General features: G+C 35.8%; 5 protein-coding genes across 10 annotated transcripts; 3 read left to right on the top strand and 2 right to left on the bottom strand.

Annotated features, from left to right (window-relative positions):
• Window positions 1-11,161: 11,161 nt before the first annotated feature.
• Window positions 11,162-27,380, bottom strand: LOC131154047 (pre-rRNA-processing protein TSR2-like). 2 transcript variants are annotated; one of them, XM_058106529.1, is made up of 4 exons: window positions 27,059-27,380; window positions 25,857-25,948; window positions 14,209-14,322; window positions 11,162-11,723 (listed from the first exon to the last, which is right to left on the bottom strand). In XM_058106529.1, the coding sequence occupies exons 1-4, from the start codon at window positions 27,240-27,242 to the stop codon at window positions 11,514-11,516; spliced, it is 600 nt and encodes a 199-aa protein (XP_057962512.1). In that variant the 5' UTR covers window positions 27,243-27,380; the 3' UTR covers window positions 11,162-11,513. The 2 variants fall into 2 exon arrangements, with proteins under 2 accessions (XP_057962512.1, XP_057962513.1); XM_058106530.1 differs by having other exon boundaries at window positions 25,857-25,882; window positions 27,059-27,312.
• Window positions 27,381-55,396: 28,016 nt separating this feature from the next.
• LOC131154318 (uncharacterized) lies at window positions 55,397-181,918 on the top strand. 4 transcript variants are annotated; one of them, XM_058107011.1, is made up of 44 exons: window positions 55,397-55,680; window positions 57,731-57,916; window positions 72,524-72,613; window positions 73,752-73,825; window positions 73,997-74,152; window positions 74,459-74,579; window positions 74,751-74,806; window positions 77,763-77,817; window positions 77,936-77,992; window positions 78,131-78,232; window positions 78,900-78,980; window positions 79,103-79,155; window positions 83,406-83,475; window positions 88,829-88,892; window positions 102,060-102,208; window positions 102,330-102,457; window positions 102,537-102,594; window positions 102,913-103,010; window positions 104,690-104,777; window positions 104,992-105,057; window positions 105,136-105,195; window positions 114,108-114,194; window positions 114,307-114,493; window positions 117,645-117,688; window positions 117,777-117,908; window positions 118,013-118,141; window positions 118,226-118,278; window positions 118,374-118,422; window positions 120,580-120,638; window positions 136,518-136,657; window positions 136,750-136,934; window positions 146,726-146,854; window positions 146,933-147,018; window positions 147,101-147,216; window positions 147,335-147,447; window positions 147,737-147,860; window positions 148,137-148,255; window positions 166,750-166,933; window positions 167,015-167,231; window positions 173,566-173,887; window positions 174,632-174,771; window positions 175,329-175,453; window positions 175,556-175,760; window positions 181,574-181,918. In XM_058107011.1, the coding sequence occupies exons 1-44, from the start codon at window positions 55,576-55,578 to the stop codon at window positions 181,659-181,661; spliced, it is 4,950 nt and encodes a 1,649-aa protein (XP_057962994.1). In that variant the 5' UTR covers window positions 55,397-55,575; the 3' UTR covers window positions 181,662-181,918. The 4 variants fall into 4 exon arrangements, with proteins under 4 accessions (XP_057962994.1, XP_057962997.1, XP_057962995.1 ...); XM_058107014.1 differs by having other exon boundaries at window positions 55,403-55,680; window positions 136,753-136,934; window positions 167,072-167,231; XM_058107012.1 differs by having other exon boundaries at window positions 55,403-55,680; window positions 136,753-136,934.
• A 56,245-nt stretch (window positions 181,919-238,163) lies between these two features.
• LOC131153596 (probable U3 small nucleolar RNA-associated protein 11) lies at window positions 238,164-246,464 on the top strand. The gene is made up of 8 exons (XM_058106009.1): window positions 238,164-238,768; window positions 238,855-238,945; window positions 239,086-239,177; window positions 239,263-239,356; window positions 239,462-239,541; window positions 243,236-243,319; window positions 245,827-245,926; window positions 246,018-246,464. Exons 1-8 carry the CDS (start codon window positions 238,713-238,715, stop codon window positions 246,108-246,110), a joined length of 690 nt encoding a protein of 229 aa, XP_057961992.1. The 5' UTR covers window positions 238,164-238,712; the 3' UTR covers window positions 246,111-246,464.
• On the bottom strand, window positions 245,985-247,525 carry LOC131153595 (late embryogenesis abundant protein 47). The gene is made up of 3 exons (XM_058106008.1): window positions 247,236-247,525; window positions 246,746-247,027; window positions 245,985-246,641 (listed from the first exon to the last, which is right to left on the bottom strand). Exons 1-3 carry the CDS (start codon window positions 247,518-247,520, stop codon window positions 246,477-246,479), a joined length of 732 nt encoding a protein of 243 aa, XP_057961991.1. The 5' UTR covers window positions 247,521-247,525; the 3' UTR covers window positions 245,985-246,476.
• Window positions 247,526-268,289: 20,764 nt separating this feature from the next.
• On the top strand, window positions 268,290-287,139 carry LOC131153069 (pre-rRNA-processing protein TSR2-like). Of its 2 annotated transcripts, none has more exons than XM_058105103.1 (5): window positions 268,290-268,599; window positions 269,837-269,928; window positions 278,746-278,856; window positions 280,690-280,875; window positions 286,969-287,139. In XM_058105103.1, exons 1-4 carry the CDS (start codon window positions 268,374-268,376, stop codon window positions 280,873-280,875), a joined length of 615 nt encoding a protein of 204 aa, XP_057961086.1. In that variant the 5' UTR covers window positions 268,290-268,373; the 3' UTR covers window positions 286,969-287,139. The 2 variants fall into 2 exon arrangements, with proteins under 2 accessions (XP_057961086.1, XP_057961087.1); XM_058105104.1 differs by lacking the exon at window positions 286,969-287,139 and adding an exon at window positions 284,564-284,792.
• Window positions 287,140-288,358: the final 1,219 nt, after the last annotated feature.

Below are 288,358 nucleotides of genomic sequence, written 5' to 3'. Positions count from 1 at the left end.
TATGAAATTCATATCATTGCATCAGTCGTGCAGGTGGCGTTACATACAAGCATGCAAAGTATTCAGTTCAGTATAGTCCAAGGCAGATCATGCTATGATTGATATCCATCCATTATCCATAAAATAGTTTGAACATGCATTTCAATATAGATGGCAACTTTATTCCACAAGACATTAAGTACATGAATATAAGTATGAGAGAGTTTAAATTTTCATAGCCGTAGTGATTTTAAGTTAAGATGCACCCCCTTAGTTTATGCACTTCTTCATTTTTCTAGATAACTTCTCTACTGTGCGTTAGGCCTAATTCCCATCTAATTTCAATAAATCTGTCCTCCTGAAGAGGTTTTGTGAGAATGTCGGCCCATTATTCATTAGTGCACACGAATTCAAGTGACACGTCCCCTTTTTGCACATGGTCACAAATTAAATGATATATAATTTCTATGTGCTTAATTCGTGAGTGTGATATGGGGTTCTTTGAGATATTTATTGCACTATTATTATCACATTTTATCAGTATGGTTTCATAGTGCAATCCATAGTCCATAAGTTGTTGTTTCATATAAAGCTTTTGGGCACAACAGCTTCCAATAGCTATGTATTCAACCTCGGCTGTGGATGGTATAATTGAGTTATATTTCTTGGAGAACCAAGAAACCATAAATTGTCTTAAGTAATGACAAGTGCCGCTTGTAATTTTTCTATCCACTTTACTACCAGCAAAATCAGCATCAGAGTAACTAACAATCTCAAAGGAGGCATGCTTAGAATACCACAATCCTAATTCAACAGTCCCAATAAGGTATCTAAGTATCCTCTTGACTGCTAATAGATGAGATTCTTTAGGTGTAGCCTGAAATCTAGCGCACATACAAACACTAAACATAATATCAGGCCTACTCGTAGTCAAGTACAACAGGCTACCAATCATTCCACGGTAAAGCTTAACATCTGCCAGTATTCCTTACTCATCTTTATCTAATTTTGTGGAAGAGCTCATAGGTGTTCCTAAAATTTTCCCATCTTCCATGTCAAATTTCTTGAGTAGGTCTCTAGTGTATTTTGATTGACATATGAATGTTCCATGTTTGGCCTGTTTAATTTGAAGACCTAGAAAGAAGTTAAGTTCACCCATCATGCTCATTTCGAACTCATTTTGCATGCAACTGGCAAACTCATTAACTCAAAGAAATCCAGAGGTCGGAATAAAATGTGGCTGAACAGTTTAGCAAAGTCCCTACCCAAATTTCGATTTTAGGTCTTCTTTTAACTTCAATTCTAAAAAATTAGAATAAATGATGGAAAAATTTTGGAATGCACATGTCACCCCAGACATTTCACCCAAGAGATTAGCCAGGTTAGTGAGACAGATTTTGGCTCAGCTTCAACCTCATGAGAGGTGATTGCACTAGTAGCAAAAGAGAACTCAAGATAAAGAGCTACCATATCATATGTGTAACGAGAATGAACATAACACAAAAATGATGTCAGCATATGGTCATTTTTAACTTTTATAAAGAGTATTGTGTTTATCTTCCCTCTAGTAAATCCATTAGCAAGTAGAAAACCACTTAGTCTTTCATACCAAACTCTAGGAGCTTGCTTTAATCCATATAAGGCTTTAGTCAGTCTATAAACATGATTTGGGTATTTATGGTTTTCGAACCCTGGAGGTTGTTCTACATATACCTCTTCACTTATGTAGTCATTTAAAAATGCGCTTTTAACATCCATTTGATACAATTTGAAGTCTTTAAAAGCAACATATGCTAACAACATTCTAATGGCTTCCATCCTAACTACAGGAGCATAGTTTTTATCGAAGTCTATCCCCTTTTCTTGGTTGTAACCCTGGGCAATTAATCTGGCTTTGTTTCTAATGACAACCTCATTTTCATCTTTCTTGTTGCTGTAGAGCCATTTGGTTCCTATAATGGTATGATTATCAAGTCTAGGCACTAGGGTCCAAACTTTGCTTCTCTCAAATTGATTTAATTCTTCCTGCATGGACATTACCCATGATTCATCCTCTATGGCTTCATTTACATTTTTAGTTTCCTCCTAAGATAAGAATGCAATGTAGCTAACCAAATTTCTTAGGGATTAACTAGTGGCAACTCCACATGAGGGTTCACCTAAGATTTGATCCATGGGATAATTTCTTACAAATCTCCATTCTTTGGGTAGTTCGTGAACCTCACTTACCACTTGATTGTTCTCAGTAGATGTTTCTTTATTTTTTGGACTCTTTTCATTATTTTCAATGGATAGATTTTCTAATCTCTTTCTTATCTCCATATCATCCTCATCACACCTTTTAGTAAAGGGATTGGACTTATCAAATACTACATGGATGGATTCAATAACAATCAATGTCCTTTTATTAAACACCTTGTAGGCCTTGCTATCAAGTGAATGACCTAGAAAGGTTCCCTCATCGGATTTTGCGTCAAACTTACCTAAATGTTCATTATCCCTAAGCACAAAGCATTTACAGCCAAAGACATGAAAATAGGAAATGTTTGGTCTATGGTCATTCCATAATTCGTAGGGGGTTTTGTTGAAAGTGGGCCTGATCAAGACTCTGTTCATTACGTAACAAGCAGTGCTCACTGCTTCGACCCAGAAATATTTAAGTAATTTATGTTCATTTAGCATTGTTCTATCCATTTCCTATAAGGATCTATTATTTCTCTCAACTACATCATTCTGTTGTGGAGTCCTAGGTGCTAAGAAATTGTGAGATATACCATGTGTGTCACAGTAGTCTTCTATATCTTTATTTTTAAATTTTGTACCCCTATCACTTCAGATGTGTGTTATTTTATAGCCTTTTTCATTCTGAATCTTTCAACAAAGTCTAGTAAATTGTTCATATGTTTCATCTTTATGTGCAAGGAAAATTACTCATGTGAATCTAGAATAATCATTCATAATTACAAATGTAAATGATTTCCCTCCTAAACTCTGAACTTGATTAGGACCAAATAAGTCTTAGTGCAGCATTTGAAGTGACCTAGTAGTAGAGATGATTTTCTTTTTCTTAAAACTAGATTTTGTTTGCTTACCCAATTGACATGTGTCACTATTTTTATCTTTCACAAACTTTATTTTTGGTAAGCCTTTAACTAATTCCTTTTTGACTAGCTTTAACAATAAATTCATGCTAGCATGTCCTAGTCCCCTATGCCAAACCCAACTAGCCTTATTTATGGCAGAAAAACATGTCACATGTTGAGAGGCTAAGTTATCAAAGTTAGTGATATAAACATTTTCATGATGATTAGAAGTAAACAAAAATTTTTTTTCAGATTTGTTATCTACAATACATTTGTCATGTTCAAAGGACACCCTATAGCCTTTATCGCACAGCTGACTTATGCTCAACAAATTATGCTTCAATCCATCAAGAAGTAAAACATTATCTATAACAAGAGAGGATTCCTTACCAACTTTACCTACCCCAATGATCTTGCCTTTTGCGTTGTCCCCAAAGGTCACGAATCCACCTTCTCTAGATGTCATGGAAGCGAACTTGGCCTTATCGCCAATCATGTGTCGTGAGCAGCCGCTATCCGTGTACTATTTGTCCATGGAGGAAGATGATCTCAAGCATACCTTCAAAAGACACTCAAGTAACTGATTTTGATACCCAAATTCTATTGGGTTCATAGGGGTTAGTGCCAGACTCACTCTTAATTCTCCAGACCCTTTTGATTTTAACATCCTTGTTCTTCAATGGGCAGTCAAATTTTATGTGACCTTTCCTTTTACATTTGAAACAAGTGACGTTCCTATAGGAGACTTTAAATGGGATAAATGATTTTGATTCTTTTACAAATTATCTCATATAAAGGTTTTTCTGCCTTGTATTTTCCTTTCCGTTAAAACCAAGGCCTTCTTTATCAAGAGAATTTCTTTGGCCCCAAAGAAGTCTTTCAAAATTATTTTGGCCCTCCGTGAATTTATTAATGATTTTGGAGCAATCCTTCAATTTTCTTTCAAGACAATCAATTTTCGAATCTTTTTTCCTTTAGTGAATCAGAATGAGAGTGTTTTCCAATTTCAAAGAGTTTTGACCAATTTTTACATTTATTTTCCAAATCATTATTTTTCTTAGTCATTTTTTCAAGCGATTTACAAACACAAATATACTCAAGGTGTAGTTCTTTATATGTAGGCATACTATTATCATTAGAATCATCACTAGAATAATAAGATGATAAAGAGCAAGATGATGATACCTCGTGGTCACTGTGCACCATTAAACACAAGTTTGCAACCTCAGTGTCACTGGATTCAATCTTTGAGCTGCTGGTACATTGTTTATCCCAAGATGCACCATCTTTCATTGCCCTTTTCTTAATTTTTGAATCTTTTTTCAGCAGTGGGCATTCAAGTTTGATATGACCGACTTTGTTATAGTTGTAGCATATAAGAGGATCTGATTTTTCCTTTTTCCTGCTCGACTCACCCTTTTCATATTTTGAGTTCTGAAATTTTCTAGACGTTCTCCTGTTCTTTCTAAAGAATATGTTGAACTTCTTGGTCAGTAGTGTCATGTCCTCATCTGACTCCTCATCACTGTCCTCACTTGAGCACCTAGTAGAAGCTTTAAGAGTTGTCACTTTCTTTCCTCTATTGTGCTCACTCATTCTCTCATTTATAGTCATTTCATACGTGATGAGTGATCCTATAAGTTCATCCAGTGTCATAGCTTTTAAATTTCTTCCTTCAACTATGGCAGTAGCCTTTGCTTCCCAGACTGGCGGAAGACCCTTAAGAATTTTCCTGATCATTTCATACACGGGGTAAGTCTTTCCAAGTGCATGTAATGAGTTAGTAATGTGTGTGAGTCGAGTGTACATGTTTTGTATGGATTCACTAGAGTTCATCCTAAATACCTCATATTCACTAGTTAACATGTCAATCCTACTATCCTTTACATCTCTAATTCCCTCATATGTAACCTCTAATTTATCCCATATCTTTTTTGCAGAGGTGCACGTCATAACCCTATTGAATTCATTAACATCAATGGCAGTATACAAAACATTTATGGCAGTTGCATTAACATTAACTACTTTCATGTCATCATCGGTGTATTCATCCTCAGTCTTTGGTTCATATTTACCATCTACAGTTTTCACTGGGACATAATCTCCTTTGGAGACCACCCTCCACACCTTCCAATCAACATTTTGAAGATAGATATGCATCCTCTGTTTCTATAAAGTGTAGTTAATACCACAGAAAATAGGAGGACGTGCGAATGAGTGTCCCTCTACAAATGGGGTTACACCTACATGAGCCATTGCGATTTTTTTTACAAAATAACATTTAATTCTATGCAACGATGCTCTGATACCAATTGATGCAATTGGTGTAATCCCAAGAAGGGGGTGAATTGGGTATTTAAAAAAATTTAGATCAAGTCTATTCTATTTCTATCCACAACCAATATAACTCAAATTAGGTTCTTTTCTAAAAAATTCCAATTTAACAAATACAAAGACGTTCAGATAAGCTAGGCAGATAAAACAGTTCCAGTATTTCTCAAGCAAGCACAAATATGTACCTAAATACCAGTGCAATGAATCCAATAGATAAAAATAAGCAAGCAATCACAAGAATGTAAAGAAAATAAGGAACAATGATGCACAATATGTTATCGAGGTTTGACAGTAGTGCCTACATCCCCGCCTCTAACTAACCAGCATGAGGATTCCACTAATGCTCACTTAACCAGTGGAACGACACCGATTACACCCTCTCCTTACGAAGTGAGGAATACCCCAGCTCAAATTACAGGGCTAAACCAAACCAGTACAACTAATCCTTACATGCTAGATCAACCCCTCCTCAAGCCATGCCTGAAATACAGCAGTAAATAGAATGTGTGTACAATAGAGATGCTTCTTACACAAGCAGATTTGTACAACAATTCAACCAATGCACTCTAGCATGATAGGAGTTTAAGCTCAATAGAGTATTAGAATGTTATCTCTCAAAAATTATGTAGCAATGTGAGAGATGCTAATGAGTATGATCCTTGATTCAAAAATGTAATGCACTCTAAGTCAATATCAAGGATTTCAAAGCAAACAAAGTAGTATCTCCAATAGATATTTTTCAAACAATGGAATATAGGAGACAATGAAAATAAGCTTCAAAAGATATTTTCCAATGAACACAAAGTTGGCCTTTGAGTCTTGCAATGAATATGCAAAGACTCACAAGCTATGGAAAATTTTCCCCAAAAGAAAATATTTCAATCAAATGATATGGGGAAAAACTCCAAAGATTACTCTCAAAAGATATTTAAAAGATAAATGAATATGTGAGAGTAAGAACTTTTTGAGTAAAAGATATGAAACCTAAAAATAATATTCAATCAAGCCTCCAAGTGCAATAACTTGCAAATGGAATTTGAGAATCAAAGCTCTCTTTCTAAAAATGTTTTTACAAGAGAATGGGAAAGAGAGTATTATGTGCTTGCATGTATGAGAATAGGAGAAAAGTAGTTCAAGAATTTTTTAGAGAATTTTTTCTAATCAAGAAGTTGCTAATTATGTTTAAAGATGGAGTATATATAGACTTTTCCCAAAAAATAGTCGTTAGGGGCACATTGGGAATTTCTTAATTAGTTAAATTAAGAAATAATCGCGTTTTAGCACTAAAATTTTAACAGTCCCAAGAAGTTCAGTCGACTGAGAACTTTGTCCGTCTGTTAAGCAAAGGCGATTTACAATCGTTCAATACTCGGTCGGCTATGGTTTTTGGACGGCCGGCTGAGCACCAACGATCGGTCGGCTATGCACATTTTGCTCTTCGTCCGCCGATCGGCTGAGCTTTAACAAATGGCTAGATAATGAACTTGGGTTGACCAAGCAAAGTGTCGGTTGATTGGACAAAAAGCATATTCCAGATTTCTATGTGGTCAATTGACTGAGTAATGTTAAGTTGAAAAACGTCCGTTCGACTGAGTTATAAAAAAAATAAATTTGGTCTAAAGTGTGATTGGTCGACTAAGCTGAATATGAACTTGAAATGTTCGGTCGACTGTGCTCAGTGAAAACCTAAGTTGTGTCCTTAAAAAAAATTTACCCCTATATGAGTTGGGGAATTTCATGAACGATTTTGGGACCTAAGGTCAGTCTATTGTCTTTCTTTGAGTTGTCAATCCCATCATGTATGAATGCATTATTATAGACCATATAATTACTACAGACCAAGCAAGAATGCAATAAAGAATAAAAATTGTTGGAATTGGTGTATTCTCAAAAGGGGGTGAATTGGGTATTTAAAACTTTTGCCTAGGTCCAATCCAAATTACAGCAGTATTTCATAACCTAGGGTGTGTCTAAGCAAATTCCAGTTACCCAGCAATATATAACTAAGCAGATATTTAAACTGTTAAAGCAATCTAAGTAAATATATCAAGCATTCACAATATTTAAAATATATGCATGTATGTAAAATGATCAACGCAATAAGTAATCACGTGCATGAGCTGAATATAAAGTTTGAAAAATAAAATCAAACACAAGATATGATATCAGGGTTTGGCTAATACTATCTGTATCCCCACCTCAAGCTAACAAGTAAGAGGATTCCACTAATGCTCGCTTACTAAGGGGAGCGATACTGTTTACAACACTTCTCTCCTTACGAGGTAAGGAAAACCTCAGATCACATTTACAGGGTTGACCACAACCTTTACAATCAATCCTTACGGGCTAAATCAACACCCCTTCAGGCTATGCCTAGAATACAACAGATAAGCAATGCAGATTTTGTGTACAATAATGTGTACAATTACAGTGCTTCTATAACAAGCAGATATGTACTAATACGCACAAACAATAACCAATGCACTCACGAATAATAGTATTTATGCTCATGTGAGATTGGTCAAGTGGTATATCAACTTACAGCAATTTGCGTATATCAATGTATGTGTGAGTAAGACCTTTGATTCAAGATATTATAATTAACAAATAATCGAAGGAACTTGAAAATCCTAATCAGTTATTCTCAACAAATATTTTTCAATATAATGCTCAATAAAGATTAGGATTAAAGCTTGCAAAGATATGATATATATTAATAATAATATGCAAGCTTTAGATACTTGCAATGAGGATGCAAGATCTCAAGCAAATATAGAGTTTTCCTAATCAATATTTATCAATAATATGGGAAAAACTCTCTTTGTTAACCCTCAAAAATATTTTTTAAAAGATTATGTAAGATGAGAGTTGTATGCTTGGAGATGAATGGAAATATGCATAATAATCAAAAATTCTAACTCCCTTTCACGTTGAAAACAGTGAGTATAAATAAATGATTCTCCTTAAGAAACGTTTTTCAAATCAAAGTGTAAGGAGAATGAGCAAATATATTTTGAAAGATTGAAAGAATTTGATCAAAATGAGTAGCATAAATAAAAAGAATTTTAGAGAATTTTTTTGACTAATGATTTTCCTAATCCCTTGCTAATTAAGATAAATAAGGAGGTATTTGTAGATTTTCATGAAAATATAATCGTTGGGAACACAAGGGAAATTTTAGAAAAAGTTTAATTGGGTTTAATTAATTTTAACCTTGATTTACTTGTAAAAATTTTCAACCTGAGAGATTCGGTCGCCCGAAGCTCAAGTTCGGTCACCTAAACACTCACAATAGTCCTTAAGGATTTTTCCAGTTCGGTCGCCCATGGCCACTGGTCGGTCGGCTGAGCTAGGCTATTTTTCAAAGCTTCATGCTTTCAGTCGCGTGGTGAGAGGTTCGGTTGGCTGAGATTTGAATTTCAATCACCCGAGCCCAATTTGAACTAAGAGTTCAGTCGGCTAAGGGTGATTGAAAAAATTACTTTCAAGGTTCGATTGACCGTGGACGATTAGTTCAAAAATAGTTTGGTCACCCAAAACATCACAAATATGTCCTTTATGTCATGTTTGGTCTCTTGTGCAATTTCAACCCTGATAAAAAAAGCATCTAGCATTCAAGTGTAAGGGTCATGGTTCATATTGTCATTCTATGGTGTAAGCTTTTTAATTAAGCCTAAAAAATCCAACGTCGGTCGACCGGTATATTGATTTCTTTATGGTCAAATTATAGCCTTTGAGTGTAAACATATCATGCATGAGATGCAGTTATTACAAACCATAATTACTACAGACCCAACAAATTATGAAACAAAAATGCATTTACAATTAAAACAAATGTCTTCTTCTTTTACTCTCGACACTTCATGGAATCAGTTAGGAGTATGTGTTTTAAGTCCTTTTGGGCTTCCACTTCACTTACATGTGTGTGTTCTGAATGATTAACTTATTCAAGTACTTAGACATACACATTAGTAACATTCAGTTTGTCATTATCAAAATCAATGATCAGATTCAAAAAGTCAACAAAAATGTCTTCAATCCTTACTTCTTCATATAGTTATCGAAAAGCGTGATTTCTAATGTCTTTCATCGTACCCCAACTTTTCGTGCCTCTTTAAGAATATATTTGTACAAGCACTAGGTACACAAATGAAATACTCTAGATTTGTCATAATCAAAACGGGATAGGACTCATAGAGTCAATATATATATATAATTTTTCCTTCAATTTTCAAAAATTGCAATGGCCTCCCATGAAACTTTAAAATTTTCACAAACCGCCCTTAATTAAAAATTTGTCAAAAAGAAAAATATATCCCTATATATTCTATAAGAATACTATAAAAATACAAATCACTTGAAGAATGCAACTGTTCCAAAAATAAAATATCAAAAAATATCTATAAAATTTTTAAAATTTCAAAAATAATCCTTAAAATTTTTAAAACTTCAAAAGAAGTGAAATACCTTTTTGTGAGCTCAAAAGGTCATCGTCTTTTAACCTTACTATGTCTTCTATGTATATTTATTTGACAAAGTTGTTACACTAAATATGGTAATATAAACCGAGTCACATGTGCAGGGAAAATTATAGCTGGCGCCGGTCCCTCCAACGTGGCCCCATGCCGATCTACTAGATGTGTAGCGCATGGCTCATGCCAGAAAAAACAATCACGCGAAGCTAACGCCGTTAATCCAAAACATCGGCGCCGACAAGTGCACAGCGAGGTCACCGAAATATTCCTGCGATACCCAACCTCCACCGCCCAGTGCAAGAACATGCAAGCCACTATAACATCGCCGACAGCTCTATCTTCATCACAATGGCCTCAACGAAGCCGACAATCTCGGCACCGCAATCCAACTCTGACGCCACTACATTGGGTATGGAGCTAAACTGCATGTTTGGAAGCGATGGCAACGCAGCTCGCTCTTTGGGCTGACGAGACAGTTGACCCACTTGTACTCCCTCATCTATGTCTCTGTTTCCAAGTTTATGTGTAGACAAGGAAACATTGAACTCTTCAAATTCATTTTCAAAATTTTTCTTGCAAGTCAAGCTGGGCAATTCGTTTAATTTTATTTTTTTTCCATGAGAAGCTTGGTCAGGTCTGTCTTTGTCTTTCCCCCTTTTGTTTAAGTTTCTTCTCTATCATAAGAGAAATAAGCCATTGAGAGTCATAACATATGTTGTCTACCACTTATTTGTTGAAATGTTTAGCTCAATGTATGCTAGTTATGTTACCCACCATCAATTGAATTTGGTGGTTGCCAAAGGTTTTTTTCTGCGTTGGAGATTATGTGATTGCCGAAGATTTTTCTAAAAATGAAACTCAAAACAGAGCACATGGAATATAAGCAAAGGAAAACAAATTTGGCAGCTGCGGTGGATTTTCTTCTGCGTCACAGATGGAGATTTTGATGGCGGGTGGAAATTTGAAATCTTTCAAAATTTTGTCCCGATCAGAGCTGGACCACGGGGCTGGCATCGCTAGCTTCGTCGAGGCAGTCACGACGAAGGCGGAGCCACCGTCGACTAGGCTGTGGAGATTGGGAATCAGAAATATTCCGACGGCATTACTGTGCACTTGTCGGCCCTGGTGTTTTGGATTAACGACGTTAGCTTCACGTGATTATTTTTCAGCATTAGGCACGCGTCATGCATCTATTAGAACGGCATAGGGCCATACCGGCGCCAGCTATAATTTCCCGATGTGCAGGCAGCACTGGCCACTGGAACATGGAGGCAGCAAGTTCCAACCCAATTTCAATCCTGAAATTGAAAGCCATGACATTGGCATTTTATATACTTATCGGGGCCAAAGAAAAAACATCTGTAAAGAGCCACTCAAAAAAAAAAAGAAAAAGAAAAAGAAAAATGCTTTGCCTCCGGTGCAAAATCTGAAGTGCCCATTTCCCAATGAACATGCAACAAACCGCACCCAGCATGGAGAAGTAAAAACCCAAGAACCCTCCCAAGCCACATAGTCCGCTAGCACATCAAACAAGGCTCAAGAAAATTTGATACCCCAGAAAAATTGGAGGGGAACAAGAAAAAGAGACTTAAAAACATATACAACGAAACTCAGAAACAGGGCCTGAGAAGCCCAATTTAACCTAATGCCTTTTGCCCCTGCTCCGCCTGGAGGAAACCACCACCCATCCCTCTTCTGCTTCAGCCACCTGTTCCGGCATTCGTTCATCAACCTGCATGTCGTCTGTACTTGAACTTGACCGCTGTTGTGGTGCATCAACTATCATATTTGACGAATCATCTTTCCCCACACTTCGGTCATCATCATCGTCCTCATTATCCTCGTCCACAACCTGGCAGCAAGGAAGAAAATGATGAAGCACGAACTAATAATGTCAGTTCAAATTATAAATTCTGTAGTTTAAAACCCAATCTAACCCCACCCAAAAAAACCTAATACTATATTCTCTCATGGTGAAACGTCCACTGCATGTGGCTTTGGAATGCACATGCACCAAGCAAGAGCTCCCTCAAATGTTTATCCATAATCACAATCGTGAGCTAATATCTTTAGAAAATACTAAGATTGTGCTTGAGGGCACGGATTTCATGCATTGGATTGGGATTTGGATGTGTATACATTTTTGTGTGCATTTTATCCTAATCCAGGGTCTTGCAAATTCCAAGCTCCCTTTCTTACAGGCTATGACACCTTTTGATGCTATGGACATAGCAAAGAAAAAAAGATGCTAGAAAACTCCCATCTCTTTCTTTTCTCTTCTTTTCCTTTCTCCTTTTTTTTTTTTTTTTTCCTGGTGGCAAAACAGTGAAAACACACTTTTTGCATCCTGTGGAGCAAGAATGACTGCAATTTTTTAGAGAAGCCACATGATGGAAACAGATTGCTTACAAAAAACACTGCATATATAGGAGCGCAGAGTGCATGTATTTCTGCCAGTGACATGAAAAATGGAAGAATAGGTATCGAAAGGAAAGTGAGAGGGAAGAATATCGGGTAAAAAAAGACAATATATGATTCTGATTCTTGAGTTTTGGATCCTTGAAAATCTGTCTTTCCACCCTCATTTATCATTTGGAAGGCCAACATCCCCTCTAATATTAAAGCTTTACTTGTGGAGTTAACAGTAACAACCTTTTGCAGAGTAGGAGGCCTTTTAAGGCTCTACGTCTGGATATTTCTTCACCATGCTCTGCAAACTCAGAAATCTGAATCTCACTTGTTCATTGTTAATTTTCTTGGAGAGTTTGGAACAATCTATTTGGATTGTTTGGAAAGCAGGGCTTGCCAAGGACTGGGGTAGGATTTTAACCATCTCAATTAGAGGTTCCAGTAGTAGTAGATATGTATCAGCTTTGTGGAGGTTTGGAATGTTTGCTGCCTAGTGGGGTATTTTGTTGGACAGGAATGCTGTTATTCTCATGTGGAAAAATATATATATTGCTCTATGTGCTGGAATAGGATACAGCATATAGCATTTTTGTGGGCTTCTGCAGCTGATTGTTTTAAAGTGCTTTTCTGTTTCCCCAATCCTCAACATGATTGGAAGGCTGTTTTGTGTTGATGCTTTTCTGTTTTTTACTTTTTGGCTCTTTTATCTTATAAGGAGGATTTCTTATGCTCCTTCCAAATATTCTCTCTTTCAGGAAAAAAAAATATTCTTCTTTTTCTATCAAAAGAAATGCATATGATTCTGATTCGGTTGTGTTCATCTGAAGTAGAAGTTCTGCAATACCAAAGGATGATTTAAATGTTTAATTGCCACTGGCTTCAAGAAAAAGTACGTCATCAATGAAATTTTCTGATGGAAGTTCTTGTTGTATTTATTTTATTCTATTTTGAAGATTACCAGACAAAGGGCACTATGCCTGAAAAAGCACATGCTAGTCCCGTATATGCAATTTTCTTTATCACATGTTTCAACCAATTCATTCATGCATTTTTGATTGACCAGCTAGCATACTTGTTATAGGCAAAATGCGCAGAGAGCACTTGGAGCCTAGACATGAGCCTTGCCATCATTGAAATTGTGTGTACCTTATATAATATATCCTGAATCATTGAAGGATGCTAAAACACAATGCCAAAATAAGAGAGTAGAAATAGGAAGAGGAAAAGAGACATCTCACCAGATCCTGAAAGAAGAAGAAGAAGATGATGATGATGATGATGATGATGATGAAGAAGAAAGAAGAGATGAGGGAAAAGAAGTGACACAGGGGGAGAGAGAGAGAGAGAGAGAGAGATTATGAAAGAAATAGAAAAGAATAAGAGGAATGAGGCATCAAGTACCAGAGAAAAAGTTTAACCTGATCATGGAAGAAAGGAAAGAGGTAAAGATGTGTCAGAAAGAACTATCATGGCTAATGAGGCAGTAGAAAAAATTATTTCCTTCTTCAGTTTCAAATAGGTAGTAGCCCATAAATTGTTTCGTGCAACGAACTCCATTCAGTTTTAAGAAAAATTAGAATTTATTTTAGGAATTATTCGGTTGGCCGAATAACTTATCCTGCATCAATTGTCCTAGAATAATTTTAATGTTTCTAATCTAATTTATGAGCATAGAATTTTCTTACAAGAGAATGCCTGCAAAATGAAACTAGTTGTGCATCAATATAAGAGATTCACCAGAGTCATCAAATGATGCTTGTCTTCTTCAATCTCTATTGTTTGGAGATTCCCATCAGATAAGAAGCTTAATATCATAAAACAGCTAGAAAGAACAACAAAAGAATAAGAATTGCCAAGACAAATACAAGAAGTTATTTTCATTCATGAAGAAAACAATTTTTTGGGGAAAGCAGTTGAACAATGAATACCTGTTTAACATGAGAAACAACTCCTCCTCGTGAATTGGCCTCCCTAAGCTTTTCAATGGATTTATAATTTCCTTCCAAACACTCCTCATGCATGACCATTAATTTTTCTGCCACCTGTTTACATAGAACATATAGCAAATCGGAATATTTAAAAAGGATACGCAAAAACCGCACCCCAAACTAACCACAAGAGCAGCAAACATAGAACATAGGAACTAGGCATGAATGAATAAAAAGGTGTATAAGAAGCTGAACAACAATAAATAAAATCAATCAAAAAGACATCCCAAGCGATCGTCACTTTTCTCTAGTCCATGGCTACAGATTGAAGGTACGCTCATGTTGTACATAGTATATAAATGGCAAAACTTCTTCCCGAAGTAGTATAAATTTCATCATAGAATTTAATAGGTGCAATATTTCCTTGCATAACACTTGAGGTTCTAGATGACAATCTTTGGCCTATCCAAACTTCAGTAAATTTCACAATCCACACATTTTAAAAAGTTTAAATTCATTACAGCCAGGGGTGCTTGAGCTGGTGATATTAATAATTAATGCTGAACATTATTTCATAAAATTCAAAAAGATATAAGGGGATAGATAAGACTGAGGATCAGGAATACATTGTATCCATTCTCATCATCAATGTCCCATCCATCATCCAAGTAGAGCACAAGAATAAAAAGGGGACCCTGGACCACAAGACTCCCCACTTTGCAGTAGTAGAGACAGGGTCGTCACAGTGAACACAAACTCAAACCTGCTTTTATGCAGAGAGGTTATTTCTTTGGATTCGAAGCCATGACCAACAAATTACAAAAGAGAAACCTTACCGTTGATCCAAGGCCTGCACTCAAGCAGAGCACAAGAATGGAATTCATAAAATTTAAAAATAATGGTTTACACATTTAAGTGCAGCACCGAATACAAACTGTTGTAGGATCAATATGTAGAAACAGAACATCAAAACTCTTTATGTAGCCATAAACTCACCCATGCTTAATATTAAAAACTTTAGCAGCTACAACGAATAATATGGCCTGAATTGTGGAACCGTGTAATAGAAAATTCTAAAGATAATCCAAACAACATCAAACCTAGAGATGGCAGACCAAATTAGCTGGCCCAGCTGAAATGTGATCAACACTGCAGTTAAAGGTGTAGCCTGCCCAGGGGTCAAAAAGGAGAGGTGAGGTGCAGGCATGCAGCCAAACACCTGGGTGCAGCCAAGGTGATCTCCTCCAGGTGCTGTTCAGGTAAGATCCTGGGCAAGTTTTGAGCAGCTGAGACGCTCAACTCATTTGCATTTAATTTATTTTCTACTTCATTTTTCTGTCCCTTACTATAATTAATTTCGTTGCAAAAGTTTGAGGGACTTTTACTCAAGAAAAATAATAAGTTTCGGAGAGCAATTTTCTCAAATTTTAAAACAAGGGAACCAGCGGCTATTTTCCTACTTAGGGATCTTGTGTTGCGGCAAAAGCAGCATCCGTTATAAACAAAGCATCTTATGGGCCATTTGGTATCACCCTCAAAAATCATGAAAATGGAAACAAGAAATAAAACTAAAAACCAGAAACAAAAACTAAATGTTTAAATGGTTAATAATAGTGTAACTAATACAAATTAAAATTTTGAATAAAAAAATGCTCAGTTTTGTCTATTTTTTTTACTTCTTATTTTTAAAACTCACCTTTTAGTGCTACAAGCATAAATTTATTGTAGAAGAAAACTGAAAGAGAGTAAATATTTTTTTATATGACCTTTTTTTTCAAGATTTACAGAGATTGTATGGATCTTTTTATTTCAATTATAGTTTCAATTCCGTCATTTTATTTTTATTTTGTTTAAAAATTATGTATAAAAGAATGATTTAATTCACAATAGTTTATTCGCATATAAAAGTATTCTGACAAGTTGCCAAATCAACTGAAAACCATAATGCCAGTTTTCAGTTTTATCTAAGAAAAAGCAAAAAACCAGCAGGTAAAAACAAATACAGTTTCTTCACTGTATAGATACAAATATGAAACTGAAAATAGAAATCATACCAATCAGATCATTGCAGTATTTCAGGCTTTCTGTTCTGCACAACACTTCACAACAAACGTATGTATGCAAATTTTGTATTTTAAACAACAGTTAAGGCAGCATATTTTATTCATTTTGAGCTTGTGTCGGAGCAACAACGTCATCATTCATAAACAAAGCATCATAGAGCATCTCATGATTTTTAGCTTTTTATGATGCATGTATAATATGAAATTTATATTTTAAATGATAGTATTTTCTATTTTATGATGTTTTGTAGTGATCTGACCATTAGTCAATTTTTCAAGTGAAAAAAATTATTACTTCTTAAAGCTAGCACCTCACTTTACTCGGGCATAGGGGTGTACCAAATACCCAAAAACCCAAAAAGGACTAAAACTTAACCATTTAAAATTCCAGTTCAGTTTTCTGGTTTTGGGTTTAAAAAAACAGGTTTTGATTTTAGGTTTTGGTTTTACATGGTAACCAAACCAAAAACTAATTTATAAATATATACTTTTTATTCGTTTTCATATATTAGTACACATTATTTTTATTACTTTGCTGAATTATGGACAATTCAAGCTATAATTACGCTTTTTATTTGCTCATTTTCTATATGGAGCAAGGGATGAGTGAAGACAAGCGCCCACTGCACCCAGCCACTTCTGTCTACTGTTGGGACAAGTTGTCCCACATTGCCTAAAAGGAATAAGGAAAGAGTTAGAAGACCCTTCCTCCTATTGTAAAAACCCAACCCCACCCCTCATTTTTTCATGGGCTCTAGCAAATGCTTCCATGTCTGTGCAGAACTAGTAGAAGCTTCATTGCAATAGATCTAAACCCCACAATTTGACCCATGGACTGATTAACAATCTATTGTGCTTTGGTTCCACATGGACCCATTGGACCAAATATTTTTTAATTTTAAAACTCTTGAAAAGCCGAAAAGACTGAACAACACCAAACAGATAGAACCATTAACCAGTATAATTAATTCTCAATTTGGTTTCAGTCCACCAATTTAAAAACCAAGCATTTTGGTTTGGTCATCAGTTTTGGACAAAATCAAACCAAGTACAGCCCAGTTCAGGCAAGGGCCTAGAATCTCAAGCAGAAGGGGGTACGGGCACTTAAGCGTGCCTTGTCATTTTACAACACACAGAAAAACCAATACAAACAGGATGAGGCAATGTCCTATTTTTCACTTTGTTGTCTTTTGCAAGAAGCAAAATACTCTAGAAGCAAGAAGATTGTGCTTGTTTCAACCATCGGCTGTAGACAACATAGTAATTCCTTCACAGTGAAGTCTGACACTATCACATCAAACGATATCAAAATGCAATTGATGGAATTCATGTGAATAATGCCATTCTGAAGCAAGAGTTTTGAAAGTGCTCCAAATTGTATTAAAGTGCTTCACAATTTTAAAATGTAGAGAGTCATCTTTAGAGACGTGGGAAGGTGTGGAGATGGATAAGGGTCATCTCAAATTATATGCACCTTTATTTATCTTACTCAAATAGACCCAAAAATTTCGCTGGCTTAAAGTTGCCAAGCCATAATTAGAGTGATGTTGAAAGCTATTTTCAACATAATTTAGACTGAACTTTACAATGGTTTTGTATGAGATATGAATTTGAAACCCTGTATTTAAACTTGGGAATCCAAATACAAATGCACTATTTGCATTTTGTTTTGAAGGAGAGAATTTGGATTTACAATGGATTCATAGTGTATTTCAATCTACCAAATACTTGAATTTGAAATCACCTATAAACCTATGAATTTCAAATAAAAATTCCTCATTCAAACAGGAGCAAATCATTTGTGTTGCCCAGAATTGTTGAGCGGAAACTACACTAGAGAATGAACACAAGCTTTTCTTGAGCTGCCTTCATAGCAGAAGCTCCAAATTTTAGGAAAGGATTCATATTCTTCTTACTCTTCTCCTCCTTGATTCCTCTCCTCCTTCATCAAGGGTTTCTCTTTTACACACATGCACACATTCACGCTATCTTTTCATTTTGATTGGTTCCGGTTGAAATCTTAGGGCTATTGTTTGTTCTGGAACTTTCCCCTAGGTGGAAAATATATCATAGATTGTTTCTTTTCATTTGATTTGTGTGGCCGATGCCCAGGTCAGTTTTATCTCATTTGATTTATGTTTTGATTCTTGCTATTTAGGAGATTGTTTGGATAGTTTGAAATTTGAGGCCCATTTTGGATTTGGAAAGGCATTTTGGTTGGCTTTAATCAATTAGTGTTTTGATAGTTGAACTAGTTAGTTGTTAGTTGGGAATCAGTGATCTAGGTCAAGATGCTTGAGCTGGAAAATAAATTAGCTGGCTAGTTTGTGGAGGTTCCTGCATTCTGATACCCTACAGCATGTCAATTAGGAGAGAATTTTCAAACTATTAAAGGTTATTTATACCTTTTAGTATTATTATTAAGTGTGTTAGTATGTTAATTAATGAGAGTTAGTAGGGGTATTATTGTCGTTAGAATGTATTTAATTTGTATTATAAATAGAGGGACAGACCTATCTTCAAGTTAGGTCATTCATTTTAATCAAATCTTAAAATGGTCAACACCTTACTACACCTAGTCACTGAGTGCTTCTGAGCTCAATGAGTCTCTTCCTTTGCCTAATCTTCCAGATTCTTTTTTGTTGTCCTTGCCCAACCAATCATACGAGTCTCCATGTAGTACGATTCCTTCTCATCATCTTGATTATCCTAATTTGTATGTGTATTCACGATGGAGACTCCAAGGCAGAGAGTCCCCTCTAGCTTCTACTACCACGCCTTTGGTTTCCTTGTCTAATGATCATACTTCCTATGATGTTGATCCTCCTATTGCTATTCGGAAAGGTAAACGCACATGTACTCAACATTCTATTTCCAACTATGTTTGTTATGACTCCTTATCACCCTCCTATTATTGTTATGTTAATGCCCTATCATCTCCTACCATTCCTAAATCTATTTCGGAAGCCTTAACTCATTCTGGGTGGAGGGATGCTATCGTTGAAGAGATAAATGCTTTACATGACAATGGTACTCGGGACTTGGTACCTCTTCCTCCTGACAAGTCTATAGTTGGTTGTCACTGGATTTACATTGTGAAAGTCATTCCTAATGGTTCTGTGCCTAGTCTAAATGTTTGTCTTGCTACTAAGGCATACACTCAGGCGTTTGGTCTAGATTATTCTGATACTTTTTCTCTGGTTGCCAAGCTTACATCAGTACGTTTGTTCATATCCTTGGCTACTACTTGCCATTGATCTCTACATCAGTCAAATGTGAAAAATGTCTTCTTGCATAATGACCTTGACGAGGAGGTTTAAATGAAGCAACCGCCTGAGTTTGTTACTCAAGGGGAGTCAAGCTAGTGTGTCGGCTCAAGAAGGCTCTATATGGTTTTAAAAAGTCTCCCAAAGCATGGTTTGCTCGTTTCAGTGTTGTAATACTTGAGTTTGATCTTCAACGGTGTGTTGTAGATCATTCCGTGTTTTACCGTCATACTTCATCAGGTATGATCCTTTTTACTATTTATGTAGATGAATTGTTATTAGAGGTGATTATGATAAAGGTATTCATAGCATCAAACTTTTTCTACAGACTAAGTTTTCGACCAAAGATTTGGGACTGTTGAAATACTTCTTGGGTATAGAAGTATCTAGATCTTGTATGGGAACTGTTTTGTCACAGAGGAAGTATGTTCTTGATCTATTGGATGAAAATGGATTATTGGGATTTAAACCTGTTGATACACCCATGGATCCTAATAGCAAGTTAGTGTTGGATATAGGAGATTTGCTACCTAATCCTGAACAATACTGAAGACTTGTTAGAAAGTTGAATTTCTCACAGTCACTCGATTGGATAATATCTTTTGCAACAAGTGTTATGAGTCAATTTCTAGATTCTATGAGAACAAGTCATTGGAATACAGTAATTCGCATCTTAAGATATCTCTAAGGTGCATCAAGGAGAGGTCTTTTATATTGTGATCAAGGTCACACTTATATCCATGGATATACGTATGCAAATTGGTCTCGGTTGCCGTCCAACCGGAGATCCACAACCGAGTATTGTATCTTGGTTGGTTGTAATTTGGTTTCTTCGAAAAGTAAGAAACAAATTGTGCTGGCAAGGTTAAGTGCTGAATCAGAATATAAAGTTGTGGCTCACACTATTTTTGAACTTTTCTAGCTAAAGAACATGTTGGAAGAATTGGGTATTTCTCATTCTCAGCCTAAAAGTTTGATGTGTGACAATCAAATTGCTCTTCATATTGCCTCCAACCCGATCTTTCAAACGTATGAAGCACATTGAAGTTGATTGTCACTTTGTTCAAGAGAAAGTTGTGCAAAAGCTCATTACTACCGCTTATGTGAAGTTGGATATGCAGCTTGCTGATTTTTTTACCAAAGCGTTGGGAGGTGCTCGTGTTAAATTCATTTGTAGCAAGTTAGGAGCATATGACATTTATGCTCCAACTTGAGGGAGAGTGTTGGAGGTTATTTATGTCTTTTATATTATTATTATTAAGTGTGTTAGAGTATGTTAAATAATGAGAGTTAGTAAGGGTATCATTGTCATTAGAATGTATTCATTTTGTATTATAAATAGAAGGAGAGACCTATCTTCAAGTTAGGTAATTCATTTTAATCAAATCTTAACACAAACACTGACTGAGTTGTGCTGCGTATGTTCCCATCGTCCTTCTATACATACACACAAAAAATAAATGTTGTTTTCATTGATAATACAATTTTTTTATATTGGATCAGACAACATTTTTTATATTGGCATGCATGTGTAAGGGCAAAGCCAAAGTAACCCAAAGTCAATCAAATGCTATTGCATGAACTCAAGCTTGTGCCTTCTAACAAGTATTTGAATTTTTAGGTGGTATTGACTAAATAAATAGATTTATTACAATATTATTTCTCATTTTTTATTTTCAATTGTTGTGAGGACTTCAAGCCCTTGACAAATATTTCATCTTTCCTTGTTAAAGTCCATATCATAAGTCATATACCAAAATATTATAGCTAATCCAACACCAACTCTAGATACTTTCCAACTAACAAAACAAAAGGCAAGTTTGAAAGTAAGAGACCATACCTTCATTTTCCAACTGAGAAAAAAAAAAGGAAGTTTGAAAGTAAGAAATTTCATACCTCCACCTCTTAAGGTATAATTTTCTTATTTCTTGGACTATGCTCGTTATTTTGGGTGCTTGGCATACACTACAAATGGCCGGTGAACTTTTCTCTTGCCACTATACTATTTAATGTTTTGGAATATGCTTGTTATTTTGGCCCAAAAATCCACAATACCCTTGGCCCACTAGCTCACTCAGTTTTCGAAATTCTTGTGACAAGAAATGAAGCAGCAAAAACAGCACAAAAGATCAAAGGCTAATGCTCTACTTTTGATTTACTCACCACGTGCAGGATAATAGATGCAGATACTTATTTTTTGAATCTGCATTAGTGCTTTTGTCTATTTGAAGCTCTGAACAATGGTTACTCTTGCTTTGTAAGGACCCAAACCCAAGTAGGTTCCTACATATAATTTTTTTAGTGGACGCAATAAATTTCAATTATTTTTATTACCAAAGTACTAATTAGCTTTATTACAAATATACGTTTCAAATGTTAAAATTAAAATTTCTAAAATTTTAAAATACACAAACATATTCTAAATTGTATTATACTAATTTTTTTTATTCTACTCTGCTCTTTCTACTCCCACCCATGCACTTGCTACCCTAGATTTTTGGTACCCTCTTCAAAATTATTTGAAATGTAAAATATTTATTGGAGTGAGACAATGCTCAGTAAGTAAATAAGATTATTATTAGTGTGTGACCAAAATGAGCTTTCGTAATATTATAATTTCGTAAAATAATATTTAATACTATAACTTCAAAACAGCTTTTAAAATAAATGTAAATTTAAAATTTTCTATATAAAACTTTTACCATCAATTATAGTAGTAAAATCTTATAACCTTATACTGTAATTGTTAAATTAAACTTTTAACTTTAAAACCGTAACTATAATATTTAATTATATACATATATATTTTTCCTTATACGTTTCTTTTAGATCATCATTTAGGCACAAAAATGACCATATTCGTATAAACATATACTTTTCCTTCATATCATCAATAGCTCTCTGTACACGTAATTAAATATGTATATACATATATTGTAAAAATCACCCTTAAGTTTGTTAGCCATCAGTCAAGTTTCTGTTAGCCATAAGTCATGTTTAGTCCCATGACTGAGTTATGCGGTCCAAAGAATGGACTTAACTAACTGGTCGATCAAACTAAATCAACGTACATAATCATTAAGTGAGATTTTCCCTATTAAGTCATGGCCCAGGATCAAATGTGCACTCAGGAGAAATTCACTACCATATATAACCACTATGTAAATAGTGTGGGTGCACTTTGATCCGTTTAAACTTTAAACTACGGTACTGAACATTCGTAATTTCTATATCGTCTGAGTCATAAGGAATTTGAAAACATCTTATTATATAATTTATACAATTAAAAGAATATCATTAAAATCTCATTTTTACTCATATTTTCGTGAAATACGCAACGTAAAAATAAATTCATGTCATCTTTACTCATATTTTCATAAAAATGTAACGTAAAAATAAACTCATGCCATACGATTTTCGTGTTAAAAATATTTTCTTAAATAGAAATTAATGTTGTAAAATACCCGGGGGATTTATAACATTTATTAACTCAAAAATAAACGCAATTATATCAAAAATAAAACTGGTATAATTAAATATGCGTAAAAATAAACTCAAAAAAATTTTATGAAAATAATTAACAAAATCAAAATTTACTTATAAATAAACTCGAGTATAAATTTTAAATAAAAATCTAACATAATCAAATTTACTTACCCTTACTTAACCTTGTGAGATGATCATGACAAATATCTCCAAAAATGAAATCGGAAATAGTGGGTGAGTGAGAATTTTAATTATAACAAAAATTCTCCCTCCACCACTAATTCTTTCACTTACTAATCCTTCTCTTCTCTTGAAATTTTTTTGTGAAAAATGAAGATTAAGAGCTTCCTATTTATAGAAAAATTTTGGGGAAGAAAATTACATTTTCAAAAGTGTGGGGAGAGGGGTGAAATTTTAATTTTAATATTTTCAAATTATTGGTGGAAGATAGGATGGCATGTGGGATGTGGGATGTAGTGGGATGTGCGGTAATGTGTTTTGTAATTGGGTTGCTTACACTCCTCTTTATTTATTTATTTTCTTTTTTTTTTCTTCCCTTTTTTTTATTATTATTATCTTTAATTATATATATTTATTGTGCATATTATTTGGGAAGAAAGTGTGAACGGTAGAATTAGTAGAGTAAGAGTCACCATTAATTAGATTTTTATTATTTATTATAAAGAAAGAAGCAAGTTCGAGTCCAAAAATCTTGTGGGCCCCACACGATCTTGTGGGCCCCGCACAGTTTCGAGACTCATATGAGCCCCATACAACTCCAATATGTCTTACACGATTTTGAGGCCCCACATAACTTCGAGACTCATGTGATCCCCCGTGATCTTATGGGCTCTACATAACTTCAGGACTTATGTGAGCCCCACGTGATTTTGTAGGCCCCACATGCGCTGGATGTGGGAATGATCACCTATATTGCGAGATTTATGAAGTGTATACATGGACATTGATGTAGAAAGGAATTGCTCAACCTATGTCCTATGGTTCAACCCTCAAACAAACACATGCACTCAAAATACACTTCAGTGTGTAACTCTTTGTAAGAACATATGGATTACATGAAGACTTTCGATACATGAAGATCGCAGTTGATATGCCGAAGCAAGTTCGAGTCCGAGATTCGTGTAGGTCCCACTCGGTCATGTGGGCCCCACATAGGATACCTATTTTATTATTATTATTATTTTATCATATATTTTTATAAATTATGTCAATTAAAACATTATTTTATGTATATGTACTTGTTTACGTGTACGAACAGTGTCTACCCTATTTATCCTATGAAATTCCATTTTGACCAGACCGAGCTCCAGAGAGCAATTGAGCCACAATGGTCTCTGAGCACTCGCTAAGATAAGGTCTTTCTTAGGTATCAAATATGGAATCAAGGATCTTACAGAAAAGCACCTCTGTATTGATATTAACTTAATGATCATTTTTATTTATTTATTTATTATTATTATTATTATTATGCTTTAATCATATATATTTTTGGGGTTATTACATGCTTCACTTGCCCCACTCTCTTCCCCATCTTCTTTACACCCTAAAATCCATTTCTCACCAATTGCAGGATATATAATAATGTCACATATTATATATATAATTATAATGCATTCAAATCTCTAAGATATTACTTATAAAGGTTCTTGTCGGGTTCATATTTGCACCAAAGCATATCTCTGATACCTAAGGCAACTAAAAAATGGTTAATTATAATGGGATACAATGGTTTTTTGGCATCATTAAGGGCTCATTATTTCAAGGTCTTTTGGGGTTTATTGCTGTCAGATATTCAAAGGGATTGGGTAGCAGCTCTCATGCAACCTTCCGGTCGTAGATTTTTGGTACATTGAGGACACCATGTCCTCCTACATTATACATTCTCTTTTTCTTAACACAATTTTCACTTACCCAAAAAATAAGATTGTTCTTGTAGCACTAAAGTGAGTTTTTTTTTTTTTTTTTGAAGTGTAATGATTAAGTAAAATAATTATAATAATTTCTATCATTATTTTCATATTTTTAATTTGCATGCTTTTTTTATTGTTTTAATCATATTTTTTAATTGTAAATCCGATTTAAGGAAAAGAAAAAAAAAGCATTTGTTCAATAAAGAGTTTTCTTTGTTTTAATTTTAGGAATTTTGACCAAGCTTTCTGATTTCTGGTTTTTAGTTTTTATTTCTAGTTTTCTGTTTTCATTTCTGGTTTTAATTTTCATAATTTTTTACAGGGATACCAAGCAGCCTCTTAGATCTCATAATGAAAAACTCTGAAGAAGAATTTACCTTTGCATCTAGGTTTTTCTTGTTTTTTTCTCCTGTTTTTTGTATGATTAGAAATTTCGATATTTTACCACTTAGGGCCTAGGGGTCATATTGCTTTCTTCATTTCATCTAGATAAATCATATGAAAGACGACAAGTCATAGGATTCATTTGAAAATTTCTCAACAGACTCAAAGGAGGTGGGTGCACAATACAAGACATCATTACAATTCACAATTCAAAAAGACAAAAGAAAAGAAAAATGAAATGAAACAAAATGAAATCATAGCAGGAAGTCAAATACAGAACATTGAATGAAAGCTAAACCAAAATAATATATTGGTGTAACAGGTCTGGAAGCTGGAATGGCATAGTTCCTTCCACCCAATGATGCTACAAAAAGATTAATATGCTATCTAGCATCTAGATTTCCAAACTAACTCTCAGAAATGAAAACAAAGGAGTCAACAGCACCCGTACACTCCCCCATCACAAAATGCATGCTTTGTGATATTTGAGGCTAGAAAGTAAAGTAAAGAGGCCATACCTCCTCAGTGCTGCCATCCTCAATCTCTGTATTGAACAAGGAAACCATATTTTTGTCAAGCATGTCTTCTAAATCATCAATATACAATGGCTCTGATATGGAAACAAATACAAAGTCAAAAATAATGGACATATTGCTGAGAACCCAATTAAATCAGATGAGTGTACAGTTCAAAAATTAAAGTACAATAGCAATAAAATCAACCATGCAACTGCAAAAGAAAGAAACATTAGAAAACAGAAAATAAAAATATGAATTATAACCTATGCAGTAAAACATGAATATCAAGGAACTAGAGCATATATATTATAGCTACAATAACAGAATCTATCAAACGTCAGATATAGTAAAAAAGAACAAATAAAGTTCCTAATGGAAAATAAAGTTCCTCATGGACATACATGCCAAACTACCAATTCTTGCTCTCCTGTCATACCTGGAGATCAAAAGAGCTCAAAAGGAAGCTAAATGCTCGATTTAATGTACATGTTGAATACAATACACTACCAATTAATAAAACATGTTCTATTTTTTTTTTTTTTTCTCCACAAAATGGTCTTACTCTTGAAAGAGAAAACATAGGAACCAATCAGAAAAAAAGGCATAAGTTTATTTACAGAAATGTGTGAAAAAATCTTTAGCACCAACTTTTTCAGGGGTGCCTAGAGTTAATTACCACACGGCATGCAAAATTTCTATCAAGATAAGCAAAGAAAAAAGGTATTACTCTTCAATAGTTTTCACAATTTAACATTTTTCCTTCCATAATCTAAATTCTGATGAAAAAATACACAGTGAGTCTCTGGGCATAACTCAGTATCTACGCTGTTTTAGACCAATCACACATGAAAATCACACTTTCCCAGTAAGTCACAAAATTAAAGTGTCAATTTGCAAGATAGAGAAGCAAAAATTATAAAAATAGTTCATGACCTAAAAATAAACGATAAGTTGGCAACCCAACTGATGGTTCTTCTTTAGTTCTGCCAAAACAGATGTTTTTAGTCCATATCGATCAGAATCATATCCAAATAGGGATTCACTAAATCATAGACGAAATTCGCTATTTGCACCAAGAATCCAACAAAATTTAAAAAAGGCCAATCAAGTATTAATTAAAATCTCAGACAAGTATTAAAGTCAGAAACATCACAAAGAATTTTGCTTCTTTAAAAACTCTCAAGCGATATACGCCGTGATACCTTTGGATTGGGTGAACCAAGAGAAGATGACCGAGGAGAATTGCTCGGACTTGCGGGCAGAATCACGGCCGCCCCACTCGTTGTGGACGGCAATCTGAAGTGCAGACCACCGAAGAAGTAGCAAATCTATGCCTTCTTTAAGCTGAGTAACAGCATCAGCTGAAAGCTGAAGCTGAGACGCCATGAGAGCACCTACTTCTCTGTTGCTGCCGTTCCCGTATACCGTCACGCTCCCAGAGTTGAATTCTTATTTTGTTTCGGGTTTAGAGACCTTCAGTTAAATTTATATTTGGCCTCTAATCTTTGTTTATTCGGAAATGTGCCCCCATTCTCATAATCACATTAAATAAGTTAGATCTTTGTGAATTTTAAATTCAAATTATATTAAATAAAATATAACACAGAATTATACAAAATTTTCATTTAAATTTCTGCAATATTCAAATTCAACGTGTATAATTCATTGTTCCAATCACAACCTAAGAATGAAAGATTTTCACAAAATATAAGAATCTGATGTCTATAGTAACCGAACGATATATTTTTCATAAACAATCCTATTGTGACACTATGATATCTTTTTATTTTAAGTTTAAGATTTAGTAATATCATTTGAATTTTTCAAATATGACATTCTGTCACCTGAATTTTTGAAAACCATCAAAACCCTTACAAATATTTAATTTGATTGAAGAAACAAACATTTACCCTCTCAATTATTAGTCAATGTTAAATATATATGAAAAAATGAATTTTAATCTTAATAAATAACATTTTAAAATGATATTAATTTAATAAATTAAGTTGAGAAAATCAGTCAATATAATGTAACGTTCAGAAAATTACATAAGTAAATCAAATACCTAACCATATTTCGAATTATCCAATCTAGTTAATCCAACTATTTTAACCCAATCAACTAACATCAACATAACAAAATTATAATGCCCCAGAAAATGATATGCATGAAATGTAAAATAAAAAATAAAAAAAATATTAATTATTAAAATTAAATAAACAAATAAATAATATAATGATATATATATATATATATATATATGTACTTAGATACTTCTCTGGAAGCTACTTCCTGAGATTTGATTTCAAATGAAATCAAATTGAATCTAGAAGGCCCCCTTTTGGTGAATTCTCTGCTCTCTCTCCTCACATCCTCTCTCTCTCTATCTTTGATTTCTTCCCAATTTTCAACCAAATCGACAATCAGATACTACCATGAGGTCTGGGCTTCAATCTTTAGTAAGTTAATTTGAGCAGATTTTAGGTTTGGGCTTCTTAAGCACCACTCCTGGGATAAGGTAAGAAGAATAGTTGTCAGGCATATCTTAAAATATTCTCAATTAAATCTGAATTTATAAATTTAATTATATTCATGTGATTTAAATATATGTCTGGGTTTGTGGATATTTTGAAATTAGATTAAACTATGGGGATTTGATCATATTGGTGTTTTTAAATACGTTAGAAATTAAATTTAAATATGAAAAGTAGATCATACCCGCGTTTTTTTATAAAGTTTAACCGGTTAACGGGAGTGTATGAGCCTAAAGATGTTAGGATAGTAATTATCCCGAGATTAAGCTAATTTAACTAGGGTATGTGAATACAGGGACTTGTGCGAACGCCGCATGCACTACTTTAGGATCCCTATAGGTATTTCTCCAAGAATCAGGTAAGGAGAATAGGTCATGTCAGGAATTTTTAGAAATATTATATAAATATTTTTCTGATTATACATGCACGTGGAAAATGATATTTCAGCAATATTTATATTTTTTTTGGGAAAATAAAATGTGATAATTTATTAGATAAAATTTGTGTGGCATGAGGATATTTTTTATGTCTTGGTTGTATATGATGATTTTACCAGTGATGATATGATGGCTATAATGTTGAGTATGATATATTGATTTATACTGAAATTGAAAATGATGGTTTTATACCAAGATATGTTTTTAAGTACTAGTTGTTGATTTATATTGAACCTGAGAATGATGGTTTTAAACAGAATGTGATTTGATTTTGTTGTTTATAGATTTATAAAAATGCGATTTTGATACTGTTGTTATGAAAATCACAATATAACGTTGGCAGGATATGAGGAGTTCGTTATATTGTTTGATTTTATGAATTTTATGGAAACCGCAATATAATGTTAGTAGGATATGAGGAGTTCGTTATACTGTTGGTTATGAATTTGCAATATAACGTTGGTAGGCAATAAGGAGTTCGTTATATATATACCAATATAACATTGCCAGGATATGAGAAGTTCGTTATATTGATATTATATAATATTATGTAAATTGCAATATATATATATATATATATATGAATTGAGAACCCTTGTGGACTATTGATGTATAAAGCACGGTACCGTAGCAACAGAATTAAAAGAGTGAGTGCAACCACACTGATCTGGTATGGTAGTGTTGGTGATTGATAGTTGATTAGGTCTGCGAAGAGATGTTGATCGCCCTGGGTCCGAACTAGTTGCGGTAGGCCAATCGTACTATAGACATATATTGAAGTTGACTTAGCCTGGTGGTGGCCAGCCTCGGTTAAGTCCAGTCTTTGGGCCGCACAACCCTATCATGGGGGGAAATATGACGTTAGCCAGGAAAACCCTAAGAGGAAAGTTCTTTATGAATATATGTTGGTTTATTTACATGGAGGCATTTTATTGAAATTGAACATGTTTTGAGTAAAGTAAGTGTTATCAATATATATATATGTGTGTGTGTGCGTGTGTGTGTGTGCGCGCGCGCGCGTGCGTGTGAGAGAGAGAGTACAATTTTATACATTTTTTCAGTTGAAATTAATGATTAAATGGATGTGTTTGATTATATTAAAACTCATGTTACTACACATTGATAATAACTTATCCCATCTTAATGAGAGGTGTCTCACCCTGATATTTATTCCCATATTTCAGGACCTCGGGAGGATTGAGCTTAGCACTCCAGGGTAGGGTGTAGTTAATATATTGAAAGTAAGTGCTAGCAAGATTTGTTTTGTATGTAAAGATGTTTTGTATACTTGGGATTGTGGTAACATTTTGGAGAGTGACTTATGTATATATGATAGTACTAGAACTTTGGTATTATATTTTGAATTTGATGTTTATGATTCCACTACATATATATATATATATATATATTAAATGGATTGTGAAGTTTGGTATCAGAGCTTTATATGACAATGAAGAAATATATAGTAGAAATTTTGGATTGTGACAATTATATTATTATTTAATTTAAAATATATATATAATAAAAAATGGACTAGCACAAGTTATAAAACAAGTAAAACACAATTCAAAATTTTTAAATTTAACTAATCAATCAAACATAGTATTAGAAAACAAGTAAACTAAAAAATTTATATTTCATAAATTAAAATTATAAACTAGAATTTTAGTTATTTTGGATGTAAAATATCAATGCTAAATGGATAAAAACATGCAAAATGTTTATTATATGTATTTTTTATGCAAATTAAATGATTAATGTATCTTTATAAAATAAATATAATTTAAAAATCAACTTAGATCGGTCAATTAGTCAAATTATGTCTTTTAATAATATAGCAACTTGAATAAAATTAGAAAAGTTAGTGAATCGTCTCGAATAAAGCTCAACCAAATAATATAAATTTGAGTGTTTTTATCAATTTATCATTCATATTTTATACATAAAAGAACTAATTATATTCAATTTTATAGTTTTAATTTATAAAGTATGAATTTTGAAATTATATTCTACATATTTTTAGCAACATGTTCGGTAGGTTACTTAAATTTAAAAATATTGAACTATGTTTTATTTTTTAATGACATGTTTAGTTATTATTTTTTTTATGAAAATTACATCTAACAAACATTTTGTAATATTATAGTTATTAGGTATTTTTATAAAAAAATTTTAAATAAGGATAATAGTTCTTTTATTATACTGATGTTAATTGGTTTATTCAAAATAGTTGGACTAGTTGGACCGGTCAATTTGAGAATCGATTAGGTTTTCTATTCACTTGATTAGTTTTCAAGGCATTGTATTGACCAATTTTCTCAATTTAATTTATTAAATTGTTGTCATTTTTTATCATGTGCGAATTTATTTATTTATTATTTTTACATTTACATAGTGCCATAGTGGTTGACTAATGGTCAACTAATGGAAGATTTATTTTGTCAATAAAATTAAAACTAAGAATTTTTTTTGATAGTTTTCAAAAACTTAGAACATAGAGTGTTATATTCAAAAAAACTCATTTAAGTATTGATGAATTTTACCTATATAATATTATATAGTTTTATGATGAATCTGTTGACTTTTTGAGTATGATATTTGTTTTAATGCTAATAAAGTACAACTATCTCATGTGTGCATTTAGTGTTTGAATAGGTCTATATCTTAACATGCACATGTGGTGAAGGGAAAATAGAAGTCAGGAGGAACGTATAGCTTATACACTTGGCGTATTCCATGAAAGACAGAAGAGCAAAAGAAAAAGAAGAAGAAAACATATTATTTTGTAATTGCATTTGGTTTTTTATATATTTAGTCCGTAATAATGCATATTGTAAACACCCCAATTTTAATTAGGCCGTTTTGGGAAGACATGGGATAATTGAAGTTAGCTTTATTCCTAGGAATGGAAGGATGTGAATGAGTCATTTTTCAAAACTAAGTTCTTGAGTTCCAAGTCTTCAAAATTGAGTCTTTTTACTTCAAAAGTGAGTTTCGATTAGTTCAAAATTAAGTCCCATTTTATTGTCAAAAATATGTCCCGATTATTCCCAAATTGAGTTTGGTTATTTTAGAGTGAGTCCCTTTAATTTTATAAATTAAGTTCTTTTAATTTCGAAATTTGAGTTCTTTGATTTTGAAATGGAGTTCTATAATTTTTAAAATTAAGTTTTTATTTTGAGTTCTTTTTGTTTAAAAAAATAATAAAATAAAAAAAATTGAGTTCCTTTTTGTTTAAAAAATATATAATTGAATCACTTTATTTCATTTGAGTCATTTTTATTTTTTTGAGTTTGGTTCTTTTTATTGTCGGGAATCAAGTTTTATTTTTAAGACCCAGGACTTTTCTTTTGGGAAAACAAAATTGGCTGACAAAATGAATATAAAAGAAATTCAAAAATGAGAAAGAAAGGAAAAGCCTGTGCGCATATTACTGTCAAGAGATTTCTTTCCTACCTCACTTGCCGAAAATTCGCTAATTAAATCGCAATAATAGGGAGGAAACAAAGGAATATTTTTCTGTTGAAGGGGAAGAGAGCCATTTGGCGCCATTTTGAACAACCCGAACTCCCTATAAATAGGGAATCTCGACGCAGACCTGAGGTGGCGGAGGAAGCCTAAAAAAAAATTTTCAAAGCACATTATTCTCTCCATTCTCTCCCCATCTCCGGTATCGCCTACTCTCCTCGTTGCATCATCTCTCTCTCCCTCGGCAACAACCGTCTTGGCCATCGTTCTCTCTCCATTTTCTCTCGTTCTCACTCTCACGATCACCATCCCACCCGCTGCTGTCGAACCATCACCGACGCACTGTCATTGCCGTACCCACATACCAGCGTCACCACCAATGCACAACATCTCTCTCGGTCTCTCTTCTCTGCCTAACCACTGGCATGAGCCTCTCTCTCCATTTTTCGGATCTCACTCACTCACCTCAGCACTCTCTCTTCTTCACTCTCGCTCGTTCTCCCACCGCTTATCCCACGCACATCTCTCTCTCTCTCTCTCTCTCTCTCTCGTGCGCGTGCATTTCCTCTCACTCGCACACCCAGCACGCGGTCCACTCTCAGATTCTCCATTTTCTCTCAGGTTCTCCCATCCCTCTGTCTCTCCGAGTCACTCCACAGCAACCATCACAGCTGCTCCCCAACTCCCTGTGAGTATAGATCCAACCACACCACCATCTCCACACCATCGCCATCTCCACGACTTCCCATCTCAACAAGCCCCAAACAACAGCCGCGACCTCCTCTGCATCACCACAGCAAAGCTGATTCGAGCACATACTGCACTCTCGGCTGTTCGGCTTTCCTCGCAGGTTTGTTTCCAGCAACTTCATTTCTGGCGTGCACATCGGCGTAATCTCAGTTGGCTGGAGTTCTTGCTCGTGGTAACGACTGTTGCAGATGCCGAACTCTCTTCCTGCATGGTCAGATTTTGTTAAGATTGAAGAAAGGCTTTCTTCTACATTCAATATTCAACGTAACAAGTTGTATATAATACATGAGAAAATGGAATAAGAACCTAAATTATTCCTAAATATCTTTTCTATAATAACTATACAATAATTTATAGATGGAAGGTGTAAATATTTCTTTAATACTCCCCCTTAAGTTAGAGCATGGAGATCCGTAATGCCCAACTTTCATGATAAGTCTTGGAAAGGTTCATGACCCAAAGTTTTGGTAAGGATATCGGCAAGCTTTACTTTTTTTAAGTTGTAATTAGGGTTTAAATATGCATGCATATCTCATGATTTAAATTGAAGCTCATCCTCGACCTTAGATTGATCTTAGAGACCCAAGAATTTCATAAAAACATTTTATACTCAAAGTTAATATTTTACCAAAGGTTTAAATTGTTTTTAAAAACAAACCAAAGCCAAAAACCCATTTTTGTTAAGGCTCAGTCGACCGGAGTGCGCATAATGACAAAAATGAGATTTTATAAAGGATTAGTCGACTATATGTTTCATCCTGGTCGAGCGGACTAAAGGCGTGGGCATTTTAGTAAGGACCCAATCGACCGACTTCTCAAAAGCCTATTTGGCTTAGTCGACCGGCCTTCATACAAAGGTTGATCCGACAGACTGGATCATAGTGCCCTAGCAGACCGAAGCTTGCGAAAAGGGATTTCGACCTTTGTTTAGTCGACCGGACCTCTCAAGTTCAGCCCATTGTGAGCTTCTAACATTCATGAAAATTTAAATTAAATTATTATTTTAATGCCCAACGGTCATATAACAATCATATTTTGAAATTGTCTATAAATACTTGGCCAAACCACTTTGAAAATGTTAGAGAAATATATTGAAATTATACTTGATTACTCTTTCAATCTTAAACCTATTTTATACTCCTTTGAGCATCAAAATCAAATTTCTCCTACCTTTTTTTTGTGAAAATATTTTTGGAGAAATTCTTTGAGTTGGTCAAGAAAGCTTTTAGCATATATTCCACTCATATATATTTGCTTTAAAGGTTTTATGCTCTTGACATATGAGGGGTCAATCTTGAGAAAATATTTCTCCTACTCTTCATCTTATAAATCTTTTTGGAGAAAATATTTTGAGGTATTTTAGAAAGGCTTAAGCATATATTCACTTTCATATATATTGCTTAAGAGCCTTCTTGTTCTTGATTTCATAGAGGTCAATCTTGAAATCATTTTCATACTCTCACTTTTACTTGAAAAATATATTTGAGAGGAAAAACCCTAACTCTACTGAGCTTCAATTTTATAAATCATTTGAGAGTACATATAGTTTTTCAAATTGTACATCTTTGCTTTCAAGAAGCACTTCATTGTACGAAAAACCTTTTTCAAACAAGCTCTTCACGATTTGGGTTGTGAACCGTGGCCAAGTGAGAGTACATCACTTGAAGATGGAGACTCTACCCTGTAAGGAGTGGTTTACGATTCGGGTACAGAACCAGACCAAGCATGGTGTATTGCTTGGAGAGGAGGGCTCCACCCTATTGAATGTGCGTTTACGATTCGGATTGTGAACCGTACCAAGCGTGGGGTTTCACTTAGAGAGGAGGGTTCCATCCAATTTGAATGAGTGTGTAAAGGTTTTCTCCTCCCGGTTAAGGGAGCGGTTTAGTGGAATCATTAGGAGGTTTGCCCAAGGCGAGGATGTAGGCGGGGATAGCCGAACTTTGTTAAAATCCTTATGTCATTTTCTCTTTTCCTTATCTTTTTAAATTTCTACACGTGTATGTTCATTTATATTGTTGTAATTGTTTTAGATATACACATTTAAATTTTAATTGGGAAATTGTTTGGTGAATCGGGTAGATTATTCCGCAAAAGTTTTTAAAAACTCAATTCATCCCCCTCTTGGGATTACACCACTTCTCACAAATATATTATATTGTAATTTTATTTTATGCTAAATATACAAATTAATCTACACAAGATTTTCCCCAAAACTTCAATCTCCACAAGTGACTTATGATTTTAAAATAAATACAAAGAATGTTCTTAAACTAAATACAAGATAAAAAGTGCAACTACAAGAGAAGTTTTTTGCTCTTCAATTAATTATAAAAAGCCAACATTGCAAGGAAATTGTTTGCTCTTAAATTATGGATAATTTTTATTTGATGTTTGTATTGATTGCACATGGTTTGGTACTAACGGGGCTTTAGAAAGATTTGTTCAGACTGAAATTTAGAGTTATAAAAAAAAAAAACCTATTCAAAGCTAGTTTAAATTTAAGGACAAGTGCCCTGAAAAAATACATTTACTCAAAAAGGCTAAGATTGCTTCAAAACTTGAGAACATGGATGGATAGTAGCCATCATTGGTGGTAATGGTGACAACGGTAATTCCTTCACTCTAGGGTGTTTTTTCAACTTCCAAAAGCACATTTGAGGTCCTCTGACCTTGCTTGGGTCATTTAGATCCTCACAAGCTTGTCATGCACACGCAAGCTACCCTCTCTCTCTCTCTCTCTCTCTCTCTCTCTCTCTCTCTCTCTCTCTCTCTCTCTCTCTCTCTCTCTCTCTCTCTCTATGTTTTCAATATCCCTTTTCCTGCCCTATTTCTCCATTTTCTCTCACTTTTCTCATTTTTCTCTGGATATTATTGACCCTCTCTGGCCCATGTATACCTTTAAACAAGCATGACACCAAAAAACCCTAAAGCTAGAGCCATCTCCAAGCATAGCCCTACTTGACTTGTCCAAGAGCACACACAAACTCAAACATGCTTTAAAGGGCCTTTTCTATGTAAAATGCACCCTAAAACATGAAAACTTTACCACAACATACATTATAAAAATTCAATCTATATCACAAATATGAAAAACACCATGAATATCTTAACTTTGACATGCAAATAGAGAGATTTTGGAACTTAATCATCTATGCATACCAAAACTCATGAAATCATGCAAAGAAACATGAGGATTAGAGATTTACCTTGCTATTTTGAAGTTTTGATTCTTTCAATCTCTAAGCAAACCTTTGTTTTTTTCCCCTAACCTGAATCTTCTATCCTTAAAGTTCGAACTTTATTTTTTCAATTCTCTTCCTTTTATTCTCTTGCTATTTCTCTCTCTCTTGGGCTCCCCCCTTGAACATACACTCCTTTATAGGCCAACGTGTGTGTCCACCCTTGGCCAAGAATCATAGCCTCATTCTTATAGAAAAGTAAACGAGCTTGCACTAACCTCCAATTTCTAAAAATTCCCTTTTAAAACCTAGAAACTCCTCCATTTTTCCTAAAGCAGTTTTTGGCAACAAGTTTTAACTTATCCAAGGAAAGGAATTTACCATAATCCACAATAACTAATCAATTAACTCAATTAAAGCAAATTAAATTTTTAAAAATGCAATCAGAGCATCCAAATTTTAATTAATACGACGTGGTCAAGGAACTCTGCTTGTGATACACTTAATGTCCAAATCTTTTCACACATAGTCGGTCCCAAGCCCGGGTAAAGGAGGAGGGTTGTGTTAGGTAGCTGACAGACAGCGTAAAATATGTCAGAACACTACAATATGAATCCTTACAGAATATTTGCTGAGGCGTTCCCTACGAGCGACACGTTGCACTTGAACCACCCAGGTGTAACGAAAAGTGTGGGAGGGCGGGTTAGGTCGTCGACCTGAAGCGACGCGTCGTGTCGACACTCGGGTACGGTGTCAAATATGTGAGGGTTCTTGCATCATTCTGGACATCGGCAGGTAAAGACGTTAGTTCGGGAAACTAGGATTAGATTAGTAACTTGGAATATAGGGACAATTACGGGAAAAAACATGGAAATCGTAGATACAGTGATTAGAAGAAGAATTAATATAATTTACCTTCAAGAAACTAAGTGGGTGGGGGAGAGAGCTAGAGAAATTGATAAATCGGGATTTAAACTTTGGTACATTGGAAATGGAAAACATAAGAATGAAGTGAGAATTATTATAGATGAAAACGTAAAAGATGGCGTTGTTGATGTAAACAGAGTAGGGGATAGAATTATAAAAATCAAGATGGTATTAGGACAAAAGATAATAAATATCAGTAGTGCTCAAGTCAGCTTAGCAGAAAATATTAAGAAATAATTTTGGGAAGATATGGATAGCATTATACAAGTCATACTAGGGACTCAGAAAATATTTATAGGAGGATATTTGAATAGACACGTTTGAAGGGATAATAAAAGTAATAAGATGATGCATAGAGGATATGGATTTGGAGACAAAAATGAGCCTAAGGAGATGATGTAGCGACCTGCTTATTTTACCATTTTTTCCTATGATAATAAAAAGTGATATAATAAACCTAGCAGATCATAATCAACCTGAACCCGTAGGTACCAGGGATACATCAGATATACAACACGGAAGCCTAAGCAGCAGGAAACATAAAATCATATACATCTCATAGTACCATTCAACACAATACCAGAGTTTACTACATACATCATAAAAGTACACATAACCCAAAATGTCGTAAAAGTGGCCTAGAGTCACCGCCGACAAATCCGTCAGACCCTAACAATAGACTTACCCTTCAGACAGGGTAAAATGGGTTGAACTCTAATGCTGCAGAGCTTTATCCGCTCTCCTACCTAGGGCTCCTGAAATGTTCATTAATTTGGGGTGAGACACCTCTCAATAAGGGAAATAAACTAATACCAGTATGTGGCAACATCAGTATTTCCGTGTTATACATAAAACCATACATAAACATATTCAGTGAAACTGTCTGTATCATATTTGGGAAAACACATATAATCATAGCATGGCAGAACATATTGGATTTCCAAAAGCATAATTCATATTATATAATAATGATACAAAACAACCCTGGAAGGTTAGTTGGCTGGTGTCATGTCTTACCCCCAGATGACTGGGTCATGTGGCCCGAAGGCGGGACTTGATAATGGTTGGCCGACCACTGCCAAGTCAAAGTAAATGTCTGTAAGTACGATGGGTCTGCCAGACCTGGTCCGTGCACCAAGGGCGCCAACACTACCATAAACCACATCGATTATCCATCCTCACGCTGCTCCGTACGATAGCGATAACACAATATCATAATGATCATGATCACATAACTATGGTACCGTGTTCGTGTAAGCCTAAACCAAGCCAACCAGGTTCTGATTAACATATAACATATTTTCAAATTGTGATACATTGCTATTCCATAATAATAATTGTGGATATTTATGCCTTATCTGTTCCTCGAGCTCCCAAGAAGTTTCTTCTATTGCATGATTCCTCCACAAGACTTTCACCAGAGGAATCTTCTTATTACGTAATTATTGTTCCTTCCTATCCAGAATCTGTACTAGCACCTCCTCATAAACTAGTGAATCAATGAGTTCTAATTCACCACAACTGATCACGTGAGAAGGGTCTGGGACGTATTTCTTCAATATGGAAACGTGAAATATGTCGTGGATCCTAAACAACACAGGTGGCAAAGCTAGTGTAATAACCCCCAAAAAGGGATATAAAAGATTAGTGGAGTGATTCCCAAAAAATAAAAATAAAAATTAAAAATTAATTAATCGGATTTATAAAAAAAGAAAAAAAATAATAATTAAAATTTATTTTTATTTTTATTAATAAAACATATTATTATTAATATTAATTAAATATATTATTATTATTATTACTAATATTATTCCTCTTCTTCTAAAGCTAGAAGCTTCAGGAGATTGGTTTTGTTTTCCTTTGGTTTTTCTTTTTTTTTTTCTTTATTTTCTTCTTCTTTTCTTCTTTTGGTTCCTGCACAGTCCCTGTGAACTCTCTCTCTCTCTCTTCTCCTCTCATTCTCTCTCCATTTCTCCTGGATTTCGTAGCGGATTTTCGCCCGATCAAAAATCGGAAGATACCTTTAGACTCCATTTTCCGTTGCCGTCATTTCTACAGGAGCAGATCGATGGTAGGAGCAGCGTAGACGTATCTCCTGGGGTAAGTCAATTTTCCTTTTTTTTTTTAATTTCTTACAAATTATAAGCCTGATTAACGAACAGACATAGCCACGAGAATCTAGGGATGATTCTCTACAAGTCTATCAGGACGGAATTCTCGTGGGGTCGTCGTGGGCAAAATCCCAAATTTGGGGTACGGAGGTTATTAAAGGGCTTATTTTTAATTAATTAGTATTAATTTAGAAATGCTAAAATATTGAACATCTAAGATTGAAATAGGATTTTTGAAATTTAGGAACCAGGTGAGCGCTGTCGGTGTAATTTTGGGACCCGCAGGAAAAATTCAAAAAATTAAATAAGGCTGTTAAATGTTAGTTTAAATATTAATTGAGGTATATGGAGCCTAGGGAAGGTTGGATGGGTATTATTTTTAAGAAATAGATTAATTAATCTAGGAAAAATGTGAATTTCAGGATTTGAGTTTCGGGCGCCAAGGGCGTAGAATCTGGGTGTTAACGAGTCTCTCAATAAGCCAGGTAAGGGGAATAAATTATAGCAGCGTTTTTAGAATTACTATTTGAGTTAATATGTGAAAACGAGCATATGATATTTTGTCTAAAAATTATTATGATATAAATATCAGATAAATTGTGTGGCATTTAAGTAATATTAAATTGTGATATTTCGGAATCTGAAATTAATATGTTATGAATATTAGATGAAAACTGTGTGGCACATGACATGTGTTGAAAAAGGTGAAATATAACGATGGGTATTTTCTGAGAAAATATTGAAATGAGAATGATTGACGTGATTAGTGGAAAATAATGTAATGTGGTATCTATTTGTGAGTGGAAATTTTTTGCATGAGAAATGAGTTTGTACAAAGTGCTAGTATGAGTATTTTGGGAAAATGTGAAAATACGTGAAATATGATATATATTATTACGAAATGATGAAATGTGTCACAAAAAATGATGAGAATATGTATGTTGAATTGAATTGTGATATACTAAAATGTGATTGATGAAATGTCAATACCGCATAATGATTGCGGGTATGTGGTAGTGAACCCTGATGGATGGTTATGATATTGAGCACGGTATCGTTGCTAGTGGTGTTAGTGCAACCACACGGACTCTTGGAGCATGTGGCGTGACAATCGATTGAGCCATTTTGTAGGGTTGTGGGCCCCCTGAATCCGTATCAGGGCTATAGGCCGGGCAGTCGTACTACAGACGCGATATGTGATATGATATTTAATCTAATCGGGTCGGCCAACTGAGGTTAGATCCAGCCTTTAGGCCGCACAACCTTGACCATGGGGAGAAGTATGGCATGGATAGAAAGATCCTCAGGGTGGCCATGAGTTACAGACGCAATGTTGGTATTTGATACCGAGGATACTCATGAGCTAGAAAGAAAAATGGAAACGAAAAGTGAAATAACAATAAAATTGGCTAAATTGAGAAATGAAAGAAAGAATGGAAATTAAGAAATAAAGAAAGATAAAATTGAGAAGTGGAACCATGTGAGTTAATAATATAAATAATTGAGGAGAAGTGAAACTCTCCGCCTGAGGGCTTACTGAGTAAGGTGAGTGTCTTGATAGGTATCAGATGTGGCCATATCTGGAGGCATAACGTGTTAGGCAGAGGGAAGCTACCTGTATAGGAGGGTAATCTTCCCTATTCTCAGGAATTTCACAGATAATTATGTGATAGAAATCATTGAATTTGAGAAATGATTTTAAAGCTTATAAAAGCTTATGTTGTATATCTATATGACTATGAGAATATATTTGCCAGTGTATTTTCTCAGGTGAAATGATGATTTGAAAAGTAAAGTGTATTATAATTGTACTCATATGACCACACACTGTAAATAATTTATTCCTTCTTATTGAGATGTGTCTCACCCAAATTATCTAAATTTTTCAGGGAACAGGGATAGGGCAAGCGATAGAGCTTCGAGACCTTAGGGAGCTGAGACCTTGACACACAAGGTGAGTTTTGGACTAGGGGAGGTGTAATTCTCCTAAAGTTGAGTTGTTTTTTAGTATGAGATAGTGATGTATTTGTATATGTGTATGTCGACACCCTGGGTTTTGTATTCTGGTTATTAAGTATATATTATCTTCCGCTGTTAAGTTTTATAAATAAAATGACTCTTTACCTGGTACCCAATGCGGGTCGGGTCGTATGAATGGTAGCAGGATTGTTGACGTGGCTGACTTGTGAATTTTATGGATGACGTGTGATTTTTTATTTATTATTGAGAAAAAAAATTGTACGAAAATTGGGGCATCACAGCTAGCCTGTAGGCAACCAGCCCCACTTTCTCTAAAATCTCAAACGGATCGATGAACCTAGGGTTGAGTTTACCTTCCTTCCCAAATCGCATAACCCCTTTTAACGAGGCTATTTTTAAAAATACATGATTATCGAAATCAAACTCCAATTTCCTATGGAGGGTATCAGCGTAACTCTTTTGTCAGTTCTAAGCTGCACTGATTCTATCTCTAATAAGCCGAACTTTATCACGCGTTTGCTGAACAAGCTCTGGTCCCACAACTCGCCGCTCACCCATTTCATCCCAAAATAATGGAGAACGACATCTCCTATCATAAAGCGCCTCAAACGGTATTATGCCAATATTGGCTTGATAACTGTTATTGTGCGTGAATTCCACCAACGACATCAATTAAGTCCAACTACTCCCAAAATCTAGTACGCTTGCTCGAAGCATATCTTCTAATATATGAATCTTCCTCTCAGTCTGCCCGTCTGACTGAGGATGGAACATTGTGCTAAAAGAAAATTGAGACCCTAGAGCCTCCTGCAAGCTCCTCCAAAATTGTGACATGAAACGTGGATCTCTGTCTGATACTATAAACACTGGCACACCGTGAGAACGGACTATCTCCTCAATATATATTTCCGCCAAACAGTTGAGAGAGTAGCTGATCTTGATAGGTAGGAAATGGACGGTCTTAGTTAAGCGGTCTACAATCACCCAAATGGCATTCTAGCCGTGCAATGCTGTCGGCAATCCTGAAACAAAATTCATGGATATATAATCTCATTTCAACTCTGGGATAAATAGTGGCTGCAACTGACTCACCAGCCTCTGGTGCTCAGCTTTTATCTACTAGCACATCAAACACTGTGCTACATACTCGATAATCTCCTTCTTCATACCACTCCATCAATACAACTCTTGCAGATCTCTATACATCTTCGTACTGTTGGGATGAACTGTGTACAAAGATCTTTGAGCCTCCTCTAAGATGGTCTTCCTTATGTCAGCATCAGCAGGAACACATAATTTGGAACGGAATCGCAACACTCCATTATCTGCAATACAGAATTCCTTTCTTTGATCATTCTGCACTCTAACTAATACTTTTTCTAATTCTGGATCATCTTTCTGAGCAGTTTTAATCCTTTCTTGTAGAATAGGTTGCACCGCCAGACTGGCAATACATACTTAAGGACTATTCTCAACCAATTCTATGCCGAATCTCTCCAGATCCATCATGACCGGATATTGGATCTCTATAGTTGCCAACGCTGGTCCCACAGACTTTTTGCTCAAAGCATCAGCTACCACGTTTGCCTTCCCTAGGTGGTAACTGCAGTCAAAATCTTTAATAAGATCTAACCACCTTCTCTGCCTCACATTCAGTTATTTTTGAGTGAAAAAGTACTTTAAAAACTTGTGGTTGGAGAAAATTTCACATCGCTCGCCATACAAGTAATGCCTCCAAATTTTCAATACGTGTACTACTGCAGCCAATTCAAGATCATGGGTAGGGTAGTTCTTTTCATACTCTTTCAATTGCCTGGAAGCATACACTACCACCCTACCATGTTGCATCAGTACACAGCGAAGTCTCTTCAACGACGCATCACTGTAGATAACATAACCCTCACCCCCTCACAGGATGATCAATACTGGTGTCGTGACAAGTCTTTGCTTCAATTCCTAAAAACTCTGCTCACTGCTGTCACCCCACTCAAACCTAACATTCTTCCTAGTCAGTCGTGTTAGAGGTCTTGGTAGCGCTAATAATCCCTCAACGAAACGATGGTAATACCTAACTAACCCCAAGGAACTCCTAATCTCCTGGGTCTAGCCCAATTCACTACCGCCTCAATTTTATTAGGATCCACAATAATACCATCTCCTAAAATAACATGCCCCAAAAACACAACCTTCTCAAGCCAGAATTCATATTTACTGAACTTAGCGTACAACTTCTTTTCCCGAAGCGTCTGTAGAACCTACCTCAAATGTGTCTCATGCTCCTCATAGCTCCTCGAATAGACTAGTACATCATCAATAAAAATAACAACAAACTGGTCTAAATATTGGTGAAAAACTCTATTTATTAAATCTATAAATACCGCAAGAGCATTCGTTAGACCAAACGACATAACAAGGAATTCATAATGCCCATATATGGTCCTGAAGGCTGTCTTTGATACATCCTCTGCTTACACTTTCACCTGATGATAGCCTGATCTGAGGTCAATCTTAGAATACACCCATATACCCTGGAGCTGGTCAAACAAATCATCTATACGGGGTAGAGGATACTTGTTTTTGAATGTCACCTTATTAATTTCCTTATAATCTATACACATCCTCATAGACCCATCTTTCTTTTTCACAAATAATACTGGAGCTCCCTACGGAGATACACTGGTCGTATAAAACCCTTATTAAGCAAATCTTGCAACTGACTCTTTAATTATGCCAACTTTGCTGGCGCCATTCAGTAAGGTACTTTAGAAATTGGCGTTGTCCCTAGAAGTAGATCAATAGGAAAATCTACCACACGATCAAGTGGTAAGCCTAGTAACTCATTTGGAAAAACATCTACAAATTCATTTACTACTGGTGTACTAGTGAGTTTCAATTCATTCCCTAACATTTCTTTCACAAAGGCCACAAATCCCGAATAACCACTCAGTAGTAGTCTCCTCGCCTGAATAGCTGAAACTAACTGAGGCGAGGATTGCACTCGCGACCCTACAAACCTGAATTTTGCTATTCCTGGAAGTCTGAATATCACTTCTCATGAATGACAATCTATACTAATAAAATTAGCTGCTAGCCAATCCATGCCGAATATGACGCCAAACTCATGCATGTCCAGCACTATAAAACCAGCAGATAAAAGTTTCCACTGAATATCAACTGAACAATCCCGGAGCACTCTATTACACCTCACTGCTAACCCAGTCGGTGTAGAACCCTTTAAACCCGGGTTCGGCGCCTTATACCTGATAAAATCTTGATAATTTATAATCCATAATATACGCAACGGAAAACATAAACATAATCTCCATATAACATAATACCAGAGTTTACTAATTCTAACTACCAACTAGAATAAATTAATCATCCACCATTCAAATATATACATGTCTCCAAAACATTATCCACAAATACCCGTATGTTTCACAACCATCCATATCTTATAAAACTTAAAACATAAATCATAAAACATAAAATATACATATCATAATTAACCTAAAAATATACCATTTTCTCTTTTTATTTACCAAAATATTTATAAAATCTCGAGCTCTCTAAGCTCGATCTCGAGGAAATCCTGAAAAAGATAATTTCATATTCGGGTGAGACACATCTCAGTAAGGGAAGAAACCATATATTAAAACAGTGTGTGGCTAACGTGAGTCTATATAACAACAAAATATTTAACATTTAAAAATCGTTAACACAATTTTTGAAACCATTCTCTAATCCTAATCAAACACATGCAAAATATTTAACCCACAAGATTACCTGAGGATAGGGGTGATTACCCGCCCATACAAGTAGCATCCCTCTGCTCTGATATTTAGGCAACCCAAAGGTCACAGCTAAAGCATACCAGGGTACTCACCTTACTCAGTAAGCTCTCAAGTGATAAATTGATCTCGTACTCACACAGTTCATACAAAAGTTTATCGGCAAAGGCCCTAAGGATGGGGAAATCTACCCGCCTATACAAGTAGGTTCCCTCTGCCCTAGTATGTCATGCGACTACTACCACATCTGTAACTACTAGTGCACTCATCTTACTTAACAAACCCTCAGGCGAAAGGTACACCTCGCCCAATCGTAACATATTCTACGTACATACATACTTCTAATAACATAATACATCATTCTTTCTATCATTATTCAATCATACACATCTGTTCATATTCATGGCTTAACATTGCATTGTATTTTACTTTAAGCGACTCTTTCCCATTTTACATTGTTCACATTTCACATTTCATTTCCATTCCATTCATTTCTCTTTTCATTTCATTTCATTTCATACCCAGCATCTTTCAACTGTTTTACCTAACATCTTTCAGCTGTTTTACCCAACATTTTTCAGCTGTTACACATTTACCCAGCATCTTTCAGCTGTTTTACTCAACATTTTTCAACTATTTACATGGTTGCATTAATACACACAAGCAGTATAGTCCATATCATGTTTTATTCACAATGCATTACTTCCTTAACCTGCATCTCGTACATTTAACGTATATTTGCACAAAAGTTACATTTACTCATGCCACACAATTTAGTAATAAAATTCATACATTTCCTGTAAAATAAGTCAACCAACATTTAATGTTTATATACTGAAAATATCTTTCATTTCTTACATAATTATCCTGAAAATATTTCCGACTTCTATCAATTCATTTTCGCATATACATATCTAATAAACAACCCTAAACTCGAAATAATATAATTTAAACAGTTGACATTTTACCCATACCGAAACATATACACGTATATATAACACAATTTATTTTTCCATTAAATTCATAAAAATTTTGATTTAATATATATATTTTTTCCCTTACTTGGTTTCTTGAACTACGCCAACAGGGACCCCAAAAAGATGCCTGCGGCGCTCACCCGGACTCTAAATCAAAAATCCTAATTCCATTAAATTCATCCTAAATAAAATATTATTTTAATATTTCATAGGGTCATAAATTCTAAATAAATAAATATACCCTTAAATTTAGCCAAATTACCAAAATTTTCAAATCTTACTCTCACTTTAGAGTATGGCCTAGAAAATCCCAATTGAAAAATTATCCACGTCAAAATGACGGCAATCGCAACTAGGACCACATGGTGGTACCTGATCGTCGATTTAACAGTAGATTTAAAACAAAATTAAGAAAATGAGTAAAAGTTACCTTTCTCTAGGAGCAGTGTCTAAGTCGTTCCCACGATAAATCTGCTTTAGTAGAAATGTCGGTGGCAGAGTTAGGAATCCAACGACACCTTCCGTTTTTCAATCGGCCAAATATCCATCGAGAATTTAAAGAGAGAAAGAGACAGAGACGGAGGAGTGAATGGACGAGAGTAGGAGACTGAGAGAAGGGAGGGACGCAAAATTGAATTGCTGAAAGCATAATCCAAATTCAAATTGGATTCTCCTTCCTTAAATAAACCATATATATTATATATATATCATTAACATATTATACTATATATATATATTTAAATATTACTTATCATATATATTTATATACTTATATATATCTATCATACCATTTATTTAATTATTTTAATTTAATACTGTTTAATTAATTATTTGATTAATAATTAATAAATATTTATTTATTATGTAGTAACCGAGAAAAATAAAATTAAAATAATAATAAAATAATAAAATAAAATAAATTAATTAAATTAACAAGTAAAATGAATAGTATGATAAAGAAACATATATATATATATATATAATACATATAAGTTAAAAGTAATAATGAATACATATAGGTTAAAAGTAATAATGATATATATATATATATAAAATATATGTAAGTTATCTTAAAGTAAAGCTTCTCCGAGAAGCTTTGAAAGCCCAAAATCCAATTTGAATTGAATTTTGTTTGCGCCAGTGCTCTCTCTCTCTCCTACGACTCTCTCTCTCTCTCTCTTCGATTCCGGGCCAGTTTTACGCTAGATCGACAAACCGAAGCCACCACAACGCTCCTGGTAAAGTTTTCTACAAATCTGCCGGAGCGGATCGTTGGAGAAAGTAATTTGGAAATCATCCCTAAGTTGAGGTAAGACTTTTTAAGCCAAATTTGAAGTTGTGATAGTTGAGAAAAGTGTTATACGCGTTAAAATATTAAAGTTTAATACTAGAAATTTTCATTTTCAGAGGTGTTAGTTGGGAACATTGGGAATCATCTCTAAGTTGAGGTAAGGCTTTCTAAACCAAATTTGACTTTGTGGTAGTTATAGAAAATGTTGTGCATACGAAAATACTCAACTTTAATTCTGCGAGTTTTTGTTTCCAGGGTTGTTGAGTTGGGAACCCTGCGGGTGTAGGGAAGGTTTTCTTAGGGGCTTTGCAAGAATCAGGTAAGGGGATAAACTAAGCTAATTTTGTTTTGAGAAAATGCATGCATATATATGTAGCATCTGGTTTCAGAAAAAATAAATATATTTATATATATGATTTGTATTTGGAAAATACTGTTTAAATGATGATATGTTGAATACGTGGAAAATTTGTTCAATATGGCATGAGTATAAAATTGTTGTGAATACTATTTTCTGGGAATGGGGATGATATGGATTTCTATGATGGAAAATTGGCGTATGAACAGAGATATTTTCATATATATATATATATATATGTGATTTGCTAGCGTACGGGCCGTGCTATGTGGATATGTTTGCCAACGTACGGGCTGTGCTATGTGATTTGCTGGCGTACGGGCCGATCTATGTGATTTGCCAGCATATAGGCTGTACTATGTGATTTGCCAGCGCACAGGGCGAGCTATGATAAAATGTGAAATACCGGCGTACGGGCTGATGATTTTCATGATATATGTATATGTGAAAAATGATATGAATGATTTGATAATTAATGATATGAGTTATCCTTGTATCACGATTTTAGTATATATATATGATATCAGAACCTGGTTGGCTTGGTCTAGGCTAGCACTTGCACGGTTCCGTTGTTATGTGTCCATGGTCTTCGTGATCATGATATCTGTGTTAACGCCGCTGTATGGAGTGGTGTGAGATTGGATGGTCGATGTGGTTATTTTCAAGAAGTGTGTTGTTATCGCCCCTGGTGTACGGACCAGGTCTGGCAAACTCATCAGACCTACAAACTACTGTTTGACTTGGTAGTGGTCGGCTAACCATTGTCAGGTCCCTCCTTCGGGCCACACAACCCAGTCATGTGGGGGTAATACATGACAACAGCCAGCTAACCTACCAGGATTGTTTTATGTTATTATTATAATGATATGAGATGAGATATGCTTATGAAAATGCAGTATGGTCTGCCATGTTTTAATATACATATGTTTCCCAGATCTTGATAAACAGTATTGAATATGTTATGTATGGTATATGTAGAACACGGAATACTCATATTGTCACACACTAGTATTAGTTTATTTTTCCATACTGAGAGGTGTCTCACCCCTAAATTTTATGAACTTTTTAGGAGCCTCGGATAAAAGAGCGGGAAAAGCCCCGCTGATATAGTATGGTTTATCTGCCCTTTTTGAAGGGTAAGTTTTGTAGGGACAATTAGATTTTGTGGGAAATGTCCCTAGGTCTTATTTTTGTGATGTATATATGGAAATACGGTGGTTGTAGTGGCTCTGGTATTTGTTGTAAAATGATGGATGTTTTGTATTTACAATATTGTTAATATATATATTTCCTGCTGCTTAAGCCTCCGATTGTGTTCTGATGTATCCCTGGTACCCACGGGCCTAGGTGGATTGTGACCTGCTGAGTTGGAATATGGGATATGTGATGTTGATATGATTTAAAAAAAAAAATATGTGGAAAAATGAGCAGGTCGTGACATATTATTATTATTATTTTCTTTCACACTATTCCTTTTTATTTGTTTACGTAATTAATTAATTTAACCATGTTTAATTAATTAATTAATTAATAATTAATTTTTTTTTCGGGTTATTACATTGCGAGGTAAGGGAAATATGCTATGCTATAAAATTCAGAAATTTTATTAGTAAATTATAGTTGTTAGACCAAGTGACTAAGGGTTTTCATTCCAGCCTTATTTTGATAACAACAACCCATTAGCAGTTCTTTAAGGTTACTAACAGTTTTCCTCTAGTCCAGCTCAGTTGCACAGAACAACTCCAAAGCAAGCATAAAGAGTGAAGCAAGTCGCAAACCGGCAAAGCGCAACATATGACATAACCAGAAATTTGCCACTCAACCAAAGCGTGCATGGATCCCACATAGCAAGCACAAGCTCTAGGTTGTGTGTGTGAGATTGGAGACATTGATATTGCAGTCCTCTGTGTATGGTGCGACTCAAAAGTACAAAGCAAGAGAAGGGCAAATCAGGGCAAATCACATATAGATAATTAGAACACATGCACAATCTCACACATATATAACAAGTCAAGTAAAACTGCACAAGATGTCTAAAACCCTTAAACATATTTTATTAAACATAAGACATCTTAAAATAGACCAGAGATCATTTCTAAAATAAAGACAAGGACCTTTTTACTTCGACACAAACTTGGTTGAAATAATTTTAGAAAAATAAAATGCCTCGTTGATGAACACAGGGGTTTCGTTGACGAGAGCAACACAGAACCTCATCGACATACACAGGGTACTCATTGACGAGAATATATCGAGAACACCAAAAAGTTCAGAGCACCTTCGTTGATGAATACAGGATATTCGGCGATGAAGTCTATTCAAATTTTGTCGATGTACACAGGGTACCCGTCGACGAAAAGAAATCGAGACCTATCAAATTCAGAACTAATGACTCATCGACGAACACAGGGCTTCGTCGACGAAAGAACTGAAGGGCTCGTCGACAAACGTTGGGTTGCAGACGACATTTAATGTGCCAGAATGACTAGTTCTCAATTTGTCTTATATCAATAAATGCCCAACGGCTCTCCAGCGCCCAGCTCACCCCTTTGGCCTTTAAAATAGGTCTTATGCATTGATTTCAAATTAGTGAAGCTATTTGGTTGTTGAGAACATTCATTGTGCATTTATTCTAGGGTTTCATTGTGCACCCTCTTGCCCTCTTGCTCTTGTTTTTGTTTACACTCTATTGACAAAGAGGAAATAGTCTGAGGTTTTCATTGGGATATTGAGCTCAAGAGGAGCATTTCTCATTGTATCTACTTCTCTTCAAATTAGTTGTATTGTAAGGTTTTTTGTGAGCCATTGTAAGGTTTCTCTAGGTGAGCACTATTGTGACAGCTCTTTGTGAGCTGCTGCTTGTATAGGCTTCTCAGCCGGAAGGAGGATCACATAGTGGATTTGGGGAATCCTTGAGTTGGTCTCAAGGCGTGGATGTAGGCGCGGTGCTGAACCACGTTAACATCGCTGTGTTAAGCTTCTCTTCTCTTTCCTCTCTTGTGTTGCTCAGCCATTGTTATTTGCTTTATTTATATATCGTGATATAATACTCTTGTTCTTGCCAAGAAATTTGTGTGATTGTAGAAAAACTTGCATATCCACGAAAGACGTCTATTCACCCCCCTCTAGACGCATATCCGAGCCAACAATAGTATTTGTTTATTAAGATACAGGATATAAATTATATAGTTTTATAGATTTTAGAACATGAGTTTTATTAATTGTGTGACCTGAGTAGATATTTGTTTAATACAGAGTTTATACAATTTTTCATATTACCATGATTTATAGTATTTTTGGTACAAAAATATGTTTTACTAGATTTTACAGAATTATAAATTATAGTTGTAGTGACCTGAAGAATAATAGTATTTTAATAATAAAGAGGGAGGAAAATGGAAATAGGATCAGAAGGAGGCAGTAGACCACATTCGTCGACAACATTGCATTTTGGATGATAATAATAATTTCAAGAAATTGCTAGAATTCGTTGACGAATATAGGGGTTTGTCGACGAGTGCATAAGGGAATTCGTTGACGAATACAGGGGTTTGTTGATGAGAAAATACTGAGAGGCGGATTTAGGCTACTCTGAATTTCGTCGATGAATTTACTGAAAGATTCATCGATGAGGTGACGTGTCTAGTCGACGAATCTGGCCCTATAAATAGCTAAAAACCAAATTTTTATCCATTTTCAATGCCGCTCTCTCTCTCCTCTCTCTCTCAACGTCCCTCTCTCACTTCTCTCTTCATTTCCAGGATTTTCGGGCCTATTCCTCGCCGAATCGAAGATCTGAAGCCACCATGACGTTCCTGGCAGAGTTCTCTTCAAGTTTACTAGGACGGATTGTCGGTGGGATCAAGTTGAATTTCATCCCAAATTCAGGGTAAGGCCTTTTAGTCCATTTTTTGTCTTCTGACAATTATAGGAAATGATATAGGCGGAGAAATACTGATATTTTGTTCTGGTAAACATTGTTTTCAGGGTGTTGGATAGGAGATCCTGCGGGGGTTAGGCCAGTATGCTATAGGGGCTTTCTAGTAGTCAGGTAAGATAAATATGCTACGTTAGGTATTTTTAAAATATTATACAGTTTATTAAATTATGAAAATTATGTATTAAAGTATGGTGTGGCTTGAGAATATGAATATAGTACGGAGATATGTTTTATGAATTTCAGTACCATGATTTTATGAATTTTAGTACTATGATTTTATGAATTTCAGTACCATGATTATACGAATTCTAATACCATGATTATATGAATTTCAATACTATGATTATGCAGTTATTAGTGTTATGATTATACAGTTCTCAGTATTATAATGTATGAATTACAGTTACAGTTTATGCAGCATCGTGGTTATTACGGTTATTTCAGAATCATGACAAATCAGATAGTTATATATATAAATACATTATATGGTATCAGACCCTGTTGGACTATACAGTTATAGAGCATGGTACCGTTGCTATAGATATTTATGTTATGAGTGCAACCACCTATTTAGATAATACGTGGTAGTAGGTCGATCACCTAGGCCCTTAACGTGGACAGGCTCCCTATCAGATATGGGTTGAGATGGGTAGATCAAACCGATGGAGTATAGTGATCCTGGTTGGCCAGCCAGGGTAAATCCCGCCTACGGGCCGCACAACCCTGTCATGAGGGGTTAAATCATGACATACAGTTATCCACAGGGAAAGTTTTCAGTTACTATTACGTATGTACAGATTTACAGAAACATAGAACATATTTATGTATAATAGAAGTATCTTGAATAGTAACCTACACTATTGTTATGTTAAGCAATAGGGAAAGGGGGTGAATTTTATTACTTATACTGTATTTACATTTTTAGTTATACATGTTTATATGTAAATGAATTTTCATAATATTGTTGCTCATTTGCCACACACTAGTGATAGCATGTTTCGTCTTACTGAGCGTTGGCTCATCCCAGTATTGAACCATTTTTCAGGTGATCCGGGTAGGCGAGCAGACCAGGCTCGCAGATAGAAGGGTTTCGGTACTGCCCTGACAATAAAGTGAGTATTGTGGGAGTGTTTTTGTATAGCCCTAGCTAGATTAGGGTATTTTGGGGATACTGTTATATTTGTATATTTTGGGAAACATGTTAGTACTCTGGTATTGTATGGTATTGTGTTGTATTATATGGTATTGTATATATATAATTACATATGATTATGTTTATTTGATTACCGTTTCTTGCTGCTTAGGTTAATGATTGGGTTTACCCCCAGTATGGTATCAGAGCATGTAGGTTATCATAGTATAAAATAAAATAAAAAAAGTCAGTTTATTAAGTAGGTCGTTACAACAGTGTATATATAGACAAATATTATACGGACAAATATTTTACAAACAGATATTATACAGAAAAATATTTTACAGATAAATATTTTATAGAAAGATATTACATAGACAAATATTTTACAGTATTTATAGAATACCATGATTTCCAAAATTACAAAACCATAACACTTAGATATTACAGTTTATTCAGTGAGATAATACAGATCAGATATACATTTATTTCAGTAAGATATTACAGTATTTATAGATCAAATTTACAGTGTTATGGTTATTTTGGAATCATGATGAAACAGTAAAATAATTATATATTAGTATTATATAGTATCAAACCTTGATGAAATATTTCAGTTAGATTAATTATTTTAGTTAGATTCATTCCGCAGAGCATGGTACCGTAACTATTTTAGATCAGAGTGCAACCACATATCTTAGATAGTGTGTGGATTTCCATCAATTGTGCCTTGGAGGGATTGTAGGCTCCCCAAAATTCTGGTTAGAGGTGGCTGGTTTGAAGAGGGAGATGCTAGTACTGAGCCTTTGGAGGGATTATAGTAAAGCTGGACTGAAGATTGATAGAGTATTAGATGACTTATCCTGGTAGGCCAACCAGAGTTAAGTTCCGCCTATGGGCCGCACAACTCTGTCATGAGGGGTTAAATCATGACATACAGATTTTCATGGTAGTTTTCACAATTATATATATATATATATATATATATTTATAGAATAACAACAAATATATTATAATACTAGCAGTATGATTAAATAAAAAACTCTGATATTACAAAATGCATTTTAAGCCACGTAGGTGTGAGTTACACTGTATTATATTTTACATGATATCTTAATTCAGTTATTTATCAGTAAATTATTTATATAAACTCAGTTGTGACACACTGATAATAGCATATTTCTTCTTACTGAAAGTTGTCGCATCCCAGTGATTTAACATTTTTTAGGTGATCTAACTAGTCGAGCAGATCAGACTCGCGGGTAGAGAGGTCTTCTACACTATCCTGTTTATAGGATAAGTGTTATCAGGGGGTTGTATTTTTTAGTAACATTCAGGAGTTTAGGTAGAAGATGCTGGGATGATGTGTAATTATGTATATATCTTTTGGGGAGATACATAATTCTGGTATTGTGTATATGGTTGTACAGTTTTGTGTTTTCCACTGCATAAGTATTTTCCAGTAATCATTACTGGGTATTAGAGTACGGTAATATACAGTCTATATTATTTTTAAAAAAATGGTATGAAATTTTAGGTCGTTACAGTTATTGTGGAGGGCAATAGAAGGGGTAGGGGTGGACCTAAAATAACTTGGGAGGAGATAATGAGTAAGGATTTAATATCCTCGAATCTATCAAAAGAAATGGTCCATGATCGCATTAATTGGCGGAAAAAGATTTATATAACCGACCCCACCTAGTGGGACTAAGACTTAGTTTTGTTATTGTTGTTGTACAACGTGGTCAAGGGCAAGAGGAAAGATACTTCAATTAACTTTACTTGCTCAATTGCCCCCTTATTCTTCATTTAATTTTAATCCAGACAAAATTAGGCGTTTACAACGTGGATTATATATATCTTTTTCTAAATCCACAAAAGTCCAAGATTCAAACCCTAAAATTAATGACCTTACCTATTAGAGAATTGAAAAACAAGTTGTTCTATATATTTTTTGTAATTATTTTGAAGTCTATAAATGAAAAATGAAAGATGAAAAATATTTTACACATTTAAGTAAACTTTTTATTTTCTATTTTTTAATATGGATCTTGAAAAAACTAAATAATAAGCTAATATTTTTATGACTTTTTTGAAAATAAAAAAATTAAAACATGATATATTTTGCACAACTAAACAACCCCATAATCTTTCCCTTATTAACAAAAAAACATTTATTATATATATATATATATATATATTTTTTTTTCTCCTTTTCTTCTATAAGCAATTGTGTGAATTCACTTATAAAAAAGTAGTTTTCTAAGAAAACTATTTATCTAATAAAATTATTTATTTGAAAAAATAAATTTTTAAATAAAGTATTTTTTTTGAAATCCCAAAAAGTATTAATTTTTCTAAAAAAATAGTTTAAAAAACATTTATAAAAATAAGTATTTATTTAAGTAAAAACTAAATACTAATTTTAGACATAAATATTTAATTTAAATATTTTTTATAATAAATATTTTTATAAGACGACAACGACAATAACAATAACAATAAAGGGGACTAATTACTAATAGTAAAATCTTTTATGTATTATATTTCTTTCCTCTTTCATGGTTTCTGAATTCAAACAGAATAATAGAATATTATTTTCGGAAAAAACCTGTACCAAATAACAATCCCTTTCGCACGCGCACTCGCACTCGCACTCGCACGTGTAACCAGTTCATGAAGCTAAGTCTGTACCATACCTGACAGGCTGATGGCTCCGTCCTCTCTCCGTTCGATGTCGATGACTCTCTCTCTCTCTCCCCACCCCCTCTACACTGACGAACCAGTCGAAAACCTAAACCTAGTATAAACTTCCGACGGACCTCAGCCAAAGCCTTCGAAATGGCTTTCATGGCTGTTCTGGAGTCGGATCTACGGTCTCTCTCGGCCGAAGCTCGACGCAGGTACCCCGCTGTTAAGGACGGGGCAGAGCACGCAATCTTGAAGGTTGGGCTTCAATAGTCATTTCTTCGATTGTAGTAACTAATGTGCGTGGCTGTGTGTGTGTGATATTTTTCCCCCTTTGTTATTGCAGGATACATTTGGTAAACTGTTTAGTCATTTCTCAGAATTTTAACTAGTCAAGGATATTTTTTTTTGTGTAATTAAATGCTAAATTGTGTGCAGATGTTCAATCTTTTATTAGAACTTGAACTAATTACCGTGCATTTTTTGTTAGATCTAGTGAATTTGAGCTAATTAGTTTTGTTTTTATGATTGCTTGGATTTAATTAAAAATGTTGTTTCATTTTTGTTAGAATTTCTTTAAGTAAGAAGTAAAGGTTGACAATTTTGCAGGTCAGGAGGTTGTATTCAGTTAAATTTTGTGTTTTCATTTGGAGAAACTATTCTTTGTTTCCTGGCTCAGAAAATGTAAGAAAATAAAAAGAAAATTATAATTTGCGATTAGCTGTTCGTTGGGACCAGAGAAGAAAATGATTCTACTAAAGTGGACTTAACGCAAAGTTCAATCCATATTTGCTTCTTTTTACTTTTACTTTTCCTTCTGGAAGCAAAAACATTTGATAGTGTGATTGAAGCTTTTTTTCTCCATTTTTTTCATGCATTTTTTTGCAACTAAATGGAGGCTAAATAAGTAGCTGAATGCACATATATCAACAGGTGCTCATACAAGGTTTGTAGGTGGGTTTACCTATGGGAAACTTAGTGTCCTTGAACTTTGTTTAGTGGGTGAATGGTTTTGAATTTCTTTTGGATCTCAAGTCTCCTTGGCACAAGGTGATACGGACTAGGTATGGCGTCTTCCAAAATGGTTGAATCCTAAGGTAGGAGTTAATAATGCCTTTTTTGCAAGTCCCTACTGATTTATTTCTAACAATTTCCTTTCTTTTTTTCTTTTGTGGGCGAAATTTCATGTTGAGAATGGGGAGGGACTTTGTTTTAGGGAGAATTATTGGATGGGGAATGCTCCTTTATGTTGTGTTTACTCTTAGTTCTATATTTTTGGTTTATAAAAAAAAAAAATTCTATATTTTTAATTTTTGAAAGGCCTGTTTGTTTGAAATTTCTTCTTTGAATGGAATTTGAGTGAGAGCTAAATGGTGGTCTTTTTGTTGTTGTTGTTGTTGTTGTTATTATTATTATTATTATTATTTTAAAGATAAAGGATGATTGGATGATCTTGTATAGTTGTTATGTGTGCTCGATTGTGTTTGCTTTTCTTTGTGTGACAAGATACAAGGCTATGGACTTTGGATTCTTTGGGGTTTTTGTCATTGATTTAGACTAGGGTTTTGTTTTTGTCTTCAGTTTGTTGCTTTGCATTTGGCATGCTTTGAGACTGGGGCCATTTGCATGGGCTGAGTCTGGTTGATATTCAAAGAGATTGTTGTTGCGTGTTTGCATGCATGTATGTGCATTCATAGGCCTTACAGATGACAGTCCAGCTTAATGGAGCTCATGAATCATGATATGTGAGGCCATTGTTGAAAGACATCAAGACTCTTGGGGATAGGCAAATATAGTTGCTAAAGAGAAAATCCTGGATTTTTTTTGAGATTGCGCTTCAATCTATTTTGTTAGGTATAGAATTGTTTTCTTCACTTTGATATGGGTTTCTCCATAGGGTGTTTTGGCTATATGGTTTTCTTTGATAGTCAACGCAATTGGTTCTCTTCGTTAGCCTTGTGATATTTTCGTATTGTATTTAATTTTTATTTTTTTGCATTTTTTTCCTGTACTGTCTATAGAATATTTCATCCTCCATGTATATCTTTTCACCTTAATAAATTTATTAATTTTTTATAAAATAGGATATTTACATTTTCTTTCCTGTTTTTTCTATGGGGCTCCTTTCTCTGTAAGTATTGTAAATTTTCCTGTTTGAAATAATGATATTTTGTGGATAATGTTAAATATTCACATATGCTGTTAACACTTTCAGTGAACAGTGTAATAATTACCATGTGATTTTCATTCTCTTTGACTTGCATTGTGAAGATGAGTTTGAGAGTTATAAACATTGATGTCTCTGCAGCTTCGTTCCCTGTCGATTCCTAGTGAAATTGCTCATAATGAGGACATACTTCGAATCTTTCTGATGGCTTGCGAGGTTAAGTCAGTCAAGTTGAGTGTTATTGGGCTTTCTAGTTTGCAGAAGCTTATTTCTCATGACGCCGTTGCTCCTTCAGCTTTGAAAGAGATACTTTCTACACTAAAAGATGTAAGCTTGTTTTATTTATATATGATACTCTGTGTAAATAGTTTTTGAATTAACAAAAAGAAAAAAAAAAAGAGTTCAGATACATTACATTTTTTTTTTATACATGGATACTTGCATCTATAAAGTTCTATGAAACCCAAAAAACAAAAAAAAAAACTGTTGACTTGGTTGCTCTACCCATCAAAATCATAAACCATAGCTGGAATTACTATCTTATTATTGAGATTTCTTGCATATTCATATGCGTGGGCTTACGTTTTTTTGATGAATGAGAACCTATTATAACAAATAAGGATTTTGTGGCATTATTAGTCTCCAAAAATTGTATATGCAAGGATCAGTCAATTGCATAGAAACTTTCTAGTGGGATTCCAAAAAAAAGGGGGAAAAGCATGTCAGCTGTAAATTTATCAAAAATATCAATAGAAATCCGTAACTACAGTCAAAAGTAAAGAAGTCCTAAGTCCTAACATTGTGCATTGGAAACTCCTTCCCTTTAGTGTCCTCTGATCCCTCTCTTCCAGCTAGTAATCATATCCGTCGCCTATTGACCCATCCCATGTTGATCGATACAAGCAAAATACTCGAGAGATCTTTGACCAGTTGACCAGCTTAGAGTGCATCAAAAGTTGGTTCACTGATTCCATATGTTACCTAGCCACAATTTGGTATCACTTTTATATATTAGGTGGCAAAAATATCAAGGTTAAATTAGGTAAAGGATGGGGATTGTAATTCTAGATTGTTTCATAAGGTGACTAATGGAAGCCAAGGAACAACTTCATTAAAGATTTGGCGTTAGATTCGTGTACATGTTAAGGACTGTCATTGTGGATTGATGATAGAGGGACTCAATTGGAGTCCATTGTTTTCGGGGGTAGGGGGGGTATAAAGTTTTGTATTTAGAGTGGCCATTTGATGTGTTGTGAGTCCAGTGAAACAAACGCTCACCTCTTCCTTCATTCCAAAGTGGTTTCTCATCTCTGGAATGCTTTATTTTCTGGCTTTGGTGAAACTTGGATGTCTTTGCATGTGGCGGGCAATTTCCTTTTGGTGGATATTGAGGTTCTAGAAAGAGTAGGAACAAACAAGTTCTTTGGCTCAACGTGGTGTTTGTTATTATGTGAACCTTATGGCTGGAGAGAAATGTGAGAATTTTCAAGGATTGAATTACCTATCCTTGTTTGTTTTGTGATAGGGCTGTGTACTTGGCATCATTGTGGGCTCATTCCTTTGAATTTTTTAGGGAGTGCCACTACTCGATTCTTTTGGAGTTCAACCCTATACAATGGGGTCTAACTCTTTTCAGATTCCTGAACATGTGGCTTGCACACCCTCTAGTCACGATTCTATTAGAGCTTGGTGGAGAGAGTTCCACGTTCAGGGTTGGTAGGGTTTTAATTTGATGATGAAGTTGAAATTTATCAAATAAAAATTGAAAGTTTGGAACCAAGAAATGTTTGGGGATATTAGGGGAAAGAAAAATGATATTTTGATGGGGATTAGATGTTTGGATAGATTGGAGGAGTGTGGTTTATTAGGGGAGGAAGATAGAGCAAGAAGGGTTCATCTCAAATCTCAATAATGATCTTGAGATGCTACTTATGATGGAGGAAAGGAGTTGGCATAAGAACTCTAGAATTAATTGGGGTTGAGAAGGAGATTGTAATTCTAGACTCTTCCATAGGGTGGCTAATGGGAGGAGAAGGAAGAGTTTCATTAAGGAATTGGAGGTTGATTTAGGAGAGGTGGTGAGAGATCATAATCATATAGCAGAGGAGGTTACAAATTTTTGTAGAAAGTTGTATTTAGATGAGTGCAGGAATAGATTAATGGTGGAAGGGTTGGATTAGGAACCTATTGGGTAAGAGGTGGCCAAGTGATTGGAGAGACCATTTAATTTGGGGGAAATAGGGGCTAAGAAGGGCTATGTTTGATATGGATAGGGACAAAGCACCAGGCTTCAAGATAATTGGGAAGTCATCAAAGAGGATGTCTTGAATTTTTTTGAGGAGTTTCATAGGAATGGAGAGGTGTGCAATAGCATGAATTCTACTTTCATTGTCTTGATTCTTGAAAAGAATAGGTCTAGAAAAGTAAAGGATTTTGGGATGATCATCGTGGTGACTAGTAGTTATAAGCTGCTAGTGAAGGTTCTTTCAAAAAGGATTAGAGAAGTGTTGTGGGACATAATGCAATCTGCTTTTGTTAAAGACAGGCAAATTTTAGATGTGTTTTGGTAGTGAATGAGGTGGTTGAGGATGTGAAGTGGAGGGACAACAAAGGAGTGATTTTTTAAAATGGATTTTGAATAAACTTATGATACGGTTAACTGGAGTTTTCTAATGAATGTGCTGAAAAGAAAAGGTTTCGGGAGTCTATGGTGTAAGTGGATAGGAGGGTGCCTCAATTTTGCTAATCTGTCTGTGATTATTAATGGTCAACCTACGGATTGGTTCAACATCTCGTGGGGGTTGAGACAACGCGACCCATTATCTCCTTTCTTGTTCACTTTGGTCATGGTTGTCTTGAGCAGGTTGGTTTCCTATTCTCAGGATTTGGGAATTATTAGCGGTTTGTCTATAGGTAGAGAGGAAGAAGAGGTGTCTCATCTTCAGTCGTAGATGATACCATCTCTTTTCTTGAGAATGATGCAGCGAAATTTCATAAGATTCTTGTGCTGCTTAGAAATTTTGAGAGAAATTCGGGCTTGAAAATCAACTTGTCTAAGAGTGGCCTAGTGAGTATGATATATGTAGTAGAGATTTTGAGAATCTTAGATATTTAGTAGGTTGCGAATCCCTTTCTTGGCCTTCCTTTTGGGGGAAATCCTCTGTCTGATGCTTTTTTGGGATCTTGTGATAAAGAGAGTGGGCAATTGATTTTGGAAGGTTGGTGTGTTTTCTTTCAAGTCTTTTTTTTTGAATTTTTGATTCCTTCCAACTCTTCTTTCCCGCTATACCCTACCATTTGGAGGGCTAAGGTTCCCCCTAAAATAAAGGCTCTCCCTTGGTTGGTTGTGCTTAATAAGATAAATACTAATAACTTGTTGCAAATTAGAAGACCTATGAAGGCTCTATCTTCGATGAATGTGTGCTTTATTACAAGAACTCTGAGAAAGCTTCTCACCTTCTTTTGCAATGTGAATTTGCGTGTAGTATATGGAATATGCTTTTTGGAGTTATGGGAGAAAGTTGGGTTTGTCCTCCCTTGGTGGAAGATTTCTCAGAAATATCCTTCACAGGATTTGGTAGAAGAAAAGATAGCAACGTTATGGAAGTGTGGCTTTTTCTTAGTATTATGGGGTTTATGAACTGAATGTAATACTTCGATATTTTTTGGAAAAAAATTAAACCAGATGCTGGCTTGGGAAAAAAAATTAAGTAGTTGGCGTCTCTTTGGTGTGTCAGTTATAGATTTTTTAAAGAGGCAAGCTTTTAGGAGTTTCAAATAGGTTGGAGGAACACGTGAACTTGATAAACTATTTTTCTCTTTGGTATTTTTTATGTTTTTTGTTTAGTATTGGAGTGTGTCAGTTGTTCTCGGCAGATGTCTCTTTCTCCCTCTTGTAAATTCTTTTTCTATTAATGATATCTTCTTTTGTTGTCAGGAAAAAAAAATTGGAAAGGTTGGAAGAAGGTTTGTCTCTCATTAGGAGGTAGAATTACGCTTATTTGTGCTTTCCTAGCCAACATTCCCATTTATTACCTATCACTTTTTAAATTACCTCCTAGGATGGCTAGGAAGTTGGAAAAGATAATGAGGGATTTTTTATGGTCTGGCAGTGGAGAGAATAAAAGGGATCACTTGGTTAGTTGGGTTGCTGTTAGGAAGCCTAGGTCTGAAGGGGATCTGGGTCTTGGTAATGTGGTTTCTAAAAGCATTTCTTTAATTGGGAAATGATTATGGGGATTTCCTTTAGAACCTAATTCCTTATGGCATAAAGTAATAAAGAGTAAATATGGTTTGCATAGGAATGGATGGGATTCTAAAGGAAGTGGCAACATTACTCATGCAAGTCCTTGGAAGTTTGTTTCACAAGTAGCTTGTCTTTTCTTTCTTTTTACTCGTTTTAAAGTGGGGAATCGGGACAAAAGTCACTTCTTGGAGGATACTTGGGTTGGTGAGTGCTATGCTTGTTTAAACTTTTCTCTGTCCATGAGGCACCAATTGTAGCTTTTTATTTCAATGAGGGGGGCTCTTTTTTCTTGGGATTTCTATTTTTTTTGGGAGTCCCAATGAGAGAGAGGTTGATGAGTCAACTCTTTTCTTGAGTGTGTTGGATTCTTTCTTGCCAAATTTGCAGGAGGAAACAAGGCTTTGGATTGGGGATACTTCAGGGTCCTTTTCTTCAAAATATTTTTTCTTGAATCTTTCCATATCCACAAACCATAGCTCTTTCTTTTTAAATAAAGTTGTGTGGAAAGCAAAGGTTCCATTTAAAGTCTAGGCTTTTGTTTGGTCTCTCATACTCAACAAGATTTATATGAATGATGTTTTACAGATCAGGAGACCCTACAAAGATCTTAGTCTAGATATTTGTGTGCTGTGGAGTGGTCCAAATGAGAGTTCTAGCCGTCTATTTCTTCATTGTAAGGTGGCGAGATACGTATGGAATAATCGGTTTTTGTTTTTTTGGAGAAGAGTGGGTGGTTCAGGAATCTATCTTTGATTTTTTAATCGTAAAGTTTTTAGGTTTTGGAAAGAATAAAACAAGGAGGAATTTTTGGGCTGCGTAAGTTTTTTCTGTGCTGTGCGTGATGTGGAGTGAAAAAAATGCTACAATTTTCAAAGATAAGAAGAGCCCTCCTCCACTTTGGGAGAGATTCATTTTTAATGCCTCTTTCAGGGCACATTCTTTTGTGATTTTTAAGGGTTTATCATGGTCTGATGTCCAAAGAGATTGGGAGGCAGCTTTAATGTAATTGTGCTTCATTGTTAGTTTTCAGTTTTTCCTAGAGGATTTCTTATCCTCTAAATGATCATAGCCCTTCTTTGAGGAGAATCTTGGGAAAGTTTGATGGTGTCTTGGCTTAATTAATATGGGGTAGAGTGATTTAGCAGCTTTGAATGTGCCCAATGAGCATGTTAGGGAGTGGTCAAGTGGGGTGTTCTATTCTGGATTGGCCTTTGACTTACCTAAGGGTCCCTTTGTGGGGTAATCCTAGAGCTGTGTATTTTTGGAATTCTGTAGTGGAAAGGGTGATGAAGAGATTAGATGGTTGGAAGGGGTTTTTTTTTTTTTTTTCTCTTTTGGGGGAAGAATAACCTGGATTCAGGCTTGTCTTTCTAGCATTCTGCTATATTTCTTGTCTGTTTTTAAGACTCAGATTGGGATTGCTAGCAGGCTCGAGAGAATTATCAAAGACTTTTTGTGATTTGGCGTGGGGCTCATAGGGACCACTTAGTGAGCTAGGAAGAGGTTTGTTGGTCTGAAAAGGAGAGGGGATGGGTCTTGGTAAGTTGGTATCTGTACACATTACTCTTTTAGCTGAATGGTTATAACACTTCCCTTCAGAAGAATCTTCCCTTTGGCATAGAGTAATGAGAAGTAAGTTTGGGTTGGATGAGAATGTATAGGATACCAATGTTAATTTAAGTTGTTTTCTAGGGAGTCTGCGGAGGTCCATTTCTCATGTTTATCCTTATTCATCCTTCACTCTAAACTCAAGGTGGGGAGTGGTTCACATATTTGTTTTTGGAAAGACTCATGGCTAAGTGTCACGAGCTAAGCTTGTTCAAGGCATTATGCTTGCTTGTGACCGCTTGTCTCGTGTGCTTGGGATGGGTTTCCATTATGTAAATACTAGTGTAGGGTTATTTTCTGCTAGTAGGGTCTTTGTATGCCAAATAAGGCAGTATGACTCCTCGATCACTTTGATGTTTCCTAGTGCCAGAGTGAGAATGGCCTGGAAAGCTCTTTAGGGGAGGGTGATTGTTCATCAGTCATTGTAAAACTCACTAGCTATTGTCAACGTGTTTAACTTTCATGAATGCTTACTGTTTCCGCTGCCATTTGATTGAATGCTAATGAAAGTGTTTCGAGGATGAATGTTGGTAAACGATAGGTTGGCTAGTTAAACAAGAGTGCTTTAGCTAGCGCCGCTCGGCCCTTTCACAACGGTGTGAAAATAGTTGGCCCGTGACACTAAGGAATGTTTCTTTTTCCCCTTCCTTCTCTGGTCTCTTTCATTTGAGCTCTAAGCAAAACTGAGCCATATCTTTCTTTGTGGGTGATCCGAGCAGTCCTTTGGTTTCTTGGAATCTCTATTTTAGGAGATCCTTTAATGATAGGGAGGTGGAGTTGTCATCTTTGTTATCGTTATTGAATGGGAGTAACCTTTCTTTGAGGAGGGATGTTTGTTCTTGGTCTTTGGATCAATCAAGAGTGTATTCTTGCAAATCGTTTTTTTTTTTTGAATTCTTTTTTCATTCCAATTATTCATTTCCTCTCTATCCTATTATTTGGAAGGCTAAGGGTCCCTAATTATGGCTTCCACTTGGTTGGTTGTGCTTAATAAAATAAATATGAATGACTTGCTGCAAGTCATGAGCTTTTGAATTACAAGAACTTCAAGATAGCTTCTCATATTCTTTTGCACTGTGAATTTGCTTGGAAGATTTGGTTGAACTTTTTTGGTATTATTGGGAGAGAGCTGGGTATGTCCTTTTCACTGGAAGACTCGTTAGCCATTTCTTTTGTAGACTTTGGAAGAAGGAAGAACTCTACCTCTGATGCACTTAATGTCCTAATTTTTTCACACACAGTCGGTTCCAAGCTCGGATAAACGAGAAGGGTTGCGTTAGGTAGCTGACAACCAACGTAAAATTTATCAAATTACTATAATATGAATCCTTACCGAATATTTGCTGGGGTGTCTCTTACTAGTGACGCGTTGCATTTGTACCACCCGAGTGTAGTAGAAAATGGGCAAGGGTGGGCTAGGTCGTTGCCTGAAGCGACGCGTTGTGTCAGCGCTTGGATATGGTGTCAAATATGCGAGGGTTCTTGCATCATTTTGGACGTGGGTAGGTAAAGAAGTTAGTTTAGGAAACTAGGATTAGATTAGCGACTTGGAATATAGGGACACTTATGGGTAAAAACATGGAAATTGTGGACGCAATGATTAGAGGAAGAATTAATATAATTTGCCTTCAAGAAACTAAGTAGGTGGGGGAGAAAACTAGAGAAGTTGATAAATCAGGATTTAAACTTTGGTACACTGGAAAAGAAAAACATAAGAATGAAGTGGGAATTATTATAGAAAAAAACGTAAAAGATAGCGTTGTTGATGTAAACAGAGTAGGGATAGAATTATAAAAATCAAGATGGTATTAGGACAAGAGATAATAAATATCATTAGTGCTTATGCTCCTCAAGTCGGCTTAGCAGAAAATCTTAAGAAACAATTTTGGGAAAATATGGATAGCATTATACAAGTCATATTAGGGAAGGAGAAAATATTTATGGGAGGATATTTGAATAGACACGTTGGAAGGGATGATAAAAGTTATGAGAGGACACAGAGGATATGGATTTGGAGACAAAAATGAGTTTGGGGAGATGATCTTAGACTTTGCTATGTCATATGATTTTAGTATAATGAATACTTGCTTTAAGAAGAGAGAAGAACACATAATAACCTTTAGAAGTGGACAAAATAGAAGTCAAACAGTTTTTTTTTTTTTAACTAGGAGGGTAAATCGTTTATCATGCAAGGATTGTAAAGTTATTCCAGGTGAAAGCCTAACCACACAACATAAGGTCTTAGTGTTAGATATATGTATTAAAAAATGGAAGAAAAAGGATAATATAAACCAGTGTAAGGGAACTAGGTGGTGGAACTTAAAGGGAGAAAATATAATAAAATTTAAAGATAAAATGAACGAAGATGGGGATTGGACTATAGAGGTTGGGATAGATACAAATACTCTTTGGAGTAGATTAGCTAGCTCTAATAAAAAGATAGCAAAAGAGATTTTAGGTGAATCAAGGAGAAGATTCTCGAATAGTAAAGAAAGTTGGTGGTGGGATAAAGATGTCCAAAAAGCCGTAAAAACAAAAGAATTTGGTATAAAACGTGGTAAAAATGTAGAAATAGAGATAATTTTGAAAAGTATAAAGAGATGAGAAAAGATGCAAAAGAGGGCGTTAGTGAAGCTAAATACAGATCATTTAATAGTTTGTATAATAGATTAGATACAAAAGAAGGGAAAGAGATATAGTTAAAATTGTTAAAGCTAGAGAAAGGAAGAGTAAGGACTTACGAAAAGTAAAATGTATAAAAAGTGAGGATGATATTGTCTTGGTTAAAGGACAAAGACATTAAAGAAAGACGGCGAAGTTACTTTAGTAAGTTGTTTAATGAAAATCAAATAGAAGGCTTAAACTTAGATTTGACAAATGAGGAAAAGACTAAAAATATGAGATTTATTTGCAAAAGTAGAGTTAGCGAAGTTAGGTTTGCACTAAAAAATATGAAAAATAGGAAAGCTATAGGATTGGATAACATCCCAAGTGAAGTTTGGAAATGCTTAGGAGATAACGAAATTATATGGTTAGTTAATTTATTTAGCACAATTATAAAAACTAAGAAAATGTCTAATGAATGGAGGAAAAACACTTTAATACTATATACAAAAATAAAGGAGATATTCAAAATTGTAATAACTATCGTGGAATTAAATTTATGAGTCATACGATGAAACTATGGGAAAAGGTAGTTGAACAAAGATTAAGGTTAGAAACGAAGGTCTTAGAAAATCAATTTGGTTTTATGCCTGGGAGATCTACCATAGAAGCTATATATCTTTTAAGAAGTTTAATGGAAAAGTTTAGGGAAAAGAAGAGGGACTTGCATATGATATTTATTGACTTAGAGAGAGAGCATATGATAGGATACCTAGGGAAGTTCTATGGTGAGTTTTAGAAAAAAATGGTGTATGTAGTAGGTATACTGATGTCATTAAAGATATGTATGATGGAGTAATGACTAGTGTAAGGATTATAGATGGAGAAACTAGAGAATTTCCAATCACCATAGGTGTACATCAAGGATCTGCTTTGAGCCCTTATCTTTTTGATTTAGTGATGGACCAACTGACTAAGAGTATTCAAAAGGAGGTTCCATGGTGTATGTTGTTTGCAGATGATATTGTATTAATTAATGAAACTAGAGATGGAGTAGAGGCTGAGTTAGGATTATGGAGAGAAGCTTTGGAAACTAGAGGCTTTTGGATAAGTAGAATTAAGATAGAATATATGAAATGTAATTTTAGTAATGGTAGGAGGAATATTGGAGACAAAGTTAAACTTGATGATGAAGAAATAAATAGCACTTGTAGATTTCAATACCTTGGATCTATTATGCAAGCTAAAGGAGAAATTGAAGATGATGTAATGCATAGAGTTATAGCAGGTTAGGTAAAATGGAGAAGTGCTTCAAGTGTGCTTTATGATTGTAGAATACTCTTAAAATTAAAAGGGAAGTTTTATAGCACATCTATAAGACCAGTTATGCTATATGAATTAGAATGTTGGGCGGCAAAGATATAGAATATCAAAGAAAGTAAAAGTTTCCAAGATGAGAATGCTTAGATGGATGAGTGGTGTAATGTTGAAAGATAAATTAAGGAATAAACATATTCGCAGTAAGTTGGGTGTTGCTCTTATAGAAGATACGATAAGGGAGGGACGACTCATATGGTATGGACACTTGCAACGTAGGCCACATAGTGCGCTAGTGAGGAATAGTGAGTCAGTCATTGTGGGGGGTAGTTGAAGGGGTAGGGGTAGACCTAAAATAACTTGGAATTAGATAGTAAGGATTAAATATTCCTGAATTTGTCAAAAGAAATGGTCCATAATCTCATAAATTGGCGGAAAATGATTCATATAGCCGACCCCACCTAGTGGGACTTAAGGCTTGGTTTTGTTGTTGTTGTACTTTGGAAAAAGGACGGATAGGGGCAGCATTATTGAAGTGTGGCATTTTTGCAATTTTATGGGGCATATGTTTGGATCATAATGCATGAATAGGAAGATTGCATAATGCTAATGTGCCTTAGATGATCCACATTTTAGTGTTAGGCGCTGATGAGCAAATTGAACTGTCCATGTGGTTGAGAGCCCTCACTGTCTAGGCATATTGACACAATTATTAGGGACATGCTCTTCCATTGAGCTAATAGCCCATTGTGCGGGCCTTCCTTTGGGGCTGTCTGTGCCAAAAACTAGAGAAACCCCACCCCTCTCTTTCCTTTTTACATCCCTATGTCGCCACATAGGGGGAATGTGGGGACTTAAAAAAGGGATCCTATCAACTTGTTTTGATGCTGGATAATAAACTCATGAGGTTGGTCTTACTTCACTGTCAAGAAACGAAGGAAGACTTCCATGACCAAGTTTAAATCAGACGCAACTCGTTTCTTTTTACCTGTGAAGTAGTGTCAAACCAAAATACCCAACAAGAATTTGCTTTCCCTGAAAAGAAGGTGATTCAGCTGATTCTTCCAGCATGGCTACCTTGTTATGACTTCACTCCCATCACTAGCATTGCGTTTAGTAGGGTTTTGATTTGAGACAAAATTTAGTACTTTGCCTCACTCTAATGTGTTGGTTTGGATTCTTCAGAGGGCTTGTTTTAGGGTTACAAAGAGATTGGAGGAACATGGTGCCTTGTTGACCTTTTCTCTCTTTGTGTAGTAGTTTATATCTGGTTTGTTCTAGATCTTTCTTGGGAGATGTCTCATTCTCCCTCCTGTAAATTCTTTTATTAATGAAACTTTCTTTTGTATAAAAAATAGAAGGGGCTTATCTTTAAGTTGGATTTTGAGAAACCTTATGATAGAGTGAGTTGGAACTTCTTGGATAAGACTTTTGTGAGGAAGGGTTTTGGAGAGAGATGACTTCGATGGATAAGAGTGTGCTTGTCTAACGTGAGCTATTCGGTTTTAGTGAATGGTGAGCCTAAATCTTGGTTTAGGGCTACAAAGGGGATTTAGACAAGGTGACCCTTTTCCCCCTTTTTTGTTTGTTTTAGTGGTTGATGTTTTGAGTTGTTTGGTGGACAGGGCTGTGGATAGAGGTTTAGTGAAAGGATTGGAAGTGGGGAGGGGAGGGGGTGATGGTTTCACACCTTCAGTTGCTGATGATAATATCTTCTTTCTAGAGTACCATAGGCTTTCTGTTTTGAATATTTTGGGTCTTCTCCATAAATTTGAGAAGGTTTATAGACTTAATATTAATATGGGGAAAAGTGGTATGGTGACTATTAATGTGCCTGTTGAGTATTTTAGGGAGTTATCTTTGTAGGTGGGGTGCGGTGTTCTGGATTGGCTGTTGCCCCACTTAGGGGGTTCCTTTGAGGGGTAATTCTAGATCTGTTAGTTTTTGGGATTCGGTTGTGGAGAGGGTTTCTAAGCATTTAGATGAGTGGAAGGGTGTTTTCCCTCCCCTTCTCTTGGAGTAGAATTACTCTAATTCAAGCTTGTCTTTCTAGTATCCTGCTATATTTTCTTTCTCTTTTTAAGAGTTCAGTGGGGGTTGCTAGCAAGATTGAGAAAATAATGAGAGATTTCATACGGTCAGGGGTAGGGGGCTTTAGGGATCATTTGATGAGATGGGAGGTCGTGTGCAGATTGAAACGGGATCATGGCTTGGGTCTTGGAAATTTGGTGTCTAAAAACATGACTCTTGGCTAAAATGGATTTGGTGGTTCTTGCTAGACGATTCTTCCGTGTGGCATAGAGTTGTAAAAGTGTGGACTAGATGAGAATGGGTGGGATACTAATTCGGATCTAGATGTTCTTTGGAAAGTCTGTGTAAAAAGCTATCTCTTGGATTTATCCTCTATTTATTCCCCATACTAAAATTCTTGTTGGGAAGGGTTGTAATATCTGTTTTTGGAAAGATCTTTGGTTGGGGAATGTTGTTTTGTCCACCTCTTTACGTTGTGTCTTTCATTTGAGCTCAGGGCGGGATCCATATTTGTTGTTCATCCTGGTGATCCTTTACCTTCTTGGGATTTTAACTTTCAGAGGTCCTTGAATGATAGGGAGATGGAAGAGTTATCTTCTTTGATAGTCTTGTTGAATTACTGTCAAGTTTCTATGTAAGTGGATAGTTGGTCCTCGTCTTTGGATCCTTTGGGAGTATACCCTTTTTTTTCTACGCCTATGGGGGTATACGTGCAAATCTTTTTGTGAATTTTTGACTAGCTCTGGTTCTTCCTTTCCTCTCTACAAATCCATCTGGAAGGCCAAAGCCCGCCCTAAAATCAGGGCTTTTTTTCTGGTCGGCTGCACTTAATAGAATCAATGCCAATAACTTGTTGCAGATTAGAGGATCTTTGAAGGCTCTATCTCCAGATGTTTGTGTGCTTTGTTTTAACTTTTCGGAATCTGCATTGCATCTTGTTATGCAATGTGAATTTTCCTGGAGGATATGGAATAAGTTATTTGGTTTTTTTGTCCAGAGATAGTGGAGGATTTTTTGGCAGTTTCTTTTTGTCGGTTTTGGCAAGAAAAAGGAAAGGGCACCGCTCTGGAAATGTGCTTTCTTTGTAGTATTTTGAGGGCTGTGGGTGGAATGCAATGCATGTATTTTTTTTAAGGAAGAAGTTGTCGTATTTGCTGGTTTGGGAGAAGATTCATTATTTGGCTTCTTGTTGGTGTGTGGGTTGTGGGAACTTTAAGGGGGGAGCTTTTCAGATATTCAGTGGGATTGGTAATATTCGTCAGATTGTTAGTTTGTGCTGGTTTAGTTTTATTCTTTTTGCTTTTTGGTTTTCTTCTTTGTTTTATCTGGTTTTTTTCCAGATTATGTTAACAAGATGTCTTATTCTCCTCGCTGTATATTTTTAATCTATTAATAAACTTCTAATTTTTCTATCAAAAAAAAAAAAAAAAATCCACACATAAAGGGAGTTTCCTTTACTAGTATAGTATAATATAATTTTAATCTTAAACTATATTATAATGACTATAATATGTTTTATGCAGCTATATTTGTAAAATGATACCACGTATTACCTTTTAATATTATTTTTTAAGATAATAATTTACTTATAATATTATGATACTATAATATTATAATATTAAAATAAATATCTTTATATATTATTATATTATATTTATAATAGATTAATATCTTATTATATATATAAATAAATTGTTATAGTATGAAGTCTATGAAAGCTCAAAAAATAAGATGATGGAAACAGGTCTTCTGGGTAAGAGGAAGGGTAAAGAAGTTGTGGAATCTGAGAACCAGATATTTGTATGCTGTGCAGTGGTTCAAATGAGAGTTCTAGCCATCTATTTCTTCATTGTAAGGTGGCGAGACATTGGAGGAGAGTGGGTGGCTCCAGAATCTATCTTTGTGTTTTTAATGGTTTTGTGGGTTAAAGGCAAAGCTTTCTCCAGCAATAGTTGCATGTTATGGTTTAAAAGGGTACTTTTGCCTGCGGCTTCCATTCACATCTAATGTGTTGACATTAACTAATTAATAGAGAAATGGGGGTGGCAGTTTAGGCGGGAAAATGAAAGCCGAAAGCTTTGGGGCATTGGAAAGAATAAAATGGGGAGGAAATTTTGGGTCTGCGCAGTTTTTTCAGTGCTGTGGGTGATATGGATTGAAAGGATTGCTAGAATTTTCAGAGATAAGAAGACCTTTCCTTCATTTTTTACGCCTCTTTTTGGGCACTTTCTTTTGGGATTTTTAAGGGTTTATTGCTGTCTGATGTCCATAGAGTTTGGAAGGCAGTTTTAATGTAATTGCAATTCTTTGTTAGTTTTGTGTTTTTTCCTAAAGTATTTCTTATCCTCCATTCTTTGTAATTATTCTTTTCATTAATAGATATATTTTTGCTATAAAAAAATGGGCCTGCAGTTTAGCTAATTCAGAGCGGCAGAATATCTGTTTGAATGGCGGTAAAATTAAGGCTAAGAAGGGTCAAAGGGAATTGGCAAATTTGCGATGCTTTATTAACTATGAAGGGTCGGGTCTGAAAAGGGGCTTTCTTCGGTAGTGCTTGTTAGGTCTTTAGGTTGGTGGGCAGTTAGGGCCTAGGGGGGGTTATCTTTCTTTCTTTGTTGTTAGCTTCCTTTCTTCAGGACCCATTTGTCCTCTTTTTCTTGTATTTTATTCCTTTCTTAATATATCATCTATTTTTTTTATCGAAAAATAAATTGTTATTATTAATAAATTTTTTTGTCTTACTATATTTCCTTTGCCATAAAAAAGTACTGGTCTAATCAATACTTATTTTCTAAGAGCTGGAAGAAGTTGAATCCCTCCTGTGCATCATCTCGGTCATACTGTTTCACCTAATGTTTCTTCATACTTGTATCATCAACAACAGCAACAAACAAAGATATAGTCTTCCTCCTAACAATGGTTTTATTGGTGTAATCTTATGGTATAATGGTGTTTGTTGACTTGCATCTGAACTTTTAAGTCTCTTTTCTAGTATTCTTATGATGTTGTCCTTCTTTGTCGGTAATATTTGTACTTTCTTCATGTTCTTGTTTTTTTGACTAATGGAATTTTGCTTCTGAGATCTTACTTTCAGTCCTCTTTTCTGCACTTTCTGTTATTTTTCACAGCATGCTGAAATGGCAGATGAGGTTGTTCAACTTAAGACGCTGCAGACTATACTAATAATATTTCAGTCCCGGCTACATCCTGAAAACGAGGTGACCATTTACTGCAGCCCATCTACTCTTGGATATTTTGACAGAAAAATTGACAGCCAGAAGTAGGCCTCTTCAGTGATTGCACTTGGATCTAGGATTTGTAATCTGTTTTAAGTGTTTCCTGATGTATGTTTGTTTTGATCTTTGATGGCTATTGTTGAAGTTTCTGAAGCCAAGTTTGGCCCAAAAAAAAAGGAAAAAAAATAAACGAAAAGAAAGATCTTGTGTTCAAATCCAAACCAAATCGAGCGTGTCCAAGAAATCAAATTGGTGGTGGACATGAGTTTTTATGCCCTTAGATTGACCACTGTCCTGATAAAAGACAGTAGTTTCCCAAATTAAGCCCTATTTGGAATATCTTAAAGAATAATTATTCAGAAAAGTACTTTTTATAAGTACTTGTGCCAGTAAATAGTGTTTGGTTTACACTTAAATGACTACTTATTTCAAAAACCACTTTTCCAAATTAATTTTTTAGGAAAATAAGTATTTTCTAAGAAAATTATTTTTCTTAGAAAAGTATTTATCTGAAAAAAGAACTCATATTAAGTAATCTTAGACCACTTTTAGATTAGTACTTCTTCAGATAAGTACTTTTTGCAGAAAAGCACTTTACTATTAGTGGTTCCAAATGATCCCCTAAGCCTTAATTGTGTATGGCTTCTCTTAAATCTGAACAAATGGTCCAATAATGAATATTTTCAAACAGATATAAGTACATGTTGTAATTACAAAGAACTGATTATGTAATGCCTTGTCTGGTCATTATTATTTTTTAAAAATAGTTAAACTATTGGATTGTTGTACCTATCAAATTTTATTACCGTGTGCATGTCTATGCTTGCTGTTCTCTAAGAGGATTTGCACTGGATTGATCAAGATCCCATCCATTGATGGGCTTAATGAAAGTAGGTTTGGGACTAGAGTTAACCCATATATTCAAGCAGTGATAATTTATTTTCGTTCAATAAGCCTTGAAATCCTGAACTGCTCTTTGAGGGATCTATTATATACCAAATTTGGATGGAATCTGTTCAGCACTGCTTGGTTTTATTCAATGCATTATCATTCTTTCCTCATTACAAGGGCTTATGGTTTTTAAGAATTCTTCCTGCTTAAATTGTTCCATAAATCTCAGGAAAACATGTCCCAAGCACTGGGCATCTCTCTCCGGCTTCTTGAAAGCAGTCGATCCTCTGATAGTGTGCGGAAGTAAGTCAAATCATCTACTAACTTTATCTAGTACCGAAAGGTGTCTTATCTGCCTTATGTATATATGTACATATATATAAAAATTGAGTCTTATATTTACCACTTTACTATAAATTTATAATATTTTTTATGTTACGAATCTTCATTGTATTTTACGTGAATACTTTGCAGCACTGCTGCAGCCACATTCAGACAATCGGTAGCCTTAATTTTTGATCACATGGTTTCTGCCGAGTCCCTTCCAGTGGGAAAGTTTGGATCTGGAGGTCACGTCTCTCGTACTAGTTCTGTTACTGGTGATGTTAATCGCAACATTACCCGCTCAGAGTATGTAGTTTCTTGTGATTATCACTTATGACTCTCGTAGTCCATTTCTTGTTCTTGTGCATCTTTGCAACCATGCAATGAAATTATTTTGTTGGTGCGTGTATGTGAGAGAGGAAGAGGTCTTTTCGTCAAAGACACATGCATGTATTCTTTTCTGGTATGGGTTTTGTTAGTGGTGTTTATCTATAGGTATGTGTGGTGTTAATGGCTGGTTGTGGTCTGCATACATTATGGAGACCTACTTGCACATCGTACATCGAAAATTTTAATGCTTCTGTATCATGTAGCTGACCCATCCATCAACAGGTCATTGGAATATGAATTTGTATCTGGAGGGCCACCAGTGATGAGGGCCACTCTAACAAATGTTGGAAGGCTTGGGCTTCGTCTGCTTGAAGACCTAACAGCTCTTGCTGCAGGTGGATCTGTATGTGCTAACTTTAAAATGCTTGCTGTTTTTCCCACATATATTTTCTCCGGTTTTCAAATTTCTCTGCCTCTTAAAACTGTTTTTATGTTTTTGGTAGTTGAACAATGACAATATGTTTTGTAGATATGTGTATAATTGATGGATTGTGTTTTTGCCCTCATCCTGCAGGCAATTTGGTTGCGTGTCAGTTCTATTCAACGGACATTTGTGCTTGACATACTTGAGTGAGGAATCTACCTCTGTGCAGAATATATTTATTTATCTACTTGTATCTCTCACTTGCCACTAATATTGTATAATCACTGATGTGCATGTTCTGTAAGTTTTGGAAGTAAATTTTTTTATTTTTATTTTTTTGATCAGAAAAGAAGTTTATTAACATAGAAAGAATGTACAGCACAGGAGAATGAGGAATCCTAAAAAAAAAGAAAACAGGAAAACAAAAGTAGAAAAACACAGCAATTAATACAAAAGAGCAACCAATCGTGCTGAACATCTTCAAAACACAATCCCTTGAAACAACCAGCAGCAAAAACCCATAAAAAAAGCCCAACACTGAATCTTATCCCAAAAAAAGCCCCAAGAAGTTTTCGCCCCCTTAAAATGCAATTGTTCCTTCCCCTTCCCCACAACACAGCAAGAAAATAACCTGTGTGTAAACTCACTTGCTATTGTACCAGGATCAGAAATAATATCTCCCTCCCTTACCTCCAACTCCCTGTTAAGTCTCCTCTTACCATCAGCCAAACTATGAAAGAATCTATAATTACAATTACCCTCCCTAACCCACTTATACTTAAAGTCTTTTGTCTCCAACTCCTCACTTATCTAAAATAACCTCCTCTTAACTCATTAATTAAACCCACCCAAAGCATCCCTCCCTTGTCCTTCCTATCCAACAGATCCAATTCCGCCAAAATACTATTTTCCATATTTCTATTATCTCCATAAACTTCCACGTTCCACCTCTTTAACACAGCTTAAGCCTTTTTAGCTTTCTCATAGACCTAAAACCCTCCCAGCCCCTATCAATCTCCTCATTTCAGTAATCCCTCACCAAGGAGAGAAAATACTTGATTCAACCACATATTTTCAAACCTAAAAGGCAAAAGACCCACTTAACCTTTCTAGACTCTAATAAAATAGGAAAATGATGCCTAGACAAAACTAATTAAGAAAGATACAGAAATTCCTCTTCCCACTTACCACTAAATAAGAACCTGACACTAGCAACAGCCCTCCCCTCACTGATTGACCAAGAAAATAAGACATTATCCATTTGAAAGTCCCTTAACCACACTCCCCAATAAACCTATCAAAATTAGAAAGTCCCTCCCCATCCACACACTTCCTCAAATAACACCGAAGAGGTTCCTTCCAATGGAGTTTTCAAAAACAAAGGCTGCTTGGCTGGGATGGCTTGAAGTGATGGATCAAAAAGAGAGCTCTTGCTTGAAGCTGTTACGGAAGGTTCCTCTCGGATTGAGCAGCAATTAATAGAAGTTGGAGATCAGGTTGAGGAAGAACCGAAGTTCCCTGCGTTTCAAACCTAAAATTCTCCCATTAATCGGTGTAGGCAGACAAGGGACAAAAAAGTTAAGCTATTTTCCAAGCAGATATTTGGATTCAAATCATATGTTGCAATGTTCAGGTTCAAAGCAGATTGGCCAGGAGGGATTGCCATATTCATCAGAAAGTAGTAACAGTACTGAAAGTGTTATAGAGAGAGACAATGAAGGAAAGTCTTGTTTCAAACAATTCTGGAGTTTTGGTAGATGGTTGTGCTTTGTAGCAAGAGGATGCTGCAGTGGAGGTTTACGAGGGTGATGGTGTTTTTGGTTGGATATCTGATGCCTCAGACTTTAAGGCAAAGGGATTTAAGGGTCCCAAGGTTTATACTCTTAGGAAGATTGTGCAGATGGTTGCGGATATGAAAAAATCATTTGAAGAAAAAAAGAGAGCATTCGGGTGAGGTAGTGCCATAGATTTTAAAGAGGAATTTTGAAGGAGAGTTAGTAATATGAAGACATAAATGTTAAGAAAAAGACAGGCAGTTCTTGTGATGGGATTAGCAAAGTAAAGGAGGTATTGAAATGGGGGAAAAAAATCAAATATTGAAAGTGATGGAGTAAGTGAGTTTGATTGTCGTGAGTGTTTACTATTAGATGAAATTAGGGAACAATATGGATATGTTTCTGTCTCCTGTGACGGTTTAGGGGACTTATCATATGTACACCCATCTCCTTTGGAAGGATTGGAGAGGGTCTCTTTATTTGAAAATGACATTTTGGTTAATGAGCTGCATCATAAGGATGGTATTTTACCGATACCAGTGGAGGAGATCTCAGGTAAGGATCTTGAAGTTCAAGATCTGATGTATAAATTATTTAAAGTTTCGTGATCCTAGGGGACATGAAGTGTGTCTTTACAGGTGTATAAACAGAGCTAAAAAGGGTCAAAGGGAGTTAGCTAGCTTGAAGAGTTCAATGAACTATGGAGGAAAAGGATTGAAGAGGGGGTTCCTTGTTTAGTTGTTCATTTTTTATTTTTTATTTTTCCTTCTCATTTGTTTTTCATTTTATTTTATTTTATTGATGTACCTCTTGTCCTCTTGCGATGTAACTTCTCTTTCTCTATCTAATATACCTTTTTTTAATTATAAAAAAATAGAACCCCCCCCCACCCCCCGGCGGGGGGATCTTCTCTCTACGGAACCTAACCATGAGGAAGCTTAAGCATTTGAAAGAGACACGGTGAAAAGTGGAATAAGGAGGTGTTTGGAGATATTAGGGTTAGAACTCCTACCTAGACCAAAATAACTTACTCTGAATAGAATTAGGGGACATATTCTCCCAATCAGTGAAAACAAGTAGATGTGAATAATTTGGCAGATAAGGTCTCTGTAGCATGAGAGGAATTGAATTTAAGGGACATTCTTGTGCTTAGGAAGTAAATATTCGAAGTTTGTCCATTTTCCTCATGCGCATGTTATATGTTATAGTTCTATGAGGTTTTGTGGAGAACTGTTGGTTTAGTTATGCTTCCGGAACTTTGTTTTTATTGAATGAAAAATATTCTTTGCATACTGTTTGTGAGGGTTTGTAATGTAGAAGTTTTCTGCTGCTCAATCATGTGGTAGGAATTTAAGTGACTCAGGTCAATTCTTTGTGGCTTCTGCAGGTTCATTTTGTCAAACTATGTGGCTGTATTTAGAACTTTGGTTTCATATCAAGAGGTGATTATGTAATTACCTTGACTAATCTGAAAAAATTGACCATCTAGGTTTTTTTTTTTCCATTTAAGTGTGCTACTGAAACTTCTATAGTTAAAGAGATTGCATGGAAACTCAATAGGTCTTGCGTCATCAAATATGTTCACTTCTCATGACATCACTTCGTATCAATGCCGAGGTAATTATTCCTTTATTTTGTTTTCTTTTTTTTTTCTTTTTAAAATATTGTGTTGTGAATCTTCTGATGTGCTGGCTTTTGTATGTGTCCTGAGAACGATTAACACGGTTATCTTCTTGCTATATTATGTTCAATCAGCTTGAAGGAGAAGCAGGTGAGCCTTCTTACCGTCGCTTGGTCTTGCGATCAGTTGCCCATGTTATCAGACTTTATAGTTCATCCCTTATCACTGAATGTGAGGTATGGTTTTTTAAATTACTGTTCTTTATTTTTCCAGTGCCATTGGTTACGTTGGAAGAGTTTTTAATCTGGACATCTGTTTCTTTTTACTTTATTAGAGATGCCTATGTTTGTAGTCAGTTCTCTGAGAAAAAAATTATTTATTATGAATGGCTAAGCAAGGTACTAAATTTAACATGTGTTGGGGCCTCAAGATTGAGGACCTGTCCTTCCTTTCCTTACTCAAGAACATTTACATGACAACAGAATTGAGTTTGTGAGAATTGCTGTTGTCCCCTATTTTTTACCTTTTGTCACTCTAGTTTTCAGGCTTTAAATATCTCTGTAAATTGGAAAGGAAAGTATTGTTCTTGACTACCTGGTGACTCCTCAGTTTGTTGTCAATGATGTCTTCACTGCACTGGGGTTAAATTTTAGTTTTGTGGTTGCTTGTTGGATAAATTGGGGCCGGCAGGCATTTAAAGAGTTAGGTTATGCTGACACCTTGATAGAAAATTGTTGATTGCTGGCCTTGTTGGGGTTCAAGGCATTGGATGTATAAAGTGATTTGTTCTGTAGCAATAAGAAATCCTCCTATTACAATAAGAAAGCAGCTAAACGAAAATAGTAAATACTAGACAAATCTAGAAAGTAATGCCACTCCTGATCTGAAATTCTTTTTCTGCAGGTTTTTCTGAGTATGCTAGTAAAAGTTACTGTTCTAGATTTGCCTTTGTGGCACCGCATTCTTGTTCTTGAAATCTTGAGGGTAACTCTGACAACCTATAAAACAGCATTTTCTGTTGTGATCTGTTACTTATCAGGCAATTAGCATTTTTATAATATTTATTCTGACCTTTATTCAAGAGCTGGAAGTCATGTATTTGACAGGGTTTTTGTGTGGAGGCACGGACACTGCGAATTCTTTTCCAGAACTTTGACATGTGAGCTATTAGCTCTGTTTTACAGTTTTTTCTTCTGCAATTTCTTTAATCTGTACTAGTAATATTTCTGATTGAATAAATCATGCTTTCCACGATCTTTCTTGATTTTGGAAAAAACTTCTTAGTTGATTCTGATGTTATATCAAGCTTATTTTTTTTGTTGGTATCAAAAGAAGAGATTTATTGATAAGAGAAGAATTTATATTTTACATGCCTAAGGCCACATGGGTCTCTCTTTCTCTTGCATAAGAGCTCTCTCATCCTCGCATGATGATGATGGCTGTGTTAACAGGAGGCGATGTTAAAGCATTCGGTGCATATCGAAAAAAAAATCATTTGATCTGAGATTGGACAAGGAGAGGGAGACCCCTTTACTGTGTGTGCTTGAGAATAATGTTTCTTGAAGTACGTGGGTTAAATTCATGAAGGAGGTTGTTTCCTGGCTCGCTGATGGCTCATCTACTTTCGTTTGGTTGAAGGGGCTCCAGAAGCGTTCGTAAGGGAAAACCTCCATTGCTGGATGGTGATTAGGTGGACGAGGGTGTGGAAGTTTTTGAAGTTAGGGCTGAGGGGGAAAGGTAAGAATTTTTCGGTGTTCATTCCTTGAGGCGTAAAAGGAAATGGATGGAGAAGCTTTGCGAAGGAGTTCCGTGAATTCGGGAAGGAAATTCGTCATGATATTGATGGAGCAGGCATTGCATGCACTTTGTCTCCCAGATCATCGAGTAAGGTGAAGGGAGGACAGGCAAAGGCTGTTCTAGCAGTCCACAATCAGAAAAATTGTTTCTTAGGTGCGGGCTGATCCTCGATTGAAGGATTCAGGGTGTCATTACCAGATTTCAGTGCCGCTCAACCGGAGGTGAACATTCATAAGCTGCAGGGAACTAGGGTTCCAGTGGCTGGTGCAAATGTTGTGGAGGCAGCTAGGGTTGCGATACCGGGATGATGAGGCACAAAGTCTGGGCATGGATGTTTGGTACTTATCCTGGACCTTGGCCACGTTTGTAAGGTGGTGCTTCTTTTTTAACAAAGTTGGGCCATTTAATAGAACTGGTCCAATGTTTTGACAAAAATTCTATGAGCCTTTCTCTGGATTCAAAAGAAGGCTCTTAAAAACAGGAGCTTTCACAGATGGTCGTCATATCTTAAAAGGCCCAGTGCAAGGATATGGGGGACCCCGCCTTTCTCTTGCACAACCATGTTATTGAAGAAATCTAATATCCAAGTCAAAATTAATGTACGGGAGAGGTGGGTATTCAGCAAGACGTTAATGATGTACAAAATCTCTCTCCAGCTCTCCAAAATAAGCATAAAATGGATCAACATTCAGAGTGTAATCAGGATTATTTTAGTTTGGTTTCAAAAACAGTTCGTGACAAAATTGATGATAATAATATAAGTGTCAGACTGGCTGTTGATTCTGGTTTTGCAGAGGGATTAGGGGTTGGTGTCTCCAGGATTAATAAAAAAGAAGAGGCTGGATTGGGTAGGAAATCTGGGGTTTCAAGATTTAATCCTGAAAATTCTAAGGGTCTTAAGGTGTATGCTCGTTGGAAGGCTGCTATGATGGTGCAGGAATGAGGAAATTATATGAAGCAAAGAGAGAGCATTCCAGTTAGATAAGGCCAAATATTATAAGGAGAGATTCTGAAGGAGAGTTGAGAATCATGGAAGACACACTTGCAAAGATGAAAGATGTTGTTTGTGATGGAGTTAGCAAAGGAAAGAAGGTTAAGAAATGGGGAGATTTTTCAGTTAGTGATAGTGATGGCATCATTGAGTTTGATTTTGATGGTGGTCTATTGTTGGATGAGATTCGGGAGCAATATGGTTATGTTTCCAATTCCTGTGATGTTCTTGCAGACCTATCATATGCACATCTTGCCCCATTGGAAGGATTAAAGGGGGTTCCTATTTTTGAGAACAATGGGTTGGATAGTAAAATATAGTGCAGTGATGGAATTTTACCTACACCAGTCGAGTTGATTTCTAGGAAGAACTTGGAAGCCCAAGATATGATGGATAAACTGGATTTGAGGAAACTTATCCCTTGGAATGTGAGGGGATTATACGACAAAGTGAAAATAAGTCTAATAAAATCCTTTCTTAAATAATCGAGGTGACGTTTTTTTCATACAGGGCACCAAAGTGGAAACTATGGATCATTTCTTACTCTAAGATCTTTGGGGATGGGAGACTTGTGGTTGGATCTCCCTTGGTGCTGTAGGCAACACATGAGGCATCCTTGTTTTGTGGAATCTCAATCATTCCATCAACTCCTTACAATTTTTTATGGGTTCTCTTAGGGTCTATGGCCCATGGAATGAGCCTCATAGACATCTGTTTTGGACTAAGATCTTGGAGGTTTAAAGCCCATTGGATGCGCCTTGGGTTATTGGAGGAGATTTCAAAATGGTGTAGTATGCTGATGAAAGAAATGGGGGTGGAGTGGAGAACAATTGCATGAGAGAGTTCTTGGACTTCACCAATGTGAATGCCTTGTTTGATCTCTTGCTCATCGACAATGTGTTCACTTGGTCCAACTCTAGAGAATTGCCTTCCTTCCCGAGATTTAATTGATACCTCATTTCAGTGAATTGGGATGCGCACTTTCGCAAAGCCACACAAGAGCTCCTTCCCTGGACCATGACTAATCACTTCCATATCCTCATTGACATGGGAGGAATCAAATGGGGGCAAACCCCATTTCACATTGAAAACATGTGGCTAAAGCACAATGGCTTCGGGACCTCATTAAGTTTTGGTGGTCCACACTTCATGCTGAGGGGAAAGCTAGCTTTGCGTTGGCTTCAAAACTGAAGGGGCTGAAAGAAAACCTCAAAATGTGGAATAAAAGCATATAAGGGAATATTCAAGCAAACGACCATTATTCTCAAGACATCAAGATTCTTGATGAGCAGGAGCTAACTGAGGGTATTAGCATTGAAGAGATCTCCTGGAGGCAGAAATCTAGAGCCTTATGGCTCAAGGAGGGAGACCAGAACACTAGATTTTTCCATTGAACTGCAATTACCCGTTGTAGACTGAGCACTATTTCTAGCATTGACAACGGGGAGAAAACCTTACACTAGAGGAAGAAGAAATTAAAAGGGGCATCATCAACTTTTATAAAACCCTCTACTCTGAATCCAAAAGTTGGAGGCCTATAGTGGATGGTATTCGGCTTTTATTCTAATAAGGCCTTCTATCGTAGAGTGGCCAGAGAGATCTTTTGAGGAAGTGGAAATCCTCCATGCCATTAGAGACTGCAATGGAGACAAAGTGCCTCGGCCAGATGGGTTCTCCTTGTCTTTCTTTCAATCAAATTGGGGCTTGCTCAAGCAGGACTTTATCAATAGTTCTGAGGAATTCTTTAGATTGGGTAGATTTGTGAGCAACATCAATGCCACTTTCCTTACCCTAATTCCAAAGAAACATAGTGCAATCAACATTAAGGACTTCTGCCCAATCAACTTAGTGGGAAATATTTATAAGATCCTTGCCAAAGTCCTTGTTATGAGGATCAAGAGAGCCATTCTGGAATTGGGAAACATCAACAGGCCTTTTTGACTGAAAGATCATGGATGCAGCCCTCATTGCTAAGGAGGTGGTGGATGCTTATTGCAGGGAAAGAGAGGAGAAGCAACTGTATTATGTGACAATATTCGAATTGGTTGATTCTAGACCTTACCTTTCTGCATAATGGAACAAAACCCCGTTTGTTGAATTTCTTATACTGCTTTCAATCTGGAATTGCTTGAGGGAAAGACTCCCTTTGATATCTCCCTTGACATCCTAGAAGGATAGTCATCAATGAAGATCAGGTAACAGCAGGACTGCAATTGCAGCATTTAATAATTTGTGTTTATTTACTAAGATGAATTATATTTCATCATAATAGCTAAACCCAAGGCATATAAGAGGCATTGAATAAATATATGTCGTAATTCTCTATTTATTTGTGCTTCTTTTGATCTTCACTGAGCCTTTCATGTTCCATCCCATTTAAACGTTATATGATTTGTGCATGCTGCTAACAAGAATAATCTAAAACCATGTTGATAATATTGGTATTGCAATTGATTTGCTAATGTTTACTATGTTGTATTAAAAGAGGTGGAATGGAGATAATTGTATTGAGAGAAATATTAACGACTATATATATATATATATTCTTTTTTAAGAAAAATCTCAAGCATTAAATTTCCATTTTTGGAAGTGAAAATCATTGATTTTCATTTGCTGTGTAGGCATCCCAAAAACACAAATGTAGTCGAGGGAATGGTTAAAGCTCTTGCTCAAGTTGTTTCAAATTTACAGGTAGATGACTGTGCTTCATAGTTATTTATTGATCTTTTTAATAATTTTTTTCCTTGATTTTTGTGAGATATATGCTGCATTGTTATCTCTACTTCTTTGCTTGGCTGAGAGTTAACAGTTTCAGAAGAATAGAATCTATGCTTTTGACCCTAAGTCATGATTGGGGGTGTATTTGAGTTGAGTTGAGTTGACATAGTAAAATACTTGAATTTGATTTGACTCGAAAATGTTAATCTCGAATCTCAACTCCATCTCGATTGATTTCATAATTGTTAAACTCAAACTAGACTTGGCTACAAGTTCATAAAATTCGAGCTTGACTCGATTATAAATGAATATTGAATACATATATAAAATAAAAATAATAAAATTAAAAAACTTGAATAGAATCAAAACTCGACTCGAGTACTATTACTGAACTCAAACTCAAATCATTATACTCAATTAGCTCGAACTTGATTTGAACTAGAGTAGAATCGAGTCAAGTCGAGTCGAGTCGAGTTAGGTGATGAGTTGAGTCCGTGTAGCTCCGTGTAGCTCACAAGTAAGCTTGACTCACTTACAACCCCTAATCATGATATATGTAGACCCATGAACTTATTGGACTTTTTGCCCAAATTTATATAAGCCATGATTTGTTTTTACTTTTTGCATGGGTGACAACATGGCACATGAATATAACATGGTTCACATTCATTGAATATGCCACTCTCACCTAATCCAAATTGAATGTATTTAATGTATGCTTGGGACTAAGTCCAATATTGAGTCTTGCACCAGCCCCAAAATACAAATAAAGTTTGCTAGGTTTTGGCTAGCTCATGCTAAACTTAAGGAGCCGCTTGGTATCAGTGCAAAAATTATAGTAACGGAAACTAGAAATGAAAACCAAAAACTAGATACAAAAACTAAAAACCAAAAACTAGCAATCTGTTTGGTTAATATTTATAAAATTGAAACAAATTAAAAACTTAATTTAAAAATGTTCATTTTTGAATTTAAATCAAATATATTGTAAAAATATGATTAAAATAATAAATTGAAAAATAATATGCATGAATGAAAATAATAATAAAAATAAAAAAAATATTATAATTATTTTACTTAATTGTTGTACTTCCAAAATTTACTTTACAATAAAAGTTTTATTGGACATGACATTAAAAAATAGTAAATAAAAATATTTATAATTGACTTTATTATCATTAATTTTTGAAATTTATATACGTTTTTATTTTAATTATATTTAAATTCATATGGTCATTTTATTTTTATTTTAATTTAAAATGTATAAAATGAATGATTTAATCTAAAAAAGCTATTTTGGATTTTAAATTTCTGGCAACAGGTTGCAAAAACAATTGAAAATCATAAAATTGATTTTCAGTTTTTTTGCAAACAGCTGAAAACCAACAACAGAAACAGAAACTGAAAACATAAACAACTGCGTTTTTATAATCTATTTATTCACCGTGCAAAAACAAATACAGAAAAGTAAAAACAGCAATGATACCAAACAGGCCCTAAAACCTTTTGTTTTCTTTAGCCAGGAGCATGAATGAAGAAACTATGTTGGCCTGGTCGATGTTGGTCCTAAGTTCTCCTAACATCATTTGTCCAATCCTGGCATGAAAATAATATATCAAGTCTAGGCCAGCTCTGGAAACATAAAAATATATGTAAAAGCTTGAATCTAGTGTCATTTCAAATAATAATTGTTTAGACATAAATATATTATATAAACTAACTAGGAAAATTACACTAGTTAAGTGGCGTTGGGCTGGGCTTGGTAAATAACACTTTGCTTGGTGGATTTGGAATAAACTGTTTGATATTATGGGAGAGAGCTGGGGTTTGCCTCTCTTCCTGGAAGACTTGTTAGTCATCTCTTTCGCTGGCTTTGGAAGAAGGAAGGATAGGGTAGCCCTGTGGAAGTGGAACAATTATGCAGTTTTATAGGGTTTATGGTTGGAACTTGACATGCGGATTTTTTTTGGGAAGAAGTTGAATTCATCATTTGTGTGGGAAAAGATACTGTTTTTGACTTCTTTATGGTGTGTTGGGTTTGGAATTTTCAGCGAAGCTAGTTTTCAGGATTCGAATAGGGATTGGAGGGACTAGTTGGCTTGATTTTTGTTGTTCTAGTTTTTTTTTTCTCTGGTTTGAACCAGATCTTTTTGGGAGATTTCTTATTTTATCAAAAAAAAAAAAAAGAAAAAAGTTAAGGTTTCATTTAAATGGAATCAAGGAGGTTTCGACCCAACTACAAAAGAATAGAGAAAATTGTGTGCATGATAAGAGGTTCAAGAGGGTAAAGACTTAAGCCTCCTACATCCGAGCGTTAATAGTGTTGTCTATAATCCTTCAAAAGCTCTTTTTTATTCCTTTCCCTCCAGACAACCCAACAATTAGTGAGTGGGAAGTGGGAACAGGGATAGGCCCCCTTTTGTTTGTGTAGACAGGTGTTTATGCTTCTCCAAGCCCACAGTTCCTCCCTAACAGAATGGGTTACTGCCCAAATGATGCTATGAAGAGAAGAAGTGTACTCTGACAGGTTTCTGGCCTAAGAACATTGAATTAAAATATGATTTACTGTTTATGAAGCATTTTTACAGATCGGTTCACCAGAATTTTCTTCCTCATTTAGGGGCTTTAAAATTTCAAAATGTTTTCCCATCTCAAACTAAGAAGCCTGTCTTCCAAATATCTTTCTCTCTGAAGTTAGCTTTTCCTTAAGCAAAATTTCCTTCATCCAGATTTTTGTAATAGGAACTGACAAAAAAAGGAGCTGCTTGTGTGCAGCTTCTAGATTGGCCCTGTCTTGGTGTTGTAACTCATCCACCATTCCAGAAGCCACATTCAAGAAAGGAGAAGGTTTCCAGCTTAAAATATTGAGCATTTCTCTCAAAAGGAATGTTCCAAGTCTATTCCTTTGTTGAATAAATAGAGCATGGAAAAGCATTTTTTTTACAGGTGAAAGAGAAGACATCTGGAGTTTGGAACTTCAAAGCAGCATCTCTACACCAATGACTGTGCCAAAAAAGAATGTTGCCTCCGTTTCCCACATCAAAATGGAGCAAAGATGAGAAGTCATTCCAACTCTTTCTTGTCCACATGGGATCCCTACTCCGTATGGTTTCCTCTTTTTGTTAGAGGTCCATCCATTGTGATCTGAGTCATACTTGCAACAATGACTCTCCTCCACAAATGATTGTTTTTTTAATGGTGGGCTAGTGGTATAGATGATCACCCTGAACCATAAATCCCCAAAGCCAATTGCCTAGAAGGGCCTTATTAACAAGGGTTGATTTGAGTTTGCTGTATTTTATTTTTTGTGTTTGCTTTTTTATGTTTTATTTTTCTGGGATTCCCAGATTTTGTTAAGGCCTGGTTGTACATTCTTTCTTTATCTAATGAATTTTTTTTCTTTCCAAAAAAAAAAGAGAAGAAGACAAACAAACAAACCAAGGGATTTGATGCCTAGGCCCCGTGCTCCAAATTATTAACAGTAATTATAGATGATAAAACAAATTATGAAAAACCGTTTGTCTTTCTTGTTTACTCTTTTCCGACGACATACTGAGAAAGAATTATTTGCACCTCATTCCTACTATTAGGCATGTATGGTTCTTTTCTTAACCACTACCTGTCAATGAAACTCCTTTGCTGGTCTTCCAGTCACTTGGTGATGGACATAAGAATACGTAGGAGAGACATGGCAAACTGGAAGATTGGAAAGGCTACTCTTTTTCAGAGTTAATTTACTGCCTTTAGAAAGATAACTTCTTTTTCCAACAGCCGAGCTTCTTTTCAAAATTTGCCACCATGACATCACCAATGGCCTTCTCTTTAAATTTAAACCCAAGAGAAAGTCCAAAGTAATTCAGACATTTTATGGCCCCTTTTCTTTTTCATGCCCTTAGCCCAGTCCGTGTTAACTTGGCCCAATGTGGCTGATATATATTATTGAGGTTGCTTGTTGACTGAGCTATGACTGTTTGGCTGAGCTGGCTTCCCAATCCATGACGACCTTATGGCCTAGCATCTGAAGTTTGACGATGGGTTTATATGAGTTTATTTGGATATTCATGGTATTTAAATGCATACTAGTTACAGCACAGTGTACAGGCATTTCTTTTCCCTTTTTTTTAAGGTGTATTTGCTTGCATATTAATTGCACTCAGTGTGGTATTTCAAATTAATTACTTAATTTTTTAATTTTTAATTTTTATTGTGAATTGCAAGTTTGTTTCAACAAAACCAAAGAACACATGTCAAATAAGTTGTAGATCAAATGAAAACTGAAAATCCTAAATTGATAATAAGTTTGTGTGTGAGACTAAATTCCTACTTTATATTAAACTACAATTACATGAATTAATTAGCAACAGTAAATACGTGGTGAAAGCTCGAATATAAATTAATTTAAGGGTGCTTAGTTGAAGCTATAATCTTAGATTTCAGCAATGTAATGGCTTGAAAGGATCATATTACCTTGTTACATGTGTTGCACCATAAATGGTGGCAAACTCTCTCACTCTCTCTCTCCCCTATATATATAATTGAAAGGTATAGTGGTAGTTTTTAATAATCAATTCCACCATTAACAATATCTTGAACTCGAAAAATGTGATATAAACCATTTTTAAATAGTCAAATTATATGAGGGTAAAACAGGAAAAATATTCAACTAAAAAACTTCCTTTCCACATAGGTGGAGAAATGGTTGCGTTTTACAACGGTAAAAATAAAAATAACATATACTGCAGTTGAGTTTCGAGGGAAAAATTGAAAATATGACTAAGATTCATAAATATGTTATCCATGTGGTGAATATAATCCTAGAATAAATAGGTTTATTCTTGCTCTTTTTTTTTTTTTTTTTATTGTAGTGAATATAATCCCTGTGATTCCATAATGTGTTTTTTAATAAACATACAGTTAGAAGAATCTGCAGGGCCCTTATTGGCAAGATTAATTTGTATTGTCAAGACTAGTAGTTATATAGTTGGCTAAGATTATAGCATTGTTGCAATTTATTAGTAGTTGGCTTGGGATTGTGGCAATTAATTGTAATGGTGCAATAGTGAGTGCCATTCACACGACTGTAGTGAGTTACTGTTGACATTAGTTAGTGGTGATTCTGTATGCATTTGTGGGTGCTTTTAAATTTGGTTTTTAGTCCATAAGCATGATTGCTTTCCCATGATTAATCTTTTTTTTTTTCCCAGTTTTTGCTCAAGTTTTTAACTTAAGTTCGTCCCGCGAGTTGCTGGTTTATCCTATGGCACGTGTGTGCTGGTTGATAACTTATTTCTGAATCTTCTTTAACAGAAGTATTTTTATCTTCTAGGTTCAAGAAACAAGCGAGGAAAGCCTAGCGGCTGTTGCAGGGATGTTTAGCAGCAAAGCTAAAGGTGTGTACTTTTCTTTTTGTTTTTTTTATCTTTTTGTCTTGTTTTGTATTTATTTGTCTCGAAAATGTTAAGATAAAGGTATGCACTCTTCTATTTTTGTCCTTACATCTTGTTTCTTATTTATTTAATTGCATGTCGATATATTTATGCTGGTGTGGCTAGGCATCCAAGAAGGGGGGTGAATTGGGATATTAAAATTTTTTGACTAATTTAAATATTTTTCTAGTTAGAATTATTTCAAACTTAACTCAGTCAAGCATTCAAGATGTAGTCAATGAAGCGTCCAAGCTGATATTAAGATCAAGCATGGAGTCAATTGATAGGTTAATAAAATTGAAGCATATGACCAGAGCATAAAATAGAACGGAATAGAGTGACATGCAAGATTTATGGTGATTTGATCACTTTACATACATCCATTCCTCAAACTGACCAATTTGAGCTTTCCAATGATACATTCATTGTTACAAACACCAAGACACTCGTCCCAATATTGCACATCTCTTTGGCCAAAACTTAGTCCCTCAACACTACAGTCCCACTAGGATTACACCCAAAAGTTCAGTGTCTCATCACTCAGGACACTAAAGTACCACTGGGATTGCACCCAAATGAAATAATAGATAAAGCAAGCCTCTAAGGTCTTCTTTAGCTCACACGCATAGTTTGAGTTTCAGAATCTATGATCAGAGGGACGTGATTAATGTCTCAACCTATCAGGGGAAATATATTATTTGAAACTACTATGAATTACAGTATATGATAAACTCAAAAGAATGGCAGCATGATAAACTTCAAGATAGTGTAATTCAATCCACTATTGTTGACGCTGGTCATGCTCTTATTTATAGATGTTGTCTGGTATTTTTTCCTGCAGCACCTTTGACTCGGCATTAGAGGTCTAACGGTTAGGAAGATCCATGCACTGGAATGAATATTGGTATTGAGCTAAGTATGGACACTTCCGGTCATTGACAAATCTTCCTTGAATTTTAAGTTCGAAATTTGAGCATTGGGAATGCTTGTCAAGGAGTAGCAGCATCTGTTTAAGATTTCAATCAGCACAAATTATATAGGAAATAATTTAAATACCGATGGTGTAGTGAGTTGATTGCTGTGTGTCTTAGTATGGACACTCGTTCCAAGTGCATCTATAAATGCATTTTTAAGCTCGTTTGTGAATGCATCTCTAAAATCATCTGTAAATGCATCTGGAAATATACCTGTAAATGTATCTGGAAACTTATCTGCATTTACCACAAGGTTAGAGCGCATTATATATATCAAATGTATTAATCATAACAGATGTTTCAACATGCTTATCAGCTGGTTTTGTCACTCATCAAAACTTAGCTCCAACAATTTTCATTTTTTTTCAAAATATTCCTTCATATTTTCCACTTTGTCTTACCTAATAGCTTCAAAGTTTTAGCTCCTTTTACTTATCTTTTCTTTTCACCCATTGGCACAAACAGTAAGTGATATAACTCTTTCCCTCTGTTTCCTTGATGCTTATATGGACAATAGTGGCTTTTGATTCCTTGTGCATGTCGTGTTAGTAAACAAATTAAACTGATGTCTATTCTTCATTTTTTCAAATTGATCATTTAATGTAATCTTGAATTGCTTCTGCGGATAAACAAAGTCAGAGTCTAAATATCTATATTCTTCATTTTTTTTTTCAAATTGATTAATTAATGAAATCTTGAATTGCTTCTGCGGATAAACAAATGCAGAGTCAATGTAATAAGTTCGAAGGTGATGATATGCCTATCATCTGTCAAAGCCATAAAATACAGGACTTTGGGTTTTAAAAAGTTTGTGATAGGAGTGTGAGCAAGAGTGTTTCTTAAGAGACTTGGCTGAGATGGTGGTGTTCAATGTGACGTTGTGGGAGGATCTTTCTTGAGTTTAGAGCCTAGGTTAGTAGCAATAATATGCCCCCGTCCCCCTCCCTCAATAATGCAGCTTTTTGTATGATCAAGTAATGAAATGGTGGCTTGTGAATTTGTTTTATTTGCACTATTTTCTTGCTTAATAGACCCCAAATTGATGGTTTTCTAGTAGTTACATATTAAGGGATGATAGGATATGTGCTTGAAAGAAGTATAGTGGTGGCATAAAAGAGGATATAATGAAGGAAAGTTGTCTAAGATGGCTTGCTTGCGCTTTGAGAGTTACTCTTTTAGTGTGGTGGGTGATTGGATTCATGTTGATGGTATAAAAAGGAAAAAGAATACATGAAAATGGACATGGTTTGGATGTTAGCTCCCATGTGGAATGTAAAAAAAGTAGTTATGTACTCATCGCTTAAATTGAGTACTCATGTGGTTTGGATGTTAGCCCCCGTGTGGAATGTAAAAAAAAAAAAAGGTAGTTGTGTACTCATTGCTTAAAATGAGTACTCATGCAAAAACATACTGTTTGGGTTGCACAAAAACGGGTACTTATTGCAAAAAGTACCTTAACAAAAAAAAGAACTTTCTTTGGGGCGAAAATGAGTACTTCTTGAGAAGCAAAGATGAATTGTTTTTTATGGCCACTTATAAGTGGTTACTATAGAGAGGCGGTGGTAAACTTGTAATTTTTTTGAGTGCTTTAATGGAAAATTCAATTATTTTGGAAACTTTCCCTCCCCTCTCTCTTCCTCTCTTCTCAATGACCTGCTGTGCGCAGGTCTTTCCTCTGCCACCTTGCGCCTTTACCTTATGCTGCTGCTCTTTTTTTGCCCCGTGCTTGCCGGCCTCCTCCTTGGGCCACCGCCAAAGATGCCTTCTCCTTTTCCGCCTCCTCAGCCAGCTTCCTCCTCCTCTTGTTCCACTAGAATCATCCTGCTCCTACTTTGCCACCGAATGCCAACCCCCTTTTCATCTCTCTCTCTCTCTTTCTCTCTCGCCTCACTGTTTTCAGGTTTGCTGTCATGGGCTGTGGCGGCACCATAGAGGTTCTAGGCCAGGATTATAGGGAGTATCAATTCAAGAAGTTGGCTAAGGAGTAGGTTGATGAACCCCAACTGCTGGAAGTCCACAACACCGTGAGGCGGTGCATTTTGTGTCGTGAGACTTGTTCTGTCATTGCCCTTTTAATTAATATTAAAATGTTAGTTAACAACGTTTCATTAATATTAATTAACACAATTATTAATTAAAATTTTTATTGTAAAATATTTAAAATGTTAATTAGAAACATTACTTAGAAAATTTAGTTTAATATAATTAAATAATTATATCATATGTAGTGTTGTTATATATATGCTGAGTGATAAGTAATATAATTATATTACTTTAATAAATTCCTACAGAACTTATGATCAAAGTGAGTTTCCAAACGCCACTTATTTTAGCAGTACTTAGAATTAGTACTTATTTTTATAAACAACCAAATATCACTCATGACTTTCAGCATTTTTCCAATTTGGTACTTATTATTCAGCATTTCTGGAAGTACTTTTCTCAGAACTTTTCATAAGTGGCTCAAGACAAATCCTTAGAGAACATCTAAATACTAATGGTGTAGTGCAGGATATTGTGTAGAGGGTGAATATTTTAGATTATGTAGTTGGTCCCTATTAGTTCGAAACTGTTTCCTCTCTCATCCCCCCTCCCCCCCACTTTTTCTTATCAGCAAAGAAAATTTCATTGAAGGGCATCAAGGGGATGCTGCATGTACAAAAACAAAATCACTTAACTGCAGGGCATGAAAAAAAATCAAGAATTACAACTGAGTCGACTAAAGACAAACCAGTATGCCATCTAGTAGTAGTAGTAATCCTTTGCTCTTTAATAACGTGCAAGGGCGTTGTCGTTCCTTTGGAAGCTCTCTTATTTCTTTTCCTCCACACAAACCAAAAGATGGGAAGGGGAATGAGGGACTAGGCTTTCTTCTCTCGTTAGTAGCATGGATCCCTTTCGAAGCTATAACTCCCCTTCCACTCTTGCAATAACCTGCTGATGTCTGATTAAGGAAATGGTCAAGTCCCAAAGGGTTCTGGTCCAGGGGCAGTGCAAGAAAATGTGATCAATAGTTTCAACACTTTCTGAACACAAGAAGCACCTGTGTACAAGGGGCAGCCCCCTTTTTTAAAGGTTGTCCATTGTTTTAAGAATTTTACAAAGAGTGCCTTTCAAGCAAAGAAACAACTTTTGTGGGGTTGCTTTTTCCCAAATGTGCTTCCAAGGAAAGTTTTTTTTTTTTTTAAATTTAAAGAAGTGATTTCATTGATAAGAGGAGAATTGACAAAAAGGAGAAAAAACTTATTCCGCCAAAATTCTAGAAAAATTCAGAAAAACAAACTAATAAAACAAAAACTGGAAAAAACCATAAAATTCACAGCAGAAGATTCGTCCAATGTCGCTAAATATCTGAAAAACTAACTCCCTTAAAGGAACCAAACCCAGCACACTATAAAGAAGCTAGGTAATGAATCTTCTCCCAGACCAGCTGCCAATTCAAATTTCTCCCCGAAAAAATATGGGCATTACACTTCTACCAGAATCCCCACAACACTGCAAAAAAATACCACACTTCCATAGTGTCTTTCTTTCTACTTCTACTGCTTCCAAGAAAGTTATTGACAGTTTTTACCGGAGGAGTGAGTTGCCTGTAGAAGGATCCAACTGTAAACCTATCTGTCTTTGTCCACGATCCATTTGGGGTCATTAGTGGTGTTACTGTAGCAGATTGTGTATAAGCAATTGTAAAAATCAGTAAAATGCTCAATTTCTAAATCTATAGCATTTGTAACTGTTTTAAATATATTGGGGCTTCTCTAAAATTTTGAAAGGGTGTCGAGGTTTAAGATTAATATGGGGGACTGTGGTATCACGGCTATTAGCGTGCCTGCAGAGAGTGTTAGGGAATTAGCTTTCAAAGCAGGATGCACTGAGTTGGAATGGCCACTGTCCTATCTAGGGGTATATTGTCGAAACATTTAGGTGGGTGGAAGGGATCCCTTTTTCTTTGGGAGGTAGGATTACCCTAATTCAGGCTTGTCTTTGTAGTATCCCAATATATTTTCTTTCCATTTTCAAAATTCCAGCGGGAGTTGCTAGTATGATTGAGAGAAATATGGGAGATTTTCTTTAGTTAGGGGTAGGGGCTTTAAGGGATCATTTAGTGAGATGGAGGTGGTTTGTAGGACTAAGAGGGACGGTGGCTTGGGTCTTGGAAATTTGTTGTCTAAGAACATGAATCTTTTGGCTAAATGGCTTTAGTGGTTCCTGCTAGAAATTTCTGCTTTGTGGCATAAAGTTATCAGGCAAGTTTGAACTTGATGGGAATGGGTGGGAGACTAATTTGTGTTCTAGTTTCTTCGGAAAGTCCATGGAAAGCTGTTTCCCTGATTTACCTTCTTTATTCCCCATACTAAATTTGTTTTGGGTAAAGGCTGTAATATCTGTTTTTAGAAATACCTTTGGTTGGGGAATGTTGTTTTGTCCACCTCTTCTCCTCACTTATTTTGCTTGAGCTCAGGGAAAAAAATGTTCCCGTTTCTTCTTTTAGTGTAGATCTGGGCTGTCCTTTACCTTCTTGAGATTTTCACTTCAGGAGATCCTTGAATGATAGGGAAACAGTTGAGTTATCTTATTTGTTGGTCATGTTGAATAATTGTAGGGCATCTTCGAAAGATGATAGTCGATCCTGTTTGTTGGATCCTTGTTGGATTTATTCTTGTAAATCTTTTGTGAATTCTTTGTTGGTACCAATTTCTCCTTTCCTGTACAAAGTTTTTTGGAAGGTCAAAATCCCTTCTAAAATCAAAGCGTTTCTTTGGTTGGTTGTGTTTAATTGAATAAATACTAATGACTTGCTGCAGATGAGGAGACCTTTAAAGGCTCTCTCCCCTGATATATGTATACTTTGTTTTGAATCTTTTCATTATCAGGATTTGTTTCACATCTTTTCTTGCATTGTGATTTTGCATGGAAGGTTTGGAACAAGCTACTAAGTTATTTAGGGAGGAGTTTGTGGCGATATATTTTGTGGGGTTTGGTAGGATGAAGGAAGGAATTGCATTAATTGTGCTTTATTTGCAGTGTTTTGGGGGTTTTTGGGAGGAAACTAACTTGCGTATATTTTCAGGGTAAAAGTTATCATGCTTTCTTGGGTGGGAAAAGTTCATTTTATGGCTTCTTTATGGTGTGTGAGCAATGGAAACTTCAAGGGGATGTGTTCTTTCAGATGTTTGGAATGATTGGCATTCTCTTCCTAAGACGTGCTGATTTTCTTTTGCTGCCTTTTACATTTTGCGTTTTTTGTTTTTTCTGGGGGTTTAAGATTTCGTTAAGAAGATGTCTTCTCTCCTGATGTACATTCTTTCTCTATCTAATGAATTTATTTTTTCTATCCAAAAAAAAAAGCATTTGTAACTAATAAGGGCATCCTTCTCCTTCTGAATCTCCAAAGCCATTTTCTAAGGAGAGCTTTTATAGAATTTAGATAGGGCTTTTTAGCCCTAAACCTCTGTATCCTAAAGGTTGTTTAATGACCCTCCATTTGACAAGATGATATCTGAGTTCCTCTCCCGAACTCTCTCAAAGTAATCTCCTTTGAATTCTCTCTAATCTTTCGCAGCTGAGCAAGGGGTAGGAAAGAGGCACATACAATAGACTGGGAGATCAGATAATGTGCTCTTTATGAAAGTAAGTCCCCACATTTAGACAGATAATTCCTTTTCCAACTGGCCAATTTTCTTTCAAATCTTTCAATTATTTGGTCCCAAATGCCTTTGTCTTTGACTTTAGCACCAAGAGGAAGGCTAAAGTAAGTAATTGGAAAACACCAGGTTGCATCCTAACAGGTGCACAAGCAGAGGTCCCTCTGTTTGTCCTGAAGTTGACTGATATCCCTTTTTCCCAAATTCACCTTCAATCTAGAGAGTGCTTCACACCCAAGGAGAATGCATCTAAGATCGAGGATCTGCTAAGGGTCATTTTCAGAGATAAGGGCATCATATGCAAACAGAATTTGTGCGTTTCCTTTAGTATTTCTGCTAATTTTTTTTCCAGGCATTTTTGGCATGTTTACTGCCTGCCTTTCTCTCCCGTTGCTGCTGTTTTTTTTTTCTTAACCTTTTTCGGGTTCACAGCAAAGCATCTGCCTGCTGTGTTATTATTATTATTTTTTCATCCTATGGGCACTGTGCTGTTGTATTCTCTGTCTACTACTTTAGTGTCTTTGATGCATGTCAAGGTATTGAATGCTTCTGTGTTTTTGAATTTAAATAGCAGTGCTCATGTGTTTACAAATTAAGTATTCATTATGTAGGGCATTTTCACACAATTTTAATAGTTTGCGTGTTACCTTCGTGAGGCACTGTTGAAATCCCGAGTATCCTTGGGTATATTGAGTAAGTTAGGGAAGTAGGTAAATATAGAAGATTTTATATTATTGAGAGTGACTTTGTAGGGAGATTGTTTCCATTTTTAGAACCTTCGATTGCATTATATATTGTAAATTGGGATGTACAAAGATAGAATTAAAGAAATACATAAATTTCATTGTGTTTTCATGGTATCAGAGCTAGGGTTTTTAAACCTTAGTTAGTAATGGCCGATGGTGCCGTCAACAGCAGAAGGCTGAGCTCCTCTGAAATTATTGACGGCGACTTTGAAGCCACCTCCATCGTGAGGTCTTTCAAATCGGGTCCAATTGTGGCATTGCGGCGACTCCAAGAACTCCAATCGCAGCTGGCAAACAAGATCTGCGTCGATTGCTCGCAGAAGAACCCGCAGAGGGTAAAGAAGCATGTCAACGAGATTAGAATTGAGTCACTCAACCAAACGGCGAATTTTAATTCCAAACTGAGTCGTAAAAAACATTTGAAGAATCTACTCAATCGTCGCCTGGGGAAGCAATGGTTAACCACGACGATGAAGTATCGCGGCATCTGATAGCGACCGTGGGGGAAATGGGCGGCGGAGATCTGAGATCCTATCCGAAGATCGTGGGTTTGGCTCAGTGCTTTCGACACGCCCGAAGCTGCTATGGTATACGATACGAATGCGTTGCACCTCAAGAGATTTGATGCTTTGACGAATTTCAGGTCACCTGCGTTGAGATCTCTGTCAACATTGATCGATTTTTCAACGACTCCGGTTCGCGATTGTTGTACGGAGTCTCGGACTGTGCATTCTCCGACCTCTGTTCTTAGATTTCAAAGCACTGAGGAGGAATTGAGAACAGAGTCTAAAGAGGAGGCGGAATGCCGGCCGATTTAGGAGGCCGAAATGAGTTTGCCGGATGATTGTTTACTGTTGGAGCCTAGTGTCTTGAATGATTTTTTTCGTTTTGACGCCCCAGTGCCGATACAATTCGATGAAATTGCTACGTCTGTTGATTCTTTCACAAATATTTCTTCGGGTCTCTTAGCCCAAAGAGGTAATTTTTTGCAAGCTTTAAATATAACCTCTAGATCCAAAACTCCTTGGATTATTGATTCTGGTGCTTCTGACCACATGACCGATGCCTATCATCTTTTTTCATCATATTCACCCTATGCTGGAAATTTGAAAGTTAAAATTGTAGATGGGCCACTCTCGTCTGTCGCAGGCAAAGGGAATATCCGACTCTCTGACTCCATCACACTAAAGCTTGTTCTTTATGTTCCTAATTTATTTTGCAACTTACTATCCATTAGCCAGTTGACTAAGAATTCCAATTGTTATGCAAAATTTCTTCTCTCTCATTGTGTTTTTCAGGACCTATCATCGAGAAAGACAATTGACAGTGCTAAGGAGTGTGAGGGACTCCACTACTTTGGGGAGGCGAATGTGAGTAAACAATGTAAAACTGTTATTTGTGATTCTGCATATGTTTCTAAGGATAGTGAAATTTTGTTATGACATTCTAGGATGGGTCATCCAAATTTTCAATATATAAGACGTTTATTCCTTTCCATTTTTTTCAAATAAAACGTCTTCTGAATTTCAGTGTGAGATTTGTGAATTTGCAAAACACCAGCGTAATTCCTTTCCAAAATCTACATACAAACCATCCAGACCTTTTGCTATGATTCACAGTGATTTATGGGGGCCCTCACGCTCTCTTAATCGTACTCACACTAGATGGTTTGTTACTTTTATTGATGATCATACTCGTATTTGTTGGGTTTACTTGTTGAAAGATAAAACTGAAGTTCGTTCTGTTTTCGCCAGTTTCCACTCCATGCTTCAAACACAATTCCAAACTCACATTCAAATTTTACGTACTGATAATGGTACGAAATATTTCAATGATATCTTGGGACATTATCTTCAAGAAATTGGAATTGTTCATCAAAGTTCTTGTGTGGATACCCCTTAACAAAATGGGGTGGCCGAACGTAAAAACAAACATTCTTGAAGTAGCTCGAGCATTGATGTTGACTACAAATATGAAAAAGTATTTTTGGGGTGATGCCATTTTGATAGCTACATATCTCATTAATCGAATGCCTAGTAGGGTTCTTTCCTTCGCCACTCCTCTCCAGAAATTCGAGGAATGTTTTCCCAACATTCGGCTCCACTCCAAGCTCTCTCTGAAAATCTTTGGATGTACTGCCTTTGTTCATGTTCATGCTCACAATCGGGATAAATTGGATCCTCGTTCTATTGAGTGCATTTTTGTTGGTTACTCTCCTACTCAGAAAGGCTAAAAATGTTATAATCCTGCCACACAAAAATTTTATGTTAGCCTTGATGTCACGTTCTTTGAAACCACTCCTTACTCCCCAAAGCCCTCTCTTCAGGAGGAGACATGGAGTGAAGATCGGTTCTTTGATTTCTCTACTGCTGATTCTGTGCCATCTTCTGAATCTCCTATTGCATCTTTTCCTGAGTCTCCTATTGCATCATTTCTTAACCTGTCATGTACAAAAGATCACTTAACCTCAGGGGGAGATGCAGAGAAACAAAACAACACAAAAATATTTGTTTACTTAAGAAAGCCAAACACAAAGAATAGGGAGAATCTCATACTTGAGGCACCAAGAGAGTTGGAACCGGTGATAGCTCCGAGCAACCATGAAGTCCACGCGCAATCCCGATCAGGTAGTAGATGGTCATGAGCTCCCTTCTGTTAAGCCTGCACTCGATGACATCAATTTACCCATTGCACTCAGAAAACAAACTAGGTCATGTACTCAATATCCTTGGTCAAAATACATGTCTTATAAAAGCCTGTCTATAGGATATCGTGCTTTTACCTCTAACCTTGATAGGATGAAAATTCCAAAGAATATTCAAGAAGCCCTGGAAGTTCCTGAATTGAGGGAGGCTGTCATGGAGGAAATGTGGGCCCTGGACAAAAATGAAACTTGGGACGTTATGAATTTGTCTAGAGGGAAGAAGTTAGTTGGTTGTAAATGGGTCTTCACAGTGAAATAGAAAGCTGATGGAACAGTTGAACGATATAAAGCTAGACTCGTTGCAAAAGGATTTACATAGACTTATGGCATTGACTATACGGAAACATTTGCACTAGTGGCAAAATTGAATACAGTTTGGGCCCTTTTGTCCTTGGCAGCTAACTTAGATTGGCCACTACAGCAACTCGACATTAAGAATGCATTTCTAAATGGCGAGTTAGAAGAAGAAGTCTACACGACGATACCACCAGGTTTCAACAAGAAAGGTGAAGAAAACAGAGTATGTAACCTCTAGAAGTGCTTTTATGGACTCGAGCAATCTCCTAGAGCATGGTTCGATAGATTTGCAAAAGTGATTAAAAATCAGGGATATCGACAAGGGCAATCAAATCACACTATGTTCTTCCAACAGTCTCAAGCAATCTCCCAGAGCATGGTTCGATAGATTTGCAAAAGTGATTAAAAATCAGGGATATCGACAAGGGCAATGAAATCACACTATGTTCTTCCAACAGTCTGAAAGTGGTAAGAAAATAATTCTGATAGTATATGTTGATGAAATAATCCTAACAGGAGATGATACAGTGGAGATGGAAAGATTAAAGAAAGTCCTAGCTATTGAGTTTGAAGTTAAAGATCTAGGACAAATGCGGTACTTCTTAGGAATGGAAATTGCTAGATCAAAAAAAGGTATTAGTGTCTCTTAGCGAAAGTATACCCTTGATCTCCTAATTGAAACTGACATGCTTGGTTGCAAACCTAGTGAAACTCCGATTGAAGCCGTAAAAAGGGTTGAAGAATGTGGAATACTAGTTGAATAAGAAAGGTATCAGAGGTTGGTTGGTAAACTAATTTACCTATCGCATACCAGACCCGACATTGCATTTGCGGTAAGTGTGGTAAGCCAACACATGCATTCACCGTAAAAGACTCATCTAGATGCTGTGTATAAGATCCTTAGGTACCTCAAGGGTTCTCCGGGCAAAAGATTTTTCTTCAAGAAATGTGAAAGTAAGGAAGTAGAAATCTTCACATATGCGGATTGGGCAGGATCTGCGAAAGATAGAAGGTCTACCACTGGATATTGCACCTTTGTATGGGGAAATTTGGTAACTTGGAGGAGCAAAAAACAGAATGTAGTGGCTCGAAGCAGTGCTGAAGCTGAATTCGGGGCAGTTGCACAAGGAATCTGTGAAGGAATGTGGTTATGGAAACTCTTGAAAGAATTACAAATTCCGGTGAAATTCCCTATCAAACTCTATTGTGACAACAAAGCAGCCATTAGTATCTCTCTTAATCTAGTTCAACATTTCACGACTAAGCATGTGGAAGTGGACCGACATTTTATCAAAGAGAAGGTTGAAGAAGGAACCATCTGTATGACTTATGTACCTACTAAGGAACAAACTGCAAACATCTTTACTAAAGGGTTAGCATGGCAGAACTTTGATGATTTCATTGGCAAGTTGGACATGATCAATATCTATGATCCAACTTGAGGGGGAGTGTTGAAATCCCGAGTATCCTTGGGTATATTGAGTAAATTAGGAAAGTAGGTAAATATAGAAGATTTTATTTTATTAAGAGTGATTCTGTAAGGAGATTGTTTCCATATTTAGAACTTTCGATTGTATTATATATTGTAAATTGGGATGTACAAAGATAGAATTAAAGAAATACAGAAATTTCATTCTGTTTTCAGGCATGTTCCTTAGCCTCACGCCTTGTACTGGGCTAGATATATTACTGCACCTTGTAGTTTTAACTACTACGGGGCTATTGTGCGTACTAGGGAGGTAAACATGGTTTTTAAAGAATTGCAAGGCATGCCTCTCATTCTAGCCTTCTTGTTTAGAATTTTTGAACTTCCTCCCGCATTGGAAGACATTAGATAATGACAAGTGATGAGTAAGAAAATTAAATATGGTTGCTGTTTGTTTCAAAGGTGAGGCAAATAAATCTTGGAAATGGGACACCAGACAATATGGCTCATCATGGACACATGGACACAACAACATTTATAAAAGCAGGATATGGCATAGAATAACAATTAATAAGTTATGTATATATTAGTATGTTATATGGCACAAACATTGGCTTCAAAAAATTTGTATAATACGATATACCCAAAAAATCCTGTGTATATGCTTGTAAAAGAAAATATAGAAATCAACGATGTAATACAATAGCTAAGGAAACTAAAAGTTTCACCAAATTTTTCTAAAAATATCAAGCTTTATAATTTCCTGGATGGATTATTGAAGCACAAGCTTGGAGAAAATGGGAATATTAAAAAGTGATGATCATGCAAGAGTTCTTTTTCATCTAGCCACAGAAAGCGGGTACATATGTTGTGGTTGATACTTGGTTTTGAATTGAGGACTGTCCTGTTGTGTTTCACCCTTTTTCGGTTAGGAAATATAAAAAAACACATCAGCAACAAGTGTCGTACCACATAATTTAATTGTATGATGATTTGAGTAAATTTAATATTACTTATGATAAGTCAGTGAAGCACAGTCATGAGCTCTTGCTCAGGGGTTCACAGCTCAAGAAGAAAATTCTCTGGGAATGCATGATTCCTTAGGCAAATTTTAGCTAGAGATTGCTGAGGATTTTATGGTTGTTTGACCAATTTTTAGGGTTGAGAATCTAGATTCCACAATTAACATACTAATGGTTGTTAAAGAGTTTAAACTTTGTTAACGTAGGAGCAGTTCAATGCACATACTTGGTATTTTCTTGACAATTCTTCAGAGAGTAAAATGCATCTGTTCCTGAGATTTAATCTCCAAACAAATTGGTAACTGTAATTCCTGCAGGGATTGAGTGGAGCTTGGATAATGATGCATCCAATGCTGCAGTTGTTGTTGCAAGTGAAGCTCATGCTATTACTTTGGCTGTTGAAGGTTTGTTGGGTGTTGTCTTTACAGTGGCTACTTTGACTGATGAAGCTGTGGATGTTGGGGAGGTAACCGTTGCTCACTTCTGTTTTTCTGTGTGTGTGGAGGCTCCTTTTGATTTCTCAAGATAGGGTGTCATATGGTTACTGATAAGATTATCATTGTACTAATCCCTTTTTGGACAACCAGCTTGATTCCCCTAGATGCGACTCTGACCCACCTGTGAAATGTACCGGGAAACTTGCAGCTCTATGTATTGCAATGGTTGACTCAATGTGGTTGACAATACTTGATGCATTGTCCCTAATATTGACGAGGTATAGTTAATTTGTAACATCATTATGTTTCTAGGAAATGTTTGGTTTCTCCATCCCTCATCTGAATTCACTGTGAAAGGTCACAAGGAGAGGCCATTGTATTGGAGATATTAAAAGGATACCAAGCATTCACTCAGGTAACCATACTTTTTACATATTATGTAACGGATTTTTTTTTTGGTTTCAAGAACTTGTTAACTTGTTCATGTTCTTCTTCTGATTCTTTTAATACATTGATTTAGTTCATTCCTGTTATTTGGATAAGGCATCTTGTGCTGTTAAGTGGACTATGACTTAAAGATGCTTATGGTTGTGTTGTTGTTGATACTTTATTAGTCTCTTTCTGAGAAATCAGTCTTCTTCCAAATCACAGCTCTGCTTTTTCTTATCTTGAATTAATTGCTTTGCCATATGCTTAACAGTATGCAATGATGCTTTTTATGATTACTATACAGGCATGTGGTGTCCTCTATGCTGTAGAACCGTTAAATTCTTTTCTAGCCTCCCTTTGCAAATTTACAATCAATATCCCCAGTGAAGCTGAAAGGAGGAGGTAATTGATTACTACATGTGAAGCATATGGATATGATGCTTTCTACTGATGTTTTCCTGCTGGACTTGTTTATCTTTAGCTTTTGTTCTGATATCATGATGATAAGGCTTGCTTGTTTATATGAGTGCCATCACTATTGTCTCTTGTATCTGTTGTTCCTGGACCCTATGCAGATACTATGTGAATTCTTTCTTCATTTGCTTATTTTTTTTTTAATAATAAATTTTGGAATAGATGGCTTGTGAAAGTCTAAAATGGAGCAGTGCCTGCTTTTGACATTATATTGGATACAAGTGTCTTCTTGATACACTTGAACAGGTTTCTAATATTGCTTCTTCTGTAAACAACTTGATATGATGTAAATTGCCCGCATGTTAAATATTTAACAATTGTATTTGGCCTTAGCATAAAAAATAATGCCACACAAAATATAGTAATAGGGGATTATATTGTTGTCTGTGCTAGTGAAAAGTAAAAATTGTTATGCGACTTCTTTGACTGTTGACGGTGAAGCTATAGGTCTTAAATTTCAATTTAATTTCAATTTTGACTAAAATTTCAGGGCTTCAAATGTACAGATATTTTGATTTTTTTTTAAACGATGGAAAATAATTGTAAAGCGTGAATTTTTTATTTTATATTATTATTAATAAAACTTCGGAAACTGTTAATGGGCATAATAATGCAAGATTTAGGGCCAAAATATTATAAACATGATGACAGTTATATGTGTTCTATGGCGCAATAATAGTAACATAATAACCATACTAACATGTTCATATTTAATTAATTAAATGACATTTAAAATCTGTTAAACATTAGTTATTATGATAATACAAAGTATTTGTGCTCAAAAGGCCAAATAAAATGTTTTAGCTAATATCCTAGCTCATTTTTGCTATTTTGGGAATTATAGTCCATATCTTTCTTGTAATAATCTTTATTTACAATAAAAGAAGATTTATTAAGGCGAATTTCAATTTGAGTTGTAGATCTCAAATTTTAATTTCGAGGAAATTTTGTTCTGTAGTTAAAGTTTTTGTGAATTTCGTTCAGATCTTGAGGTTTTTTCAATAAATTTTAAATGATTTGTGGAAATTTTGTAAAATGGAAGCTGTTTTGACTTCAAGTGTGGAGGAAAGCAGAAACTTCACTATTTTTTTGGAGATTTATGACTAGCTATAGTCTATTTTTCGTTGAAAAATCCAGGTAAAGCTATCTTGTTCAGTATGCTTATAGAAGCATTAAAGTAAAAAAGGAAAGAAAAGAAAGAATGTGTAAGTTCAGTTCCTTAAAATCTCTCACATTGGAGGGGAGAGAGTTGGTGCAAGTATTTGTCCTGATCCTCCACTATCCTACATGCCCTCTTGTTTCTTCAAATTGATCATGAGTAATTTACACTCTTCTGCACATGGATGCACATCTGCACTGTGCTTGCACAAACCACCTCTCTATAAAAATGCAAAACTAATTGGTGACAATTTCTGTTATTTTCATCATCTGGATCATCTTGTATTGCAATTCAAACATATCTATGTTTCTTAGATGGTTTTTATTGTATATGCTATACATTAATTTTTTGCACTTACCATCTCTATTAAGAAATTTTACCAAGTGTGTCAGCCTCAACTTTTTTTTCTTGATAAAGTTAACATTTTGTCTTATAATTGACATTTCAGTAGTGCTTTGCAATCTCCTGGGTCAAAACGCTCTGAACCATTGGTTGACCAGAGGGATAGCATTGTTCTTACTCCCAAGAATGTACAGGTATTTAATTAATTTTTGTCTGTGGTGCTCTTGGTCCTAGCATGATAGCTTTTACTGCTGTATATTTGTGTTTGAATTTATCAATTTATCCAACAAAAGTATGCTTGTGTTTGAATAATTGAATTATTTTATTTGCCAATTATATTTAGTTCTAACTGTTCCACTATCCTATTTTTTTTTGGTTGTGCTTGATTATCACTCTTATGTAATTCAGGCCTTGAGGACTCTCTTTAACATAGCTCATCGGTTACATAATGTCTTGGGCCCTTCCTGGGTTTTGGTATGTGTTGCTTTTTGTTTTTTCTTATGAATATAGCTATTGTTTTCTAATTTTTCTTTTTGTGCATATTATTCACAGGTATTGGAAACTCTAGCAGCCCTAGATCGAGCAATCCATTCTCCACATGCTACAACACAGGTACTTAATGGAAACATTCATTTTTAATGCAGTGCCCTGCTAGAAATGTTTGTTCTTATTGTCCAGCCCTTATTGGTCTTACTTGCATTGGGAAAGGATGCTAAATGGAAATTGGTTGTCTTGTCAATATGTCATAGTGTGTGCCCTTGTTTTAAAATTATGTAAGAAACGGATGTTTTTAGAAATCATTCTAGAGATTTATTTCGAGCAAGGACCATGGATATGTTCATGTTTTATCTTGTGGATTGGAAGTTTACATTACGGGCTGCCTAAAGTGGACTTGCTTTTGGTGTGGGATCTTGGGGGATGGATAATGAAAGAGGTTTGTTATCGTGTCTATGACACCCTTCCCGTCCTACCCAGCTGTAAGAAATGGGAACATTTTTTGAATCATAACCTGGTTCATTATGTTCCACCTTGCCTGTGGTCCCTTAAGAGTTCTGCTATTGATACGGTATAATTCCTTCATTTGCTAGAAGGCCCCTCAAGACGAAACAATCCCAATTTCACTTAATACTCATTCCTGAGACCTATACAAACAAAAATTTTCTAGCTCCTTGAACTAGTCATATTAATAATCAGGATGCCTTTATTTCTTGAACTCTAAATTAACTCTATCATCATTACCTGATTTAGAAGTAGGTTGGATAAATAGCTGGAGTCATCTATGAAATGCGAACTGTAAGAGTAGCGGACAGAACTGAAGGTAGTGCCAGTGTCCAGAAATCCCTTTTGCTTTTTCATAGTATCCAAGTGAGACATTGGTCAATGATGATGTTAAATTTTCTTTTGTTCCTGTACTATAATCAGTTTCACTAACCATTCCTTGCCATGCATGAAATTTTTTTTTTTGAAGTGCCTGGGGCTTCCTATTGGTGTTTCCTCTTGTAAATTGTTCTATTCTCATCTGAACAGATCTTTCCATTCGTTTTCTCTCACCAATAGATTGGGGTGAGCTAAAGTTCATTCAAAGGTAGTGACTGTTGTGTGGATTTCCATCTTAATAGAGTTGAAACCAATGATCTGTTAGAGGTTTGATGACTATACTTAGCTTTATCTCTAGATATATGTATTCTGTGCCATGGTAGTGATGAGGTCATGCTTATTTTTTTTTTGCACTGCCCCTTAGTGTGATGGCTATGGAACAAGTTTTTTGGTTTATTGGGGGAATGTAGGGTGAGTCCCTATTCTTTGGAGGCTTTCTTGGTGATTGATTTTAAAGGTTCCGGAAGGTGTAAAAGTGGAGCATTTGGTATTGGTGTTCTATTTTTCCTGTTATTTGGGTTTGTTAGATTACGACAATGTCTAAAAGCTTAAGTCGTTTGGTTCTGGACCAACAATGTATATCAAACTTTAATGCTACCCCGCATGTGTAGCCTGATTGCACATGGAGGGGAATAAATGATAAATAATACCTATTACAGGGAATAAGATAATTTTTAACCACCACACAAGAAACATGGCCAACAAGATCAGAGTTTGGGGTCTCCTAGCAACCATAGCGTTGATACCATGTTAAGGAACCACTCAAAGCTTAAGCTGCTAGGTTTTGGGCAAACTGCCTATATCAACCTTTAACAGGGTTTACTGGATGGAAAGAAATGCTTGAATTTGTTGAGATCATGGGCCTTCTGTGGAAATGCTTTGGGATTGGATTGTGCTTTTAGCATCTTTGTGGGTGTTCTCTCGGGGTTGTCTTGGCAATACAGGTTTTTTGGCATCCAATGGGATTGGCTTGCTATTTTGACTTGGTCTTGAGAATTTTTGTATTTTTGTTTTCCTTGTTCATTTATTGAGGAAACCTCATGCTCTTTGTACAAATTGTACATTCTTCTTATTGTTTTTCTTTTTTTTTGGGGTAAGAAAATAAAATTTTTTAGAGGAAGAAAGAATATACAAGGCAGAGGACCAGAATTCCATGAATCAAAGGAAAAAAAAAAATACAAAAAGGACAACAGTCATAAAATAATGAACATAATGAAGATTGCAAGTCATTCTGAATATGATACAGTGGAACTCTCATAAAAGCACTCATGCCCATGGGGAGGTGTTGAAGACCACCCCCTTCCAAAGCTGGGAGGATTTTACCAAAAAAATTCTCAAACTCCTCTCTAACTAAGTGCACTACAAGATGGCCTTCAAGTTACGACTCCACTAAATTCGAAGCTTGATATACATTGTTGGTCCATGACCTAACACCTTAAGCTTTTAGGTAAAGTGATAACTTAACATGGTATTGGAGCTGGTTAGCAGGAGGTCCTAGGTTGTAGTCTTGTTGGCTGCATTTATTGTGTGGCGTTTTAAAAAGAATTATTGCATTTCCTATGATAGTTATTATTTATTGTGTGCTTATCTTTCCACGTGCTATCAGGCTGCTTGTGCAGTGGAGTGTTAAAATTTGACACACATTGTTGGCCCAAAACCTAACAGCTTAAGCTTTTAGGTAAAGTGGTAATCTAACAAAATCTAATAATAAATAAGAAGTATCTGTACTAAAGTGCTTGGACTAACCCAACATTCTTCCACAACGATATCAAAAAGGTAATTTAATAATCTCCAAGTAAATGATCAATGCAAAACAAGATGGGCAGCTTTCTCACTACTCTCCTAACAAGCCTCAAATAAGAGGATTTACAAGAGAAAATACATGGACTATCAGAATAACATCTCATATCCTAAGAAAGATGAATTGATAAGAATCAGGCATTGGTCTCAAGGAACTGAACTCGTTACTTCTCTATCATTCAAATTGAAAAAGAAAGTCCAAGAAAGATTAATGTCATCAGACTCTAGAAATGTGAAGGAGGAGCATCATGAATGTTTGAAAGACTGACTAAATGAGGAAAAGCATCACAGAAAGGCCTATCCCCTGTCTACACATCCTCCCACAAACAAAATCTCCTCCTATATCAAGTCAAAGAAATTAAAGTGGTAAGAATTAGGACCTAATTAAGTCATAGAGCAATCTTGAATTTGACATCTGACTAGAGAAGCAGAGAGAGAGAGATCCTGTGCACTCAGATTCAACCCAATCAAAGTGGATATAAACAAGTAAATCTTGAGACGGACAACTTCAGAAATCTGTAAAAGAGTTAGAAATTCTTAAAACCCCATAGACCATGTTTAAGGAACAATAGTTGCATCAGCAACATCTCTCTGCATTGTTTTGAATTTGTCCTTCATAACCATGTTTTGCTTTTTTTATTTCCCTTTTTCACAAGTTAATTGAGTTGGAGCAGGCTAAGGGATATTCACTCGAGCTTTTTGAGTTAGGAGTTACAGGTAATTGAAAAAAAAAGGTTGTTTAGGTGGGTTGGGTGCAGCACTAGGTTATTTGGTTTGATGATGGGAAATGAGGATCAATTTGTTAATAGGTTAAGATGATTGTAGGATGAAAACTCAATAGGATGTTGGTAATGGTGAGTCGGTGACGGAGGATTATGGCTGGCAAATATTTTATCAATGAAGGTTAAGAAAATTTCCGGAGGCAATGGTAGCAACAGAAAGGCTGGTTGGTGATGGATGGAACAACAGAGTAACCTTTAGGAATTTTTCTATGGTCCACTGTAGATGGCAGTCATGAAGAATGTTTACGGTGTCAACTGGAGGTCATGTGAATGTGCTACCTGCCCCTTTTCAAAATTTGTGTGAGTGGCTTGTAGATGAGATAAATTGGCAAGGGATTTCTTGTGCTTAGGACTCAGTAATCATGATAGAGATCATGTTGTTAGCTGGGTGACTGAGCAGATCCAAATATGAGGGAGGTCTGGGTCTAGGCAGTTTGGTGTACAAAAACATTTCCTTGGTTGGGGATTGGTTTCGAGGCTTCCCTTTTGGACCTGAATTACATTGGCAGAGGGCAATTAGCTGTAAATTTGAACTTCTTCGAAACAGATGGGATGCTAAAGTTGGTGTTAATATCACTTATTAGAGTCTTTGGAAACTTGTGTCTCAAATTTATCACTCTTTTCCCCCGCATGTTTGGTAATTGGTACAATGTTGGTAATGGGGAGAAATTTGCTTCTGGGAGAATCATTGGTTAGGGGAGACTCTTTTGGCTATTACATATTGCTGCCTCTATGCTGTATGATTATATCTTCATTCATGATTCCTCTATATCTGCTTTCTTGCACTTGCAAGAGGGTGTGCACTTTTGGGATTTTCACTTTTAGGGAACCTAAATGTGAGAGAGATCAGCAAGCTTGCCTCACTTGCTCAATTTGCTTCATTCCTTTCAGCTCCAATCGGGAAGTGACAAAAGAGTTTAGGGTGTGGATTCCTTTACGAATTCTTCTTGTAAATATTTCTTATTTCATTTGATTCATGCTCCTAGTACTATTCCTTTTGCTCTGTATTCTTTCATTTGGAAAGCCAAAGCCCCTTTGTAGGCCAAGGCCTTTTTTTTTGTGGGCAGTGATAATAAACAATAACAAAACCAAGCCTTAACAAATGGTCTTAAATTTCCGTGAAATTATCGAAATTTCTGTAGAAATTTCGGTTTCCGTCACCCTCGAAATTGAAATGGAAGTCGATTTCCATCTTGCATAATTTCCATGGAAATCTCAACGAATCATCTAAATTTATTGGAATCTCGAAATTTTAACGTAACTTGTCGAAATTTTAACTATGCAATGAAATTTCCTCGGAAATCAAATGAGAGATTTAGGAGTGAAGTGAAATATTTCTCTTAATTTATTTTATTTATTTTTATCAAAACAAAATATTATTACAAGTGCTCTTGAAATTATATGAAAAAATAAACTTACAACAACATTTCATCCATTCATGTCTAAATTATCAATATTTGTATAATAAATAATATTTAAATGATTTATGAATTTCATTTGTATGTATTGAATATGTTTAATTTACATTATCTTACAAATACGTTTGATACACATACTATATTACAAATTTTTCAACTCATACACAACATATATGTATTTAACTTGTAATATATTTGTCCTAAAACTTACATTATCATGTCTTTTAACCATTTCTAAAGTTTCACGAAGGATTCCATGTTTTACTATTGATTTCCATCATTTTTTCAAACCGAAATCAAAATTGACATCGAAATTGAAATTTCCATTCTTTTGGAGCTTCGAAATCTTAGTCAAAATCGAAATTTAAGACCTTGAATACCAATGACTTGCTTCAGAAATGCAGACCTAACAAGTTTTTATCACCGATATGTGTTCTCTGTTTTAAGAGTGGAGAAACCTGGTCACTTTGTTCTTACATTGTCATTTCTGTTGGACCTATGTAGTAAATTTTTTGGTACTTATGGAGAGAGTTGGGTTGTGCCTTTCTTCCCTGGAAGCGTTTTGTGCTTTGTTGTGTTAAGGGGTTTTGAAAGGGAAGGAGAGAGGCACTGTGGCAATGCTCAAATTTGCCTATCTTCTGGCGTATTTAGATGGAGAGAAATGCCCAAATTTTAATTATACCTCTTAACTTTCTTTGGAACATAGTGGTGCTTCTCACATTGCTGTGGGCTTTGGTGAATAGTTTCTTTCAGATTTTACCACTGGCAGATCTACAGCGGAACTGTGGGTTGCTTTGCTGTAGTAGATCTGTTTTCTAATCTTTTTTTTTTCCCTCTGGTTTTCTGGTTTGTTCTTTTTTCTGTTTTTTCAGGACTTATCTCTCTCTCTCTCTCTCTCTCTCTCTCTCTCTCTCTCTCCTCACCCCCCTCCCTTTTTCTTGTTGTACTCTTTTTTCTCCCTCTCTATTTTGGCTTCAACTGTGGCAGTATTGGGCTTTTTATGGCTTCAGGTTCATTCTCTGTTATATTTTGGAAAACTAGGGTTTGAGGAGAAAGATTGTTGGTTCGCGATGCAGGGTTGATCTAGGCAGATTGGGTGTTGAGCAGATTCTTCTTCTGACAAATTAACTGAAGATGGTGGTGTTGGTCAACTATGTATGTTGAACAAAGGTGGAATAATGTGGCTTACAGATGGATTGTTCCAGCCATGGTGATGATGGTAGTGCTATGGCAGAGGCTGCAGCATCAGTGGTCACGTCAATACCATATTGGTGGAAGACACTCAAGCCCCTCAACAGTTGACAAAATTTATTAAATCCCTAATTTTCAATTTGAATTTTAACTTTAGTTTCAATGTGAAAGTTGGCTATATCTCAATACAAACAAGAAGCCTAGACTAGTTCCCAAAACTAGACAGGAAACTTTTCCAAATAAATCTCTTAAAAGTAAGGGTAAAATACACTGACCTCTTCTGAGATTTGACAAAAAGATATGGTCCTCCTTTGAGGTTTCAATAATTCTAGGGATTTCTCCCAAGGTCACAAATTCCATAGACCTTCACTAAGGTTTGCAGAAAGTCACACATCTCCCCTTATATTTTCTAAAAAGACAAGCCTCTTGAGGAGTATAACCGTATAACTATTCAGGGATGTCTTTTGAATTTTTGAAATCTTAAAGGAGGTCCATGGGATTTTTGAAACCTCGAAAGAAGTCCGTGTTTTTTTACCAAACCTTAAGCGAGGTTTGCCCTAAAAGCAAAATAAAAATAAAAATAAAAATAAAAATTTAAGATTTACTGAGTTTCCCAAAATAAAAATTAGGCTTGTTCATTTGGATCTATTTCTTGTCCCATTTGTGTGTAGATTGTACAAAAAATGTTTTAAAGGTGAAGGCCTAAGGCAAGGTGTTTTAACCCTTATGAGGCAAGGGGTAAGCCTTACAGTGTGGGGGCATAAAGTTTCACAAATTTTGCTTTGTCGATAAAAAATATGTAAATAAGTTACATATATCTTTAAAAATAAAAAAAATTCAAAAATTACAGATAAAATTAAAAGATTCAAGTATAATATGTAAACTATCTGTTGGCCATTCAAAAAATATTAACTTGAATTCATTAATTAAAATTCATGCCTGGAGATAGTTTGACCAATGTTTTTAAAGCGAAGACGCAAGCCTTAAGGCTTTGGGGTGTACGCCTTTTGAGTATTTTATAATTTTTATAAAAATATGTAAATAAATTGTGTATTTTGGAAATAAAGAAAAAATCACAAATATAATGTAAAAAAAAAAATCAAATATAATTTGCAAATTATTTGTTGGCTGTTCAAAAATTGCTAACTTGAATTCATTATGTAAATTGGGACAAGAGATAGCTATATATTACAAAGTTCAAATTATTTTCATGATCTAAAATGCAAACCTCAATTATTTTGGAAAGGTTGAGGTTCAAGAGCTTAATATTAATTGACTGTGATGGTGGTTTGCTTATAGCTGAGATTCCTGAGCAATATGGATATGTTCATGATTTCTGTGATGTTCTCAGGGACCTATCATATGTGCATCCTGCCCCGTTGGAAAGATTGGAGGGGGTTCCTATTTTTGAGAATAATGGGTTGGAAGGAGAGCTTAGGTGAACGGTAAGGTTGTCGCCGTGTGACCTCGAGGTCACGGGTTTGAGGCGTGGAAACAACCTCTTGAAAAAATGCAAGGTAAGGTTGAGTATGATAGACCCATTGTGGTCTGCCCATTCCCCAGACTCCGCATATGCAGGAGCTTTGTGCACCGGGCTGCCATTTTTTTGTTTTTTTATAATTAACTGCAGTAAATGATACACCAGTGGAGGTGATTTCTAGGAAGGATGTAGAAGCCCAGGATATAATGGATAAATTGGATTTAAAAATGTGTAATGCTGGTGGAATTGAAGTGCGCTTTGTGGGGTAAGTACAAGGCGAAGAAGGGTCAGAGGGAGCTTGCAAATTTAAAGTGCCCAGTGAATTATGATGGAAAGGGATTGAAAAGGGGTTTTCTTGGTTAGGAGTACTTTTTAGTTATTCTTTATTTGTTATTTTTTAATTTTCATAATAATAATAATAATAATAATAATTATTATTATTATTTGTTTTGTTTCTGTTTTTTATTTTTTCAGGTAGACCTCTTGTCCCCTTAGGTTATAACTTCTCTTTCTCAATCTAATATACCTTCTTTTATTATCTTAAAAAAATATATTAACTCATATTAGGACATTCATTTTGTTATAAACATGTGGTTAGAACTTTCTAACCAAATCTAAATTGAGATTCAAACACGCATAATGCGTAAGCCTCCTTCTGTATAAATGTGTACATCTCAGGATATAATGCGTTGGCTGTTTAGGGATTTTATATTTTAGAGTGAGCCTCAAAGCGTTTTGGGCATGCCTCTTCTTGAGGCGAGCCTTGATTGAGCCTACAATCAAAGTGTGCGGGTTATTAGGCATGAGCTTTTTAAACATTGATGCAAAATGTGTGTGTTATGAGGCATGGGCAATTTATTTTGGATGATTGCAATTGCCTCTATGTTTTTCCAGAGTTATGCCTCCTTTGGTCTTGCCTACCATGCTGAGCATTGTGGTTGACCTGTTCTTGCTGTATGGAAGTCATACCTGTGCTGAATAATGGGAGTTTTGGTGGGCAATATGCCATTGTTTGGTGGTCCCAAAATACTTCTTAGCAGCAAAACTATTGTATTTTGGCTATAGGTTGATTGCAAAGATAGCAACTAAGGATATCCTTGTCAAGCATGTATTTCCATCAGTTTCAATTCTTAGGGAGTTGATGTTCTGTTAAAATTTTATGGCAATCTAAGTATTCTACTTTCTTCAATGTGTTTTTGTTCCAGTTAGTGACTGGGGCCATATCACTGTTAAATATACAGATTTAATGTTGATTTTTCGGTTGTTTCTTTGATTATGTTGTTTTTTTAGAAGCTTATATTATGATTTAGAAAAAGAATCTGAAAGTTCTGAAGCACTTGCATTTTATTTTCCTGGGGATTGAGTGTTTTCCTGACTAAAAGTTGGTTATATTATACATCTATTAAGAGCATCAAGAAAAATGTTTGCTTTAGTTTGGGAATGATAATTTAGTCTTTAGCAACTTGATGTCTTTAGGAGGTCTCCACAGCTGTGCTGAAGCTTACAAGGGAATCATCTGGCCAATATAGTGACTTCAATATCCTCTCTTCTTTGAATTCTCAGGTGAGCTAAGAAACATTTGAACTTTATTATTTTCATTCTTTTTCTTCCTTTTCTTTTGAGAAGTATTTTTATCTACCTTTTTCTAACCCACGATCTTTCTCTGTTTGAGAAGCTGTTTGAGAGCTCAGCTTTGATGCACATATCTGCAGTAAAATCACTTCTGTCTGCTCTGCACCAGTTGTCACATCAGTGTTTGCCTGGAACTTCAAATGGTTTTGGACAGGCATCAAGTCAAAAGATTGGAAGCATTAGCTTTTCAGTGGAAAGAATGATATCCATCCTTGTCAATAATCTTCACAGTATGTATTATAAAGGAGTTCAGTTTATTTTCTTCGTTGACTATAACATTTTTTTTAAAAAAAAATTAGCAGAAAAATGAGCCTTTATTACTTCAACTGCATTTGCTAAAATTATGATTGTGTTATTCTGCATGGACATTACTTGTTTTGAGTGGTTTGTATTGAACATGTTGTTCTTAGCTTCTTTTTCTAACAAACATCTATTGTGCAGTATCCTTAGGTTCATTTAATGTAAATTTAAGAAAATTAATGTTGTTGAACTCATAATATTTTTCTATTTTATGAATGGTTTTGCTTCTTATTCCATCAATAATGACCTTATTTGCTGAGTGTTGCAGGTTTATAGTGTTATAAGTGCCATTTTTTGTACGAGTATCTTGATTGAATATTTAGATGTCCAGGGTGTGCATATTTAAGACAAAAAAATTGGTAAAAGAATCCTTTCAGGTGTCTGGTCAAGGCATAAATAGGTTGTGGATAGGCATTGCTGAGATATATTTCTGTGGCTGTTAATAGAATGCGAGATGGAATAACATTAATGGAGGTCTTACCGACGGTGGTGAATATAATTATGACTGCTGCGTATGCATTCTAAAGCATGATCAGAGGGAAGTGCTGATAATATGGGCAGAGATGGTTGTATAAAATTGGGTTTTTATGAGGTAGACAAAAGTTTGAAGCACTAAGTGGTAAAGTGGGTAAGATAGTAGTGAGTACAAGAAGCTGCATGTTTGCATTTTGGGCTTGGAGAGTGGGATGACTGTTCGCTGTGGAGTGTGTAAAATTTGTAAAAAAAGGTATCTTCCAATTGCAAATGAATGCTGAAATATTTAGATTAATGTGGGCAGAGATTAAAATGTAATTATTCAAAGTGCTTCAAATAATTGCCAGAATAGTCCTTTCGAATTTTTAGATTCAGTCAATCAAAGGGTGATGAAATGTTGCCCCATACAGTTGTAGAATGTGTCATAGTTGAATGGAACGGAATTGGAGTGATTCTAGGGAAGTAGGCAGGTCTTGAATCTGTGTTTATGCAATTAACATGTGTAATATCTTGAAAAATTTGTGCAATTTGAAAATGTATGTCTCACATTGATACCAAATAACATAATTACATGAAGACTATTCACATTACAATGTCTAAGAAGTTGTAAAATTATGTTGGGACTCCATTTCAGTTTAATTGAAAATAGTAAAATCTAGGTCTACCATGAGTATATTGAGATATGCTGTGATGGCATTAATCCCCTTTTCTCATATTGAGCATGTTTGGTTTCTTCTTTTTATAGGAGGATTTTTTTCCTATTTGTATGTTCTTTTGCTTTCAACGAATATATCTTCTTGTTCTATCCAAAAAAAAAAAAAAAAGATTAGATTATTCCTATGGCAACAGTGAGATGTTGTAATGACCAGATTGAGGTCCTGTTGAGGCTGTATGAAGGAAGTGATGAGTTGAGATTTTGAAGGAGGAGGGTGACCTATTACAGGAGGTTCCTGTAAAATTTGGTCCTTGACAAGGCTAGGATATGTAAGGATAATTTGGCAACTGATTGAATAAACCATCTTTCTTCATTATAACATATGAGCTTTGGGCTGGCTAGAAGGAATAGGATAACTAACAGAAGGCATAGGTGGGATGTTGGAGCAAGCACAGAATGAGGAGATGATGAAATCCATTGTGATAATTAACAAACACATATAATTTTGACAGAAATGTTTAAATAAAATGTTGTTGTTAATATCAAAATTAAATTTTTCATAAGCCCTGACAATAATTTTTAGTCTGAATAAAAATGAGATAAAATAAGAGAGACGAAACTTTGGATTTGAATCTCAAATTTGAATCTCATGGAAATTTCATTCAATTGATAAAATTTAGACAAATTTCTCTGAACTTTTGAGATTTCAACAAATTTTGGACGATTCATAGAAATTTCGATGGATATTTTGTAATATGGAAATTGACCGCCAATTCAATTTTGAGGGTGATCAAAATGGGAAATTTTGACATAAATTTGGACAATTTTGTGGAAATTTAAGACTATGGACAGTCATAAGTTTAGGTATTTGGGCACAATGTAAAAGAATTTATATGAAATAAGATTTTGGCTTAATTTTAGGGATTGTCCTTTCCTCTTGAAATTGAAATTTTCTTTTGGTTTGCGTCTGTAAGTATCTCTTGTAAGCTATTGGAGCCAGCACCAGGATTGAAATTTTAGAAACTCCATTGCTTCTCTGTTTTCTTTCCATTCCCTCTCCTCTTCTTTATTCCACATAGCCTATATTCTTTTTTCCTTACCCTCTAGTATTTTCTGCCCATTTAGTTGTCATTCACATATGATTTGGATTCCAGTATGAGAACTGAAGTTGAGCGAAACCAATTCTTCTGTAAGAAAATATTTGTGTTATGAAGTTTGTTTAAATTTTATTGTTTAAATTCTCTTTTTAGGTGTTGAATCTCTCATGTAATTGCTCATAAGAGTATTGAATTGGATTTAGTTCTCAAATGTTGAAGCTTTGATCCAATTTAGATAGTCAATATTCAGTTGTTCAGGACACCCAATGGTGCTTACTGTGGACTATAGTGGCCTAGTCTGTCTCTTTAGTTCTTGAAGATTAAGTGAAATTGGTTTAGTTCATTATTCGGCCTACTTTAATATTTTTTTTTTTCATTCTTTAATTTTTTATAGCTTTCTAATGTTAGGCACTGCTGGCGTATTCGCTTACAGCTTGTCTTAAGATAATGCTATTCACTGCCACCAACATGCCATAGCAGCTTTTTAAAAAATTTCAGCTATTCACTGCCACCAACATGCCATAACATGCCATTGCATGTGTTTCTCTGCTTTTCTTATAGGCAAGATATATTGTATTAAATGGGCACCAAGGGGTTCCACCCAGCTGCAGGAAACTGTGCCAGAGGACACAGTAAAAAAGATATACCGAAGAGAGGTCTGGTGTAAAATTTCCAGATGCTCCAGAACACACAATCAATTTTTTTTTTCTTTTTCATTTTTTTTAATGAACAGCCAGTGATATAGATTTGAAATACTGTTTGCAGATTCACAAGTGAGTACAGCATTTATACTTGAATGTGCGTGGTTTAGCTTGAATCAGTTTTTCTATTTTTAATTTGGTTTATGCTGTACAGGAGTCGAACCATTGTGGGATCAAGTTGTTGGTCATTTCCTTGAGGTGATTACAATTTACAAATATTATTTTATTATAGTTTATCATGCTTGTATCTTTTAAACTATTTTTGACGTATAAGAATGTTTTGCAGCTTGCCGATAATTCTAATCAGCAGTTACGAATTATGGCACTTGATGCATTAGATCAATCAATTTGTGCTGTTCTTGGTTTGGATCAGTTTCAGAGGCATGCATCATCGACACTTCATGGCACACCTCACGAGGTAGGCATTGTCATTATTTTAGGTTGGTGGCTGTGTTTTTTTTTTTAAAGCTGTGGATTGACGCCAGACCTCATTCTGTGTGTGTATGCGTCTCTTTCTCGAAGGGTACTATGGATACGGAGCTGAGATCACTTGAATGTGCTGTCATATCTCCTTTACGAGTCCTCTATTTTACTATTCAGAATAGTGATGTTCGCACTGGAGCTCTGAAAATTCTACTACATGTTTTAGAGGTAATTGTATACATCTAAGCAATATTCAGTCTTAATATCATTTCCTTTTGTGATTTTTTCTCTTGTTCCTATCCTTTTTCCTAGAGGCATGGGGACAAGTTGCATTACAGCTGGCCAGATATTCTTGAAATGCTAAGGTTTGTCTTTTGCCAGCGTAATTGCTTTCTATTCTCTGTGGTGCTCATACACCATTCTTGCAGTGTAAACTGTTCTTTACTCTCATTTTATTAAGGTCTGTTGCTGATGCATCAGAAAAGGAACTCATCACACTGGGATTCCAGGTTAGAAATTGAAAAAACTATTATTTCAATCCTTTAGTTAAATATAAAAGTTGTGTCTGCATATGCAAGTATGGGTGAGTGTGCGAGTCTGTGTGCGTGTATTAGCCTGTTAGGGGGAAGGATATGTAGAGCTCTGAAAAATGAGCACCATGAGTGGTCTGTCGGTTTTTGGGTTCTTGGGGACACCCTGCACGGCCTTGGTGGGTGGGAAAAGTGAGGTTGTGTATAAAAGGGCTTGTCCTACGACTAAGCTGTGCATTTGGCCTCATGTGATGCCATTTTACTGAAGCATCTAATCTAATGACACTAGCTTGCAAGCAAAAGAGAATGAGATAGGACTTAGGAGGACACAAAAAAAATGAGGTAGATCAAATGAAACTGATGCCACCTTTACATAGAATATGGACAGAACTAGAAAATATTAGGGATTTTTGTTAAGATTGTTGCTGCACATTTCTTATTTTTTATGTTTTCTAAATTTTTATGGTTCTTCTGCATGGACACACTAAACACATATAAAAAAAAAATTCAGTTAGTAAAGTAGCTGATACAAAACCTGTATAGCAAGTTGTGTTTTGTGTTGAACATAACTCAATGCATATTCATACATTCACACACATACCACAATCTTGTCTTTGTTGCTTTTTATTTACATCATTTTAATTCTACGTCAGTACCAGGCCTTCTACCAAATATTAATAGAGCAATTTGAAAGGCTTTTTAGCTGTGCCTTTATCTCTGGTCATGTCTTGTATCCAGTCATGGTTGTGCAGCATTGTGTGATTCACGTGGCAGGGCTGTTTTGATTGCCAGTAATCTCTTTTTGGATGGAAAAAGAAGAAATTTAATTTAAGAGAAGATAAAATACCACTAAAATCTTAAAGTAGTCTTCTTAGAAGAGAAAAATAAAAAATAAAAAAAAAAGAATAGAGGAAACATAAAAACAGTAATGCCATTCATTCAGGCTGAAGATAAAAAAAAGTTGGCCCTTTGAAACAACCAGCTGCAAATGCCCACAATGATGCCGTATAGTGAATCCTTTCCCAGGGCATAGAGCAAGACATCCTTTTCCACGAGAAGATACAAGCGTTCCTATGCCCCATAAGACAGAAAAAAACCCACCCCTGTGTAATGCAGAACTGTCTACACCTTCCAAAACCTTTACAAGAAATGATTAACAATCCTCTACCGACTCTTGACAGACCCAATTCTCTCTAAATATTCCAGATATTTTGTTCGTGGCTCTCCTAGAAAATGAACAATGAAGAAACAGGTGAGAAGTAAATTCTCATCTTTCAAAAGATAAAGAACAAGCTTTAGGAGATAAAGCCTCCAAAAGGCCTTCTACTCTATGACAGACTGTTCGTATTAACTCTCTAACCAAATAAAAGCGTTAACCTGAGATGATACTTTGTCCTTCCAAATAGAACAATGAAGCAGAAGAGAGAGATTTTCTTGGATCGACCACTCAAAACAGAGACTTGCAGGAGTACTCCCCTTGAAGAATCAAGAACCCATGACCAATAGTCCGTCCTCATGGAAGGACAGCTACCCTCCAACAACCGCAACAAAGAAGAGAGCTCCAACAGCTCCCTTTCATTAAGGGGTCTACACAAATGAAAGTCCCAAGAAAATTCATCCCCCATTAAAATAAAAAAGGAAGAAATAACTCCATTATGCTGAGAGGATGAGCTATACAAATGAGGAAACCCAGTTGTTTTTCCAAAATTGAATACGATTCCCATTTCCCACAATAAATGTGGTAGTAATTTGTTAACGCTATATAGTTTTTATATGCTATTTTACACCTGATGCTTGCTATTTCTGTCATTGAAGTTCTCTTTGTATCTGTGCTCCCAACCCTTGCCCCTCCCCCTGCCGTAATAAATAAAATAAAATAAAACTTTTATGTATCATAAAGACAATGTGAGGAATTTTTTTGACCCAATGGTAAAGTTGTTACATCAAAAGTGTAAGGTAAGTGGTCCAAGTGCGAACAGTCTTCTCCAAGCATGGAGGTAAGACTCTACATTATGCCCTCCCGTCCCCCCTGATATCGTGGGAGCTTTGTGAACTGGATGTTATATTTTCAATTGCACGTTTTATCTTAAAAATAGTGTGAATTGATTTGATTTATTTATTTTTTTGTACCTGTAGAGCCTGCGTGTCATTATGAATGATGGGCTTTCCACTATTCCCTCTGACTGCCTTCATGTGTAAGATTTTCACCTCATTAATTTTCAATAATATTGCATTTATTTTATTCCACTCTTTTATTTTAGCAGACTGTACTTTTGCAAGTCCTGGCCATCATCTTTAATGCATGCACCTGGATGTTAAATTACTAAATTATGATGCTTTGTAAATTCTCCTGAATGCAAATGCCCACATTGCTGGAAGAATTAAAAGGTAGAAAAAAAAAATTCCTGCTTGCCCTTCTACACTGCTTATGATGATAGCCATTAAGACCTACCCAGGGGGGGGGGGGGGATTATATTTGTAATTGGCTCGAATGCTTCTTCCCTTTCTTGATTGATGAAGGAAAAAAATGTGCTCAATTTTGTTGGACTCAAGAAGCATTATCCAACTACTTGAGTTGCCAATGTATTAGCTTATCTAGGGCCATTTCTTCTCTTGAATTATCCAAGGGTGGTACTGATTGGAGTAGTAAGAGGGAATCCCCCTAATTTAGTGGAACTGTTTTCCTACATAAAACAGGAAGTATTCCACTCCCACGAGGGAAGCTGTACAAAGTACAGTTCCTACTCGTATTCCTACTTGTATTATGTTTTGAATACAAAGCAGTATGAGTCCATATAGAGAGAAGGTCAGTTGAGGTGGGCTAGAATTGGTAATCTAATTGCCCTTTGAAAACTCCAAAACCAACTTTAAAACTTGGTTCATTGGTGACCAATGACCAGATATGCATGCCTATGGCATATAAGAATCTCTCGATCCACATGACATAAGTGAGATGTGACAGTTTTAGATGAATTAGGATACATACAAAATATCAAGCACCCTATAGTCCATTTCTTTCTTTTCTCTCTCTTACCTCTTGTCTTTTCTATTCTTACTAATCATTCCCATTTCTCATGTGATCTGTGACTGCTGAAATGGAATGTCTGAGAGAAATCTTCACAAAATAGTCAAATCGAAAGGAGATTAGAGGAGATTGGGGGAAGGGGTTCCATTTATTTGTTTTAAAGGATTTGTCATGGTATTATTCGATTAGGGTTTCATTGGCGGCGACGTGGTAGATCTGCAACTGCTTATCCTTGATTTTTGTTTGGTTGGATCAACTTAATTGTAGCAGGAGGAAATATAGGAGGTTTGGTTATTGGGTGGCAGTTAGATCTGCATGCAAAGGTAAGTTTCTTGATGCGAATGGAAAAGTTCATTTGATTTATGCTTGTGGGCGGTTTGGAGAGGAATGCTGGAGGGGCTGCGTAGAAGTCGAAATCTGTTGTGCAATAAAAGTTCAACTATCAGAATGCTTGGTGGAATGGGAGTTAGCGATGAAACTAGCAAGAAATATGGGATGTCCATCCTTTTAACAGTTGACGCTCAGCAGAAGTTTGATAATGTTAAAGCCAAGGTCTTAAATTTTGACTAAGAATAGAATTTTGAAGCTCCAAAAGTAGAGAAGTTTTTATGGCAATTTTTATTTCAATGTTAATTTGGAGTTGGATTTGAAAAAATGATGGAAGTTAGTAGTTAGTATGGAATTAATTTATGAAATTCTAGAAATGGTTGTTAGACATAATAATGTGAGTTTTAGAACTAATATATTTCAAATTTAACATATCTATGTTGTGTATGAGGTGGAATAGTTGTCAACTAATATTTGTATTAAACATATTTGTAATACAATGTTTATTAAGGATATCGGTTAATATAAATGAAATTCATAAATCAATTAAGTTTTATTATACAAATAAAGTTTATTTAGTAAAGTGTTGTTGTAAGTGTTAATGGTTATTTAGTCATTTAGCATTATTATTATGTGTTATAGTTATGTTAGTAACTGCGAGTTAGTTAGACTATTATGGTCATTGATATTGTATGTGACATATATTATAAATATGGGGAGAGACCTATCATTGTTGGAAGGTCTGACATTTTACTCAATTATTCGACATGGTATCAGAGCAAGGTTTGACCTAAACCCTAAATGCATGACTGCCACTAAATCAAACTCAAAACATCAGAATTGTTCACAACCTGCTGCTGTAGAAGAGTTGTCCGCATCACCAAAATCCAGGTGCAGGTTCAGCAGTTGCCGGTAAAAGCTGCAATCACTAGGAAAATCCTGGATGCTGCTGTCCTCTTCAAAACCTCAAGAAATACCTCATATTTTGCAAAACTAACCACATTGCAAGCCACAGAACCTGCTGATCTGCCAGCCCTCAGAATTTCACAGCCAGAGGATCCCCCACGCTCCGGCTGGAAGCTGGCAGTGCCAATCCCATGCACCGGTGGAAATCCGGCAGTGCCGACCCCATGTTCCAGCACATGAGACACTTTTGGGCAGTCGTTTTGCTCCGATTTCCTCCCAAATGTCTTGAATCCTTCCTCATGCCATAATACCAAGTTGTTTGTCACCATTTTTGTCCAAAGATATCACCTTTTTAGTTGCTCGTTTGCACAATTCCGGGAATTATTGCTTGCTAATGCCTGAAGCTGTTGGTCAATGCTTATAGAGTTCATTGAGGCCTGAAACAGTGGAATTGCTGTGTTCTTGATTCATTGTGTGCTTGTGGTTTGCTCTGGTTGTCGAAGTTGTGCATTGGGATGGTGTCCATGAATTTCAGCAGGATGTTGTTCGCTGTTTACCTGAGACTTTCTACTGTATAGAGGCTGTTTCGTACTGTTAGAGCTGTGTGGTTGTTTCTTGGGGCTGTTTCTAAATCTCTTGGAGCAGTGGCAGCATTTATACATTGATTTTTAGAGTTGTGGCAGTGCAATGTCTAGTTGTTGGTGATTTGTTCGTGGTTGGATCAGTGGTTGACTTGTTTGTGTTTGGTTCAGTTGGCCTGGAAGTTCACGTTTTTGGAATCCCAAGAGCATTTTGTTTCACTATGTATTTCTGATTTGCTGCTTTACCGAGGTTGTGGGTGTGTTGGGATGGCGTCCTCAAATCCCAAAAGTGTGTTTCCATCGTCAAGCTTTTATTCAGGTGAACAGCATGCTATAAGTCTATAACCATGGTCTTAAATTTCCACAAAATTTCCAAAATTTTCAATTTCCGTCACCTTTGAAATAGAAATGGCAGTTGATTTCTGTTTTACATAATTTCCATCAAAATTTCAACGAACCATCCGAAATTTACCGAGATCAAAATTTTAGTAAGACTTAATCGAAATTTTAAGTATAAAATGAAATTTCTTCGAAATTCAAATGAGAGATTTAGGAGTGAAGTGAAATTTCTTTCTTAATCTATTTTTTTTTATTGAAACAAAAAGATTATTACAAGGGCTTTTGAAATTCTATGAAAAAATAAACTTACAACAACATTTTTTATCCAACCATTCATTTCCAAATTATCATTATTTGTATAATAAATAATATTTAAATGATTTAGGAATTTTATTTGTATTAAATAAATATGTTTAATGCACATTATCTTACAAATAAATTCGATACACAAATTAGATTATAACTTTTCCACCTCATACACGACATTGATGTATTTAACATGTAAAATATTAGTTGTAAAACTTATATTATTGAGTCTATTAACCATTTCTAGAGCTTTGAAATTTGAGTCGATATTGAAATTTAAGACCTTGACTATAACTATCTCGGTGGAAGAGTATTCAAGGTTCCTACAATATCAAACATCCCAACAAGCATCTCATCATATTGCATCTTTTGCTCTGAAGGGTAATCCTACAGCTTGTATGTCATTTGGTATCTCTCCCACTAGTCGTTCTGTTATTGATTTTGCTGTCGCTAACCATATAACATATACAACCAACTTCTTTTTTGCCCTCTATTATCCTAAAAATCTACCTCAAGTTACCTTTGCTAATGGGTCAGATTGTTGTTAAGGGGATAGGAATAGTAAATACTACTCCTTCCATCTCTCTTTTCTTCTGTTTTATCTAATCCTAAATGTCCTTCCAATCTCATGTCAGATAGTAATCTTACAAAGTCACTAAATTATTATGTCACTTTCTTTCCTGATTCTGAGGTTATTTAGGATTTGAAGATGAGGAAAACAATTGGCACAGGGTGTGAGGCTCATGGGCTTTACAACTTTGAGTCACTTTCTCCTTCCATTGCCTACACAGCCGCTGCTACACCACTTCAAATCCATTGTTGCCTTGGTCATCTATACTTGGACAAATTGAAACAACTAGTTCCGACATTGATTTTTGTGTCTAATCTTGAGTGTGAATCTTTTCAATTGGGAAAACATCATTGTGTTCCCCTTGCTTCCCAGGTCGACAAATGGGTGGTTAATCTTTTCATGCTAGTCCATTCCAATATTCGGGGTCCTAGTCATGTCATGTCGAAGTTGGGGTTTTTGTACTTTGTTACATTTGTTAATGACTACTCCAAGATGACTTGGTTATATTCAATGAAAAATCATTCTAAGTTGTTTACTATCTTTTTTACTTTCTGTTCTCAAATAAAGATTCAATTTGATATGTTAGTCATGATGCTTCAAAGTGATAATGTTGAGGAGTACTTCAGTACCCAATTCACTCCCTATATGACTAATTCTGGTGTGATCCATCAGCCCTCTTGTGCCCATGCTCCACAACAAAATGGAGTTGCATAATGGAAAAAAAGACTTATTCTTGAAGTTTCTTGTACCCTATTGTATGAAATCAAAGTCCCAAAAGTTTTTTGGAGTGATGTTGTGCTTACAGGTTGCTTTGTCATGAATAAAATGCCATCCTTTGTCCTTGGTGGTAAAATTCCATATTTAGTTATCTTTCCTAAGGCTCCTTTGTTCTCCCTGCCTTTTATATTTGGTTATGTGTCCTTTGTCCATCAGTTAACTCTAGGAACAGATAAGTTGGATCCTTATGCTATCAAATGTATTTTTCTGGGCTATTCCTATACTCAAAAGGGATATCAGTGTTATAGTCCTACTTTACATTGATTCTTTGTCTCCATTGATGCCACCTTTTCTGAGTCGATACCATACTGCTCTGATTCCTTGAGTTTTGTTGACATTGATGCGTCCTTTCCTCTGCATTGCCTTCTAGATCCCAACCTGTTCTATGTGCCCAATCCTCCTATATCTTCATCCAATTTGAGTCCTTCTCGTCACTTGGATCATCCCAATTTGCAGGTGTACACGTGGGACTCCAGGGAGTCCCTTGTCAGATGATCTTATTTCCCATGATGTTGATCCTCTTAAAGCTGTTCGTAAAGGTAGATGTACTTGCACCCAACACCCAATCTCTAATCTTGTTTGTTTTGATTTCTCGTCACTCCCGTATTACTATTTTGTTAGTGTTTTATCTTTTGTTGCTCTTCCAAAATCTATTTTTGAAGCCTTATCCCATTTTGCGTGGAGGACTGCAATGGTTGAAGTAATGTGTGCGCTATACATGATAATGATACTTGAGATTTTGGTACCTTTTCCTCTTGGTAAGTCTGTGGTTGGTTGTCGTTGGGTGTACATTCTAATCCTAATGGTTCTGTGGCTTATTTGAGGGCCTGCCTTGTTGCTAAAGGATATACTCAAGTGTACGGTTTGCATTATTCTGACACATTCTCTCTGGTTCTACTGTTTGCCTCAATACATTGGTTCATCTCTTTAGTCATGACTTGTCATTGGCCTCTACATCAGTTAGATGTAAGAATGGTTTCCTACATGGTGATCTTCATGAGGAGGTCTATATAGAGCAACCACCTAGGTTTGTTGTTTAAGGGGGGTCAGGCTTAGTGTGTCAGCTTAAGAAATCATTATATGGATTAAAACAATCTCCTAGAGCATGGTTTGGCCAATTTAATGTTGTAGTACTTGAGTATGGCCTTTGACTATGTGCAGTAGATCACTCTGTATTTTATCGTCATACTCCATTTGGCAGGATTTTGCTTGTTGTGTATGTGGATGACATTGTGATCACTGGTGACGATGATCGAGGCATCTACGACCGAAAGCTTTTCCTACAGAGTGAGTTTCTGAACAAGGACTTGGGACCATTGAAGTACTTCTTGGGAGTATCGAAATCTCATATGAGAGTTGTCTTGTCATAGAGGGAGTATGTTCTTGATTTTTTTATGAGATGCGACTGTTGGCTGTTCATACACCATGGATCCCAATAGTAAGTTAGTGCCAGATCTGGTGATTTGTTGCCTAAGCCAAGATAGTACCAGAGACTTGTTGGAAAGTTGAATGATCTCACACTAACTTGACCAGTTATATCCTTCGCAATAAGTGTTATGAGTTAGTTTCTCAATTCCCCGAGAACAAGTCACTGAGATGCAGTAATTCGCATTTCGAGACATCTCAAAGGTGCACCAGAGAGGTTATATCAAAATCGAGGTCGCGCGACTCATTCTTATTTAGGTATATATAGATGCAAATTGGCTTCTGACCAAAGGTGCACAACTGGGTACTGTATCTTTGTCAATGATAATTTGATGTCTTGAAAGTGTAAAAAACAAACTCTGGTGGCCAGGTCAAGTGTTGAGTCAAAGTATAGGGCTATTGTGCACACTACATGTGAACTTGTTTGGTTGAAGAACATGTTGAAAGAACTAGGTTTCCCACACTCTCAGTCTTTAAAGTTGATGTGTGATAATCGAGCTCCAATTCATATTGCCTCTAACCCGATCTTCCATGAGTGGGCAAAGCACACTGAAGTTAATTACCACTTTGTTCGGGAGAAAGTTTTATAGAAGCACATACAACCAGTCATGTAAAATCCGAGTTTTATCTCGCTGATTTGTTCACTAAAGCTTTGGGTGGTGCTCAGGTGAAATTCATTTGTAACAAGCTAGGAGCATATGATACATATTCTCCAACTTGAGGGGGAGTGTTAATGGTTATTTAGTCATTTAGCATTATTTTTGTGTTAAATTTATATTAGTAATGGTACTATGGTCATTGGTATTGTACTTGACATATATTATAAATAGAGGGAGAGACTTGTCATTGTTGGAAGGTCTTTCATTTTACCCATTTATTCAATAGTAAATTTAATTTTTCATATAATTTGAAAAGCCCTTGTAATAATCTGTTGTGTGTGTGTGTGTGTGTATATGTACATATATATAAAAGATACATAAAGAGAGAAATTTAGCTTTGTGTCTAAATCTCACATTTGAATTCCAAGGAAATATTGTTCTATAAATAAATTTTGAAAAGTTTGGCTAAAATTTTGAGATTCGATAAATTTTGAATGATTCGCTGAAATTTCGATATTAGTTTATGTAAGATGAAAATCGACTGTCATTTCGATTTCGAGGGTGATGGAAATTGGAAGTTTTGATGGAATTTTCAACAATTTCATGGAAATTTAAGACCATGGTTAAAGCCAACATTATATTTTCTTGCTCAAGAAGCTGCGAAATCCCATGACCTTAGTGCATAGGAACAACTAATTCAGCCATAGGTCGCTAAGGGAGTGTGAGGCCAAGGATCTACTAGTGCTTTCTTAAGGGAGGCTCAAAACTAAATTTGATATCCATGCCCCAAGGCTTTAAGTTTCTGTTTATCTTGATAGTTCAAAAATATGGAAATTTTGATGCTAATGTAAATTTTTATTTTGATTTACAGAATGATGAAAATAAGTTGTAATTTGTAAAGCTTGGAGTTTTTTTTTTATGGAACTGTAGGAAGTGTTAATAACTGTAATATAGTAGCCCGTAATAAACATATTTGATTAATGTAGATTTAATTCTATTAAGGCTTGATATACATTATTTGCCCACTCCCTAACAGCTTGAGCATTTAGGTGCCTCCGTCATCGTATTTAGCAACAGGTGCTCGGAGGTCCTGGGTTCTAGTCTTGTGGCCCACGTTTATTATTTGTTTGTCTTATTCCATATGATAGGTCCTGTTTATCATTTATCTTTCCATGTGCTGCTGGGCTGCATGTGCAGGGGAGTGTTAAGGCCTAATGTACATTATTGGCCCACAACCTAACAGCTTAGGCTTTTAGGTACAGTGGTATTCTAACAAATTCGTAAACCTATAAATATTTATTTATTATGCAAATACAACTTATTTAGGCATGAAAGGTTGAATAAAATGTTCTAGCTAATATCTAGGCTCATTTTTTTTTTTTTATAAAATTTCAAAAATCTAAAAACTGATATGCTTATCCTTCTCTGTAATAATGTATTATCAATAAAAGGAGAAAATTTATTGAGAAAGAAATTTGAATTTGGTTTTCACATCTCAAATTCAATTCGAAGGGAATTTTTTTCCCAAGTTTCAAAAACTTTGGACCTTGATAACTTTTGGACGATTTGAAGGAAGTTTCATTTAAAATTTTCTAAGATGGAAATTGATAACAAGAATTACTGCTCACTGCCCTAGTGAAAAGTACTCTCTCTCAAAACCACCTCTTTTTTCCGTGTCTCTCTTGCTGAAGTTCACCCAGGCTGCAGCAGGAGATTAAAGAAGAGGACACAGATGTTCTGTTTAGATCGAAAGGAAGACATTTGATCTGTGATTTGATGGCATTGGTGAGGGTGTCTTTCTTTTGGTTCTCAAACACAATCCGTCTCGTAATAGGTGGGTGAGGTTATCTTCAGTAGCTGCAAAGTTGGTTTCTGCTGGGTTGTCCTTAATATTTGGAAGGTTGGATAGTGGATTTCTAAGTGTTCTTATTGGAAGCATGAGGTATTGGATGGTAATTTGAACAATGAAGGTGGGAATGTTTTTGGAATTAGGGTGTGGTTGGTAGGGAAAGAGGTTTTCAGTGTTTGTTCTTCGTGGGTCAAAAGGAGATGGGCGGTAAATTTTGTGTATTGACAAAAGGGATTTCCTTCCTGGTGATGGTGGTCTGGCGAAGGAAGTCAACAAAGTAATCATTCATGGAGTTAGGTTGTTCTGGTTGAGAAGAATCAATTTGTGCATGTTGTGGTGTTGGGATGCAAGAATGGGAACTTGAGCATTCATTCATTGCCAGGAGCCAATAATTCTCATCCAGACAATAGGATTCCCATGGCCAAAGCAGCTAGGTTTCAGTTGGTGCTGGGAGGGTGACAGAGGAAGCTAGTGTTTCACTCATGCATGATAGTGCAATGAAGACTGAGTGGAGTGGGCCTGGTTGCTTGATGATTATCCTGTACCTGGGCCAGTTAGTGGAAAGGAAAAGTAGCTCACTTATATGCTAGACAGCCCAATTAAACAAACAGACCCAAAACCAGAATGAGGTTGTCAGGTTGGTTTATTTCCCAGTTGGGCATTGAACTGGCGGAAAGTCCTAATAATGCTGTTAGAGTCCAGGAGGAATTTGTAATAGCCAATGGTTCTGACCAGAATTTTTGTAAGTGCCATGGGGGTTTTACTTGTGCGGTTCAAGTAGTGGTGAGCCTCAGAAGGTTTTAAATCTGCTGGAGGCATGCTGATTGCATAAGATGGGTTTGTGTGGCAGAGGAAGCTAGTGTTTCAGTCCTGCATGACAGTGCAATGAAGAATGAATGGAGTGGGCCTGGTTGCTTGATGATTATCCTGTACCTGGGCCAGTTAGTGGAAAGGAAGGGTAACTCACTTATATGCTAGACAGCCCAATTAAACAAACAGGTCCAAAACCAGAATGAGGTTGGTTTATTTCCCAGTTGGGCCACTTAATTGAACAGGCTGAAAGTCCTAATAATGCTGGTAAGAGTCCAAGAGGAATTTGTAATAGCCAATGGTTCTGACCAGATTTTTGTTAAGGGCCATGGGGGTTTTACATATGCAGTTCAAGTAGTGGTGAGCCTCAGAAGGTTTTAAATCTGCTGGAGGCATACATGCTATGTTCAATTAATTATGTTAGAAAGAGTTTTAAAATGGGCATTCTTAATTCGCTTTTTTTGTCAGGCAATTTTTTTTTCCTTTTGTTTCTGTTTTTTATTATTATTTTTATTTGGCTCTTTTGATGACTGTTTATCCTTCTTAGATTGTAACTTCTCTTTTCTCACTTAGCATATTTCTTTTGTTATCTAACACTATTTCAATTTTGAAGCTGGTGGAAATTAGAAATTTCAATGGAAATTTTGACTATTTCAGTGAAATTTTAAGATCATGGGAGCCCTCCAATTTTGCAATGACGTTGGTTGCTAAAAGGAATGAACTTGGTGGTTGAAATCATGATGATGGTGTTAGGGATTTTTGGAGATCCATGGCAAGGTACAATGGTGGCAATTTCAACAACGATAATCAGCCGCAACTGAACTGTGATAATAGTAATGTTTATCAGTTTATGTGAATTATGTGGCTTTTTTCAAGGAAAGTGGAAAATCAAAATGACATGAGGGAAGCCACTCTTTGTGGTGCATGGAGGAGGAATAAAGGGGATCTTGTTGAAGTAGATCGTCAAATGGTTGTCTGGAAAAGAATTCCCCAGGCAGTATTAGGAAAGACGATGGTGCTTCAAAATATTACGTCTTGGATATGGAGGCTGCTCTGACAGTGGCAGTTTAATCTGTAATTTAGATGTTGCAATAGTCTGGAGCTATACTCGAATAAATGTCTCAAGCAGAATGGTGATGGGAGCTTTCCTGTTGTGGCGTGTGAACCAGATTTAATGGTTTCTTGGGATGAGAATTGTGAAGGTGGTGTGAGGGTTGGTTAAAAACAGCGACATGTGCATAAAAGGTGTGTTATCTTGGTAATTTGGTTTTTAAGAAGTAAGAACATTGCTCTTGTTGGAAAGTTATTGTGGTGACTACCCTTGGAAACTAATCCTCTTTGGTGTGAAGTGATCGAGAAAAAATTGGCTTGTAGGAGAACGGGTGCATGCAAATGTTTAAATTAGTGTTACTCTTGAAAATCTGTGGAATTTTATTTCGCAGTTCACATCCTTATTTTTTATTTTTTTTAAATTTTTTTCTAAAGAAGTATAGATTCTAGATGGATCTCAGGTTATGTTTTAGGAGGATTTATGGTTAAGATGCTTTTAGTTATCTTTTTATCCTCACCACTCTGTATAACTTTCTCTTTCTTGATTCTTGATGGGGATTGTATTTCTTGATATTTTCATTGTCCCAGGAACCTTAATGATAGGGATGGTGAACTTTCTTTGTTGATTTGTTGAACTCCTTTCAGCTTTTTTCTAGAAGGGATTTAGGATTTGGACTTTGGATTGCTTTGGGGTATTGAATTGTAAATCCTTTTGAGGTTTCCTTTGGGGTCAATGCTTATGTTTGGTGGGCTTATATAGTAAATCTGGACTTCTACAATATGAGTGGGATGCTAAAGTTGGGGGGTTATATTATTTACTCAAGCCTTTGGGAATTGTATCTCAGATTTATCGTTCTTTCTTTCCTGATGCTCAGAATAAAGTTGGTAATAGGGAGAATCTATTATAGGATCGTTTGATTCTGGGGTTGCCTCTGGCTCTGGTGTACCACCTTTGTCTCTTATGTTCCTTCATCTTATTCGATTATCATCTCTTAATTAAACTCCTATTTCTTCTTTCCTCCTTTTGCAAGAGGTGGGCATTCTTTGGATTTTCATTTTGTGAGGACCCTAATAAGAAAAGAGTAATTGGCTTGCCCTTTTGATTAATGTGTTTAATTCTTTTCATGTCCAGTTGGAGAGTGATAAAGTTTGGGTTTTAATTCTTTTTGGGATTATTCTTGCCAATCTTTTTCCCTATTTGATTCATGATCCTAACATTAGTCCTTTTGCTTTTTATTCTTTAGTTTAGAAAGCTAAAGTTTTTTCAAATATTAAGACTTTTACTTGGACTGCAATCCTTGAGAAAATCAATACTAATGACTTGCTTTCGATGCAAATACTTAATAAGATCTTGTTCCTTGATGTTTGTGTCTTTTCCTTTTTGAGCGTAGTGACTTGCTAGCATATGTTTCTGCATTGTCCTTTTCACTTGGGTTCTTTGGAATAATTTGTTTGGTATTTTTGGTGACCATTGGGTTTGCCCCTCTTCTTTGGAGGAGTTCAGTGAAGGGAGAGGAAAGCGTGTCATGGTGAATTGTCCTGGCTATCATTTGGTGCATTTGGTTGGAGAGAAATGCAAAGATTTTTAAGGCTGTAGCCACTTATATAAACTTGCTTTGGAGTAGAATGCTTTTTCTTGCATCTCTTTGGTGTTTGGCAAATGGCTTCTCCAGAAATACAGATGGATTGGTTTGTAATTATTTTTTTCTTATTTAGATGTTCTCCTTTTGTAACGGGAGGATATCATGTTCTCCTTGTTTTTACTTTCCTTTATTTGTTGTACCCTGTATTTGTTTATCTAATACAGTTCTTTGATCATCTGAAAAAAAAAACCCAATGTTTGGTTGGTCATCCTTTATAGAATCAACACCAAGAATCTATCACGAGCCTTTGTCTCTTGATATGCGCGTGATGTGTTACAGTAGTGATGGTTCACATGCTTATCTATTCCTATGCTGTCTTGTGGCTTGGAGCTGGTGGAATAAATTTTTTAGTTTCTTCATTGAATGTTGGAAGTGCTTGAGTTCCATGAAGGCTTTCTCATGGACTACTTTCAGAGGCTTCGAAGGCACAAGGGGCAACAGTTTGCGGTTGTGTTCGGTTTTTGCAATGTTCTGCACCCTTTGGTCAGAGAGGAATGCTCATATCTTTCATGGCCCCCGTTTAGTATTGCATATGCTTTGATACAATCAATTTCTTTGCTTCTTTCTGGGTGTATTCATCTGGCTCTTCTTGCAGAATTTGTTTCTCAGATTTTCAGTGGGATTGGATGGCTTTGTTATCTTGACATTATTGTTTGATTTTTCTTGATTCTATATCTTATCCTCTCTGTCCTTGTTTTTTTATTAATAAGTTTCCTTTTTTCCATACAGAAGGCAGACTATGAGTCTGAGGAGGAGAGTCTGTTTGGTTGTAATTTTGGACATGGCGATGGTTTATTTTTTCAAGCTTAGTGGATACAATTTGAATTCTTCTTTAGGTGATTCATCTCATTTGTCAGAGATTCATACTCAGGACTTGAACCAGTTCCCATTTTTATTGTTGATGGAGTTAATATTGATAAGGGTTCTGATCAGTCTTGGAGAGGGCAAGGTTGTGATATTGGAGAGAATAGTATTCTACCAATACCCATGCACATTGGGAGGTGAATGTGGAGGCCACTGAGGCTCAAGAACTTCTAGATAAAATGGGTTTGGGCTTGAATGGTCCTAGAGCTTAGGAATTAAGATTGGATGAGGGCAACTGGGCAAGAGTTCAGAAAAGTGGCAGTGGATAATTTAAAATGCTTCATGAACTATGTTGGGAAGGAATAAAGGATCTTAAGCATTTTTTGAACAAGTTGCCCTAATTGTTTTAATGATGATTACTACTACTACTACTAAAACTACTATTACTACTACTACTACTACTACTACTATTACTACTACTACTACTACTACTACTGCTACTACTAGTGTTTTCAGTCTTTGTTTAGAAAATCCCTTCTTGTCTTTAGTTTGTACTCACTTTTTTTTCTCTTCTATTAAAATTTGTTTTGTTGTCTAAATGAAATAGTAGGTCTAGGATCAAATTGCATAATGATCATCTTGGATCAAAAGGCAGTGCACCAGTAATGTGTGCAGCATATATAATATGTTATCCCATGATAGAGTTGATAATTAGTGGATAAATGTGGAGAAATAGGATAGTAATAGAGGTAGAGTTTGCAGCTCATGTGAATTCCATATTAAGGTTTCCACAGAGGGTTTTACTTTAGTTCATAACAAATTATATATATCTTTTTAATGTGTGAACCCATGTAGGTATAAAAAGTTTTTTATGTGGAGGCCAGTGCTGGATAGTTATCTATGTGTGCATGATGTGATACTGAAATACCTCCTAGATTAAACATATGGAAGATGCACAGGAGTTTCTTTTCTTGCTGGTTTCTTCATTTTCATTGGTTTTTAGTGGTCATGACTCGATCATTCTCCGGGGCAATATTTCCTTGTCATTTGGCACTTAACCGTGCCAACATTCTTACATCAGCTTCAGTAAATTCCACAACAGTAGTAAGATTTCTAATGTCTTAGACCATGCAATCTAAATAGTGAATCCCTATGCTGGTTCGGTTGTATGTTGACAGTAATTCCTTCCGTGATACCATCTATGATTTTGTTCATGGGCTTCTTAGTTATTTTAAATGAGGCCAGATAGCCTCTATAAGAGTTAGATTTTCTATTTACTGGGTGAGATCGGGGCTGTAATCATTCGGTCCGATGGAAAAAGCAAGGACAACCATTGTTCCAATTAGTAGAATGGAACCGGACTGGAAACTGACAGTTCTGAAAAAAAAAAATCATTGGTTTAATAGAATTGGTTCAGTTTTTCCTGGTTTTTTGTGATCTTTGAGCAATTCCAGAAATTAAAATGCTCCACCCAATATGTAAACGGCATTGGGCTGATGTAAGGCATGTTTAAGAAGGTCATGATGTTGCCTGTTGATATTTGTAAAAGAGGAAGGGTGGAAGAATACCTCCCTTGTACGATGCGGGCAAATGCTAAGAAGAGGGAGCAACGCAAGGGAGAGCAGGAGACTATTGGCAGTGGGGAAGCATTCACTTGTTCCACATCGAAAATATTATGTTGAGAGAGCCTCACCTCTTCTTAAAATGTAAAACCCCACCCCTGCTGACTTTTTATGTGTTTTTAACCACAATTCTAATGACAATCAAAATTAGAAAATCTAAAATAAACAAAAGTTCTACATATTAATAACAAATATAAATAGATTATGATTACATAAATATATTAAAAAAAAATAGTAATAATATTTTGTTTTTATTTTTTTGGTTTGATTTTGTCGTACAGCTGAAACCAAACTGAAAACGGATTTAAAAGGGATCCTGAAATTGAAAACAAAAACTGAAACTAGAAAAGATCTAAAACAGAGCTGTTCAGTTTGGTTTTCGATTTTTTGGTAATTTTTTCTACATTCCTAAGGAGACCATCTGCTTTGCGAAGACAGAGAAATGCCCAGCATGCTCACCTAGATGCATAATTTCATAACATGTGCATGCTTGATGGATTAGTAAATGTGATCTCATAACGCCCTAGTCTAATTTATGGACAATGGAAAAAGAAAAAACATATTTCTTAAGTAATTTCATTGATTCTTTTCCTCCTAATCTGATTGTTGATCTTCTGAACATTCTTACATTGGTTTTTAATGCCTGTGGATTCTACACATTCAACCCCCCATAGATTGCGCATGCTATGTTTCTAACTCACTTAGAGAGTAACTATGAACTGTAAAAAAATCTTGAATGGTAAAGGTGAGTGTTGCCATAAAATGGAATACCACAAGGATTTGCAGTCTAGATTGCATGGGCTAAGTCATCTTATTACTGTTATTGAATGCAGCATAGCTGGAGTAAGAAACTCAGGGTGGTCCTGCGGTTAAATGGCGAGACAATGTTGCCCATGAGAATTGCCTAATGTGCATTAAAAACCAATGGAAGTACAACTATTTTGAAAAGCATTTTAAAACTTTGTATTTACTGGGTGAGCCAACCTGCTTCTGGAAGGCAGACAAATGAACCACTAAGACATCTTGTTACTGTAATTGAATGCAGCGAAGCTGGAGCAATAAACTTGGGATGGTTCTGCACAAACGCATGTGCAGCATGCTAACATAAATACATAATATGTGCATGCTTAGTTGATTAGTGAATGTGATCTCATAACCTCTTAATGACCTTTTACTCCATCATTTTGCTACTTCGAAATTCATCAATGTCCTTGGATTTATTTCCATCTATAGATTTAGCATTGGGTATAATGGTTAGCAGAGGAAGTTGCTGTGCTAGGACTTCTGTAGTGGTGTAGTGAAGGCTAAACAGTTGGGCCAAGGCCTTGTGAAATTGAGCATGCAGGACTATTGAACTGTTTCCAATATATTTTTTTTTCTTCAGTATCACTTTCAACTCTTCTATTTTGTTCTTAACTGTTGTCAATTTAAATTCTGCAGATGTATAGAAGTTACTGGAGCATACAGTGCTCAAAAGACTGAATTGAATATAAGCTTGACAGCAATTGGCCTTTTATGGACTACCACTGATTTTATTGCAAAGGGACTTATCCATGAGCATGCAGTAGAAAAGGAAATAGGTTGAATGGCTATTCTAAAATTGTAAGATTATTTCTGATGTTTGCACTAAAGTATTACAGTTAAGTTTGCTTTTCCACTATTTGATGGCCAGCAGGAGTGGTTGATGTGATTTCTGTCCGTAAGCAGCTGGATGGTGAAAATAGGAATGCACAGAATCAGAACTTCTCTGATGAGGTTAATGACCAAGCTCCCTTGATGAATATAGTTGACCGAGACAAGCTTCTTTTTTCTGTCTTCTCTTTACTGCAAAAACTTGGATCTGATGAAAGACCTGAGGTATGATAGCTTGTCTATAATTGATGAATTTTTTGTTTTTGTTATTAGAACTTTTAGGGGAATCCAAGATGATTTATCATAATATTATTTAGATTCATTTTGCTAAAGTGTGATTATTAAAGACCAGTTCCAGTTATGCAACTAGGGCTACAATAGCTTGTTCAGGGATGTGGGCCAGAATGTGGAGATTCGAGCATGTTGCTGGTGACAGATGAGTTTGCAGATGATAAAACCATGAAGTCAGTGTAGTAATTAGATGTAATAACCGCCGAATTTTGGCCAAAATTGAATGGCATTTGTAACCCCATAAGTGCCATAATATTTTACCAAAATCCCAAATCAAACTCCCAACTTCCGCCCATTAGAGCCCTAGCCAGCCCCTGCAAAACCCAAGTATTTTTACCATGAGAAACCCTTGAAGCCTTATCATCAAGTTGGTACCCTAGCTGCAAAGCTATCATAATTCTAGCTTTCCAGACCAACATCTCACAGCCTTGATTGAAGCCCTGGCTTGCCAATCATAGCCCCATACAAACTCAAATCATTTCCTGGAAACCTAGAGCAGTGCTCTTGACAACTAGATCACAAAATTCACAACAAGATCATAGGTGTTGCAGAAACTCAATGATAGGCTCAATCTCTTGCATCTTACTCTTTGTCAAGGCAAACCCCTTTTAATCACAGACCAACCATTGCAAGAATCCAGCCTCACCAGAGCAAATCCCTTCATGCTTGAATGTCCTCTCTTCATCATCACTGTATAACCCTCCCATCTCTGCGCAATAATCTAGCCTGGGTTGCAACTGCCAGTCTGCTGCCAAAGATTCAATACCTTTGAGGTCCAAAACTTGCAATCGGAAGATAACCCATCTGTTTGTAACCTGACCCAACCTGAGATCTAGCTCTCCTTATAGGTTTTTACCCCAACTTTGTTCAATCCGGAAACTAAATCCCAGTTTGCTTTTATAACCCAGTCTGGTCCACTGACCCAGTCTTCAACCCAATCCTAGTGCTATTGCCTATTTTAGCAACCAAACCTCTATAGCACAACAAGCCCAATAGAATTACGTGGTGTTTTTACTCTAGTTGCGGGAAACTGAGAGCATCAATTCTTCCTGTGATATATTGTTTCTAATTGCGAAGATTTGAGCTTTTCGTGTGATACTAATATTTACTTATAGAATTGAAGAAACAACGGTAATCGAGGATCAATTTAATTTTGTTCTTAGAAGTGGCTTAGATGGACAGGTGAAGAGGTAGAACTGAAAATCAAATGAATGAATTAACTGATCCAAATTCCTGGTTCAAAGCCTCTATGGGCTTAGGGTCTTAAGCACAGCTGCACATGTATGGAGGGGGATGTGAAGATTTACCTGTTTTGGTGTTCATAGTTTGCTGGACTCCATCTTATCATGATATGGGTAGTTCTCTTAATGTGATGACTATCTTGCAGATATTTTATATGCTTTTGAGTTTGAATATTAAATTATTAATTAAAAGTGAGATTGTGGATTTTAATGTAGATTTCGGTACTTTATTTCACTATGCGACTGTAGATGGTTGCTATGTCTTGAGTTGGCTGTTTTGTACCTTGTATCCGTTTAGGTGGCAATTCTATTGCTACTTTCTGATGTTAGCTCTATCCATTGTAATTCTTTTTTTTTAATTTAGAAGTACTGGGTGGTGGCCTGGGTATGGCACTCTCTTTTTTTCTGTTCTTTTGGGGGGGGGGGGGGGTTGGCGGGAAGGAGGAGGGTGGGGGATGTGTTGAATTTGCATGATTAAAGCTTTTTGTGCAGGACAAATGCATAAGCAATAATGCAAATCAAACAAATGAGATGACAACACAAGATTTATATTGGTTCCCTTTCGCTTTCATCCACTCCCTAAGATATTTGCTCAAGAGTTTCACTAGTATAATAAACAATACACATACATAATAATTTATATACACAACGGATGTTTGATCCTGGTACTCTTGCATACTTTTGATCCAACATACAATGGGTCCAGCAAACACAATGAATACTTAATCCAACACACACAATGGGGGGAGGGGAGAGAAGGTGTTGAATTTCGCGTGATTAAAGTTTTTGTGCAGTACAAATCTTACCAACAAATGCAGATGCAATAATGCAAATTGAACAAATGAGATGACAACACAAAATTTATATTGGTTCCCATTCACTTACATCCACTCCCTAAGATATATGCTTAGTAGTTTCACTAGTATAATAAACAATACACATACACTCATCAATTTATATACACAACGGATGCTTGATCATGGTACTCTTGGATACTTGATCCAACATACAATGGGTCCAACAAACACAATGGATATGTAATCTAACCCGTCCAACTTAAAATGTAAATTAATGGAATTTAAATACCACATAAAGACTCAATACACTCGATAGCAGCAAGTTGTGAGTGTGCTAGACTGAGCGTACTGTGTCATGGGGTGGCAGGTTCCCAAGGCCACAAAAGGAATCACCCTTGCTTTAATCTACCTAAAATGTGATGAAATAACCCTTGTGCAATGACAAGACTACACCAAGTCATGTCTAGTCATACTCATCCACATCCATAGAAACACTCCAATGTCCAATTCAGTCGTATAGTCTCATTGTACAAAGACATTTGATCCGATCGAGATTGTCATTGAGGATCCATGACTCGTACAACAAGGGTTTTCAGTTCCCATTCCGCAAGCACTAAGGTTAACTCTCATTCCCATAGCACAATCCTCATATAAGAGCCAATGTCACTTCCCATCCATTGGCCGGAGTTAAGGGAAGTGACATCATACTAAGGTCTTAAATTTTCAATTTCCACTTAAATTTCGAGGCTACAAAAATACAGATGTTTCTATTGATGTTGATGTCTATTAATAATTTAAGATTTAGAGCTAAAATTCTATAAATAAAATACATTAATTGTGGTGCATTGGGTGCAATAATTGTCATATAGAAATTTTATTAAATATTACCTAAAAGCTTAAGTTGTTAGGTTTCGGGCCAACAATGTTTATCAAGCTTTAACACTCCCCTGCACGTGCAGCCCAATAGCATGTGGAGAGACAACCCCCATAATAGGACAATAGTTTTTTAAACACCGCACAATACTTACACATGGGCAACAAGACTAGAGCTTAGTACCTCCAAATAACCAACTTTGATACCATGTTAGATTACCACTTTACCTACAAACTTAAGTTATTAGGTTATGGGCCAATGATACACATCAAGCTTCAAAAAAATTGATAAATTAGTTAAATATTATTTTTTATACAAATACCAATAATTTAAATATAATTGACCAAATAAAATGTTGTAGCTAGTTCATGACTTTAGTTTTCCATACAATATTGAAAGTATGAAAATCTTTGTTTCAATAAAAAATAATATGATTAATTAAGAGAGAAATTTCTATTTGGGTTTTGAACCTCAAATTTTAATTTTTATATATATATCGCAAATTCCATTGAAATTTTGAGATTTTGATAAATTTCAGAAGTTTCATGAAAATTTTGACAAAAACTTTGCAAGAAGCAAATTTACTGCCAATTTGATTTCAAGGGGTGATTGGAAGCAAAAATTTTTAGGAAATTTTGATATTTTTGCAGAAATTTAAAACCATGCTTGCAAGAATCTTTAGTTCAAAGAAATTTCTCTTTCTGCTTCAAATCAGAAATTTTAATTTTTAAAAAATTTTATTTTAGAGTTAAAATTTCATGAAAGTTTGCAAAAATTTTGATGTTTTGATAAATTTGGATGATTTGCGGAAAATTTTGAATGGAATTTTTGCAATACAGAAATTGACTACCATTTCAATTTTGAGTGTGGAAATTAAAAATTCGATGGAAATTTTGACATTCGCAAAAATTTATGACCATGTGCCATGTACTACTTGAGTTAGCCATGCAAATGATCAACATCCTTCGATAGTCCAATTCGGTTTGAGACAGTGTACCCAAGGGCCGCATAAGTCTATGTCTCAATCTCTGAATCGAGAGTGACACGCGAATTCATTCTTCAATTTGTCCTCCATAGGGCTCCCAACTAACACAAAAGCCCAAGATGCCCCTCAAGGATGTCAAGAGCCCACCCCTGAGGACTCATCAAGCTGCTCATTTAGTGAACCAAAGGACACTGGGGAAAGTAAGCTGCTCACCTGAGGTTTCTCCTAAAATAAAGTCTTTTCATCACATTCTCGCTTATGTATGAGTAACCATTTGTCATCTAATGGTCATAAACCTAACCCAAGAAAATGCTCCCATAATAATTTGGATCCATCACAATGTCATAGTGACATTAAGAATGCATCATATGGTACCTCCATAATCAAATCCATATTAACCAAAGCTCTTTCCATAATCCATACAACATGAATGTGTATCCTTCTAACGTTGCCCAACAAGCCATTTGGCATGTGTCATGAATATAAGAACGTAGCTCAATGACATCTTCCGCTGCTCCATATTATCGACATCCTCGTTGATTAACACACACATCTATCTTTTTGCTGAAACTCCTATAAGCCCCACGTAGGAATTGGAATAATCAAGTTCTTCCTACGCATTTTAAATAGCACACTAAATCATCTCCATTTCTAAAGTAGCCCTGAACTTGATTTGGATCCATATTTTATCATTGTCCATAAGAAACTCAACTCCCTTGGAAGAGTGCAGAACCTCCGTCATCTGATTCACCAAAGCAAACTCCTTTCCCGAAGCCGTTCGCAGCTCATGAAGTCAACCAAGACCCCCACCAGTTTGACTAAAGGAAACTACATTCTTGAAATGCCTTTCCTATCTCAAAATCTATCTTTGAGATCCTTTCAAAATGCACCCCACTTGGAGGTTCTTACTCATTCTCTTTGTTTGTGAAGAAGTTCATCCTGTAACCCTTCTTCCCAAAAGGTTGTTATACCGAAGATTTCCTATATTACTTCCCACGTTTTTATTACCGGTAGATAAGGTCCCCACACTCAATATATCGTCATGAATTACACTTCAAGGATTGTTCCACATCCCAAAGGCTTTTTGAATCTTACTCTTCCGCATCTTGGGATAAAAAGGGCAGCCTAGTGCACAAAGCTCCCGTGGTATGCGGGGTCTGGGGAAGGGGCGGACCACAATGGGCCTATAGTACACAGCCTTACCTTGCATTTTTGCAAGAGGTTGTTTCCACGCCTCGAACCTGTGACCTTGGGAGGTCACATGGTGACAACCTTACCGTTGCGCCATGGTATTAAATAACGGCCGTTATGTAATGGAAAATCATCTCTCCCATACCGTTATAGGCGGCATTAGCGGTGAGCAGAACATTCACGTGCGTAATGGCCGTTACGGAACCGTAATGGCCCGTAACGGCCATTACACTAACGTTACGGCCCGTAACGTCCGTTACGACACGTTACGGCCAACAGCCCCTTACACTACTGCGTACCTTCCTTATCTCCTCAAACCTGCTCCATTTTGTGTGTTTCTCCATTGTCTAGCTTAGATCTCCTCATTTGAAGCCCCCAAAGAACCGAAAAGCAGCTTCGTAGCTTCAATTTGTTGTGCTGTTCTTTCTTTCACTCTTGGTCTCTTTCGTACAGCTTCAATCTACTGATCTGAAGCTTCAAAATCCCAAAATCAGCTTTGATTTTTGTCTTGAAGGTGTTCTTCGCTGTTTGCAGCCATCGCAGGTCAGCTGACTGGAAGTTCGTCTTGAAGGTGTTCGATTTTTCCCTTGAAGGTGTTTCGATTTTTCCCTCTTCGTCAATTCGTCTCCTTTGTCCAGCGTAAGAACCCAAAAATCAGCTTCCAATCTTCGATTTGTCGCTTGAAGGAGCTGTGCTCTGCAGGTCGCCTCCATTCGCAGGCTTGCAGTTGCAGCTCCAAAAATAAGCTTTGAAGCCTTCGATTCCTCCAAATTTTGGAGGCTTGCAGGTTGCAGCTCTCTCGCAGCTTTGGTGGGGACTCGGGACTCGGGAGTGGGTATGTTTCTTCAGTTCTTCTACTTCATTAGATAATGTAATTGTAAATTACCAATTTATTCTAAATTAATAATTTAGTTTATTTTATAATTTCAGTTTTTATTTATTATTTAATTAGTATGCAAATTTGTAAATGATTATATAAGTAGAATTTATTAATTAAAATAAAAAATTAGTATAAAATTATTAAAATATAATTTAATATTAGATATAAAATTTATAATAAATTCTAATTTCTACACAATTAGTCAAGTCTCACTTGACTCAAGTACACTACCATTTAAATAATTAAATTGTAAGATTTACAATTCCATATTTATTTTTTAAAATTGTAAATTGTAATATAAATTATTGAGTCTATTGACTCATTTTTAGTAACTTTATATCTTTAATTAATTTATTCTTCATTTTAATTACATTTCTACATCTTTTTTACCCATTAAACTAATGCACACTTTAAAAAAATATGCCTTTTTTTTGTATGCAATGCACTAAAATTAATATAAAGATCATAGCATTTGTAGGTTGAATTAAAGTTGTCAAAATTCATTAAAAATCATGCATTAATGGATTTCATGCTTATTTTTCGATTTTGACATGGTTGTGCATGCGTGAAAAAAATTCACAACCGTTACTCCCACTTCTTGTTATGCAAAACCTGCGTCCCGCGACACCCACGACCGTAATGCGACGTTACCTACGACCGCGATTTCGAACCATGCGTTGCGCCTAAGCTCCCCTTCACATCTTGGGATACCATTCTCAAATTTTTTACAGTGTACTCAATATTGTGCAAGCCACACAATACAAAAGTAGATTGGTCTGCACAACCACTTGATATCTGCTCAAATTCCATCTATTAATTCCTCAAGGCTTGACCGTTTAACTCCTAGCTCGAGTAATAGCACTGCTCAATTTTTGTTTTATACGTCCTTTGACATTCAAGCTTGAAACACAAGTAGGTGCTCAGTATTCAAATTTCAGTTGTCCTCTAGCAATCCAATCTTGACCACTGTCCATCGTGCCTAACTTTGTGACATTACTGTTCTTTGGATTTATCATGCTCAAACTCAATTTTTCAATGACTCAAAATGAACTACCCTTTGGCCTAGTTGGGCTAGAAGTAACTTGCGCAACAACGAAAAACTCTAAAGGCCCTTTGGCCAGCACAAGGTTGATGCCCCCTTGCAACATGGCTCAAGTGCCCTTTGGCAAACCAAATGCCAATGCCCTCTGGCACAAGTAAAAATAAGGCTTGCTGGCTAGTAGCACACAATCGCTTGACTTTAATTCCACAAATTTGATCTCCAGCCGCACATCTATTGTAACTCAATTCATATGGACCTCTTAGGTTTACAACGAAGTCCTCTGAGCAACATTCATGGTTCCCTTCAAGTCCTCACCCCACTGGGTTCCAGCCTGGCCAACCACCACTTAACACGGAAATACCCTCTAGAGGTTTAAGGCCTTTTACCCAAGGGAGACACAATCCCTACTTGCTCAAATTCCACAATATCACAGCCACAAGAAGACATGGTGCTAGCTATTTCACACAATCGCAATTCAACATATCCATACACAAGCTTTTCCATAGCAAGTAAAACAATCATCTTACAAGATGGACAGTGGACACATGAAAATTTCACAACTAAACAAGATATGCAGCTATGACAATCAAAGAAAACATATATGCAGCCATATCAAGTAATTAGAAATAACAAGCTTAAATCTCCTTTATTAGGATTCAACTCTATGCAAGTTTCTACACTTATTTCCTTTGAATATCCAAAATTCCAAGGTGAATAAATGAAAATTAAGAACACCTACCTTGATTTTCAGCTTCTTCAAACTTAGTTTAAGTTTCCCTCTGAATTTCCTGTATTTCTCCTGATTTTCTCTGGATTTCCTTGATTTTCTGCAAAGTCTCTCTCTCTCTCTAGAACTAGGGCTTACAATAAGAATTTGTGGTATTCTTTTCTATGTTGAGGCTGCTCTGCAGGGCTGGAAAGGTCAAGACATCAGCTACTTGCTGCCAGCTGCTTGCCAAGTGTCTCCTTCTAGACTGGAAACATGGCAAGACTGCTGCAACTGGTGGCAACAAGAGTCCTGCAGTGCTGCCATCTGTACGCTAGGTGTTGGCTGCTGGTTTTCTGAGTTGCCAGGTGGCTGCTGCTAGATTGTCATGCTGCCAGGTCTTGAACCTGGTTTCAACATGCCCCATCCTGTTTTTTTTTTTTTTTCCCCTCTTTGCCTCCACCCTTTTTATTTTTTATCATATCCCTCATAATATGCTTTCATCTAAGCCTATCCTGCCACTAATAAATCAAATGAAATTCCCAATATAAGTTAACACAATTCAATTAATATTTAACATGGCTAGTATGTACTTGTTTATGTGACAGCCCACTCCCACTCTGTAGGTATTGTCTATTTTGGGACGAACCCCTCATGGTTTTTTTTTTTTCCCTCAAAAGATGCCTACACATTAGAGGAATCCAATCCCCATATAAGTCGAGGCCCCCCTTCACCTCCCCAAGCAATATGGGACTCCTTCCCACCCCAAGAACCTCAGTTCTGGAATGTCCCCTGCTCCGAAAAGGCACCTACACAAGAGGTTCTTGGGGTGGGGAGGAGTCCCATATTGATCGAGGAGGTGAAAGGGCCTCAGCTTATATGGGGATTGGATCCCTCTCCTGTGTAGGCGCTTTTTGAGGAAGGACAAAACCGTAAGGGGTTTGCGCCAAAGTGGACAATACCTACACAGTGAGAGTGGGCTGTCACATATGGTATCTGAGTTGGGACGGCACCAGTAGGGTGGGTGATACCCACTATTCTGTGCCTTGTGGGGACAGGAGATAGCCCAGAACAAAGGTTCTTGGGACAGGGAGGAGTCCCACATTGCTCAGGGAGGTGAAGGGGCCTTAACTTATATGGGGATTGGATCAGTCTCTTGTGTAGGCATCTTTTGAGGAAGGACAAAACCATGAGAGGTTTGCCCCAAAAGCGGACAATACCTACACAATGGGAGTGGGCTGTCACGGTTTAATTTAGAACAATGCAAGTCATGCTAATTTATCAAAGTTGTTTAAATTTACTGTGACTTAAAGGGTATCACGAAAGCTGTCCCTCATTTCCCTCGCTGTCTTTTGGTTTGTGTGGAGGAGAAGAAATAACAGAGCTTTTGAAGCATTGGCTTCACCCTTATATGTTTTTAAAGACCAAATGGATTACTACTGTTACTAGCTGGAACCTTGAAATTGAAATTTCTGTAGAAATTTCTTCTTCTTTGTCTTGTATTTCTGATTGTTCAAAGGGAAAATTTACTTCTATAACTGTTTCACCCAACACAGTGGTGAGGATTTGGACACGTTTTGCTGCAACATCCTGCTCGTTTCGTCTCAGAAACTGTTGAACCAGGAGGTCCTGGGTTCTAATCTCGTTGCCCACGTTTACTGTAAAAAAATATTATATTCCCTGTAATGGGTGTTATCTATCATGTGTATATCTCTTCACATGCTTTCGGGCTGCATGGGGAGTGTTAAAGCTTGACATACATTGTTGGCCCACAACCTAATAGTTTAAGTTTTTAGGTAAAGTGGCAATCTAACAGAAACTATACTTGGATCATTATGTTTTATCTGGCTTTTGCTAGCATGTTCATCTTTTTTTTTTTTTTTTTGAATCTTTTGCTTTAGGGAACTTTACGTCCTCTCCTTGCATGAGCAATATAAAATAAATTGAACTTGTGATTATTTGTCATGAAAAATGATACTGACAATGGTTGAATCTGTTCTGTATATCAGGTGAGAAATTCAGCTGTCCGAACACTTTTCCAGACTCTTGGCAGTCATGGCCAAAAGCTTTCAAAGAGCATGTGGGAGGATTGTCTTTGGAATTATGTTTTCCCTACTTTGGATCGTGCTTCTCATATGGTAAGCTGTAATGCTTCTCAAATATAATGTACAGCTTTTTCTACCAGTCTTGACAAGTTTTGAATGTTCTGCTTGTAGGCCGCAACTTCATCAAAAGATGAATGGCAAGGGAAAGAACTTGGGACACGAGGAGGAAAAGCAGTTCACATGCTCATACATCATAGGTATCTGAAGTTTGGACTACTTTGTATATCCAGATTTTCTGGGGAGCTTCTAAATATTATTGTATGTTGGATGAATTTGCAGTCGCAACACAATTCAGAAACAGTGGGATGAGACCCTTGTACTTGTTCTCAGTGGAATCTCACGTATTTTGCGTTTGTTCTTTCCCTTTCTTAGGAGTTTAAACAATTTCTGGTCTGGTATGTCTCATATTTGATACTCATTCACTATTTCTTTTCTGCTTATGTTTCTTTCTCTAGATCACCACAATCACCATTAGGATAATACAATCATTAGGATAATGTTTCATTTCTGCAGGATGGGAATCCTTGCTACATTTTGTTGAGAATAGCATTTTAAATGGTAGTAAAGAGGTTGCTCTTGCAGCATTGAATTGTTTGCAGACTACAGTGATTTCTCATTCTTCGAAGGTACTCATCAAATTGCCCAAATCTTAGTTTACTTCTTCCACTGGTGAATAATGTTTCGTTAATGACATGTACTGTCTTTAGTTGCCTGCAATTCCCATTCATATGGCAAAGATGATGATTTGACTTAATGAGCAGGGATAAAGACAATAGAGTTGCTGCCTATATTTGTCTTCCTCTATCTATTTTCCTTTTTTAATTTTTTTTTATTTTATTCATTTGTTATTATTATTATTTTGAGGACAGGGTGTGGCATATACTCATCTTTCGACTAATTAGTTGTGTCAATCAGGGAAACTTGCCACTGCCTTACCTCAAATCTGTGCTTGATATTTATGAGCTTGTTCTTCAGAAGTCAACGAACTACAGTGGTAATGCAGCTAGCAGGGTGAAGCAAGAGATATTACATAGTCTTGGTAATGCCTCAATATGACACAGAGTTTATCTGATTAGATATTGTGTGCGTGCTGTGTTTTTGTGTGCACTTGAACACATGGATAAAATCAATTATAAGTGAAGATTATTGTCCTCTACACTAGGTTGATGGATGCTTGAAATTCACACTGCATCATTTCTTGCAAACTTTTATGAAGATAAAAAGAAATTGTTATCTTGATAATGTGATTTCTGTTTCGTGACGCAGAACCATCATCTTCTCTGCAAACTTATATGGTTCTGCATTGTTGCTTCAGGAGAACTCTATCTGCAAGCGCAAAGAATGTTTGATGTTAGCATGTACAATCGATTGCTTGCAATCATGCATGTGGCAGTCAGACAAGCAGTGGCTAATGACAACACTGAAGCTGATATTGTAAGTCAAGCATTTCATTCCATTGTAATATGTTTATCCCTCTTTTATACGGTCTTAGTTGAATTTGTTTTTTTAAATATATATGTATGACCTATACTTTTTTACCTCATTTTTCCATGCTTAAGTTGTTGAAAATAAAAAAATAAATATATGTTCTATTGAAAAAGAAAGGTATCCATATGGCTGTGCAAGCATATAGGTGGCACATGTTTGTAGAGTTAATTTGGCTGTTGGCTGATTGTTAAATTAGTAATATTAAACATCAATAGGCATTTGTGCAAGTTCTTCATTTGGCCTGCAACCAATTGTTAGTATAGTAAATCATATGATATTATTGGATACAATAGATTTAATCTGCACGGGACACTCCAAAAGGCCCCAAAGAACCCAACTTGTTAGCAAATCAAACCCATAAGAGAGAAAGATCACTCTTATTATATATTGTGATAAGAGTATAGAATTCATTCAACCACTAGAATTTAGAAAATAACAAACTGCCAGTTCTTTTGGGTAGTTCACAACAAATACATTTGTATCATATTGGATTTAGGAGGATACTATGTTGGCTTCCATGTGTGCAGTTAATATATAGTTTAGTTTTTGCTTTTTTTTTGTACTTCGTATTTTGAGGCGGGGGGTGATAAAGAAAGAAATTTCATTGAGATTAGGAGATGCAAAGTGGATGATAAGGTAGCCTTCTACATTAAAAAAAAGGAAGCACAAACAAAATGGAACGAAAAAAGAAAATCAAAATAAAACATTAGGTCAATGAAGCCATCCAATTTCTCTAAAAGTGTGAAAACAGAACCCTTTGGAAACTACCAGAAGAGAAAGGCCAAAGAGATGTCATAAACTCAGTTCTATCCCAAACTAGCAATCAAGTAGAAAGTGTCCATCGAAATTACACTCATTGCTTTTCATCCTGTTGAATATTTTGGTAAAATGGAAGACCTAATCACAATGATAGGTCTCTCCCTCAGTCCCTCTATTAATAATATATGTCAAGTACATACCAGCAACCATAATATCCTTATTAATTCACGCTTACTAGCATAATACTAGTGCATACTAGTGAAGCTAAATGACCAACATAATCATTAGAACTCCCCCTCTAGCTGGAGCGTATAGCACCTGGCTTCTTACAAATTTAGTGTGGTGGTGATTACATTTGGCTTTATCTATTGTATTCTTATCATTTAGTCTTTGTCCGCAGAAAGGAGACAGTCTAGTAGTTTATGTTGATGATGTCATCATCACTAGCATGGTTATCAAAATCCCTATCCGGATCGTATGTAGAATTGAAATCAAGTAGGATCCTAATTGGATTGTAGGATCCTAATTGTATGGTAGGATCGCAATCCTACTTGGGATCCTACCAATACCTACTTGTGCTACAGAATGACTATTTTTCCTGTTTCGGATTTTAAAGATAAAGGCCTAATTTTATATTTTTATTAGCTTATTTTTGCAATAAACACCAAATTTGGTCCTGGCATCAAAATTAGGGCAAAATTACAAGCATCTCCTGGGTTTTGTTTGTTCCAAGTCAAGAGAGCAGCTAAGCATCTCTTGAAAGCTCTCTTCCTTGGAGACTGAAAGCTCTCTAATAGAGTTATCTATCAGTAGCCTGCAACTGTTCCTTCTTCAAACAGCAGCAGAGGCCAGCTGATCAGCAGAGAGCTTCAACAACCAGGGAGTTATACAGGCTGAGAGCTTTAAGCTGCAGGCTTGTTGTCATTGTACATTTAGCACAAAATAATCATCAAACGTAATAAAGTAAAAATTTCTTGTGGAAATAGCACTTAAGTTCTGCTAGCTCATGAGTTAGCTCATGCGATGCATGATTCTGCTCTCGCATTGTTTGACCTGTCATGCTTGTGCTGAGCATGGGTTGACTCATGCTATGCCAAAAAAAAGTCCAGCTTCATTTGCAAACCATTCTCAAATCACTTTGGTTTCATGAGTTGTAAACAACAACTACACAGAAAAATCGTCACATAAATAGCTTTTCAATCATCAAAACATCATCAAATGACCATAATATTGATGCCATTCTGCAATCTTATTTTAATTTTCTGTGCATGTCAAGGGTTGTTATTTATGGGTGCTAAGAGGTATTTTTGTAATTACACAATGTTGGAGCATATTTTGGTCAAATTAGCTTTAGGGGGGTCATTTTGTAATATTCAGGGATATTTTTTGAGATGGGAGTTGTTTTTAGTGGAGCTTTAGAAGATAAGTGGTTTCTAGAGGGGGTTATATGCAAAATAAGAGTTGGCTTCTCTTGGAAGCTTTAGGCCTAGTATAAATAGGAGTCTTCAGCCACTTTTCTGGGAGTTTTTTGGCATTCTATCTTTGAGAAGATTTTTCTCCAGAACTGAGCTTCAGACCAGCTATGGTTGTGAAGATTTGGAGGTTAGGGTTTTAAACCATACCCTGCGGTGCCTACCAATCCCTCCATTGCAGCCAAAAGCACGAGAAGCTAGCAGAGAGCCACTGTTACCATTCTGGATGCCAAGACAAGCACTGATTTGAGGATTAAATTGCTGTCGTGAGTAAAAATTGTCTTATTTGCCAACTGAAATTCACAGCAGTCATCTCTTTACTATTTTACAGATTTAGTAGTTATTTGAATCATGAAAGACTTCTAAAACAGTATCCTGAAATGTCAGTCTTTATTTCTGAATTTCTTGTTTTATTTCTACACCTATTTGCATCAAATTGGTGTCAGAGCACATTTGTTCTTGTGGGTGCATGGCGGCAAGGGGTGGAAGAGGAAACAGGGGCCATAGAGTTAGATATGTGACTGTTGAGATGTTTGGAGAGCTGCAAGAACAAGTTAGACAACTGACTCAGCTTGTTATACAAGCTATGGGTAATCGAGACCCTTGAAATGGTGGCTATAGTGAATATGATTTTGTTAGAAGAGCAAGAAAGGAAATAAATGAGTAATCTGAGGCTGAAATTGACATCTCTAGTTATGATAGGAGTTCTGAAGGTGAAAGGTCTGCACAACAAAATGAAAGGCCACTAAGATGGGAAGATCGCATCGTATGTGCTCTCCAAAATTCTAAAGACAAGAGTATGGTGTATGAGTAAATATTTCAGAATTTGATGGTAGTGTGGAACATAGTTATGAAAATCGGTGTGTAACAGCCATTATGGACATTATGTAACAGTATCAGTGGCTTCCTAGATTGTTACAAGACAATATCTTGGAGGTCCACCGATTCACAACCGTAACGGCCATTACAATCGTCATGTTGCCACTACAGTTTGTTACAGTGCGGTTATGGTTGTTACGGAAATTTACGAGCCGTTACAGACTGTTACAGTCCGTAGGATTCTTGCAAAAAATGAATTCATGGACACAATGGCTGCTACCTGTTACCCAATGTCCACAATGGTGGCGAACGTGACTATTACGCAGACCATTGCCGTTATTAAAAACCATGATATGGAAGCTGAAGAATTCTTGGACTGGGTCGATAGTATTGAGACTTATTTTGAATTGAAAGATGTGCCTGAAGAGAGGAAAGTGAAGCTTGTGAGAGCAAAGCTCTGGAGACTTGCTTCTACTTGGTGGAAACATTATTGAAATGATCATGAGATCAAGGGGAAAGGGAAAGTTAGAAGATGGGATAAGATCAAAGAGAAGCTGAAGGCTCAAATCCTACCCCAGGATTATGAGCAAACATTGTACCAAAGTTTCAAAACCTGAGGCAGGACAGGAAGTCAGTCAAAGAATACACCTGGGAGTTCCATAGGCTCTCATTGAGGTGCAATCTTGCTGAAACTCGCACTCTAATGGGTTAGTCACTATGTGAATGGCCTCAAAATGACCATACAAGACCAAGTAAGCTTGCAGTGTCCCTATAAGGTGAGTGATGCCTATCATCTTGCAACTAAAAGTTGAGTCATAAGTTATCCACAACATGCCTAAAGGCTTGGTACAGAACGCAGCAGTGGTACATCAACTAGTAAGGTGGGTAGTAGCACTAAAGGTGGTCGGACAGCAACCCCTATGCGTGCTAACCAACCAATCAGCAATAATAGTGGTAAAGCAGCCCAAGTAAACCAGGGGAAACAGTGGTGAAATGCTACAGATGCTTTGAGCTTGGCCACAACAAAAGTGTCCAAAGAGGGCTGAACAACAAGTGTCCTAATCTTTCTGAGGATCAGGAGGCTGACTATGAAGAGAACTTTGCAATTCTTGAGGACCAAGAGCAGCAACTAGAAGCTGAAAATGATGTGGCAGAAGAAGGGATTGAGGGTGACGTCCATGGTGAGTCTTTAGTCATTCAAATGTCACTACTTTCCCCTCCAGCCAGCAGCAACAATTGGCTTCATAAAAATATCTTTCAAACTAGATGCACCATGCAATTCTTGAGGACCAAGAGCAGCAACAAGAAGCTGAAAATGATGTGGCAGAAGAAGGGATTGAGGGTGACGTCCATGGTGAGTCTTTAGTCATTCAAATGTCACTACTTTCCCCTCCAGGCAGCAGCAACAATTGGCTTCGTAAAAATATCTTTCAAACTAGATGCCCCATGGGTGGAAAGCAACTTGATAATTGATAGTGGGAGTAGCGAGAGAATCTGGTTTCTCAAGAGATGAAAGACAAGCTGGGACTTGAAAATAGAAAAACATCCATAGCCATATCGGATTTTGTGGTTCGACAAAGTAAATGAGATAATCATCTCTTTGAGATGCCTTCTTAATTTCTCAATCAAATCCTTTAATAAGTCCCGTTTATTGTGATGTGGCTCCCATGTATGCATGTCATATTCTTATTGGGCAGCCTCGGCAATATGACAGGGGCATAATCCATGATGGTATCAGGTAAACTTATTCCTTTTTTGTGATGATGGTGAGAAAGAAGTTAGTGCTGAAACCAATGAAAGATGATGATGTTAAGTTGCGAGAAAATGATTGTTCACTTGCTTTCTTAAATAAAAGGGATTTTGCTCAAGAAAGTAAGGAAAATGGGCTGATTTACATCCTCTTTCAAAAGGAAGAGAAGTTGCAGTTGGAGTTCCCAAATGATGTCAAGAGATTCTTAATGAGTTCAAAAATGTGATGCCAAGATGTGTGAACCAACTCTATAGGGAACCTTCTAATCAACATAGGTAGTTCGGGGAGTATCAGGTTGATGACTGGGTGATTGTTTTCCAGCAGGCACTTACCACAAGTTGAAAAGTTGAAAGATTGGACAATGTAAAGTTCTGCCCAAATTTGGTGAAAATGCCTATGAAACTGAACTCCCTCAAGGCTTGGATGTATCACCAATCTTTAATATGGCTGATTTGTACCCATTCCATGGTGATATACAAAGTGTTCAAGAACTCCACCAAAACCAGTTCTAGCAAGGCATAAAAATTTAAGGATGTCATGCATGTGGGAGAGGAGAAGACTAGGGCTGGAATTTATTTCAGATTCTTGGCTAAATGAGCTGGCAGATCTGATTATGAGAATTGATGGATTAGCAATGACGAATTCATGAAGATTGACCCTGACATGTGCCCTGCACCGAAGGTGACAACTCGCACGGAGGTGTGTCGTTTCCAAGAAGGGGGAATGATGCCATTTTACAATCTTAATTTAATTTTTTGTTTATGTCTGGTACTGTTATTTATGGGTGCTGTAGCTATTTTTGTAACTTCATAATTTTGGGGTTTATTTTGGTCAAATTAGCTTTAAGGGTCATTTTGTAATATTCATGGCTATTTTTTTTTATGGGAGTTATTGTTTTAGTTTATGTGCAAAATAGGAGTTCGCTTATTGTCGAAATGTGGAAAATAAAACTGAATATTCCACTAACTTATGAAAAAGATTACATTCCCTTTAAATTGATTATAACTCTCATCTAATTACTAGGGATATTTACAACCTACTGAAAATAGAATATCCTATTTAAAATGAAAAGCAGTAAAATAGGAAAGACTATCTACAGATGTGGGTAACATGCTACCCAAATCCCCCAGGATTGTGGAACCAAAAATAGCTAACAAATCAACTGATATGTTAGCTGTAAATCCCCTAAAGATCAGATTCTAAAAAGGGCTAATAGATATCTAATAATTCTACACTCCCTCTCAAGTTGGGTTGTAAATATTGATTAGGCCCAACTTGGAACTTAGATCATCAAAATTCTTTCTTAGCAAAGCCTTGGTAAGGATATCGGCTTGTTGGAGACATGTAGGCACATACAACATCTTGATTATTCCTTTATTTTTTCTTTTATGAAATGTCGATCAATCTCCACATGCTTTGTTTTGTCATGATGCACTGCATTCTTTGCAATGTTGATGGTTGACTAATTGTCATAGAACATCTTCATGGGTTCTTCACCTGAAATCTTCAATTCCTTTAGAAGCCTTCTTAGCCATATTCCTTCACAGATGTCGTGTGCCATTGCCCTAAATTCAGCTTCTGCACTGCTTCTTGACACAACTGATTGCGTCTTACTTCACCATGTAACTAGGTTTCCCCACACATGTGTGCAATACCCAGAAGTTGACCTTCAATCATGTATTGATCCTAGCCAATCTGCATCAATGAATACTTCAATATCTCTTCTTTGATTCTTCTCAAAAAAAAATCGTTAACCTGGTGTTAGCTTCAAATATCGTAGGATTCTATAAACTGCTTCCATATGTTCTTCATTGGGATTGTTCATGAATTGACTCACCATACTGGCAGAGAAGCCAATATTAGGTCAGGTGTGAGATAAGTATAAGTTTTCCAACTAGTCTTTGATATCTGCCTTTATCCACTAGTGCACTGTCTTCCTTGGCTCCTAGTTTCGTTGTTGAATCCATAGGAGTATTTGTTGGCTTGCATCCGAGCATCCCAGTCTCTTTCAAAAGATCTAGAACATACTTCCTTTGGGAGACAAGGATTCCCTTCCTTGACCGTGCGACTTCCATGCCTAGGAAGTATTGGAGATTCCCAAGGTCCTTGATTTTGAATTCTTTTGAGACTACTCATTTCCTCCTCATAATCTCCCGTTAGAATGATGTTGTCCATATATACAATGAGGATAGAAATTTTTCCTTCAAGAGAGTATTTAACAAATAGTGTATGATCTGATTGACATTGAGAGTAGCCAGACCTCCTAACTACCTTTGTGAATCTCTCGAACTAGGCTCTTGGGGATTGCTTGAACCCATATAAATATCTTCTGAATTTGCGGACTTTGTTGTGTGTAGCTTGTGTCTCGAATCCAAGAGGAATTTCCATGTAGACTTCTTCTGCTAGGTCTCCATTGAGGAAGGCATTCTTGACATCTAGTTGGTGAAGAGGCCAGTCTAAATTTACTGCCAAAGGTAAGAGGACCCGCATTGTATTTAACATGGCTATGGGGGAAAATGTCTCTTCGTAGTCGATTCCATATGATTGAGTGAATCCCTTTGCTGCCAGCCGAGCTTTGAATCGGTTAACACTTCCATCTTCATTGTATTTCATAGTGAATATCCATTTTCAGCCTACTGAACGTTTTCCAGTTGGTAATTCTATGATCTCTCATGTTCCATTCTTTTCTTGTGCATTGATTTCTTCCTAGACAGCAAACTTCCATTTAGGTGTACTGAGAGTCTCTTGTATGTTATTAGGAACCTGGATTTTGTCGAGGTTGGCAACAAAAGATCTAAAATTCGATGGCAGCCTTTGATATGACACAAAAGTGTATATTGGGTGTTTTGTGCATGATCTGACACCTTTTCTCACAGCAAAAGGACAATCACTATCATCATTAGTTAACTCATTATGGGAAGTCTCGAGATTAGAGTTACTTGGTGGAATTTCACTTGATCTAGGACTTGGATGAGACTCTTGGATTTTTTTCAAGGGTGCTTGTTGTTCTATCTCTTTTTGGTTCCTTCTCCTCCGTGAATAGGTAATCAACATATCATTTTTTGTTGGTTGAATAGCATCTAGATGCCGATGTTTCACGGGAGATTTTAAGAAGGGATGCGAAAGAGAAATGGAGTCAATAGTTGGAATAGATTCAGAAATTTGTCATACGTGAGAAGGGCCAGAATCAGAAGAAGGGTGAGATAACTCTTCAATATCCCAAAGCTGGAATTCCTGTGTAATCTCCCCCCTGAATTTCTGATTTGGAGTGATATGGTTTTTGCTCAAAAAAGGTGACATCCATGGAGTGATAATATCTTTTAGTTGTTGGCTTTATGGGGGCCAGCAATCTAACTAGCTGTGACAATGCTTGGCGTGCCAGCTCGTTGGCACCATTTCTGGTGCAGCCTCTCATGGGCGCTTGCCACTTAGTGCAGGGCTCTGCGCTGCTAGGAGTATAAGGAAATAAAGTTGCGCCCTCCCTAAGAGCAATTGCTTTTAGGCAAACTAGTAAGCACTTGATCTTGACATTAGTGGCTGGTGAATAGCATTTATAATCCTTTTGGTTTGGAGAACACCCTAGAAAAATGCAATTAAGGGCTCTAGGATCAAGTTTACACTGGTGTTGACTATGAACATGAACAAAAGCTGAGCACCAGAATCCTATGAAAGGAATAGTGGCGATGAGTCGAGTATTGGGAAAGGACTGAAGTAGAGTTTGACAGGGAGTTTGGAATTTGAGAACACAAGAGAGCATCCTATTTATGAGGTAGGCTGCAGTGAGAATGGTTTCACCCCAAGAGTGTTTCAGCACATCTGTAGAGAACATGAGGGAGCGGGCAACATCTAGTAGGTGCCGGTTTTTTATTTCGGCAATTCCATATTTCTAAGGAGTGTCGACACAGGAACTTTGGTGTATTATACCTTGACTTAAGAGATAATCATTAAGAATAGATTTGAAATATTCTTTGGCATTCTCAATTTTCACAATCTCTATTTTTGCTTGGAATTGTGTTTGGATCATGGTGTTAAAATTTTTGAAAATCTAACCTGCCTCCTACTTTTCTTTCATGAGGAATATCCAGGTAAGTCTAGTGTGATCATCCATAAAGGATATAAATCAGTGAGATCCAGTAATTTTCTTGATCCTAAATGGCCCCCACTCATCACTTTGAATCATTGAAAAGGGTTGGGATAAGAGTTGCGAACATGTTTTGAAAATTGACACTTCTCACACTGAAAATCATTTGGATTTTTATTATTGAATAATGAAGGTAAGAGTTTCTCGAGATACAAGAAATTTGGATGTCCTAACCTATAGTGCCACAATATAATTGCACTATAATTATTAGAACAAATGATAGAAAAATAACTTTGACTTCTAGACACTAAACAATCGGATTTGTGAGTTGTTCCTTGAGGAGGATCATTAACCTCGAGAAGATACAGCCCCGAACACATCTTTGCACTACCAATCGTCGTCCCCAAATCCAAGACCTAAAATTCACACATATTTGGGAAACATTTAGTAACACAATTGAGATCCCGAGTGAGTTTACTAATAGACAGTTAATTGCAATCCAAATTTGGCACTAATAGAACTAAGTTGAGTGTTAAGTTCTCTGAAATTTTAACAGAACTTGTACCAGCCACCTTCGAGAGTGAACCATCTGCTATCTTGACTGTTAAATTTTCATAACGGGGACTATAAGTAGAAAAAAAATTTCTATCTCCGGTCATATGGTCTGATGCTCCAGAGTCTATAATCGATGGACCGAGCTTCTCCTTTTTAACATTAAAAGCACTTAAAAAATTACATTTGTGTGCCAAAGAACCAACCGGTACCAACCACAGTAGTAGGGGCTGCTAAAGATTGGATGAACATTTTCTGCAATAATTCTAGTTGTTGCTTAATGAAGAGACTGGGCTTGGGTGGTGTTGGCTTTTCATCTACCGAGACAAAATTTCCCCGTCCTTGTCTACCATTGGCAAAGCAGGAAGGTTTCCAATCTGCGGGTTTACTGTGGATTTTCCAGCAGGTGTCCTTGATGTGACCAAGACATCGACAATGGTCACACCAAGACCTCCCTTTCTTCGGTCTACTGTCATTGCTGTTATATGGATTTCCTCGAACCGCTAGGGCTGAACTCTCTCGGTTTGTTGCAGAATTTTGAGGGCCCATCATTATCTTCTTTTGACTATCCAAAAGGAGATAGTTATTCCCATTAATTTTGTGTCTTTTAATGGGCATAAAGTTGCTATCTGAACTGCTATTGTTGCCTGAGACCATGGCTTCCTGATTGGCGATGACGTCTGAAACTAAAGAGGTGGAGTGGCCTCTCCCAGTGGCCATACTGTATTTGGTCATATGGGAGGATTAGGGTTTAGAGGATGCTCTTATATCGTGTTGAAATGTGGAAAAGAAAACTAAATATTCCACTAACTTATGAAAAAGATTACATTCCCTTTAAATAGATGATAATTCTCATCCAATGTTGGATTTCTAGGGAATAAATTAGGAAATTCTATTTTTTGAATAAAATTTGAAATTACTATTTCAGATTCTAGTAGATTCTAGGGAATAAATTAGGAAATGACTGGCGCCCAAAGAAATCCTACTAGCTCTTCCGGTACTTTTGAGACTAATCTGCCCAATCCCACTATTCCTCCCAAGTCTGTATCTTTTGATTACTATTCCCAGAATTCAGCCCTTTATATCATGGTTACAAAACTCAATGGGCATAAGAAACCATGGTGCGAGCATTGCAAAAAACAGTGGCATACGAAGGAGATGTGTTGGAAGCTTCATGGTAAACCAAAAAATTGGAAGCCAAAATCCAAACGTGATAGTCACGCCTACCAAGCCACTGCTGAAGAGACTCAGGAGCCTTCTACCAACTCGAATGTAGTCCCTTTTACCAAGGAGGAATTAGAGCACCTGTACAAATTGTTTCAATCTCCAAAATTGTCCTTAACTCCGTCTTGTTCTTTGCTATAGGAGGGTAACTCTCTTGCTACTGCGTTTTTAGGTGTTATTCCTAATTTTGTTCATTCTTGGATAATTGATTCTAGTGCAACTGATCGTATGACTGGTTGCTCCAAATTGTTCTCATCCTATAGTCCCCGTGCGGCAATAAAAAGGTCAAAATTGCAGATGGATCACTCTCGTTAATTGCCGAGATAGGAACTATCAAACTCACTTCGTTGTTAACTCTCGATGATGTGCTCCACGTTCCAAATTTGTCTTGCAATTTATTGTCCATCAGTTTAATTAACTCTAATCATCAATGTCAATCTAATTTCTACTCTTCTTATTGTGAGTTTAAGGAAATTTGCCATGGGGAGGATGATTGGCAGTGCTAAGGAAAAAGATGGGCTCTATTATTTTGACGATGGACCTAACTTGAGTAGACAATGTCAAAGTACTTGCTTAAATTCTGTTTTTGTTTTCGAAGATAGTGATATCATGTTATGGCATTATAGGCTAGGCCATCCTAGTTTTCAATATTTAAAATACTTGTTTCCTAATTTATTTCGGAATAAAAGTCCATCTTCTTTTCAATGTGAAGTTTGTCAGTTTGCTAAACATCATTGTGCATCCTTTTCCACCCAACCCTACAAACCAACTACACCATTTACTGTGATTTATAGTGAAATATGGGGCCCATGTTGAATATCATCGTATTCTGGCAAAAAATGGTTTGTGACCTTTATTGATGATCACACGAGATTAAGTTGGGTTTATTTGATAAAGGAAAAATCTGAAGTGGAAACAATTTTCAAAAATTTTTATACCGTCGTACAAACACAATTTCAAAAAAATATTCAAATATTGCGGAGTGATAATGGTTGAGTATATTTCAAAAACATTTTGGGCCAATTTTTTCTTGAAAAAGGAATTGTTCTTCAAAGCTATTGTGTCAATGCTCTGCAACAAAATGGTTTGGCTGAAAGAAAAAACAAACACTTACTGGAAGTAGCTCGGGCATTGCTTTTTACCAATCAGGTACTTAAATATCTTTGGGGTGGAGCCGTTCTTACTGCTACATATCTCATAAATAGAACGCCTAATAAGGTTTTAAGCTTTGAAACACCTTTTGATGTTTTCATAAGTTTTATCCATCAACTCGGTTGTCTTCTTCTTTACCCCTAAAGATAATTGGTTGTACCGCTTTTGTTCATATTCATAGTCATAAGTGAGGAAAACTTGAACCCCGAGCCATAAAATGTGTGTTTTTTTGGTTATGCTCCATCTCAAAAGGGGTATAAATGTTTTGAACCCATTTCCAAAAAAATGTTGTTACCTTGGATGTTATATTATTTGAATTACATCCCTATTGTATGCCTCATCTTCAGTGTTGGGGGGCGGCGGGGGGGGGGGGGGGGGGGGAGTGGAACCAAAACAAAGATTTGGTTGTGTTTCGTGATTTTTTCCAAACTGAAGAGCAAAGTGATCCTTTTCCAACTTTGATTATTCATCATGGAAACCCAAGCTTTATTATAGCAGGAGAAGGTGAGTCGAGGTTTTTAGATACTGAAAAGGCAGGTCTTCCTACAAGGCCATCACATGATGTTCATGATCCTATAATGACTAACAAAAGAGAAACAGAAAAAAACACCACAGCTTTGGTACCAATTGACATTGTCTACTCGCAATAGAGGACAACTGGAAAGAAAGGGTCTTCAAATCCGTTACTGTGTCCAAAATCCGTAAACCCTCTAGGTAATGTCCTCACCAAGCCTTTACCTCATGTTCAGTCCATTTCATCTTCGAGTTTGGAGTCCTCTAGTTCTGAACCCAAGTTTGGTTCCAATCTTGAGTTCGATGATTCTGAACTTCCCATTGCTGTCCGGAAGGGTGTGTGGTCTTGCACCCAACATCCATTGTCCAATTATGTGTCATATGAAAATCTCTCACCTATTTTTCATGCTTTTACCTAACAATTGTCTTGTATGGAGATTTTTAATACGGGTCAGAAAGTTCTTGAGTGGAAGGAGGCTGTCTTCGAGGAGATGAAAGCTCTTGAAAAAAATGGCACGTGGGAGTTAGTTGATCTACCAAGAGGAAAGACAATTGTAGGGTGCAAATGGGTGTTTACAATCAAGTATAAATCTGATGGTTCTCTAGAACGGTATAAAGCTCGATTGATCGCCAAGGGATTCACTCAGACCTATTGCATTGATTACTTGGAGACATTCGCCCCAGTCGCAAAGCTGACTTTGTAAGTGGTCTTTTGTCACTTGCAGCTGATCGTGACTGGCCTTTGCAACAGTTGGACGTCAAAAATGCTTTTCTTAATGGAGACCTGGAGGAAGAAGTGTACATGGATGCACCTCCAGGATTTGGTGAAAAGTTTGGCACAAAGGTGTGTAAACTGAAGAAGTCCTTATATGGGTTAAAACAGTCATCAAAAGCCTGGTTTGAGAAATTGACTCAGTTTGTTAAAAGTCAGGGGTATATTCAGTTTATCGGATTCTCAGATACTTGAAAAGTACGCCAGGCAAGGGTTTACTCTTCCAGAAGACCACACGGCAGAACATAGAGGCATACACTAATGCAGATTGACCGGAGATCTACATCAGGATACTGTACTTATGTTTGGGGAAATATGGTCACATGGCGAAGCAAGAAACAGAATGTGGTTGCAAGGAGCAGTGCCGAGGTAGAATATAGGGCTATTGCTAGCAGAGTTTGTGAGATTCTATGGGTGAAGATAATTCTTGAAGAGCTGCAGATGTCGGTGAACATGCCAATGAAGTTGTCTTGTGACAACAAAGCTGCCATAAGTATTGCTCAAAATCCAATACAACATGATCACACACAGCATGTAGAGATTAACAGACACTTCATAAAAGAGGAGATTGATGGTGGAGCTATTTGCATGCCTTTTGTTCCTACTACTCAACAAATAGCCGATATCTTCACCAAAGGATTATTCAGACCTAGTTTTGAGCTCTTTGTAAGCAACTTGGACATGATAGATATGTACGCTCCAACTTGAGGAGGGTGTCGGATTTCTAGGGAATAAATTAGGAAATTCTATTTTTTGAATAAAATCTGAAATTACTATTTCAGATTCTAGTAGTTTCAGTTTCCTGTTTTCTAGCCTAGAGATCTGCTGATTTGATTTGCTGATTTTGTGGCCTTCCTAATTTGGTGTTCTTCCTCTACTATTTATCTTGTAATCGTGTCTCATGAAATTCAAAAAGAATGGTTATTCTTCTTCTAAAAAATCTTTCAAATTACTAGGGATATTTACAACCTAGTGAAAATAGAATATCCTATTTAAAATGGAAAACAGTAGAGTAGGAAAGACTATCTACATAATCGGGTAACATGCTACCCAAATCCCCTAGGATCGTGGAACCAAAAATAGCTAAGAAATCAACTGATTTGTTAGCTGTAAATCTCCTAAAGACCAGCCTCTAATAAAGGCTGACAGATATCTAATAATTCTACACTTCTCTTGTAAGCTTTAGGCTAGTATAAATAGGAATCTTCAGCCACTTTTCTAGGAGGCTTTTGGCATTGTCTTTGAAAAGATTTTGTTCAGCTCCAGACCAGCTAGGGTTGTGAGATTTGGAGGCTAGAGTTTTGAGGATTCAACCCCGCGGTGCCTACCACTCCCTCCATCACAGCTCAAGGTGCAAGAGGCTAGCAGAAAGCCAGTGTTACCGTTCTGAAACAGTGCCAAAACAGGTACTGATTTGAGGATTAAGTAGTTGTTGTGACTTGAAATTGTCGTATTTTCTAAGCTAAATTTACAGCAATCATCTCTTTATTATTTTACAGATTAGTAGTTTTTTGAATCAATTCCTAAAACACTATCCTGAAATCTTAGTCTTCATTTGTGAATTTCTAGTTCTATTTTTACACCTATTTGCACCAAATATGTTCCATGTCATAAAGCATTGAGTTTTACTCAATATTCTTCATATGATCAATCATGCACATTGTCACCATGGAATATTCACATTTCGTGATCAATCACGAATTATTTAATACCCCAATATGCTTAATATTCTCAAACACATTCTTATTCCCTTGTTATAATTTTAGGTATAGCAAGGAAAGATCATAAATGTGAATCAGGTTACTCAAATAGAAGAGCTTTACATAATCCTAAATCTCCTTACAAACATAAAGCAATCTAGGGTTCAATCGAATTCCATAACATTGAGACAATTAATTCATATTCTTCAATCTGTATCTCCTTCCTCTTGTCATCACTCAGTTAGATATGTTCAAAGTTGCCTAAGCCTATCAAATAAATCTTGATAACCTTAGACCACTGTAATTAGTTACCTACATTCAACTTTAGTATTGATTTTTAACAAAAAAAAAAAAAGAGAACTAAGTTGTTGTGATTCATGGACTCCATCCCAAAGGGATAACACGAGACTTAAGGACTATAAGTTGTCATATGGCAAGGATACATTGCTCTTGCATGACTGAATGTACAAAATTTTGAGCACAAAAGACATCATTCTTGAGCTCCAAGCATGACAAATCTTTATTCTTGGCCAAGATAAAATGCAAATCAACATGTTATCATGACTAAGGGAATTGACCATTCAGGAAAAGAAAGACTAAAAAATTCTTAGTCTTGTGTGGCATTGAAGCTGCTGACTTGGGATTGGCTTGTGAGAGGGCATGAGAGGCATGAGAGATGGTCTTCCAAAGATGGACAAATCGACTAGGTCTGAGGGTGATTATATTCTTGGAAAAAATAACATGCAAACCGACCTGTTATCATGACTTACTGAGGGTATCAACCATTCAGGAAAAAAGGACTAAAAAGTTTTAGTCTTATGTGGCGTTGAAGCTTCCGACTTGGGATTGGCTTGTGAGGGGGCGTGAGAATCATAAGAGATGCTCTTCCAGGGAAGGACAAATCAGCTAGATCTGAGGGTGACAACACTGACAAGGTGTTGATTTTTCAAAGAACTCATGAAATATTGTTAAACAATTCTAGAAATGGGTTTAGACTTATTCTAGTGAGGGCAACAAAGATTCCAGCATGCTCCGAGGTACATATGACTTCCTTGGGATGACAAAGAGGCATGGGGCTAATAGACGTTGGTTTTAATTCTGGTTTGAGTTGTTCAACTCATGTTGAAGCATGGAAGCCCTACGTCCTCTAGTTCAAAATTGATAAAGGCCAATGGACATTGTTGTTTGAGTATGAAGGGGTAGTCTAAGATAGTATAGGTGTGGAGTTGAAGCATTACCTATCAATACAACAGAGAGTTTATGAAATCTGTTATCAATGGCTTGAAGTAGTCATTGGGGATATCCTCTTAAGCCAAAATATACTAGTAATTTGACATGGTGAAAGTTCGATGATGATTGTTCACATTTGGTGGATAATATATTGTGTTCTAGTTCGATTATGGTTCAAATGATGGGAATCCATTGATCATGTTTATGTTATCACGACAGCCACAACTTTTATTGTAGAGTTAAGTCTTTTTTTTTTTTGAGTGGGGGGACAAGGGTGATTTAAAATATGATTGATCTAGATGGTGGGATTCATGGGAATGACGATCAAACTTGGGGAAAGACAACCTATGAGAGATAAGTTTCCGTGGGTTTAGAAGCAATAGATGTATAAATCTACTGGAGTATGGTTTATCATCTTTTGGTTGTTGGGATAAGTGGTGTTGTTCCTTGAATTCCTCTTGAGAATCCTTGTTTTAACCCTTATGAGAGATGGTGGGATTCATGGGAATGGCAATCAAACTTGGGAAAGACGTAACCTATGAGAGATGAAGTTTTAGTGGGCTTATAAGCAATAGATGTATAATTCTGTTGGGAATATGGCTAATCATCTTTTGGTTGTTGTTAGGACAATTGGTGTTGTTCCTTGCATTCCTCTTGAGGATCCTCGTCATAACCCTTTTTCTCCTTACCAGATATTTTGTTGTTGATGATTATTTTAGAAATGACTTTGTTGGCTCCCTTAAAGGGTGTAGTATCTAATGTTGGCATCCTTCTTATTTTTGAAGGAGCCCAAAAGCATGTGGATTTATCTAATTTCCATGGGGATTAGCTAAAAAAAAGAGTCGCTATACATGTTGACCTGAGTGGTGCATAGAATAACAGGAACCATTCATGTTTTTGGATGATCTGAGTATTAGTTGAAGGTGGTTATGATCCAAGAGTCCAAGTTAGAAGCAACTTATGAGTTTCTGGTTAGGAATATTTGGAATCCTAATTGAGGCTCACCTCAAGGCAAAACATGTCTAAAACACCTTGAAGCTCAATCTAGAATGCCAAATCCCAAAAAGGCTAACGCATTATACGTTGTGACTTACACATTTGTACAAAAGGCATGCATATTGCACCTTTTTAGTTTAAGCTCACACATTTTGGGTGTGTGATTTTCAAGTTAGATTTGGCTAATAAATTTTAAGTGCACGTTTATATAATAAGGAATGTCATAATATGAGTTGATTTCTAAAACTCCTGGACCTCAACCTTTCCAAAATAATTGAAAGTTGTATCTTAGATCTTGAAAATAAGTTGAACTTGTAATGTTGTAGATATCTCGTCATAATTTACATAATGATTTCAAGTGTTAGAAATTTTTGAATGGTCAACAAGTGGTTTGCAAATTATATTTGATTTTGTTTTACATTATATTTGTGATTTTCTTAATTTCTATTTATTTTTAAAATATACATATTTTATTTACATATTTTATCTAAAAATAAATTTCTCAAAAGGCTTAACGTCAACACCTTAAGGCTTACACCTTGCTTCTTAAAGGTTAAAATGCCTCACCTTGCGCCTTTGCCTTTTGAAACATCGCTTTAGAGAGTTTTTTTCCTTCTGAGAATTTTTAGGGTTTTGGAGGTTGGAAGGAGGGGAAAATTTTCTGGAGGCGTGCAACTTTTGCTATGGTGTGGTGTATTTGGATCAAATACAACTCTAAAATTTTCAATGGATGGATGACTGCTTCTATTATATGTGGAGTAGGGTTCTTTGTCTCACACCACTCTGGTGTTAGGCATTTGGATAGTTTTTTAGGACATGGCTAATTTATGTGCAACAAGAGTGGAGGGCATTGCTTTTCTAGCTGTCTTTTGTTATTTTCTTGCTTTTGTTTGAATTTCTAGTTGTTGTCCTCCAATCTTCTCCTCTCTCTTAATAATAGTTCTTATTTTATCTTCTGAATAAAAAAATTCACTCTGCACCACATTCCAACAAAAATCCTCAAGAAATGCTACTTTAAAACTGCCCAGGGAGTTTTTTCTCTATCCATCCCAAACACTGCACACCTAATCTCCTCAAGAAACCTCTCCAACAAAACTGGTGATCCTCAAATACATGATGCCAATCTAAAGTCTAATCTCTTTATCAAAAGCCTACAATCTCAATCTGATTCTCAACACTATAATTTCTCTCTCTCTCTCTCTCTCTCTCTCTCTCTCTCTCTCTCTCTCTCTCTCTCACACACACACACACACACACAATTTCCAATTCATTGATGAATTTTGGTTAAAACACTATAGTTTTTTGTTTTATTTTATTTATAGTAAAACTGAAAACAATCCACAATTTCTGACGCTAAATTTGCTAACCAATTACTTGGTTAAACTTCTGCCCTAATGTCATTTCAGTTGCTTTTCTCCAGGGAAATATTTCACCTTTGCAACGTACAGTGCTGGAAATCTTACGGCAGCTACGTCCAACAGATTATCTGTCTTCAATGTGGTTCCCTTTTCTGCAGGAGCTTTTAAAATATCTTCCAAGATCTGATTCTTCACAAAATGATGATAATGAGCCTGAGCAAATCAGCAGTAAAGAGACTAGTCCAGGTACAGAAGTGGAACTTGATTTTGATTCTTCTTTCCATCTTAAACAAAGAAAGTAAATAAAATATGATGTGTTCTTTCCAGGTTCACATGAGATGGTAAATTATGAAATTCCTAATGGTATTGCTTCCATATTCTCAGACAAATCGCTGAGTTCTGAGGCTGTAGCAACTGTGCCAGGTGGCAGTTCAACTCATGTTTTTGCTGAGAAGCTTGTTCCTGTTCTTGTTGAACTTTTTATTGAAGCCCCAGCTGTTGAAAAAAATAATTTATTCCCTGAAATTGTTCAAGGTCTTGGAAGGTACATAATTATCCAGCCTCTGACATGAAAGTTATTCTAAAGCATTTGTTCAACTCTGGGAAAAAGAATGCTGTTTTTTATGGTGGATTAAATTTAACTGTGAAGATACAATCTTTTCTGATATAAAAAAAAATTCGAGAAATTGGAGTGTAAAATTTCATTTTTTATCTTAGTTTCCCATTGGGCACTTCCTATAAGGCAATGGGAGTGTGTGATGTAGAAATCAAATATATTTGCCTCCACATGGCACCAGTTGCCCACAAATTTGTAGAAGCCAAGAAAGTTTAGTTCTTTTTATTTCCATTTTATTTTTGTAGTTCACACTTTATATTTTCATGTTAGTTCGAGTTGTCTTGGGTTGGACGTATCTCAATTGATTAGAGTGATTAGGGTTACCTAATTTAGTTCTGTTTGATCACAAGGCTATTAGCCTATAAACTACTAGTTGCAATGAATTTTTTATTAGCTTTTAAGAATTAATGATTTAGATTTTGAGATACTGGTTGGCTATATGTTCCCTACAATGAAGTCACACCATTGCCTTGCTACCATCAATGTGCTATCACTTTACCTGACATCCAATTTCCTACTTCTGCCACTGTAGTTGCTAGTTGCAACAATTGACCAAGCCTTTGGTTCCCTGTTAGAACCCTCAACACTGTGCAAACTCGAGCTATTTTACTTTCTTAATTACATTGTATATCCTTTTTTTAGGGTATTTTTACTAGGGCTACATGTTCAGGATTCTGGGATATTACTATTCAGGAAAGAAGTATTTTAGTTTATTTAGGTTTTAAAATTTTTTTACTAGTATTTTAGCTAGTTAGGTTTCTTACATAGTTTCCTCTTACAATGAAACTTGTATTTTTCTTTATTTAGGTTTGTTAAATTAGATTTTTGTATTTTCTAAGCACAATAAGCCTCTTAGCTAGTTTTATTCAGACTTATGAAGAACTTAAAGCTGTAGGACGCTGGTCCTGCATCAAGTTGTATCAAGTATACTCTCATTTGACATGACTTTGTTATTTGATCTCAAAATGCTGCATATGGTCAATATTTTACAAGGCTCTCTACAATTTTCCACTTAAGCATGCAGAGTTCTTGATTAAACTTAAATTGCCTTGTGCCACCTCAACCTCCACCTGTCGCCCCACTAATCCTCCAGTCTAACAGTCAAACCATATTTCATAATGGTAGGAATCACCCAAAAAATCATGTAGCCTAAAACCCACCAACCATAATAAGTAACACAGTGAAATTTAAAGTTAGATGAGGAAAAGAAGAAAAGAAGGGAAATCATAACAAACTAAATTAGAGATTGGATGATGGTAGGGTTGTGTTTTCCTTTTCAGATAGAAACAAGAAGATCAACATCTTGCGAAATTGGATCATTAGACAAGGAAACCAAAGGCATAGCAGTAGAAGCTGGGAGGAAGAGACTTGACTCATTTTCGTGTATACTGTACACCAACAAATCAGGATGATCCATGTTATTTGAAGGACGCAAATTTGAAGCAGATGCAGAAGGAGTGGACAGAGCTAATAGGTCATAATCTGAAGGCTAGGGAGAGAAAGGGTAGGCATTGCTCAAGGAATCACAATAGTATGGTATAGACTCAAAGAAGGTATCATCAATAAAAACGAAGAAATGGTGTAAACTAGGGCTACGACATCGATACCCCTTTTTAGAGTAGAAGTAGCCTGCAGAGATACATTTGATAGAACGAGTATCCAACTTATCCACTCGTGGATTTAACTGATAAATAAATTATACTCGCCCAAGTATACAAAGAGGAAGTGAGAGCAAAGGAGCCTTCGGGAAGAGAACTGAATAGGATAGTATTTTGCCTCCAAAGAAAGAGGATGGAACTTTTTTAATGAGAGAACCAGCAGTGAGCATGGGATCACTCCAACATACTTTGGGGACATTCATCTAATACAATAGGGTAAATACAGTAACAAGGAAGTCTGTTTTTCCTCCTCATGACTCCATTTTCTTGTGGTGTGTGGACACAAAATGATTAATGAATCATACCAGTGTTAGTCACATGGGTAGTGAATTGAGTATTGAAGTACTCATAACTTATGACTACAAAATATTGGTAAATAAATTGAGTTTTTATTTCAGAATAGAAGGCACAAAGGATATTAAATGAAGAAGGGTCTTTTATTAAAAAATAAGGCTGAGTCTTGAACAGTGTTTTAAAAGCCTCAATCAAGGCTCGCCTTAAGGCTAGCCTCAAGGCACAACATGCCTAAATGCATTGAGGCTCAATCTAAAACACCAAATTCCAAAAAATCTAACACATTATATGCTGAGGCTAACACATTTTTGCAAAAGGCGCACCTTTTTAGTTGAGGCTTACATATTTTGGGTGTGTGATTCTCCATTAAAAATTGGTGAAAAAATTTTAACTACATGTTTGTATAAAAGGAATCTCATAATATGAGTTGATTTTTAGAACTCTTGAACCTCAATCTTTCCAAAGTAATAGAGTTTTATCTTGGATCATGAAAATAGTTTAAACTTTGTAATAGTATAGCTATCTCTTATCATGATTTATGTCATGAATTCAAGTTAGCAATTTTTGAATGGCTGACAAGTAGTTTGCAAAGTATATATATATTTTATTTCTTACATTATATTTGTAATTTTCTTAATTTTTATTTATTTTTAAAATATATAAAATTTATTTACATTTTTTTTTAATCTTAAAAATAATTTCTTAAAAGGCTTACGCCTTCCCTTACGTCTTTGCCTTTTAAAACATTGGTCTTGAGTAGTCATTGACAGAAGTAACAAAATATCTGAACCTCAACTTTGACATGACTCAAGTGGGACCCCAAGCATTGGAATGAACTAACGTGAGAGGGATGACTGCCCATTTATCGACTCGGGGAGGAAGTGGAACATGATGGTGCTTTCTTGACTGAAACAACTCAAAACTCATGACACAGAACTCAAAGTAGGAACCGGTTATTTTAACTTGTCCAAATGAAGCATGACTAAGATGACAATGGATTTGATGTGGTATAGCAGCAGTAGTCCACCAGCCTTATGTCCTACACCAGTCATCTTCATCATCTTCAAATCTTGAATAAAAAAAATCTAGAAAGGTTATGGAACAATTCAGTGATTTGTAATCTTACTAACATGAGATAATGGAGAATTTAGGAATGAACAAAACAGAAGAGAGAGACTGAAGGAATAGAATTTACTGTTCCTATTCCCTTGACTGTAGTTGTGGACCCTTCAGAAAGGAAACTTGAGGTAGGTTCTCCAAATACTGGAGGGCAGAAGTAGATACCTGTCATATGGTCAATGGCGGTAGAATCTATAGCCCAGGGACTAGTGGGAGAGAAACTAGCTGCCATGCAAGCTGTAGGATTACAAATTACCTTTCTGAGCATGAGATGCTTGTTGGAATTCCTCATACTGCAAGAACTTTGAATACTCCTCCTCTGAAACAGATACAGTATTCTGTCTGCCAATAGCTGAACCAGTGAGAGTGGAATTTGTGGTGACTGATGAGGGAAACATAGTTTTGTAGTTCATGGACTCCATCCCAAAGGGAACAACTTGGGGGAAGGAAAAAGAACAAAAGGACTAACAACACATCAACAGCTCTATGGTGACCAGCAAAGGGGTTTGCTGAAACCAACAACACTGCAAGCACCCACCAATGTAATGAGGAGAGAGTGTCTTGCTGCTCTTGCACAGTCCAGGCATCATGACAAATCTATACTCTTAGCCATACCTGCAAAGCAACCTGTTACCATGGCCTACAGAGGGAGTCAAATCATCACAGGGCAAATCAGTGCAAAAACAAGGTTTAACACCCGTGCCGGCACATGACATTGGAGCTGCAGTCCTGCAATTAGCACTTGAGGGCGCACACGATTTCCATCGGAGGTGATCTTTCAGGGGTAGGCAGATCATTGAGGACTGAGAATGTGTAATTTTAATTTTTGAAAAATACACGGGATATTGTCAAACAAAAATTGGCAGTGAGGTCAGATTTCTTCCCAACAAGGCATGCATAGGGTTAAGAGGCTTAGGGCTTGGTATGGTGGTGACTGCCGCAGTTAGGATATAGGTATCACTATCAGACTTTGATACCGTGTTAGAAGTTTTTTGCGGACTAACCTTAATCACAGTGTTAGGTCTTCCTCTCTATTTGTAATATGTGTCGTGTACATTACAATGACCATCATACCCTTAGTTACTCATGCTTACTAATACACTGCTGTTATACTAAACAACTGAACCAGAGACAAATATTTGTATCCTCATAAACAAACCTACATGCCTAACAGTCAATCATTTAACTTTGGATGGGAGATGCAATGACATGAATATATATATATGCATGCCTGCCTTTTTTAGATGGACATCATTCCCTTTTTTGTTGTATCTTCGTCATGTTCTGACTAATATCAATTGTCTTTGTTCTTTATCAAAAATAAAAAATCTGTGCTTTCCTAGAAAACACAAGCTTAGATAATGTATGGATGAATATATAAATATTTCATTATGCCGCATGCCCACATGCCCTGAGACAAATTGCAAGAATATTGAGTCTAAAAACTACCCTTTTTCTTTTCCTTTTTCTGGATCATTGTGATCCAGATCCATACTGGCAGAAGAATATGTGATAATGTACAAATATTATAGTAGCCTCTCGTATGATATTTTGCTTCAAATATTATGTATCATATGACAGAAGTAAATCGACCAAAACAGGGGAATGTGCCAAAACTTGTTCTTTTTTTTTTCTTTTACCAGTAGTATTTACTAGAACATTTTAGTTAAGAAAAAAAATGAAATTAAAAAAAGTTATGTTTATTTCTCTCAACAAAACTTAGGTGCAATATTTATTCCCTTGCATTAACCGTTGGTGTGTTTTGTATCATGCATGAGTTTTTCCTTTCTATACTTTGTAACACACAATCTATAAGGGTCATTTAGTGAGTGACCCAAGGATACTGGTTAAAATTACAATTTTATGAAATAGTCTTTATTTTTTGCAGTAGAAATCGCCATGTTCAATTCATTAATAGTATTAGTTGTTTTTTAAAATATTGCGGTGACAAGTGCCTTCAGGGCTTGCGCTAGAAAAATCCAATTGTTAAAGTAATTAAAAGAAATAGAAGTATCTGAATAATGATAAAAGATACTTGTAAAATGCAGTTAGCAATTAGTGTTCAATTCAAATAATAGCTGAGTATTCAAACATTCATTCATTCATTATAATAATTATTTTAGCAACTATCTCTTTGGTAATCATTTTAACAATTAAAGCACAATTGATTTGCGTAATTTCAGATATATTCCTCCTTGGCATCATATTCTTGGTAATTGTGATTGCCAATAGTCATATTACCGAAAATCTGAGATTGAGGAATTTGGTTTGCATGAAAGATTCTGGGAATACAAGATTTAGTCTACAAGGTACTGCATTAATAGTTCAAAAAAATCTCCTCATCTTGGAAAACATAAATAAAATAGAAATGATGAAGGGTGAAGAAAAGAGATGGGATGACAGTCATCTTTGAAGAGGTCTCCCTTCAGGTCATTGCTGACCACCAAATAAATCTTTGGGAAAAAAAATAGGACTAAATAATGATAAAAGAGGAGAAAAGGCATTTAATCTCATCGATCTGGCCTTCAATCTATTTGCTTTATCTGGTTGAAGAGGACACCCCTTGATCTCTCTATCTGGTCTTTGGTCCGGTGGCTAGAACTTTGATCTACTTGAAAGGGGCTCATAATTCTTAAAGGGGGTTAGTTGATGAGTAATTGTCATCCAGTGATCTTTATAGGCAATTGATGGTGGCTAAGTCACTGATCATCTTCTTATTCAAAAAATAGTGGCTTAGATTGCCAGTTATCTTTTTGGTTGATGAATGGTCATGGTGCAATGGAGCAGCACACTGCACACCTGCTAATTGTGGGTGGGGTTTTACGTTGATTCCTAGATGGGGGGTCTTTTGACCAAAGGCCACAAAGTAGGGACAAATATGTTCCCAAAAACTGATTCTCATGGCAATCTAAGATTACCTAAAGTGGTGGGAATCAGATTACCACATTTTCCGATCCACCCTCAAAAATTGAATATGCTAGATGCTACTATTAATGCTTTATGTAACAATTGTGATGTATTTGGTTCAATCTTCTAAATGAACAATTAGATACAAACATTTCTTTTTGCACTTATAAAATGGAACATTCGTTCTTGTTATTACCCTCATTCATTTTTCCTAGTGCCTTTTGTTTCAATTATTGGGTTTTGAGGTTATAATTTTGCGTAATATAATTGAACTTCTCTTATAGGTGTATGACAATGAGAAGAGACAGTCCAGATAGTGCACTTTGGAGAATAGCTGTTGAAGGCTTCAATTGTATTATTGTTGATGATATTAGAAGAATAGCTCTTACTGGACCAGATCCAAGTATTAGCAAACCTGCAAGATTACGTGTCTGGAAAGAAATTGCAGATATTTATGAAATATTCCTTGTGGGTTATTGTGGACGCGCTCTTCCTTCCAATTCTATTTCTGCAGTGGCACTCAAAGCCGATGAGTCTCTTGAGTTGGACATTTTAAACATTCTTGGGGATAAAATTCTCAAGGCAAACATTGATGCACCTGTTGATGTAATTTTCTTTCCAACTTTAGCGTGGGTAGCAACATAGAAAACTGAAATGTGTAGATTTAACATATGCATGCAACATCAGTAACTGCCACTTAATTATCGTAAATGACATTTCATATTAAAAATTTAATGTAACATTTATTTTATTTTATAAATGGCTGGGAAGATGGGTGTGGGTTCGAACAATTTTCATTATATTTTTCAGTTTGGCTACTATGATAATCTTACATATTGCACTATCAAACCACTTTGAATCCTACACATTGTACTATCAGACCGCCCATTTAACTTGTATATGTTGCCAATCGCTCTTCTAAGTTGTTATTTTTAATTACAGGTTTATATGTTCTTTACACATTTTATCCTCATTTCAGCAACTGAGCTAGTATCAAATTAGTGATCTAAGCTAGTCTTGTTAGATGCTTATATTCACATTGGTATCCAAAAAATTGGTGTCCTAAACAAGTATTTCCACATGAAATTCACATAAAAAAGATTTATGTTGTTGCATGATTGTGGACCATCATTGCTTCTTTCACCCTGCATCGTGTTAGTTTTTGATACGGGTTATTTTATGGTTCTTAAGAATTGAACAGCTGGGTTGTCCTATAATGTTTTGAGTGCAATACCCTGTTAATAAAGCAGATTTCTGCGTTACTGCCCTTTCAAAAATAATTTTCATAAAAACTATTGATTGGGAGGATCTCACTGACTTCAATATTTTCCACTGCCATTGATTGTACAGATTCTACAACGGCTTGTTCTGACCTTGGATCGTTGTGCGTCCCGTACATGCTCTTTGCCCATTGAAACTGTGGAACTTATGCCTTCACATTGCAGCAGATTCTCGCTGACTTGCTTGCAAAAGTTATTTTCCCTGAGCAGGTGTAGTATGGCAGGAGGTTATCCAGGACCCTTGTATTCCAGTTTCTAAAACTTGAACTAATACACAGATTACCATGCACTGCTTTAGCTGTCTGTTGCAATGGCTCGCTGCTGGGAGCACTTGAATGGGCATCTCATGTGAGATGGTGAAAATTTAGGATGAATTTCTAGATCTGCTTAAGATGTGGTATTTCCTTGCGAGCTGTTCCAATGGACCTTAAAGCCAAAATTATTCCTTTCACGAGGCCAGATTTCTCGCTTTCTCAGTGCCTGTGAATTATATCTGGCCTGTGAAATATTTCTGACAAGAACCAAAAATCTCTATAAAATGAGTTGGATAATAACGTGACTTGTCTGTGATCAACTAATACCTATTGTGTTCAGTCTAGTATCCTTGATTTACTTAATCATCTAGGTAATCCCTGTAGTAGTTTTCACATTCACACTCCTGTTGTGTTTTGGAAGAAATGTTTATACTCGATTATAATTTTGGTCAATAATTTTATGCTTCCAGTCCATTGTATTCTGAGCGTGACATTCTTCTTATCCATCCTCAGTTACAGCAATGAAGCCAGTGATTGGAACTCAACAAGATCTGAAGTTAGCAAAATATCAATCATGGTGCTTATGACTAGATGCGAGTATATATTGAGCAGATATCTGATTGATGAGAATGACTTAGGTGCTTTGTGTTTTCAACTTTATTATCTTTAGATATTTTTATTGTTTCATTTTGAATTCTTTGCATCCCAGGTTTTCTTGAACCATCCAACTGTTTTTGCAGGTGAACGTCCATTACCAACACCGAGGCTTGAAGAAATTATATATGTTCTTCAGGAACTTGCTCGTCTAGTGATTCATTCAGACACAGCAGCCATCCTTCCTCTTCATCCATATTTGAAGGTTGGCCTCTCAGAGTATGAAAATCAGGACAGGCGTACCCATTTACTTGTTCTATATCCATCCTTCTGTGAGCTCGTCATTTCAAGGCAAGTGAATATAACTTTCAGACCCAAAAACAGAAAAAAAGAGGGAAGAATGACATTTGATATAACACTCTTTAACACCCATTTAACTAGTTGATGGTTATTTTAGTCTTTTAGTATCATTAGTGTGTTAGTGTAGTGTTAATAAGTAAGAGTTAGTAAAGGTATTATGGCCATTAGAATGTATTTGATATGTATAATAGAGGGAGATACCTATCGTTGTGTTAGGTCCTTCATCTTGCCAAAAATTCTCAACATGGTATCAGAGCAAGATCCAATCTAAACCCTACCACCAAACCAAACTCAGCCGTCACCGGAAAACATCCTCCCGTCACTGCCCTTCTTGGAACCACGTCAACCCTTCAATATTTCACAAAACTCACCACATAGCCAAAAACATAACCCTACGAACAATGACCCTGTAAAATCCCATCAAGGGAGACCATCCCACGCACCTCCACTCACTGATTGACTGCTGGCAGTACCAATCCCATGTGCCAGCGTGTGAGACAGTTTTTTCTGATTTTTTCCTCCAACATGTTATGATCCCTTCCATGGACCATAATGTCAGGCTGTTGGGCATGTGTTTTGTTTAAATATCCAATTTTTTTTACCATGCCTCGTGGCAATCCGTTAGTTGTTGTTTGATGTTAGTAAAGACCATGTCTTGTTCACCTTGTTCATGGTTGTTCCGGTTACTCGGTTAGTTTGTTTGTTCCTCTTGTTTGACAGTGGTCTAGTTTGTAAGTGTTGGATGGAGTCGATGAATCCCAAAAACATGTTTCCTTCATCGCTACCACAGATTACAACTGAAAAGTTGGATGGAAAGAATTATGTTCAATGGTCTAAGTTAAGAGTTTATTTAACAAGGTTAGGAAAATTTGACCACTAGTTCCAATCTAAGCCTCCTAATGAGAAGAGAAAAGAAGTGTGATTCAGGAAGATGCTTTGATTGTTTCCCACTTGTGGAACTCGATGGAACAGCAGATTGCACGAGTGTGCATGCATCAGCACACATGCAAGGAGATTTTGGATTATGCCAAGCTTTTGTACTCTAGTAGCATTACACATTGTCGCAAATGCGGTGTATACACACATATGTATGATTTATCCTTAAAAGTACTTTCAGTTACAATAGGGAGACAGGAATGTTACAAAGTATCTTGGAGAGATGAAGCATATTCATGAGGAGCATAACATCGTGCAACTTGTAACTACCGATGTTCATTAGATGCAGAAATAGAGGGAGCTGGTGATAGTTCTTCAAGATCTAGCAAGTTTGAAACCTGACTTTGAAGCAGTCCAGTCCTAGATAGTTGGTAGGGCAGAGTTGTCATAATTTTCCGATGTTTGTTCTCGTATCCTTCGTGCTTCCTCTAGCACATATTCTTCTGCTCTTGCATCCGGCTCTAAGAGGACAGCCTTTGCAATGCAAGGTGCTTCTAGTTTCCAACAAAGCAACTACAAAAAGTCGTTTGAGCGGCCTTGGTGGAAGAGATGGACAAGGTAGAGGAACTCCTCGCAAGTGCGCTCATTGTGGACAAGGTAATCATAATATTCAACATTGTTGGGATCTCCACTGAAAAACTTCATGTGTTGTCAATGCAGCCACCATCGACTCCACACCATTTGGGGCCAAGTGGGGAGCAACGTACTATATCTATGTCCGAGGAAGAATATTCCAAGTTCCAGCAATATCAAGTGTCATATCAAGTTTCTCTTCCCATTGCACCCCTTGCCCAAATAGGTAACCCCACAATTTGCATATCATCCAGTACTTCTCATCCTAGTCCTTGGGTTATAGACTTTGTTGCTATTGATCTTATCACAGGTATATACCTAATTTCTTCTCTACTCTCTAGTATCCTAAAAATTTACCTCATGTTATTCTTGCTAATGGATCTACTAATGTTGTCAAGGGAATTTGGACTGTAAATCCCACTTCCTCTATTTCTCTTCCTTCTGTTTTGCATATTCCCTAGTTTTCTTTCAATCTTATGTCAGTTAGCAAGATTACCAAATCCATGAATTGTTTAGTAACATTCTTCCCTAATTCTATGTTCATTTAGTATTTGAAGACGAGGAAGACTATTGGCGGAGGGCATGAAGTTGTTGGACTTTTTGACTTTAAGATGCTCTCTCCTTCTACCACATGCACTGCTGCTATCACACCTCTCCAAATTCATTGTTGCCTTGCTCATCCTTCATTGGAAAAGTTGAAGCGTCTAGTTCCTAATTTGAGTTTTATGTCTAGTCTTGATTGTGAGTCTTGCCAATTGGAAAGCATCATTGTGCCCCTTTGGCTTTCTAAGTCAATAAATAGATAGCAAGCCCTTTCATGTTACTCCATTCTGATGTTTGGGGTCCTAGTCGAGTTGTGTCCAAGTTGGAATCTAGATACTTTATAACTTTTGGCGATGATTATTCAAGGATGACTTGGTTCTATTTAATAAAGATCATTCTAAGTTATTTCATATATTTGTTCCTTTTTTTAGGAAATAAAGACTTAATTTGATTTGCCAATTCGAATTCTTTGAAGTGATAATACTAAAGAGTATTTCAGTACTCAATTCACTACTTATATGACTCAGTTCGGTATTGTTTATCAATCATCCTATGCCCACACTCCTCAACAAAATGGGGTTGGTTAGAGGAAAAATAGACATCTTAGAAATTACTCGTACCTTTATCACATGCATGTGCCTAAAGTGTTTAGGAGTGATGTAGTACTTTAGTGCTTGCTATGTTGGGGTTGCAAAGAGGAAAAATAAACATCCGAGAAATTACTCGTAGCTTACTTTATCAGATACATGTACCTAAAGTGTTTTGGAGTGATGTAGTACTTATTACTTGGTGCTTGCTATCTTATCAACAGGATATCCTCCTCTATTCTTAGTGCTAAAATTCCTTACTTTGTTCTCTTTCCTATTTCACCTCTATTCTCTCTAGTCTCTACCTCTTTGTACATTCAAGTATGTTTCCTTTGTTCATCAGCTAACTCGTGGGGTGGATAAGTTGGATCCTCATGCTATAAATGTGTCTTTTTGGGTTACACATGCACTAAAAAGGAAATCGTTGTTATAATCCTACTTTGCATCACTTCTTTGTTTCTTCTGATGTTACCTTCTTTGAGTTTGCATCACATAACTCTCAGTCCCTAAGTGCTTCTTATCTCAATGAGTCTCTTCCCCTACCTAATCGTCCAAATTTTAGTTTTCTATCCTTACCCAATCATCCACCTATGCCTCCATGTAATTTGAGTCCTTGTCATCTCGATTGTCCTAATTTGCGGGTGTATTCATGACGGCAGCTCCAAGGAAGAGTCACCTCTAGCTTCTACTACTATGCCTTTGGGTTCCTCGTTTGATGATCATAGTCCCCACGATGTTGATCCTCTCATCGCTATATGAAAAGGTAAATGCTCCTCATGTACACAATATCCCATCTCCAACTTTGTTTGCCATGAAATTTTATCACCCTCCTATTATTGTTTTATTACTACTCTATCATCTATTGTCCTTCCTAAATCCATTTCTAAAGCCTTAGTCCACTCTGGTTGAAGGAATGCAATGGTTGAAGAGATGAATGCTTTACATGACAATGATATGTGCAATTAGTCTCTTCCTCCTAACAAATCTATGGTTGGTTGTTACTGGGTGTATGCTGTGAAAGTCAATCTTGACGGTTCTATAGCTTATGTTAAGGCACGTCTTGGTGCTAAAGGGTATACTCAAGAGTATGGTTTGGATTATTCATGCACCTTTTCCTCGATTGCCAATACCTATTCATCTTCTTGGTCATTGTCACTCGCCTCTGCATCAATTAGATGTGGAGAATGTCTTCTTTCATGGTGATCTTGAGGAGGAGGTCCCACGTGGGTTTGTTGCTTAGGGGGAGCTAGGCTTAGTATGTTGGCTCAAAAAGGCATCATATGGTGTAAAACAATCTCAGAGAGCATGGTTTGGTTGATTCAGTGTTGTAATACTTGACTTTGGCCTTTGATGGTGTGTAGTTCACTTTATGTTTTATCATCATTTCATTGAGTAGGATCCTTCTTATTGTGTATGTGGATGATATTGTAATTATGGTAATGATGATCAAGGTATTCAAAGCCTAAAACACTTTCTAGAGTCTACAAACTATGTTTCAAACTAAAGAATTGAGACCGTTGGAATGCTTATTGGGTATAGAAGTATCCACATCTCGTATTGGAACTATTTGTCACAAAGGAAGTATATTCTTGATCTTTTGGGTGAGACGGGGTTGTTGGGATCCAAATGGATTGATACAGCCATGGATCCTATCGGCAAGTTAGTGTTGGATAATGGGTGATTGGTTGCCTAACCCAAGATGATACGAAAGATTTGTTAGATATTTGAATTATCTCATGGCCACTCGGCTTGACATATCTTTTGCAACAAGTGTTGTGAGTTAATTTTTGTATTCTCCGAAGACAAGTCATTGGCATTTAGTAATTCGCATCTTGAGATATCTCAAAGGTGCAGCTAGGAGAGTTATCTTATATTGAGATCAAGGCCACTCATATTCAGGGATATACTGATGTAGATTGGGTCGGATCACCTTCATACAAAAGATCCACAACTCAGCTTCTTGGAAGAGTAAGAAATAAATCGTAGTGGATAGGGCAAGTGTTGAGTCAGAGGCTATGGCTTACACTACATGTGAGCTTGTTTGGTTGAAAAACATGTTGAAAGAATTGTGTTTTCCACATTCTCAGTTTATGGAGTTGATGTGTGATAATCAAGTTACTCCTCATATTGCCTCCAACTTGGTCTTTCATGAGCGAACACATTGAAGTTGATTGCTACTTTGTCCGGGAGAAACTTGTGCGGAAGTTTATTACCACCACTTATGTGAAGTCTTATGTGCAGCTAGCTGATTTGTTTACCAAAGCTTTGGAGGGTGCTCGTGTTAAATTTCTTTGTAATAAGCTATGGTCATATGATATCTATGCTCCAACTTTAGGGAGAGTGCTAATGGTTATTTTAGTATTTTAGCATATCAATAGTGCATTAGTGTAATGTTAAAACGTTAGAGTAAGGGTATTACGGTCACTAGAATGTATTTCATATGTATTATAAATAGAAGGAGAGACCTATCGTTTGGTTAGGTCTTTCTTTTTACTAAAAATCTCAAACAACAAAACCAAGCCTTAAGTCCCACTAGGTGGGGTCGGCTACATAATATCTTTTTCCGCCAATTTATGCGATCATGCACAATTGTACGTTTATTTTAGCAGAAATAGTATAATAATCATAATTGACTTTAATGTAGTGTTTGGTCAGGAAACAAATTGGAAGGACATGAAAAAGGCAGAAGGGATGAAAGAGGATAGGAAGTGTTATTTCTTTGTTTCCTATCATTGAATGAAAAGAATGGAAAGAAATAAAACTGTTATCAATATAAAATTGTAACCACTCAACTTGATTAGTCAACCAGTCTCTTTCCAGCCAAATGAATAAACTAATGAGTAAATAATATAGTGAGCAATGCTCTTTCTATCCATTTTCTGCCCACTTTTGGAGAAATTGATTTTGGAAGAAAACTCTCATTTCCATCCATTCCTTCTTTAGCTACAAAAAGAATGAATTTTCATTCCCTTTTTCCTCTCTTCCACTTCCTCTGATACCAATCATATTGTTACAATGTTTGATACCTCTCCCCCCCCCAAAAAAGCAAATAAAAAAAAACACCTATGCTACTTGGTGAGAATAAATTACAAATTTTCCGTATGGTTACATTTATTTTCTGTGAATGAAATTCTTTGACTTAAAGCTGATCTTTTCCTTGTACAGGGAAGCTAGAGTTAGGGAACTAGTGCAAGTATTGCTCAGGCTCATTTCCGCAGAATTGGCCCTCCAAAAGGTTAACATGGCAAGTTGACAGGGAAGATGCAATTTGACAAAGCCAGATTTGGTGTTTAATTTACCACTTTTTTTTATACGAGGTTTAGCTGATGAATTCAGCCATAATTTTTGGTTTGTACATTATAGAAAGCTGAGTGGTTGCTGTTTTTGAGAGGCAATCATTTTTTGTAGTCGTGAGGTTTTATTTGTTGTTACCACTGCCAGTGGTGCAAAAATGTATATACATTCTATCATTTTCATATGACGGAGTTATGGAACCTTTTTTAATTCTCATTACTGAGTTGAGCTCTTTGGCAGATTGGTTGGAAGTCGAACAATGTTGGGTAGGTTTTGCAATGATTCTAATTGATACCTTATCTCTGGTGAGAATCGTTATAAACAGCTCCAAATTTTATCTGTTCACTGCATGTTTTGGTTAGTCTTGATATTTTGAACAAGTCTCAATGATTTGAATGTCGTAAAGAGTGGATTTGCTTGTGGAAATTGAAATGGAGTACAACAATTTTAATGGGACTCAAATCTCTCTGAGGAAGGAATCCATTTCTATAACGTATAGTTCAAATGAAATATACCTGAAAAAACAGTCAGGAAAAGACTTTCTGTGGTCCCCTGTCGTGAATTAATTTTCTAAATATTTTGGTGATAGCTCAGTTAGTAGCATGACTTTTTAGATAGTAGGCCGGAGAAAAAGAAGGGGGGAAAAATAATTGCTGACCGTTAAGGCTGTTGAAGGACCCAAACAGTCCATCCAAAGCAAACCAATCAATTTAATTTGCCATCCATTAGGTTAAACTGAATTTGAAAGGCAAACTAATAATAATAATAATAATAATAAAAAAAATAATAAGGGGACTGGAATACGAAACAAATCAATACTGAATCTTTAATGGTTCAACTTAATATTGAATTTTTACTAAATTGACAAAATTGGACCCATTAAAATTATGGGGCAAACACGATCTCACTTAACCCATCAGCCCTTTAATGAACCTTACAAGCATTTATCGTTCAAACTAGCATAAGAGACTTGGAGCACAATTCTAGGCATTTTACTGGCAGAATTTCTTTCTCTCCTCGAGAAAGTCATTGGACACCCCCCTGTCTCCCAACAAATATCATCGAGGTCACTCTTTATCAGCACAATCCAGAATTGAATGTTCTTCCTTTCCTGATAAATGAACTCCTTTCTTGAACAATATATTTTTTTGTTGTATGCTTTTTGGGTTTGCATGAACATATGCATGTACACAGAGAGGTATAAGTATGATGGACAAAAGGAATGTTAAATAAATCAATTTTCTCAAAATTTCCTCATGATAAGAGAGTTTGCATTTGTTGTTAAGAGGTCTTTGACAAGCGGCCATATTTTTTGCCCTTTGCATAACTAATACTGCTCGAGTCTATTCATTCTCCATACTCTTTCCACCTGCTCAGTGTCATATCTGATATCATATCTATAAATATATGAAAGTTGAGTTTAGTTGCAGAGGCTAACGGACGGCGACGACACCAACATGTGTCACTTTTTTGTCTCAGATGGTTCCGGACTACAGATAAAGGGTTTGAGGCAAAATGCAGTACAAAACTTTGTGCTTCATGTTTCATTGCCTTCTCTTATATCTCATGCAATAGAAGCAATGCAAGTGGAAATACGACAAGCATTCACCAAAGATTGAGATTCCAATATGACAGTGCAGATGAACATCATTGAGAACATCGTGGACTATGGCAAACTTAAGGAGATTATTCCTTGGCTGCAAAAATTAATTATAGGGGAAGGATATTGTGTTTCTTTATTATTGAAATCAAAATTATATATTTAGCTAATGATTATGTTGGAGAGCCTGTAGCTTGTTTGGCAAACCATTAATGGACTCTTCAAGAAAGTGAAAGAAGTTAAAAAGAGAAGCAAGTGTGTGGAGGGGGCAATCCAAATTCAAAGGTTGATAGGGCCTTTTTTGTTGCTAGCTGTAATTATTTTGGCTTATATGATGTGTGTTATGACTCATGAGGAGTGTTGGTATTGAATCAAGTATTAGGAATTTAGGTAGCTCATTTTATTAGACACTTTAAACTATGTTAATATATTAGCAATCTGTTTGGTTGGGAAAGTAGAGAGGAGATCAGAGAAAATAGTAGAGAGGAGAAATTAATTTCGCTTTACTTTGGTTTAATAAGAGAGTGGAGAAAAATTTCTACTATTAGAAAGGAGATTCTCAATTCTCACTCTACTTTTTGACATCCCAAAATGTCCCCATAACTACTCAAAAAAATTTTAAAAAATAAATCCCTATAACTAACCATATATATTTTAAAAATATCCAAAAATCACTCAGGAATATTCAAAAATGTACCCCTAATCACACCTGACTTTCCTGAAATATTATTTTTTAAAAAATATATTTATTTACTATTATTTTAAAAATTATTTTATCAAAAGTCGTGGAGCATGCATATCGCGCATCGCACGTACCCACGGCTAATATGAAGAAAGAAGATAAAAATCAGTTGTTATTTTGAAGAACATCCTCACTTGGCCACTTTTTAAAGTTGTTCCAAGAGTATTTTGGTATTTTACAGTTTCTCTTCATTTTTTTTCTGATTTAAGTTAAAAAAAAAAAAAAATGGCTGCTTTTTTCATAATTTTTCTTTCCACTTCCTTTCTCTTTTCGCTACTTGATTTCAACCAAATAAGAGAAGTAGGGGGAAACTACTGTCACTTCTTTTGTCTCCTCTCTACTTCTTACCAAACCTAAGTAGTCCAATAGGAATTTGGAATATATTAAGGAAAAGGAAAATTTGAAAGAACAATAATTATTATAAATAATAATAAATAATAACAACTAATAATAATTACAGTAATAATATCTTTTAGTATAAATTTTAATAACAATAAGAACATTAATAATATAAAAAATTGATAATTATTATTTTAAGTATAATAAATATTATTTAAAAAGTAATAACAAAAATAATAAATTAATAATTAATGATTAATATTTTGAAAATAATAAAAAATAAAAGTAGTCAAACGAAAACAAATAATAATAATAATAATAATAATAAAAATAATAATAATAATAACTGTTATTATTATAGAAACAACAACTAACAATAATTACAATAACAATAGTAACAATTATTACAAAAATAATAACAACAAGAACAATACCTTTTTAAAAAAAAATAAGAAATAATTATCATTAGATATTATTATTAATGACCTTTTAAGAGAAAAAAAAAAACACCAAATTCAGTAATGAACTTAGCTATGTAGAGAATAAAAATTCAACACCATCCCTTTTATATTCCAATCATTCAATAAATTGAAACTATAATATAAAAATATTGCAAAGTCAAAATTTGCATGATCTTAAGTCAAAACATCCTTATATTTTTGCTATTTATCTTAAATCGGTAATATAATAATTGAATTAGTAATTTTATAATCTTTTTAATAACTAAAATTATACTTTTATTAATCACTAATAATTGAATTAATTTTTTTTGTTATTTGAATTTGTAATTTAGATTTCCAACTAATATTAGCAATTAATTATTAATGGTGATTAAAGTAATAATTTCTACAATTATTGTTAGTAAGTGAGTTTTTTTTTTTGAAAATGTCAAGCTTCATATAAACAAAATGGGATAATAAACAAATACAAACTCCAAAACTTTACAGCAACACTACTCTACACATATCTTCTAATATCAACAATAGTCTTGTTAATCAAACTATCTAATTTCTCTTTGTCTCTCCTAAAAACTACATCATTCCTAAGTTTCCACACAAAATATCAATGATTGCCCATATTTTGTTGACCTTCTGCCTCAAACAACCTCGCATCCCATCAATCCATTTCAAAGTATCCTTTCATTTATGGCTACTGATATTAAAGATGATGTCCTCCAAAGAATTCTCCCAAATAGGCCTCCCAACCTTACATTCAAAGAATAGATGATCTATAGTCTCTATGAGATCCTTACATAAAATACAATTAGCATCAATTATGTTACCCCAAGTAAGGATTTTATCCTTAGTCAAAAGCATGTTCAATGCTGCCAGCCAGCAGATAAAAGAGTGTCTTGATTGTACTTGCTTAAACCAGACTACATTGCTCCAATTCACTATTTGACTCCTCTGCCTTATGGCTTCCCAAGCTTATATGAATCTGAAATCATCATTTAAACCCCCTTCCCAACTTAATTTATTTGTAGTATTATTGAAGGGACAAAAGCTTACCTTCTGAATCAATTCAGCAGAGCAGTCCCTCTATCTCCTTGGCCAGTTCCATTAGGAATTACAAATAAAATGATGTAAGGTAGAGTATCTCTAAAGCCCTAATTTATACTGTAGCTGACTACCGTAATATTCAATTAAAGAGCTACAAGGGTGTCAATTATCAAATAAAATTTGAATGGAGCTACCATTGCCCACCTTCCATTTGATTTATATATATATATATATATATCCTTCCTGCATTTCAAGATTTCTTCCCAACAGCAGGAGTCATATGGCTTGATATGCAACTCTCAAAAAATTTGATCCTTGATTTTATATGTATGGACAAATATCACCCATAAGAAAACTTTAGATTTGCATATAGACCAACATAGCTTCATAGCAGCAGCTATTTTCCATTCTGAAAGAGATTTCAAACCAAGACCCCCTTCTCTGGGAGGTTTACAAACATTCTCCAGCTGACTTTACAAGCCTTGGAGTTCCAATCATTACCTTTCCATAAGAAGCATTTAAATTTACTTTCAATCTCCTTGAGGACACAACTAGGTATATCAACCATTTCAGCCCAGAAAGAACAAATACTATGCAGTACTGATTTCAGTAATTGAAGCTTCCTTGCATTAGTAAGAAGTTTGTAAGCCCAATGGTTAATCATGTCGTCAATCTTTTCTATTAGAACTTGACAATTAGCCTTACTCAAACCTTTTTGTGCTAAGAGGGAGACCAAGGTATCAAACTGATAACACTTCCTTTTTGAAGCCTAACAAGTTAGTCATATGCTTAGCCTCTGAATGATTAACCCCTAAAAAGAACACCATAGATTTTGCTGCATTGCATCTTTGACCAGACATCTTATAAAATATGCCCAATAAGCTCTTAACACATCTGACAAAATTTAGGTCCCCCTTGGCAAGTAGCAAAATATCATCAGCAAAACACATGTTAACAAGCTGAATATTCTCACATTTAGCATGGAAGCAGAGAAAATTCTTAGCAATAGTAGTCTTCAGCATTCTACTGAAAACCTCCATGACCATCAAAAATAGATAAGGAGATAAAGGATTGCCTTGTCTTAACCCTTTCTCCCCTTTGAAAAAAAAAAAGAAAAATAAGAAAGGAAGACCCTTTGCAGTCTCATTGATGAGAACAGAGTACCTTGGGTTACATATACATTCCCCAGTACATTGAACAAAATCCACAAGGGTTTCAAGGTATTCCTGTAGCTGCAAAACAAACCTCCAGCTAACAGAATCATAAGCCTTCATATGATCAACCTCAAGAATCATTCTAGGCACCCCTAAGTTCAAGTGATATTTATTTAACAACTCTTGAGCTAACACAAAATTATCGTTGAAGCTACTCCCCTTAATGAAAGCAGATTGGTTCAATCACACAAAATCGCCAACACAAGTCTGCAATCTATTTGCCATCAGCTTGGTAATACATTTATATATAAGGTTACAGCAAGAAATGATCTTAAAGTCCTTCATATCAGCAGGGTTCTTAACCTTAGGAACCAATGTAATGAAAGTAGTGTTAATATGCTTCAAAAGCTTCCTCTCGTGGAAAAATAACGACACTTCTTCAACAATATCTTCCCCTACTATAGGCCACCACATCTTAAAAAATTTTGCATTGAATCCATCCTGCTTTGGAGCTTTTTGATCAATAAATGAAAACATAACCTCTCTGATCTCTTTACCTATTATCTCCTTACTCAACTTCTCTTTATGTTCCTCCTGCCAAGTGAAACCAATAATCTCCTTCAAATATGCATTATTGCAGGCTGTAACATTGTCATCAACCCTTCCCAATAAGTTCTCATAGTACTACAGGATAACCATAATTATATCTTCATCTTCCATTACTGATTCACCTCTCTTATCTTGAATATACTTGATCTTGCTTTTCATGTTCTGCCCTTTAACGTAAGCATGTAAAAATTTATTATTCCTATCACCCGAATCTTATCCAGTCAATCCTTGACTCCTGGACTTCTGCTTCAACATGTCTTCCTCCTGATTGTATAGTTTCAAAAACAATCTCTTCTTTTTATTAGCTAACTTAGGGTTGATTAGTCCCTTAACCACTCCTCCTTCAGCAAAAAGCATATCTTTTCTAGCCACTTCAACTTTTTTACTGAAAAGACTAAAATGGCTCAAACGAAGTTTCTTTAGTTCCTATTTCAAGCCTTTCACTTTCTACAATAACATGTACATTGGAGACCCATTCACTATTACATTCCATTTATTCTCCATAATTTAAAAAAAAAAATCATCATGAGAAGTCCAACAATCCAGAAATCTGAATGGGGGATTAAAACCCTCACCTTTGAATCAAGTTGTACCAGTGAGGCATAATGTTTCGAGACACTCAGAGATATAAATTCCGCATAAAGCCCCCAAAACTGTTGAGAATTTCACTTATGTGCTTGTCCCACATTGGAAAATTAAAGTGGATAATGGGTGCTTATACATGGATGGACCCAAGACCCAATTAGCTTGAGCTTTTGGGTCAAATTGGTGTTCACTCATGTGTATCAAGCCCACCCATGAGCTCCTCCGGTCCTAACAAGTGGTATCAGAGCCAACGGTTCGTAACTCTGGGTGAGCGATATCGTAAAAAAGTCGAGACGGGAAGCTAATTCTCCTGACGTGCTAACAGTTGGAGGATCAAGTGTGTGGCTGAGGCCAATAAGGATCATCTAGGCTGTGGATGGATCCGAATAGGGTCAAGACGTGAGAGGTCGGATTGGTTTGGAGGCACGTGGAATGCAATCTGAGGCACGTAAGGCGCCAGTGGTAAGGCCCACTTAAGCAACTGTTGGAGAATTGTCCCAACAAGGAGACGGTTTCCGTTCAAGGGGGAGTAGCTGGAACTCACAAGTGAGGGGGAGATTGTTGAGAATTCCACTTGTGAGCTTGTCCCACATTGGAAAATTAAAGTGGATAATGGGTGCTTATATACATGGATGGATCCAAGACCCAATTAGCTTGAGCTTTTGGGTCAAATTGGTGTTCACCCATGTGTATCAAGCCCACCCATAGACTCCTCCATTCCTAACAAAAACATGTTAGAAACTATTGAAGAGATGAGAACTCTATCAAGTTTTCTTCTTATTAACCTTACCTCTCTTTTATTAAACCATGTGAAACCGTCTCCTACAGCCTGAGCATCATCTAACTCAATTTCACAGAGAAAAACATAAAAATCCAACATTTGCTTGATTCCAATGTCATTATGACGGTTACTGCTCTCTGTAGAATATTTAATAGTATTAAAATCCCCAACACAAATCATGGTTCACAAATTCTAGCTTTCAAGGCACTCACTGCACTCCATAATTTCCTTCTTGCTATATAGTCTGTAGCACCATAGACAAAAGACACCCAAAGAGGACCAAAATTTAAATTTAAATGAATGGACAACATCTAATTATGTTTCAAAAATTCAACCAATTTAATCTCCATAGGATCCAATCCTACAAAAATACTAGCAACAAAGTCACTATTTTTATAATTGTGAACAAAAACCTAGTTATTATTCAACAATTTAGAAACTATAGCAAACCTATTAGCCTTTACCTTAGTTTCTAGTAGACTAACAACTTTTAGCTTATGATCTTTCATGAATCATCCGACCTCTGTTATTTTTACAAGGTCATTCAACCCTCTAGTGTTCCAGCAGCCAATATTCATTTTAAAAAGGAAACAACAGTGGTTTCAAGTAAGACCTGCTTCTTAGGGGGGGTCTCCCCTACTTTCAGATTGCTTTTTGTCCCCCATATCTTTCCATCACTCCCTGATTTATAACTAGAAGGAGAAGAAATTTTGGATAGGTTATTCTCTACAAACTGAGTTATACCCTTACCTTTATCAATTTTTGCACCTACATTTACAGTACCTTTGCTGTTAGGATTGGGGGATCCTGGAGCAATAATCAAACACGAAGAAAAATAAACATCCACAATGGAAACACCGGAAATTACATGGTTTGGTCGAATCGACCTACGTCCACATAGCACACACCACTGCACTATACTGAGAGAAAAAATACAAGGAGCTTCACTGCTCAACTTTCTCTGTCTCTCTCTCTCTCTTTTCTTGCAACTCTCTGTTTTGCACACACACTCTCTGCGCATAGCACAACACTTCACACAGCTCACACATTGCACATCTACACAATCTCCACATACACACACACACACACACACACACACACACACACACACACACACACACACATATATATATATATATATATATACAAGGGGGAGTAAAATTCAAAGGGCGGTGGCTGCATTTTCAGCATAGTCTGCAAAGGTTGGTGCTCGCCGGTCTCCAATGTCAAAGTTAACGGCTAGGCTGGTGCGGCTGTCGATGACTCCACACCTCTAATTTCAACAATCTCCCACTTGGAGATGGAGACAGCATCTCAACCAGTGTATAGGCAAATGATGTGCTCATGTCTATCTTCAAGCATGAAGACCAACTGAAGTTGAGCACAAATTTAGCTTCTCTATAGTCACCACCTTCGTCAACATGTCAACTGGATTTCTGCTACCTTGAATTTTTTCAAGTGTCAGTACTCCATCCTCTAATAAAAATCTGATGAAGTGATAAAGCAATCCAATATGCTTGGTTCTGGAATGAAATGCAGAGTTCTTTGCCAGATGTATAGCACTCTGACTGTCGCTGTACAAGACATTCCTTTCCTGCTTTAATCCAAGCTCTGTTAACAAACCCTGAAGCCAAATCATCTCTTTGCTCGCTTCTGTCATGGCCACATACTCTACCTTTGTAGTGGATAGAGCAATGATTTTCTGAATCTGTGATACCCAACTAACGGCAGTAGCACCTGCTGTGAAAACATATCCAGTAGTGCTTCTTCTGTGATCTATCTCGCCAGCAAAGTCTGTATCTACGTATCCCTGCAATGTTAGATCACTTTTTCCGAAGCATAAAAATTTGTTAATTGTACCTCGGAGATACCGTGAAATCCATTTTACCGCTTCCCAATGAATTTTTCCTGGATTTGACATGAAACTGCTGACGGTTCCCTCTGCATGACTGAGATCTGGTCTCGTGCAAACCATGGCATACATTAAGCTTCCTATAGCTGAAGCATATGGCATTTTGTTCATTTCCTTTTTCTATTCCTCTGACTCTGGAAACTGAGTCTTTGATAACTTGAAATGACCGGCTAATGGTGTGCTAATTGCCTTAGCATCACTCATGTTGAACCTTCTAAGAATCCGCCTAATGTATTCGGCCTGAGACAACTGCAAGGTTCCCTTCTTCCTGTCTCTAGTGATTCTCATCCCAAGCATCTGTTTTGCTAGACCCAAGTCTTTCATTTCAAATTCAATGAACAACTGCCTTTTCAATTTTCTGATCTCGTCCATGTCCGATCCTGCAATTAGCATATCATCAACATAAAGCAAAAGAATTATGTAACTTGATTTATACCTCTTGAAATAGCAACAATGATCAACGTTGCATTTGTGGTATTCATTCTTTTGCATGAAGCCGTCAAATTTCTTATACCACTGCCTTGGAACCTGTTTTTAACCATACAGACTCTTATTCAACTTGCAAACAAGTTTTTCTTTGTCTTTCTCTACAAAACCTTCAGGTTGGTGCATGTATATCTCCTCCTCTAGATCACCATAGAGGAAAGTAGTTTTTACATCTAACTGCTCGAGGTGTAAATTTTTTGCTGCAACAATGCTTAAAACTGTCCAAATGGTTGTGTGTTTCACAACTGGTGAGAAGATTTCTGAGTAGTCAATACCTTCTATTTGTTGGAAACCTTTGACCACGAGTCTTGCTTTGTATCTTCTCGTACCATCATGCTCTTCTTTTATGCGGTACACCCATTTGTTTCGAAGAGCTTCTTTTCCCTTGGGCAACCTAGCTAGCTCCCAAGTCCTATTGTCAGTGAGGGATTTCATCTCATCTTTCATGGAAAGTTCCCACTTGCTAGCCTCATTCACCTGACATGCTTTGTCATAGCACTTTGGTTCACCTACATCGGTTAGTAACAAGTAATCCAAATATCTCCTATTTGGCACATGCGGTCGGGAAGACCTCCTCAGAGTCAGAGTAGGAGTCAGAGTTGGAGTCTGTGGTGCTTCAAAGCACTCCTCTGTGATAAATTCCTCAGTTTGGGAATTATGAATAGTCTGTTGTGCCATGTTGCTATTAGTGAAATCATCCAACTTTACAATATCAGGGTTATGTAGTGCAGGATTACTTGATGATGTCGCGTATTTGTACATAACCTTTTCATTGAAAACAACATCTCGACTTCTAATTATTTTCTTGTTTTGATCATCCCAAATAAGGTAACCAAACTCATCTTCACCATATCCAAGAAATGTGCATTTTTGAAATTTTGGATCAAGCTTTATCCTAGCCTGATCACTTATATGTTCATAAGCAACGCAACCGAAAAATTTTAAATGTGAAAGTTTTACCTCCTTTTTGCTCCATACCTCCTCCAGTAACTAGAGTTGCAATGGTACTGATGGACTTCGGTTCATAAGATAAGCAGTTGTGTTGATAGCTTCTGCCCAAAACTGCTTTGGTAAACCTGCTTGTAATCGCATACTTCTGGCTCTCTCAGTTAAGGTTCTATTCATTCATTCTGCTACGCCATTGTGTTGGGGTGTACCTGGCACGATTCTTTCAAGTCTGATCCCATGCTCGTAGCAAAACCTTTTGAATTCTCTATCTTCATATTCACCACCATTGTCTGATCTCAGCTTTTTTATTTTCAAGCCTATTTCATTTTCCACCATGGCCTTCCATTTCCTGAAAACATTATATACTTCAGATTTATGTCTTAAGAAATAAACCCATAACTTCCTAGAATGGTCGTCAATAAAGGTGACGAAATAGGATTTCCCGCCAATGGATGAAACTAAGCTTGGTCCCCAAACATCGGTGTGCACTAGCTCTAATTTTTCTTTCTTTGGAGTTCTGCCGAATGTCTAAAAGCTGACTCTTTTCTGTTTGCCGAGGATGTAGCTTTCACATTGGTCAATATTAGTTGACTGGAGACATGGTATCTTTCCCTTTGAGTTCATGATTTTCAAACCTTTCTCACTCATCTGACCGAGTCTCTGGTATCATAAGTTTGAATCTTCATTTCCTGCAACAACTGAAATTGACATGCAAGCATCTAAGGTCATATAAAGAGTACCGGTTTTTGTACCGCGCAAGCATGTCATTGCGCCTTTGGGAATTTTCCAACTTTTGCCATAGAAGGTTGTAGTGTGACCTTCACTTGCAAGCTGTCCAATAGATATTAATTTTTTCTTGAGATCAGGGATATATCTTACATTAGTCAAACTCCAAGTGGTACCTGTCAAATTTATTTTTTCTTCTCCTTTTCCTACAACTTCACAAGGTTTGTCATCACCAAGATAAACATTGTCAAGATTACCAGGTACATACATGTTAAGCATTTCTTTGTTGCCGGTTGCGTGAAATGAGATTCTAGAGTCTAATACCCAAGACTCTCCCTTTCTTTCCAAAGAGCATAACAGTGCATCTTCTTCTCCTGAAGAAGAGGTGACATTTGCTTCGGTCTTATTTTCTGAATCCTTTTTCTGGGATCAACATTGATTTTTGTAGTGACCAATCTTGCCACAATTCCAACACTCAATTTTCTTTTTGTTTTGAGTGTTGTTAGAATTTCCTGGAGCTCTTGATTTGGACCGTCTGCTTCTTGATCTTCCACGGTTTTGATTTCTACCCCTGGTCTGTTTCTCACCTTGTGTGACCAAGGCACGCCCTTGGAGGTTAACAGTTGACTTTCTAAGGGTGTCAGTGTCCTGTAGTGAAGCCATCACTTCTGCCAAATTCAAGATTTCCTTGCCAACAAACAATGTTGTGATGAGACTATCATAAGAAAGTGGTAGAGATGCCACGAGAAGAAGTGTTTTTTCTTCTTCTTCAACTTTTACACCAAGACTCATTAGTTGGGTCATGATCTTGTTGTAATCATTTATGTAGTCAATAATATTTACCCCTTCTTCCATTTTTAGCTGATAGAGTTTCTTCTTCAAAAATAGCTTGTTTGTTAGAGATTTTGACATGTATCTTTGTTCTAATTTATTCCATAGCTGAACAGGTGATGATTCATCTAAAACAGAATATTTAAGTTCATTTGACAAGTATAAACAAATAGTACTAACCGTTTTCATTTCCATCTCTGCCCAATCATCATCATTGATATTTTCTGGTTTCTTCCCGATTAGTGGCTTGATCAAGTCACGTTGAATCAAGATATCATTGACTGTACTCTGCCATAGACTAAAATTGTTTCGACAGTCAAATTTCTCCACGTCGAACTTGGATAAATTGTCATCCATTATAAAACAGTAACTTAGAGTTTGATTTTGGAAAAATTGACTACACCAATGCATCCAGAACGGTCAAAATAGCTAGGAATAGGTCTGACCCGATTTGTGTGTGGATCCCACAAATGACGTGGTAGGCGGGCTCCACTGGTGACGTGGTAGGTGGGCCCCTGGTGACGTGGCAAAAGATTGCAAATTCTAGGTGTGTCAGCACTTCTACACACACTTCTTTAAAATAATTAAAAAAAAAAAAAAAAACACTTCTACCGCTCCAATTAATTGATGCAAAAGAAAAAAAAAAAATCTCCCACCTTACTTTTGTAAAGAAAAAAAGTGAAATGACAACACCCCTTTATAATTTAACAATAAAAGACCTTAACCCCTTTTAGAGACTTGCAGTCTTCCTCTTCAACCTTTTGCTCCATCTCTGTCTCTACACAGAGAAAAAAAAAAACATGGTCCTTTCCAGACGCTGCAATCACTCGTGGCTGAGAGATCCGATTGCGATCAGTAGCGAACAATTTTTGCGGGGAAGTAACGAGGAGCTGATATGGCGGTGTGTGAAGTCGTTGAACCCAAAGGTAAGCACAAATTTTAATCACGCTCCTCACCCTCTCCAAGCTCTGATACCAGTTGTTAGGATTGGGGGATCCTGGAGCAATAATCACACACGAAGAAAAATAAACATCCACAATGGAAACACCAGAAATTACGTGGTTCGGTCGAATCGACCTACGTCCACGGAGCACACACCACTTCACTATACTGGGAGAAAAAATACAAGGAGTCTCACTGCTCAACTCTCTCTATCTCTGTCTCTGTCTCTCTCTTTTCTTGCAACTCTCTGCTTTGCACACACACTCTTTGCACATAGCACAACACTTCACATAGCTCACACACTGCACATCTACACAATCTCCACACACACACACACACACACACACACATATATATATATAAGGGGGAGTAAAATTCAAAGGGCGGTGGCTGCATTTTCAGCATAGTCTATAGAGGTTGGTAGCCATCGGTCTCCAATGTCAAAGTTAACGGCTGGGCTGGTGCGGCTGTCGACGACTCCACACCACTAATTTCAACATTTGCAATCAAATGCAACCTGCACTTCAGCACTTTTTTTAGTCCCTTTTGTAATAACCCAGGAAAAAAATTAAAAAAAATTAATTAATAAATTAAAATTATTAATCAATTAATTAGTTAAACATTATTAAATTAATGTATTAAATAAATAAATAAAGGAAATAGAAAAAAATTAAATTAAAATAAATTATTTATTAATAATTAATTAGTTAAACATTATTAAATTAAGTAAAGTGGTGGTTATGTATATATATATATATATATATATATATATATATATATATATATATATAATATGATATTTTTATAATATATATAAAGTAAGTAAAAGAAAAAAGAAAAGAAAAGAAACAAAAGATAAGGAAGCAGAGGCTTCCTGCGAATTGCTGCACTATCTCTCTCTGTTCTCTCTCTGTCTCCCGACATCTACTCTCCGTCTTTGTCTCTCTCTCCTCTCATTTCTTAATGAATATTCGACTGATCGAGAAACAGAAGGTGTCGTTGAATTCCTAGTTCTTCCATTGACATTTCTACTTGAGTGAATTTGTCGTGGGAGCGACGTAGACACCATTCCTGGGGTAAGACAACTTTCCCCTAATTTCTCAATTTCTCGTTAAATTTGCTATTGAATAGACGATCAAGCACCACCATGGGATCCTAATCGTGATCGTCGTCATTTTGACATAAGTAAAGTTTCAATTGGGGTTTTCTAGACCCCACTCTAAAGCGAGAGTGAGATTTGGGAAATTTGGTAATTTGGCTATATTTAAGGGTATAATTATTTATTGGGTATTTAAGGGCTTAGAAAATATTAAAATAGTATTTTATTTAGTATTAATTTAATGGAATTAGGATTTTTAATTTAGGGTCCAGGTGAGCGCCGCGGGTATTTTTCGGGATCCCTGTTGGCGTAATTCAAGAAACCAGGTAAGGGGAAATTGTATATTAAATCATATTTTATGAAATTAAGGGTAATAATTTATGTTATTATATATATGTTTTGGTGTGAATTATTAAAATGCCAGCCATGTAAAACTATGATTTCTGAGTTTAAGACCACTTATTTAGTTATGTATTTGTGGAAATGAACTAAAGAAAGTGGAAAGAATTTTCTGGATAATTATGTAAGAAATGGAAATTGTATTTTCAGTAATTAAATGCTAAATGTGGGTTAACTTATTTTACAGGAACATGTATGAATTTTACTGTTAAATTGTGCAGCATGAGATTCTGTACAAATATATGTTAAATGTATGAGATGTAAGCTAAGTAAGTAAAGCATTAAAAATAAAATATGATATAGATTATGTTACTTGTGTATGTTAAATGCAACCATATAAATGTAAGACAACTGAAAGACAGCCATGTTAGCATATTTTAGCGCATTTCTATGTGGACTAACAAATGATGGCTAAAGACCAGCTGTAGTACAAAGGAATGAAATGAAAATGTTATGCAATGAAATGACAATGGAATAACCATGAAATGAAATGACAAATGTAAACGAAGTAAATAGGAAAGAGTCACTTAAAGTGAAATAAAATGCAATGTTTAAAGCTATGAACATGAACAGATGTGTATGAATGAATAATGACAGAAAGAAATAAAGCATAATGTTATAAGAAGTATTTATGTATGTTGAACATGTTATGATTAGGTAAGGCAAACCCTTCGCCTGAGGGCTTACTGAGAAAGGCGAGTGCACTAGTAGCTTCAGATGTGGCAGTAGTTGTATAATGTACTAGGGCAGAGGGAACCTACTTGTATGGGCAGGTAGATTTCGCTATCCTTAGGGTCTTTTCCGGTAAACTATTATTGAACGGTGTGAGTACGAGATCAATCTAACACTTGAGGGCTTACTGAGTAAGGTGAGTGTCCTGGTATGCTTTATTAGTGACCTTATGATTGCCTAAATATTAGAGTAAAGGGGTGATACTTGTATGGGCGGGTAATCACCCCTATCCTTGGGTAATCTCGTGGGTTAAATCTCTGCATGTGATTGATTAGGTTCAAAGAATGATTTTAGAAATTATGTTAACGATTTTCAAATGTTAAATAATATGTTGTTATATAAACTCATGTTAGTCACACACTGTTTTAATATATTGTTTCTTTCCTTACTGAGATGTGTCTCACCCGAATATGAATGTATCTTTTTCAGGACCTCCTCGAGATCAAGCTTAAAGAGCTCGAGGTTTTATAACATTTTTGGAAAAATAGAAAGAGAAACGGGTATATTTATATTAATTTTGAGATGTACAAATTTATGTTTTATGTTCTATGTTTTAAGTCTTCAGATAGATGAATAGTTGTGAATACTGGTATTTGTGGTTAATGTTTGGAAATATTTATATATGCTGAATACTGGTGGATGATTAATTTGTTATGGTTGATAGATAGGGGTAGTAAATTCTAGTATTATTGATTATGGTTTTTATATTATATGGAGATTATGTTTATACTTTCCGCTGCATATATCATGGATTATGGATTATCAGAGATTTTATCAGGTATAACACGCCGGACCCGGGTTTAAGGGTTCAGGGCGTTACACCTTTACAAAGAGCTACGGCTTTCTCTTCAGCCAATGGAATTCCAAGATTCTCACCTTTAGAATCATCCAACACATTGAAAATATTGACAAGCTCAAATCCTTTCTCTATAACCTGGGTCTCAACATTCTGATTATCAACGAAAAATTACCTTTTTCGGTTCTTCAACTTTCTCAACTGTACTGAATTGATCCTCATTGAAAATTTGATTTGCTTTAGGCTTCAAAAACTTGGAAGCTAAACAATATTTCATCAAATGCCCCATTTTCTTACAACCTACACAAAAAGAAGGCTTCCAAGAGTATTCAACATCCACAGTTTGCAAAGAACTAGAGGACATCTTAATGATAATGAACTCTGGTAGACTTCTCCCCATATCAACTTCCACACAGACCATGGCCCTTATCAATTTGGTTCTCTTATCCAAGCATAACGGAGCCCCAATGGAACTAGCAATATAGTTTAGTCCTTCCTTAGTCCAATACATGGAGGAAATTCTGTAAATGTTAACCCAAATTGGGATGCTCGAAAGTTGCAACTCCTTATTCTCACAATAAAAATTCCATTCAAATAGAAACATGTGACTATTACCGACGAACCATGGCCCATTCTCAACTACCCATTCTATCTCATCTCTCTTGCTGAATCTAAAGATGTAAGATCTCAACGGCAAAGAGTAGATCTCAATACCTTGGAACCTTTTCTAGATTTTCTCAATTACACTCTTCACATATGACAATGGTGGAGCTTTACCAAGAAACTGACCTATAAGCAATCCACTCCATTTAATTTTACCAATTTCAAAAACTTCAAAAAGTGTAGCAACAAGGATCTTACCTTCATGTGACTTAGGCTTGAAGAAATCCATATCAAGGCACCTTCCCAAAGATAAAGTGAAAAGGTTACTCCATTTCTACCCATGGTCTCCTCTGCTTCACGCCCTCTGGGATCTGTTGATGATCAAACAACCTCATCAAATCAATCCCAACTTGTTTAATCAAAGGATTCAAGCCATGAATACCTTCAACATCCATCTACAATTCTCAGACTGAGCAAAAATGAAGCTCAATCAGATGATAGATGTAATGAACCCAATAGTGTGTGATGTATAATTTGATGAATTATGAACAGGAAAATCGAATAAATGGAATGAATGAATGGAGATTTACTAGTTGCAATTCATAAAAAAAAAAAAAAAAAAAATTGGAAATAATGAAGCTACAGTTGGCTGAGTGGAGAGAGCCACTCTCCAAAGCAACAAACAAATTCCAATTTTTTAATATCCTCTCATATTTTCCAGTTGCCACCATATACTCCTAACAAACTATAACAACCTACTTCCAGAATACCCACATGGGCTTTTTAAGTTAGGAAAATACTACCCCCTAACAGACTCCTACTTGGGCCAACCATTGGCCCACTTTTACACCCCTTAATACCAAATGATAGGATTTGTACAAAATGGTAAAATGAGCTTCGGCCCACAGCGCCTCAGCCCAACTTCCACAACTCGACCCGCATATGATTCACCCAGCGCACGTAGCTTCACCTCACACGTGCATCTGATTCCCCCCTGCTTCTCCAACTACGAAGAGTCGCCTCGATCTTCCTCCCAGCTTCCCCAACTCCAAAGAGTCACCTCAGTTTGCGAAGAGCCACCTCGGTCTTCCCCTGCAACACTCATTTTAGCTCCTATTAAACCTACTCTTACCTCCAACATCCTCCCAGCTCCCCTCTGGTATTCCTTTTACCTCCGCCCATAACAATACCCTCCCCTTTAGAGCACCTTGCTCACAAGGTGAGGAAATTGCTCCTGCAATGCATAGTACCAGTCCCAAGTCGCATCTTCCCACCAAACTAGTACCTTCGTCGCTGACATATTGCCCATTTTCTTCATGCGCCTTTCTCAAATTTCTTCGAGTTCTGGTTTGAGGGTTCCTTGGTAATCAGTGGGTGGTAATCATGGGATCACTTGAGTTGAAACTCCAAGGTGGGGCTTGAGATGTGATATGTGAAAAATGGGATGAATCGGGCTCCCCACTGGTAGATTGAGCTTGTAATCTACTTCTCTGATTTTCTGTAACACCCCAAAGGGTCCATAAAACCTCGGTTACAGCTTCAGATTCCGCTAGACAGCCACAGTCATCTGTCTATAGGGCTGAAGTCGCAGGTATACCTTGTCTCCAATTGAAAATTTTCACTCCTTTCTCTTAAGGTCAACATACTTCCTCATTCGGTTTTGGGCATGTTGCAGGTTTTGCTTAAGGAGACTCAATGTTGCCTCACAATCTCTGAGATAATCATCTACCATAGCCACACTGGTGGTCCTCGAGCCGTAGCTCAGGAGGTGTGGTTGTGGTACTCCGCTAATGCTAAGTACTTCACCCATTTTTTTGGTTTGTCCCCCACAAAACATCTAAGGTGCCCTTTCAAGCACTTTTTGACCACCTCTGTCTAACCATTAGTCTGGTTGTGCTAAACTTCAGTTGGACTCCCTCTAGAGGAAAAAGTTCTTGCCAAAATTTACTTAGAAATGTTGTCCCCCTGTCCGAGACAATAGTTCTTAGCATCCCATGTAATTTGAAAACGTTCTATATAAAACTTTGGGCTACCTGGCTTGCTGTGAATGGGTGACTTAGGGGTAGGAAATGGGCATACTTGAAGAATCGGCCAACCACCACTAAAATAACTTATTTCCCCTATGAGAAGGGTAAACCCTCATGAAATCCATACTTAGATTTGTCCACACTTGTTCTGGAATGGGAAGTGGTTGTAGGAAGCCTGCAGGGTAAGTGTTTTCTCCTTTCATCTGCTAGAATATGGGGCATTCCTTTATGAATTGTTTGACTTCTTTCTTCATGCCATGCCAGTAAAAATCTCTTCTGGTTCTTTGTATGTTTTTTTCATAACGCTCATGACCTGCTACTGCATTGCCATGAAACATTTGTATTACTTGTCACTTGATCTGTGCCTTTCTACCTATAAAAAGCTTGCTTTTGTAAAATAATAATCCATCCCTCAGGGTGAACCCTTCCGCTTGTGTGCCCAATTGAATTTGCTGAATAAGATTTTGTATGTCACTATCATTTGCATATGAGACTTTTAAATCATCAATCCACTCAACAATGGGGAATGAAATAACCATTATACTTGCATCTTTTTCTGCTGCATGATTGTCTGCTGTGTTGAGAGTGTCACTTTTTAAATCTTTTTGTTCCAACAGGAATTCAAACTCTACTGATCTAATGTGACAATGAATGGCCGCCCCAAGATATATGGTCTCCATTTCTTAACTGCAATGACTAAAGCTATCAATTTTTTCTCATATGTTGACATGAGAAGAAGGGTTCTACCTTTCAATGCTGACTAATGCTATTAGTTGGTTGCCCTTGTTGCATGAGTACTTCTCCAATCCCCTTCCCTGATGCATTGCATTCAATTATGAATTTCTTTGTGAAATCTAATAAAGCTAGAACAGGTGAAGTGGACATTTTCTCCTTTAATCCCTTAAAAGCCTTCTCAACCTCTTCATTCCAGTGAAACCCATTCTTCTTAAGTAAATTGGTCAGTGGTGCTGCTATGGCTCCATACCCTTTAATAAATCTTTTGTAATATCCTATGAGACCTAGGAACCCTTTTAAAGCTTTGAGAATCTTAAGTAGGGGCCAATCAATCATAGCCTATAACTTGGTAGGGTCTACCCTCACCCCCTTACTCGATACCAAATGCCCTAGGTACTCCACCTCTTGACTGCCAAACTTGCATTTACTTCTGTAGGGAAACAATTGCTGATCTAGTAGAATTTGTAGGGCCATTCTTAGGTGTTTGAGATGTTCTTCCATAGATTTGTCGCATACTAGAATGTCATCAAAGAAAACTAGGATAAATTTTCTAGATAGAGTTGGAATACCTCATTCATCAAGCCTTGGAAGGTTGATGGTGCATTTGTCAACCCAAAGGGCATCATAAGGAGCAAGTAGTCTAAAGTGAAGCTACATTCTCTTGAAGTGACTAAAGTCCTGAACACATGTCACTACTAAATGTGGTGAATTCATGGTGGAAGGGTACAAATCAAGATGAGATGCAGGTTCTTGTTGCTGATCTAGAGGTGGAGGTATAGTTGCTGGCCTTTTTGGTCGTCCTCCTTTCAAAAACCAACCCTATTCATGCTTTTCATATCCCATTTGCTTCAGGGTTGTAGAATTAAAAAGATCGTACTGAGTTCGCTTTATGAATAGCTCGGTAGGAGTAGTGACACTAAGATGTGCAAAGAGGAGGTTTAGAACACCACTATACACGGAAGAGTGACTTGACGAGTTTCTAATTTAGCCCACTTCCATTTCAAAATTAAGCTAGACATATTGAGTTTCTTCCCTTTCAACAAACACCATAACACAAAGCAATCAACATAGGAGATGTGATCATATGAATCGACTTATGGTAGGATAGTGTTCGTGATTACTTTATGAAGGATTTGAGCTTGTAGGTTCAGCTTCTTATACATTGGAGGATGTCCAAAGTATACCGGTTCCTCTACCATAATCAACGGCAAGAATTCCTCCGGAGTGAAACCTTGCTCCATAATCCATGTTTGAGCAAGTGCTGGTGTTGACCTTATAGGTTATATCTAATTTTGATTATGACAAATACTTTGATATTTAATGATTGATGAGTTTGTGTGTAAAATCAATTGGAAGTATCATATGGTGCATGCACATGGACTTGAAGAAGATAAAGACCCAGAACATTTATTGGTTGTAATTTAATTGATTTTTATTTAGGCCTGTAATAGTAAATAGGAAATGGTCTGTAATAATCAATGCATTACATGCATGATAGGGCAGATAATCAATTTATTACATGCATGATAGAGTAGATAAGTTCAAAGGATTATTGAATGACCTTAGGGATCCCCTTCGATCGATTGATGCTAGATTTTTGGGGTTAACTCACAAAGATCATAGATTGTTTTTAGGACCCTAAATATTGCATAAAAATGTTCTTCATTGTCTTGAAAATAAACATCATATAAATAGGGACAATTTAATAAAAGTAAAAAAATCGAAATGCCCAAGGATGGCATGTTCGGTCGACCGAACTTAGTTAGACTGAGATCTTCGGTCGACCGAACCTCCTTGGGTCAACATGTTGACCCCTCGATCGATCAACCAAGAATATATATGCAATGCCTTGGTCGATCGAAACCCCACATGGGAAATTTCAACCACCTGGTCGATCGAACCCTTAAGTTTAAAATATCTCAGTTAACCGAAGTTCGAGTAGTTCGGTCAATCGAATTAGACTCGGTCGACTAAACCGCGCGGATTAGAAAATTGCCTTCCACTTAGTCGACCATCTTTTTAGTTCAAAATACTCCTGATCGACCAAACTGAGACACTTGGTCAACCGATGCTCTCAGGTTGGCGAATTTCACCGAGGTTAAAATACTGTTAAATTTTATTAACCTCACTTGAACTTTTTCTAAGATGACCAATATGTCTTGAACGGTTATAAATCTTGGGAATTTTATATATACCTCTTTATTTGCAAAGATTAAAGTAAGATTAGCAAAAACAATTGGAAAATTTTCTCTGATTTTCAAAAGCTCTATTTCTCACATTCAAACTTTATTCCTTTATTCTTACTTATTTTCATTGCAAACCTTGCTAAGTAAGATTATTATTGTGAGTTTCTAGTTAAGCTTACACTCTTGTTAGTTCTACTTGATTGCAATATATTTTTATCCGAGAGTAAGCTTGAGTTTTTCTAGGATACTTCATTAATAAGTCTTCCGTAAGAAAACTTCATAGAGCTTGTGAGTTTTTCATCATCATTGCAAAATTCAAGAGTTCGTATTGCTTTTTGTTTGTGAAATAAATTTTTTTTCAAACTGTTTTCAAATATCCCTTGTACTTATTTTTGAGAAAAATATTTTTGGGATATTTGCTTGTGTTGTGAAGTTCTTTGTTGTTGAATATTGTGATTGATATTATTATCCTGATACAAAGATTCTAACACTTACACTCTTACGTACTGATTTCCATATTTGTATAAATCTTTGAGAGTAGACCTTAAGATTACATTGAGCTTATCATATCTTATCATTCTATAGTGTGTTGATTGTATTGGTATATATCTGCTTAGTGTAAGAAGCATTTTACATGTATGCACATTATTAGTTAAATTTGTTGTATTCCAAGCACGGGCCTGAAGAGAGAGACTAGCCCTGGTAAATAGTCTCAGATTGGCTTAGACCCTGTTAGGAAAGCTACGTGCACTATCCTGGTAAGGTGTAGGTTGAGGTCAGCCCCTCTAATTGACCTAGTTGTAACTGATGCCGCTCTACCCATTAAGTGAGCTTTAGTGGAATCATTGGGCTTATGAGCTAGAGGTGGGGACGTAGGCAGTTGGGCCAAACTCCGATAACATATCTTGTGTCATTCTCTTTCCTTGCACTATTTAATTTTCTATAGTTATTTGTTTATATTTCAAATTTTGTGAATGCTTGGGAAATACTGAGTTTATGTTAATTGTTTAAATATTTGCTCAATTATTTATTTGCGTTATTGAGGAATGCTTAGACGACCCTAGGTTGAGTCATACTGTTGTTGGATTAGATAATCCTAGGAAGAATTTTTAAATCTCCAAACCACCCCCCTTTTGGGATTGCACCAAAGCTAACAGTCAGATATTAAAATTCACCGGGGCTATTATGCAAAATAGAAACCAAAGTTTGTGGAGTTAAGACTATCCTCTTTCCCCTAACCTCAATGGTCAGTACGGATTTTCCGTGTACCATATTGGCATAAAATATTTTCACTAAGTTTGAATACAGGCCTTTCGATTGATAAACCGCAATTTTTCCAGCCAATTTCTTAAAACATTGGTAGGATGTTGGGAAATTCTAAACAAAATAAGGAGGCATCAAGAATTTTATTAAAGATTGGTTCCGTAAAACGAAGATGAGTTTGGTATCGATGCTTCGATTGAGGAGTTACGAGCCATTGTTTGATGTTACCATCATCTCTCCCTGAAGAAGCACCTCGGTTTGTCGTAGTTTTGGTGCGAGGCATCTTTAATTGTAGAGAATCAAACAAACTAACCAAGGGAAACCCTAGAAATCATGGGAAAAGATGTAGAAGAGTGATTGTGAGGCTTTGACTTAAAGGATTTTGAGCTAAGAATCAAGGGAGACCAAGAGAAGGAGGCTCGAGTGAGTGATGGAGCAGAGGTTAGTAGCCTGGGATCTGAAACGTTAGGGTTTTTTGCGCTTAAAATATATAAGATCTATCAGTTCAGGTGCCTAAGGTTTCGGGCTTAGTCACCTGACATTTTATAAAATTTAATTTTCAATGGGCAATAGCACATCAATCGCCTAAGGTCAGAAGGCTTAGGCGCCTAACCCTCCATTTTACACTGTCTGACTGACTAAGCTTCCAAGCTCAGTCGCCTCACCCTCTTAACCTTCTATTTATTCTCTTTTCACTCAACATGAACTCTTCCTAAACTACTTCCCTACTATGCAATAAACCAAGTTCTCTTCTAATTGATATAAATCTCTTTTCAGGAAGGGGTTTTGTGAAAATATCCACCCATTGATCGTTTGTATCTATGAATTCAAATAGTATATCTTCTTTTTGTATGTGATCTCTTAGAAAATGATGTCTTATATCAATATGCTTAGTTCTGAAGTGTGATATCAGATTTTTGGAAATGTTTATTGCACTTGTATTATCACACTTAATTGGTATGGTTGAGTACTCTAAATTAAAGTCTTTTAATTGTTGTTTCATATAAAGTGTTTGTGTATAGCAACTACCAGCTGCCACATACTCAGCTTCAGCGGTTAATAAAGTTGCGAAATTTTGTTTCTTGGAGAACCAAGAGACAAGAGACTGTTCTAGAAAGTGACAAGTTCCACTTGTACTTTTTCTATCAATTTTACACCTTGCATAGTCCACATCTAAGTAACTAATCATTTCAAAACCGGTGTCCTTAGGATACTATAGTCCTGAATCAATTGTGCCTATTAAGTATCTTAGGATTCTTTTGACGGCTATCTGATGGGATTCCTTATGAGCTGATTGAAATCGAGCGCACGTATAAATGCTAAACATTATGTCCGATCTACTAGCAGTCAAGTATAGCAAACTTCCTATCATACCTCGATAGTATTTCATATCTATTGATTTTCCTTTTTCATCTTTGCAAATGCTTATAAAGGTACTCATGGGAGTTCCTATGGGCTTACTTCCTTTCATGTCAAACTTTTTAAGCATGTCTCTTATGTAGTTTGATTGAATTAAAAACGTTCCATTTTTACCTTGCTTGATTTGTAATCCTAGGAAGTAATTTAACTCTCCCATTATACTCATCTCAAGCTCATCTTTCATACACTTTGCAAATTCCTTACATAATTCATCATTTGTTGCACCAAATATAATATCATCAACATAGATTTGTATGATAAGCATGTCTTTATTTTTTGATTTTTATAAATAATGTGCTATCCACCTTTCCTCTTGGAAAACCATTTTCTAGTAAGAATCTGCTCAATCTCTCATACCAAGTTCTAGGAGCTTGTTTTAACTCGTACAATGTTTTTGTTAATTTAAATACGTGATTGGGATTGTTTATGTCCTCAAAACCAGGAGGTTGTTCCACATAAACTTTTTCATTTATGAAACCATTTAGAAAAGCACTTTTTACATCCATTTGATATAGTTTAAATTCTTTATGAGATGCATATGCTAACAATATTCTAATAACTTCCATTCTTGCTACAGGAGCAAAAGTCTCATTGTAGTATATTCCTTCTTCTTGATTGTATACTTGAGTTACAAGCCTTGCTTTATTTTTTACAACTATGCTAATTTCATCCTTTTTATTCCTAAATACCCATCTTGTTCCAATTATTGAGTGGTCATCGGGTCTAGGAACCAATTTTCATACTCTATTTTTTCAAATTGATTCAACTCTTTTTACATAGCTATTATCCAAGAATCATCACTTAAAGTTTCTTCTATGTTTTTAGGTTCTTCTCGTGATAAAAACATATAGTGATTACATAAGTTCTTCAATGATGATCTAGTAGTTATTCCTCGAGAAGGTTTTCCTATGATTTGATCTTTACGATAATTTCTTACATATTTCGATTCTTTTGGTAACTTAGAATTTTCTATAGGATTATCATTTGGAGTTTCTTCATTTTTTTCTTCTTTTTCTTCTTTGATTTCTAGATCTTCTAGTTTTTGCAAAGTATCGTCTTTTTCTTCATTCTCAATTTCTTTTGTAAAGGGATTAAATTCATCAAAGGTTACATGGATTGATTCAATAATTGTTAGTGTTCTCTTATTATAGATTCTAAAAGTTTTATTATTTGCTGCATATCCTAGAAAGATACCTTCATCTAACTTAGCATCAAATTTCCTTAAGTCATTTTTGTCATTAAGTACAATGCACTTACATCCTAAAAAATAAAAGTAAGTTATGTTAGGTCTTCTTCCTTTCCATAATTCATAGGGAGTTTTATTTAAGCTTGATCTAATGGACACTCTTTTTATTACATAACATGCGGTATCAGCCGCTTTAACCCAAAAGTATTTAGGTAGTTTGTTTTCATTTAACTCTCCAAACTTTCTTGACTTTCACATTCTTTCTTTTAAATGGACAATCAAATTTTATGTGTCCCTTTTTCTTACACAAGAAGCATGCGGTGTGTTGATAAATATGAGTTGAAGATGTGTTTGCATAATACTTTGATTCTTTAACAAAGTATCCTATATAAAGATTCTTCTTCTTTTTGTTCTCAATTCTATTAAATCCTATTCCTTCTTTATCTAATGACATTTTTTGTTTCCCAAACAATTTTTCAAAGTTCTCCTTTTCCTTTAGTGAAATTGTAAATGATTTTATCCTTATCCTCAATTTTACTTTTAAAGTCTTTTATTTCTAAGTCCTTGTTTTCACCACTAACTTGTAATTTAATTAAATCTTGTGACATCTTATTTATTTTCTTCATAAGATCATCAATACGAGTCTTTTTCTTTTTCAACTGATTTTGATGTATCTAATTGATTTTTGAGTGATTCATTTTGTTCTTTCAAGGCAATGTTTCTTTTAGTTACTTTTATAAACCTATTATATAATGCAAACAACTCATCTTGGATTTCTTTATATGATGGCATACTCTCACATAAATCATTGCATGATTCATTACTTGATTCTTTAGATGAACTATAGTAGGAATTTACCTCATTATTATGAGCCATGAAGCATATGTTGGTCATCGCTAGTTCACTTGATTCATTCTCCAATTCGCTTGAGCTTGTATCATCCCATGTAGCTTTCATTGCCTTCTTTTTCTTCTTCTTGTCTTTTTTCAGCTGTAGACAATTAGGTTTAATATGTCCAACCTTTTTTACAATTGTAACAAGTAGGGGGTTCATTCTTATTCTTATTCTCCTTTTTACTTGTTTCTCCTTTTTTAGATTTTGAACCTCTAAACTTTCTAGCAAACTTCTTATTTCTTTTAAAGAATTTTCAAAGTCTCTTAGTAATGAAGGCTAGTTCTTCATCATCTAATTCACTTACATCTTCCTCTTCTTCACTAGAGCTCTCTTCAGCAACCTTAAGGGCTATAGATTTCTTGTTTTTGTTTTCAGCATTCCTTTCATTCATAGCCATCTCATAGGTGAGAAGGGATCCAATCAGTTCATCTAGTGACGTATTCTTAAGGTTTCTTCCTTTCGTAATAGCTGTGGCTTTGGGTTCTCAAATGGGTGGAAGACCTCTAAGGATTTTTCATATCATCTCATAAGTAGAGTAGTTTTTCCCTAAGGCATTAAGGGAGTTTATGATATAAGTGAACCTAGTGTATATACTTGTAATAGATTTATCCGAGTTCATCCTAAACACTTCACATTTGCTAGTAAGCATGTCAATTCTATTATCTCTCACATCAATGGTACCTTCATAGGTTACCTTTAGTTTGTCCCATATTTCTTTTGTCGATTTACATGTCATGACCCTATTAAATTCATTTATGTCAAGGGCACAATATAAAGCATTTATAACACTTGAGTTAACTTGCAACATCTTATGGTCGTTTTTAGTCATGTCTTTTTCGTCTATGGGTATTTCTTTTCCATCTACAAGTTTGGTAGAGATAAGATCACCATGTGTGACAACCTTCCATGCTTTCCAATCCATAATTTGAATATAGATTCTCATTCTTTGTTTCCAAAAGGTATAGTTAAGCCCACAAAAGATCGGAGGCCTAGTTAAGAATTGACCCTCAGCAAAGGGAGCTATGCCTAGGTGTGCCACTTAGATCTTTATATAACTTATAATTAAGATTTTCCAGAACCCTTGTCTAATACCAATTGAAAACTAAGGTGTAGTTCCAAGAGGGGGTGAATTGGGTTTTAAAAGTTTCTTTTAACTCTTTTTACAAATTCACAGCTTTTTGTAAGTTTATTAATCACACAAGTATGATTTGAATTTCAATATCAGCTAGATACCAAGATTCTCTTTTAAAAAAACTTTAAGAATGAGTAAATTAACTTGAACTTTCAATAAAGTCAATCAACACCCAATCATCCAATCAATAAACGAACACAAGTTAATTAACCAATATATGAGTTGCAGCAGCACTTCCATGATTCAGCAATTTAATGATAAAAAGCCATGTATTGATGGATTTAATACACCTCCTTTTAATCAAGGTTTTCACAAAAGATCATTCAACATACTCCCTTTAATTAAAGTTTTCTCAATCTCAATATTTTAGCTTCCTGCACTTAGATATACAACCACGTAATTTATATATGTAGAAAAATTAAAGAGTATGGGAAGAGAGTGAGACCAAGGTTTTTACGAGATTCGACTATACCCGCCTACGTCGTCACCTTACGCAACACCACCTAAGGATTCTACTATAACGCTCATTTACGGGCAGAGCAAACCATTACAACCCTCCTTCAATTAGGGCGGAGCCCCCTCTCTAAGTGATACCCCACACAAGCTACAACGATCCAACAATCCTAAACCGTCAAGAAAACAAGAAAGAAAGAAAGATTTCTTGCATACAAGAATTACTCTCACAAAGAGCTGGTTAGTACAAGATTAAGCACAGTTAATCAATACTTCAAAGTAAATATCAAAGAGAAATGAAATTGAAGCTCAAAGAGTATGTCACCGGGATTCTTCCTTTGATTTGAATCAAAAATCAAAATTTGTGCTTAGAGATCAGTGATCAAAGACTCAGTATTTCTCAGAAAATCTCAACAAGTAGATGTGTGCAAGAGGGCTTTGAGAGAGTATAAGCAATTTAGATTGAAATCAGATTTTCAATTCTTAGTATTTAATTTGATTTGAGAAACAATGTATTTATAGGCTCAAAAATTAATAAATTCATGTTACCCAAGTTACTTCGAGTGTTTTCCAAGTTTATACAAAGTTTGGGTCACAATTTGGAAACTTTAAAACATTTTTAAAAAACTAGCCGTTACGAGAGTCAATCGCCTCAACCCATCAGGGCCAGTCACCTGACCTTTGAAAATTAGCGTATTTTCAAAGTTAAAAATAGGGCAAGTCGCCTGAGGTTTCAAGGGTCAGTTGCCTGATCCTTCACTGTCTACCAATTTTAATTTAGCAAATATGTCAGTCGCCTAGTCTCTTGAATAGTTAAAAATATTATTTTTGAAGTTTGTTCCCAAAAATCTTAGCCAACTTGCTTTGATACTTTTAAAGAGTATTTTTCGGAGTTTTCAAAATAAAGTCTCTAAGTCCATAATAAACCCAAATGAGCTTCAAAGCATTCATTTTGATATTCAAATGAAGTACTTACATAAGACTTTCTAAAGACTTTAAAATTCTCTAAACTTGAAGTCTTCATGTATATCTTTGATGTCCTCTTTGTCTTGAGCTTCCATATTCTTTAAGCTTCAATATGTTTTGACCATCTTGGACCCCTTGAGCTTTCTTTTGACCACCTTGTTGTTGAAGTATAGCCATTTATAGCACTTGTGATCTTGGGCTTTCAATTCTCGAACCTTTAGATCTTGTTATACTAGGTTTCCTGAAATATCGTCACTTAAACCATAACTTGTTAAATTAATCTTTATTTGTTATCATCAAAACAAGATTCGAAAGCCGTGTTAGTCCAACAAAGCCTTTTGAGTACTCCCTTTCATTTATGTACAAATTGATAATTTGATTGCATATATGTAAAAAAATTGTGTATATAGGATCAACTGTAAATGCTTCGGTACTTGAATAAGCATGTAATTAGTTCTGAATGCTTGATTTCCATGGTTAAGCATGCGATTAGTTGTGAATATCTTGAGTAAGCATGATGCTTTGTTTCTTCTGCTGTTTTATTAAAGCATATGTTTAATTGTGAATATTGTGTTTAAATAAGCATGTGGATGAATTGGGGTAAAGGGTTTAGGCTAAAAGATGAGTTCACACACTTTCATAGCTCTATACCCGGGTTTTCCCTTTTAGGATTAGATAGGAGTGTAATAGTGTTTGTCCCCACGTGGCAAGGCTTGTGGGGACCTGCAAACCACTCCGCTCAGTGCATGCTTTGTTCGAACCTTTGTGAGAGAGGATGGAGTTTCAATATATGGACCTTTTTCATAGGGTTAGAGCTTAATTACACATTGTCCATCCAAAATCCTTTACTTAGGATAGAGCCGCAAAAAGCCCTATATATATACCTACTCTTGGATCGGTACAGAAGCTCCATCCTTCTCCGTGTGGTGTCATGTTTGTACATATTGCTTTGAATTATGTGATACTATTATTGACAGATTGCATCCACATAGGCATCCTACATACTTTTCCAAGGTTCCGAAAAAAAATTTGAATCGCCCATGGAGAGCATTGCAGTCTACCGAGAGGCAAAATCGGCAGTCCAGCTATATTCCGAAAGCCAACAAAAATAGTGGGACGATAGTATGGGAAAAGAATCTGTGATTGAGGTATTAGACCGAGTCAGCATAAATACTCGATCCAATCCCAAAGAGCATCTGGAAAGGGTGGACGCCTCAGCACCGTTTAAAGTTCTCTCAGTTGTAGGGGCATATCGGTTTCCTACTGCACATATTGGTAAATCCCTGTGTGATTGAGGTACTCCCAGAATTTGGAATCCAGCATACTGTTACTTTACCATGGAAGGGGTAGATCTGGCTCCCACCATTAAGGAATATGCTTCATTGTTGCACCTAGCCAAAATGCCAACGCCATACAAAGTGTATTTGCATGACTCCAGAGCATCCCTTGCGAAAGTATTGCATGACATCGGCGGGGTTAAAATCCCAAAGACAAAAGATACAAAAATCCCTTGGCACTATCTAAAGGAGTTGATGGAAAAGGAAGATGGGGAAGAAGCTCAGCTACATATGCTAGCCCTAGCCCTTTATGGCCTCATGGTATTTTCAAAGGAGCTGGGGACCATTGACCACTTGACCATTTCTTTCGTAGCATAAGTGAAAGAGGGGATCAATTCGGTTCATGGAATTTTGGCCGAAACCTTTCGATCTCTCTATAACTGTCAGACTAGGCGACATGCCAAGTTGACATGTTGTGTACAACTACTATACGTCTGGATAATGAGCCACTTGCCATGCAGTTAGGGGTCCTTTTGCCCTACATTCTCAACAATGAGAATCTTGTTGGCCAAGTTCGGTACAGTTTAATGGGAAAAATGCACTAGCAAGTCTGAGTGGAAGGAAAGGTTGTGTCATCTGGTCAATAGAGGGTTCATCTAGCAAGCGCCCTGGATGGATCGGCCCAATGTGGTATATAGGTGCAGAAATTTTCCATGGGTACCATTGCTAGGCCTGTGGGGAGGGATAGCTTATGCACCCCTCATGTTTAGAAGACACACGAGGGTCGCTCAGCTTATACCCATGACGCACGGACTGGCAGATGTGCGATTCACGTATGATGCAGGTGATAGTCAACAACAAGTCTGAGAATACACAGCTTCCTGGAAGCATGTGCACTTGGTAGAATTTAATAGCCAAGACTCTGGCATCCAAGGGAACTATGAACTATGGTGGGTCAACAGAGTGAATCTGTGGGTCAGGCAAGTACCAAAAGTCCTTGCAGCTCAGACTAAAGCTCTAGTAGCAAATTTACAGTCAAAATAAAGAATGCATCTGGTAGAGAGGGAATCCATAAGCGCAGTAATAAACGATCAGCAAACTGAACAGAGTAAAGAGGGATTGGTTGCTTACTATCGCAGGGAGGTCAAATGGCAAAAATCTCAGTGTATGCAATTGAAGGAGGAGGTTGTGGCTCTAAGGAAAGAAAGACGAGCACTTCAAGCAACCCACAACAGGAAATCCTGAATCGTAGAGGGCGCCAGAGCTGAGATTGAAGAAAACTCCCTCTACATTCAGGAGCTGGAGAATCAGTGGGACAAACAGAGTGACAAATATAACCAGGTGCTGGAGAAATTGGAGTCGTGTGTGACAAATTCAAGCTACTAGGAAGCCAAATACCGAGCACTAAAGCGAAAGGTGGTTGATCCAGCACTTCAATGGTCAAAGCTAGCTCAAGAAGGCCCAAGTTGCACCAACAAGGGCAAGTAGGAAAACCAAAATCCCACATCTGTTTAATTCATTCGTAGATGTTTTTATTTCTTCCAAAATATTGTGTGGAATGACAAAAATTGTAATGAAATGATGACGATCTTTCCCAGGAACCTTGGTCAAAGTATAGTAGAATGCATGCATAACTGTTTGTATATGTCCATACACTAATTGCATCCCTGTATAAACATTCATTGCATATCATCATCATTCTAAAGAAGAAATTTTCTCTACAGGGGGGGGGGGGGAATAGAAGAGTGACTGCGAGTCTGTGAAAATTGAGGTGCCTACTCACCCATACAATACTAGAAGAAAGACGAAGATTATAGTTGAACAAATGGAAAACAGAGCCTCAGGCCTGGAATAAGGACAGGAGAAAATAAATGACCAAATAAGTAACATGCTGGAAATAATGATGAAAGGCAAAGCTATACAGACAGAGGACGATGAGGAGGAAACAAGACCCATCCACACTCTCGAGTTTACCATAGTTCAGGGGCAAGTATCCCGGCCATCACTAGCTGTTGTAGAGGGTTCGCCACCAAATATGGCCACCTTCATCCCAGCTGCACCAGTACCAAGGTTCCCAATAGTCAGGGTACCTCCAACGATTGTTGTAGATGCGGGGGTAGGCGTAAGCAAATCTGCAATCGAGTACCGTTGTGATGTGCTGGAAGAACGATTAATTTGCGATTATATTGCCAAGCAATGGCGGCCTACTCTGACAACAAGAAGTTGATGATGCATTGCTTCCAGAGTAGTCTAACTGGTGCAACAGACAGATGGTATATCTAGCAAGATAAGGCGCAAGTTCACACATGGGGAGAACTGGCCAATGCTTTAATCAAGAGTTATAAGATTTTCAATGATTTAAGCTTGACCTTACATGCTTCGACTCAAAGGACCAAAAAGTCACAAACAATACTTCTTCAGGGTCATAAGCCAATTATGCCTCTTTTCATATGAATATCAATACATGTGAGAGGCACAAAATTGAATGACTTCCAATATTAATTACATATACATAGGTCTCCTTGATTTAATACATAATGCAACCAACTTAGCCATTCAATTTATCTCTAAGGTCATAAGCCAATTATGCCTCTTTTCATATGAATATCAATACATGTGAGAGGCACAAAATTGAATGACTTCCAATATTAATTACATATACATAGGTCTCCTTGATTTAATACCTAATGCAACCAACTTAGCCATTCAATTTATATATGAAGCTCTAAAGGATATGACTTAATGATTTGAGAGCTTGTGAAGGGAAGATAAATAAATACTCTTAAGGATTAAATTTTCTATAAGTTCAAAAGAGTATTCAAGTGAAGTGAGACAATATTCAAAATATTTTCATGCAAGTGAATATGTCCAAACCATCTTACCAAAGAGCATTTAGGACTATATGAATTTTGTAAACAATACTCTTTAGGAAATGGAAAATATCTTTCAAATATGAAGCAAGGATACTAGCCAAGGAATGGGTGAAACCTTACCAAATATGATCATGATTTGGTAAGGATTTCCTATAGAGGAGACGAGTGAACCAAAATTAGGGATTTGTTACAGTTCAAGCACAAAAGTTAAAATTTTTATTCAATTAGAAAAGAAGCTTGATTCCCTCAGTGGATGCCCTTAAGTTTGATTATGAGGGATGTCTTTTTAGTAGGCACCAATAATGAATTAGGAATTTATTAATATTAGTGCTTAGACCTGGAGTGATGATTAAACTATGATTAAGGCTTTTATATTCAAAAATGAGTTTAGGTTTAAATAACATATATCGAGATGGATTCCCTAAAGCTCAAATATGTGCAATGGACAAGATATGCTTAACTTAAGATTTGTATATTCAAGTATGAATTAAGCATTGAGAATAATATGTCATGCACAACTGCCTTGTCCATTTGGAAATGGATTTTATTTGAGTATGTTATAGCCGATGTTTTCATATTTTATCCAATTATTGTGATATAAATGAGTTAAGTTCAAATTGGATATCTTGCTTGAATTTCTAATAATCATAGTATTCAATATAGTGTATGGTGAATGCATATACTAAGATATGGAATTTTAAGCACGCACCACTTCCCATAGTTCATATACGTATTTAAACAGATTCACGTATTTCATTTCATATCATATGCCACACTCATTTGGTCAAAAATCCGCTATATATATAGTATATAACTCGAAAAGTGACATTTAAACAAAAAATAAGGGGTTTAAGCATATCCTACTTTAAGTTCAATGCAAATAAATAAGTTTTGAAAAGTTTGGAGATTATATGCCAAAATCCTCATTTTTTTACCAAAACCGTAAAATTGTAAAATTGGCATTTTTACCCAGTGAAACTTTGCAAATAAGTAGTCAATACATGCATATAAACATAAGCTAACTTTTTAGCAGTTTAGTTTTTTAAAATGACTGATGTAAACAAATCCCCTTACTTTCCCCGAACTTCGAAACACAAACTATATGGCTCCCAAAACAGCGAACCGAGTTCTCAAAACTTATAAACCACAGAACAATACTTTAACACAATCTTATTTATTACAGATCTACTGAACCAAAAATGAACTTAGACTCTTATCTCGATTTCAGGATGAAACCCAGAAATTCTCAAAACGAAGATCTGATTTGCTATAATCAGATCGTGGATTCAGGTGACAAACAACGGAGGATCAAAGAGAGAGAGAGAGAGAGAGAGAGAGAGAGAGAAAGAGTTTTGAGTTTCTTAACCATGAAGTAATGAAATAAATATTTATAATTTAGTTAACCCAGCCAAACTCGTCGACAAAGTGGAGCACTTGTCGATGATCAGAAGAAAGGCATTTGTCGACGATAGAGTTGGCCTCATTGACGAGCTTGAGATTCCAAAATTCTAGAAATCTCTCGATATACTCTTGTCAACAATCCTTTGAATCTCACCGATGAGCCACAGAAGAGACTTTGTGTAATGACCTGCTTATTATGCTATATATATATATTTTATATAATAATAATAATATCTAATATAATAACCCTGGAAAATCATAATCAACCTGGTAAATCATAATCCACCTGGACCCAAGGGTACTAGGGATATACCTAAAATACAATACTGATGCCTAAGCAGCAAGAAACGTACTATCATATACATATCAAATTATCATTCAGCACAATACCAGTCTTACTACAACTATCATATACATGCACATAACCCAAAACATCCAAAAACAAGTCCTAGAGTCGTCACCCAAAAATTCATCTGACCCTAGCAATAAGACTTACCCTTCAGACAGGGTACAACAGTTGAACTATAGCGTTGCAAAAGTTTATCTGCTCTCTTATCTGGGGCTCCTAAAATGTTAATATAATTTTGGGTGAGACATATCTTAATAAGGGAAATAAACTAATATCAGTGTGTGGTAACATAAGTATTTTCGTGTTATACATATAACAGTACATGAACATACTTGATAAAACCATCTGTATCATATCTAGAAAAGCATATATAATCATAACATGGTATAACATACTGAATGACCATACGTATAAATCATCTCATATGAATGTACATAGAAAACATCCTAGATGCTTAGTTAGCTGGTGTCATATCTTACCCCCACATGACTGGGTTGTGCGGCCCGAAGGCGGGAACTGACAATGTATGGCCGACCGCTATCGAGTCAAACAAAAGTCTGTAAGTACGATGGGTCCGTCCCTCCTGGTCCGAACACCAGAGGGACTCCCACGCTACAATAAACCACATCGACTGCCGATCTCCCACTGCCCCGTACGACAAGTGGTAGTACTAACATAAATATGATCGTGATCATATAGCTACGGTATCGTGTTTCATGAAAGCCTAAACCAAGTCAACCAGGTTCTGATAACATATAACATATTTCCAAATAATGATACATGGCTATTACATAATCATATCTGTCATCTTAATATTTTCATACATCCTTGCATAACATATCATATAAAATTTATGGCCCTTACGCCGGCATTTTGTATTTTATAAATCACGGCTTGTACACTGGTATTGCATATTATAAAACCTTCGGCCCGTACGCCGGTATTTCATATAAAATCCTCAGCCCTTGCACTAACATGTCACATAAAAATCTCGGCTCGTACGCCGACATATCATATAAAAATCTCAGCCATTACACCAATATATCATATAAAATTCTCAATTTGAAAATCTCTGTATCATTTTAACATTCTCTTGGAAGCAGTAAAAACATACCTATTTTATAAACATAATACTCCATCATCATAAATTTCCATGGTAAATTTTACTCATCCCACACAAAATAGGTATCAATCATATTTCTGATCAACAACATTATTTCTAACATAGTTTTACAACATACATATTTATCTAAAATTAAATGTTGTAAAATAGTAAATACATTTTTATGCAATCCTGACTTAGTTGATCCCCTTACCTGACTACTGAAAAACCCCTACAATGTCTAGTCTTATACCCACAGGGTTCCCTATTCAACACCCTGAAAACAACATCTCCCTAAATAGAACTTTAGTATTTCTTCGAGTACTACATTTTTTATAACTGTAGGAAAGCCAAATAATGAATAAAAAACCTTACCTTGAATTTGGGATAAAGTCCAAGTTAACCCTACCAGGGATTCACTCTAGCAGACTTGAAGAGAACTTTCCCAGGAATGTCGTGGTGGTCTCGGATCGTTGAACCAGTAAGAATTCGGCCCAAAATCTTTGAGAGAAGGGAGAGGGGACGAATAGAAGAGAGAGGGAGAGGGTTCTTCACGTGATTTTGCAAAAAAATTTGAATTTAGGCTATTTATACACATGCACTCGTCGATGAGCCACGTCACTTTATTGACGAGGCCACGAAGGAATTTCGTCGATGAACACCTATACCTTGTTGACGAAATTCAAAATTGGAAATAGCCTCTTGGAATCTTCTCGTTGACGAGACACGTGTCCCCGTCGACGATCCTAATAAGCCACTTAGTCGACGAGGACCTATTGTGACCCCCCTTTATAACTTCCTTTTTCTCTCTCTTTTATTATTTAAATACCTTAATTCTTTGAGTCTCTACACTTCGTCAATGAGAGAAGGAGCCTCGTCGACAAGCCCTGCCGTTTTCACCTTTTTAAACTCCTTCTCCTTTTCTTATTTGTTTAATTCACATTTCTCAGGTTGAGTCCTTACTAGATTAGCATATGTTGTCTTAAATGATTTATCAGACTCAATGTTGAGTCTGAACTACGTAATGACCTGATCCTGAAAAGGTACGTAGGCAGCTCGTTCAAATTAACAAGCTCGGTCAATGCTTTGTAAAAACCCCAAACTGGGGTGAAACATGTCATTTGAGGATGGGATTTTTTAGCTTTAGTTTCCTTCCTTTCATAAAACCCGCATCCTTAGGCCAACGTTTCATCCTAAGTCTTAAAGACCATCTAAAGATCAAAGTATAAGTACAGCTTAACTAAACCATGGACAAACAAATGAATAAGAGAGTATCGTTTGGTTTCACAACATTAAAGAAGAAATGAGGTCTCATTTGATGAAACTAGGGAAATTTGTGAAAAAGGGGGGAAAGTTAGTCGATTAAGCAGTTTGATTTCATAAATTAATGTCAATATCATAGAACTTGGGGACACTGGTGTAAAATTTACCCCTTTCCAAAAACAACAGGTGAACATAGTGAAAGAACTATTTTTGCACAGATTGATTTCTTGATTTAACAAATTGATGTCATAAATGCATAATCGTTTTCATTACCAAAAATCTGCTTACTTTCCAAACGTCCCTAAAAAATGGATGGACAGTCAAAAAGGTTTAGAATCGCCAATATTCTAGGGTAGATTTTATGGCAAGCTTTGGGAAAGCCCATTTCAAAACTAACCCATTCGAGTGGTATTTGAAAACGTGATTGGAAGCAGTTATGGGCGCACCTAACAGGGGATATTTCGTGTTGAGTTCCAGTGAAGCCAACTCAGATGCTTTTATACATTGAACTTGAAAATAGGGCCGAGGTCAGTGATAGCAAAATACTGGGGCAGAGTTCAAATGCCCGATAAAATCGAAAATATCACCAGGTCAGTGACAGTAAATACTAGGGCAAATTTCATATGACCGAGGTCGGGGTCAGTAACTACCAAAACACCAGGGGCAGTTTTCATGATTAAGTTTTGGGAAAAGTCCATATTGAAACTCACACGTGCAACGGTATTTGAAATAGGGCATCTGATAGGGGCAAATTCCGTGTTAAGCTTCAGTAGAGCCAGTTATGACACCTTTGCGAAATTCGGCGACGTGGCCCAAATCGAAGGTAGGGTCACTGCGATCACAGGCGCAACAGGAAAAAGGATCAATGCATTATCATACATTTCATGCATTGCATGGAAAAAAGGCAAACGTAAAGCACATCACATCAACATGCATGCTTGTCCCCACATGTAGGAATTATAAGTAACAACATGTATGCACATAGCACAAAGCACCATTCGTACTTATATGGCATAATTGATTGAGACAAACCAACCCGAGCATTTATTTGGAACCTCAAGACCATCCCCCGGAGTGGACATCCCCAGTGGAGTAACCATTTTCTAAACCTACAAACCTACACCTAAATACATTTTGAGGAAGTTTTGTCTTGGGCCAGTGAACTTGCTACGGCTCGAATTTCTACATTTGCAACAAGCCATTTTGAGGAAGTTTTGGTTTAGATCAGTGTACCCGCTATTACTCGGATTCCTACATCCGCGACAAGCCATTTTGAGGAAATTTTGGCTCGGGTTAGTATACTCACTACGGCTCAGATTTCTACATTTGAAGCAAGCCATTTTGAGGATGTTTTGGTTCGAGTTAGTGTACCCGCTTTGGCTCAGAATTCTACATCCGCAGCAAGCCATTTTGTGGAATTTTTGGCTCAGGTCAGTGAATCTGCTACGGCTCGGATTTCTACATCTACAGCAAACCATTTTAAGGAAGTTTTAACTCAGGTCAATGAACTCGCTACAGCTCGAATTCCTACATTCGCAGTAAGCCGATTTGAGGAAGTTTTGGCTCATGTCAGTGAATCCGCTACAATTCAAAGTCCTACATTCGCAACAAGCCATTTCGAGGAAGTTTTGTCTTGAGTCAATGTACCTGCTACGGCTCGAATTATCGCACTCGATGCAAGCCATTTTGACAAAGTTTTGGCTCAGGTCAGTGAACCCACTATGACTTGAATTCCTACATTCGCAGTAAGCCATTTTGAGGAAGTTTTGGCTTGGGTCAATGAACCCGCTACGATTCAAATTCCTACATTCACAGCAAGCCATTTAGAGGAAGTTTTGGCTCGGATCAATGTACCTACTACGGCTCAGATTATCACACCTGAAGCGAGCCACTTTCCACCCATTGTAATTCCATATTACCCATTAACTACTACCTAAAATTTATATATATATATATATATATATATATATATATATATATATATATATATTTGCCACATTCATATTCAGCCTTGTTCGCTCTCTTTCCCATCTTTGTTTGTCAAAAGCAACACTTGATTGGTCAAAGTTGTAGCCTGGTTAAAAAAGGTGTCTTTTATCTTTGCAGGCTTGTTACTACAAATAACGTAGGAGAGTTCCTATTATTACATTGAAGCAACGAAACCTACAAAGAGGGGTAGTTGTCGACACCCCAATTTTAACCAGACCCTCCTAAGAAGACCCGGTATCATAAGAGTTTATTTTGAGCCCTGGATAAAATCCTATTTTCAAAATTAAGACCCTGAATTCCCTTTAATAATTCAAGTCTCATTAAAGCCTAGCTAGTATAATCTTAGTATAGTTTTCGTTAGTAGCAAAATTAACCTCTTTTCATAAGATTTCATGAAATAAATCCTCGTAAGTTCAAAATTAAGTCCTTTTGACTTTGGTCGATCTAGTTACTTAAACATATTTTCGAAACTGAGTCTGGAAAACTAGAGTTTGTCAAATTTTCAAAACCAAGTTGTTAGTTTATGTTTTTAATTTAGCTGAAAAATTAATCTCTCATTAGTTAACATCCTGTAATTTCAAATTAGGCTAGGTTTTTGTATCCCATGTTTTCAAAAATTGAGTCCTTCCTAGTCTTGATTTTAGAATTTGATTACGTTTTGAATTTCAAAATTAAGCCGTGTTGAGTCCTTTTTAATTGTAATTTTCAAAATTCAAAACCTTTGGTCGAATTTCAAAAATGAGGATCGGGTTTCTTAATCTTTAATTTGAGTCCTAAAATCTTGAGTTGAGTCATTCAAAATTTTAAGTCAAAAGTTTTAAATTGAGTTTTTCAAGAGTTTTTAAATAGTCTTTTAGTTGCCAAATTGAGTCTATCAATTTTAAAAATCAGGGATGTTGGTTAGATCTTAAAGTCATCTTTTATTACCATATGCTTCTTGGGCAAAATAGGTCAACTAAGACTTTGGTTCTTGGTCAAAATCAAAAGATGTAGAAACGTCACAAGGCACATGTGCGCACGTGAAGTGCAAATGCACAGGAAATAAAAATCCAAGAATACAAAAAAATAAATGTACCAAAAATAAAGTGCAAAGTTACAAAGGAAATTAAGAGGTATAAAGAAATAAAGCGCTGGAAGCTGTACAAACTATTGTTGTAGTACATGCCAACCCATGGGTACATATAGGCTAAAATTAAAATAATAAAATTGAAAATACAAAAATGAAGATGCCTTGCCCTCCATTCCAAAGTTGCCACCTGGATCGCCAGTTTCTCTTGCGCACAAGCAGCACAAAATCAATTAACTGGAATTCAAAATAATAAGAAATGAAATGCAAAAATCACATGTGCAAGTTGTTGAAGGGAATTATTCCCTGCCAGGTGGAGGGGAATTCTGTTGAAGGGGAAATTCTGGCGCCAAATTGAGCCCCGGGACTCCCTATAGAGTCTCGCATTGCAGCTCATGCACCATTTTTTTTTTTTTTAAGAGAGCATTAGCAATACTGCAGGAAGTGTGAGAAAAAGAATTTGAGAGGGGAGGTTCTGGAGAGATAAAGAGTCAAATCAGAAAGGATAGGAAAATTATAGAGAGAGAATCAAAGAGAGGGGGTTGTGCTAAGTTGATAGTAGATTGAGGCTCTGCACTATACAGTGTGGAGGACAGAGAGGAATTCTGAATCACTGGAGTCTAGAACTCTACAGCGGCAAAGACCGGAAAGCCAATTGCAGAGGCCAGAGTACCACAATCAGACACCAGACTCAGGAGCTTACTCGGACAGACCCATCAGACACCAAACTCATAAGCTCATTCAAACAGATGCAGGGAGGGTGAAGGAGAGAAAAAGAAGAAGGTAAAATGCAAAGTGCTCACTCCCGTTCTGTTTAATTTTCATAATAAATTGTATATGAGCATGAACGTAGGTTTGATCCCTTTCAGAATTCAAGTTCATACCTGAACCTGAGCTCCAACTAGGCATGAGGAAGACCCGAAACCAAACTTGGGTTCAGACCACTGCTCTAAATCATCCCTAGACCCGACTATTGTTCTTATACCTAGCCCAATTCATGTTTTAAATTACTCAGCCCAACTCTGATTTAAAATTGCCTAGCCCATTTGTGTTTCGTAAACTAAGCTCGGGTCCAAGTTTAACTAAACCTGCCCATTGCCCGTTTTTAAACCTAACTTGGGCCTTGTTTTAAAACTCAATTGGGTCGGCTCATTTTCAAAAAAAAATAACCCAGACCATGTTTTATAAACCCCAAAACCCATTTTAAAAAATGTACTGAGGTCCACTATTTAACCCCAAGCCCTTTTCACAAACCCACAACCGTTTTCCAAAACACCGCCAACCCATCTTTAAATTCAAGCATAAAGCCCATCAAAACCTTTTGAGAAACAAGCCCACTGAATCGTTTTCAAAAAAACTAGCCCTCCTTAAAACATTTTTCAAAAACCAGCCCATTTAAACATTGTCAACCCAACCCAATCTCAAGACACGTACCCAAGCCTGGTTTCAAAATAAGGACAAAAAATTTTAACCCATTGAGCCTAACTCGAGCTTAACCGAGTCACACACCCCCGGATTGACTCACGTGAGTCAACTCGACCCTAACTAAGTTGAAGATGAGTTAGTTCGTCTTCAACCCAAGTCCTAACCTTAACCTTTTGACCTGAGGTCCAAACACCCACACTCATGATCCGTTCTTCAGACCCCAACACTCACGGTCCATTATCCGAGCAACAACACACGCAAACATGAACACAATAAATAAATAAATAAATATTAAAAAATATATAAAAATTAAAAATAAAAAGCTTTTCTATTTTCGGAGCTTTGGTGATTTGAGCATCAACGATGGTTCCTCTACCTTCACCGAATGCAACAGCGACAAATCCAGGGACTTTGCGTCAACATCGTCGCCGAGCCGACTGCTGCACCTCTCCTACGCTCTCGTGGACTCGAACGATCAGATTCGCCAATTCGTCTCTGGTCTCGAGTCGTGTTCGATCAAAAAGCAGAAATAAGCGGCCATGGAAATCAAACTTCTCACGAAGAACAAACCAAAAAATCATCTCAAGATTGCTCAAGTCAATGTGAGTAAATCATTAATTTCGCTGATCTCTTCCTCCAATGTACAGCCCCAAGAAAATGGCATCACAATGATTCTCAATCTAGCTCTCTACGACGAAAATAGACAACCCATAGCATCGTTGGAAGATATTAAACCACTTGTCAAAGCTCTTAAGATGGGAATGACGACGAAGGAGATCGCGAAGAAAAGAAAGGGATTAGAATGAAGGGGAGAGAGAGAGAGAGAGAGAGAGAGAGAGAGAGAGAGAGAGAGAGCATGCTTGGGAGAGAAGAGAGTGAGAAATGAGGGGAAGCCAAAAATTTTGGCTTAAGTATCTCAAGCATTGAGATGTTAGGATCTGCCACGTGGAGCCTCTCACCACCCCACGGTCAAGGGTTGTGCATGGCCGAATCTGAGTCGTTCATTGTGTGTTTGTTTTAAATGGCGCAGATGAAGCCATGATATCAATCCATGTGCGCACTATTCCTAACTGTTAGATCTTGCTCTTCCATCCAACGTTTAGGATCTCATTATCTCCACAATCCTTACTCACACATGTTCATCCACTCACCAGGCGCCACGTGGCATGTGGTCTTAACCAAGACCTTAAACTGGTTTCTCCCAAAGTCGATTGAGGTTTGACTGGTTCAACCCCGGCCCTCTGAAACAATTTGTGCCGGTTTACTTCCGTATTTATTTACTATTATTTAAATATTTAAATAATTCAACAAAACACCATAAAACCCCCTATAAAATTTAGGAAAAATACAAAAAAAAAAAATCTAGAAAATTGGGAAAATTTCAAAAAAAATGTTTTAAGCCAGTTTTCATTGCTTAAAATAATTATTGTATTAAAAATCACATAAAATACCAAAAATTCACAAAAAAAAATTCATAAAATTCAAGAGAAAAAACCTAAAAATAGTTTTGACTTGATTCTTATTGTTTTTACTTAATTGAATTTTTGTTATTTCAATTTTTTTTTTAAAAGTCATAAATAATATTTTGGAGATCAAAATTGCTTTCATACTTGGAAAAATCACATAAAAATTCAAAAAAATCATAGGAAAATATGGAAAAATATTTTTGAGTTAGAAAACTCATCTTTACAAATTTTTCATTTCCACATAAATTCAAAACCTCCCGGAATATCATTTTCATACTTATAAAAAACCCTACTGTTAGCCCTAGTGGCTAAGGGTTCTCATTCCAACTTGTTTTGATGACAACAACCCATTAGTAGTTCATAAAGTATGTTAACATTTTTCCTCAAGTTCAGTTCAAATATACAGGAAAACTCCAAGGTAAGTATAAGGGTCAAACATGTATCGAACAAGCAAAGAGCAAATGACCATCAACAAAGTCCAACATATAGCACATTCGAAACTCAACCACTCAAGTAAAGCACTTATGATTTCTACATATATGTGTTGGGTTGTGCGTAATAGATTGACATTGTAACTCTTGTGCATATGGTATGTTCAAGAGTATCTTGCAAGAGATGAGCAAATCATACGTGCATATAGTTCATAATAGGTTAGAACATCATTTCGAGTTCACACATGTATGTTGAGTCACTTAAACTACATAAGATGTCAAAATGGCTTTCAAACGCATTTTATCAAACCAAGATATCTTAAAATTGGTAAAAAATTAATTATGGACAAGATGGAACCTTTACTTGAACTAAAACCAATTTTTGAACGTATTCACATTCATTTAAGTAAGGGGCTCATCGACGAATACAGGGGATTCGTCGACGAAAATATACCGAGAACACCTAAAATTTCAGAGCAAGTTCGTCGACAAATATAGGGGATTCGGCGATGAAGTTACCATGGTGTTTCATTGACGTACATAGGGGACTCGTCAACAAAAAGAAACTAAGACCTACCTAAATTCAGCACAGAAGGTTCATCGACGAACACAGGGTTTCTTCGATGAAGGCATGCATAAGACTCATCGACGAAGGCGTGAATTCGTCGATGAATGTCAGCCTGCTGACAACATTTAATGTGTATTAATGGCTAGTTTTCAAATTGTCTTATGTCCATTAATGCCCAACGGCTCTCCAGCACATTGCTCATCCCTTTGTCCTTTAATATGAGTCTTGTGCATTCATTTCAATCTAGGTGAGTACTTGGTGATTAAGCACATTGAATGAGCATTCATTTCTAGGGTTTTCATTCTTGCTCATATTCTCTTGCTCTCTTGCTCTTTACTCTTGTTTTACATACCATTCACAAAGAGAGTAGTGTATGGATTTGACTAGTAATATTAACTAAAAAAGGAGCAATTAAAGTTGTATCTCATTGTTTTAATTCATTGTGTTGAAGGGTTCTTTGTGAGCCTTTTGTAAGGTGACTCTTGGTGAGCAGCTCGATTGTAAAGGCTTCTCTGCCGGTGAAAGAGGATTGCTTAGTGGATTTGGGGAATCCTTGAGTTGGTCTCAAGGCATGGACATGGGCTTGGTGCCGAACCACGTTAATATCGTCGTGTTGAGCTTTTCTTCTCCTTCCTCTTTCACTTTGTTTACTTGTGATTATTTATCTTACATATTAATTGTGATATAATACTTTTGCATCTTGCCAAGTTATTTTTGTGATTATAGAAAAATGTTATATCCACAAAAGACGTCTATTCACCCCCCTCTAGACGCACACCCGGCCAATACCTACAAGTTTCAATACCCCGGGAGTGTATTTCATACCTTATTTTCTTGATTTTCATATCCCGATGATTTTAAAGGAGAGGCATGAGTTCTTCGGAGCGCGATATGCCCAGGTTTTGAGGGAATACTTATATAGTTTTTTTTTTTTTTGGTGCATTTTCTTTGATTTTTGATAGGGAGTAATTTTCAAAGGCTTATTAAATTTATTTTGGGATAATTTTCGATTAATTAGGTACCGTTCGTAAGAAGGGGTGTGTAAGGGGTGCTAATACCTTCCTCTCGCGTAATCGTACTCCTGATCCCGGCTTTGGTAATGCATACCGATTCTACCCTTAATTGGGTAGTAATCAAGTGTTCTAACCACACTCCAAAAGGTTAGTATCGACTCCATCACACATCATTTTCCATGAAAATCACATTTTCAAAATCCACACACTTCATTACATTTTGTCATCCCAAGTTCACATCCGAGAACGTCGTGACAGGGAGAAGTCCCCTCCTTAAGAGTTATTCCATGGTCACATGATCTAATAGGTGGTAATCCATTAGGTTCTACAAATACCTACTGAAACTCATCCAGCAAAGATGTTAGGGCTAGGGAAGTGTTATCAGTTGCCATTTATTCTATTTCTTCCAATACCTGCAACAGAATCCCTTTCCTCTCCAATTGATAAAATTTTCCCTCCACTTTCTCTTCCAATAACCCTTGGGAAGTGAGTCCTTGTAGACAAACAGCCTTGCCATTATGATGGAATTTCATAGTGAGTTTAACAAAGTCCCACAAGATTTCACCAAGCATACTGAGCCACTAGATCCCTAGTACAATATCACAACCCTCCAAAATCAAAGAGTACATCCCAACTTCAAATCAAGTCCCTTGCATTATAAAACTCACTGCTGGGCACCTTCCCTCACATCATATCTCTTCTCCATTAGCCACCTTCACCTTCTCTTCGCTATTCATGTCCAGCTTAAGTCTCTTAACCAGAGTTGGGTCAATGAAATTATGAGTGCTACATGTATCAACCAGTATCACGAAAGACTGCCCTCTAAAAGAACAAACCACTCTCATTGTTCTAGAGTGAAGAGATCCAGTCAGGGCATGTAGGGTGATTTCCACCCTATCCTCTCCCTCTCCCTGCTGCTGCTCGACCCCTCCTTCTTTTGGACAATCATGCCATACCCTTTTGGGTGGTGTCTCCTTCTCATTAAAGCAGTTTAGCTCACTCCCTTCTAATAGGAAAAGCTTAGCAGCCTCACATTTATGCCCAAAGTGCCATTTGGCATCACAATTAAAACATAACCCCTTGCTCTTCTTTTTTCTTATCTGTTCAAGTGAATATTTGTGGATCTGTGTGTTGGTTTTGGCTGCTAGTTTGGTTATAGGATGGTGATAGGATGGGGTCGAGTGTTTGGGTAGGATATACTTCTTAGTTGCTAGAAGGTTTTCCTCTTGAATTCGAGCCTTGCCATAGGCCATATGCACATTGATTGGGTTCAAGAGTTTCATTGCCCACCTTATTTCTTCCTTCAATCCCCCCATGAACAAACTAAGTCGATGGTCCTCATTTAGGTTTTTGACTCTATTGGAAAATTCCTTAAACTGTCCTTGAACAGTGCTACCATAGAAGTTTGTTTTAGGTTAGATAATTACTTCAATGGATCATCATAAGGATTAACCCCAAATCGGGTATGCATGGCTCTTTCAAATGCCTCCCAACTCGTTAATAAACCAGACCTCTCCAAGTCTTGAAACTAGATTAAGGCCTTACCCTCCATGTGGAAGGATGCCAACAGAACCTTATGTTGAGGTAGGGTTTCATGAAGTAGGAAGAAATGATTGACCTTATAGAGCCAACCTTCTAGATCCGAACCATTAAATTTAGGAAAGTCAACTCACACAGTTTTGGTTTGAATACCTGCTCTATCTGTATTGTGTTGCTCCCCATTGAAACCTTCAAAGTTTTGGTGCTTGAATTCGCAGCCAGATGTTCCTCCTGGGCTTTCTTGTTTGATTTTCTGCTTGTTGAGCAGCTTCACACTCTCAGAAAGTGAGTAATAGTGATAAGTAACTTCTGCTGATCTGCTTGAACTTGTTAGGTATTGGCTTGAGTGATTTGAATCTCTTTTTGAAATTTCTGATGTTCTTCTTGTCATTTTTTCAGGGCAACAATGGATTCCGAAATCTGGTTCATGCGAGTTCCTTCTGCCATGGTCGCAGAACCTGTGTCTAATACTAATTGTAATGAACCCAATAGTGTGTGATGTATAATTTGATGAATTATAAGCATGAAAATCGAATAAATGGAATGAATGAATGAATGGAGATTTACTAATTACAATTCATAAAAAAAAATGGAAATAATGAAGCTACAGGTTGGCTGATTCGAGAGAGCCACTCTCCAAAGCAAAAAACAAATTCCAATTTTTCTATATCATCCCACATTCCTGGCTACCACTATATACTCCTAACAAACTGTAACAACCTACTTCTAGAATACCCACATGGGCTTTTTAAGTAAAGCAAATACTACTCCTTAACAGACTTCTACTTGGGCCAACCGTCAGCCCACTTTTACACCCCTTAATTCCAAAAGACAGAATTTGTACAAAATGGTAAAATGGGCTTTGGCCGCAGCACCTCAACCCAACTTCCACAATTCGGCTCGCACACGGTTCACCCAACGCACTTAGCTTCACCTCACACGTGCATCTGATTCCCCCCAGCTTCTCCAACTACGAAGAGTCGCCTCGGTATACAAAGAGTCACCTAGGTCTGCGAAGAGCCACCTCGGTCTTCCCCCTGCAACGCTTATTTCATCTCCTGTTAAACCTACTATTTCCTTCACCGTCCTCCCAGCTCCCCTCTAGTCTTCCTCCTACCTTATTCTGGCTTCGCCCATAGCAATAGACACCTAATAAAGATAATCGCTGCAACGATCGAGCACAAAATATTGCAGTGCAACGATCAAAGAAGGCGATCGGCGCACGATAGCAATGACTTCGTATCTTGCCCCAAGAGAAAACTTCCTGCTCTTTATTTGACCATTTAGTTAATGAGTTATTTATGAGACAACAAATAAAATGACTAATATTTTCAAAACCCTCCATAAATAAAGTCATTAGTATTTTTAAATCTTCTTATAAATTATAATTTAATTTTTGTAACTGATAATAAGAATTGAATTAACATTTTTGCAACTGATAATAATAATTGAATTAATATTTTTTTTGTAGCTGCTATAGTTATTGAATAATTTTAAAGAACAATAAATATAGCAATTAATATTTTAAACTTGTATCTTAAATTAACTAATTACTATTAAAACCTCCATATAAATAATAATGTTATGATGGGTAATTCAAGATAACATTTTTTCTAATTGGTGTTAAAAAGGTAAATAAATAAATTTTATAATGACTAATAATAATTCATTTATTTGTGAGTAAATATATTAATTGTTAAAATATTTTTTGTTAATTTAATCCATAAACAAATATTATTAGTGTCATTTCATAACTATTTTTAAATATCCAATTGTTAAAACTATATTCAAATTTATTCTTAATATTATATAACTATATTTTAAGTTTAAAATGTAATTTTTTTTTTAAATTTGTGCACATGGTCTTTGCTAATAGTTATAAATATAATAACTAAAAATACACATTAATCTAAGTCATTGAATCTCTATTTTCTCACTCACTCAAGTTAAAATCAAACTTAAATACAATTATATTTCCTTTCTTCTTTCTTTCTTTCCCTTTGCATTTTATTAGCTAACCAACACCTCAATAGAATTTTCGAAAGTTAGAGAAATAATCATAGATATAACAAATGAAAAAACAGAATAATCGAAATTATAGAATTTTTTTCATTAAGAAAATTAACTAAAATATTAACTTTTTTAGTTAAATTGATCAAAATATCAAACAAATTGAACAAGCAAATATCAAATGAAACTAAATTGACTAAAAAGAAAATAATCAACAATAAAAAAATAACAACATCCTTGTGAAAAAATATAATAAAATAGTTGGTCAAGTTGAAGTTGTTGGTGAGCCACATTCCCAATTCCACAATCAATTGTGCTCCGTCATCTACCGCATGCTATCACATATTAGCAGTTAGATGCTTGAAATACCTCCATGCTCGACCTATTTTACCCACCTTTACTTCAAAACTTGCTAGTTGGATTATATAAGTTTGAACATTTAAATTTATATTTATTGAAGATTTTAGGATGTATTTAAAACATTCTTAGCAAGTATTAGAGTTAAAAATATAATGATACTTCAAGTATTACTTATACTCGTGTTAAGGGCATAATGGTCATCTTTATGAAATATCAGTAGGATCCCTTTATTGTAAGGATATACTTTCATAGAAATATTTTTTATGTTGCTACCCAAATGTTGCCTTAAGAAAAAAGTACTAGTGCAACTTGTTATTGGGAAAATAAAGAAAAGTTGTCATGTTTATGGAAACTATTGAAAGACTTCGGTTAACATGTAACGACATGATTTTTCATGCCATTTTTTTCCCTTTTAATATATATAAAATATTTAGCAAATCTCTTTGTATTACATGCTGAAAACATCTCAGACCCCAAAGAAACACTAAGGAAACTCTGTTCACATTACATTCCTAAGCAGCGGTAAACCTAAAACTGTAAACAATATTTACAATACCAGAAATCTAAAAGTCTCAAAATATACATCACAAAGTATCCAGTGACATCATCAAAAACCCTGGAATCTACCCAAACAACCAACACTCAGGAAACACTCACTCTTCAAAAAGGACAACGCAAGAACCTCTTTACCTGTGAGTCTGATCTGCTCACCTAACTGGATCACCTGAAAAATGTTAAGTCACTGGGATGAGACGACACTCAGTAAGAGAAGATATGTTATCACTAGTGTGTGGCAACTGAGTCACACATTTAATATACTGATATAATACTGAAACTGTAAAACTAATAGTCTAGTATACCATACAGATTACATTTATTATAGTTTTAAAATACAACTGCATATCTGAGTTTTCTAGTTACATATGTTCTAATATTATAATAAAACTACTGCTGCACTGTAAATTTGTATATATATAGAAACAACTGTGATAATACCCTGGGAACTGAATGTCATGATTTAACCCCTCATGACAGGGTTGTGCGGCTCGTAAGCGGGACTTAACTTTGGTTGGCCTACTAGGCAAGTCAATATGAATCTCTACTAATCAACAACTTGGCCCACTGTAATCTCTCCGGGCACGCTACCACTCTACCTCATCAAACCGGCCACCTCAACCCAACTTTCTGGGGAGACTGCAATTTCTCCTGACACAGTAGACGGAATCCACACACTATCTGAGATATGTGGTTGCACTCTGATTTGAAATAGCAACAGTATCGTGCTCTTCTATCTAAATCTGACTGAATATTTCCACAGGGTTTGATACTATTTAGTACTAATATATAAAATTATCTTACTGTTTTTACCATGATATTGAAATAACCTTTCAAAACTGATCTGCATAATCTGAATGTTTGGCTAAAAAACTGAATAACTGAATAACTGAGTAACTGAGTGTTATGGTTCTGTAGTCATGGCATTCTGAAAAATACTATAAATCATATTTTCTGGAAACTACATATTAATATCCTCTGCTAGTATACTGTAAAACATGATATTGTAAAACTGTATTAATACTTTATTAAACTGTTACAAACTCATGCCTCACAAATAAGCAATTAGGTTCTCATGCTCTAAAATTTATAACTCTTACTGTAATAATAATAATAATATTCTGGAAAATTTGAATAATAAATTGATATCTATATATATATATATATATATACATAATCTTCTAATATACTTTCTAAAATCCCTAACATAGCATATTGCCCTTACCTATCTATCTGTGAGGCTGACCTCCGCTCAACACTCCACTCTCGCACCCTAGATGTACCAATCTCAAAAACCTGCATTTATATACACATATTATCCAGTAAATCAATACACCCATAATTCCTGAAATTGCCTATTCATAAATCTCTTAAACCATAATTTACTTGGGTTTCCGAACAGATACTTGCTGAGCTCCTCAACCCATGACTATAGGGCCCAAAACACCATATTCTTGAAAATATGACACCCCAAATTTATTCCACAAAACACTAGTATATTCTCATAATATACAAAATCTAGCCTCAAATAATACTGGTAATACTAAAAATACCTAAAAATCTACTTACCCTAATTTTAGGATGGTTTCCAAACTGCTCAAATCGAATTTCTACTCCAGTTAAGTTGTAGAGAATCTCCCTAAGATCATCGTGATAACTTCTTATCGTCGAACTGGGGAGAATCGGAGCCAAAAATCTAGAGAGAAGTGAGAGGGTGCGTTTTCTAAAGAGAGAAAATGAGGGAGAGAAAAGTTTTTCGCTGAAAAACTCATTTTTGCATATTTATAGGTGGCTAGCCACTTGGCCTCGTCGATGAGTCTATGAAGGTGGTTCGTCGACGAAGACAGTGCCCTTGTTGATGAATTTTAGGCCCTAAAAAATAGTCTCTCGGTAAATTCTCGGGAACAAATCCCTGTCGCGCTCACCAAGATGCCTTGTAAGTTCGATTCACAAAGAACCTTCACCAAGTTGGTTCACAAAGAACTTTTACAACGAAGATGATATACAAAGAAATGCTCCTCAAAATGAGCTGATATGAAATACAATCAAATCGTCACTCTTATCTCTTAAGGAATGATTCACACAAGATTAATGAGCAAGAGAGGATTGATTACTTTGTGAATGAATAACTAAAATGCAAGTGCAAGGTGCTAGGTTTCAGATTCAAATATATTTTTCACAAATATGATCAACAATAATCAAAAACCTTTTTAAACAAGTCCAAAAACCTGTATTTATAGGAAAAAGGGGCTACTCCGTTTTATGGCCATTGGGGGGTTTTTATTAAAAAATTATTTTGAAAACTAGCCATTTTTTGCCCGTTGGTGTTCCGTCACCATCCCAAACCATCAACGGTTTTTTTGGGTTCTCTGAAACCATCAACGGTTTCTTGCATATGTTGATGATTATCACAAATCAGAAAAAGTCATCAACACAAAAGTTGTGGGATTTTTTCTTAACTTTCCATAGACACCAAGATCACCCTTTTTGAAGTTTTTTATCAAAAGTTATGTCCCAAATACCGAAAGGTATTTAAGACTTGAGGCAGCACTACGTTAGTTGACGATTGCTCTGTTTTTCCTTGTCAAAAAGCCTTTTAATAACTTAAAACATTTTTGGACAAAATTATATGAAATATATTAAGTATAATGAAGAATAAAACTTGTCCAAGTGAGTTTTCACTTAAATATAAGATATCTTGATTTATAAAAACATATTTGAAAGATTGATATCTTATATGCTTAGAATGTCCTTTATAAAAAGTATTTGACTTCTTTGAAGTTTTAGGACATTAACCATGCTTTGATAAGACCGGAACCAAGTATGAAAATGATTATGAAATCAAAATGTTGAAAACTTGTCCCTTTGGAAAACAGAATTGAGTTCATGATTGTTTTGACAAACTCTTTGAATTATATTTGAAAATTATAAATGTGAGTTTGTGACAAGTGAAAACCTATAAATTCATTTTTCCTAATATACATGTGCAATTTTGCTCAACTCTTACTTAGAAGTCATACTAGAATCAAAACCACAAGACAAGAGTTACAAAATACACTACCTCAAACACACACCCATTACATATAATTAAACAAAAAGCTTCCTTTGGTTGTGCTTGAGTCCTTTCTAAGTGAGTGTCCATTTGATCTTCTTATTTGAACGTCAATTAGGTCCGATCTTTGCCTTTGATCTAGTACTTCATGTACGTGTACCTATACTAGCATGATCTACAAAGATGAAAGAACACTAGGAACGACATATATGTTAATATCATCAAAATATATAAACCATGATAGTGTAGCCACCAAGAATAACAGGGTGATTTTCAAGTATTTCAAGGGTGAAAAATCTATGCCCAATGGAATCAGAGGAGGTCAACAAGGAGTCGAACCATGCTGAAAGGAGTGAATATTCAGCATTTACGAGACTAAAAGAATGGTCTAGTAACATTTGTTGCCAATAGGTTTATGGCAAGGCTTCAACATCTCACGAAAGAAGATGACCAGAGCTATGAGAGGACTTCTACACATGCTTATGTGCTACACACGTCATCTTTAAAATTTCAAACTTTTAAAGATGACGTGTGCAACTAACTAGATTCTGTATTTTTTTTTTTTAATTTTTTCCTTTTTATTCTATTTTAATTTTCAAAATCCTCTTTAAATATTTTATTTTTGTGAAAATTTTCAAAAAAAAAATTGTTGAAAAATAAATTTAAAAACTTATTTTTATTTCAAGAAAATTTACAATTTTTTATTTATTTATGTTTTAAATTTAAAATTCAACATTTTTTATTCTAAAATTTAAAAACTTAAAAAAAAAAATGACCTAGCTTTTTCTTCTTAATTTTTAAGATTTTTTATTATCTTATATTTTTCCCCATTTGTTGATCTCTTTATTTATTAATTTATTCTTTATTGTTAGTTATTATTAATTGATTAAAACTCCAAAATTTGTATAAAATTAAAATTAAATACCAACAAAATTACCCTTTGAATTCCAATAGGTTATTTGAATTTTAGGAATGTTTTACGCACAGGTTTGACCTTAGACTAGGTTAAAAAGTATTTAAAAAAATACTAAAAAAAGAAAGTTTAAAATATAGGAAAATGCTAAGTTTCTGGGATTCCTATGGGTTGCCTCTTGGGGATTAGTTTAGGGTTTCTAATTCCTAAAAAATGAATGTTTTTTTTTTTTTTTAAAGTAAGAAGAAAGGAAAGAAGTTTTCATGTGCATAAAGTTAAGAGGTTTCTTCGTACATAAAATGTCAAATTTTGTTTTTTGACTTGGGAAATTAGATTTTGAAAAATTAGCAAAGTAAAATTGGTTTATATTTGATTGCTATTTATAGATTATGTGAATATTTCTTGTGATGAGTTTCTTTAAATTTATCATGTTCTTCCTTTTTTATCTCTTATTTTAGTAATTTTAAATGCATATTTTGATTGTTTGTCTTGGCATGTTCCCCCTTACATGATTAAGTAGAGTATCCCTTGATTTTGACTTGCCTAAATGCTTGACATCTTATTTAATCTCTATTGATTTTCTTAAGATGAATGAAGCTTTGCATTTCAAATCGAAATATTGTGACTACAAACAATGTTAAATGAAAAGGTCATGTAAACCAAATCAAAGATCAATAAATGCAAATTAGTGATCATATATTTTTCGATTGGTATCATTTATAGAATGGATATATATGAGATGCTAGTACCTTACCCTCAGATAATGTACTATCGAACTTAACTTGGGAATGCAAACCATGGATTATCGGTTCTTTGGGCCTTATGGGTAGCTAGTGGACCTCAAGCTTAGTAATAATTAAATTAAGTGTAGTAACCTCACCTAGACAAAGTAGGTTAGTGGCGATTCCATTGATATATTTTGATCTCCATCTCAACCTCATTTCACAATTTATTATTTCAAATTCGCCAGTTGTGGTGAGATTGTTTGATGATTCACACCGATAGAAATGATTCTTTCAAACATGGTAACACACCTCTTACATAAATCTATTAGAACTTCATTAGTAATGGAATTAAGTACATAAAGAAAGTTATTGCTTGTTTTTATGTTTAGTTCTTTTATGTTTGCATCTTATTGTTTAACATAGTGTCTTTGATGTAATATGTGTTGTTTTTTCGGTCTTGCAGTTCTATGATATGGTTATTCTTAAAAGAAATTACTCAACATCATGGAGTGTGCAATTTTAAGGCTCTTTTAGTGACGAGATGTTGATCACACTCCACTATTATTATTGTAATGAGGGTGTTCAAAAATCAAAGCACTATATTATATCATACTTGAGCAGCCCAAGCCACATGCAGTGTTTTGGTTCCCTACTAGTGGCCTGCCTTCTCCCAAATCTTCCATTCACATTGTCTAAAAGAAGATTCAAAGAATCTCCTCTATTTTTTTTTGGCCTTAATTTATACTATTTAAAAGTGAATCTCAGCATAGAATACAATTAGTAAATAACTTTTTCAGTTTTTAAAAAATTATAGGCCCATTTAGTTTTATAAGACAACTTTCACTTTTTATGTTAGTTTTTCAAAAGAAATACAAAAAATTAATTAATTTTTTTTATTTTACAATATTTTTATGAAATAAGTAAATAATAATAATAAATAATTTTGACACAGTTTGTTAATGAAATAAGTTTTATTTTTAGTTATAAATTAAAAAAAAAATTGAGAAACATCTTTTCATTATTTTTCTAGATTTCTAACTTTTAGTTTCCAAATGACCGTATAGAATTTGGATGTTCGACTTTAATTTCTACGAATATAGAATTTCTTTTGTAACACAAATGTAAATTGAAGTCACAAAAATGTATAGCTTTAAGCATTATTTTCTATAAATTTTTAAAAATTGAAAAATCAGTTGTATTTTTTTTATGATTATTTTGAAATCTAGAAATAAAAAATAAAAAAATTTATTTTACACAATAAAAAACTCTTTATTTATTTTTATCATATTTGCCTTGAAAAATTAGAAAATAAGTAAAATTTATAATTATTTTTAAAAATTAAAAATTAAAAAAATTCTACAACCAAATGTACCCCAACTTTTAACTTTTTTGAAAAATTCTTGAAAATTGTAAATTTAAAATTTTTAAAGGCAAAGCATTTTAAATTTTTTCTCAAAAAATTATTATATTATATTGTTATCTTAATTTTTTAATATTATAAAATTATCAATACATTAATTAAATCTTTTAAAATATATTTATTTTAATTATTTAAAATATTTTTAGCCACTTTCTAACTCCTCAAACTAATGTGCAAAACGTTGTGTTTTAGTTTTCCTTTTTTCCCATTTTTATATTTATTGCTAGAAGTGTCAATGTGTACTTCATCTTCTCCATAAGTCCGAGCCCTAGTCCGAAAAAAAAAAAGCCACAGGTCTTTGTCTTTGCCGGAGAAGTAGCAAAGTCACCAATAAAGATACAGTAGTGGGCCACAACGACTATTCAACTTCCTTTTTTTGTATTTCTCAAAATTTACTCTCTTTTCTAGTCATCAGAAGTTAAGATATATCTCTCGTATCACTTCTCGCTCTTATTCTTTTATATTCATCTCTAAATCTCAAATTTGATGATAAATATTGTATCCCTTCTATAAGCTCATTCTGGAACCTAACCTGCCGCAAATTTAAGTTCATCTCTTAATTTTCTTCAAGTTGAGTAAGTGCTATTTATATAGAATATTGTTAAGTCTAATACATGGGGTACAATACATCGAATCCGAGAGACGACTTGTGATCAGTCCATTTAACGGACCAACTCATCACCCGCCTGTTTATAAACGGGTCAACCGACCACGGGTCAGGTGACCCATTTATTTGGCTCGTGTTCAATAACCCATTAACCATATTCAACCCCCTAACCGGCCCTCCATACTGAGAGAACCCTAAATCCTAATTCCTCGCCGCGGCTGCCTCCTCCTGCGGCTCCAGGTCCTCGAGTCGTTGTCTCCTCCACAGGCCCCAGCTCCAGAGTCTCCACTCCACAGGCTACACAGCTCCACTGCCGTGCCCGTGCGCCCTTGCCCATTCTGCGGCTTCTGCCTACCACGCTCGCTGCACGCCAAGTTGAAATCGCCAACAACGCCATCTCCCTCCCTCACCCTCACGCGCTCGGACGGTGGTCGGTGGTCATTCAACTCGTTCCCTCACGGTCGGATCAAGCTCCCTCACGATCCAGAGACGCAGATCTACCATTCTACCGTAGAGGACCAGAGGTGGTGAACTGTGAGGGTTCCTTTCATCAATCTTAAATATGTCCTCTCTAAGGAATGCAATTAAAAGACGGGCTTACAAGGAGCGTTCACAACCGTGAGTGACTGCATTATCCTTTTAAGTACAATCCGTTTACAAGTTAAGTGCTTCATGTTATATGATAGTTTTGGGTTTTGTATCAGGGAGTCGAGGAAGAAGTTTGGTTTTCTTGAAAAACACAAGGACTATGTTGTCCGTGCAAAGGCATTTCACAAGAAAGAGGAGGCTTTACAGGTAATCTTACCGTTCTTTCATTCCTTTGATGCCCATTTTGCTTTGAGCTGCTGAATATTCTGTGCATTTAGTTGCCAAGGCAGTGCTGAAATATTGGAGCTGCCAAAGGAAATGTCATATTTTGTGTCTTTGCTTTATAGAGACTTAAGGAGAAAGCAGCATTTAGGAACCCGGATGAATTTTACTTCAAGATGATCAAAACAAGAACTGTTGGTGGGGTCCATAGACCAGAGTAACATACTTAGCGCTATTTCCTTTCTGTTTTTTCTCTTACCAATGAGGTATGAACCATTCTGACTTGTTATGTTTTACCACAGGAGTGAGGCAAACAAATACACTCCAGAAGAGCTCATGCTGATGAAGACTCAAGATATTGGATATGTGCTGCAGAAAGTTCAAAGTGAAAAAAAGGTAATTGAGTATTACAACAAAGGATTTGAGATTTGTTAGATGTCGAGAAATTCATTCATTTTTTCCCCCCTTAATATTAATGAAGCTTTATTCCCTTTGCTGCAGAAAATAGAAAAGCTGACTGCTATGCTACATTCTCTTGATAACCAGCCATCAAATAGACATGTTTATTTTGCCGAGGACAGGTGAGAGATTCCTGATATTGATTATCATTATGAGACCTGAAATAGTTATAGTTTGCTTGTATTAGTTACATTGAACAATGAAAATGGTCATTGATTCTGTGTCCAAATTAGAGAAGCACAAGAATGAATTTGTATTAAACATTTTGATGCATTATGCGACATTATTATTTGGGTTTACAGCCATCTTGTAAAATACTAATTAAGATATAGATGTTTAATAATTATGATTTGAATTAGACTAAATTTTTTTTTTGAATCAAAATATCTGTAAATACACTCGGATAAGTGATGATGAGGGAAGAGGTTTATAATAGAGATGGTCTGATTATGTGCTTATCAGTAATATAGAATAATAGAAGCAATAAGAAGATTTATAAAATAGTTGTGAATTGCAAAGCAAATATATTGTAGGGTAAGGAGTCGATTTTGAAAAATGAAGATCCAATGGACATGTAACTATCCTCGTTGTGGCCAGTCTAATTGTAATAGGTGTAGCAGGAATTAGGGATAGCAGATGTTAGTATGTTACTTGGTGGGAAGCAAGGTTGTGAAAAAAAGTAAGGGACGATTTGGTATCATTGCCAAAAATTACGAAAACAAAAACCAAAAACCAAAACTAAAAATTAGAAACATAAACTTAAAATCAGAAACCAACAACCTACAACAACAGCAACAACAATAACAACAAAAAATCAAGCCTCAAGTCCCACATGGTGGGATTAGCCACTTGAATCCTTTTCCGCCAATTTATGCGATCATGGACAATTTCTTTCAACAAATTCAGGGCTATTAAATCTTTTCTATTTCATTCCAAGTTATTTTAGGTCTTTCTCTGCCCATTCTACTGCCTCTCACAGTAATTACTAAATTTTTTGTAAAACACAATATTATAATAATCCATTTTAATTTTACTATAAGTTATCTGTTGCTAAAAAAGAAAATGATACTTTAATTGGAGAAAAGAATTAAATAAATTTTCTAGGCCATAAAAAATGTTGTCCTCAAAAAAATAAATATTGTAAAATTGACTCTTGATATGAGTTTCTTTGCATTGAATTAGAGTTGGTAAGTTAAATTATAAAAAGAAAAAAATGAGTGATTTTTTTTATGATTTTCACCCTCGAAAATTTGTAATATCAATTTTTTCACCATTATTAGTCAATCACCATTCACCAGTGAATTAAAATGGTTTGCTGCAATCTTACTGCAATTAATCACAATTTATCACAGTGCATAAAAAAGGTGCTGATTTAAGTATCTATGGTGGAAGGAGAGAGAACTTTAAGGTAGAGTTTTGGAGCATTGATTTCAGGTCTTAGATTTAATTTTTTGGTGAATTTGTAAGAAACTCAATTGTCAATATAATTTATATTGAGACATTCAAAGTCAAGCCCAAAAATCCATGTTAGGTTATTTTTTTGTGTATCAAAAGTAGAGAGGTTGAGTGGAAGAGCTTACAAATTTATCCACTAGGATCCCTTTGGTCATAGACCATTGGCAGAAAGTTTCATGTTCCCTACTATTAGGTCTGGTAAAATGGATAAAAATTTGTTAATCCGAACCGAATTCGATCCACTTAAATTGACTAATAACCGATTCGTACATTAAGTGAGTCGAATATGCTTTAAACTTTTTTATCCGTCTCTAAATGAGTTGGTCGGCGGATTTAGGATTTTATCCAATGGATATTTGCCTATCTGCTAACAACTAATGTTTAAACTCATCGATAGTCCTATATGTCCATGCTTATTAGGCATCAATTCAATTAACATAAGCTCTATTGGTCAAAGCCTAGTTCCACACTCCCAACTCTTGCATTATTGTATGCGTTTCTAGGTCTGCCACATGTCCACATTCAAACTCAAGCCTAAATACTCAATTTTATTGTGATCAAAACAAAAGCCTCTAAATTCATGTTCTAAAAAGTAAAAGAAAATATAATTTAATGATTAGTCATTAAATGTTTAACAATTATCAAATTATAATTTTAAAAATAATTTCAATTATTATGTTACAAAATAAATTGTTCATCGAATGGTAAAAAAAATATATATTAAGGATGGGAATGACAGATTATCCGCTATCCGCCATGGATTATCTGATATGAATTGCCATAAATCTACAACTTAAATGAGTCAGATATGGATTGTAATATTCTCACTTGATAATCCTCCTAATCCGCCATGGATTATCCGACCCGATTCGCCTTGTCAGGTGTATTAGCCCATGAAGGAGAAGAAAATTTAAACAAGAAAAAGAAAGAAAGGAAGAAGAATCACAAATCAATGATGATGATGACGACGATGGCCCATATCGAAAAGTATTAAAAATCAAAGTGAAAACTTTATAATATTATGATTGTAATCGGGTGGCATCCCCTTGGTGCCCTTTAATGAAATCTCTCTTTTTATTGATAAAAAATATGATTGTCTTGTAGCATGGTTTACGTGAATGATTTTAAGTTTTCTACCATGTTTAGCAATTAGTTCACAAATCATATTTGAATTTCTTTTTTCAAATTTTATTAAATTTCCTGAACTTTCTCCTTGTATTCAAACTTTTATGCATTGCATTTATAAATAAAAAATAAAATTCTCAAAAGTCTTATGCCTCACTTTGTGAGGGTTAAAACTTTGTATGATGTCTCTACCTTTTTTTGTGTGATTGTAAAATACCTATTAGTAAAAGAATTTTTTTACGAAGTGGCCATAAAACTTTCATTGTATATGGATTAAATTGTCAAGTATGAGTGTTTTTTATTTTTATATATTTATTTATTATTTTATATTTTATGGTTGAGTATGGGGAGTTGGGAGGAAGCTATCGGTATCCATTGAAAATTGCTGAAAGCTGATGCCATCCATTGCTGTATGCAAAGAGATTAAAGTCATGTATGAAGATTTATATGCCCTAATAAATATTCAATAGCACTCGCGGGAATGAACAAACTGAGAGCAGAAGAAAAATTAAAAACAGAAGTGTGATCTTCAGCCTTAGAATACTTTGCTTAACTCCGTCAAAATCAACTGCTTGAGAACTTAGGTTTATAACTTTGGTTCAGCACCAGTTGAAGCCAAAATTTACGGATGGCAAATAAGGTTTGAGCATGTGTATCAAACTCCTAATGCACATGTAGATAGAGTAATTGGTTGAAGTAAAATCTGTGGTTTGGATGAGAGGAAGACTAAAAGCAAGTGGTTTTAGGCGATTTGAATGAATCTAATAAAATTCAATGGAACATATGCAATATGTAAATAGAATTGAATGTAGAGGGATTCATTAAACAGTGTCAAATCATGGTATAGAGACTTTGATGTTGTTTTTGTTGCTGTAGTAGTATATTACTTATAAGATCAGCACTCATGCTGAATGATCCTTAGTATGGTTAGATTTTGGATCATATAACATGGAAAAAATTTTCATTGCTGTTAAAAAAATATGTATACATTTTTGCAGTGCAATCATACCAGAAGATCCTTAATGCAATCATATTTTGGAATACCACATAATTCTCTTTTTTTTTATTTGCTGATCATCTGACGCCTGTTGTTATAGACTTTCTTTTCTGGGTTTTTTTTATTTTTTTAAGTAGCTGTATTTTTATTAGTGGTTGGCAAAGCTTCCCCAGTGAAATTGTAATAATGCATTTTGGATCATCCTTCATCTTTTTTGTTTTATGTATTTTGTCTTTAAGGGATGAAGCTAGGGAAATACAGTCACGATCATCAAAAAGCAGAAATTTACCTACTTCTGAGGATCTGCCCAATCACATTAAGAGGTAAAAAGAAGTTTTGAATATCTTTTTTGCATTGCTGACTGCTTGATGCTGCCTGATTTATTTCCATTGGATTAGTCAAGTTCACGTGTCGTCTTTATTGCTGATCTAATGTAGGCTCGATCCAATTACAAATAGAACCTGTCAAAGTTGTCAAAATTGGAGCATATTTTGAAAAATTTTAGATTGTTTATAAAGGATTTTAAGGATTTATTAAAGGGGGGCTGTAATTTGGAACAATCCAAACCCCCCCCCCCCTTTTTTTTTTTTGAAAGATTTTAATAATTGAAATTTTGACCATTTTGATTGGATTTGGGTCTTATTCTTAATACGTGGGGCCCACATGTGTTCAACTGGGAAGCATAGGCTGAACTTCCAATCAGACAATCTTTTGGTTGTTCCTTATGGCCCCTACAACATGTGGGCTATATAGAGCATTGCTGTTAATGATATGCATCCATATTGGCCACTTCGTGATGACTAGGACGAAGGTATTTATATTTCATTTATATAGATGCCTAAGTGCATTTTTTTATCTGCAAACTGGTCCATGGTGTAAATTTTCGATCAGCAAAATGTCTGCCAACCACCCTACATACGCATGGCTATGCACATTAGAAAGCGCAAGGAACCACATGTGTGCTTTATGTTTTGCTTCTTGATTAATGACCTGTATGGCTATAGCATGGATGGTGCAACTGAAATATAGCTCAAGAGCTTGGGTTGGAAAGCCTCAACCTGACCTGTCTTTAGGTTGGTATTGGAAAGAAGTATCAGGCAACCTGAGCGCAAAGCCGCAAACCCTACTGGTTCTGGCACTTGACAAAACAAGGTCCAGACCTTGATTGGGCGCAAGATCCTGTTATTGCTGACCTTTCCCAAGCTGCATTCCTATGTTGCTTGGTTTGATTTGACCCTTGAAAACGACTGCAACTAATGAGATAATGTATTCATAAAAATAATTTATTTGGGAATAAGTTTGTTGTTACAAGAAGGGAAAAAAGTTATGATGCAAGTTGCATGATTACTTTTTTCAGTCAAAACTCTATGCTGTTTGGCATGAAATTTGAAATGCTCAACGCATCTTCTTTAAATTGAAAATAAAAATCCAGGTTTTGACATTGTAGTGACAATAAATGTGTTATTCGATGACCATCTCTTTTCCTTCCCCTGCTTACCCTCTCCCAACCTTTTCTGTGTATGAGAGAGAGAGAGAGAGAGAGAGAGAGAGAGAGAGATCAGGTTTTTTTGTGAATCATGAATTTCATGCCTTGCACCTGTAAGGAGAAGCAAGTTAGTTATTGTGTCTGGCATGAAAAGGGGTAGAGGTAGGCCTAAAATAACTTGGAATGAAGTAGTGAGGAAGGATTTAGTAGCCCTTAATCTAATAAAGGAAAACACTTTTGATTAGGTGAATTAGCAGAAAAGTATTCATGTAGCCGACCCGACCTAGTGGGACTTAAGGCTTGTTGTTGTTGTTGTTGTATGAATTTCAGGCCACAGATTTGAATTTGTATGGATTTGGATGAAATTCAGTACAATATTATTTAAATTTACACAAATTCAAATCCATATTCTGATCTATGAGCTCCCAAACATGGGGTCTTTGTCTCCGCAATTCCATGGTACCTTTGAAGTTCCAACTTCTAAGCATTAATCACCCCCAATCCCCACACAATAACGGCTGCACGCATGCCACATTGTCTGCCTTCCCAGTCATGAGAGAGAGAGAGTGTGAGCTCGAGTGCACCTATGGAGTAAAAGGGAGGTTGCTAGTTGCCCATTTTTGTGTAGTGAGAAGTGTGACACCACACATCATCTCATAAGAGAGAGATATGTAAATGTGAAAGCAGCTGCTCCAAGCAAATCTCATGGAAGAAAGCGACTTAAATAGTCTTTTGGCTTGTTTGGTTCACGAAATAACTATTCCTTCGAACAAGATGAAATACAGTAAAAATTTTAGTGGTGTAGGTAATAGCGATTCCTTTTTTGTTTATTATTATTTTACTCAACATGTAATAAAAAAGGAATATACATTTTCATGGTAAAATTTGGGAATAGTTATGTCTTGTCTATTTCAATGTACTCATAAAATGTTTCACATCGTTATTTACTTACAGTATCAACATAATTTTTTGTATAACTAACGGTAACTAATATATTCTTAGGAATAGACATTCCGTGAACAAAATGTAGAGTAAGTTCATTTCATAAGGCACCCTAAAAGACATCTTAGTATGACACGTTGACGTACTTAGGTTGAATTTGTCATTGAGTCAACACATTTAGTTGTTTTGGGTATATGGAAACTTTACCTACTTGGGTTGTTCCAAGGTTAGTAGTGTTCCCATTTTCGTAGGTGAGATACATAACTCTTCTTCTGCTGCCCTTGGGCTTACCCATCCATGATTCACCTTTGTCAGTTTCAATGACCCTACTGAAATTTTAATTGTCCTAGTTCAGTATTTTATAAGTATGCGATCCATGTTCAAAATATTTCCTTTGTGCAGGAAAACAACTGCTTCCTACAGAGAGCTGGAGGCAAGAAAGAATAGAGCAAATGAGTTGGAGAAACTATACATGGATATGGCCTTGCAGAAAGAACATCAGGTATCATTGTTTTGGACTTTACCACTGCAATCCTGTGCCCTGCATTTGTCATTGTGAATTTTAAAAATAATTATTCCATTTATTGGAACAGAAAAAGGGTCGGAAGCGGAAGCTACGCGAAGATGAGATTGTCTGCCCAACATCCAAGCCAGTATACAAGTGGCGGCCGGAGCGAAAACGGTAAATACACAACAGAATTGTTTATATCGGTGGTGGGGCTGAGATCACAGAAACTGGTTACTGTTGAAGACTCTTTCTGGCAAGGGAATGAAGTGGTAGTCGTACTCAAGATCAGCTTGAAACGTACTTGTACTCAAACTGATGCAAAATCCAAGAATATGAGATAAGTTTCTGGACAGCCTTTAGGTGATACTTGGGATTTCATATGTATGACTCGTATAACTATAATTATTTTTCTCTTTTTCTTTAACCCTAAGAAAATGTGTTGAGACTGCTAAGATCCGGTACTGGTCAGACAATCTACTCCAAAAAAAAAGAAAAAAGAAAATAGAGGCTACAAAGTCAAATTTCCATGGCATTCTTTTAGTTATCAATTCTTCTGGTTCTGGTTAAGCCTTGCAGCAGCAGCCACAGAAGCAGCCACACCGCCAGGATGGGTAACCAGGTTTGGATTGTTCCTCAGCTCTGCACTGATAACCCCTTCAGCATCCTTCCTCGTTGCTGGTTTATCCATCGGCAACTTTGAAGTTGCATCCTGCCCCATCAAAAATCCACAAAAAGAGGATGTTACTGAGTGAACATTCTAATGATGAATTAAATTAGTGCGGACACATGAGAATGTTAGTAATTAGTAATTACCGCAAGAATGTCTGCAAGTTTAGTCTTTTCCTCATCTCTTGCAGTGCGGGCATTGAGGGTTGCTGCTGATTGGGCAGCTGCAGCGAGGCCACCTGGGGTGATGATGGTGCGGCCAGTGGCTCTCACCTCTGCAGCTTGTATAGCAGCAGCATCACTCATATCAACTGTCTTGCGCCCGGCGGTGAGGGCTGTTGCTTCAAGTGCTTCACCTATGGTGATCCTACCACTTTGCTCGAAGGTGGATGGTGGTGCTAGGGGCGCTGGTGGGCTGTAATGCCCAACCTGTCTAAAGGTGCAATAAATATTTAAGAAATTGTGTCCACTTCATGAAAAATGTATGTGAAGCAGTCGAAACAAAAGTTAATTTTAAGTATGGCTTACTGCTACAAACATTATTATATACTGATTGTAAGAAATTGAATAAGAGAAAATATGAATTTGTTTTCTATTCCATAAATCAAATATGACGCATGAGAAATGCTTAAATCACCTCTCCACAAACTTGAATCTCGCCAGTGCTGTTGCCATACACAGCTGCTTCCTGCTGAGATTCAGGCCTCCGTGGCTGCTCCTGGCTCATTTTGAGCGGTGGTGGTAGCGATGGGTCAGATTCTGGCAAGAAAAGTGTAAGATTTTGAGGTGTGAGAAGATGAAAAGAGAGAGAAGTTAAATGGAAGTTGTGAACGAGAGTTATATGTGCGAGGAGAAGCAGGCAGTTTGAAAGCGGGCGTTTGTTTAGGAAGCAGAATATGGGTTTGTCGTCGTGGCGGCACATTGCAGATTATTAGCTCATCTCTTGGTTCGGAAGTACTTAATTTATGGCCAAACAGGTGTTTGTTCTTTGGTGATGCATTGAGCGGCACCAGAAATTGCAAGGCGGTGACTCGGTCAATGCTAGTTATAAGACCTCAGCTGCTCAATGCATGAGATGTTTTTGGAAAATAAAAAAATGTATCACAACAATGGGGAGAGAGAGAGAGATAGAGAGAGAGAGAGCCTTGTATAAGCCATTAATGAGAGATCAATATTGTGATATATATGAAATGTTTACTATATAAATAATAAAATAGGCTAAAAATAATATTAAATTAGTAAAAAGAACTTATGTTTTTGGGTAGGATAGAATTTAGAGTGGAATAAAAAGAAAGAAATAAAAAAATAAAATAAAATAAAATAGTGAGGATGAACAAAATCATTTGATGATAATGAATGGAGGGATGTAAATGTGATTTGATACCAAATCATCAAAAAATGGATCTAAAAAGTAAGTAATAATAAAAATAAATTTAAAACAACCAAATATAAAGAATTAACATTCTAGTCTAAATCCTTATTAAGTATTTTGAAACCCAATTTTAAAGCACAGCATATTGGGTTTGTTCTGAAGTTAATAATTATTCTAAAAATCATATCATAATAATCTTTTTTTTTTTACAAATATGATTCAAATCTTAGTTAAATTAAAGTATAAATATTGATAGCTCGTATATGTTTAATTAGTAGAACGAACTTGAACATCTACAAAATATATTTTATTTTATACTACTTTTATATTTAGGAAATGGATTATGAATACAAACTGCATCTTAAAAGTCTATAAACATACATATAGTATATATATATATAGTTAATTTTTTTTAATGATTTGAATTAATTTTATAATTTTAATATATGTAAATGTATGTAATGTTAGGATCCTGTGAGCAATCAGAAAATTATGAACACCAGAAATTTATGTGGTTCGGTCAATATCGACCTACGTCCACGGAGCACATCACAAATTCACTAAAACCGCAAAAAAAATACAACTCTCTTCCTCCTCTCTTTCTTCTCTCTGCTCTCTGTGCCTCTCTATTTTACAACTCTTCACAGCCCTTTATTTACAAGGCTTGGAATTAATTACAATTTAAATACAATAAATCCAAAAAGAGAATTTTCATCCATTAAATTAAATGGTGGATAAATGTTGGATAACAGCTCCAACGCGTTTCTAGCTCTTCACGGATCTCCAGGTTTTGTCTCCAGCTACAACAATCTCCCACTTGGAGACGGAGACACCTCCTCAACTAGTATCATGAATAAATGATGTGCTCAAAATATGTCTTCAGACATGAAGATCAACTGAAGTTGAACACAACTTTAGCTTCTCTGTAGTCACCACCTTAGTTAACATATCTGCCGGATTTCTGCTACCTTGGATTTTTTCAAATATCAACACGCTGTCCTCTATCAAAGATCTGACGAAGTGGTAACACAATCTAATATGCATAGTTCTAGAATGAAATGCGGAGTTCTTTGCCAGATGTATCACACTTTGACTGTCACTGTACAAAACATTCCTCTCTTACTTTAATCCAAGCTCCGTTAACAAACCCTGAAGGCAAATCATCTCTTTACTAGCTTTTGTCACTGCTACATAATCAACTTCTGCAGTGGATAAAATAACAATCTTTTGTATTTGTGACATCCAACTAATAGTTGTTGTGCCAACAATGAATATATACCTGGTGGTGCTTCTGCGATGATCAATTTCACCTGCAAAATCAGCATCTACAAATCCTTGGATTTTCAAATTGCTTTTACCGAAACATAGGTACTTATCAATGGTGCCACGTAGATATCTCAAAATCCACTTCACCGCTTCCTAGTGTGTCTTCCCTGGATTTGACATATACCTGCTGACATCTCCTACTGCTTGGTCAATATCTGGTGTGGTACCAACCATAACATACATTAGACTTCCAACGGCTGAGGCATATGGTACTTAGCCATGAAGTCTTTCTCTTCATCTGTCTGGGGAGACTAATCCTTAGAGAAACGGAAGTGACTTGCCAATGGTGTATTTACAGCCTTAACACTGCTCATGTTGAACCTCTATAAAACACGACTGATGTACTCCGACTGAGATAACTACAATGTTTCTTGTTGCTTATCTCTAAAAATCTGTATCCCAAGAATCTGCTTTACGGGACCCAAGTCTTTCATATCAAATTTCTCTGACAATTGATGCTTCAATTTTCTGATCTCTTTTATATCTGATCCTGCAACTAGCATATCATCAACATATAACAATAGAATAATCTAGCTAGCACGATACCTTTTGAAGTAGCATCAGTGGTCGACATTGCACTTCTGAAATTTGTTCTTCTGCATACAACTGTCAAATTTCTTGTACCATTGTCTAGGAATTTGTTTGAGTCCATACAAACTCTTTTTCAATTTTCATATAGGATTCTCTTTGCCTTTTACTGAGAAACCTTCTGGCCGTTGCATATAAATTTCCTCATCAAGATCACCATGAAAAAATGTTGTCTTCACATCCAACTGCTCAAGATTTAAACCCTCTGAGGCAACTATACTCAACACAAATCTAATGGTTGTCAGTTTGACAACTGGTGCAAAAATATTAGTGTTGTCAATTCTTTCCGTCTATTCAAAGTCTTTAACTACTAACTGAGTTTTATACCTCTTGGATCTATCATGCTCTTCTTTGATCCTGTAAACTCATTTGTTGTGAAGAGCCTTCTTACCATTGGGTCACTTAGCTAGTTCCTATGTTTTTTTAGAGTTAAGAGACTTCATCTCGTCTTTCATTGCAAGCTCCTTCTTGCTCGAATCTTCTGCCTGACATGCTTCAACATAGCATTCAGGTTCTCTTCCATCTGTAAGAAGTAAATGGTTCACATATCTCATGTTTGGTACATGTTGCCGAGAAGATCTCCTAAGATCTGGTGTTGGAGTAGGAGGTGGTGGTGCAACAATCTGCTCCACATGTTCTTCTGTCTAAGGAATCTCGGTATTTTGCTGAGGATTCTTGGTGTTCTACTGACGTAACCTTACACCTTCTAAAACATCATCCACATCTATAAAGGTCGTTTCAGACTCTGTAGATTCTGTTGTGTGTTTATCTTTGTACATCACCTTTTCATCAAAAATCACATCTTTACTTCTGATCACCTTTTTGTTTTCATCATTCCAAATGCGATATCCATATTCATCTCCACCATAACCGATGAAAGTGCATTTCTGAGATTTCGGATCTAGTTTATTCCTGGCATGATCATTGATATGTACATATGCAACACAACCAAAAACTTTCAAGTGTGAAAATCTTACTTCTTTGTTACTCCAAACTTCTTTTGGTAGACTATAGTCCAATGGTACTGATGGACTCCTGTTGATCAAATAAGCTGCTGTGTTGACTGCTTCTACCCAAAACATCTTTGGCAAGCCAGATTGCATACGTATACTTCTGGCTTTTTCTGTCAACGTTCTGTTCATCCGCTCAACTACGCCGTTGTGTTGAGGCGTACCTGGCACAGTTCTTTCCATTCTGATACCATGCTCATAGTAGAATTTCTTGAACTCGGTGTCAACATATTCACCACTGTTATCTGTTCTCAGCTTCTTGATTTTCAAATCAGTTTCGTTTTCTACCATCGTTTTCCAAATTTTAAAAGCATAAAAAACATCAGATTTATACTTCAGGAAGTAAACTCATACCTTCCGTGAATGATCATCGATAAATGTGACGAAATAATACTTTCCATCTGTGGACGAAATGGTATTGGTTCCATACATCTAAATGGACTAACTCAAGTCTCTCCTTCTTTGGGGTATTGATGTTTGTCTGGAAATTGACTCTCTTCTATTTCCCAAATATGCAATCCTTACATGTGTCAATTTTCACCGACTGTAAATCACTCAACTTACCCTTTGAGTGCATCACCCTGAGTTCCTTCTCACTCAGGTGTCCGAGTCGTTGATGCCATAAGTTGCCGTCATCATTTCCTATAGCAACTGTAATAGACATGCATGCATCAGGAGTTACATAAAAAGTTCTTACCTTGAGCAATTGTCAATGCACCCTTCAAAATCTTTCATTCATCACCAATGAAAGATGTGTTATATCTTTCATTTGCCAATTGATCAACTGAGATCAAATTCTTCCTCAGGTCTGGAATATACCTCACATTTCTTAGTTTCCATACTGACCCATTCATTTTGATCTTCACTGTCCCCTTACCGGCAATGTCGCAAGGTTGATCATTGCCCAGATATACTTTACCGAAATTATCTGATGTATACTTCTCTAGGCAATCTCTGCTGCAGGTGGCATGGAATGAAGCTCTAGAGTCTAACACCCAAGACTCCTTTTTGCTCTCCAAAGGGCAGATCAACAAATCATCATTTTCTAAAGCAACATTGGCATTTTTCTTTGCCCTCGTCTTATATTCTTTCTTCAGACTTCTACACTGGTTCTTGTAATGACCCGTTTTTCCACAATTCCAGCACTCAATAATTTTTGTGCTCTGGGAACCTATGTCTTGAGAACCTCTAAGATTTCTGGATTTAGACCGCCTGAGCCTAGATCTGCCACGGTTGTTTGATCATCCATGCCTGTTTCCTCTGCCTCAACTTTCCATGTTTAAGACTGAACTCGAAGTGGAGCCATGGTTTGACTGCATTCTGATTTCCTCCATCAAAATCATGCTAATGACCTCGCCGTATACAAGTTTTGATTTTCCTACGGAGCTACTGATGGCAGTAACAACACCATTCCAACTTTCGAGCAACTGACTGAGAATCAGTAAGGTACGAATCTCATTATCAAATGTTATCCCGACTGAGGCAAGTTGATCCAACAACTCGTTGAAATTATTCAAATGTCTGCTAAAACTTTCACCTGCAGACATGCTCATAGTAAATAATCTTTTCATGAGATTTACCTTGTTAGCGGCTGACATCTGTTCATATATATTTGAAAGTGCATCCATCAGAGACTTGGTGGATGATATATGCTTGATATTGAATGCCACAGACTTTGACAACGTCATTCTGATGGCTCTGAGAGCTTTTCGATCAAGCAACTCCTACTCATCCTCATTCATAGATGCTAGCTTACCCTTCAATGGTAAGTGCAACTCCTTCCTAAACAAATAATCTTCTATTTGCATCTTCTAGAAACCGAAATTGTTGTCATTGAACATTTCGATTTTTAAGCTTTTTTCATTTGACATCTCGATTTGCTGATCTAGAGATGGAATTAACTCAAATGGATAGCACGGTTGGATCCGGAACAATCAAAAACCTTAGAAATGGTTCAAGTCGTTCAAAAAATGGACCCAAAATGACTCTGAAAAACTCAGTCAAAGATCAAATCAAAATTGGTCAAACCTAGTCAACGCTGACATAGCATGTGGGGCCACCTGATGATGTGGCACTGGGCCCACCTGCTGATGTGGCACTATGACCCACTTGCTGATGTGGCACTAATGCTGACGTGGGAGGTGGCGTGGCGGCTGACTCAGCGCCATTGACGTGGCTGGGTTCTGAGGCGGGGGATCGGATATAGATTCGAGTCGGGGAACCGTGTCTGGGTCGATGTTGGGTTTTCGGGTCAGGTTGAGATGGTTCGGGCGAGGAAGACGCGTGGGCGCGCATGGGGGGCATGAGCGGTAGGTCACCGGCGCGTGAGCGGCAGGTCATCGGCGCGTGACCGGCGCGTGGCGAGGCATCCTGCTTCGGTGAGGCACATGTTGGCGTGTGTAGCTTCGTCTAAGCTCCTTTCGAGCTCTAGCTTGCACCGTTGGCTTCGTCTCGGTGAGGTGAACATGATGGTGGCCTCAAAATTCAATTTCAAGCCACTGGATAGAGCTCTGATTTCAGTGAACAACTCCGATCTGGTCTTTTTGCTCCAATCGGACTCTAATACTACTTGTTAGGACCCTGTGAGCAACCAGAAAATTATGAACATTAGAAATTTATGTGGTTCGGTCAATATCGACCTATGTCCACGGAGCACACCACAAATTCACAAAAACCATCGAAAAAAATACAACTCTCTTCCTCCTTTTTTTCTTCTCTCTGCTCTCTGCTCTCTGTGTCTCTCTTGTACATTTACAACTCTCCATAGCCCTCTATTTATAAGGCTTGGAATCAATTACAATTTAAATACAATAAATCCAAAAAGAGAACTTTCATCCATTAAATTAAATGGTGGATAAATGTTGGATAACAGCTCCAACGGGTTTCCATCTCTTCACGCGTCTCCAACTTCTGGCTGGCTATATCTCCAGTCTCCAGCTACAACACGTAAGAGGTCATTGGGTAAATTAAGTATTAAGTATTGAACATTAAATTTAAATATGATTTTATGAATTAGTTTTGAATAAACTTGAATCAATCAATTAATTTAAATTCTCAATTTTAACTATTTGGTATCTAACATTTGAATATGTATTGGTTTTTTTATTTTAACCTTATTAATGCTCAAGAGTGTAGATATGTAATAAAATTAATGAGTAATTGCATAAGACAAAAATTTTAAATTTAAAATAAATAATATATTCTTATCATATGTTTAATTTATAATATGAATAAAAATATAATTTATTGTTGTGTAAAAATAAAATTTATAACTTTAATTTAATCACTTGGGTATTGAGTTTTTTGTTATTTTACCCTTTTATAAGAGATCATTAGTCGACCACTAAGTACATACAAGAAAAAAATCAATTTCACACATGATAAAAAATGTCAGCAATTTAATAAATTAAATTAAGAAAATTGGTTAATACAATGTTTTGAAAACTAATTGATTCTGAAATTGATTAGTCCAACTAGTCCAACTATTTTGTATCAACCAATTGACATTAATAAAATAAAAGAACCAATTAATGACTAAACATTTCATTAAAAAAATAAAATATAGTTCAATATTTTTAAATTTAAGTAACCTATCGAACATGTTGTTAAAAAAACGTAGACTATAGTATCAAAATTCATACTTTATAAATTAAAACTATAAAATTAAATATAATTAATTCTTTTATGTATAAAATATGAATGAAAAATTGATTAAAAAAAAAACACTCAAATTTACATTAATTGGTTGACCTTTGTTCGAGGCGATTCACTAATTTTCCAAATTTTATTCAAGTTGCTATATTATTAAATACAGTATTTAACCAAATCCAAAAAATGAGTCATAATTTGACCAATTGGCCGATCTAAGCTGATTTTTAAATTATATTTTATTTTTTAAAGATATATTTAATCATTTAATTTGCATGAAAATATATATATATATATATATAATAAACATTTTGCATGTTTTTTTATCCATTTAGCATTGATATTTTACACACAAAAGAACTAAAATTCAACTTTTATAATTTTAATTTATGAAAAATGAATCTTTGAATTTTCAGTTTACTTGTTTTTTTAATACTATGTTAGACTGATTAGTTAAATTTAAAAATATTGAACTATGTTTTACTTGTTTTATAATGTGCGCTAGTCAATTTTTAATTATATATATTTTAAATAAAAATAATAATAGAATATTTTTTGGTTGCATTGATGTTAATTGATTGTGTAACAACCCAACCCTTTATACGGACCCAGATTGTTATCACCAATATAGAATACCTGTACCTGATAAACATTCATAAACAACCCACCCTAAACAAAGACAAACGGGTGTAAGTCATACACAACTATTGTTCAAATGCAACGGAAAACATAAACATCAATCGAGATTTCTATTAGACATATACCAGAGTTTTCTATCTGTCTTCTATAATACATACATCCGTATTCAACATACAACCAGAATCTTACAATCTCCCAAAAAGATACTCCATACCAAAACTATTACACACATAGAAGACTTACATAAGCTAAACTCCAAAATGACCTCCCTGGTCCCTCTAACAACTAGGACTGATGTCCAGTAGAACCTAAAACAAAGGTTGTATAATGGGGTGAGACACTTCTCAGTAAGGTGGAAAATATTACCACATATGTGACCACATGCGTATATATCAATTGGAATCTGCTACATGAAAGGCATATTTGCAATATGGTTATATAAGAGATCTATGGACATAAATCAAGTAGTTTTGCCTATTTAGTCTTTAAATCATGCATATGAATATTAGAGCAATGACTAGCTTGGTATGACATAATATGCTTATTTACCCCGTGGCACGGGTCGTGCACTGATAACTCTAACATGCCCTATTTGTGCAGGCACTATCGAGCATCTATTCTATAGTCTGACTGCCCCACCTAGTCTATTATTTCACTAGTGGTTCCAATACTCTTGGAAGCCTACTATAAGAGATCTATGGACATAAATCTAGTAGTTTTGCCCATTTAGTCTTTAAATCATGCATATGAATATTAGAACAATGACCAGCTTGGTATGATATAATATGCTTAGTTACCCCGTGGCACGGGTGGTGCACTGATAACACTAACATGCCCTATTTGTGCAGGCACTGTCGAGCATCTATTTTATAGTCCGACTGCCCCACCTGGTCTATTATTTCACCAGTGGTCCAAATACTCCTGGAAGCCGACTATCTTTGTACCCACACTGATTCACATGTGTGATTGCACTGTACTTTACTAGTAACAAAATTGTGCCTTTAGTAATGGGAGTATCTTTCAACTCCTATAAGCTGAAGTATGTTTCAACTCCTTTAACTTAAGTATCTTTCAACTCCTTTGGTAGCAAGCTGTGATTCCATCTATCATATATACAATTTATAATGAAAACATAATAACCTGTGCAATTCTAGTATTTTCACAAACTTATACAATCACGTTATGGTATAAACCGGCACACACCCTCTCGATTTAACCCTGTTTATGTATATAGCACGACATATAACCAGCACCTATTTTCCACATTTTTCAGTATAGCAAGATGGAACTTCAGTTCCTATAGTTCATACAAGTATTTTACAAAATCCTCACATTTCATTTCATTACATATGTCACATGCATTTGAACAAAAATCTACTATATTGTATAAATTCAGTAAACATCATTTAACTAGAAAATAAAGGATTCAAGCATCTCCTTCAATAATATTAACGCAAATAAAGAAGTTTTGTAACGTTTGGAGATCATATACCAAAATCCTTATTTTTATCGAAAACCGTAAAATCGACATTTTTACCCACTGAAATTTAACAAATAAGCAGTCGAATCATTCATACGAGTATAAACTAACTTTTCAGCAGTTTAGTTTTACAAAAATATTTTTGTAAACAAGTCCCCCTTACCTTAAACCCAAAAATAAAAATACGTACGGATCAGTCCAAAACAACAACCTGGGATCCTTGAAACCTAAAAATCACAGAACATTACTTCGCTACAATCTCGATTACTACCTAACTACCTAATTGAAAACGAAATTAGATCCTTACCTCGATTTTTGGAAAAATCCCGAAATCTTTAAAACGACGATCTAATCCGCTAGAATTGTAGAGTTTCCTCCCCTGATCCATGTAGGAACCTCTAGTTTTAGAAACAGACGTTGAACGGCAAAGAATCGTAAAGAGAGAGAGAGAGAGAGAGAGAGAGAGAGAGAGAGAGAGAGAGAGAGTTTGGGTTTTAACCCTTAAGCAACTAAAATGGATATTTATAGGGCCCTTGACCGAGTCAAACTCGTTGATAAGGCTGTGTCTTCGTTGACGAGCCAGCCACACAGTTCGTTGACGAAGCCTTACCTTCGTCGTCGAACCCCATCCAGATATTTCTTTGGCTAGGTCGGTATTCTCTCGTCGACGACACTTTGAATTACATCGACGAGGCACTAAAGGGACTTCGTTGACGAACATGCTGCCTTCGTCAACAAACCCTACAGAAATATCCCTTTTGTCTGTTTCTTATTTACTTTCCTATTTACAGGTTCGGGTCTCTACAGATTGAGGTAAAGCATTTGGATTAATTGGATTGGATAATTCAAAAAATGGTTAATTCCTTGATTTACTTATGTAATTTTCTAGACGTTACTTTATATTGAGCGATTTTTCAACTTAATTTATTAAATTGATGTCATTTTAAAATATCATTTATTAAGATTAAAATTCATTTTTTTCACATATACTTAACATCGACTAACAATTGAGAGGCAAAATGTTTGTTTCCTCAATTAAATTAAATACTAGGGAGGGTTTTGATAGTTTTCAAAAATTCAGGTGGCGGAACGTCATATTTAAAAAATTCAAGTGGTGTTGCTAGATCTTACCCTTAAAATAAAAGGATATCGTAGTCCCACAAATAGGATTGTCTAAGAGAAATATACCGATCGGTTATCACAGATACAAGATTCTTATATTTTGTGAAAATATTTCATTCTTAGGTTTATGTTTGGAGTGATCTTCAATTTGAATTTATATATATATATATATATATATATATATATATAATTTTATTGAAATTTATGTAAATTCAATGTCCAAAATCAATACTCCAACATTTAATTTTAATATCAATGACCTATCCTATTAGAGACTCATATGGTAGTAATAGAATAAGGCCCACCTATCACGCCCTCTTTATTACTTGTTGGAGTGTTAAGGCTTGACAGAATCCTAGTTGTCCATTTGGGGCTAGGAGGGGCTTTCAGCTTTTTAGTTTTGGCAGATTCAGAAAGGGTTTTCTTGGCAGCTTCAGAATGTGTGCAGCGGAGCCAAGTCTTCTTCTTGCAGAACTGTGAGTCTTCTTCACCCAAGCAAGGAGACGCTTTCTTCTTCACAGCCGCAAGAGACCTACAACCCGTGAAAACTATCAACAGTCGAGAGGGACTTTCAGCCGCAGCGCACGAGAGGGAGATGGATGGAGGAGGTGGTTCAGCGTTGGGGTCTCTAGCCTTCTACGGAGGTTCACACAAGGGTAAGTGAAGGTAATGCATAGATCTATTTCTTGGGAGGGTTTCTTTTAGAGAAATCAGGGAGAACAATAGGAAGAAACCTAGGGTTATTCGCAGGTGTGAAGAGGGGCTTTCTTGGGTTGTTCTTGGGCTGATTTCCAGAGGAGATTGGTAAGCCAAGAAAGGATAAATCTATGTATGTATATTTATTTCCACCGATTTAATATAGTGTCTCTGGAGGTAAGTTTCTGCCGTGGATGTAGGCCAATCTTTAGGCCGAACCACATAAATGTGTTCTTGTGATTGTGTGATTGGCATGTTTATATTTTGCTGGATTTATTGTGGCTTTGCTGAATATTGGATTGGTGAACATATATTTTTCTTGATCAGACTTAGCACACACACACGCGTTAAAATAAACAAGTTTAAGCTTAGGTTGTGGTTGATACTTGAACAAAATCAGATTGTTATTGTGGTTTGTTTGGAATTAATTAAAATTTGAAAATAGAATTAGCAATCAACGTAATACACACAACAAGTGGTATTAGAGCTTGGTTATGTGATGGGGACCGCTAGGTTTGAAATAGAAAAATTCACCAGAAAAAATGACTTTGGTTTATGGAGGATTAAGATGCATGCCATCTTGGTACAACAGGGGCTTGAGGAGGCTCTTCTTGGAGAAAAGAAGGGAGCTTCCACTTCACAAGAGGGGAAATTAGGTTTACCCTCCGCCAACAAAGTGAAGCCCCAAATCCTCCAAAAAGTACATAGTGCCATTATCTTGTCCCTAGGAAACAAAGTGCTTAGGGAAGTTGCCAATGAGGATACGGCAGCTGGAGTTTGGTCAAAACTAGAGAGTTTGTACACGACAAAATCCCTAGCAAATAGACTTCATAAGAAGACTAGACTCTACACCTTTAGATTGACCCCTGGAACATCCATTGATGAACATTTAGATGAATTTAATAAAATTCTTTTGGATCTTGCTAATATTGATATTAGTATAGATGAAGAAGACCAGACAATTCTTTTATTGAGTTCTCTTGACTCCACATATGAAAATATTAAAGAAACTATGATATATGGGAGAGAGAGGCCGACTTTAGAAGATGTGCAAACCGTTTTGCACTATAGGGAATTGCACACTAAGTTTGAGTATAAATCAAGGTCAGAGGAAGGGTTAAATGTGAGAGGCAGGTCTGAAAAGAGGAACAAGAAAGGAAAAGACAAGAGGTCTAAATCAAAGTTTAAGAGTAAAACACTAAAGTGTTTTGCATGTCACAAGGAAGGACATTTTAAGAGGGACTGCCCTGAGAGGAAAAATGGTGCAAATGCCACCACCTCTGAATCAAAGGGTAAGCTAGTTGTAGTTTAGATGGGTATGATAGTGCGGAAGTGTTGAACGTCTCTGATAAAGATTTAGGAAAAGAATGGATATTAGATTCAGGATGTTCCTTCCACATGTGTCGATTGAAAAACTGGTTTGAGTCCTTTACATGCTTAGAAGGAGGTCATGTTATCCTAAGAAACAATAAGTCATGTAAAATACAGGGTATTGGGACTGTGGGACTTCTAATGCATGATGGGATTGAAAGAGCGCTAAGAGATGTGAGGTACATACCTGAGCTGAAGAGAAACTTGATTTCTTAAGGTAGCTTAGATAAGACATGGTACATTTTAAGTCTGAAGGAGGTAGCCTAAAAGTATGTAGAGGTTCACTGGTAGTGATGAAAGGGGTGCTAAAGAATGGGCTGTACACTTTGGTAGGAAAGACAGTGATTGGTGAGGCTTCACCTATCAATCACAGGGTAGAAAATCAGGTTTCCTTGTGGCATAAGAGGCTAGGACATGTTAGCCAGCAGAGCTTAAAGGAACTGGAAAAATAGGGGCTCCTTGGAGATAGGAAACTTGAGGAATTGTCATTCTGTGAGGAGTGTGTCTTGGGTAAGTCTACTAGGGTTAGTTTTAAGAAGTCCACTCACACCACGAAACAGACTCTTGATTACATACATTCAGACTTGTGGGGGCTTGCTATGGTTAGTTCTCATGGTGGTTCTAGGTATTTTCTGTCAATTATAGATGACTTTTCTAGGAAAGTATGGGTTTATATTCTAAAACATAAAAGTGATACTTTTGAAAAGTTTAAAGAATGGAAAACCTTAGTTAAAAATCAAGTGGGCAGAAAAGTTAAAACAGTGAGAACAGACAATGGATTAAAATACTTGTCAAATGAATTTTCTGAATTTTGTAAAGCTGATGGCATAACTAGACATAGGACTGTTAGGGATACTCCCCAACAAAATGGATTAGCTGAAAGGATGAATAGAACTATTTTTGGAAAGGGTAAGATGCATGTTAGCCACTTCAGGTCTGCCTAAGACCTTTTAGGCAGAGGCGGTGACCACTTCTGTATACCTTATTAATAGGTGTCCTTCCACAGCTTTAAATTTTAAAACCCCTCAAGAAATTTGGTAGGGTAAGTTTGCTGATTATTAAGGTTTAAAAATTTTTTGGTGCGTAGCCTATGCCCACATTAGAACTGATAAATTAGAGTCTAGGGCTATGAAATGCATTTTTGTGGGATACTCAGAAGGGGTTAAAGACTATAAGCTTTGGGTTATAGAACTTGGAAAACAAAAATGTATTATTACCAGGGATGTAGTTTTTAATGAAACTAAAATGGGGGGAAAACTAGAAAATTCAAATGAAAGTGTTAGGCACTCTGATACTAGTGACCTGCAGCTTGAGGTGGAGCAACCCTCCACTCCTCATAGCCATTTAGAAACAAATACTGCAGATTTTGAGGAGCAAAACTCAGAAACAGAAACATCTGAATCAAGTAAAACCTACATTCTAGCACGGGATAAGGAAAGGAGGGTCATAAGACCTCCTTAAAGGTATGGGGAAACTAATATGACAGCTTTTGCTCTTTCTATTGCTGAAACAGAAATTGAGGTGGAACCTAGGACTTTTAGAGAGGCCATGGATAGTAAAGAGGCTGAAAAATGGATTCTTACAATGCAAGAAGAAATGGAGTCTCTAAACAATAATGAGACATAGGTGATGGTACCTAGACCATAAAAACAGAAACTCATAGGATCCAAGTGGATTTTTAAGAGGAAAGAGGGAATCCCTGGAGTTGAACCACCTAGGTATAAAGCTAGGTTAGTGATTAAGGGATTTACACAAAGGGAAGGGTAGACTATAATGAAATATTTTCCCCTATTGTGAGGCATAGTTCAATTAGAATTCTATTATCTTTTGTTGCTGTACATGACTTGCATTTGGAACAACTTGATGTTAAATCTACTTTCTTGCATGGTACTTTAGAAGAAACAGTTTATATGCAACCTCCCGAGGACTTTGATATGGAAATGAATAAAAGTCATGTATGTTTATTAAAGAAATCTTTATATGGGTTGAAACAATTACCTAAACAATGGTATAAACGATTTGATTCTTACATGATTCAAAATAATTTCTGTAGAAGCAATTATGATGGCTGTGTTTATTTTAAATTATGTGATAAATGTCATATATATTTGCTATTATATGTTGATGACATGTTGGCTGCTTGTGGAGACATGGATATGTTACATCAAGTTAAGTGCATGCTTAAATCTGAATTTGAAATGAAAGACTTAGGACTTGTTAAAAGAATACTTCGTATAGAAATAACTAGAGAAAGGAATAAAAAGTTTCTCTACTTGTCTCAAAAGTCTTATATTTCAAAGGTATTAAAAAGATTTGGAATGAGTCATGTTAAATTTACTTCTATTCCTATTGCACAACATGTTAAATTGTCTAGAAAATAGTGTCCTGAAACTGAAAATGAGTCACTGTTTATGAATATAATACCTTATGCTAGTATGGTTGGTAGTATAATGTATGCTATGTTATGTTCTAGACCTGATCTATCTTATACTGTAAGTCAAGTGAGTAGATTTATGAGCAAACCTGGAAAACCACATTGGCATGCTTTGAAACAAATTTTTCAATACTTGTCTGGAACAAAACAGTAAGGATTAATATTTGGAAAAAAGGGATATGCATTGTGAAATAGGGTTAAAAGGATATGTAGATTTTGACTATGCTAGAAATCTAGATACCAGGAAGTCTTTGTCTGGTATGATCTTTTCTTTTTTAGGTAGTGCTATTAGTTGGAAATCTCACATATAGTTGGTGGTAGCATTGTCTACCACGGAGGCTGAATATATTGCCATGACTGAAGCCTTTAAGGAGGCTATATGGATAAAAGGACTATGCCTAGAGTTAGGAATGTATAGTGGAACCGTTACAATTTATTGTGACAATCAAAGCACTATTCATTTGGCTAGGAATCATGTTTATCATTATAGGTCCAAACATATAGATGTTAGGCTGCATTTTGTGAGAGATATTATTTCTAATGGAGAAATAAAAGTAATGAAAATTCCAATTGAGGATAATCCTTCGGATATGATGACTAAAGCAGTACCTAAATCCAAGTTTGAACATTGTTTCGAACTTGGTTAACCTTAGAAGTTTCTAGTATTTGTTTTGCAGGAACCGCCATAAGAGATGCTAAAGAGGTGCAAGGATCACAAGCTTGCCAAGGTGGAGAATTGTTGGAGTGTCAAGGCTTGAAAGAATCCTAGCCGTCCATCTAGGGTTGGGAGGGACTTTCAACTTTTCTGTTTTGGCAGATTTAGAAAGGGTTTTCTTGGCAGCTTCAGAACGTGTGCAGCGGAGCCAAGTCTTCTTCTTGCAGAACCGCGAGTCTTCTTCACCCAAGCAAGGAGACGCTTTCTTCTTCACAATCGCGAAAGACTTGCAACCCGTGAAAACTATCAACAGCTGAGAGGAACTTTTAGCCACAGCACACGAGAGGGAGATGGCTGGAGGAGGTGGTTCGGCGTGGGGTCTCTAGCCTCCTGCGGAGGTTCACGCAAGGGTAAGTGAAGGTAATGCACAGATCTATTTCTTGGGAGGGTTTCTTTTAGGGAAATCAGGGAGAACAATAGGAAGAAACCTAGGGTTATTGGCAGGTGCGAAGAGGGGCTTTCTTGTGTTGTTCTTGGGCTGATTTCTAGAGGAGATTGGTAAGCCAAGAAAGGGTAAATCTGTGTATGTATATTTATTTCCACCGATTTAATACAGTGTCTCTAGAGATGAGTTTTTGCTGTGGATGTAGGTCAATTTTTGGGCCGAACCACGTAAATGTGTTCTTGTAGTTGTGTGATTGACATGTTTATATTTTGCTGGATTTATTGAGACTTTGCTGAATATTGGATTGGTGAACATATATTTTTCTTGATCAGACTTAGCACACACACACGTGTCAAAATAAACAAGTTTAAGTTTAGGTGCGATTGTGGTTGATGCTTGGATAAAATCAAATTGTTATTGTGGTTTGTTTGGAATGAATTAAAATCTGAAAATAGAAATAGCAATCCGCGTAATACACACAACATTACTGTTGTATTCTCATGACTATCATACACATGTATTAAATAACATTTCTTTTTATGAGATTATGGTGGGCTTTAATAACAGTGTTTTTGAAAATTTTGATTTTGAAATAAAGATGACAAAATGGATTGGGTCGAATTATTCGTGTGGATTGGGTTGATTATCAGGTAAAAAAAATTACAATTTATATTCAACTCAATCAAGCGACAAATTTATGACACTTTAGATCGGATATTTCGTAACAGATGACGGATAATTTGTCATTTCCAACCTAAGTATAATATATTTTATTATCTAATGAACAATTAGTTTCATAACATAATAATTGAAGTTATTTTTAAAATTATAATTTGGTAAATTATTAAACATTTAATAGCTAATTATAAAATTATATATTTTTACTTCTTATAATCATTAGTATAAGACTTTTATTTTGATCCCAAGAATTGAGTATTTGAGCTTAAATTTAAGTGAGGACATGTGATATATCCAAAGACACATATAGTACTGTTAGTGCGAGAATTGGGAGTGTAGGGTTGAACCTTGATTAATTAGGCTTATACTGATTGGTTGATCCCCAATAAGCTTTAACATATGAAATTAATTATGAATTTTGACATTAGTTATTAATTGATTGGCAGATGCACATTACATAAAACTTGAAATCTGCCAATCAATTCGTTTAAGGATGAAAGAAAAATTTTAAAATCATATATAACTTATTTAATATGATTATGAGTTAGTTTAAGTCGGTTATATTTGATTTAGATAAATAGATATGTAGGTCTATTTTGAGCAATGGGGGCATATTTCAAAATAAACAAAGATTAGAGGCCAAATATTAATTTTAACTCAAGATGCCTAAACTCAAAACAAAATGTTAGGATTAGACATAACAAAATATATAAAAATTCGTTAATTTGAACTATATTCGACCCGTTTTAATCAATTAACCGCTTGTTAAATGAGTCGAATATAATTTTTTTTATTTAATATTTGTCTTTTAGAGTTTTTTCCCGTTTTATTATTAAAAAGAAATAAAATATAACATAATACTCTTATTGGGGAAAAATTTCCCAAATTGATGCTGATGCTCACGTAATCTCGCAGCTTAATGCTGCGAGATTTAAAAGTCTAACCAATGAGAAGCTGCCGCGTGGCACAGTTGCAGAGAAAATCTTGCAGTACGAAGCTGCGAGATTTAAAACCTCAGACCAACAGGGTGGTGACACGTGGCACTGACCAAATCTCGCAGGTTAGTCCTGCGAGATTGACGGCTATAATAAACATTCCTTTATAAATTATAACTTTCCTTTTTTACAACTTTAAATTTAAATAATAAAAATTCTCTTTTAATAAATTTAATCATAACTTTCCCTTACAAATATAATTTAGAGTTAAATTTAAATTTAAACTTAAATTTAAAATTTAAAATTTAAAATATATAATTTTAACAACTTCCCTTATAAAATTTCCCTTATAAATTTAACAATTAAACACATTGTTAATTTTTTAAAAATATAATTGGAAAAAATAAATTTCTTAATAAGTTATAAAAATGCCTAGTAATTATAATGCTGCAAAATGTTTATTGGATGTAATATTTAAAATTAACAATGTGTTTTGTTTAAATTTATTATAATTTAAAATATAAAATTTAAGTTTATAAATTTTATAAACTTAAATTTAAAATATAATAATTGTTTAATTATTAAAATATAACTTTCCCTTATAAATTTAAAATTTAATTAAATTTAAATTTTTTAAAGTTATAATTTAAATTTAATTATAACTTTCCTTTTTTACAAAATTAAATTTAAATTTAAATAATAAATTTAAATTTATCTTGCAAAATGTTTAATTGTTAATTTTAAATATTACATCCAATAAACATTTTGCAGCATTATAATTACTAAGCATTTTTATAACTTATTGAGAAATTTATTTTTTCCAATTATATTTTTAGAAAATTTTGAAATAATACAAATTATTTTGTCATACTTATATAATTAGTTGACCTAAAGCATCAAAGCAATCAATTCGAAATTTTTGTTCGGTCTCTAATCCACTTATTTGACTTTAATCATTATATTAATCATATATATATTTTTTATTTACTAAATTAATGTCATTTTATTAAGGACAAATTTTGTTATTCCACATGCACTTAATAGTTAACTAACAAAATATTCATTCCGTCAATAAAATTAAATTATAAGAAATTTTTTAGTATTTTTTTGAAAATTCAAGGGTGAGAATCATATTTTGAAAATTTTTTTTTGGATTTTATCCAAATTTTTATGACAAAATACTTATTTATAATCAATAATTTCTTTTATGTAAGGATTTTTTTAAAATTATATAATTTAAATTTTAAATTTAACTTTAAATTTAAAGTTAACTCTAATTTTGCGAATAAATCTTATATTTTTAGTCATTTCCTTATTTGACAATTCTAAGTTTAAGCCTTCTATTTAGTTTTTGTTAAATAACTTACTAAAGTAACTTCGCCATCTTTCTTTAATATCTTAATCTTTAACCAAGACAATATCATCCTCACTTTTTATACATTTTACATTTTCTAAGTCCTTGCTCTTCATTTCTCTAGCTTTAGCAAGTTTAAATATATCTCTTTCCCCTTCTTTTGTACCTAATCTATCATACAAACTATTAAATGATCTATATTTAGCTTCACTAATGATCCTTTTTGTATCTTTTTTTGCCTCCTTATATTTTTTAAAGTTATCTCTGTTTCTACATTTTTGTCACATTTTATACCAAATTCATTTTCTCTTTATGATTTTTTGTATATTTTTATCCCACCACCAACTTTCTTTGCTATTTGAGAATTTTCCCCTTGATTCACCTAAAATCTCATTTGCTATCTTTTTAATAGAGTTACCTAATCTATTCCAAAGAGTATTTGTATCTATCCCATCCTCTAAGGTCCAATCCCCATCTTTGATCATTTCATCTTTAAATTTTATTATATTTTCTCTTTTTAGGTTCCACCATCTAGTTCTCTTACACTGGATTATTTTATCTTTTTTCTTCCATTTTTTAATACATATATCTAACACTAAGACTCTATGTTATGTGGTTAGGTTTTCATCTGGAATAACTTTACAATCCTTGCATGATAAATGATCTACCCTCCTAGTTAATAAAAAATCTATTTGACTTCTATTTTGTCCACTTTTAAACGTTTTAAGTGTTCTTCTCTCTTCTTAAAGTAAGTATTCATTATATTAAAATCATATGACATAGCAAAGTCTAAGATCATCTTCCCAGACTCATTTTTGTCTCCATATCCATATTCTCTATGTATCCTTTCATATTTTTTATTATCTCTTCTAACGTGTCTATTCAGATCTCCTCCTATAAATATTTTCTCAGTCCCTAGTATGCCTTGTATAATACTATCCATATCTTTCCAAACTTGAGGAGCATAAGTACTAATGATATTTATTATCTCTTGTCCTATTACCATCTTGATTTTTATAATTCTATCCCTCACTCTAGTTACATGCACAATGCTATCTTTTAAGTTTTTGTCTATAATAATGTCTACTCCATTCTTATGTTTTTCTTTTCCAGTGTACCAAAGTTTAAATCTTGATTTATCGACTTCTCTAACTTTCTCCCCCACCCAATTAGTTTTTTGAAGACAATATAAATATATAATAAAAATATTTAATATTCTTTTACTAAAAAATATCATAATTTATATCATACATTTTTATTAATACATACATACAATAATGCATATATGCCTCATTATTCTATAAGTACGTTTCATTAAAAACCTTAAGCTTAAAAATTAATTTTCTGAGGTGCAGGCTTCTTTGATTTACATTTTTATCTCTATGTTCTTGAACTTATCTAACTATTAGTTTTGCAAACTGTCAATTTAAATCACAACTAATGTTATATAAAAAAAAATAACAATATTAATTGATAATAATATTAGATTCGAGGGATTATTAAGATTTTTTTAGTTTGTTGATAGTTTTGATTTAAAAATAGCTGTGTTTAAAGAAAGTCGCGTGCTTTAAAAATAATTATAATGTTCATATTTTAGAGAGACTCACATAAGTCACATGATTTGAGTTTCTATTTTGAATTGAATTGGGACTAATTTATTATGTTTTAATGCTTATAGTTTTACTTGCATGAATTAGGAGTTGTTAATTAGTAGAAACGATTGAATGATTAATATAGTTACCAGAAAAGTTAATACACAAAATAATCGCAAGTTGTCGTATACAACTTAAATTGTTATGACACAATAAATTATTAATAAAATAATATTAAAATTATATTTGAGAATGATGAATTATCCGCCATTTGTTATGGATTATCCGACCTAAATCCACCTAATTCGCCACTTTAATGAATGGATTATAATTTCTTCACCTGATAATCCGTCTAATTTGCCACGGATTAGCGGACCCGATTCGTTTTGGCAGGTCTAATTAGGGTTCTATACAGAGGGAGTCTGGGAGCATGACGGTATACGGGAACGGCAACAGAGAAGCAGGTGCTCTCATGGCGTTTCAGCTTCAGCTTTCAGCTGATGCTGTTACCCAGCTTAAAGAAGGCATAGATTTGCTACTTCTTCGGTGGTCTGCACTTCAGATCGCTGTCCACAACGAGTGGGGCGGCCATAATTCTGCCCGCAAGTCCGAGCTATTCTCCTCCGTCATCTTCTCTTGGTTCACCCAATCCAAAGGTATCATGGCGTATATCGCTTGAGAGTTTTTAAAGAAGCAAAAATTCTTTGTGAAGTTTCTGACTTTAATACTTGTCTGGGATTTTAACCTTTTGCTTTTAATTGATACTTGATTCGATTTATTCGATTTTATGATAAAATTCAGTAAATTTTGTTGGATTTTTGGTGTAAATAGCGAATTTCGTCTATGATTTAGTGAATCCCTATTTGGACATGATTCTAATCGATATAGACTAAAAACATCTATTTTGGTTGAACTAACCAAGAACTTTACACTTTTAACTTTCATGAACCATCAGTTGGGTTGCCATCTTGTCGTTTATTTGTAGGTCATGAACTATTTTTATAATTTTTGTTTCTCTTATCTTGCAAATTGACTCTTTAATTTTGTGATTTCACTGGGAAAGTGTGATTTTCATGTGTGATTGGTCTAAAACAGCTTAGGTACTGAGTTATGCCCAGAGACTCACTGTTTATTTTTTTCATCAGAATTTAGATTATGGAAGGAAAAATGTTAAATTGTGAAAACTATTGAAGAGGAATACCTTTTTTCTTTGCTTCTCTAGATAGAAATTTTTTATGCTGTGTGGTAATTAACTTTAGGCACTCCTGAAAAAGTTGGTGCTAAAGATTTTTTCACGCATTTGTAAATAAACTTATGCCTTTTTTCTTATTGGTTCCTATTTTTTCTCCCTTACGAGTAAGAACATTTTGTGGAGAAAATTAAAATAGAACATGTTTTATATTCTGTTGTAATGCTATTTCACTATAGATATACATTATATTAATTCACATAGGATTTTTTTTCCTTATATATTTTATTAATTGATATTGTATTTTATTCAACATGTACATTAAGTTGAGCAATTAGCTTCTTTTTGAGCTCTTTTGATCTACAGGTATGACAAGAAAGCAAGAATACGGTAATTTGGCATCTCATTAGGAACTTTATTTGTTCTTTTTTACCGTATCTGACGTTTGATAGATTCTGTTATTGTAGTTGGTATAATATATATATATATATATATGCTCTAGTTCCTTAATATTCATGTTTTACTGCGTAGGTTATAATTCATATTTTTATTTTCTGTTCTCTAATGTTTATTTCTTTTGCAGTTGCATGATTGATTTTATTGCAATCATACTTTAATTATTGAATTGTACACTCATCTGATATAATTGGGTTTTCAGCAATATGTCCATTATTTTTGAGTTTAAGTATTTGTTTCCATATCAGAGCCATTGTATATTGATGATTTAGAAGACATGCTTGATGAAAATATGGTTTCCTTGTTCAAAACGGAGATTGAGGATGGCAGCACTGAGGAGGTATGGCCTCTTTACATTACTTTCTTGCCTGAAATCTCACAATGCATGCATTTTGTGATGGGGGAGTGTATGAGTGCTGTTGATACCTTTGTTTTCATCTCAGAGAGTTTGGAAATCTAGATGCTAGATAGCATATTAATCTGTGTTGCATCATTGGGTGGAAGGAACTATGCCATTCCAGCTTCCAGACCTGTTACACCAATATATTATTTTGGTTTAGCTTTCATTCAATGTTCTATATTTGACTTCCTGCTATGATTTCATTTTGTTTCATTTCATTTTTCGTTCCTTCTTTTTGAATTGTGAATTGTAATGATGTCTGTATTGTGCACCCACCTCCTTTGAGCCTGTTGAGAAATTTTCAAATGAATCCTATGACTTGTCGTCTTTCATATGATTTATCTAGATGAAATGAAGAAGGAAATATGACCCCTAGGCCCTAAGTGTTAAAAGATCAAAAGTTCTAATAATACAAAAAACAGGAGAAAAAAACAAAATAAAAAACTAGATGCAAAGCTAAATTCTTCTTCAGAGTTTTTCATTATGAGATCTGAGAGGTTGTTTGGTATACCATAAAAAATTATGAAAATTAAAACCAGAAATGAAAACCGAAAACTAGAAACAAAAACTAAAAACCAAAAATCAGAAAGCTTGGTCAATATTTCTAATCATTACACTTCAAAAAAAAAAACTCACTTTGGTGCTACAAGAACAATCTTATTTTTTAAGTGAAAATTGTGTTAAGAAAAAGAGAATATATAATGTAAGAGGACATGGTGTCCTCAATGGACCAAAAATCTACAACCGGAAAGTTGCATGAGAGCTGCTACCCAATCCCTTTGAATATGTGACAGCAATAAACCCCAAAAGACCCTGAAATAATGAGCCCGTAATGATGCCAAAAAACCACTGTATCCCATTATAATGTAAGAGGACATGGTGTCCTCAATGTACCAAAAATCCACAACCGGAAAGTTGCATGAGTGCTGCTACCCAATTCCTTTGAATATCTGACAGCAATAAACCCCAAAAGACCCTGAAATAATGAGCCCGTATTGATGCCAAAAAACCACTGTATCCCTTTATAATTGACCATGTTTTAGTTGCCTTAGGTATCAGAGATATGCTTTGGTGCAAATATGAACCCGGAAAGAACCTTTATAAGTAATATCTCAGAGATTTGAATGCATTATAATTATATATAATATGTGACATATTATTATATATCCTGCAATTGGTGAGAAATGGATTTTAGGGTGTAAAGAAGATGGGGAAGAGAGTGGGGCAAGTGAAGCAAGAGCAGCCATTGTTCAGTGCTTCAAACAGACAAAAACACTAATGCAGATTCAAAAAATAAGTATCTGCATCTATTATCCTGCACTTGGTGAGTAAATCAAAAGTGGAGCATTAACCTTTGATATTTTGTGCTGTTTTTGCTACTTCATTTCTTGTCACAAGAATCTCGAAAACTGAGTGAGCTAGTGGGCCAGGGGTATTGTGGTTTTTGGGCCAAAATAACAAGCATAGTCCTAAACGTTAAGTAGTACAGTGGCAAGAGAAAAGTTCACCGGCCATTTGTAGTGTTTGCCCAGCACCCAAAATAACGAGCATAGTCCAAGAAATAAGAAAAATTATACCTTAAGAGGTGGAGGCGTGAAATTTATTACTTTCAAACTTCTTTTTTTTTTTCTCACTTGGAATATGCAGGTATGATCTCTTACTTTCAAACTTGCCTTTTGTTTTGTTAGTTGGAAAGTATGTAGAGGTGGTGCCGGATTAGCTATAATATTTTGGTGTATGACTTATGATATTGAATTTAACAAGGACAGACGAAATATTTGTCAAGGGCTTGAAGTCCTCACACAGCAATTGAAAATAAAAAATGACAAATAATATTGTAATAAATCTATTTATTTAGTCAATACCACCTCAAAATTCAAATACTTGTTGGAAGGCACAAGCTTGAGTTCATGCAATAGCATTTGATTGGCTTTGGGTTACTTTGGCTTTGCCCTTACACATGCATACCAAATTACCAATATAAAAAAAGTTGTCTGATCCAATATAAAAAAGTTGTATTATCAATGAAAACAACATTTATTTTTTGTGTGTATGTATAGAAGGACGATGGGAACATACGCAACACAACTCACTCCATGTTTGTGTTAAGATTTGATTAAAATGAATTACCTAACTTGAAGATAGGTCTCTCCTACTTTTAATACAAATTGAATACATTCTAATGACAAGAATACCCTTACTAACTCTCACTATTTAACATACTAACACACTTAATAGTAATAATAATACTAAAAGACATAAATAACCTCTCACACCCCTCCTCAAGTTGGAGCATAAATGTCATATGCTCTTAACTTGCTACAAATGAATTTAACAAGAGCACACCTCCCAATGCTTTGGTAAACAAATCAGCAAGGTGCATATCCAACTTCACATAAGCGGTAGTAATGAGCTTTTGCACTAGTTTCTTTTGAACAAAGTGACAACCAACTTCAATGTGCTTTGTCTGCTCTGAAAGACCGGGTTGGAGGCAATATGAAGAGCAATTTGATTGTCACACATCAACTTCTTAGGCTGAGAATGAGAAATACCCAATTCTTCCAACATGTTCTTTAACCAGAAAAGTTCACAAATAGTGTGAGCCACAACTTTATATTCTGATTTAGCACTTGACCTTGCCACCACAGTTTTTTTCTTACTCTTCCAAGAAACCAAATTACCACTAATCAAGATACAATACCCGGTTGTGGATATCTGGTCGGAAGGCGACTGAGCCCATTTTGCATATGTATATCCATGGATATAAGTGTGACCTTGATTATGATATAAAAGACCTCTCCTCAATGCACCTTTGAGATATCTTAAGATGTGAATTACTGTATTCTTGACTTGTTCTCAGAGAATGTAGAAATTGACTCATAACACTTGTTGCAAAAGATATATCCGATTGAGTGACTGTGAGATAATTCAACTTTCTAACAAGACTTCGGTATTGTTCTGGATTAGGTAGCAAATCTATCATATCCAACACTAACTTGCTGTTAGGATCCATGGGTGTATCAACAAGTTTAAATCCCAATAATCTAGTTTCATCCAATCGATCAAGATCAAGAACATACTTCCTCTGTGACAAAACAATTCCCATACAAGTTCTAGATACTTCTATACCCAATAAGTATTTCAACGGTCCCAAATCTTTGGTCTAAAACTTAGTCTATGGAAAAGGTTTGATACTATGGTTACCTTTATCATAATCACCTCTTATAACAATTCATCCACATGAACAGTAAAAAGGATCATACCTGATGAAGTATGATGATAAAACACGGAATGATCCACAACACACCATTGAAGACCAAACTCAAGTATTACAACACTGAAGCGAGCAAACCATGCTTTGGGAGACTCTTTTAAACCATATAGAGCCTTCTTGAGTCGAAACACTAAGCCTAGCTCCCCCCGAGTAACAAACTCAGGTGGTTGCTTCATTTAAACCTCCTCGTCAAGGTGACCATGCAAGAAGACATTTTTCACATTTAACTGATGTAGAGATCAATGACAAATAGTAGCCAAGGAGATGAACAAACGTACCGATGTAGGCTTGGCAACTAGAGAAAAAGTATCACAATAATCCATACCAAACACTTGAGTGTATCCCTTAGTAGCAAGACAAACATTTAGATGAGCCATGGAACCATTAGGATTGACTTTCACAGTGTAAATCCAACGACAACCAACTACAGACTTGTCCGGAGGAAGAGGTACCAAGTGCCAAGTACCATTGTCATGTAAAGCATTTATCTCTTCAATGATAGCATCCCTCCACCCAAAATGAGTTAAGGCTTCTAAAAGAGATTTAGGAATGGTGGAGATGATAGAGTAGTAACAAAACAATAATAGGAGGGTGGTAAGGAGTCATAACAAACATAGTTGGAAAAAGGATATTGAGTACATGTGCGTTTACCTTTCCGAATAGCAATAGGAGGATCAACATCATAGGGAGTATGATCATCAGACGAGGAAATTGAAGGCGTGGTAGTAGAAGCTAGAGGGGACTCTCTGCCTTGGAGTGACCGTTGTGAATACGCTTACAAATTAGGATGATCAAGATGATGAGAAGGAATCGTAATACATGGAGACTCATATGGTTGGTTGGGCAAGGACAACAAAGCAGAATTTGGAAGATTAGGCAAAGGAAGAGACTCATTGAGCTCAGAAGCACTCAGTGACTGGGTGTTGTAAGGTGTTGACAATCATAAGATTTGATTAAAATGAATGGCCTAACTTGAAGATAGGTCCCTCCCTCTATAATACAAATTAAATACATTCTAATGACAATAATACCCCTACTAACTCATTAATTAACGTACTATCACAATTAATAATAATACTAGAAGGCATAAATAACCTTTAACAGTTTGAAAATTTTTTCCTAAATTGACATGCTGCACGGTATCAGAATGCAGGAACCTCCGCAAACTAGCCAGCCAATTTATTTTCTGCCTCAAGCATTTTGACCTAGATCACTGATTCCCAACTAACAACTAATTAGGTCAACTATCAAAACACAAATTGATTAAAGCCAACCAAAATGCCTTTCAAAATCCGAACTGGGCCTCAAATTTCAAAATATCCAAACAATCTCCTAAATAGCAAGAATCAAAACATAAATCAAATGAGAGAAAACAGACCCGGGCATCGGCCAACACAAATCAAATAAAAAGAAACAATCTATGAAATATTTTCCACCTAGAAATAGTTCCAGAACAAACAATAGCCCTAAGATTTCAACCAAACAAAATGAAAAGATAGTGTGAATGCGTGCATATGTGTAAAAGAGAAACCCTTGATGAAGGAGGAGAGGAATCAAGGAGGAGAAGAGTAATAAGAAGATGAATCCTTACCTAAACTTTGGAGCTTCTGCTATGAAGGCAGCTCAAGAAAAGCCTGTGTTCGTTCTCTAGTTTAGTTTCCGCTCAACAATTCTGGGCGACACAAATGATTTGGTCCTGTTTGATTGAGGAATTTTTATTTGAAATTCATAGGTTTATAGGTGATTTCCAATTCAAGTATTTGGTAGATTGAAATACACTATGAATCCATTGTAAATCCAAATTCTCTCCTTCAAAACAAAATGCAAATAGTGCATTTGTATTTGGATTCCTGAGTTTAAATACAGAGTTTCAAATTCATATCCCAAACAAACCATTGTAAAGTTCAGTCTAAATTATGTCGAAAATAGCTTTCAACATCACTCTAATTATGGCTTGGCAACTTTAAGCCAGCGAAAATTTTGGGTCTTTTTGAGTAAAATAAAGGTGCATATAATTTGAGATGACCCATATCCATCTCCACACCTTCCCACGTCTCTAAAGATGACTCTCTACATTTTAAAATTGTGAAGCACTTTAATACAATTTGGAGCACTTTCAAAACTCTTGCTTCACAATGGCATTAGTCACATGAAACCCATCAGTTGCATTTTGATATCGTTTGATGTGATAGTGTCAGACTTCACTGTGAAGGAATTACTATGTTCTCTACAGCTAATGGTTGAAACAAACCCAATCTTCTTGTTTCTAGAGTATTTTGCTTCTTGCAAAGGACAACAAAGTGAAAAATAGGACATTGCCTCATCCTCTTTGTATTGGTTTTTCTGAGTGTTGTAAAATGACAAGGCATGCTTAAGTGCCAATAACCCCTTTTGCTTGAGACTCTAGGCCCTTGCCTGAACAGGGCTGTACTTGGTTTGATTTTGTCCAAAACTGATAACCAAACAGAAATGCTTGGTTTTTAAATTGGTGGACTGAATCCAAATTGAGAACTCATTAAACTGGTTAATGGTTCTATCTGTTTGGTGTTGTTTAGTCTCGTTGGCTTTTCAAGAGTTTTAAAATTTAAAAATATTTGGTCCAACGGGTCCAAGTGGAACCAAAGCGCAATAGATTGTTAATCAGTCCATGGGTCAAATTGTGGGGTTTAGATCACCTCTATTGCAATGAAGCCTCTACTAGTTCTACAGACATGGAAGCATTTGATAGAGCCCACGAAAAAGTGAGGGGTGGGGTTGGGTTTTTACAATAGGAGGAAGGGTCTTCTAACTCTTTCCTTATTCCTTTTAGGCAATGTGGGACAATTTGTCCCAACAGTAGACAGAAGTGGCTGGGTGCAGTGGGCGCTTGTCTTCACTCATCCCTTTGCTACATATAGAAAATGAGCTTGGTGGGGGGCCTGCCCCTTCTCTACAAAACTTCCACCCATCCCTTTTTCCCATGTTCCCACTCTAACCCCAAATAAAAAACGTAATTATACCTTGAATTGTCCATAATTCAGCAAAGTAATAAAAATAATGTGTACTAATATATGAAAGTGAATAAAAAGTATATATTTATAAATTAGTTTTTGGTTCGGTTACCATGTAAAATCAAAACCTAAACTGAAAACTTTTTTTTTTTTTTAATTTTATATTTTTGAAACCCAAAACCAGAGAACTGAACTGGAATTTTAAATAGTTAAGTTTTGGTCCGTTTTTTGTTTTTGGGTATTTGGTACACCCCTATGCCTGAGTAAAGTGAGGTGCTAGCTTTAAGAAGTAATAATTTTTTTTATTTGAAAAATTGACTAATGGTCAGATCACTACAAAACATCATAAAATAGATAATACTATCATTTAAAATATAAATTTCATATTATACATGCTCTATGATGTTTTATTTATGAATGATGATGTTGTTGCTCTGACACAAGCTCAAAAAGAATAAAAAATGCTGCCTTAACTGTTGTTTAAAAAAACAAAATTTGTATATCATACGTTTTGTGAAGTGTTGTGCAGAACAGAAAGTCCTGAAATACTGCAATGATCTGATTGGTGGGATTTCTATTTTCAGTTTCATATTTGTATCTATACAGTGAAGAAACTGTATTTGTTTTTACCTGCTGGTTTTTAACTTTTTATTTTTTAAAACCGAAAACAAGCGTTATGGTTTTCAGTTGATTTGGCAACTTGTCATAATACTTTATATGCGAATAAACTATTGTGAATTAAATCATTCTTTTATACATAATTTTTAGACAAAATAAAAATAAAATGACTGAATTGAAACTATAATTGAAATAAAAAACCATACAATTTCTGTAAATCTGACAAAAAAGGTCATTTAAAAAAAATATTTACTCTTTTTCAGTTTTCTTGTACAATAAATTTATGCTTGTAGCACTAAAAAGTGAGTTTTAAAAATAATAAGTAAATAAAATAGGCAAAACTGAGCATTTATCTATTCAAAATTTTAATTTGTATTAGTTATATTATTATTAACCATTTCAACTTTTAGTTTTTGTTTCTGGTTTTTAGTTTTATTTCTGGTTTTCATTTTCTTAATTTTTGAGGGTGATACCAAATGGCCCCTAAGATGCTTTGTTTATAAAGGGTGCTCTTTTGCCGCAACACAAGATCCTAAAGAAGGAAAATAGCCGCTGGTTTCCTTAATTTGAGAAAATTACTCTCCGAAATGAGTAAAAAGTCCCTCAAAACTTTTTCAACGAAATTAATTATAGTAAGGGACAGAAAAATGAAGTAGAAAATAAATAAAATGCAAATGACTTGAGCGCCTTAGCTGCCCAAAACTCACCCAGGATCCTGCCTGAACAGCACTTGGGGGAGATCACCTTGGCTGCACCCAGGTGATGCCTTTTGGCTGCATGCCTGCACCTCACCTCTTCTTTTTGATCCCTGGGCAAGCTACACCTTTACCTGCAGTGTTGATCACATTTCAGCTTTGCCAGCTAATTTGGTCTGCCATCTCTAGATTAGATGTTGTTTGGATGATCTTTTGAATTTTCCTTTACACAGTTCCATAATTCAGGCCATATTATTCGTTGTAGCTGCTAAAGTTTTTTATATTAAGCATGGGTGAGTTTATGGGTACATTAAGAGTTTTGATGTTGTGTTTCTACATATTGATCCTACAACAGTTTGTATTCGGTGCTGCACTTAAATGTGTAAACCATTATTTTCTTATTTTATGAATTCCATTCTTGTGCTCTGCTTGAGTGCAGGCCTTGGATCAACGGTAAGGTTGCTCTTTTGTAATTTGTTGGTCATGGCTTCTAATCCAAGGTGATAACCTCTCTGCATAAAAGCAGGGTTGAGTTTGTGTTCACTGTGACGACCCTCTCTCTACTTCTGCAAAATGGGGAGTCTTGTGGTCCGGGGATTCTTTTTTATTCTTGTGCTCTACTTGGATGATGGGTGGGACATTGATGATGAAAATGGATACAATATATTCCTGATCCTCAGTCTTAGCTATCCCCTTATTTCTTTTTGAATTTTCTGAAATAATGTTCAGCATTAATTATTAATTTCACCAGCTCAAGAACCTCTGGCTGTAATGAATTGAAACTTTTTAGAATGTGTGGATTGTGAAATTTACTGAAGTTTGAATAGGCCAAAGATTGCCGTCTAGAATCTCAAGTGTTACGCAAGGAAATATTGCACCTATTTAATTCTATGTTGAAATTTATACTACTTTGGAAAGAAGTTTTGCCATTTATATACTATGTACAACATAAGCGTACCTTCAATCTGTAGCCATGGACTAAAGAAAAGTAACAATGGCTTGGGATGTTTTTTTTGAATGATTTTATTTATTGTTGTTCAGCTTCGTATACTCCTTTTTATTCCTTCCTTCATGCCCAGTTCCTATGTTCTATGTTTGCTGCTCTTGTGGTTAGTTTGGGGTGCGAATTTTGCTTATCCTTTTTAAATATTCCAATTTTCTATATGTTCTATGCAAACAGGTGGCAGAAAAATTAATGGTCATGCATGAGGAGTGTTTGGAAGGAAATTATAAATCCATTGAAAAGCTTAGGGAGGCCAATTCACGAGGAGTTGTTTCTCATGTTAGACAGGTATTCATTGTTAAACTGCTTTCCCCAAAAAAATTGTTTTCTTCATGAATCAAAATAACTTCTTGTAGTTGTCTTGGCAATTCTTATTCTCTTGTTGTTCTTTCTACCTGTTTTATGATATTAAGCTTCTTATTTAATGGGAATCTCCAAAGAATAGAGATTGAAGAAGACAAGCATCATTTGATGACTCTGGTGAATCTCTTAGATTGATGCACAACTAGTTTCATTTTGCAGGCATTCTCTTGTAAGCAAATTCTATGCTCATAAATTAGATTTGTAACATTAAAATTATTCTAGGATAATTGATGCAGGATGAGAGTTATTTGGCCAACCGAATTATTCCTAAAATAAATTCTTATTTCCCTTAAACTGAATGGAGTTCATTGCACGAAACAATTTATGGGCTACTACCTATTTGAAACTGAAGAAGGAAATAATTTTTTCTACTGCCTCATTAGTCATGATAATTCTTTCTGAGACATCTTTACCTCATTCCTTTCTTCCATGATCAGGTTAAACTTTTTCTCTGGTAGTTGATGCATCATTTCTCTTATTCTTTTCTACGTTCATAATCTCTCTCTCTCTCTGCATCACTTCTTTTCCCCCCATCTCTTCTTTCTTCTTCTTTCAGGATCTGGTGAGATGTTACTTTTCCTCTTCTATTTTCTACTCTCTTGTTTTGGCATTGTGTTTTAGTATCCTTCAATGATTGAGGATGTATTATATACGCCCATAAGGTACACAATTTCAATGATAGCAAGGCTCATGCCTAGGCTCCAAGTGCGCTCTGCGCATTTTTCCTATAACAACTATGCTAGTTGGTCAATCAGAAATGCATGAATGAATTGGTTGAAACATGTGATAAAGAAAATTGCATATACGGGACTATTTTGTGCTCTTTCAGGCATAATGCCCTGTCTGGTAATCGTCAAAATAGAATAAAATAAATACAAGAAGAACTTCCATCAGAAAATTTCATTGATGACGCACTTTTTCTTGAAGCCAGTGGCAATTAAACATTTAAACCAGCCTTTGGTATTGCAGAACTTCTACTTTAGATGAACACAATTTGAATCAGAATCATATGTATTTCTTTTAATAGAAAAAAAAAGATTTTTTTCCCCTGGAAGAGAGAATTGGGGAAACAGAAAAGCACTTTAAAACAACCAGGTGCAGACCCCCACTGAAATCTTGAGGATTCTTTTTATGTGCTAATACTCCACGGTCTTTATATGTAGTGTTTTTATTATGCAATCTGTTTCCATCATGTGACTTCTGTAAAAATTGCAGTCATTCTTGCTCCACTGGATGCAAAAAGTGTGTTTTCACTGTTTTGCCACTTTGTTTCTACTCCTCAATCCACCAGGGAAAAAAAAAAAAAAAAAAAAAAGAGAGAGAAAGGAAAACAAAAAGAAAAGAAAGAGATGGGAGTTTTCTAGCATAATTTTTTCTTTGCTTTGTCCATAGCATCAAAAGGTGTCATAGCCTGTAAGAAAGGGTGCTTGAAATTTGCAGGACACTGGGTTTGGATAAAGTGCACACAAAATTGTATACACAAACCCAAATCCAATGCATGTAATCCATGCCCTCAAACACAATCTTAGTATTTTCTAAAGATATTAGCTCACGATTTTGATTATGTGGATAAACATTTGAGGGAACTCTTGCTCGGTGCATGTGCATTCCAAAGCCACATGCAGTGGACGTTTCACCATGAGAGAATATAGTATTAGGATTTTCTAGGTGGGGTTTGATTGGGTTTTAAACTACAGAATTTATAATTTGAACTGACATTATTATTTTGTGCCTCATCATCTTCTTCCATGCTGTCAGGTTGTGGACAAGGGAAGCGTGGGTAAAGATGATTTGTCAAATATGATAGTTGATGCGCCACAAAAGCGGTCAAGTTCAAGTACAGACGACATGCAGGTTGATGAAGGAATGCCTGAACAGGTGGCTGAAGCAGAAGAGGGATGGGTGGTGGTTTCCTCCAGGCGGAGTCGGGGTAAAAGGCACTAGGTAAAATTGGGCTTCTCAGGCTCTGTTTCCGAGTTTTGTTTTATATGTTTTTAAGTCTTGCATATAATATTGAAGGCTAAAAGACATTGACTTTGAGCTATGGCAAAAAGGCATTTCACTTCTTTTGAAGTTTTAAAAATTTGAAGGGATGTCTTTCTTTTTGATAAATTTTAAGAGTGGTTTGTGAAATTTTTAAAGTTTCACGGGATGTCTTCTTTTGTCATAATATTTATTAAATAAAAATACAATTGTTTACACAAGCAACTATTTAAGATCAATAATATATAAACGATAGTGGTATTTATGGAGAAATTATATTGGGAACTGTTTTTAAATAATACACTACTCCTTGAGTGCATGCAGCCATGACCCATGCCAGAACTACAGCAGCCTCATGCACAACATATCGTTAACACTCTCCCCTTTACTCCCTACTCTCTTCATTTTAAATTAATCTATCACATTTGTTTCATTCCAACCTATCGCTTTTTTCAATTCCCACCTCCAAACTTCAAACTACACCCTTCCAAGCTCCCCCTCCACCCAACCGCCCCCAAATGGCCGCCTCCGCTGCCACCGCCACCACCTTGATAATTTTCCTCAACCTCACTCACACTCCTCAATCTCTCCCCTCCCACCAAATCCCAACCCCCGCTGTACTCTGATTGACAAGGTGAGTGACACCTCCTCCACGACACCATTGGCATATTCGCCATGCACATGCAACTCCTATGTAACGACAAGGTAGACATGTTCAATTGCACTAACTTTGGCCCCTCCAACCTCCCTCTCTCCAATGGTCGTTGCTGCTTCGACTCCACAGACACTGCCCTCCAAGTCGACTACACCGCTTGCTCTCTTCTCTACGACATCCACACCAACACCTTTCACCCCTTAATGGTTCAAATTGTTGGGAAAAATTATATATGCGAACAAATCCTACAAGTAAATTAATGAAGTAATGGAAATAATAAATAAAATGAGACACATGAAATTTAACGTAATTCCCTCAAATATTGAAATACGTTCACGGGCATAGCGGTCTAAATCCACTATCTCCAAAAAATTAGTACAAAATGAATACAAAAAGCACGAGTCTTACATATATACAAAAGTATATAACAAATACAGTAAGATGAAAAGACCTCACCAAAATATATTGTGAACAAAGCTCCAAAAAAAGAACCAACCAAATGAGCACAACTAGAAGCTCCCAAAATGTTGATAATATAACACAACTGGAGTCGCCAAAGTGAGGAGCAGTAGCAACCTGCTGCTGCTGCAGAGAAGAACCAGCGTAGGCGTGAGAGGGGTCTATCAGTGGAAAAAAAGAGACTGAAGAGGGCTGCTTGCTGTACTGTACTCAATGTTTAGGTGGGGAGAAGGAAGATGAAGAGGTTGCCTCAGACGCGAAGCTTGGGCTGCCGTGCATGAGTTGATTTTTGGAGTTCCAGAGCACAACTGCACTGGGAAGCCAACCATAAAGTAATAAAAGTGGAATAGCATTTAAGTATTGGGCCCCACAAGGAGGGAAACCCAACAAATCTCCCCCTCTCGACTTATGGGGACATCTCCACCAATTCGGCAAAAATTTGACAGTTCACATGCTTGTCTCTAGACAATGCTTTTGTCTTCATATTCGAACCATTATCATCAGTGTGAATTTTGTTAAGTTACAATAATTTCTTATCCAACACATCCCGAATCTAATGATATCTAACATCAATATGTTTTGACTTTGAATGGAAGATAGAATTCTTGCTTAAATGAATTGTACTTTGGCTATCACAATAAAGAACATACCTTTTTTGTTCCATACCCAACTCTTTCAAGAATCTCTTCAACCAAAACAATTCTTTGCAAGCTTCCATAATGGTAATAAACTCGACTTCCGTAGTAGATAGAGCAGCACATTTTTGTAATTTTGATTGTCATGCCATAGCTCCCCCCCTGCAAAAGTCATCAAATAACCTGAAGTGATTTTTCTAGAATTAACATCACTGGCCATGTCGGCATCCGTGAATCCATGGAGCATAGATTTACTATCTCCAAAGCACAAACACACCTTCAAAGTGCTTCTAAGGTATTGAAGAATCCATTTTACTGCTAACTAATGCTCTTTTCTCGGATTAGAGAGAAACCGACTAACAACTCTAACAACATGAGCTAAATTCGGTCTTATACGTGCAAACCATTGCGTACATTAAAGAGCCAACTGCAAAAGCATAAGGAATTTTCTTCATCTCTTCCTTGTCTTTCTCACTTGCAGGACTTTGTTTTATACTAAGCTTGAAGTGACTAGCAAGTGGGCAACCAATTGGTTTTGCTTTATCCATATTGAATCTCTCAAACACTTTTTGAATGTATTTTTCTTGAGACAACCAAATTTCCCATTTCCACGATCGTGAACAATTCTTATGCCAAGAATTTGCTTTGTCGGTCCCAAGTCTTTCATAGCAAAAGACTTGCTCAACTCCAACTTCAACTTGTTAATCTTGGAGAAGTCTTCTCTTACAATGAGCATATCATCAACATAGAGTAAGAGAATAATATAAGTATCATAGAGAATAATATAAATATCATCTGAAAACTTTTTCACAAACACACAATCATTCGAAGAGGTTTTTGATTAACCATGACCAATCATGAAATAATCAAATTTCTTTTACCATCTCCGTGGTGCTTGCTTCAGTCCATACAAAATTTTATTTAATTTGCACACAAAATTATCTTTCCCCTTTTGTTTGAAGCTTTCTGATTGTCCCGTGTAAATTTCCTTTTCTAAGTCCCCATATAAGAAAGCGATTTTCACATCGCTCAACTTCTAAATTCAAATTTACCGCCATGCCAAGAACAACCCGAATAGATGACATTTTCACAACTGGTGAGAATATCTCATCAAAGTTAATTCCCTTTTTCTAACCAAAGCCTTTTACCACAAGCCTAGCCTTGTACTGAAGATTATTTCCATCATTTTTCAACCTAAACACCCATTTATTTTTCAAAACTTTCTTTCCAGGAGAAAGTTTAACCAAATCATAATTATGATTGTCAACTATGGACAAAGTTTAACCAAATCATAATTATGATTGTCAACTATAGACTTCATTTCTTCTTGCATAACCTCTATCCATTCAGATTTATTTTCATGGTTCATGACTTCTTGATAGCTTTCGAGCTCCCATTGATCCGTTAGAGTAACATAATCACTTGAAGGATATTTAGTTGAAGGTCTTGACTCTCTTAAAGATCTTCTCAATGGAGCTTGCTCTTGAACTTGTTGCTCTCCCTCATTTTCATTTTCAACATTACTAGGAATTTCATCATTTCCAACATCTTCAAGAAGTGGAAGAACATCTTCCATATATTCATCATGTGCTAAAGGTGGAGAAGGTGACTCTTAAGTCTACAAAAGCATTCCCATTAGATTGTTGTTGCTCAACCGTGCCAAAATCTTCAATTGTTTGATCTTCAAAAAATACAACATCTTGACCTCTAACAACTTTCTTTTCAACCGGATCCCACAATTTATATCCAAATTCATCATGCCCATAGTTAAGAAAAATACATTGCATTGTCTTGTCATCAAGTTTAGATCTTTCATCTTTTGGAATATGAACAAATGCACAACAACCAAACACTTTCAAGTGATCATAAGTGACATCCTTACCTTTCCAAATTTTTTCAGGAACTTTACCAAGTAGAGGAGTTGAAGGAGACAAATTAATCAAGTCCACCGCCGTCCTCATTGCTTCACCCCAAAATAATTTTGGCAATTTCGCATGAGAGAGTATACATCTCATTCTCTCCAGTATGGTACGGTTCATTCTTTCGGCAATTCCATTTTGTTAAGGGGTTTTTATTGACGGTCTTTTGATGTCCAATGGCTTGGCTATAAAAATATGCATCAAATGGGCCAATGTACTCTCCACCATTATCCGAGCGCACACATTTCACCTTCTTTCCGGTCTCCCTTTCAACTTTGACCTGAAAATGCTTAAACACATCTAATACTTGATCTTTAGATTTCAAAGTGTAAAACCAAACTTTTCTTGAATAATCATCAATAAAAGTAACAAAATAAAGTGTACCACCATGAGACTTAACTTTCAAAGGATGACATATATCGAAATGTATCAAATCTAAAACATTAGATATTTTAGTAACAAACTTTGTATGAAAATGAGCTTTATGTTACTTATTGGCCAAACAATGAACACAAGCTTTAAGAGGAGTACCTTTCATGTAGAGACCCAGGAAAATGAAATAATAAAATAAATGGGAAAAAGAAGTTTTTGGCCCGATTAAGGAGAAAATTGACGACGATTTTCTAGAGGAGATAGAAAACCGGCGACGGTTTTGGAGTTGCTGTGGAACGGTAACTGGTAAATGGTAAAAATAGGGCCGGTTAAATAGAAAACTAGCGACGATTTTTTGAGGGTCAGAGAAAACTGATGCTATAAAGGAAACCGAGGGTATCATTTTATTTAACAAAACGAAATCTCTCTCTCTCTCTCTCTTCCAAACCCACAGCTCTCTCTCCTTTCTCTCTTCGATTCCAGCTCCGATTAGCTCGGATTGACAATTAGGAATCACCACGGGATTCCTAGGAAGATTCTCTGCAACCTATGCGGAGTAGATTTTCAGTTTGAGGGTCTGGGGCACCATCCCAAAATTAGGGTATTTTAAGTTTTATTATTAATATGGAGTATATAGGGCCTAGGGAATGATAAAATAGCGTTTTATTGAGATTTGAATTGATAAACTTGGGTTTTGAATTAGGAATCGGGTGAGTGCCGTGGACATCATTTGAGGTCTTTGTGGGCATAATCTAGGAAACCATGTAAGGGGAATTAATTATAGTAGGTTTTTTATTAAATTTTAAACTGGTTAATTTGAGTATACAAATATATATATATATATATATATATATATATATATATATATATAGGTATGATTTATCTAAACAGTTAGACATTTAGAAAAATAATGACTTTTGATATATAAAAAATGTATATATATATGTATATGGAAAATAAATTGTGTGGCAGGAATACAACTTTTATAATTTAAATGGCTGGTTATGGATACAGTTTATTTATGAATTTGGATTGGTTATGAATACTGTCTCTGTGTGATTGTTGTGATGAATAATGTGATGTGTGTGAATGGATTGTTTTGTGTGATTATTCGTGTGTATCACAATATAACGTTGACAGGCTTGAGGAGTTTGTTATATTGCTTAGATATAATCACGATATACGACAGGCTTGAGGAGTTTGTATATTGTCATTATATATTGGGGTAGAGCATTGGTAGGCTTGAGGAGGTTGTTTTGCTGATATACTACGGGTAGGTCATGGGAATTGATATTAGTGATTAGTGGTGTCTGTGTGAGCCATGTGTTGCAGAAGCTAGAGTGGTGCATGTGTGAGCCATGTCATATTCTACGTGGATGCGAGTCTTGTGTAGACCGTGTATCCTGTGTGGATGTGAGTCCAGTGTATTTCTTGCGTGGATATGGACCTTGTGTGGGTGTGAATGAAGTGTGCGTGTATCATGTGTGGATTGGTTGTGATATGTGTATATACGAGGATCTTTGTGAAATGATTAGCATTGGATGCATGTAAATTTAATTACAAAAGTATTTATAGCAAAGTAAAATTCTCCACCCGAGGCCTTGCTGAGGAAGGCGAGTGCCTTGGTAATTTTTAGTTGGTACCAGAGCAGATGGAAGCTACTTGTATGGGCAGGTAATCTTCTTTATTTTCCTAGACTTTACCTGAATACATAATCCGAGGGCTTACTGAGTAAGGTGAGTGCCCTGATATTAGTATTAGAGTAGAGGGAAACTACTTGTATGAGCGGGTAAACTTCCTTATTCTCGGGAATTATCACTAAAAATAATTATGTATGTGTGTTTGATATCAGATGCTAGTGATGTTATTAATGATGTGTTTTCTCAGTTGCTATTGATAGTGAATTACAAATGATTATATATTTTATATTATTTAAACAATTTGCCACACACTGTTATGATTTATTCTTCCTTACTGAGATGTGTCTCACCCTAGCAAATGATTACATTTTCAGGTCCATCAAGTGATCGAGCTTAGAGCTCCGGGCAGGGTAGTATTTTGGTAAATTTTGGGGTGAATGTAAGAACTGTTTATGTATAGTTTATGTTTCTTAAATACTAGGATGTAATATAAACAGATGAATGTAGTTGTTTTCGGGGTTTATAGATAGACTCTGGTATTTAAATTGAGGTTGTATATTTATTTCTGCTGCATGATTGTGGTGTATGGTATCAGAAACAAGTGAATAAAACACGTAACCTTCGAGCCCCACTTGGTGGGTTCGAGGCGTTACATTTCATCATGAGTAGAAGCTTCTTTTTAAACAAAAAATGCATTCCTTTTTCACTCATGTGCCTAAGCCGCTTAAGCCACAAATCGGTGGAATGGTGACTCTTAATTGCATTCACAACATCATTACCAATTTTACCTTGCATAATGTAAAGTGTGTTAGTCTTCTTACCTTTAGCCACCACCAAATTACCCTTTGGGAGCTTTCATTTTCCATCACCAAAATGGTTGTCAAATCCTTCATCATCAAGCTTTTTGGTAGATATCAAATTTAGCCGAATGTAGGGTACACGTCTCACATCTTTGAGCACCAACTTGCATCTTAGATTTGTTTCCAAACAAACATTTCCCATGCCAACAATTTTTGACAAACCTTCACTCCCTATCCAAACAACTCCATAACTTTGGAATAGGAAGTGAAGAAATCTTCCCGAGAAGTAACATTGAATGACGCACCGGAATCAATAATCCAATAAGTCTCTTGACTTGTCAAATTAATACAACTTTCATCACAAACAATCATAAGATCACCATCAGATGCAACTGAAGTTGTGTCTTCATGCTTTGTTTCAAAATTTTCTCTTTGTTTTGCTCCTTGAATTTCAATTTTTTTACACTCTGACTTCATATGTCTCTTTTTATGACAATAGTGACACTCAATATCCTTTTTCAAAACTGAGCTAGATTGACTGGCCTTTTGATTTATCATTACAGTGAGAAGATATGCTTTTGCTTCTGCCTCTCCCCTGGTTTTTGTCACAAGTGCCTTTGAATGAGAAGAGCCAACTGATTTTTTTTCTAATTTCTTCATTCAACAAGCTGTTAGTTACTTGGTTCATATTAACAATTCTATCGGGAGCCAAATTACTAACTGTCACAACCAAAGTCTTCCAACTTTCTGCCAAAGAGTTAAGAAGCATTGGGGCCTGCAACTAATAATCAAAAACTATTTTCATAGTAGCAAGTTGATTGATAATATTTTTTTATCTCATTCAAATGTTCGGTAATAAGACCACCATCTTTATATTTCAAGTTCACCAATTTTTGAAAAAGAAAAGCTTTATTTGTAGCTGATTTTCTAACATAAAGACCCTCTAATTTTTTCCATAATTCAT

Source organism: Malania oleifera, chromosome 4 (genome assembly GCF_029873635.1).
Source record: "Malania oleifera isolate guangnan ecotype guangnan chromosome 4, ASM2987363v1, whole genome shotgun sequence".
Taxonomy (NCBI): domain Eukaryota; kingdom Viridiplantae; phylum Streptophyta; class Magnoliopsida; order Santalales; family Ximeniaceae; genus Malania; species Malania oleifera.
Note: the sequence above shows the minus strand (reverse complement) of the source record. Positions and strands in the feature narration are given on the sequence as shown.

Coding starts and splice junctions, on each gene's coding strand:
- LOC131154047 (XM_058106529.1), bottom strand. CDS start 27,242: ATGGCGTCTCAGCTTCAGCTTTCAGCTGATGCTGTTACTCAGCTTAAA. Junction 25,949..27,058: donor TTGGTTCACCCAATCCAAAG/GTATCACGGCGT, acceptor TTTCCATATCAG/AGCCATTGTATATTGATGAT. Junction 14,323..25,856: donor AGGATGGCAGCACTGAGGAG/GTATGGCCTCTT, acceptor CTATGTAAACAG/GTGGCAGAAAAATTAATGGT.
- LOC131154318 (XM_058107011.1), top strand. CDS start 55,576: ATGGCTTTCATGGCTGTTCTGGAGTCGGATCTACGGTCTCTCTCGGCC. Junction 77,993..78,130: donor CACTTCGTATCAATGCCGAG/GTAATTATTCCT, acceptor ATGTTCAATCAG/CTTGAAGGAGAAGCAGGTGA. Junction 173,888..174,631: donor ACATTGATGCACCTGTTGAT/GTAATTTTCTTT, acceptor TTGATTGTACAG/ATTCTACAACGGCTTGTTCT.
- LOC131153596 (XM_058106009.1), top strand. CDS start 238,713: ATGTCCTCTCTAAGGAATGCAATTAAAAGACGGGCTTACAAGGAGCGT. Junction 239,357..239,461: donor AAGTTCAAAGTGAAAAAAAG/GTAATTGAGTAT, acceptor CCTTTGCTGCAG/AAAATAGAAAAGCTGACTGC. Junction 245,927..246,017: donor CCTTGCAGAAAGAACATCAG/GTATCATTGTTT, acceptor TTATTGGAACAG/AAAAAGGGTCGGAAGCGGAA.
- LOC131153595 (XM_058106008.1), bottom strand. CDS start 247,520: ATGTGCCGCCACGACGACAAACCCATATTCTGCTTCCTAAACAAACGC. Junction 247,028..247,235: donor AGATTCAAGTTTGTGGAGAG/GTGATTTAAGCA, acceptor ACCTTTAGACAG/GTTGGGCATTACAGCCCACC. Junction 246,642..246,745: donor AACTTGCAGACATTCTTGCG/GTAATTACTAAT, acceptor TTGATGGGGCAG/GATGCAACTTCAAAGTTGCC.
- LOC131153069 (XM_058105103.1), top strand. CDS start 268,374: ATGACGGTATACGGGAACGGCAACAGAGAAGCAGGTGCTCTCATGGCG. Junction 269,929..278,745: donor AGGATGGCAGCACTGAGGAG/GTATGGCCTCTT, acceptor CTATGCAAACAG/GTGGCAGAAAAATTAATGGT. Junction 278,857..280,689: donor TTGTTTCTCATGTTAGACAG/GTATTCATTGTT, acceptor CCATGCTGTCAG/GTTGTGGACAAGGGAAGCGT.